Genomic DNA, 281,960 nt, shown 5'->3' on the forward strand with positions numbered 1-281,960 from the left:
GACCGCAGAGCAGAACTTGAATTGTTTCACAGTTTCTAGAGAGTCTGTCAGTTCGCTGGAGATGTAGAAATGTCTGTTTCTGTGTAAAATGGGCTTGTTTAAAGGGAGCCCTGGGCCATCCTTTCGTCCTGTGGGTGTCCCCACATCCTCTCGGGATGAGTCCAGTTAGGGGAAACGTGAGGCGAGGGCGCGTGCCGGGGCACCTGTGGCCCGTCAGTCAGGAGTAAGGTCACAGTGAGAGGGCCTGGGAGAGGACAGGATGGGTGGAGGCGAAGGGAGGGGGCTTGGGAGAGGACAGGATGGGTGGAGGCGAAGGGAGGGGGCTTGGGAGAGGACAGGATGGGTGGGGGCGAAGGAAGCTCGGCGGTGGGACTGCCGGAGCCAATGAGGGATGGGAGAAACCGTTCTGGTGGGAAGGGTAGGAGAGCCTACACTTTTGGAGAAAGCTTGAAGTTGTGAGGAGACAAGCCAATGAAGCCTTCACACTTGTGTCCCTCGGATGGGTAAGAAGTGTGGCAGCCAGACTATATATAAAATGCACGGCCCCAAGGGCCCTCGCTCGGGGCTTCCCACACTCGACCGCGCTCGACCGTCGCTGGGTAGCCGCCAGAAAGCAGGCACGGTTTCAGCGTCCCCCCCGAGAGCCCGCGTTCCCAGCGGCTCCCCAGGAGATGGTGACCTGACCGCTGGTTCGGACGCCACGCTTTGAGCAGTGAGACCCTACAAGTCACGCTTGTCCAGTGTGGAGTTGGGGGTGGTTCCTAGGAGCACAGGCCGGTCGGGACCATCAGCTGCTCCTCCTCCTCCCAGACCAGGGGAGGTCCTGGAAGAGTGAAGAAGTCAGAGCAGGATGAGCTTGAATGGCTTTTGGCTTTGGCTGCTAAGATGGAGCTGTCAGGAACAGTGCTCTCTGCCTCCCGTTCCCACTTCAGGACACCGTGGACGCCAGACCGGGTGTGTGGCACCGAGGTCCTGTGTGGGCACCAGCTGGGCACGGTGTTAGCGGTCAGTGCAGGGTGGTGTGGGCCGTTGCCACACTGAAGGAAAAGGGCTCTGGAACCGCCCTGCTGGTCCCGATGCCAGCCTCGCCGCTCACCAGCAGTGTGACAGCTTCTCCATTTCCCTGTTCCTTCGTTTCCTCAACCATAACATGGGGATCACGGCCCTAACCTCATAAGGCCGTTGTGAGGATTAAAGGAGCTGGAACGGGAGCCAGCATTTAGAAAACTGCTGTTGCTATGACGAGTGACCCTTGAAGCCACCCCACGCCTCTCCCAGCCCGCGTCCCAGCCTGCCAGCAGCCCGGCATCGCACACCTCCCGCTCACTCTGGGCCCAGCTCCGGGAGCAGAGGCCTTGTCATATTCCCGTCTGTGAGTCCCCTTGGCACGTGTGCCATTCTTCGGAGTGACGGCCGAATGGATCAAATACGGGATTGTTCTCTGCCAAGAAAAGATTGAGATCCATCGGCAGAAGGCTTCGCCCCAAGTCTCCAAACCCAGGTTTCGGCTGGCCCGGCAGGCAGCAAAGCTTTCCCGCTAAACCCACAGGAAAGTCCTCAGCTGGATTCATTTTTGGATTGTGTCTCCGGAATATGTCAAAATAGCTTCCCCTGCCCAAGGGGAGGGATCCTTATCCCCAGCTGCTCAACCCGGTCTGAGCCGTCACCGTGGGCCCTACGAGAGCACTGCATTCTTGCAATGTGGGTGATCATCTAAGTGGCGGGGTCCACTGCCACCAGGTCCCTTCTCGACCTCGGAGCCCTGTTGCCGTCAAGTAGATTACAATTCTGTAGGTAAATACCAGGCGGGGGTCTGTTCTAGCAACAGATAAGAGGGGAGCGAAGTGCAGGGGAAGAAAACGAGTCAGGGTGTCACTCTGAGGCTGGCTGGGTCTAGACACTGGCTCCTCCTTTGTCCTCCCCAATGGGTAATTCATGATCCCCAGCTACATCTGACATCACAGATGGCCAGTTTGGGTGGGGGGTAAGATTTGTGGGCTGAGAGATGCGAGGCTTTGTGTGATCTCGGGCAAACCACTTGACCCTCTGGAATTTCAGTTTCCTTGTTCATCAAGCCAAGATTAGAGCCGAGGTCCTTCTTAACCCTAAATTTCTAAATCTAGGTCATTCTGCGAAGATTCCTTCAGCTGCCAGGTGATTCCATTTAGCGTGGTATTTTGGAAATTTGCCACTAGAGGCCACTGTGAATACAGTTTCGCCTTCCAGCGTCTCTGAAAGGCAGAAGTTGGGGGGCCGCCTTCCATGATGCTAACAAAGCCAGGCCTGCCACCCCCACTGGCAGAAAACCAGCCACTGCTCAGACTGCGAGGGGTCGACCGGAATGGGAGCCCGGTGCTGAGCAGACCGAGGAGGGCCCCCGTGGCTGTCTCCTGGGTGGATGGAGGAGGAGCGGGGATGAGCCCCTGTGACCTGGGGCCTGATTCTGGAGCATGCTGCGTCATAGAGACAGTTCCTTCCAAGCCGCTTCATAACTCGCTTCACAGTTGACTTCCTTTATTCAATCAGTAATCTGGGAGCCCTTCTTTTACGCCTGGTGACAGCAGGTATTTCCATGGAATCAGAGAAAGTCAACCGGAAGGAACCTTTAGAAGAAAATGAAAAGTTATTGTTACACTTTCTCTGTTCCCTGGTTTGTGGAACCGTCTTACGTCTGTTTTTCTCTTAATCCCTCCAACCAGCCTCCGAGGCGGGCGTCATCATGCCCATTGGCAGGTGAGCCAACTGAGGACGGAATACAAGGAGCACAAAGCCTTGTGCAGACTGATGAATGGATGGGCCTACGGGACCCCAGGGTGCATGGCTGGTAACAGGCGGGGCTGGGACTTGAACTGGGAACTTCTGGCCCCATGTTCAGCCCTTTTATACCTCCTTTGACATACAGAGGAGAGAGATGGGGTGCAGAGATAGAAGATAATCTGGGGGGCAGGGCAGGGGGTTAGAGCTGACTCTCCTGCCTCCCAGGCTGGGTGTCAAACCAGCGGCTCTGTCCCAGAGCGCCTGCAGCCCAGACTGGCTGGGAGGCCCCTTCCTCAGCTGTCTCCAAGGTCCTTCCCAGCAGAGCTTGCACCAAACCTGCCAGGGCTCGGCGGGGAGGGAGGGAGGGAAGGAGCACAAATGACCCTAATCAGTGTGTTTATTGGGTCATAACTGTATTAGCCTCACCACTCAGCTAATCACATAGAAATCACTTTCCTCTCCGTGAAGAGCTGGCCACAGCTCCATTAAAAGCTGCTGGCCCGGTACCTGTGGAAGCGCTCTGCGCAGCAGAAGCAGCGGGGGCGGGGGAGACGCAATATTTCTGCTTCCTCATTACGCTGGCTGACGGGGGAAAATGGCCATTTCACATCCACTGTATAAGAAAAGCCCCAAGGGGAAGGGAGCCCCAGGTTCACAGCCGTCTTTTCGGCAACATTCAGCTCTAAGAGAAAATGTTTCCTTTGTGCCTCCCTTTTTGAAAGCATTTGCGATGCTGTTCAAGATAAAACAAGACAAGGGAAGAACTCTGGTATTTGGGGAACATTCCAGGAGCCGGGGTTTACACATACTATTCCATGTCGTCCTCGGAAGGCCTGTGAACTGGGCGGCACAACGTCCATTTCATAGACGAGTCCACTTCGTGGATGCAGGCCCCACGCGGCGGGGCTGAGAGCTTCAAGCTCGGGGTCTGCTGTCACCCTCCATCAGACCCTACACTCCCCCCAGGAACGGTTTTGTGTGGCTTTTTGTTTGTTTTAACCATTCTTTGCTCCCTCCTTCAGCTCCAAAAAGATGGAAACTGGTTTTCAAGCCAGAGGTCCCTGTGTGACCTTGATAACCTTCCTTAAGTCTCAGTTTTTCCATCTGTAGAGTGGGGGGCCCAGACCTGAGGAGCCCCTCTGGTCTAAACCTGGACAGTTTCCTGATGGTATTTTTCTTCCAGGCAACTCCCAGCCCATCCCGGTCTCACAGCCACTTGGAGGCCATGTTGGTATGGGTGTTATTCTCCCCACTGGGTAAGCTGGGGGAATGGGCGAAGCAGAGATCCAATGAGGGGCTCAAAGCCACACCGTGGGTGGAGAGAGCGCAGCACTTGGACCCCCAGGCAGGTGGCGGTGGGGGGGAGCTCTGAGAGGCTGGCGGCAGCAGCTCCCTGAGCCGGACCCCGAGCCTGGCCCTGACTCCTGATGGAATTGTCGGAGACACGGGGAACACGTATTTCCTGGGATCGGGGCAACTTTCCCTAGGGGGTGGAGGAGGCGATCTGTGAAGCGCATCTGGTGTGCTCCCCGTTCCAGGGCAGGGCGCAGAGTGAATGAGGCCCCCGGAAGTCACTTCACAGCTGGCAGCTGGAGCTGCAGGTGAGCTCAGGGGCAGGGCTGGGCCACCGGGACTCCGGCGTCTGCACAAAGCCCTGCCGGCCCAGTGACACTTTGTGCGTGCTTCCGTGTTCCTGGGCAGCCAGGAAGGCAAATGCAGACCGCTTGGCGTAAAAGTGACTTCAGAGCTTAAAAAAGCTGTGTTTCAGCCGCAGTGGCTTTTCAGGCTGCCCCGGTGCAGGTACAGACAGGGGAGACGCTAAGGAGCAGCGGTAGCAGAGTCTGAGGGCCGGGGTGAAGCGACAGACCCCCAACCCTCACCCATCAGCCTGAGGCGGAGGCGCAGAGAGTCCCGAGGCCTAGGCCTCGCAGCACCCGCGGCAGGGGAGGAACGAGAGCGGTTTCTGGGAACAGAATTGATCACGGCCTCTCGGGTGAAAAGTCAGCTGTTCCACGCACACCCCAGGTCTGAGCGGGCCAATCAGGGAGGCGTCAAGTGTGCTGGCGGGAGGCGGGACCTTTGGGGAGGGCCACAGTTTGCTTTTAAGCTCCTGAAGAAATGTGAGGACTCATTCTCCATTTCCCAAGATGCTCAAACAAGCGGAAATGGGTTTATATCAAGCAGAGAGAGTTCAGGAGGCCCAAGAGCAGACTGGCTGACTGGGGGGTAATGTATCCAGATGTAATTAAACCCAGCTAAAAGAAGGAGAGGGAGGCTGAGGCCTGGGCTTTGGAAGACCAAGGGCCAAGGGCAAAAGTCTTCCGAGCACACCTCCTTGCTTGAGGGAAGAGGAGAAAAACAAAATCTACCTAAAAGAAGTGTTTTGGGAGTTCAGTGGAAGGAGAAATGCAGTCAGGTTGGAAGAATCCAGGCTGGTTTCTTGGAAGAGGTGATACCTGCAAGATAGTTACAATTGGGGCCTGGCAGCGAGGAAGTGGTAGGAGGAAAGGCCAGGGCAAGCAGTGCAGCTGCTTCACTTGGGTGGAAAGGCTGGTGGCAGGGTGGGCGATGTGTGGCCCCCCGGACCTTACTGTGGAAGGCCTAGAGAGATGGCTCATAGGCGATCATCAATCAACAGAAGTTTAAGCGGACCTGTCTCTTAAAAGAGTTGTAGTGAGAGAAGAAAGGACCCAGGACACGGATTTTAATCCGAGTTCCATTCTTTTTTTTAATCTGTAGTTGCTGCTTCTTGGCGAGATAACCTTGCCAAGAAGTTAATTTCTTTACCTCGTTCTTTTTTTTTTTCTTGTATTTTTTTGAAGTGAGAAGCGGGGAGGCAGAGAGACTCCCGCATGCGCCCAACGGGGATCCACCCGGCATGCCCACCAGAGGGCGATGCTCTGCCCATCTGGGGCATTGCTCTGTTGCAACCAGAGCCATTCTAGTGCCTGAGGTGGAGGCCATGGAGCCATCCTCAGCATCCGGGGCCAACTTTGCTCCAATGGAGTCTTGGCTGCAGGAAGGGAAGAGAAAGAGATAGAGAGAAAGGAGAGAGGGAAGGGTGGAGAAGTAGATGGGCACTTTTCCTGAGTGCCCTGGCCGGGAATCGAACCCGGGACTTCCACACGCTGGAGCGATGTTCTATTACTGAGCCAACCGGCCAGGGCTCTTTCCCTCTTTAGGACTCAGTTTCCAGATCTATAAAATCTAGGTGAATTGGATTATCTTTAAAGTCCTGAGCAGCAGTGAGGTTTCTAATGCCACAACTAACAGGACCAAGCTAACTACTGGGCTAGATGCGGGGTGGGGGGGGGGAGTGCCGACAGGTTATGATGTTTGTGTCGGACATAGTGGAAAGTGGAAGGGTCAAGGACTTGAGCACAGGTCACATGTCCTGGACAAGGGCCGAGGGCCTGTGGACCTGCATGGGCCGAGAGCCTGGGCCACGCTGGGGGACACGGAGGCTCCCGGACAGGCCGAGTGAGGACTGGAAGGAGGCAGCAAGGTGTCAGACACAGGGCCGTGGACCCACAGAGGCCCGAGTATACATGTCACCTCTGCCACTTACCTGTCTGAGCTTGGGCAAGCTAAGGTCCTGAACTACTTCAGACTTCAGCTTCCTTATCTGTACAATGGAGCAGAGAATACCTGTTATTCGACAGATTCCTAGAAGATAAACTCAGAATGAGAGCTCCAGCTCCACTGGACGGAGCTTTCTGGGAGGCTGGGTCTCCTCATCTCCCCCCCAGCAGGGACCCAGCTCTGCCCCTGGCAGAGAGGAGTACAGGTTTGTCGATGACTTGCAGTGAGGAGTGACGGTGCGGCGGGTGTCAAATTCTTACTGCTCCGCTTATTCTATGGCAGGTTCTTAGTAAACACAATAGATTTATAAGAATCCCTTCCCTTCTCTGCGGTCCTGGCCAAGGGACCTGTGGAGGGGGCAGGGGGCGGGACTCAGGCCCTGCTTGAAGGGTTACGTTATGAAGGGGGGTCTATGTTTCTTGGGGGTGGGGTGGACTTTTCATTTAGCTATTTGACAAATTGAGAACCTACTGTGTGCCAGGCACTGTCTTAGGGACGGGGGATGCAACACCAAACAAGACAAAAACCCTTGCCTGCTTAACCCTGGGTTCCAGTGGGGAAACAGACAAGGATGCTGCTATGAGAGGGAATCAAGGAGGCTCAGGAGGACGAGGGTAACGAGGCACTGAGTTAGGTGGTGTGGTCAGAGGGGGCGCTGCGGACAGGCTAAGGGAACAGCAGGTACAAAGGCCCTGAGACGCTGAGACGGGAGCCTGCAGGGCCCACGAGGCCAGTGAGGGGCGGAGAAAGACGTGATTAAGTAGGAGAGGTCAGCGAAAGGGACAGGGGACAGAGCCCGTAGGCAGGCCTCCCTCTCTTGGAAAAGCGTGAGTGGCTGGAAGGAAAAGGAGGCATGAGCAGGGCGAGAGGGAGCCACGCCCAGGGGCTGCAGACAGGTGCCCCGGCAGGGCAGGGTGGGGAGGCTGGAGCCCAGGGGCAGGAAAGGCTGCTGGACCCGCACGAGGGCCCTGGGGCTTCCCTTCGTCCAGATGAAACCTGGACCGAGCTAGCTGGGCGCCATGATCTGGGAGAAGAGAAGGGAGGGACAGCGTGGGGTTCTGGATGGGGTGGTGGGGCACCTGCCAGCCACACTGCCACCCTCCAGAAGGAACCGGAGCTGGCAGTGTGGAGAGCCCTGTGGTCGGCTGTTGCCTCTTCCTCTACCCAACAGAACACGGCTTCTCCCCACACCTTCCCGGTCAGCTCCTCACTGCTCTCCGGTACCTGACCTTGTGGGTATTAGTGGAGTTTCTTATCCAGGGAAGAGTCAGGTGATCTTGAGGGTGTCACTCCCTCTCTCTGAACTTTTTAGTAAAAGGGAGGGTTTAACCTAGCTGGTCTCCGACCAAGCCCCTTCTAGCATTTCTATTAATGGATGCAATCAGACACTGCATCTCACCCACTTCCTTACGATCGGAGTGGTTTCGGGTTCCTGCCATGCCCTCTGTCCTCCCTTCTCTCGCCAGGGCTGCCCTGTCTGGAGGGGCAGAGTAGTCTCTGCACCAGGACACCCGGCCCGGGGAGTCCGTGGAGGCTCCGTGCCAGCCCACTCTCCGCTCCACCAGCCGCGTGCCCTGGCTGGCTCCGGGTGGCAGTTACCGGCAGTCAAGAACACCTTTCTCTAGTCTGTAGTAAGGTGCAGGGTGGGCCGCCCCTCCTTCCCGGTCCCCTGCGCATCCCTTCTCCCGCTCTTCCGTGTCCCTTTGCCCCCACCATCCCCGGCCTCCAGCAGGAGGAGGATTGGAGGTCAGCCTTCCCGTGCACATGGGGGGCAGCAGCTGGCTCCCGTGAGGAGCCCCGCCTCCGGAGCCGTGGTGCTTTTCCTCTCCTTATCAATGCTGAGACTTGTCTCTCCAAATTGCTCTGCCGTCATTAGCACCACGGAGTGGGTCAGAGGAGCGCGCGTCTGCAGTCTTGGATGGCAAAGGCAAAACGCTGATGCTGATTATTCCGGATCTTCTGGGCATGGCCCGTTCCGTGCTCACAGTCCTTAATCAGAGGGACGAGTGTTGGTTAACGAGATGGGGTAGGCTGGGGCCATGGTTAGTTCTAATCTGGCTGCAGCACCTGCTGGCTTGTCTGGACATCACTGACCTGGAAGTTGAAGTATCCCTCCAAGGAGAAATGACCCACCCCAACAGCAATGCCCGTGGACTGCTTTCGAACCAGGAGCCAGTCATGGGAGCAAGGACCGTGAGCATTCTGCCCTGGGCCTGACCAGCAAGTGTTGTGTTCCGGGGCTCACTGGTTGGCCATGTGGTTGAGAAGTATCTTTCAGACCAGCCCTTCTTCAATGTCCCCTCTGAAAAGTCTCAGTACCCGGAGGAGGCCAAGGACTATGTATGGCCTTACATCCCAGTCCCTCACCTCTTGGCCTCATCTTCTCCCTCTGCGACCTCACCCTGTGCTCCAGCCATACCAGGGTCCCCAAATACCGCTCTCTGGCCCTTAATCATGCTGGTTCTCTGCCACGAGCGCCTGCTCAGCCTGGTCCCCCAGGCAGAAGTTTGTCATTGTCTGTGGCAGCCGCCGTCCTGCCGACGCCCTCACCTCCACCCCTCCGGTGTGCTCTAGCCCGGCACCCACTGCCGGCGCCTGCAGTTCTCTCTGGCGTCCGGAACCTGCCACTCTGTGCTGGTCGGACTGCAAGTGCCAGGGCATGAACGCCCTCCAGAAGAGGCCCTCGGCCCGAGCCCATTGCTGACTTCCGCTGGTGTCTACATCCCCTGCTCCCTCACGCCTCCGGCGGGCTACGTTTGAGTCCTGTTGTCCCCCTCGGTGGGGACGAGCCCTGGCTGCCCACAACGATAACTGACGAGATGACCACCTTGCTGGCGGCCTTCCCCGTCTCATCTCCACACGCCCCACACGAGTTTTCTTACTCTCCCCGATAAACTACTCACATTCAAATCTCTCTCCCAGGGTCTGGTCCTAGGGGGACCAAGCAGACGTCATCTTCAATGCCCTTCAATATCACCCCCTTCTTTTAGTTTCCCCTGACCCTACCTTGTTCCCACTCCTGGGGCAGATTCATCCGTCACGCTGCTCTGTTCCCAGGGCCCTGAGCACCTTAACGGCACACCTCACGTGGCACCGGGGCTGACCTGCATGCTTGTTCCAGGGCCCCCACTATCCCGGGGACTCTCTGGGGACAGATACGGCTCTTTTTGCATCTTTATTCTCTGAGCCTAGGACAATGCCTGGCACAGAGCGGGTACCTAATACAATTCTTTGCCAAAGAGCTAGCGGTAGAAATGCTATGACTAAGAGGGACTGGAGAGAAAGACAAGTCCAGAATCTTTCTAGAAAGAGGCTCAGGGGTTGCTGCTCCAGATGCTGTCCTGTTACAGAGTTGCAGGGTAGAATTTCAATGTCACCACTTACCTGCTGAACAACCTGCAGTGGCTCCCCATTATTGCCCTCCCCAACATAGCTTAACGTCATAGATGGCGTTTAAGACACCCCATTATCTGGCCTCATCCAAAGAGGCACTCAAGTCTCTTGTACAGAGTCAGGCTTTGGTCTCAACAGCCTGGGTCCGATTCTCACTCTGCCAAGTTCGCAGTTGGGTGATCATGGGCAAGCTACTTAGCCTCCCTCTGGGCATTAGTTTCCTTCCTTCCTTATTTATTTATTTATTGAGAGAGGCAGGGAGAGAGAGAGAGAGAGACAGGAACATCAAGCTGCTCCTGTATGTTCCATGCCCTGGGAATCGAACCAGCAACCTCCGTGCTCCGGCATGACGCTCCAACCAACCGAGCTATTCAGCCAGGGCTTAATTTTTATTGCTTATTAGAGAGACAGAGAAAGGAAGGGAGAGGGAGGGGAGGAGGAAGGGAAGCATTTGTTGTTCCACTCAGTCGTGCATTTTTTGGCTGCCTCCTGTGTGTGTGCCCTGACTGGGGATCGAACCTGCAACCTTGTTGTTTCTGGATGATGCTCTTAACCAACTGAACTAATCAGCCAGGGCCAGCTTCCTTGTTTATTAAATGTAGATAATAATACCTCACACTTATAATTATTTCGAGAATTTAAAGCTATCCATGCTACAACCCACTGAACTGCAGTTTTAAAAGGTGAATTTTATGGTATGTGCATAATATCTTTTTTTAAAAAAAAGATTTTATTTATTCATTTTAGAGAGAGGAGAGATGGGAGGTGAGGGAAGACTGGGAGGCATTGACCTGGCATGGGTTTCAAACCAGCAACCTCAGCATTCCAGGTGGACTATCCACTGCGCCACCACAGGCCAGGTGATGCCTTTTTAAAAAATGAAGTATTGTGTCTGGCACAGGGAGGGCTCTTTGAAAGTATAATGGTGGATATCATTGTTGTCAAGGAGGTTTCTCGAGTGCCCTGGCACAGGCCAAGACCAGAGCAGATACTCAGTAAATACTAGTGGGATTAATGAATGACATGTTCCACAAGGACGTTGGGAGCAGTGTCCAGGACAGGACAGGTATGCGGGAGCAGGCATTTGAAGACCACAGAGATTCCAAGCCCCGTTGTGTATCCCTCGAGAAAGGAGGCCCCAAAGTACTCTCCCATAGAGAGGCCTCAGGACCAAACCGCAGTGGGGCCTTCTGCCCAGCTGTGCCCCACTGTCCTGGGAATGCCAGCACCTCTGCCCCTTGCTGTTGGTACCAGGTGACCAGCCAATACGGTGCCATGGCTGAAAGGGGCACACTTAACCCAGGCCGAGGAATGTGTTCTCACGTTTATCTTTGACTCTGACTGTATCTAACGTTCTGGGAACTGACTTCAAGCAGAATCTCCACTAACCATTTAAGGCCCAGCTGCCAAAGACAGGGCCCAAGAGGCGTGGCTTTTCTGGGTCCAGTCTCGGGATCTTGGACCCTCCCGCTCCCCCCCCCCCCCACCTAGGCGCATCGGAGTCAGGAGGAGGCTCCATCTCAGCATAGTTTAGGCCCAGGCTGAGGAGGGGCTACAGGGGGTCTCGCTGCGACCCCAGGCCTGAGAGAGCAAGCTGCGTGGCGGTGGGGGTAGGGGGGGTGGGGGGTGGCAGGGTGCGGCCTGGCTGGGAGGAGGGTTGCCTGAGAGGTGCCTCACCGCCCCCCTCCCTCCCAGGGCAGGGATCAGAGCCCCGTGCACAACAGGCGCCCACTCCGTGTTGGTGGCTTAGAAGCAGGGGAGGAGGGTGGGGGGGCTCAGGCAGCCCTCTCAGTCTGGTGTGGAATTTTCTAGACCCGGGAGCTGGCTCAGCGTGTGGTCACCACGGGCCAGGGATGGGGAGGGCGCTGGCACGTGGCTTAGGTGGCTGACTCGGCGCAGCCAGGCCGGGCAGGAGCCCTAGGTAATGGGGGCGAACCCAGGCACCGACCTTTTGTAGGCCTAACGGTCTCACCAGAAAACCGAGGCTGCTCCTCGGGGTTCTGGACGCCTCCCCAGGTGGGAGTCCGTTTCTGGACGGAGACCTCTCCCCACCCGCCCCACGGGGGAACCCTCAACAGAGAACTCCCCAACCCTCTGGGTATATGCGTGTAGGAATCTCTTGCACCTGCCCCCTCCCCGCGCCCCGTTTAGACCCTTCTTAAACAGGTGCCCCTTGGTTCACACATCCCTCTCCCTCCCCCATGAGGGGGTGGAGAGTGGGGGGCCCAATCAGATGGAGACGCACACGGCCAGGACCAGCTCAGACTCCCAGCATCTAGAGCCACGTCCCCACGCCTGCCACGCGCGCACACACCGACTCGCTCACACAAACACACTCAGCCCGGCGCGCAGACCCCGCCCGCGGCCCCGCCCCGGCCCCTGCGGGAGCCCCCTCCGGCGCTCACCGCTCGGCAAGCAGCCCGGCCCGGTGGCGGGAGGTGGCGGCTCCAGGCAGATTTGATTTTCCCGCAGCCCGGACGCCCCGGAGCCCGGAGCTGGAGCCGAGGAGGTGGCGCTCGCAGCCGCGTCCCCAGCCCCGCCGCCGCCGCCGCCTGCGCCGAGACTCAGCAAGAGGCGGTCAGCCCCGGCGCTCCTGGCTCCTCGCTGCGCGGGTCCGGCTCCCGCCGCCCGCGCCCCACCGGACCCCGCCGCCCCCTCTCTCCCCTGCACCCCTCTGCCCCCGCCTGAAGCTGCACGCCCCTCTCGGCGCGCCACGCGTCCCTCCCGGCGCCCTCGCCCCGCGCCCCTGCGCCTCGCCCCGCTGCGCTCCAGCGCCTCGGACACCTCGCCCCTCTCCGCCGGGCCCCCGGCCTCCTCCTCGCGTTCCCCGCCACCCGTCTTGGAGCCGCGGCCCCCGCTCCTTCCTCCCCCCTTCCCTCTCTCACTTCCCACGCCCCCTCTTCGAGCTCCTCTCTCCTCCCTTTGCCGCCCAGCTTCGGCTCCGGACTTGGGGGAGAGCCCAGGGTTTCCGTTGCTCCAGAGAAGGCGTGAATCGCGCAGGGCTTGACTAATTAGGGGTGGGGGACGCGGTGAGCGATGGAGCAGCCCGAGGACCTGACGTCGCTGAGCGAGTTCGACTCCTTGGCGGGCAGCATCCCGGCCACCAAGGTGGAGATCACAGTGTCCTGCAGGTGAGCCTCCCGCTGGCCGGGTCCCCTGTCCCGCGCATAGACCCGGAGCCCCGTGGCCCGTGTCCTCGCCTCCAGGACGCCAACCCCCTCAACCCCCGCCTGTCTGGCCAGAGCCCCTGCCCAGCTGCAGGTGGCGACGGCGGAATGGAAGCCAGACTTGGGGTCGTTATTCACGAAAGTTTGCACTCTGGGCTGTTGCTGCAAGGCGATATGAAGACACAGGAGCGGGGTCCAGGCGCCCGAGGCGGGAGAGGGGGGAGTGACGGCTATACCTGGGTCTTGGCACAGGTTAGTTATTTCTGATCAACTCCTCCCCAAATCCAGAAGTAGGTGATCTGCCCCATCCCTCCCAGCCTGCCCAGCCCCTGCCTTCCTGCCCTCCTTTCCTTTCTTCTCCCCCCTGCTTTGCCCCAACACCCTCCTCCTCTCCTCCCCCACCCACTCGTGGGCCCCAGACCCCAGGACTCGAAAGCCTTTTTTCACCTCCAACAACAAAACTGACTCTTGGAGAAGGATCAGCTTGCTTTGCCTCATTACTAGAGGTGGGCAAAACTGATAACCATTTTAAATGGTACCATTAAAAAACAATAACTTGGATCAAAATCTTAAGCCAAAGGACTAGCTCATTGAGTGTGATTTTAGAGTTCAGCAGGGGAGGGGAAGGGTGTTTTTTGAGCTTCTACCCCAAAATCTGCAATCATGTCCCACAGGCTTTCGGGGTAACCTCTCCGTCTCCGAGCCGGGTCTCTGCTAGAGCCCCCCACCAGAGGGGAAGGCTGCCCCAGGCAGTGAGAGGATGCCGTGGAGATGAGGATACTTCTCCCTAGGGCAATCACCCTGTGGCTGGCCTAGGGCCACTGCCCTGCTGGGACTGTGAGGGGCACCATGGCCCAGGTATAGCCCACCTGAGGTCCCCTGAGATGCCATTCCTCCTGCCCCAGACGACCAGAGTCCTGAGTGTGCCCTGGTTCCAAATCACCCCCACCCCGTCCTCGCCCAGGCTCCTCTCTGGTCAGACCCTTTCCCTATCCCTCCCCCACAGTGCAGGCAGTGAGGAGGTGTAGAATGAGCCAGACTAAGGTCCTGAGCTGGGGCTGATGGGGGGGGGGGTGAGTGTGAGTGAAAGTGAGGGTTGATGTGGAACATAGCTGCCCCTGCGCCAGGCTCCTGTGATAACTCTCCTATGTCCCTCCCCTGGTCCCACACACAGTGCCGTCAGAATTGTCTCCCAGCGCCATTAGCATCTTGCAGTTACTCTGCTGGGAGAACCCGATGGCTCATTAGCTCCAGGCTCACCTTCTCAGCCATCAACGGCTGCCACAGCCCTTCTCCCATCTCCAACAGGTCACACGTCTCTGCCTGACTCCCCTCCCTTCACCGCACCCCCACCCTTCAATCATGTCTATGTCAGAGCTGTCTCGGGATCCTCCCACCTCCAAGCCCATGAACAACCCATTCCCCATCCAGGGTTCACCCCTCCTTCCTCTGCCAGTTCATGCCCTGCATCCCAAAAAGCTGGGCCTCGTGCCCCCGTTTCCAACCATCCGTCTCACCCGCGAGACACCCAGCCTGAATCACCGTCTTCTGTGTCCCCTGGGTCCTGAGTACTCAGCCTGGGCCAGCGGGTCACTCACATGCTGAGCACTCAGCCTCTGAAGACATCACTGGTGTGTAGACTTCTTCCCTCCTCCCCCAGAGCAACCATCTAAGCAGCTGGGGGCAGAGATCCCTACCCTGACTCAGACACACAAACCCTCTATTCCAGCGGAGAGGGCAGGAGAGGAGGCAGAAGGCACATAGCATTGTGGCTTTGGAGTCCGACGCTTTGAAACGGAATCTGCTCCACCACTTGGGGCTGACTTTTAGCCTAGGTTTTCCCCTCTGTCAAGTGCAAACAGGAGAAACCCCACTGCCCACGGTAGCTCGCATGCTTGGAAGAGTGGTTGGCATGTCGCAACGGGTGCTCGACAAATAGTATGGGAGAAGTGAGCTACAGAAACAGAGAATCGTGAGGTGCCCAACACACTGCTCTGCACTTTGATTGGCACGCGGTTGGTGCGCCATAAGCCGCCGCGATGATTACCAGAAGGCGGTGAGGCTGGCTCCTCCCGTTTCCTCTCTGGAAGTAGAGGCATCATACCTTTTGCCTACAGGGTACCTAGGGAAGCATCTGAGATCCTGGGGGACGTGGTTCTGGGATCAGCCTGGTGTCTGTGCCCTCTCAGGACACATGATCCGCCAGCCTGCGCAAGGCCTGCCCCAGGCCCCGTCCCTGCTCTCCCAAAAGCCGGAGGGGGGGTAGTGGGTTCTGGTAGGAAGGGGAGAGAAGGGGGAAGTTGCCCAGAGCAGAGGGGAGGCCTGAAAATCTAGGTGGGCTTAACATTTTACATCCATCACCTTGCCTCGACCAGGTCTAACTATCCAGGTCCTATTAGAAGGTTGGGGGGAGGGAGGAAAGAAGGAAGGGAGAAAAGGAGGAGGAGAGGAGGAAGAGGATGGGGAGGAGGGAGAGCCGCACAGAGTGGTTGCCTCCAGTACCGTCTACAGGTCATAGTCACCAATGAATGAGAGTCAAGGCCTATTCCCTGCATCCCATGGTCAGCAGTGCCTTGGCCCCAGGAGGGTGCTGAGGAGTGCCCTGCCCGGAGCACCCGGGGTGGGCGGAGAACAAGAGCAGAGCAGGCGGGGGTGGGGGGGTGGATGGGCTGAGCGCTCCAGGAGGCTCCAAAATGAGCTGCTGGGGTCCGGGGAGGTCAGTGTTTTTGAGAAACCAGAAACCAGCATGCTGGGGGCCAGTTCTCTTCCCTCTGGGCTCCTTCTGAAGGTCCCTGCCACCTCCTGCAGCCCTGGGAGCTCTCTGCTCTTGCCTGGGGGAGGGGGACCCAAACCCCTGCTCCGCCTGTCCTGGGGGTCTCCTAGCTGAGCGGAGCTGCCTGCTGCAGGGACAGGTCTGCACCCCAGCACAGGACCAAACCCCTGCTCCGCCTGTCCTGGGGGTCTCCTAGCTGAGCGGAGCTGCCTGCTCCAGGGACAGGTCTGCACCCCAGCACAGGACCAGACCCCTGCTCCGCCTGTCCTGGGGGTCTCCTAGCTGAGCGGAGCTGCCCGCTCCAGGGACAGGTCTGCACCCCAGCACAGGACCAGACCCCTGCTCCGCCTGTCCTGGGGGTCTCCTAGCTGAGCGGAGCTGCCTGCTGCAGGGACAGGTCTGCACCCCAGCACAGGACCACAGCAGAGGCCCAGCTAAGCCTCCACTGAGGGCAGAGGACAATAGCGGACGGGTACCTTCAGGCCCCTGTGGTAGGTGGGCTGGCTTCTCTGGGGCTAATCTATAGTCTCCGCCCAAATAATTGTTTCTCACCAACTCTGGGGATTTTAGGACCAAAGGTCAGAAAGTACCTGGTTGTTTGGCTCAGTGGTTAAGAACACAGACTGTGGGATCTCTCTCCCTGGGTTCAAATCCCAGTTCTGTCCCTGTGACATTGGGTAAACCACTCAGCCTCAGTTTTCTCATCTATTAAGGAAGTGTAATAATCCTCAGCATCGTTTGGAGGATTAATCTCTGAGTAGTAATCTATGTTGCCTATGATTGGACACCTGAAAGTAAGTAAACATCTGTCTCTGTAGCTGAGTCCCAGGGTCCTGGAGATTGGATCCATCTAGAGATGCTCTCCTCCCTGGCCCCCGCAGTTTTATTGACAGGTACTTGGCATGTGAGGTTTTATTGACAGGTATAGCATTTGACATGAGTCTGAGATGCTGAGTAGGTAGGTAGGTAGATGGTTTACGGAACCAGATACCAGCAGACCTTGCAGGAAGTGTGAGCCGCCGGTTTCTCTGGCCTCTGGTGGTCTGTCTGGAGCCTCTTCCGACTGTTGGCCTCTGGGCAGACCCAGGCAGAACTCACCTGTCCGGTGTCCCATTCCCCAAGGGCCGCGCTGTTTTTCTCGAGTGCGCACATGTCATGTCATCTGACGCAGGGCTCAGAACCAGCCTGCTGGTTAGAAAGAGCAATTTGCATTTTTTTTTTTTTTTATGTAACAGGAAACCTTTGCACTTCTGCAGGGTCCTGCTGGAAGAAGCAAAGCACACTTCCCCGTGGTGAGACCCCTAGAGAGAGCACGGGTGGGGGACACGGGGAGAGTCCAGGGGCGGGCACTGCGCAGCCCGCTGGAACCTGTCAAGTAGCTGCCCTCTCTCCGCCAGCCCTTGCCTGTGCCCCCCTCCCCCCCCGCCCCCTGTTGTTTTGTGCTGTGTGTTCAGGGTGGTGTTCTGTTGCCCTGGGGCAGGAGAGGCAGTCTGACTCAGGAGCTAGGCGCTGGGTCTCTCAGGAGGCCTGTGAATGGGCGAGCTTTCTTCTGACAGGCAGGGGAGGGCGGCTTTGGGCAGGGAGGGCCTGGGGACAGTGTGGCAGCTGTCACAGCTGGTGCTGGGAAAAAGAGGTCCAGCCAGCCACGGACTGCGCCAGGGCATCCTTTAGTGGAGCTGGGGAGTCGCAGTGGGGTTTATTGAGTGCTTACTACGAGCTAGGCACCTCCTATCTGTGTTAGGCCAGGCCATGTGCAACTGCCTGCACTCAACTGGTTTTCACCTCCTCAGATAGCAATTTGGTTCGGACTAAGATTATTATATTAGTTTTCAATTCCTGTGCAACAAATCACCACAAACCTAGCAGCTTAAAGCAACAGCCCTTTGCTATCGCACGGTTTGTGTAGGCCAGAAGCCCGAGCTCAGCATAACCGGCTTCTCTGCTCAGGGGCTCCCCGGGCTGAAAACGAGGTACCTGCTGAGGCTATGACCTCATCTGAGGCTTGGGGTCACAGCTAAGCTCATTTAGGTTGATGGCAGGGTTCAGTTTCTTGCAGCTGTAGGGCTGAAGCCCTGTTTTCTTGCGGATGGTTGGATTGGAGTGGCTCTGGGCTCCTAGAGGCGGCCCCGAGGTCCTAGCCAGGCGGGCCTCTCACAACAAGGCAGCTTACTTCTTTCAAGTCAGCAGGAGAGTCTCTCTCTCCCCTGTCAGCTGCAACAGTGTTGTACAAAGTAACAGTAGTCACAGGGGGGAGCATCTCATCATATTCCCAGGTCCCAGCCACACCAAGGGGAGGGGATTATGCAGGCTTGTACACCCAGGGCAGGAATCTAGGGGATCATCTTCAATTTCTCCCTCTGGCGTTACTGTATCTTTCTAACCTTACAGCAAACAGTTCTATGAGGTTGACAATAGTCTTTTCCCTTTTTTGCTGATTAGGAAATTAGGGCTCAGAAAGGTTAAAGGGGCGTGCTAAGGCTGCAACATTGAGTACGTTTTGGAAAGGGGGATTCAAATTCAGTTTCCTCAAACTTCAAAGCGTTGAGCATTTCTTGAGGCTGGGAATGTGGGTGTCCATGGGGATCATAATAGGGTGTCCGGGTGACCAAGAAGTAGGTGTTTTCTCTCCAGGGATGGGAGAGATCTCCCTTGCTCAAGGATGCCTCTGGCTCTGGGAGGCAAACCCAGGACTGGAGGGTTCCCCAAGGAGCAGTGGCCAGTCCCAGGACTGCATCCAGACCGTGTAGTGGTCGCTTACCATCTCTCCTTTCCCAGCCCACAGTTCTCCCTGCTCAGACCCAAGGCCATCGCTGGAGATGACTGACCACTGGGAATAAATGGGCGGGGGGAGATAAGGGGAATAAGGCCGTAAAGCCGCAAGGCACAGAGGAGTCAGGCTCAGGTAGGAATACTTCAGCTGTAGGTAACAGAAAGTTTAATAGTGATTCAAACACGAAATACATGTATTGTTCTCAGATCACAAGGAGTCTGGAGGGAGATTATCCCAATGCTGGTTTGGTAGCTTGCTTGGCCATCAAGGACCCCACTATCTTTGCGTTCGGCCACCATCCAAACGGTGGGCCTTGTTAGTACAAAACAGCTGCCTGTTTCAGGCATCTCAGGCCACATCCAAAGATAGGAAGCGAGGCATAGGGTCAGAGACCTCTCTTTGAAAAGTTGTTTTTAATCTGGAAAGTGCAATCCCTCCCCAAATCTCTCAGGACACTTCCCCTTCTGTTTCAATGGCCAAAACTGGGTCTCATGTCCAACCCTGGACTAGTATATTAGTCAGCTTGGGCGGCCATGACAGTGTACCATGGAGGGGTTGGCTTAAGCAACGGCAATTCGTGTATCACCATTCCTGAGAATGGAAGTCCAAGATGGGTGGATTTGGTCACCAGCATGGTCCAGTTCTGATGAGGACTTTCTTCCTGGCTTCAGATGGCCACCTTCTTGCTGTGTTCTCATTAGCAGAGAAAGAAAGAGGGAGCAAGCTCTGTGGTGTGTCTTTGTAAGGGCGCTAATCTCATCGTAATCCCACCCTTATGGCCTCAAATAACCCTAGTTACCTTCCAAAGGCCTCATCTCCAAATACCATCACATTGGGGGGTAGTGGTTTGGTTTTTTTTAATTTTTATTTTATTTATTCCTTTTTAGAGAGGAGAGAGAGAGGGAGAGAGACAGAGAGGGAGAGAGAGAAGAGAGAGACAGAGAGAGAGAAGGGGGGAGGAGCTAGAAGCATCAACTCCCATATGTGCCTTGACCAGGCAAGCCTAGGGTTTCGAACCGGTGACCTCAGCATTTCCAGGTTGACGCTTTATCCACTGCGCCACCACAGGTCAGGCCGGGGGGTAGTGTTTTAATGTATGAGTTTGGAGTGGGGTACATAATTCAGTTAGTAGCAACAAGAACTCTGACTTCTGGGTGTCACTATCAGGTGCCTGGACCAGTGTGGATTCTGTTAGCAGGAAGGCAGTGAGGAATGCTTGCTCTTGGACAGCCGTGGACTCTGCCACTAGGAGGTGTTCCAAGTGACCCATAGGCGATTGAGCTGCGGGGGATGCAGGGGCCTCAAGTTTGGCATCTCTGAGGACGGGCTCCTTGGATTTTCCTGCAGTCAGTGGACATCCAGTGTGAGGTCACAGGGACTGATTCTCCAAGCACAGCTTAGCTGGACCCCTGACGGTACCTCTCTTCCTGCCAGTTTCCTGGGCAGGAAATAATAGACTTAGTGTGCTTTTAAAGCATAGCAAGGGGCCTCTGTCCCACATCACTCAGCTTTGCTCGCCCAGCATAGTACCTGAAGGGCCCAGTAAGATAGTTTTATGCCTTTCGGTGCTAAGAAATTCTGGGGAAGACCCTGAAAGTCAACGCAATTCCTGACTTACCTTCTCTGAAACCTTGGCCAAGTCATTTTAAGTTCTCTAACCTCAGTCTCTCCATCTGTAAAATGGGGGAAATACTGGTACCGTCCACAGCCTCCTGGAAAAACGGTTATGAAGACAAAACGGATTATGTTTGTGAAGTCCTGTGAAAAGGGGAATGTGGCAAAGAAACTCAATAATGAGTAATGATGATAGATACCAATACCTGGTCACTGCTGACACATCCATTCATTCACCAGGACTGACACATCCTTCATTCAGTAATTGATACTGATCCTCATTTGCTATTGAGTGGTTCCTCTGTGCCACGCACAGTTTGAAGTGCTGAGGATATATATATAGTGGTGAACAAGATAGGCAAACTCTCTCTTCTCATAGAACTTAAATTGATTGGTGTTGGTGATGGGGAATATAAACAAATGTACACCTTTTTTATTAAATCATGTCTGAGAGAGATAAGTGCTCTGCAAACAAGTTTGTGGTTGTTGGTGATGCTCTAGTCAGGATGGGCAGGGGACATCGAGGTGAGAGCCAATGGGGGAGAAAGCCATCTGGGGGAGGATCTGGAAAGGGTGATTCTGCTGGAACAGCAAGTGCAAAGGCCCAGTGGCAGAAAAGACCTTGGTATGCTTGCAAAACTGCAGGGAGGCTTGTGTGGCTGGAGCAATGAGAATCCCAAGGAATGGAAGAGGATTAGGTCAGAGAGAAAATGGGGGAGGGGTGTGCAGATCATGGCCTGTGACCCATGCTAAGGAGTTTGATTTATCATTATAATAGAATTGGGAGGGGGCGGGGTTAGACAGCAGTAATGTGATCTGATTGGCCTTCTAAAATTTTTCTCTGGGTATTGTAAAGGAGTGGACTGGTAGAGGAAGGGGAGAGGCAGGAACTGAAGCAAACAGCTAAGCAGGAGGCCACTGTACCGTCCAGTGACAGACAGTGGTGACGGCGGCATGAGGAAGAGTGGACAGATCTGGGATATGTTTTTGAAGCAGAAACCTTTCAGACTTGATGAATGGGACCAGAGGGGGGCACAGGAAGAGAGAAATGGAGCATGCTGCCCACGTTTCTATTTTAAGCGGTCGGCTTCACAACAGCTGCGCAAGGCAGGTACTAGCCCCATGCACAGATGAGGAAACTGAGGTTCAGGAGCTGGGCCGGGGTCACAGAACTAACCTGGGGCCCTGGAAGTCCCAGCGGGGATGCATCCGAGGCTGGCTGTTGCTCATGCTCTCTTCCCTTGGTCACGCAGCATGGGAGGGACAGTTATGACAATAATTAATAATAATAAAAATGCAAATAGCCCCAGAAAGGAATGCTCTCTAAGCCATGTGGAAATTGCTTTTTAGACCTTGGCGAGGAGACTTGGCATGGAGACAGCGCACACGGGGGAGGGCGGCATCTGAGAGGGGAGACAGGCGGGTTCCCGGGGCTGAGTGCCAGGCCCCCTTTCTGCCCCAGCTCCCTCCGATTATCGCCTCTGGTTGCTTCTGCCCCTGAGGATGGGGAGCAGGGCAGACGGAGGCGGAGAGCCCCCCGGTTCTCTTCAGTTGTTCCTTGGGGAGCAGCCCAGGTGAGGCTGAGGGCAAGGAACCATGAGAATGTGAGGGCCACTTCTGGCTGAGAGGGGGCTTTGGGAGACCGGGGTTTGGTGATGCAGATAGATGCTCTCTGTGACATGTCCAAATGGGCTTGGGCTGCGGCGTTTGATCAGGAAGCTTCCTGGAAAGATGGCTGACACCGGGCACAGCTCTCAGGCTCAGCAGCCTTGCTTGTAGCGTGGGGTGCCATCCACCTGCCGGCGTTGACACGCAGGGTGAATAGGGTGTCACCGATTAGGTACCCAACCAAGGACTTGGTGCGGCATATGTCATTTCTCTCTCATCCTCTTTGCCTGCCTGGGGGGTAGACCAGGTGTTTGGTGCTGGGTCACTCCAGAGAGAAATGGTGTGTTGCTGGTGGGCCCCTTAGGGCTCCCGTTTCTCCCTGATGTCAGCTCCCCTGTCCTGTCTGTTCTCCTCAAGGAGGGTTGCATAGCCAGATGGGCAGTGGTGGGCACAGGCATGCCAGAGATGGAGGGCCCCCCGCAGCCTAGCATCAGGGAGCGTGGGTGGGCGGTGGATACAGGGCATCACGAGAAGCCGCTTCGTTCTCCGTAGGCCTTTAATGAGCACTTACTGTGTGCCGGGCTCTGGATGGCAACTTACCATGTGCTGGACACTGTTGGAACTCTTGCATGTATGAACTCTGTTCTCAGAAAACCCCTAGGAGAGAGCTATCAATATCCCCATGTCACAGATGGGAATACTGAGGCACAAAGAAGCTAGTGAGATCATACAGCTAGTAATAGGCAGAGCTGGGGTGGGGACCCAGACAGGAAGCTACAAGTCTGTCGTCTCAACGTCTCCACTTTTTGTCAGAGGTTGGAGAGACGCTTAGGGAGGGTTATTGGAAAGAAGATAAACCAAGTTGTTGTTGTTTTTATAACTTTTTTAGCCTAATGAACCTCTTTGGGAATGATATGAAAGCCCTCCAGGAAGAATGCCTCCATGTGGACCAATGGGCCTCATCTTTCTTATAGTTTCAGGGGGTCCATAGACCCTATTAAGGACCTCTGGCCCAGAAAAGCTGGGTGTGGGAGCCTTCCCATGCTGCTTTCTGCGCGGTGGCCAGAGTCACCACTCGGTTCATCCGTGTCACCTTGAAGGGCTTTCTTAGAGACAAACAGGGATGTGTGATGGTCAGTTCCCCCAGCAGCTCAGCTCAAGAACAAATGTGTCTCTGCAGACTTGGGCTCCTCGACGATGGGGTATGTCCCCCCTCAGACTGGAGCTCCCCGAGGGACTGGGCTGTGTTCCCCTCAGACTGGGGCTCCCCGAGGACAGGGTCATGTCCACTCTCAGACCGGGGCCCCCCAAGGACGGGGCCATGTCCCCCCTCAGACTTGGGCTCCCCGAGGACGGGGCCATGTCCCCCCTCAGACCGCCCCCCCCCCCGAGGACGGCACCCTCTTCCTCTCTCTGACAGCTTCTCCTCCCAACCCCCTCCCTTAGCACCGGCCAGGAGCTGTCTGTCACTCGGCCCGTCCAGTGCTTCCTGCCTGTGCGGGGGGGGGGGGGGGCCTTGCAGCCTTCTGACCTCGGCACGCGGTCACAGCCATTCTGTTGCTGCCCCGAACTGGAAATGTTCCTTGGGGGAGAATGGAGAGGAGAAGGGCCTTCAGTGCGCCCTCCCTGGCCTTGATTTGAGGAACAAAAGAAAGCCAATTTCCAGGCTGCAGCGCGGACAGCGGAAGGGTTTTATGCTCTTTTGGGGAAAAAATACATTTGCCTGTTGGAAAGGATTTTTTTTTATTTTGAGCTCTCCAAAGATAGAAGGTGGAGAAAAAGCACTTAGGATCTGGTCTGTCGGTGCCCTTGTGGTCTGGGCCCTGCTTGGTGGCGGAAGACCTGGTTTGCCTCCCTGTCAGCTTCTTACTGCCCGTGTCCCCGCGGGCAAGTCCCTCGCCGCTGAGCCCCCGAGTCCCCCGTGGATTGGGGGACAGTCATGTCAGAGCCTTCGTGTGCTACGCATGTGTATGCTGTTGCAGTGGGCCAACCGAGGCCCTGAGACCCTATGTCCTGACGTTTGGGGTCTGGACTGGTGTCACTGGGAACAGTGTGCATGTGTATGCACACACGTGTGTGCGTGAGTGGGTGTGTGTCTGTGGCTTCTGGGGCCCTGTCCAGACCTACAAGATCAGATGCCAGGAGTGGGGCCCACGCATCCACCTTCTTACAAGCGGGAGAAGGGCCGGGTCCCAAGGAGCGCGAGCCCGTGGCGCGTGGGGCGAGCGGCCATCTCAAGGTCCGGAGGGCAGGCGTGTCTGTCAGCACACAGGCAGGGGGGCGCGTGTGCTCGAGGGGAAGGACCAGAGCAGGGTGTAGGGTTCAGGGACCTGAGACCAGGGGAAGCCTGAGGCTGACGTGCGGGAGGCTGCCCTCAGCCAGCGGGGGCATTCAACACACGCTTTGCAACGGGACGCTGAGAGTCTGCATGTTGAAGGTAGGGGTCCTTGGACCAGTGAGGGTAGAGGTGGCTATGTCACTCGTCCTGTCTCTCCTTTGTCACCCAAGTGAGCCTGAGCACCCACCATGGGAGTGACTGCTCTGCTCAGAACCTGGCCATGATGACTGGCCCATCTGAACAAGCCTCACCGTGTCCGAGTGCTTCACAGTGGTCCCGAGGGAGGAACTGTGTTTAGCCCCGCTTTACAGATGGGGAAACCGAGGCACAAGGAGAGCAAGTAACTTGTCCAGATCTGGGACGTGGGCCCAGCATGTCCGACTGCAGCCTGTGCATTCGCCAGTCGGCTCTCCGGCTGAAAGGAAGTCCCGGGCCTTGTCCTGAGCATGACCGGGTGCGTGCTGGCGAAGAGGCAAGGGCCGCGTTCACCCGTCTGGCCATTGCTTTGTTGTTGTTTTTAAAGATTTTATTTATTCATTTGAGGAGAGAGAGAGAGAGAGAGAGAAGAGGGAAGGAGCAGGAAGCATCAACTCCCGTATGTGCCTTGACCAGGCGAGCCTGGGGCTTCAAACTGGTGACCTCAGCGTTCCAGGTCGACACTGTGTCCACTGCATCACCGCAGGTCAGGCTGGCCATTGCTTTGGTCTGTCTTCGTCCTCCCCATGTGCCAGGCCCCTGCTCTGACGTAGATGCTGGGCTGGCTCGAGGCAGAGTGGGGGTCCCAGTCCTGGAGGGAGTACACAGCCAGAGGAAGAGACGGAGGCACTTTTGCAGCCCAGGGTGTGCTGAAGACGAGTCAGAGGGCTGCACGCTGCAGGCCAGAGGGAGCTCAGGGGCGGCGAGAGGAAACGCTGCTGCTCACTGTCTGCCCAGGAAAGGTAGAACCGGGGAGGAAGGATGGGAGTAGGTCTGGAAGGACGGAAGCGTGACCTCAGCAGTGTGGAGCGGGGGAAGAGGGTTGGCATCACCTTTGGGTTTGTGGCCAGAATAACTCACGCCTCAGGATGCATCGACAGTCCTGAGGTCACTGGGCCAAGAGCCACTGAAGCTAGGTGACTGGATTCTTTTTTTTTTTTTTTTTTTTTTTTACAGAGACAGAGAGTGAGAGAGAGGGATAGACAGGGACAGACAGACAGGAGAGAGATGAGAAGCATCAATCATCAGTTTTTTCACTGTGACACCTTAGTTGTTCATTGATTGCTTTCTCATATGTGCCTTGACCATGGGCCTTCAGCAGACTGAGTAACCCCTTGCTCAAGCCTGCGACCTTGGGTCCAAGCTGGTGAATTTTGCTCCAATCAGATAATCCCGAGCTCAAGTTGGCGACCTTGGGGTCTCAAACCTGGGTCCTCTGCATCCCAGTCTGATGCTCTCTCCACTGTGCCACCGCCTGGTCAGACAGGATTCTATTTCTTAGTCTAGCCATGTGCCTCTTGCCCAGCTGGGAGGGCGGGCAGAGCCAAGAAAAGTCCATTTGTGTCTCTGAAGATAAAGCTCTCTCTCTCTCTCTCTCTCTCTCTCTCTCTCTCTCTCACACACACACACACACACACACACACGCACCTAGGCTGAAATCCAGGATCTCCCTCTCTTACTAGCTTAGACAGGACTAAACCTGAGTGCCTGACCCAGACTTGGAGGGAACCCAGACCTTGGAGAAGTCACTTGCCTTCTCTCTGAGTCTCACATTCCTGATTTAGAAAAGAATCGGAAAAGGCGACCAGTGAGGTCCCTTCCAGCTGGACCATTTTAGCGTATTATGTAGTAATTGTCGAATTCCATTACCGCAGTCACAGAGAAACCCCTGCCGGCTCCCGCTTTAGTGGAGAAGCTCCGCCCCCAACCCTGGTTCGGAGTTCCCAGCTCCTCGCCTCGGTCTTTGGTGCTAAGGCGTTTTTTCTTTTGTTTAAATCAAGAGGGAGGCTGTTGCCTCCACACCTAGCGCACTGCGGGAGGGGAAGGTCTGCGCAGGTACAGGTCAGCCCACCCTGGAGCGGACGAGCATCTATCAAGTGCTATCTCACCTGCGGCCCCTGCTGCCTGCTTCTCAGAGCTGCCTCGGGTGTCATTTCCTGTGATGCTCACGCCATGGGCTGGGCGGCTTATCAGATGGTTTCCCAAGTGACAGCTGGCTGGGAGCAGGTCTGGTGGAGGAGGGGTGGGGGCCAGCTTTGGGGAGAGACCCCTGAATGAAGAGACTGAGCAGGGGGACGGGCACCTGGGGAATCTCTCTCTCTCAGAGACGTCTCTGGGAATCTGCTCGAGGACCGGAGCTGGTGACTCATGAGCACAATTGCGGGCCTCCTCAGGCAGCAGGGGATGCCCTGTGCTTAGCACCGGGTTGCTACTGCATCTGTCTGTCTGTCTATCTGTTGGTTGGCCTCTGGCTCCCAAGTCAGGATGGAGGTTACAGGCGATTGAGTTTAAGTTGCTCAGACAAGCTGTCACTCCTGATTGCTTTGGTGATGATGGTGACTCAGGGTAAGGCCTCCTTCTAGACCTTTCTGGTTCTACCACTGTTTGCTGTAGGCAGTGGCCACTCCCTGCCTCTCCCTGGGTCCCAGGCTCCCTCCTGTGGAGAACATGGGGTGCCTGACCCCGGGGGTCCGTCCAGCTCTGACATTGGAGTTGGCTGTTGGAAGCCACACAGACCCATGTCTAGTGTTTCTCCTCTTTGGGAAAGGGGTTCAAGGGGGCACAAAGGCCCGTGATAAAGTGGAGAGGGAAAAGGTGAGGCGACCCCTGGGAGTGTCTGGGAGGAAGGCTGAGATGTGACTGGCTCAGAGCTTCACTTTAGGGCAGAGTAGGAGGTGGGGGTTACTCTATCAGGCAGGAGGGCTCATAGGGAACTCCTTCGGGATGGGGAGTGGAGGGATGCCTTTGCCCAGTCAACACGGGTCTTTAATGGGCAGGTTTCCTGGGGCTCTGTCCCATTGAGTCCCCCTGGGAGACTGGAGCATGCCTCAGGGTGGGTGTGGGAAGGGGGAGTGAGGAAGCAGGTATTTTTCCCCCAGCTCCTGTCCATCATCGTGGGGTGAGGGCTGCCCTCTGAGGATAAACTTCCGGTACCTGTAGCCCGCCTGCCAGAGAGAGCCCTGAGGAGACAAGCAGGAGGGAACCACGGGTGTGCACAGGAACGGGGAGGGCTGAGCAGACGGCACAGGGCATCAGCAGCCCTCGAGGCTGGCACTACTGTCTGTGTTGTACGGATGAGGAAACAGAGGCTCAGAGGACTTGAGTCATCTCCTCTGTTGCTTCCTGCCAGCATCAGGCCACTGTTGAATGCGGGACACCAGATGTGCAGGAGGGACCCTTGCCTGATCTCCTGTGCCTCCACCTCCACATCTGCAGGCTGGGATGCTACCTACCCAGTACTGACCCTGTAGGGCAGCGTGAGAATCAGGAGCTCCTATTTGCAGAGCACTTAGCACGGTGCCTGGCCCATCACTGCGGCTCAATGAGCCGGAGCTGCAGTTGCATTGAGGGGCCCTGTTCAAACGAGCCTGTGCCCCTTGAGAGGTGTAGTTCCTTCCTCCCTCAGCACGGAGGAGACAATGGCATAAACTGGCTGTAAGGACGGCCCTGAGAGAATGGGAATAGTGTGGATATGTTTGGATGGCTTGATTTTACTTTTTGAGAGACAGAGATATGGTAAGGGGAGAGTTTCTAGAACAGGCTAAGACACCGAGTAGACTGAAATTTGGTCCAAGAGCGAGGGGCTGTGGGATCCAGGGTACGAGAGGGAGTGTGATGATGGTGGGGATGGGGGTGGGCGCTGCACTCAGGAAGCTGAGGTGAGGACTCCAGCACTTGCTGTAGGCTTTTTTTCCTTCTTTTCCAAGTGAGAGGAGGGGAGTTAGAGAAACAGACCCCATATGAGAATCACATATCTGACCGGGATCCATTGGCAACCCCCATCTGGGGCCGTGCTTGCAACCAAGCTATTGTAGCGCTGGAGGCTGAGGCACTTGGACCAACTGAGCTATCCTCCGTGCTTGAGGCCACACTTAAACCAATCGAGCCACTGGATGCAGGAGGAGAAGAGAGAGAAAAGGGGGAGAGGGATGGGGAGAGAAGAAGATGGTCGCTTCTCCTATGTGTCCTGACCAGGAATCGAACCTGGGACATCCACATACCAGGCCAGTGCTCTACCACTGAGCCAGCTGGCCAAGGCCTGCCCTGTGGGCTTTGATGTGTCAAACAAACAGTGCAGAAGGAGCCCCTGCTCCTCCTGTGTCACCCAAGTGAGGCCAGGCCAGAGTCAGCGTCCTGGTCTCAGGGAGGCCCGAATCCCCCGAGGTCCTCTCCTCCTGAGCTCTGCTAACTGGTCTCGGGGAGGCCCGAATCCCCCGAGGTCCTCTCCTCCTGAGCTCTGCTAACTGGTCTCAGGGAGGCCCGAATCCCCCGAGGTCCTCTCCTCCTGAGCTCTGCTAACTGGTCTCGGGGAGGCCCGAATCCCCCGAGGTCCTCTCCTCCTGAGCTCTGCTAACTGGTCTCGGGGAGGCCCGAATCCCCCGAGGTCCTCTCCTCCTGAGCTCTGCTAACTGGTCTCAGGGAGGCCCGAATCCCCCGAGATCCTCTTCTCCTGAGCTCTGCTAACTGGTCTCGGGGAGGCCCGAATCCCCCGAGGTCCTCTTCTCCTGAGCTCTGCTAACTCCTCCTCTCTCCCCTTCTTTCAGGAACCTTTTGGACAAAGACATGTTTTCCAAGTCCGACCCATGTAAGTTCTGCTCTGACAACGATAACAGTAACAGCAATAACAAGGGCCTCGTGACTGATTGCGGCGGCCAACACGTGAGCCCGGACAGTGCCCAGCCCGTGCCCGGCACCGGCCCAGACACACCGAGGCTGTTCACAAGCACTGTCCGGAGAAGGAGCTGGGCTGTTGACCCTTCCCAGGCCCTGTGCTCATGAAGCCTCAATACAGCCAAGTGGGTTGGCGTTGGTCAGGGAGTCAGGGCCCAAAGTTTTCAGTCCCAGGGAAACCAGTACATTTAAGAGCCCCAGTTGGCTGTGGTCTGGGGGAACGAGCACTGATTTTGGAGTCTAGGGTTCTAGCCCGGAGAAATGCCACTCACATATATGACCTCAAACCAGTCATTGGCCTCCTCTGAGGCTCAACTGGACCATCAGTGAAGGGGGGCTGGTGATAGTAACAAGCCTTCTGAGGCTGCCCTTGAGCCCTAAAGGGATGGCTTGAGTTTCAGGTGCCACCAAGTCATCCATCCTGCCCCCCTGTCTACCTGCGTCACACTTCACACTTGCTCAGGTCTCGATGTGCTTCAGCTCCAGACGCACTGATGTTCTAGGCCCCCCTCTCCAAGCTGACAGTCCCCCGGTCTCAACACTGCTGCCCAGGCCGGAGTCTCACGAGCTCGTGCCCGCCGGGGCCTTCCCCATCTGGGATACCGCCTTCCTCTTGGCCTGCCTGGCGTGCTAACCCTCTTTCCCTCTCTCCCCACAGTGTGCGTCATGTACATTCAAGGAATGGAGAACAAGCAGTGGAGGGAGGTAGGTCCAGCCCCTCTCCTCTCCCACTGGAGAGACCCCAGCCTGTCCCTGATCGTAGTCTGCTTGTTCTTCCGGCTCTGGAGACGTCCCACCTGATGTTTGTAACGGTGGCATCTGAGCCCAGGGGAAGGATATGAAGGTGTGCAGAGGGTGGAGTCTTGTCCCTGCTGTTGCAGGAAGAACTAATGTGGACTGGAAAGTTCCTGCCCTCGGGGAGCCCCAGTCTGAGGGGGGAACATAGCCTCATCCTCGGGGAGCCCCAGTCTGAGGGGGGGCACATGGCCTCATCCTCAGGGAGCCCAGTCTGAGGGGGGAACATGGCCTCATCCTCGGGGAGCCCCAGTCTGAGGGGGGAACATGGCCTCATCCTCAGGGAGCCCCAGTCTAGGGGAACACGGCCCCATCCTCGGGGAGCCCCAGTCTGAGGGGGGGTACATGGCCTCATCCTCGGGGAGCCCCAGTCTAGGGGAACACGGCCCCATCCTCGGGGAGCCCCAGTCTGAGGGGGGGCACATGGCCTCATCCTCAGGGAGCCCCAGTCTGAGGGGGCACATGGCCTCATCCTCAGGGAGCCCCAGTCTAGGGGAACACGGCCCCATCCTCGGGGAGCCCCAGTCTGAGGGAGCACATGGCCCCATCCTCGGGGAGCCCCAGTCTGAGGGGGGAACACAGCCCCGTCCTTGGGAAGCCCCAGTCTGAGGGGGGACACAGCCCCGTCCTCAGGGAGCCCAGTCTGAGGGGGCACATGGCCTCATCCTCGGGGAGCCCCAGTCTGAGGGGGGGCACATGGCCCCATCCTCGGGGAGCCCCAGTCTGAGGGGGGAACACAGCCCCATCCTTGGGAAGCCCCAGTCTGAGGGAAGACACGGCCCCGTCCTCATGGAGTCCAGTCTGAGGGGGGGCACATGGCCTCATCCTCAGGGAGCCCAGTCTGAGGGAAGACACGGCCCCGTCCTCAGGGAGCCCAGTCTGAGGGGGGGCACATGGCCTCATCCTCAGGGAGCCCAGTCTGAGGGGGGGCACATGGCCTCATCCTCAGGGAGCCCAGTCTGAGGGAAGACATGGCCCCATCCTCGGGGAGCCCCAGTCTGAGGGAAGACACGGCCCCGTCCTCAGGGAGCCCAGTCTGAGGGGGGGCACATGGCCCCGTCCTCGGGGAGCCCAGTCTGAGGGAAGACATGGCCCCATCCTCGGGGAGCCCCAGGCTGAGGGGGACAGGAGTGCAGGCCCACCGGGATCCCCATGGCCTGGGAAATATGGGTACAGCATCTGGCTCCGTGTCTCACCCACAGCTGCCAACTCGTGGGTCTGACGAATGTGAGAATTCAGTTAGGTCAGCCTCCAGCCCAGAAATCTTCAGTTACTTTCTTCCACTCTGAATCCAGTCCCAGCTCCTTAGCCTGGCTCCAAGCTCTGCTACGAACCTGGAGCGTCCCCGGCGATGACACGATAAGAATGTGGAGAGCCGGCATCAGGGACTCAGGCTTTACCCCGACCCCCACCTTCCTCGCCGGCCGCCCGAGGGGCCCGAGCACCTCCTGCCTGCCCCCTGCTCCCCAAGGTGTGGCAGGACCAGGTGGCCGAAGGGGGTGAATTTTATCCATAAAATGTATGGGAGACACTTCTATGGGCGTCGTCGGGTGAAGTTTGCTTTTTCACCCTCTCCAAGACTATGCCAATTAAAGCATCAAGCAGATTGCCGGGGAAACGTTTAGCCTACTTAAACGAACTAATTACTTTTGAGGCCTTTTTGGCCTAGCTTCATAGAAAGCAGGAATGTGCTAATGCCTCCGTGATTCATTCAGGAGAGCGCGGTGGGGCCTGTGCAGAGGGGCGTGGATCCGCTAGCCGGCGGGCCGGAGCTTACCATCTGTCACTGGGACTCATCTCCATTTGGTTCAGGGTCCCCAGTTGTCACCACCAGCACCTGCAGGGTGAGGGGGTGTCAGAAAAAAAATGGGGAGGCCTGGCTGTCAAACGCACCCGCACTTCAATCCTGGCTCCGGCCCTTTCTGGAGGTGGGACCTGGGGCCAGTTGCTTACCCTGCTCGTGCCTCAGTTTCCACACATGTAATACGGAGGTAACGCCTACCTTGCAGGCCCGAGACAGGGATGGAACAGGATGGGTGGGTAGGGAGTGTAACGTGCCTGGGGCATCCTCACTGCTCTGTAAATATCACTGTTCAGCGTTATCCAGAGTGTTCGGGGGCCTGGCGGCCACAGCCCCATTTCAGTCAATATTTGCACCAGGAAGCATTTAGGAGGCGCTGGGCAACAGACCGGGTGCAGGTGGCGGGCGGGAGGGTGCCGGTCAGGGGAACAGAGCGTCACTAAACGCCAGCTGGAGCGGGGAGTGTGCAGCCAGGAAGGGGGGGCTCACACGCATGAATAATCCCAACGGGAACCGTGAGAGGTATGGGTGAGAAGGGCACGGGAGCTCAGGGGAGAAAGTCCCTGCTTCCCATGTTCATAGCTCACTGGGTTTAAAAAGGGAATTTGACTAAACACAAGGCACCCGGCTGAGGGGTGCACGATGTGGGTCGGAGGAACTTCGGGGGTCATCAGCTCACTCTGCGAGGGCAGGAGAGGCCCCGGGTGGCTGAGTCCGGGTCCCAGAGCCCCGTGTGGTGGGCGCATCCACCTGGAGGAGCCGGGTGTGGGCGGAGCCGGGGGCGCAGCACAGGGCCCAGCAGCAGAGGCTGTGGCATGGGCAAAGGAAGGTATGGGGCGAGGCTGGCATGAGCAGGTCAGTCCAGGCCCTGGTAGCTGGAGGATGGGTGTAGTGAAGGAGTGTTCGCCTGCTGATGAAAGGAGTGGGCAGGTTTCAGGGACACCTGGGAGGGGTGATGAATCGTGAGACTGGCGACAGTGGGAAGGCGGTAAGGGGCCTTCTGGACAGGAGCGGGGACCTTCAGTGGAGGGACAGGGTCAGCGCCCCCACCCCACCCCGCCTGCCTCACTCCCCGCCCTCGGCTTTTTTGCCAGCGCCTCCCATTGGTGGAACCGCTGGAAGACCTGCGGGGGCGAGGGTGGGTGGAGTCCACGTGCAGAGCAAGGTGGAGACCCGCAGGTGTGAATCTAGACACGCATGGAGAGGCCGGGACAGACAGCGAACGGATGAGAGAGCACGGCTGGCGTTCAGGGTGTGGGCTGGTGAGATCCAGGAGGAGGCGACTGAACAGGGCTCGTAGCTGTTAGGCTGAGGACAGGTGAGGTCAGGGGATCAGGATTCAGAGCAGGTGGGTCCCTGGAGATCAAGGAGACTGACCCCATTTCCGAGAGGCAGCCAGCACCATGCCCAGCCTTCCGGAGTGACAGAGTCAGAGCTCGGCCACATGTCCTGTCACAGGGTGGAGAAGAGGGAAACTGCCCCTCACCCTTTTTGAGTTCTTAGACTGATAATAAAATTGACCTAAGGGCAAATGAACAGGAGAAAAAGGACGTGATATGTGTGCACGAGAGATAATAAATGACAGTGCTTTCCAAGATGATGAACCAGCCATCTTACTATACTTTTTCAGCAAAGAAGCAGTACATTTGTGAGGAAATGACAGAACACAGATGTTTAGGTTTGGCAGCTCATCACTGAGGAATCTAAACAAAGTTTGGGGTTGGGTAGTAAAGGAGTAGCAGTTTTGCTTAGGCAAACTCTTTGGCCTGGGATTCCTTAACTCTAGTGACCAGGGTGTCTCTCTCACCCCCCTGCGGCCAGGAGGACACCATTCACAGCACGGAACTATTTCCTGCATTGAGGGGACAAGGCCAGTCCATGTGCCTCTCTTCCACTGGCTGCTTGTCAAGTACCTTTAATTTCAAGTCCTCGAGATATCATTTTGGGGTATTTGGGGGCGGCCTGCGGGGGCCCCTGACAGTACCCCTAGGACACAAGCTTCAAGCTGTTTTGGAGAAGAGAAGAGGCACTCACAAACATATCAAGGTCCTTCTTTGCCTGATTCTCTGCGTGGTCCCCAGAGAAAAGTATCAGGAAAAGACCAAGCCAGATCCATCCTTATGGAACTGGCCCTGGGATGGGAGATTGCCTTTGTGAGTAAACAGAAACCAATGACCACCGATCCACCAGCTAGTTCTTTGCAAAATGTCTGTCAGTGGAATCTTGGCTAAGAGATGATCATCCTGTGACCCAGCGGGAGTCCACTGCAGGTCCGGCAGCTCCTCCCGGCAAAGCCCAGACCCCGGGTTGGCGTGAGGCCGCGGAAGGATGAGAGCCGTTCCCGCAGCCCCTGGCTGCCGGACTTGAGCCGATTTGAACCGTTTGGGTCGTTTTAATGTCTTCTGAGAAAGCCCCATCTTCCTGGCACCTAAAAAATCTGTCACCGCATTTCGTGAAAATGGACTTGAGATGTGATTTTAGCCCAGGAAATAGAGGACTAGTTGCATCAAGGCTTGCCAGGGCCTTCAGCACGTCCCAGCGGAAGGCAGGACGGCCAGGTGGGAAGGGTCCCAGGAACGCTTTTAGTGGGAAGAGGGACCCAGCGGAGAGCGCCTCTTGTTTCCCATTTGAAAAGTGTGTGTGTTGGGGGTGATCCTCGCCCCACCCTTGCCAGGAGGCTGTCCTGACCGGGGACCCCATGGGAAGGAGGAGATGTATATCCCGAATCTTAGGGTGTCCCACCGATTGACCCACACCACCAGCAGGGCATGTGGCCCCAACTGGCACTCCACAAGTCTCTGCCAGAGCACTCAGTCTGTTTCTGAGCAACCTTAGCCTGTTGAACTTTCTCTTTTTTCCATTGATTTGAGAGAGAGAGAGAAAGAGAGAGAGGGGAAGGGAGAGAGAGAGAAGCATCAATTTGTTGTTCCACTTAGCTGTTCCATTTAGTTGTGCGCTCATTAATTGCTTCTCATTCATGCCCTGACTGGGGAGTTGAACCTGCGACCTCTGGTGCTCCAGGTCAACACTTTATCCAGTGCCACCCGGCCAGGCCCAGCTCATTGAGGATTTTTAATACCAGTTGGGGATGACGGTTCATCACTAAATATCTGAAATAATATCTTCGTAGCACCTTGATACGTGCCTTCACGTAACTTTGACTCGAGGAGCATGTGTTGGGCACCTATCGTGTGACAGGGAGAAGGCTGGGGACACAGAGGGGGACCACAGACACTGTTTGCAGCCAGCAGAGCTCACTGTCAATTCAGGGAGGTGACAATAACAGCACAAGTAACGCTGATGGCTCACGCTTCTATCACAGCAAGGCGCCAGGCTCTGTTCTGAGCATTTACCACAGTAACTCGTTTAACCCTCACAACAACCCTATGAAGGAGGTATTACTATTATTAACCCGAAGCACAGAGAGGAGGTGAACGTGAAAGTGGTTTCAGACACACGACGTTGTAAAAACGAACAGTTATGTCTGAAGGGTAAAATTCCACGCGTTCTTAATTCCCGAAGTTGACTTTCTCTTCCACACGTTCTTCCCCTCGCTATGTGAAGGCGGCTCACGGGGCCTGCTTTGGGGCAGACTTAGAATGTGACTAGTCTATCAGTCCCTGTTTCTATCACCCTCTCTTGCCCCTTTTTACCAAGCCGGGCACACTCCCTGGAACACACATCTGTTCTTCAATGTTCTTCCGCAAGTGTGTGTCCTGCTCCACCCACTTGTCCACCCAGCCCAGAGCATCCTGGGGGCTGCCTCTTCCCCCGGGGCTTGAACTAGCCCAGGGGCAGTCAACCTTTCTATCCCTACCGCCCACTTTTGTATCTCTGTTAGTAGTAACATTTTCTAACTGCCCACTGGTTCCACAGTCATGGTGATTTATAAAGTAGGGAAGTAACTTTATAAAATTTATAAAGCAGAGTTACAGCAAGTTAAAGCATATAATAATAATTACTTACCAAGTACTTTATGTCAGATTTTCGCTAAGTTCGGCAGAATAAATCTTTATAAAACAACTTACTATAGTTAAATCTATCTTTTTATTTATACTTTGGTTGCTCCGCTACCGCCCACCATGAAAGCTGGAACGCCCACTAGTGGGCGGGAGGGACCAGGTTGACTACCACTGGTGTAGACAATCATGCTCCTCCCTAGGTCTCTGCCTTCTCTGTGACTGTTTCTCGGGGTTATGTATCTGTCCTTGCTGTCTAGTGTTCCACTGGCCTTTGTGACAGTTGTCTTCAACTTGCTTTACACTGAGTGTGGGGGCTCCTGTCTCTTTCTCACAGGGGCAGCTGTTCACAAAAAGTTCTCTCAGTTCTGACTTAGAAACCGAGAGTTTTCGCATCTCAAAGCGATTCCACATTTATCTCCATCCTGGCTCGTTTGGTAGATGGCCTGTGAAGATTGTGTTGAATTACAATGGTGCATTCAGCATCTGGGTTTCGTCTCCTGGTCCTGGGCCAGCTATCGTTGTTATCCATGCGAATGAGCAGTAGCTGAATGGGCTGGAGAGCTGTGGTTCTCCATGAGGGACCTTTCCCCAGATTGACCTCAGTTCTCCAGGTGACCTTTAGGGTATGCTATTCAGCCACCGAGGATCTACATAACTTGTTATAACCCCATCCCAGATTTCCCCATCTGGTCCCTAAAGACATCATGAATAGCAATCAAGTGCCTTGTCAGATGAGGTCGTGAACTTGACATCCAAAACCCTGCATTTCCATCCCAGTCCTGGTGTTTAGTGCCTATGTGACCTGGGGGAGGTATTTACTTTCTCCAAGTCGCGGCTTACTCCCTGGAACACACATCTGTTCTTCAATGTTCTTCTGCAAGTGTGTGTCCTGCTCCACCCACTTGTCCATCCAGCCCAGACCATCCTGTAAAATGGGGTTAGGAGACCTTCTTGGGGGAGGACTACATGAGATGATGCATTGAAGACACCTGCAAACAGCTGTTGCCGTGTGACATTGCCCAGCTCGAGTACTTGGGCGCTTTGTCACCGTGGCAATGGCTGCACTTGGAGGCCCCGTGAACTAAACCAAGCCTGCCTTCACGAGAAGTGCAGAGTGACAGCCACCGTTGCCGAATCCTCAGGCTTTCTGTAAAACCCGAGCTCCCTGCTCAGCCCGGGCTGCGGCGCCTGGAGTCCAGGGAGCGAGGGCTTTCAGACAGGGAGTGGCTGGAAGGGAGTGGGAAGGTCTCCCATCAGGGGCTCTTCCAGGAGAGGCTGGACCCAGGGACCCGTTGTCGCTGTGTTGTGGCCAGCACAGCAAGAGCATTGCATCTTGGGACGATGGCTGCCAGGATGGTGGCCGCTGAGAGTGCGGGCTCCCCATTTCCCTGCCTCTCCGGTGCCTTTGCCCGCGCCTGGTGCTGTTCGGGGCCCCTCCTCTCAGTCTGCCTGTGAGACCTTGCCTCTCAGGGTGGTGGTCTTTCTGGTGTTCCCTTCCAGACCCCACCATGCTCCCTTCTCTGGCTCTGACAGTCACCCCACGCTCCCCCCTGGCCGGCAACATCTCTCCTTTCTCCCCTTTAGTTCCTCCCGATCAGAAAAGGGTTTTTCCCTGGTTCCAGTAGCTCTCAAACCACAGCTCAGGGGTTCCCCTGCTCCCCAAGCCTCTGAGATGAAACATCAACTTCTTAGCCTGGTGTCAGAACCTTGCCCACTCGGCGACCTTCCAAATGGCCACAAGAAAAAGGCTACCGCTGACTGGCCCCTGCTGCGTGCGTGCTCATCCCTGAAGCTGCAGCGACTGTGTGGAGACACGACTGGCCCACGGCACGGCTGGGAACTAAGGCTGGGAAAGGCCAAGTGGCTTGTTCAAGGCCACACAGCTCATCGGTGCAGGGCTGGGCATCACATCGGTTATGAAGCCATCCAACCCCATTGGCTGTCCCCAGCTGTCGGACCTTTGGGGCAGATACCAGCAGCCCCCACAGTCAGGGGTGGGTGCTGTGCGCACCAGCTGCCCCCACGGTCAGGGGTGGGTGCTGTGCGCACCAGCAGCCCCCACGGTCAGGGGTGGGTGCTGTGCGCACCAGCTGCCCCCACGGTCAGGGGTGGGTGCTGTGCGCACCAGCTGCCCCCACGGTCAGGGGTGGGTGCTGTGCGCACCAGCTGCCCCCACGGTCAGGGGTGGGTGCTGTGCGCACCAGCTGCCCCCACGGTCAGGGGTGGGTGCTGTGCGCACCAGCTGCCCCCACGGTCAGGGGTGGGTGCTGTGCGCACCAGCTGCCCCCACGGTCAGGGGTGGGTGCTGTGCGCACCAGCTGCCCCCACGGTCAGGGGTGGGTGCTGTGCGCACCAGCTGCCCCCACGGTCAGGGGTGGGTGCTGTGCGCACCAGCTGCCCCCACGGTCAGGGGTGGGTGCTGTGCGCACCAGCTGCCCCCACGGTCAGGGGTGGGTGCTGTGCGCACCAGCTGCCCCCACAGTCAGAGCGGCCACGCAGCTACCAAGGTAGGACTCCAGCTGGTTTCTGCCACATGCAACAACAGGTTAGGATAAACCAGATGGATCTGCAGTTTGAAAATGTCGGCAGTTTCCTATGGTATAAGGCAGGGGTCTCAAACTCGTGGCCCGCAGGCCACATGCGGCCCGCCGAACAATTTTGTGCGGCCCGCAGACTAATCTACGAAGTTCAAAATATTTTGGATAAAATTAAGTAAGCCTAGGGGCCTACTTGTATTTTTCATTTCTCTAGCATCCTAGCTAGATATTAGCTTAGTTAACAGCAGTTGTGATGCGAACTACAGTTTCTGGTCGTTTTGTGACACTGAGTAAACTGCATGTACGATTGTGCTTGTTGTACTGATTTTTTTTTTGTTTTCAACTGCAGTGAGAAAAGTGTTGCGTAACAGTTGCCTTTTGTAGACCTAGTGCGGCCCACCAAACGGCTGTGATCTTGCTCTGCGGCCCACATGCTGAGTTGAGTTTGAGACCCCTGGTATAAGGGGTTAGGTTAAACTCTGGTCTAATACGAGCAGGTGGCCCCTGGTCACACTCCTGTCCTTAGAAGCTCAGCGAGGTTCCAGGGCCTGCCTCTTGGCCGAAAGGCCCTCAGGAGGCAGGCATGGGTGGATGCTCCCATGTTGGTGAGGAGCAGACCCCCACAGCCTCTGTGTGTGTGTGTGTGGGGGGGCATTAGCAGCCCAGCCCACGCCCAAGGCGTGAGGTCGTTGGTCTGCAGAGTCTCACACGCTGCTTGTGCAAGTGCCTGAGTGCTTGTTTGACCCTGCTGACCGTCCCGTGTCTCTCCACACCTCCCCGTGGCCTCTGAAAGCTCATTGCCAACACCCTTCTGTTCAGAGGCATCTCCGGGGCCTGTGAGGTGATGTAGTTGAGGTGAGGCCTCCTCCTTTAGTGTCTTTCAAATGTAACCCCTGCACCTAGGCTGGAGGAAACTGGCTTAAAAAAGAAGTCATTTTAAATAATAGATCACAGACAATAAAACCGGACCCGAGCTATTTGGCTCCGGCTTTGCCCACCCTCCCTCCTGACCTGTTCCCCGCCTTGTCCTCTCACGCACTGTCCCTCCCGCTGCGTCCAGACAGCCTGGCGGGCCTCCCGCCCTCCTCCAGTCCCTCCGGAGGAGCTCTTCCAGCCCCGGCCATGCCTTTATCTGCCTCTGCTCCATCTTTAGTGTTCTCTGAGCCTCGCCCCCACCCCCAGACACCTCTCCCAGAAGCCAAGACTGTTCTCGATGACTTCAGTTGTTTAAGAGTCAGAGAATCGCAGCCAGCCAAGATGCTCAGAGCATCTGCTGTGGGACAACAGGCATCCCCCCTTCACTGAGTGCCTGCCGCGTGCCCAGTGTCTTCTGCTCGTCATCCCTAATCCTATAACCACTCTGCGGCCCGGTGCAGATTATGCCCAGATCCAGAAAGGGGAAGAAATCGGCCCCAGGTGCCATGGCTAGGAAACCAGAGTTCTCCCCATATTGAACCAGAGGAGAGGCGGTGTCTTGGGTAGTTCTTGGGAGTCAGACAGACCTGGCTTTATGTCAAGACCTGGGTACTTACAGCTGTGTGACTAGACACTTCCCCTCTCTGAGCCTCAGTTTCCTCACGTGTAACGTGAACGACTAGCTATACTTACCTGCTGGGCTGTCTAAGGACTAGAGATAACAGGATAAGCTGGAGGAGTGAGCTAGGCACTTGGGAAAGGAGAGCTCTTGTTGAGAGTATCATTGACGGGCTCTGGGTGCAGGCAGTGTACCAGGCAGTGTACACACTCTGTCTCAGGTAACCCATTCTATAGATAGGAGTGTGGAGGCTAAGAGAAGAGAAGTAACTGGAGTAAAACACTCTGGTGTCCTCCAGGGAGCTAAGCGGGGAGTTCCCTGCCCTCGGGGACCTTACAGGGACATAGCAGGATTTAAAAGCTTCATTTTTTTTTTTCAACTTGGTAAGTGTATTAGAGCAGATGCTCTAGGAAACCCCAAGTTTCAGACCATAACTTGCTCCAGAGCTACCTTAGTAGTTTAGAGGTGATGTCTCAGCACTTCACAGCAGAGAGAGGTCTAGGAAAGCTGGGGAGGCTTCCTGGGAGAGGTGGCACTTGAAGGATGGTGAGAGAAAGAAAGGGCATTGCAGGAATGGAGCCTGACATAAGCTAAGCCCAGAGGTGAGGATGCCCTGTGTGCACCCATGAGATGGCAGGGACTCAGTCTGACTGCGGCCCAGTACTGGAGAGAGGGGAGAAGTCAGCTCTGGAGGGCAGGAGGTGCCCCGTTGGGAACCCTGTTGGGAGTACAAGGTCTTAGATTTAATCACAGTTTCGGCAGTCAGTGAACAAGCATTTATTGAGCAACTACTATATGCCATACACTGATGCAGGCACATTGTGGAGCAGAAGACAGAGTCCCTGCTCTAGAGAGGCTGAGTGTAATCAGCAAAGAAACTGGATACTTTTAGATACTGGTTGATTAATGCTCTGGAAAAGTGGAACAGACTGAGCGTGACCAGGGAGAAGGAGCTGCTTTAGTTAAGGGGGTTGAGGGAGGCCTTTTGGAGGGCTGGTGACACTGGGGTTGAGGCCTGAGTGGTGCCATGTGTGGGAACCTGAGAGAGGGGTGTTCCAGGTGGAGGAAACAGTACATGCAAAGGCCCTGAGGTGGAAACAAACTCACTACACTCAAAGACCAGAAAGAAGGCCAGTGTAGTTTGAGTGGTGTGAACAATGAAGACAGGGCGTGGTCACAGAGGTCAGCAGGGGCAGGTCCTGTAGGGCTTTGTAGGCTGTATAGGAGTTCAGATACTGCTCTAAGTATGATGGGAGGCTATTTGAGGGTTTTGAGCAGAGGAGTGATTCGGCCTACTTTCTGTGCGGTGTGGACTGCAGGGGCAAAGTAGGAAGACAGCTTGTCGTCTCGTGGGGGTCCTGGAATGAGACCGTGGTGGGTCAGGGTGGGGGCAGATCCAGTTTGTCCAATGGTCAAGAGTTTGAAATAGAATGACCCTCCACGCACCAGGTCATGAGCCCAGTTTGGGATAACCTGATGAACGACGCAGGACCTGGCCCCAGCCCTGTGACATAGAACTCTATCACAACATTTAAAGTAACAGACGGACTGCGTTACTGCTAAATCCCGGAGCCGGAGGCAGGCCCCTCCGGAGGTGGACTCCGCGGTGTGCATGGGGCTGGCTCTCAGGCTCTCCTCTTCCTGCAGAGAGGAGTCTGCCCTCGCAACCAAGAGTGGCCCTCCGCAGCCTTGGGTCCCTCGGGCAGCCGTCAGTGGTCTGTGCTCTTACCGTGCCGCTGAACGTTCAGGCCCCTGGTCCCCTGGTCATCAGGAGCTGGAAGTCCAGGACCAAGGCCTGGCTTGCGGAACAAATGGATCCTGGGCGCCCACTCTGAAGGCTGGAGCTTTAAAAGCCACTTTGGTACAGTGAGGCCACTGTCACGTGTCCCTTTGAATCCTGACTGCCACTTCCCTTAGCCTCTCTGAGCCTTAGTTTTCATCAGTAAAATGGGACCCCAATGCTTGCTCGTTGGGCTTTTGGGGGCGGGAACTGAAAGACAATCACTCAGCACAGTGCCTGGCCGTGCCCAATCCTTATACACATTGTAATTATGTACTGCCCTCAGACAAAGCTGGGTGAGGCTCTGTCCCCCTGTGCTGCTGCTCCTTCAATAGGAGGACACCACCTGACATTCCTGCCGCCCTGTGTGGACTCCGCGTCGGCAGTATCCCAGCACCCCCCACCCCCACCCCCACCCCCAGCCCTCACTACACCCTCACTGAGGACGCGGAGGCGTGCAGGGGGCCTTCAGTAGGAGGACACCACCTGACATTCCTGCTGCCCTGTGTGGACTCCGCGTCGGCAGTATCCCAACACCCCCCACCCCCACCCCCACCCCCACCCCCACCCCCACCCCCAGCCCTCACTACACCCTCGCTGAGGATGCAGAGGCGTGCAGGGGGCCTGGCTTTGCCCAGTGACTCAGCTAGAAAGGGAGCGAGCTGGGGTGGATGTGGTTCGTGGTTCGGTGCCCTGCTCCTGCTCTGTGCCCAGGCCTGGACCTCCAGAGCGGCCCTTTCTAGCTCCAGAGTTTGATGTGATGCCTCAGGGGCCAGCGGTGGGTCTGGATGTGAATCCTGCTGCCCCCACCCCGCTCCCTTTCGGCCAGAGGTGTTTGCAGGCTCGGGGTAATACATTAGGCGGGAGTCCAAGATTCCCGTTGAACCAAGGAGTTGATACTGCTCTAGTGAAACCCCGATGTTTGAGGCCAGGTCCCTTGGTGGCTGATCAACCTATTTAATCTTTCGTGTTCGCGGCCAGGTGCGGTTTACACCAGTGGCCAAGCTGCTGAGAGCATGGGCTCCAAAGTCAGGATGACTGGGTCCAAATACCCGCCACCACCTTCCCAGCTGGGGCTGGCTCTGTGGCAATGCTTCGGCTGTGAGGATTAGATGAGCTAATTCGTGTAAGGTTCTTGGCACATGGACCACCGTGCTCAGTAATGGCGCTCCTCGTAAGAAGCCTTACGTGAGACACCGGGAGGAAGGAGCCGCCTGTGCTGTTTCAGACACCCTGCGGCTGTTGGTTAGGAGCTCTAGATGTTTCAGGGTGCGCTGGGGGACAAGTGCCTTTAGGGCGGGTCTTGCTCAGGCCCCGCCCCCCACATGCTGCCGCCAGACCCGGGGCAGCCGTCCAGCCGCCAGGGGACAGGCAGGCTGGTGGAGAGTGTTTGGCAGCCACTTGGCAGCCGGGCTCATTGGTAAAAGGATTATTTCCCCTGGAGCCAGGATGATTTAACAGATTATCTGGAACAATGGCTAATTAGGCACGAAGCTTTTAGGCAGGGAAGTCTTGCATTATGGACTTGGCAAATCTTCTCAAGCCACTGCTTAGGTCTGGGGCCGGAGGGGGAAACCTTCTCTATCCAGGCCTGGGCCCTGGGAAGGCCTTGGGGGCCTCCGTCTGCTCACTCGCCTCTGCCCTGCCTCACCGAGAGTGCCTAACAGAACAGAGAGTGGCCTGCGAGGCCAGCAGAGTCCCTAACAGAACAGAGAGTGGGCTGCGAGGCCAGCAGGCCCAGAGGCCGGGTCTCCCTGTGCGACTCTAGGCAAGCTCCTTCCTCCCTTTGGGCCTGGTTTTCCTCACCGGAGTGAGAACCTGAGAGAACTTTCCAGACACAAGATGGGGGCAGGTCCAGGCATAGAAGCAGGTCTCTGCGCCTCTCTGCAACCCAGGCTCTCCATGCAGGTGCCCAGACCTCGGGCCCACCTCCTCCCCGATCCTGGGCACCCCCCACCCCGCCCTGGTCCTAGAGCCACACACATTCCCTCTTCCTATGTCCGTGGAAGTCAGATAGCTTTCTGGCCTCTGATTGTGATCTCGGTGAACATGACTCACCAGGGCCCGGGGCTGGGCTCTGCAGCAGGGCTTCTAGAATCCCCAGTGGGGGTGGGGGGGCATCAGGAAGAGATGGAGATTACAGGGGTGCTCCGGCTGGGAAGGGTGCGTGGTTCAAGGCGGAGAACGGACTGTCAGCCCCAGCCTCCGGTCCCGGCCAGCACCGCCCTGGGAGCTTGGCACCTGCGGTTCGTGGGGGAGAGGTCTCCAAAGCTTCAGCCAGCTGTATTTTGTAAAAAAGAAAAAAAAAGGCAAGAGCGGCTTAAATCAGGGGCCATTAAGATTGTTCAGGCTGCACAGCCACCCACTCATTACTGAGGCAGGGGGCTGGGGCGACACTGTCACTCCTGGGAGCCTGGGACCCCTCCCCCACTGCTGTGGGCCGCCGGGGCCACCGGGAGGTCCTTCTGGCCTCCTGGAGTCCTGTTCCTTCGCCTGTAAGGTGGGGACAGCAGTAATACGGGCTCCACCGGGTCAGTGCAATCGTGGATGTGTGGAAGTGTTTGAAGATGAGAAGTCATACAGGGCGGAAGGAGGAGGAGGAGGAGGACCTGATAGAGCGGAGACACCAGGGAGAGGGGCGCTGACAGGCTCGTGGGAGAACAGGGCACTGCCGTGACCTCGGCTCTCGTCACAGCCCCTTTTCTAATTAGCAGTGTGACCTCTGTCAGAACACGCCAAACCCCTTTCCTGCCTCTCTTTTCTCATTAGTTGAGAGAATTTGGTTCCTTCCGGCTCTGAAATCTTCAAGTTCTAGGCCAACCTGTTAATCAGTGAATGTTTATGGAAACCTCAGGAGGGACCAGGACTCGGTGTGTGTGTGTGTGTCTGTGTAGGGGTTGGAGGTGGGGTGAGGATGAGCTGAGGTATATATATATAGATCAAGGGTACTCACTTGTGCCACCTGACCGGTAGAACCATCCAGACCCCACAGTAAGAAGTGTAGAGGTGGGAAAACAACAGGAGTAAAGCCTCATTCACAGGATTGACCTCTCCTTGGTTAGTGACTCCTTCAATTCCTTATTGATTTATAATCTGCCTGGGTTCAGATGCTCTCTCCCTTCCGTCCACTTGCTGTGTGACCTTGGGCAAGCCACTCAATGTCTCTGAGTTGTATCTTAGTTCCTTTATCTGCATATTGGGAATAACCATAGTATTGTCTCATAAGATTGCCATGAACGAGTTAACGTATGGAAAACACTTGGTGTCTGGCACACAGTAGGGCCGCATGAGGGTTATGATAGGTACTGAAGGCCAACTGAGTAGCAGACACGGCACGGCGCTTCTCACACATTCCCTTCCGTCTTCCTCTGCAGAAGGAATGATTTGCTCTGCTTTAGCGATGAGGACTTGCGGTCTCTGAGGGGTTTCCACGTTATCTCAAAGAGATAATAAGCAACAGACCGTAGCCAGTGGGCGTCCTGGCCCGGCTACCCCTCTCTACCACCTGGCTCTGGGCATTGGCGTGCAGTTGACCTCGATGTTGGGAGACGTCCCCGACATGCCTTACTTGCCTGACCTGGGTCCTCACAGTCAGCCCCGCAGTGGCCCTTGTCCCAGGGCGGTTTGGAGGGACAGCTGTCCTCCTACCCCCATAAATCTCAGCGCCTGTGTGATGTGAGCCCCTGGGAGCCGTTTAATTTAGTCCTCAAAGAAGTTCCAAGTCCGCCTCCCCTTTGAGGGTCTCGCTGGAGCTGATGCCGTGTAATTAAGGCTGCTTAATTGATCTCAGGGCTTAGTCATGAGGTTTTAGGAGCCCGGCGGGAGCATCTTTTGTGGCATGTCAGGAACTTTTCCCACTGGGTTTTGTTGCCAGAGGCAAGAAGTAAGCTTTTCAGAAGGCGAATACCCTAATTTCCAGGCTTCTTTCTCATTTGTACTTTCTTTCTTTCTCCCCCCTGGGAGACTGCCCTGGCCCCTGGGGTCAGGGAGGACCCCTTCACCTACCTCCTTGATAGTTCAGCCCCCTCCCCAATTCCACACCATAGCATACCCGGTCCACACTGCCCACCTGCTCTAGGGGTCTGCATCAGAGTCACTGGGTAAAACCAAGATTTGGGGGCTTCTCTTCAGTTTTGTTGATCAGACCATTCCTGTGCCCACCGGTGTTTGGTGGCTGGTGCCCCAGACCATGAGCAATGTGATCCTCAGACCTAGGAGTGTGGACAGAGGGCTTCAGAAAGGACCGGAAGGAGGGACAGGTGTTTCTAGGGAGCTGGAAGAGTGTACAGAGCTAGCTCGACTCTGACTACAGGTAGTGAGGGGTTAACCCACCCTCCCCTCCTTCCCCAAGTACAAGTCAGATTACATGCCTTGTGTGCTTCCCACTGCTGGTACCTCACTGCTCCAAGTTCCTTCCCACTCGGAAACTCTGTAATTCCGTGTAGAATGAAATACAGCCATATTGATTTTTTTTTTTTTTTTTTGAACATCCATTCAGCTGTGTTCCTACCATCATTAATAGGGGTGTAAATTGGGCCTGACAGGGACCCGGTGACTCCTTGGATTTTTAAAATCCAAGTGTTTGCGTGTCTTTTCTTTGTTATTAGCCCAAGTAATGAAAGCTATAAAACACCTTTAGTAAGTCCCGGGGTTGTAGATTTCAGTCCTTTGTGACTGTGCACATGTTAATTACCCCTGAGTCCTGATAATTCATCACTGCCCCGGCTGGCTCACTTGCCCCCCTTTCCTGCTGTAACAGATATTGGGGGCCCTTGGAGCCCTCCCTGTCCTGTTTCTGGGGGTGGGGGCTCCATTTTCTTCTCCAGCAGAGATTGGTCTCTAGGGAATTCCCCTCTACCGAAGCTTCAAGTGCCATTTTAAAAGCAGCGCCGTCATCAACCATCACAGGTGTTTTCCTTGGAGTCTCTGCTGGTGGGAGGGTGGGTGCCCAAGGGGATGCTTGCTCCTTCTGGACCGGGGTTTGTCCAAAATCCTTCCCAGAGCGATTTGAAAAGGTGTTTGAGGGAGGAAGGCAGTGCAGTGAGGAAGGCGTCTGGCTCTTCCTTAACGGAGGATTCTCTCGAACCTGGAAGATTCTTCCATTAAGAGAAATTTTCCTTTTGTCTGAAGACAGGAGGTATTAAGAATTAGAAAGAGCAGGAGAGGAGAATGCAGGAACAGGGGTTATATGTTGTATGACTGTGATTGAATTTAGGGGGTGGGGTAGGAACCCAGTCTTTTTTAACTCAAAGTCCTCCCCGTTGTCTTGCACAAAGTGGGGCTTCTGGAAATGCTTGTGAGACACTTTAATTTGACTTCCATCATGCTTGAAGACTCCTGCCAGTTAGATGACATAAAAATATGTATAATGGGTTTTTTTTCTCTCTTATTTCCAAGTGAGTGGAGGAGAGATAGACTCCCACATGCACCCTGACCAGGATCCACGTGGCAACCCCTGTCTGGGGCCGATGCTCTGCCCATCAGGGACTATGCTCGCATCCAAACTATTTTTAGTGCCTGAGGCAGAGGTTCCATGAAGCCATCCTCAGCGCCCAGGGTCGATGTATGCGAACCAATTGAGCCATGGCCGTGGAAGAGGGAGAAAAAGGGGGAGAAGAAGTGAAGAAGCAGATAGTTGCTTCTCCTCTGTGTCCTGACCGGGAATCGAACCCAGGACATTCGCATACTGGGCTGATGCTCTACCACTGAGCCAACTGACCAGGGCTATAATGGCTTTTGGAATTAGACATACCTGGGTTTCTAACCCAGTACTGCCTAGCTGTGTGACCTTGGGCAAGTTACTTAACTTCTCTGATTCTGTTTCCTCACTTGTAAAATGGGTAATAACTCACAGGGTCTTTGTGAGAATCAGCTAAGATGACGATCTACTTACCTACTGAGCTTCAGCAGGGGTTCAGTAAATGTTGGTTTTCTTCCTTTCTCCATCACTGGTTCTCAACGCCATCTGCACATTGGCATCACTTAGAAAGCTTTAAACAGTTGTTCAGGGCTGGGTCATTGAGATCTGGATTTAATGGGTCTGTGGTAGGGCTTGAGCATGGGTGTTTTTAAAAAGCTCCCGTTAAAGGATACATTTTTTCAAAAAGTAAAATCCTTAATCCCATATAAATATAAAATGAACATATGGCAAAGATTTATTTACTTCCTTAATTATCAAGGGAACCAGTAAGATGTTATGACTGGTTCAAATATAGCAGGTCCTCAAGTAAGGTTTTTGTTGTTGTTGTTGTTCAATGTTGATTTGTTACAACACTAATGAGATGCCACAGGAACTTAAAAGTCTTGTTTATATCCGTTAGACTATGGTAAATCTGGTTTTGTTATACATCATTTTTCTTAAAGTCACAGAACCTATCAACGCTGTTAAGTGAGGACTTCCTGTAATTGAAATAACACACACACAGGGGTGATCAGAAATGCTGAGATGGATTTATAAAGAGATACAAAGTTGGTCAATAGCCAGAGGGTAAGAATCAAATAATCATAAGCATACCACTGAACTAAATTTATTTGGACAAGAATCATTTGTATTCCTCTATGCCTTCTACAGTTGACCGAGTTGTCCAGTATCTCAAGGACAGTGAAAGGTGCCGACCTCTATTAAGTCAGACATCTAGACCAGTGGTCGGCAAACTCATTAGTCAACAGGGCCAAATATCAACAGTACAATGATTGAAATTTCTTTTGAGAGCCAAATTTTTTAAACTGAAACTATATAAGTAGGTACATTCCTTATTGAGGTAGCGCCCGCACATGGTATTTTGTGGAAGAGCCACACTCAAGGGGCCAAAGAGCCGCATGTGGCTCGCAAGCTGCAGTTTGTTGACCAGGGATCTAGACTAATATGAGAACCGGAACACCCTGTAATCTGCTTTTTGTGTGTGTGTGTGGCAGAGACAGAGAGAGTTAGAGAGAGGGACAGACAGACAGGAAGGGAGCGAGATGAGAAACATCAATTCTTTGTTGTGGCTCCTTAGTTGTTCATTGACTGATTTCTCATATGTGCCTTGCCCGTGGGGCAACAGCAGACCGAGTGACCCCTTGCTCTAGCCAGTGACCTTGGGCTCAAGCTGGTGAGCTTTGCTCAAACCAGATGAGCCCGCGCTCAAGCCGGCGACCTCAGGGTCTCAAACCTGGGTCCTCCGCATCCCAGTCCGATGCTCTATCCACTGCGCCACCGCCTGGTCAGGCTGTAATCTGCTTTTGTTTGTACCTTTCAATATCTCACATTTCCCCAGTGACTCTGACGTGCAGCTGTCGGGGAGGACCTTGCTGTAGACCTTTGTTTATGGTTCCGTTAGCACTGTGAGCGCACTGCGTTGTGGTCGTTTACGAGTTGTCCCACCAGGGACAGAGACATCCCTAAGTACAGGGTTCATGTTTCACTTATGCTCTTAGCTCAGCACCCAGCGCACTGCCTGGGCTATGACAAGTGCTTAAAAAACTGCTCATTGACTTAATCATTGCATTGATTGGATGATCACTCTAAGACATCAGAAGGACCAGTGGTATTCTCCATCTTCTGATGAGGAAACTGAGGCTTTCAAAGGCTCTGATCAAGTCACACAATTAGCTTGTGACAGAGTTAGGACTCAAAACCACTCATCCGTTTCCTCGTTCAACCTCCCTTTATTCAACAATTCCAGAGTCCCTCCTGTGGACCAGCCACTCCCTGGGAGTAGAGAGCTTCTGTCGTTCTTGCCTCTGGGACCTTACATGTCACACAACGTGGCTTAGAGAGCATGGGCCAGAATGCCTGGGTGGGTGCCTTGAAGTCGGCAATGATTAGCCATGGGACCCTGGACAAATTTACTTGGGTTGAAGTCAGCAATGAGGTGATCCTGGACAAATGACTTGGCTTTTTCTGTGCTGTTGTTTTCTCATCAATAAAATGGGGGGGGGGGGGGAGTCTACCACAAAACAGTTAAATAATGTTTAACATAGTTCCTGGTGCTCTCATCATCGCAACTGGGACCTCGTGACTCTGTTGAGCAGTGTCGGGTCCCGGGATGCAAAGACGGGGCTGTGGATCCTCCTGCTGTTTGAGCAGCTCCGTCTAGTGGGGGTGGAAAGAGCCTGGGCAGGCTACGACCGAGGGATGTGGTAAGTGCTGCGGTAGGGCCGCGAGGACGACTGTGGGAGAACAGACTTCCGGGAGCCGAGTCGCCAAGCATTAGCAATTGGCCCACGTGGGTGACCCACTTGGAGGTTGCTGCCCTGGTTGAGATGAGAAGACGGCGAGTCCTGTCCAAGGCCACAGCACAGGAGCCGGGGACAGGAGATTTAGCTGATGGAACTGACCAGAGCGAGAGGTTGATTAGAGGGGTGGGGGGTGAGGGCATGAAGACCCCCATCTAGTGTTCCTCGGAGGACCCCACCCTGCCGTGGGTGGGAGGTTCTTTTTGCAGATCTCTAACTTAACTCAGGGTAGAAGGGGACACTAGGATTTGTCCCAGACAGGACACTAGGGCATGTCCCAGATAACAGGGACCTTGCCCATCACACGTGAGAGGGGCCCACATACTGGCGTTTTTCTGGGCTGCAGAAGCCCCATCAAGGGGAATGAGGACTCGATTGAGTTTTCATTTGGCAATTAGTGCCCAAGTCAAAAGACACGTTTCTATGTTAAGAAAGGTTAACAACCTATTTAAAACTTTGCCTGACCAGGCAGGGGCGCAATGGATAGATCCTCGGCCTGCGACGGCCGAGGACCCAGGTTCGAAACCCCGAGGTCGCCGGCTTGAGCGCGGGATCATAGACAGGACCCAACATCACTGGCTTGAGCAAGGGGTCACTGGCTCAGCTGTAGTCCCCCGGTCAAGGCACATATGAGAAAGCAATCACTGAACAACTAAGGGGCTGCAACTATGAGTTGATGCTTCTCATCTCTCTCCCTTCCTGTCTGTCCCTCCCTCTCTCTCTCTCAAAAACAAACAAACAAAAACAACTTTATTGTGCATCTGCTTATTTACTTGGGGAGCACTGTGTGCTCCCTTCATGGAGCGTGAGGTACGGTGCTTTTGCACTTTATCTTTGAGCCCCACATCCCTTTTTTGAAACAAAACCTCACCAACAATGTCCACTGTATTGAAGAGATGTAGAAGAGAGCTGCTTGGATGGGACTGGTGGCCGAGAATCCTGGCCACCGGGATTCTGGCCACAGTCCTCCCCCAGCCTGGGAGACTCCCGGGAACTCAGGGCACCGTGTACCAGTGCCACCCAGCGGTTCTCAAAAGGTCCCTGCACCAGCTGTGGCAGCATCGCCTGCATTGTTCAGAAATGCAGATTCGCAGGCTTCCCCCTAAACCTGCTGAATTGGAACCTCTGGGAGGCCTGCATCCCTGTTTTAACAAGCCCTGCAGTGATCCTGATGCCCAGAAGTGGAGAGTCTCGTCTCGCTTCCTTAAGTCATTCGGGGGAGTTTAATGGGATTCAATTATTGAGCTATAGATAGGGAGAGTAAAGCTGGAGCCACAGTGTGGCTGGTTTCAGTTGTTAGAGGGAGGCGTTCTAGCCTTGAGCCTGGAGGGGCACAGCTTCCACTCTCACTGGGGCCAGGACCCAGGACCGAGGGGCTCCGAGCTCGGGGCTTCCCGTCCTGCCAGCCTGGCCCCGAGGTCCACGCCCCGTCTCCCTTCACAGTTCGGACGCACGGAAGTCATCGACAACACTCTCAACCCCGACTTTGTGCGCAAATTCATCGTGGATTACTTCTTTGAGGAGAAACAGAACCTCCGTTTCGACCTGTAAGTGGCGGGTGTGCTGAGGACACAGCTGGGGAGGAGGCAGGACTGGGGTCCGGCAGGAGGTCCCCTCACCAGGGAGGGTGGGAGCAGTGATGTCAGGGGAAGCCCGGGGTTGCCCTGGAGTCAAAGTGACCATTAGCTGAAGTCCAGCCCCACCCTCTTCAGGAGATGGAAGGGGGGGGGGAGACTGAGAACAGAGCACCCCCTGCATTGTTCTCAGGTAAGTCTCGGAGGGAGGGCTCTGAGCATTGACCTCACCTGGGAGGGGGCGGTGAGGAAAGATCTTGGGGGCAGCTCTAGCTCCCCTCTGAGAACCCTTTTCTCCCCGGGTGACAAGGGAGGTTCCCGACCTCTCCCTCTGCCAAAACTTTTCTGGGATTGGAGCCTCTTTTGGGGGGGGGGGTGCAGGGGTCCTGACCCAGCTCAAGGACCCAGACTGGGTTGGGCAGGACACGGCTGGCTGCCTTCACCATCTCTCTGTGTTCCCCGCAGATACGACATCGACTCAAAGAGCCCTGACTTATCCAAACACGTGAGTTCCACCCCTGACTGCCCAGCGATGCTGAAGTCTCTTAAATGCCAGGCTCTGAGTTGGCCTCGGGCTTCACTGTCCCACAGAGTGTGTCTGATGTGGCATCCTGTCAGCTCAGAGCCGTCACACTTCTAGGGGTGGGTGACAGGAGCTGGACAGCTCTGCACAGGGCGGGTGACACTGGTCTTTGCTGTGTCCTGGATATGCAGGATTTCCTGGGCCAGGCCTTCTGCACCCTGGGCGAGATTGTGGGGTCCCCCGGGAGCCGCCTGGAGAAGCCCCTCACGTAAGTGAAGAGGAAGGTAGGGCCTGTCTGGATTCCTTCTTCAGTGGCGGGCCCATCCCTGCCCACGCCTGCTGAGGGCTGGCTCAGAGGAGGGGCGGAGCAGTCAGCCAGTCCTGTGGGATGATCAGGAACAAGGAGACCCTGTGGGCCCTCCCCTTGCAGGGCTTTGAACCCGGTTACTTTGGAGGGACCCCAGCTCGGTTATTGGAACCCCATAGTCCTAGGGTGGCCCTGAGATGCTCTCTAGTCTCCCACCCTGATCATTGTAGAGGGGAGGAAACCAAGCCCAGAGAGGGGCAGTAGCTTGTCCAAAGCCACACAGCTGGGAAGTGGGCAAGCTGGGCTTTGTTCGAATGGAGGGTTCTGCTCACACAGCGCCTCCCTCAGGACGTTCGCCCTCGCGGAGGGCCAGAGCTGGGGGTGGGTGGCCAGGCCCTGCCCATCTCACCCTGCCCCTGGCAGCGTGCTTTCGGGGTAAAGCCAGCGTTCTGAGCAGGCTCTGGGCAGAAGAGAACCAGGGCTTCTCACAGGGGAGTCTGAGGGTGGCTGCAGGGGCCAGCCAGGGCTGGCCAGGTGGTGAGGGTGACCTCTCTTGTCCCTGTGTCTCAGGAAACCCCAGAAGCAGGGCCCAGGCAAGAGAGGCCTGAAGACTGGGGGATAAGCATCCAGGTCAAGGGCAGGAAAGGGGTCAGACTGGGCTGGGCATCAACCCCCAACTTGCTTCTGCCAAGTTCACACTGGATGCTGTCGCCTCACCATGATCTATAGCTGAAGAATCTGTTATTGTGTGTGTGTGTGTGGGGGGGTGTATGTAGGGGGGGGGTAATCTTTCTCCCAGATCCTGTCTCTGACCACCCAGTAATTGTGTGGCAACTTCAGGGCCCCCAGAAAGGCCTCCCTGCACAGCCGAAGGTCACTTCTCTGGGTTCTCAGAAAATAATGAAAATAGCTATCGTTTATTGAGAACAGGGAGCAGAACCAGGTTTGGGGGGCTCTGAAGCTTATAGAATATGGGATCCCAGGAGTGAGGGTATGTCTCCCCACTCAGCTCCCAACTGCCTGGGTCAAAAGGCCATGGGTCACTTGGGTCTGTTTTTTTTCCCCGTGGTCACCTGGTCCACCCTTGGTGAAGGCACACTGGGGGGACAGAGGAGGACTTGGGGCTGGAGATGACCAGGGAGCTGAGGCTTCAGGGACAAGCAGGGTCTAAGCTGTGGAGGTCGGTGGAGAGGTTCGGTGTTGCTGGAGGAGGGAGACCTGGCTGTCCAGTGAAGGTTCTGTGTGTCTAAATGCAGCCGTCCCCTCGGCCGAGCCTGTGAGTGGCTCCCGTTCACCAGGCATCCGTTCCGGGCCAGAGTTTTGCTTCTGTGACTTCATGTGGTGCTCTCAGCATCTCCCCCTTCACAGCCTGCACCCCGAGGCTCAGGGAGGTAGAGCAGTGGTTCTCAGACAAGGGTGGTGGGGGAGTGGGGGAGTGGGGGGTACTCAGCATCACTGGAGGGCTGGTTAGACACTGACTGCTGGGTTCCATCCAGCCCCCCGAGTTTCAGCTCCTGCCCGGGGCCTGAGAACCCCTGAGCTAGAGTTGCTTTACAAGAGGGTCGGGGAAGAAGACGTCTCCTTCCCCTGACCTGCAGCTTTCGGTTCTGTTTTGATGTTTGATCCAGAACAGAAACCTGTCTTCAAGCATCCAGATGCCAGCCAGTGCTCTGGCCTCTCAGCACACGGGTACTTGGCTCATGACACGCTCTCTCTCTTCCTCTTGCACAGGATAGGTGCATTCAGCCTGAATTCCAGAACGGGCAAACCCATGCCAGCTGTGTCCAATGGGTAGGTCACCAGATATCTCTGGCCCTGGAGTCCTCAGACGACACTCAGCCAGCTCTGCAGAGAGGCTTCAGAGTCCTGGCCACGTCCCCACTCCTACCACTGTGCTTTCAGTCCTGGTCCAGGGGACAGAGGGCCCTGGGTCCCTCCTCAAGGACTCAGGCACAGTGGGCCTCTCTGCAGCTGGCCTCTGCCCCCATTCAGGCTGGGCTGGAGCTTCTGCAGCCCCGGTGGCTCATGGGATTTCTGCAAGCAGGGTGGAGCCTAGATACAGGAGTCAGAGGGGCTAGCCCAGGGGTCCCCAAACTTTTTACACAGGGGGTCAGGTCACTGTCCCTCAGACCGCTGGAGGGCCGGACTATAAAAAAAAACTATGAACAAATCCCTATGCACACTGCACATATCTTATTTTAAAGTAAAAAACCAAAACAGGAACAAATACAATATTTAAAATAAAGAACAAGTAAATTTAAATCAACAAACTGACCAGTATTTCAATGGGAACTATAGGCCTGCTTTTGGCTAATGAGATGGTCAATGTCCGGTTCCATATTCGTCACTGCTAGCCGTAACAAGTGATATGAAAGGCTTCCGGAGCCGTGATGTGTGCGTCCCACGTCACCGGAAGTAGTTCTGTACATGAGTGACACCGCCACATACAGTGCTCCAGGAGCACAGGATGCAGATGCTCCTCTCACTAACCACCAATGAAAGAGGTGCCCCTTCCGGAAGTGTGGTGGGGGCCGGATAAATGGCCTCAGGGGGCCGCATGCGGCCCACTGGCCGTAGTTTGGGGACTCCTGGGCTAGCCACTTTCCCTTCCTTTCCTATCTCTGGCCTGGTTTCTTCCATCTCTCACCTCTCACCCTTCTCTCTCTCCCCATCTCTCCCTCCGTCTTTCCCTCCCTTCTCCCCATCCCCTGGACCCTTGCCCCTCCATGGTGCCCACTGCTGGATGTCAGCCCCCTCTTGAGAGTAGCTTCAGCTAAGCCTTGCCTTTCTGCTCACCAGCTGCCGTGGGCCAGCCTCCCCTCTGACCCTCTGCTTTTGGCCAGCCCACTGCAAATGTGGGCAACGGGGACTGACCCTCCCCACTCCCTCCCTCTCCTTCTCTGCTGGTTGGAGGGAGAGTCCTCACCCTAGCAGGGGGCAGGGGTGGGGTTTCTGGCTTGGGGGGGGCCAGCCTGAGGTACCTCCCGAAGGTGAGCATTTTGGCTGAGTAAGCAAAGCGCCATTGGCCTCCGCTGAGGGCTCCCAGGCAGCGGAGTCCCAGCAGCTGGACTGACCGCCAGACCGGCTGGGTATGGGAAAGGGGCCTCCAGCGGGCCCAGGGAGGCTCACCACCTAGGAAGGATGCAGATGATGATTTATAAGGGAGTACAGAAGCTGCAATTAGAAAGAGAGCCAGAGTCAGAGAAAGAAACCGAGAAGGAGGGCGAGGAAGACCAGAGGGATGGAGGGAGAGAGACAGAAAGGAAGGCCGAGCAGGCGGGGGAGTAGGGTTGCAGAGGGGAAGGGAGGCTCGGAAATAGAAGAGGGACTCGGAGGCAAACAGGGGAACAGATGGAGAGGCGTTGGGGAAGTAGGTGGTGTGAGGATTTTATCGCCTGGTCAAACAAATCCTATCTCGACTACCAGGAAGGGCCAGAGGGGGTGGGGAGGGGCCCTGGGGCACTCATGTCAGCTACCCTTGTCTAAGGGCACAGCTGGCAGGCACTGCCACCTGCCTGTGGCAGGGGAACTTCCTGATGTGTCCCCTGCCCCCTCCTGCCCCTGTGATATGAGGGGCCCGGGGGCTGTCTCAGCAGCCCCCCAGGATGGGCTCCCCTGCCTCCCCTGTTTCCTCTGTTTGAGAGCCCCTCCCTCCGAGAATTGGTGCTGGGAACAGCTCCATCAGTGGTTCTCAAAGCTTGTTCCACAGACAGCATGCTGGTGGCCCCGAGCCTGGCCTGAAGTGTGAGGCTGGATTTTATCAGCTGTGCACAGTTGTAAAGGAGAAGGGGCAGGGAGGGAAATGGCGCTCCTGAGGGCCTTCTTGGTGCCAGGTGCCGTGCGCACGTATTATTTAGTGAAGTGGCTGCTGCAGCTGTACCCATTTTATGGGTAAGGAAACTGAGGCTCAGATAGGTGTAGCAATGAGCCTAAAATCATGCAGCTTGCTGGACAGCCTAATATTTTCTTCTACTCCCAGTGGCCCCTTGCTGCCCTGGGACCCCTGTTAGTCCCAAACATCAGAGTGGGGTGGGCTGGTGCCTGGGGGAGGGGTCCCTCCCGAGTAGCAGAAAGAGTGGTATAGGTCCTCTGGGTGGAGCCCCACCCTGGCACTTGCCCTCCGGGAGGGGATGCTCTGGGTGGGCTGACTTCAGGTCCTCACTGCCCACCTCACTGAGGAGCTGCATGGTTGGCCAGGGTCTCTCTGGGAGAGAGACCCCGGCCAGTTTGTTCGAGGGGAGGTAGACATGGGAGAGAGGTCGGCCATGCTGTCCCCAAGGGTAGACCAGCCCTCCTGTTGCTCTCCAGAGGTGAATCAGGACGGCTCAGAGCTGGAATGTTCCAGAATTCTGGGGGCAGCTGGGAGCAGGGTGGGGTGGCTAGCCCACAAGGTCTTTTGCCCACAGAAGTGGTCTTTGGATGGAAAGTCTGAGAACCACTGGTCTGGAAGCTTCCGGGTGAGTCTGGATGCTTTTCCGATTCTAGGACTTCCACTGCAGGCGCTCCCTTTCCCGGTGGGCTCTTGGGCAGCAGGGGTGGGGCAGCTCCAGTCCTGGGGCCCCGGCCCGGGAAGACGTGCACTAGGCCACACCGCCCCAGGGTTTCCAGAGCCTCTGTCTTCTGGGGGCTCCGGGCGGCTGTGCCCCGCGGTGGGGGCAGGGCGGATGGGGACAGCTGGTTCAGGGGGTGCTCAGGCTTGTGTCTCTGTCTTTGTCTGCCTCCCCATCCTTGCCTCCTCTCGTCTGCCAGCGGTGTCCCAGGGAAGAAGTGTGGCACCATCATCCTGTCTGCTGAGGAGCTCAGCAATTGCAGGGTGAGTGGCGCAGGGACCCCGGGATGCGGCCTGGTGGGCGGGGCAGACAGGTATGGAGAGGAGACCGGTCTCCCTGTGAGCTCGGGACCCCGTGGGAGCTTGAAGGGCACGGGAAGACAGGGCGCCTCAGTCTCACCTGTCACAGCTTCCTGTCACATCAGAGCCCGGTGTTGAAAGCCCTTCCTTTCTACAGCTGAGCCGACTGGGGCCCAAAGCGGGGAAGGGACCTGCCCACACCGGGGCGGGGCTCCTTCTCCAGCCCAGCCCCGCACCACGTGCGAACGCCTGTCCTTGCGCCAGTACAGCTTTGGCACCAACGCCAGCAGCCCAGAGGCCTCTTCGGTCCCGGAGCCTGGGCATTGGGCATTTGGTTATCATTTTTCACTGATAGCTCTGCAGAAGGTGACGCCCTGCATGGGGTTTAGGGAGTGAGGGGTGTGGTTGCGGTGCATGTGTGGGATTGTGTGTGTGCGTGTGCGTGCGTGCGTGTCGGGAAGCAGAGTCTCAGTCCCAGGCAGCCCTTGGGTTTGCTCCTCCTGCGGAACTGTGGAGAAGCAGCAGGTGGGGACAGCTGGAAGGGCTCGGGGACCGATGCCTAGGAGAATGATAAAATACAGTTCTCATTTACCAAGTGATGGGCGTTTTGCATAAGTTTATCACTACTCCTAAAAACAACCCGAAGAGTTAGGTACTGTTGTCATTCCCGTTTTATGGATGAGGAAACTGAGGCTCAGAGAGACTACATCACCCGGCCAAGGACAAGAAGCGGTAGACTCAGGGTTCTAATCCACCAGCCTAATTCTAAAATCCAGGCTCATTCTCCCCGGGACCACCAGGCTGCATGCCTCCTGGGTTAATTAGGAGCCACACACAGGTGGGAACGTGATGAGTCCTGGGGACAAAAGGTGGAGGTGGCCACAGAGTGTGAGCACAAGGCCAGCCTGGGGCAACCCGGACACCCAGCTTCCCATGGGTTGGGCTGGGATGCGGAGAAGCAAGATTTTCTGACCTTCCCGGGAAGTCTGTTAGCTATCAGTATTTATTTAAAATTGGTTAACATAAATAACATCTTTTTTTTTTTTGTAAAATAACTCTATTTTCCAAAACAAAAGCCATATAGTGAAAAGAGAGGCCTTGTTTTATATTTTCATAAATCTCTTTCATGTCTGGCTTGACCCAAGAGAACTGCATTCTCATATCTGTCTCTGCAGTCCATCTGTTGTGATAGCACCATAGGATCACTTCTAGAAAACTCCAAATCTTAGTAGCATTATCATGAAAATAGTTTTGGCCTCCCGGATACCATCCCCGCTCCCCCAGCCAGGGGTTTCTACTTCGCCCTTTGAGAACTACTGGGAAGCATAAATTGTTAGCCAACATTCACTGAGCAATTATTCTGAGCCACACACTGCGCTAACTGGCTACATGTATGAACTTGTTTATCTGATGTATTATGATATGTGTAATGTAATATGTAGTCTGAGGTATGATGGTCCTCGTTTTACAGAGAGGTGAAGTGACCTACCCAAGGTCACGTGGCCACTGAGTAGAAGAGATGGATCCCAGGCAGTCTGGGTGTAGAGCCGGGGTCCTTAACCACTAGGCTGTGGTGTCCCAAACTGCATTCAGGGGCTTCCGGTTGGAGGATAAGACACCATGGATGGGGCGGGGGGGGGGGGGCGGCAAACAGGAGAACAAGAACCAAATCAACTCACATGCAACTGCTGGTTCCGATTCTCTCCCGGTCTGCTTACTGCGGTGGGTGGGCAGGAACTTGACAGCAGGCCCGAAACTCCCCCCAGCTCTACCCCCAGCAGAGGGCTGGGCACACAGTAGGTGCTCTTGAGGGCCTATCAGAAAGCTGTGACAGAACAGGCAGGAAGCACAGCAGCAGGTGACGATGAAAACGACACCTACCTGGGTGTGCTCGTGACCCGAATTGCGACTGGGGAGAGGTCCAGTAGCTGAGGGAGAGAACCCAGTTGCCATGTAGGATCGAGCTTGTTCACCCTTCCTCTGCCTCAGTTTCTCCACCTGTATGTTGGGGCTCAGAGGGTTGCTGTGAGGATTAAGGGAGTTGCATTGTGTTTAACTGGTGCCTGGCGTCTAAAGATGGAATTCCTTGAAGCCTAAATTCAGTTTGCTTCCCCCCCCCACCCCCCCCCCCCAGCTTCTAGCAGTGCCTTCCTCCCCAGTTTATAATTAAATAAGCTCAGAAGCGAAAGTGCTTTGGAAATTCTGAAGCTCTAGAAATGCAGGGTGCTGTTATCGCTCTAGTTTCCCGGGATTAGTGAACAGCCTGCATTTAATTCCTATTAGCCTCCCCCTGCTCCTTGCCTACCTCTCCCCCCCCCCCCCCGCCCCCACTCCTGTAACCAGGGATGGTGGCGGTTTCCTGGATTTAAGCTGTTCCAGCACAAGGGGAGGGGGTCCCCTCCTTCACTGCGATTGTCAGCTCCTTTTCTTTGGGCCATCTTTGGCTGAGTTCTAAGTCTTTCCCTCGAATACTTGCAAGGAAGAGACTAATTCCCAGCATCTGGCTGAATTAAAGTAATTACATCAGAGTGGCTTTGCCTCTGCGGTTCCAGCTCCCAATTCGGTGGGAGGATCAAAGGAAGAGGGTGGGGCGGAGAGAGGGTTTGCGCTAGAGCGGAGAGCTTCCTGCTCCAGTGAATGCATTCTGCCGAAGTTGACAAACCCTGCCTTCATCCATGGGATGGCGTGGGCGGGCGGGCCCGTGAAGGATGGGGTGTGGACTCCAGCAGATGACTGGCTGGCTTTGACAGGTTACAGAAAAGCCTTGCTCATCAAGAAGGGAGATATCCAGAAAGTTCTGACAATGGGCATTTGATCCAAAATACCAGTCAGTAATACTTGATGTTGACAGTAATAATGAGCTTTAGCCCCCGAAGGGCTCTAAATCACCATTTAATAATTATGCTCAGCAGTAAAATGATGATTATTCCGTGTAACAGTGACCAGTATTTGCATAGTCCTCACAGTTGACCGGGACTCTCATGTTTACAGTCTCGTTGATTCCTGCCACAGGCCGGGGGCTGGGGAGCCATGAGTCACCCCAGTGTACGGATGCAGAGAGGCTGAAGCGGCCTGCCTGGGACTGCAGGATTCTGGCTCAGGCATTGGACTCCGAATCCTCAGGGAGTCCTTCCTTTGCCCACAGAGGAGCCACGAGCCGCCCTGGTCCGTGAACAGCTGCGAGCTCTGTGGCCTCTGTGGGGCCAGTAGCCCTTGAGCGGGCCTGGCGAGTGGTGGGCTTCGGAAGAGAGGCCCCTGGTATCTTCCAGGGCCCTTGACTCCTCCTCGGCCTGCTGCACTCTGGCATTCCCGGCCAGGTAAAAGTCCTCCCTGGCTCCCAGCTGGGTCCCTGCACACACTGGCAAGGGTGTGTGTGACTCATGGCACACAAGCCAAGAGAGTGGAAGCCTCACACTGAAGCGGTCCCGGGGGGGGGGGGGAGGGCCCACTGCTTAAATGTCACCGCCTGCATGTGCCCATTCATTTAATTTCAGCAAATATGCTTGGGCTCAGCCCTACCCCTCCATGCCCACTAGGCGGTGATGCTCTGCACATCTGGGGCATTGCTCCATTGCAGCTGGAGCCATTCTAGCGCCTGAGGTGGAGGCCATGGAGCCATCTTCAGTGCCCGGGCCAACTTTGCTCCAATGGACCCTTGACTGCAGGAGAGGAAGGGAGAGACAGAGAAAAAGGAGAGGGGGAAGGGTGGAGAAGCAGATGGGCACTTCTCCTGTGTGCTCTGGCTGGGAATTGAACCTGGGACTTCCACACACTGGGCTGACGCTCTACTGCTGAGCCAACCAACCAGGGCCCCATTGCCTCTTTTTTATAACAGATATCGTATAGCATTCTTTACTAGCCTGAAGGAAAATCGGTGGGCAGTACTATATAGTGCCAAAGTCCATACAGGTGAGGGAATGAGCCCTTATAGCTACCTGCTAGAAGACGGATGAGGCCAGGCAAAAATAAAAGCTTGTGCAAAGATTCTGGGGCAGGGGAAGACTGGTATCAGAGAGGTGAGGGCGTAGGTGGTCGTGGGGGCCAGATCGTGCGGGACCTGTAGCAGGGGAACTTAGCATCCTTGAATCCCGATAGAGTCAGAACTGCCATCGTTCTACAAACCGCAGCGAGAGCCCAGTGTCTCCGTGTGGGGAGAGTCCTGAAAGGCAAGAAGAAAGAGATGAGATGAAACCAAGGAGGTGGCACAGGCTTTCTGAAGCTCAGAGGTCTGCAGGGTGAGGTTCAGCACAGATGCATGTATAGCTAGCACGGATGTACGTGTTCTACGTGGTAAATGACCAGCATTCAACCTTCGCTCCTTTAAAACTTCATTTGTGATTTTTTTTTTTGGTGGTGGGGGGGGGGAGGGGGGAGCTTAGAAATAGTTCCTCTAGTTAAAAAAAGAAAGAAAACAAAATAAACACATGTTTTTTCCTGATGCTAAAAAGCTAACATGTTTATCATGGACAAGTTGGAAAATACAAAGAAAAAAAAAACCACCCAAAGATAATCATTGTTGACATTTTGATGCATTGCCTCTGGGCTTTTTTCTGGGTGTACATGTATATGGTTTCTTTCCCTTATAATTAGTACAATGTGGTCTCCAGTTTTATTTATTAGTAGAATATGGTATCCAGCTTTATTTTTCCATGTCATCAGATGTCCTTGGGAAACATGTATTTAATAGCTGCCTGTTATTTCTCTACTGTGTGGACGGGTCATTCTTCAGTGCCTCTATGCTCTTATAGGCAACAATGTAATTAATACTGCAGTGAACATCCTCAAAGCTGAATGTTTCCATTTTTCTTTTGAACTTTAGTTGATGGATTGGGTTTGCATCCCAGACACAGAGGGCTCTCAATGAGTGGAAGAGAAAATGGCCAATCTAGAGTTTGCAGCCTCTGAATGACCAAATCAACAGAGGCACAACTGATTTGATTATTTGAAAAGTTGGTCATTAAGGTGACAGAGAGAAGCCAGCTTGACCTCAATGTGGTTAATACAGTCAAAGCCTAAAGACAAGCCCAGTCTGCTAGACCAGCTTCACCCGCCGTCTGTGTTCGAATCAACTCTAGTCTAGTCTGTAGGGTCTTCGCTGATGTCCCGGCACCCCTGGTCTCCTGTTCCTACAGCCTTATCTTGGCGAGTTGGAGCTCTGGGTCCCTCTGTGAGTGCAGAAGCCCTCCCGGGGGTCACTGTTCACAGGATCACCCTCGGCTCTGGGTTGGGGTCCCTCCTGCTGGAGTTGCTGAATTTTGGAGTTGTGGCTAATAATTCTTTTTCTTTGTAAATGTCTTCCTTTTTTTTCTGATTAAAAAAAGACACTGTATTCATTTCAGGAAATTTTGGAAAACCTAGCCAACTTTAAAGAGAAGTCAATAAATGTCACCATGGTCCCAACCATCTATTTAAAAGTGCTTCTTAGGGCACAGCGTGTGAGCGGTAGGGCCAGGTGGTTAAGAACTTGGGCTCGGGATCCGGAGCCTGTGTCATAGCTCAGCAGCAGTGTGACCCCGGGCAAGTCAGTTGAACTTTCTGTGCCTCAGTTTCTTCACTTGTAAAAGGGCTTTATTTGAAATTTTGGTGTGTTATTTATCATGGACTTTTTTTTTTATAAATACATTTTTATTTTAATGGGGTGACATCAATAAATCAGGGTACATATATTCAAAGAAAACATTTCCAGGTTATCTTGTCATTTAGTTCTGTTGCATACCACCCAAAGAGAGATCGTCCTCCGTCACCCTCTATCCAGTTTTCTTTGTACCCCTTCCCCTCTCCCTCCTTCCCTCCCCCCACCCCCTGTAACCACCACACTCCTGTCCATGTCTTTTAGTCTTGCTTTTATGTCCCACCAATGTATGGAATCCTGCAGTTCTTGTTTTTTTCTGATTCACTTATTTCACTCCGCATAATGTTATCAAGATTCCACCATTCTGCTGTAAGTGATCCGATGTCATCATTTCTTCTAGCTGAATAGTATACCATGGTGTATATGTGTCCCATCTTCTTTATCCAGTCTTCTATTTTTTTTACAGTGATTAAGAGCCTTTAAGCAAACTCTTGGCCAATACAGCAAGAATCCATAAAAGAGTAGTGTCCTTAACATGTTCACCAAGTCCAAGTTGGCCCCATCACCAATGCCAAATCCCTGAAAAATGCAACCCGACCACAGTTCAGTCTGTTAGGAGCTGTCACAGGGAGCAGGAGTCCAGGAAAAGTCCACATCCGGGAAAAGTCCGCATGGCACTGGAATTGTTGTCACCATTCTATACTTTGCAGCTCATGTCCAAGTCCCAATGACCGCTGCTTCTAACTGGTAATGGTTCAGGTAGACTGGAAAAGCCATCTGCAGCATGTGTGGATATGGAGCTTCTGTTCTCCTCTGCCTGGAGAGATGAGACCAGGTTGCTTTTCCCTGGAGCTCTGCGACTGTAGCTTGGTAAAGAGAACCTTGGGATACACTAAGCTGGGTGGCAAAGGTAGATTCATAATAGAAGTTGGCAAAAGGGGGAAAGAGAGCTCTAAATTAGGAGTAGGTCCCAGCCTGAAATATGAGTGGGGCATTGAGGTAGGAGGGATAAAGGAAACACTATATATTAAGCAAAGCAGCAGAAAATAGGACTATCAACACTCACAACAGAGATCTTTGAGGGAAGAATAAAAAACCTGACTATTCAGGCAAAACATAGTTAAGTGGCCCTTGTGCAAATGAAATCAGTTTACCTGCTTCTTGGAAGAAATACCCTAGGCTCGTCCACAGTGTCGTAGATGGGGCCAACGGCCCTGGGCACCTTCAGCCTTCAGTGGCAAACCCCAGCTTTCTGGGCAAGGTTAGGTCATAGGTGGCTGGAGCAGGGCTGGAAGAGACTGAACCCTCCCTTAGAGGAGCAAGGGGGAAGCCTACCTTCCAGTATCCCTGTTTCCTCACAGCAGAGGCATGTAAGCCTGGCAGGCTTTAGCTCAATGACCTTCCTTTCCACTATTGAAGCAGGACCCAGATGGCATCCTATGAGACCCCTTTGGGGCGTTGGAGCCTTTAAGGGTGTATCCTAAAAGCTGGTAGTTCCCCTGATCTCTATTGGGCTTTTTCTGCCTCTAGGTATGTTAAAAGCCATGCTCAGAAGATCTCACTGAGGGGTTTGAGGATCCCCATCCGCCTATATAAATCTTTTCCATATATCTGGAGCTATTTGGAAAAAGACAAAACAGTGTTATTAGCTGGATCTAATAAAGAAGGTAGTAGTTTGCAGGCGAAAAAGATTTGGTGTCTCCTGTTCATCAGCATTCCAAAGAAATGTAAAAATTTTTTTTAGTATAAAAAACATGATATGGTAGACCCGTAGGAGTTCCAGGATATGACTACCCCCTCTTAATTTTTTTTTTAATTGACCTTAAAATGTTTGCTGAGTACACTTTAATAATACCTTAACTTTAAAGATTGTAAGCATGACAAAATACAGTAAATGCTTTTGCTCCATATGCAGGAGCATTTTCAGTTTAGCCAGTTTAGGAAATCTAATAATAGAACAATGCATACAGACACTGAGCTATAGCATGCTTAGCAGCCTCTCCTGTTCTGACAGAGGTTACTATAGATCCAGAATATGTATCCACTGTAATGTGGACATATGACTGTTTGCCAAATGAAGGTATATGAGTAACATCCATCTGCCAAAGTTGTCCTGATAGGGGTCCTTGAGGGTTAACTCCAAATGAAGGGGCAGTATAGGACCCCTTGGACAGGATTTCCCAATCTGCCATGCTGCTTCCCGAGAATGTTGAAACTGTTTACACCGGGCTGCTGCGTTCTGGTGATGAATAGTATGAGACTGACTTGCTCGGTCTGTCATGGTTGCTCCATATAATTTTCTTTTGGGTAGCTTGATCAACAAGGGCATTCCTAGGCCCTGGCTGGTTGGCTCAGTGGTAGAGCATTGGCCTGGTGTGCAGGATTCCCGGGTTCGATTCCCAGTCAGAGCACACAGAAGAAGTGCCCATCTACTTCTGCACCCCTCCCCCTCTCCTTCCTCTCTTTCTCTCTCTTCCCCTCCCTCAGCCAAGGCTCCACCAGAGCAAAGCCACCCCGGGCAATAAGGATGGCCCCATGGCCTCTGCCTCAGGCGCTAGAATGGCTCTGGTTGCAACAGAGCAACACCCCAGATGGGCAGAGCATTCCCCCCTGGTAGGCATGCCAGGTGGATCCCGGTCAGGCGCATGCGGGAGTCTGTCTCCCCATTTCCATCTTCAGAAAAATACAAAAAATAAGTAAATAAAAGAAAAAATATAACCAAAAATAAAAAAGAAAAGAAAAGAAAAAAAAAGGGCATTCCCTTGTGCTAAAGCTCCAGGGAGCATGGAGTGAGCTTGAGTATGTCCTATGAAACATGGAGCTCTATGTTGACATATAAGTCTTTGAAGAAGGAGGAACTGCTGAAATAGTTCATCAGCATTTGTCCCTAAGACAGCAGTCTTTATAGTGGAAACACCATAAGTAAATATTTGCTGTCTGTCTATAGATTAAAGGGGGAATATGGCAAATGCTGAAAAGCCATGATCTTTGTGCCCCTCCCCTCCTCTAATCCTCTCCCTCTCCTCCCCCCACCCTGTAACCCCAATACTGTTGTCCATGTCTCTGAGTCTCATCTTTATGTCCCACCTATGTATGGAATCATATAGTTCTTAGTTTTTTCTGAATTACTTCTTTTGTTCAGTATAATGTTATCAAGGCCCATCCATGTTGTAAAAGATCCTATGTCATCATTTCTTATGGCTGAGTAGTATTCCATAGTATATATATACCAAAGCTTTTTAATCCACTCATCCTCTGATGGACACTTGGGCTGTTTCCAGATCTTTGCTATTGTGAACAATGCTGGCATAAACATGGGGGTACATTTCTTCTTTTCAAACAGTGCTATGGTGTTCTTGGGGTATATTCCTAACAGTGGAATAGCTGGGTCAAAAGGCAGTTCGATTTTTAATTTCTTGAGGAATCTCCATACTGTTTTCCACAGTGGCTGCACCAGTCTGCATTCCCACCAGCAGTGCAGGAGGGTTCCCTTTTCTCCACATCCTCGCCAGCACTTATTCTATGTTGTTTTATTGATGAGCGCCATTCTGACTGGTGTGAGGTGATATCTCATTGTGGTTTTAATTTGCATTTCTCTAATCATTAATGATGTTGAACATTTTTTCATATGCCTGTTGGCCATCTGTGTGTCCTCTTTGGAAAGTGTCTATTCATTTCTTTTGCCCATTTTTGGATTGGATTGTTTGTCTTCCTAGTATTAAGCTTTACAAGTTCTTTATAAATTTTGGTTATTAACCCCTTATCAGATGCAATGTCAAATATATTCTCCCATTGTGTAGTTTGTCTTTTTATTCTGTTCTTATTGTCTTTAGCTGTGTAGAAGCTTTTTAGTTTGATAAAGTCCCATTTGTTTATCCTGTCTTTTATTTCACTTGCCTGTGGAGACAAATCTGCAAATATATTGCTGTGAGAGATGTCAGAGAGCTTACTGCCTATGTTTTCTTCTAATATGCTTATGGTTTCATGGCTTACATTTAAGTCTTTTATCCATTTTGAGTTTATTTTTGTGAGTGGTGTAAGTTGGTGGTCTAGTTTCATTTTTTTGCAGGTAGCTGTCCAATTTTCCCAACACCATTTGTTGAAGAGGCTTTCTTTACTCCATTGTATTTCCTTACCTCCTTTGTCAAATATCAGTTGTCCATAGAGCTGTGGGTTTATTTCTGGGTTCTCTGTTCTGTTCCATTCATCTATGTGCCTGTTCTTATGCCAGTACCAGGCTGTTTTGAGTACAATGGCCTTATAATATAACTTGATATCCGGAAGTGTGATACCTCCCGCTTTATTTTTCCTTTTCAAGATTGCTGAGGCTATTCGTGTTCTCTTTTGGTTCCATATAAATTTTTGGAATATGCGTTCTATATCTTTGAAGTAAGTCATTGGTATTTTAATCAGTATTGCATTGAATTTATAAATTGCTTTGGGTAATATAGACATTTTAATGATGTTTATTCTTCCTAACCATGAGCACGGTATATGCCTCCACTTATTCGTATCTTCCCTAATTTCTTTTATCAATGTTTTATAATTTTCCGAGTACAAGTCTTTAATCTCCTTGGTTAGATTTATTCCTAGGTACTTTATTTTTTTGGTTGCAATGGTAAAGGGGATTGATTCCTTGATTTCTCTTTCTGACAGTTCATTATTAATGTATAAAAATGCCTCTGATTTCTGAGTATTGATTTTATATCCTGCCACCTTGCTGAATTCATTTATCAGGTCTAGTAGTTTTTTGACTGAGACTTTAGGGTTTTCTATATACAATATCATATCATCTGCAAATAATGATAGCTCTACTTCTTCTTTTCCAATTTGGATGCCTTTTATTTCTTTTTCTTGTCTGATTGCTGTGGCTAGGACTTCCAGAACTACGTTGAATAAGAGTGGTGAAAGGGGGAACCCCTGCCTTGTTCCTGATCTTAAGGGGATTGCTTTTAATTTTTGCCCATTGAGTATAATTTTGGCTGTGGGTTTGTCATAGATGGTCTTTATCATGTTGAGGTATGTTCCCTGTATTCCCACTTTGCTGAGAGTTTTGATCATGAATGGGTGCTGGATTTTGTCAAATGCTTTTTCTGTATCTATTGAAATTATCATGTGGTTTTTCTCCTTTCTTTTGTTTATGTGATGAATCACATTGATTGATTTGCGAATATTGTACCAGCCTTGCCTCCCCAGAATAAATCCCACTTGATCATGGTGTATGATTTTTTTCATATATTGCTGGATCCAGTTTGCTAATATTTTGTTGAGGATTTTTGCATCTAAGTTCATCAGAGATATTGGCCTATAACTTTCTTTTTTTTGTGTTGTCTTTGCCTGGTTTTGGAATCAGAATTATGCTCGCCTCATAAAAGGAGTTTGGAAGTCTTCCTTCCTCTTGAATTTTTTGAAATAGCTTGAGAAGTATAGGAGTTAGTTCTTCTTTGAATATTTGGTAGAATTCATTTGTGAAGCCATCAGGCCCAGGACTTTACTTTTTTGGGAGTTTTTTGATAACTGTTTCAATCTCATTTGTTGTAATTGGTCTGTTTAGGTTTTCTGATTCTTCCAGATTGATTTTTGGAAGATTATATGATTCAAGGAATTTGTCCATTTCTTCTAGGTTGTCTAGTTTTTTGGCGTATAGTTCTTCATAGTACTTTCTTACAATATTTTGTATTTTTGTTGTGTCAGTTGTTAATTCTACACTCTCGTTTCTAATTTTATTTATTTGAGTCCTCTCTCTTTTTTTTCTTGGTGAGTCTCGTTAAAGGTTCATCGATCTTGTTTACCTTTTCAAAGAACCAGCTCCTGGTTTCATTGATCCTCTGTATTGTTTCTTTAGCCTCTATGTCATTTATTTCTGCTCTGATCTTTATTATTTCCTTCCTTCTACTAGCTCTGGGCTTTACTTGCTGTTCTTTTTCTAGTTCTTTTAGATGCAGGGTTAAGTTGTTTATTTGAGCTTTTTCTAGCTTCTTGAGGTATGCCTGTAATGCTATAAACTTTCCTCTCAGGACTGCTTTTGCTGTGTCCCATAAATTTTGAGTTGATGTATGCTCATTATTGTTTGTTTCTAGGAATTTTTTAATTTCTTCTTTGATCTCAATGTTAACCTATTCGTTATTTAATAACATGCTATTTAGTTTCCAAGTGTTTAAATGTTTTTCAATTTTTTTATTGTGGTTGATTTCTAGTTTAATGCCATTGTGATCAGAGAAAGTGCTCGATATGATTTCAATCTTCTTAAATTTGTTGAGACCACTTTTATGCCCTAACATGTGGTCTATTCTAGAGAATGTATCATGAGCGCTTGAAAAGAATGTATATTCTGCTCTTTTAGGGTGAAAGGTTCTAAAGATATCTATTAAATCGAGTTGATCTAATATGTCCTTTAAGTCTGCTGTTTCTTTGTTAATTTTCTTTCTTGAGGATCTATCTAATGATGTTAATGGGGTATTGAAATCCCCTACTATTATAGTATTGCTGTTGATCTCGCCCTTTAAGTCCATCAAAGTCTGCTTTATATATTTAGGTGCTCCTATATTAGGTGCGTAGATATTTATAATGGTTATATCTTCCATTTGGATTGCTCCTTCTTTATCTCTAACTATGGTCTTTATTTTAAAGCCCATTTTGTCTGATATAAGTATTGCTACCCCAGCTTTTTTTTCATTTCCATTTGCATGAAATATTTTTTTCCATCCTTTTATCTTCAGTCTATGTGCATCTTTTAATTTAAGGTGTGTCTCTTGTAGACAGCATATGTATGGGTCCTGTTTTCTTATCCATGCAGCTACCCTATGTCTCTTGATCGGATCATTTAATCCATTAACATTTAAGGTTATTACTGATATGTAATTGTTTATTGCCCTTTTTTTCTTTAAAACTGTATTCCTCTTTTGCTATATTCTTTTTTTCCTTTGATCTTTTTACAACAGGTCCCTTAGCATTTCTTACAGCCTTGGTTTGGTTGCAGTAAATTCCTTGAGGTTTTTTTTTTGTCTCTAAAGCTTTTTATTTCTCCTTCAATTTAAATGATAACCTTGCTGGATAAAGTAGTCTTGGTTGTAGGTTCTTGTTCTGCATTACTTTGAATATTTCTTGCCATTCCCTTCTGGCCTCAAGTGTTTCTGTTGAGAAGTCAGAAGTCATCCTTATGGGGGCTCCTTTGTAGGTGATAGTCTTTTTTTCTCTAGCAACTTTTAATATTTTCTCTTTATCATTTAGCTTTGGTATTTTAATTATGATGTGTCTTGGTGTTGGTTTCTTTGGGTTTCTCCTTAATGGAGTTCTCTGTGTGCTTCCTGAACATGTGAAATGTTTTCCTGCCTTAATTGGGGGAAGTTTTCCGCTATGATATGTTTGAACAAAGTCTCTATCCCTTGTTCTTTCTCTTCTTCTTCAGGAACCCCTATGATGCGGATGTTATTTCTCTTCATGTTGTCACAGAGCTCTCTTAGAGTTTCCTCAGACTTTTTGAGTCTCTTTTCTTTTTTCTGCTCTGCTTCCGTGCCTTTATTTATCGTGTCCTCTAACTTGCTGATTCGACTCTCTGCTTCATCCATCCTGCTTTTAATTCCTTCCATTGTATTCTTTATTTCAGATGTTGTATTTGTCATTTCTGACTGATTCTTTTTTATTATTTCAATGCCCTTTTTTATATTTGTTATGTCTTTATTTAGGTTTTCGTAATGGCCATCTATGGTTCTAATATCTTTGAGCATCCTAACAATCGTTATTTTAAACTCTGCATCTGGTAATTTGGTTATATCTGATTCACTTAGGTCCTTTTCTGGGGATTTCTCTTGGTTTATTTGTGTTGTATTTCTCTGCCTCCGCATTTTCTCTTCACGGGAGTGGCTGTGATCACGTGCTCGGGTGCAAGCGTTGGTGGCCTTGGCCTTTGCCCTGCCCCCGTGTGTGACGTTATGCTCGGTCCTGAGGGCACTGGCGAGCACCTTTGCTCAGCTGCGGGTCTCCGCCTGTTTCCGGGCTTTCGCCCTGCCCTTGCAAGAGGAGCCCGCTCCAGGAATGGTTGCTAGCCTTTGCTCTACTGCCAGGCAGGACTGCGTGCCCAAACCTTATCATGGACTTTTGCATTGGTTTTTATTTGTAAAAATATCACATTAAAATCTTTATTGTGATGACCGAGATTTTTGGCACCTCTAAATTTTAAATCGTGCACTTGCTTTATTCTTGTTCTGGCCCAAGGGGCTGCCAGCAAGACCCAGGCCAGGGCAGGATTCCGGGCTCCCAATCCTGGGGGTTGCTCCCCTCTCCCAGCCTGCAGCCTGAGTGCTGACCTCTGACCTCCACTGCCCTCTTCTGGGTGGGGGGGACAGGCCACCTGGAGAGACAGGCTGAGTGCAGTGGTCTGTCAGGCAGCCTGATTAACATGCAGAAAGATGCAAATTGAAGCAAACCTGCTGTTTCAGAGGAACTTAGCATGTTTTTTAAAAAGATAGGGTGAAAGGCAGAAATTGCAGGAAATCATATATTGCAAGAGCTGCTTTATCTTCTCTGTGGTTGATTCCAGAGAGGCTTCTGGTTTGGGAGCCGCATTTCCTGCGCTGGGAGAGCCCCTCCCTCAGGGGGAGGCCGCCAAACGGGGGTGGGGAGGGTGGGGGGCTTGGGAGGGGCTCTAACGGCCCCTTCCCTTCCACAGCCTCTTCCTGGGCTCCCACAGAGACCGAGGGTTAGTGTCGATCCATTCACTAACCCTCACTTATGGGGAGCCCTCCAAGCCTCAGTCATATGCCTGTTGACAGAAGTCAGAGCCACCTGCAAAAGCATGGTCCCCACCTAGTCCATTCCTAGGCTCAGGGACGCCCCGTGGGGTGCATAGCCATCAGGGAAGAAGCTGGCCTTGGTTACAGCCTAGAAACCTCTCTGAAGGTCTGTCTCACCCCCATGGATTTGGCCACAGCGCCATCCAGACGACCATAACGGGCTTTTGGTGACTGTTGCGGGCCTAGGTTGTGTTAGGGAGGGCAGACCAGGCGGGGGGACAGAATAAGCCCCCAGCAACACCACGGGTCTGCCCTCAGCGGGGAATTGATGCCTGGTGGCTCGCTGGTGGATTTTTCCTGCTGAGTTTCCCAGTCGGTCTTTTTTTTTTTTTAATTTTTTAATTTTAACTAGTTTGCACGGAGGAGGCCTGTCTAAAATGGATTTCACACTTCTCTGACTTCTCAAACCGGGGCTTCAGAACATAATTAAACTTATCTTGATGATTCGGGGCCCATCCTTTGGAATCCGTTATTCATCTCGGGAGCCAGTGGACTGTCTTGTTCCAATCTCAGCTTCTCTTCTTCCTAGCTGTGTGGCTTCAGGCCTGGGTGTGAACCTCTCTGTGCCTCAGTTTCCTCATCTTTGAAATGGGAATGCTTATGCCTACCTCATGGGGTTGTTGAGAGGATGAATTGAACTAGTCGATGTAAAGATAGTGCCCGGCACAGGGAGCGTAACTGTAAGACGTGGCCATTTTCGCAGGAGCACCGTAGTTGAATGTTGGCAGTTTCACACGGGTCAGCCCAGCGGAAGGTGGCATTCTGCAAGTGTGGGCTCCTGTTCTCAGAGGTGTTCTCTGCCAGCACTGTGACCTGGCACTTAACCTACACCCTCTCCTTTGGTATCCCCAGCAGGCTGGGGGGGGCATTATCACTCCGTTGGTCAGAGAAGAACACCAAGGCAGGCTAAGATGTGTGCCCCGGGTTGCTTAGCTGACAGGCGGCAGAGCTGAGGTTCCAAGCAGGTGGCCTTGGTTTCTCTGTCAGGTGCTTTGCTGGAAGCACGGCCTACTAAGTTCTGTGTTAATTTTTTTTTTAAGCGAGAGAGAGGGAGAGGAACAGACTGACAGGAAGGGAGAGAGATAGAAAGCATCAATTCTTTGTTGCGGCACCTTAGTTTTTCATCGATTGCTTTCTCATATGTGACTTAACTGGGGGGTTCCAGCCAAGCCAGTGATCCCTTGCTCAAGCCAGTGACTGTGGGCCCACACCGGCAACCATGGGGTCATGTCTATAATCCCATGTTCAAGCCAGCGACCCCGTGCTCAAGCTGGTGAGCCCTGTACTCAAGCCGGCGACCTCGGGCTTTGAAACCAGGTTGATACTCTATCCACTGTGCCACTGCCGGGTTGGGCCGGAAATTTCTTAATAGTTTTTTAACAAAGGACTCTACAATTTCTCTTTCCACTGGGCCTCACAATTTATATAGCCAGTGCTAGCTACCAGCGCCCAGGACTTCTCCTTTTCGTAGGCCATGGGGTAGAGCTCCCAGGGTGACATTTCACATGTTCCCACCACCCAGCATGGGATGGGGTTGGAACTTTCTCCTGGGGAGAGACAGTAACTGCTGGGGATGGACTTTAAAAAGCTAGAGAGCTCTCGGTGGGCTGCCTGGGCTGCCCACTGTGTGACCTTGGGCATTGGACAACAGCTAACAGCCTCAGTTTCCTCATCTGTAAAAGGAGGGAGGTAGAGGAGTCACTTTGTACAGTCAGTATGAGGGTTCAGTGAGTAAGTTATGTGCAGTGTTCCGCTCAATACGCCCGCCATTCTCTGACTCCGGCTCTGAGGTCCCGGATTCCTGGGAGGCTCTAGGGTGCCCAGGCTTCCAGCCCTGACGAAGCCTCCTTCTCCCTCTCAGGTGGGCGGTGCTGAGGGACAGGATACACGTCGTCATTACCGGGGCACCCCTCTACCTCAGCACCGCCCCTCACCGCAGCCTCCCTTCCGGGGCACTTCTGTCCCAAGTCACCCAGAGTCCAGGGAAAGCAGGGACGTGGGCCTCGTGAACTGTGATGTGGTCTCTCTCAGGGAGGCAGAGAGGACGATGGAGGAAGCATGACTTCGAAATCAGTTCTTCCAGGTTGAATTTCCACTCTACCAGTTACTACTAGCTGGTGATCCCGGGCAGGTTCCTTAGCTCCTCTGATCCCCTCTCCCCTCCAGTCTCCTCATTTGTAGAAAGCAACGAAGAATTGTTTTGAGGCTAAAAAATGAAGAGGCTGTCAAGCACTGAGCTCAGTGACCGGCCCACACAGCTGATAGCTAACACTTGTTTGTTGAGTGCGTGAAGGAGTGAATGAATGAGGGGTGAATGGAGGGATGCTCCGGGTTTGCTGTTGTCAGATGTCCTTGCAGGAAGGTGGGTGAGGCAGTGGAAGTGGGGGTTGGACAGGGACCGAGAGGCCACACACGCTCTGTTGGGGGGAGGAGACGAGTGTTCAGATAATCACTCAGTGTGCGCCATGCGCCGTGCTCATATGAACTCATTTCATCCTCACGCCAAGCACGTGAAGTAGACACTGCCAGTATCCCCATTTTACAAGTGAAATCCCTCACCCAGCACGGAGAGGGTGAGTAACTTGCCTTAGGCCACACAGCTAGGAAGAGATGTAGCTGAAGCAGGGAGCCTGGCTCCAGCGACCACATTCCTAACCTTTATCCTGTACTGTACCCATCCCCTCAACCTTGACCACAGCCTTCCATCTTGTGGGAGGCTGCCTCTTCATCTCTGCCACCAGCTTGGGCCTCTTCGGGTTGCAGGACACTGATTCTAAGAGACCCTCGTTGTTCGCCGGGGACGGGGCAGCGTGAGGAAGCTGGCTGGCTGCCCCACAGGCCCTGGCCCTGGAGAGCAGGCCAAGCTGCAGGGACCAGAGGACAGAGCCCTGCGCTCTGGCTAGTTGACAAGGTGATTTGTCAGGATGCAAAGCTTTCAGGTTGAAGAGGCCCCATGGGGATGGGTGGAGAGGAGGATGGGGCCTTCTGCCCGGTGCTCTTGGGGCCACGGTCAGCTAAGGGGCTGGGTGCCATGTGAGGGGAGGGGGTCCGGAGGTCCTTACCAGGTCTAGAGTCCCTTCCACATACTCTTGGGCTGAGTGTTGGGTCGGATAGGACCCTGAATTGATCAGGGGAGTCAGAAACCCAGGGCTCTGCTTGGTGAGCTTGGGGGAGCCCTCCCTGCTCTGAGCCTCGGCCTCCTCAGCCGTTGATGGGTCATGGTCCCGGCCACGTCTCCCTTAGAGAATTGGCTGGGCCTCCTGTGAGGTAGTGGGTGGGAAGGGCCCTCTCGGAATGGCACAGCTATGTGGGCGAGTGAGGTGACTGGACAGAGCATGGGCTGTAGGGATGGCAGGCCAAGTTCAGAGTGGCCTTCCACCTCTCAGAGCCACTCAGTGAAATAGTGACGACATGTGTGTGTGTTAACACTGACTGCGTGGATGTGACTGCCTGCCCTCTGCCTAGCGCTTCATACACTCGACCCCGTTAAGTCCTCACAAGAGCACTTTAAGGTGTATACTATGACCAGCCTCATGTGACAGAGGGGAAACGGAGGCTTCAAGAGGTTACCTCCCTTGCCCAACGACGTCACACAGCTAAACAGCGGCAAAGCCAGGATTCACACGGGGGCGGCTCATTCCAGAACCCACCTGCTCCGTGGCAGACTCTTTGCTAGAACTGGCAGTGGGTTGTTGGAAGATGAAGTGGGACCCTCGGAGGTGCTAGTCCGGGGCCTGGCCCCCGTCGGTGCAGGGCAAACGTTAGATGCTGTCCTTTCTAACGGGCTGGTCCCTGGAGTCCTCGGTCCCAGAGCCCCGGGGCTACCTTTCCCCAGGGGTCGGGGTGCCCCCCTGCCTCCCCTTGCCTCACACCTCCATCCTCCCCTCTCCCATCAGGATGTGGCCACAATGCAGTTCTGCGCCAACAAGCTGGACAAGAAAGACTTCTTTGGGAAGTCCGACCCATTCTTGGTGTTCTACAGAAGCAACGAGGATGGAACGTGAGTTCCCCGGAGACAAGCCACCCCTTTTCTGGGGTCAGGGACGGACAGGTTGTGGCCACCTGGCAGCATGGGTGGCTGGGGTCCACCTCTTCCCTGTGCTGCCCTGGGGCTCCTGCTCCAGAGAGGGCAGGGCATCAGGACGATACATCAGGGCTCCAGGGTGGCGCCCTGGCCACGTGGGCTGGCTGGGGGCTGGGGGGGAGCTGGGGGCGGCCGCCAAGCCCTCGGTGCCGCTCAGAGGGCCTCAGCAATGGTGGATGTTCGGAATGCTGGAGGTGGGGGATTGGGTCAGTGTGGGGCTAGGGCTGTAACAGGGGCCCCTCTGATAGCCCCGTCCTTCTTCCACACGTAGCCAAGCCCAGTCCTCCTCCGCCCACAGTCCCCTGCACACCCAGCTGCTACCTGTCCCCCCCCCAACTGCGCCCCAGCCTGGCGAACCGGGACCCTTTCCCGGCCCAGCCCCACACCTCACCACAGGCTTCATTCAAAACCCTCCCGTCTCTGAAGCCCCATTTCCTCCTCTCCTCTCCCTGATCTAGAAACTACCCACTGGGTGACGGAAACACACACACACACACACACACACACACACACACACACATACACACACGGGCAAATGTGGGTCAGCTGTGCACACAGGGGAACAGATTCTAGGTTGAGGGTCGGGGGGCCTAGGTCTTCCGTACCAACCCACTGTGTGACCCCCCACAGGCAAGCTACACCCCTCTCTGGGCCTGTTTTCCCAGCTGTAAGATGAACCAGTTGGATTAGGAGGTCTCCACGGTCTCTTTAAGCACCACAGCTCTGGGAGGCTGCGGCCTCGTATGGCTGGGAGGCTGCAGAAGCAGGAGGCCGTGGGCCAGGGAGGTTAATTAGGAAAGCTCTGGCGGAGAAGGGGGGCGGGGAAGCAGGGTGTGAAGAAGAGGAGGAGAATGGGTCAGGGCGGGGGGGGGGGGGGGGGCGGAGAAAAATTACAGGTTAGAGCAAAGGCCTCTGCACAGCAAGTGTGCCCTGAGCAGAGGCAGGAAGGCTCTGCCAAGTTCCCGTGGATTGTGGTATTCTGTGTGTGCGCGCGTGTGCGTGTGTGTGCGTGCGTGTGTGTGCGTGTGTGTGCGTGTGCGTGTGTGTGTGTGTGTGCGCGCGCGCGATAGGGGAGCAGCAGGGAGGTGTGTTTCAGTTAAAGTGAAAACTGGATTTTTAAGTCTGAACGTACAAAACAAGAGGAATTAGGTGCGATCATTTGCATAACAAAGGGCTTCTTTGTCTCACCAAAGGGCTCCCAGCAGAATTGCTTTAAATAATTCTTGTTGACTTTGCTTGAGGGAGAGAGGAAGAAGCCCAAGGGGTGTTCTAGGAGCCCAGAGCCGGTCCACCCTAGTCCCCTCCGGAGAGGCCTGCCTGCCGGGTCTCACTGGGCTGGCTGTCTCAGGGGTGGGGGCCGGCTGACCCGGCAGGAGGGAGGGATGTCGGTTTCCGAGCAGGAAAGGGGTGTGTTGCCAATGATTGTTCTAGCAGAGTGATGTGTCGGATGGATGGGGCGGGGGCGGGGAGGGGGAGAGACTCATGATTGACACGTGCACAGGTGGGAGGTACTGAGCACCCCCAGAGCTGTGCTGTGGAAGTGGGGGGCGGAGGAGGGGGCAAAAGGGCAATGTGGAGACCTCAGTCAGCAAGTTACAGCCCCCACCTCGGTGGTGGAGCTGTGGGGAGCTGGGGGGGCTGAAGATGGCAGAGGAGCTGGTCAGGCAGGGGAGGCCGTGGGAGTTGATTGGGAGGTGAGTTTCACCGGAAGCTTGGCCTGGATGTCTCCCTGGGGACACCAGGACGGCTGGAGAAAGCCACGGGGGGAGGCTCCCCAGGCAGGCCAGTCTGCAGGCCCCTGAGGGGGGGCAGGTGCACAGGCAGAGGCTGAGCCAGCTGATGAGAGCAGGTGGTCACCCGGGGTTTGAGGAGAGCAGAGGCTGAGCCAGCTGCTGAGAGCAGGTGGTCACCCAGGGTTTGAGGAGAGCAGAGGCTGAGCTAGCTGCTGAGAGCAGGTGGTCACCCAGGGTTTGAGGAGAGCAGAGGCTGAGCCAGCTGCTGAGAGCAGGTGGTCACCCAGGGTTTGAGGAGAGCAGAGGCTGAGCCAGCTGCTGAGAGCAGGTGGTCACCCAGGGTTTGAGGAGAGCAGAGGCTGAGCCAGCTGCTGAGAGCAGGTGGTCACCCAGGGTTTGAGGAGAGCAGAGGCTGAGCCAGCTGCTGAGAGCAGGTGGTCACCCAGGGTTTGAGGAGAGCAGAGGCTGAGCCAGCTGCTGAGAGCAGGTGGTCACCCAGGGTTTGAGGAGAGCAGAGGCTGAGCCAGCTGCTGAGAGCAGGTGGTCACCCAGGGTTTGAGGAGAGAAGAGGCTGAGCCAGCTGATGCAAACAGGTGGTCACCCAGGGTTTGAGGAGAGCAGAGGCTGAGCCAGCTGCTGAGAGCAGGTGGTCACCCAGGGTTTGAGGAGAGCAGAGGCTGAGCTAGCTGATGCGAGCAGGTGGTCACCCAGGGTTTGAGGAGAGCAGAGGGGGAGGTTGGGGAGACACCCCCTTAGCTGGATGGGAGAAGGGTCAGCAAGGGAGCCAGGGGAGCAAAACTTCACACCTGCCACCCCAGGAGGGACAGGGAAGGGGGCATTCGCAGACCACTCTGGGTGCCCCCTGCTCAATCCGGCCACTCCTCCAGGAGTGAGGATGTGCCGGAGGAGAGTGGGCAGGAAGAGCGGCCCGTGGGCCTGGTGCTGCCCATGATCCGCTCTGTCACTTGAGCAGGTCTCTGACCCAGTGGGACTCTCTGCTCGCGTGAGGGAAATGTTCCGCAGCTCACTGTCCGGTTTGGTCACCACTAGGCACACGTCGCTGCTGAGCACCTGAAATGGCACCTGTGCGACCGCGGACCTGAGTTTCACATTTCATTAAGTGTTAGTTCATTTAAATGGAAGTAGTCCCATGTGGCTGGTGGCTGCCCTTCTGGGCAGTGCGGCCGTAATCTCTGCAACTCCGTGTCTCAGTGTGCACGCGGGGCTCGTCCTGACACCGCGCATGCGTGATCGCCGGTGGGGCTGCGGTGAGGACGAACGCGTTAGGGCAGGTCATCAGAACAGGCCTGGCAGCTGCCCGTTCTTGTCCCCGTTTTACAATGAGAGAAGGAGCTCAGAGAGAGTCGTGCGCCCAGGGCCGGTAGCAGTGGCCTGGGACTGGAGCCCACCCTCCCTTGGCCAGCGCTCTCCCACACCAGCCTCCTGGGTGGGTGTGTCACAATGAATTGAGTCCAGAGGAGAGATGTCTGCAGGGACAGCAGAGAGTCGTGGGGCCTGTGGGTTTGGGGCGGGGGGGGGGGGGGATCTTCAAGGAAGCAGTTTCAGGCGTGAGTCTGAAGCAGAAATCAGACTACACAGGGTTCCGGGAAAACAAGTCGGGAGGAAATCAGGGTGATGGCTCAGAAGACTGGTCGTCAGGCTTGGCTGGCAAGGGAGAAGAGACAGGGGAGACAGTGATTCCACAGGGGGCTCTGAGCACAGGGCTTCTGCACAGCTCGAACCCCCTCCCGTCGCTGCCCACGGCTGCTCCCAAGTCTCCCTCCGGCCCCCACCCCCTCCTCCGCCTGCCCCGCTGCAGCCAGGGGCAGCTGGGGCCCCGCCTCCCTCCGTCCCATTTCTGTGCTCAGCACAGCAGCGCTGGGTGTGTGGGGAGGTCTCCCACGTGTATTTCTACATGCCAGTGGGTGGGTGAGAAGGAGCAGAGAAGAGAAATGCTGAGCCTCCGTGACAGAAATGACATTTTGACTTGGAAATTGCCAGAGAAGAAATGGCACAGACTGTGTGGGCACAGGGCGGGGCCCGGGCACCTTTCTGGGGGACCCTTTCTGAGCTGGGAGGTCACTGGGACGGATGCTGGCAAGTCTCAGGGGGATGGCCCCTGGCCCCAGCTCCACTGTGGCTCCTGACTGCCACCCCACACCCCATGTGGCAGGGCAGGCTTCCAGGAAAGGGCCTGCCAAGCATGGTGTGGGGGCTGGGCAGGGACGCTGCATTGGGGTGCAGATGGGATAAAGCCAATTGTACGATTTCAGTTTGCAAAGCAAGCTCGTGGATTCAGAGCGGAAGGAAGGGGTCTTAGAGATCATCTCAGCCAAGGGCTTCCGTTCTCTGGCTTGAAACGCCAGAGAAAGCTGTGCAGATTCTCCTCTGAGGAATACATCTATTCATGAATTCATTCCAAAAAATATTTAGTGGACGTGTACTGAGTGCCAGGCACTGTTTTGGGCACCAGAGATGCACCAGTGAGCAAAGAACACAAAGCCCTCGCCCTTACGGAGCTTACATTTTAGAGACAGACCATGAAATAAATAAGGAGAAAATCCGACTATGTCAAATGGTTACAGGTTCTATGGAAAAACAGTATAAAAGGGGGCCAGGGATGTCTGAGTCAGGGGACTAGGGGGTTGTACATTTTAGATATGGTGCTCATGACAGGTAGTCAGGTCAAAGAAGCGAGGAGGTGAGCCACGGACACGGGAATCTGGGAGGACAGGCAGGAAAACAGCAGGCATGTGAAGCCCAGACACCCGACTTCACTGGCAATCTCGGGGGCTCACCGACCCCTTCAGCCCATCCACAGAGACTTCCCTGGATCTCAGTTGAAGAACGTCTGATAGGGGCCATCTCCCTGGGTGTACAGGTGAGGAAACACAGGGCCAGGGTGGGACAGACATACTCAAGGTCACATGGAGAGCCGGGCCCAGAACGTGCATCTCCTGACAACACTACTCCCGCCCCCCCCCCCACCGGAACCTTCTCTGCAGCCTGACCAGGAAATGGCCATCTAGCTTCTACCTGGATGCTGCTAGCAACGGGCAGCTCATCACCTCACAGAGCCATGGTTTCTACTGTCCAGCAACTGCAGAGATCCCCCAGCTGGTCCCTCAGTTGACCTGGCGTCTGCCAGTCCTGGTTGGGGCCTGCCACCATCCATCCCTCTCTTCTTTGCCAGGTTCACCATCTGCCACAAGACCGAGGTCATGAAGAACACCCTCAACCCAGTCTGGCAGACTTTCTCCATCCCCGTGAGAGCCCTCTGCAACGGGGACTATGACCGGTGAGCTGAGAGAAGGCCCCTCGTGTGCCCGGGTGCGGGAGGCCTGGCTCTGGTTGGCATGGGCAGACCCCTCAGTGTGAGCTGAGACTGCTGCAGCCGGGCGGGGCGGCCCTGCGCGGGGAGGGATTCCCGAGCCTCCCTCCCCTCCCCTCCTGTCCCTGGGTAGTGTCTGCCTTCCTCTCTTCACAACCCTCCCCGGCCCGGGGAGGGGGGATGGGCCGTGCCTGGGATTCCAGAGAAGCTCAGTGGGTATTGGGGTGTCCTGGCCTGGAGCTCAGCCGCCCATCTTTCCATGGATCCCACTGGAGAGGCAGGTGGGGGGCCAGACGGGGGCTCTAGATGTGCAGAGAAGGCCTGGTCCCCACCAACCCCAGACCTTGGCAAGTGGATGTTGGGGAGTCAGGGTCTCAAGATCCCGTCTGGCAGCCAAGTTGCCAGGAAGGGGGGTGAGGGGTGGGACACGGACCTCCTGGAACTTCTAGAGGCGGCGCAGCCCACTGTAATTATTACGTGTCACCTACCGCCGTCGCCGTCGCACGGGTGCAGCTTGTTGAGTGTGGACGCACCTGGTTTCTAATTGGCTCTCAGACTAAAAAGTACTGTCCCTCTGGGCAAGCTTTGACCTGTCTGAGCCTCGGTTTCCTTCTCTGTAAAACGGGTATTTAAACGGCTACCTACATTATAGGGCTGCTCTGAGGCTCGCGTGTCAACCTTCCCCAGAAGGATTTTGGCGTGTGTGGGTAAACTGCCAAATGCAGCATTTTGTCCAGAGGTGTCGAAGGACTCCCTGCCGCCACTGGCTGTGCCCTGTGCAGGAGGCTGAGAAGTCAGCCGGGAACAGCACACAGTCCACCCTTCACCCAACCCCCTGAGCCCTGTGCTAGAGCCCAACCCCCTGAGCCCTGTGCTAGAGCCCAACCCCCTGAGCCCTGTGCTAGAGGCTGGGCAGTCGGCAGGGAACAGCACACAGTCCACCCTTCACCCAACCCCCTGAGCTTACGTCTAGTGGGGGAGGCAGGCATTAACCCGATCATCACACAAGGAAACATAGTTACAGATTGTGCGAAGTGCCGGGTGGTGGGGGTGGGGGTGGGGTGGGGCTGTTCTGTGGTGTTGGTCTGGGTTAAGTCCCGAGAACCCAGCCTGGTCTCCTGGTGGTGGTGGCTGCAGGTGGGTGCGCTGGCAGGGTTCACGGGCAGGGCTGCCGGGCAGCCTCGAGGAAGCTGGCCTCCGCTGGCCGTTCTAACAAGAGCACTGGGGCGTCCTGGCTGGTGGGCTCGGCTCAGGCTCGCTGGGACCCTGCTCACAGCGGCGTCTGACAGGCTACGTAGGTGTGGTGGTGGGGTGAGGGGGCCTCTGGAGAACCCGGCTCCTTCCATGGCAGGCTGCTGATCCAGGAGCCAAGGGGCTGCCTCTTCTTGCTTCTTGGTTGGGTCAGAAAAGCCACAATCGATTCTACAGGTGGTCACAGAGCACCTACTGTGGGCTCGCCCTGCCTCCTGCTGTGCAGCCCTCCAGGGAGTGTAGCCTCATTTCTGTCTTCAGGGAGGTTAGAGTCTGACCCCGGGGAGCTCAGATGTGCACACAAGTGTTTCAGAGAGCGAAGTAATTGTGCCAGATGAGCCTGCAGATGAAAGTAGGTGTTCTACAAACAGACCCCGATTAAGTATCTGAATGGGGCCTGGGGCTCCCAGAGGAGGGCATGGGAGGACAGAGTGGTTGGAGCATCGGGTCTCAGGAGGCTCGGGAGGGCTGCGAGGCTGTGGGAGGGGTCAGTTCCTGGGGACGATGGCGTGGGAAGAATGGTTGGGATGGGGAGAGGTGGAGAGCAAGGGAAGGGAAATTCAGGGGTGGAGACTAAGGGAGCATGGCCGCTCCAATCCCACTGAGTGGAAGGAATTGGGGTCACCAGTTTCACTGCCCAGAGGGTGCTGGGGGTTCTGGCTGACCCCTCCTCCCACGGCCCTGCATCTCCAGGGAGGGGCTCCCATGGTCTCAGAACCCAGCTTGTCAGGGACGGTGAGGAGGGCGGCCAGGCTCGGCGCCTGGGCTCACCGTTCTGCTGTTGGAAGAGGTGAGGGTGCGGTGGGAGGTGCAGGGCACGGGGGAAACTGAGGCGTCTCCCCGCTCCCAGGCCGAGCCCCGGACTGCTCTCCCTGCGGGCTGGCTGGGCAGCCCAGCCTTCTTCTCCACAGCCCGGAATAGATTGACCGTGACATGACTGACGGCCCTGTTAATGGAGGGGGCCTGGCATGTCACACTGGCTTGGTGAGCGTGAGCAGGCCTGCCACGCACTGAGCCCGAGGGTACCCCTAGGGTAACCCACATACCCAGCAGCAGCCGTACGGGAGGTGCAGGCGTCTGGGAGGCCCTCTCAGGGCGGGGTGGGGGGGCACTTAGGCAGGAAAACAAGGGAGGCGCCTCTTCAAAGCCTCACAGCGCTTGTTTGGTTGGATCCAGCGGCTGTGTCTTCTCTGCCCGCCATGCTGGGTGCTGCCCCCTCCCCCGTCAGACCCAGCCTCCCTCTTAGGGTGCACCCTGGCTGGCGGGAGACAGGCAGGTAGTAATAATAACAAAGCAAAGGCTCCTTGTAGCGCTGATGGGGGGAGTGTGCATGCGTGTGCACGTGTGTGTGTGTGTGTGTGTGTGTGTGTGACCTAATTTAATCCTCCCATAGGTGGTGCCTCCGCTGAAAAAGGTACTAGCGCCATCCCCACTTTACAGGCAAGGAAACTGAGGCTGGCTCTCGAATCTGTGTTGCTAACCACCACGCTGTGACGCCAAGTGGCAGGGACGGGGCGTGAGTGGCGGGTGCTGGGGGGCGGGGCTCCGCAAGAGCCCCCCCGGGGGTGCGGGGCACATCTGCTCTGGGACCCTAGGTGGGACAGGGATTCACAGGGACTTGAGATCGGCCTGGAGATGGGACTCAAAAGGACAGAGAGGTCGTTAGGGTTTGGAGCTTGGGGGCAGGAGAAGAAGGTACCACAGACAGAACTGGGAAGTGTGACGGAGCCCGCGTGGGCAGAGGTGGGCCAGGCACGTGGTGCTCTGCTAAGGAGAGAGGACAGGGGTCTGGGAGTCCCAGGAGAAGGCCGGCAGAGGTCAGGTGCTGAAGGCCCCGGTGGGGGGGGGGGGGTCGGGGGCAGGTCAGGATGCCACAGGTCAAGATCAGGAGAAAGAAAAGGAGATGGTCGGAGAGATAGGAGGGGACCAAGAGGAGGGGCAGTGGACAGGGAGCAGAGAGAGGGGAATTCACACAGAAGTATCGACCACTGGTGTGAAAAGGAGGGCCAGGAGGGTGTGACCCAAGGATCTGCTGAGAAGGAGGCCTGTGTTCTTGCAATGATGGGGGTGGAGAGCAGTTACTGTTACTGAGATGACTGAGTCTTTAGGATACGGGCCACATTGTGTCCTAATCGGTTTCGATACATTATCTTATTTAGGAATTAGGTTTCACAGTAACCCTAGAAGGCCGGGCCTGGTGACCACACGGCCATTTCACAGATGGGAAAGGAGAAGGACCAGAGGTTCCGAACTCACCAGGACAAGGAGAAGGTCGTTTCTCCTTTCTGGAGTTACCGCCGGGCTGCCCCCGAGGTTCGGGGTCCCCCTGTACTTGCCGTGTCTCCAGTCCACACGAGGCGGAGCTCCAGGGACCCAGCTGAGCAGGGCGGGAGTCGGAGGATATGGCATCAGGGTCGGAGCCAGTGCAGCCCCCCCCAGGGGTGAAGCGGGCTGATGATACAAACCATTTTGCCTGCCTTCCCTGAAGTCCCCCTGTTCTCCCCTTGAGCATTCTGTGGCTTGGGGACTTGTCCTCATTAAACCAGTCCCCTGGTGGGGCTGCTGTCATGCTCTCACACCTTGATGTTGACTGAGTGGATTTTAGGAGGGTGTTAAGGGTGGTGGGTCCCCACCTGGAGAGGACTGGCCGCTGGGGGCTATCACAGCAGAACCTTCACACATCTGTCGGCCCCTCTGGTGGAAGCAGTAGCTTCTCCTTTGGGCCCCACCTCCCGCTGAGCACCAGGAGGGGCCAGGCCAGTCTGGGTGAGGGTGACCTCCACTGGGAGTGTCTTACCATCCGGGGCTCACACCTGCAGGAGCTGAGCTGGGGGCTGGGGGGTCTCCGCTGTGCAGTGCAGCCCTGGTGGCACCGTGCCTGTCATCCAGTCTCGCTGCCTGCCCCAGAGAGGCCCGGAGCGTTGGACTGATTGTCAGTTTAGGGTGAATCCCTCGGGGCCTGTCAGCCCTGGGGACGGGTGAGAGGCAGCAAAACGTATGTCCTCCAGCCTGGGAGAGGCTCATTAGGCAGGTCTGCAGCCTGGCTCGTGGGAGACACGACAGAGAGAGCCGCTTAGTGAGCAGTGAGGGAAGCCTGGCGTCTTTGCCCTTGTCCCTCGTCCCTCATCCCTCGTCCCTTGCTGTCCTGCTGAGGCGCACACACCCAGATCTGTCACTCCGGCCCCAGGTGTCCAGTGACCGGCAGGACACTGGCTCCCGCTCCCAGGCCTGGAGTTGCTCCTGACCAGCTAGCTGTGTGACTCGGAAAGCCACACCACTCTGGGTCTCCCCTCGTGATTCTGGGAAAGGACGCTATTGTTCCTGTGTGACCCACTTCTGAAGGACAATAGAAGTTCTTAGCCAGCCGGCAGATATTTAATAACACTATGTAGATTACCTGATATACTTCTCACAAAAATGAGGGGATATTTCAAAATGAAGATGAAGCGATAAGGAAAAGAAGCATTTGATTTTTTTTTATTACACAAGGTCATCAGAAAAGCAAATGACAAGTCAAAGAAAGTTGTTCAGTTATGCAAATGAGATGCAAAACCAACTTTTATTTCCTTGGTGAAAATACACTGTACAAAAGGCTGAAAGTACTGGAGTATCTGCACGTTCCCTGATCCCCTAATTTTTGTGAGCAGGGTATATGCTAGGCACTGTTCCGGAAGGTGAGGATATAGCAGTGAGCAAAACAAACAAAAACCCCAGCCGCGTAGAGCTGACGTTGTTTGTGGTGAGTGGGAATGCTCTGGGAGACAGGACCTTGGGGGAGAAGGCTCGAGTGTTGAGGCGAAACAGAACAGAACAGAACAGCACGCGTCCGATGCTGCCTGTGGGGGCGTGTGGATGTGGTTGGCTTCTCACAGCTACTGTCAAGTGGGTGTGATGAGCCCATTTTACAGAGGCATAAACAGAGTCCCGAGGGCTAAGCCAGCTGCCCAGGGCCACACAGCTGGTGGCTGCAGAGCTGGGGTTGCCTCCAGAGCTGCAGTCTTTCTTGTCCACCACAGCCTCCCAGGCCAGGGGCTCCGTGTCCTGAGCCTTTTAGGCTAAATAAGATGTTATGGGGGCAGCAGCGGCCCATTTCATTGTCCCTCACACAGGGAGATCCTTCTTTTAGGTGCAGTCCCCAGAAGTCACAGTTGGTCCAACATGAGGCTTTGTTATTTATACCTGTGCGAAGGGGCTGGAGCCAAGGTCTGCAGCCCACGAGGAGCATGTGAGGTGACTTGGAGCAGCCCAGCCAGGGCTGGACAGGGGTAGAACTGTTAGCAGAGTAGTCAAAGCTGTGTCTGGCTCCTGTCTGCCTTCCCCTGACTCTGGGCAGCGTCTTTCTCACCTCTCCCCACCCCCCCCCCACCCCACCCTCAGGGCTGGAGTGGGCAGTCTCTCGGCTAATCAGGCCCCAGGCTGCGGGCAGGCGGGTCGCCATCCCTAGACCCTTGATTACACAGGAATCTCACACTCCGTGGTCTCCACCTCAGCCCCAAGTTCAAATACCCTGAGGAGCTTTAAACAGTTCCCCTGCCAAGAGCATCCCAAAGCCATTGATTCTGAATCTCAGGGGTGAGGCGTCAGCATCAGGATTGCTAAAGCTCCCCAGGGGATCCGAGGTGCAGTCGGGGTTGAAAATCAGAGAGGTTAGCAGCTCTGGCTCACTATGAGAATCAGCCAGGACACTTCTCAAACACCCTCTGCCCGAGTCCCATGCGGACTAATTAAATCAAGCCCGCTGGCCATGGGATTATTAAAACATTTCCTCCAGTGATTTCTTGGGTACCCAAGGCTGTGGCTGTGACTGGGGTCCTCCTACGGCCTCTGAGCATGTGGTTGTCACTGATCCGGTCATCTGAGAGGGTGGCGTCAGTTGTCCGAGGAGGGGCACTCCTTCCTGGGGTCCCTGAAGTTCCCTCGCAGAGCTGGAGGGCTGGACTGGGAGACTGTGGGGCAGGGTCCTGGCTCAGACCCTCACCAGCTGTGTGACCCTGGGCCTGTCCCCTGGGTACTCTAGGGCTCAGTTTCCCCCTGTGAACATGAGGGGCTGGAGGTCCTCACTCCAGAACAGGCACGGCAGAGCCCCTGGGCCCTGCCTGGAGCTGTGAGAACTGGGCCTGGGGTCTGTGTGTCTGCAAAGCTCCCTGGTGATCTGTCAGGTGGCCAGGCTTGGATGCTACTAGGGTCACTCACAATCGGCTTTGTCATTCTAGAAATAGGAAGCTGCAGAGCTCAGGTACCCAGGCTCCAGTGTCACTGGTCAAGTACATCTCATCTGAAAAACGATTTGATTATGGCCAAATGCTAACATGGAAAGAAGGGGGCATTTTCATAGAGACCACCAGCACGCCCAGTGGGTTTTACCACCTTGGCCTTTGCAGCTGTTCTGTAAGAACGTCATTGTGCCTAATTTGCTCCACTGGCGTGTGGCTCGTAGAAGGAGTGACATCGCCAGGTCCCCCAGCCAGGGGCCCAGCACCCCAGTCCACACCCCAGCCTCTTCCCACTCTTCCCGGCTCCTCAGCCCACCTTCAGGGGCCTCTTACTTTGTTCTTTCACTTTGTTTTTTCTTTCCACAACAATTCACTGGGGCATAGAGACATTGGTTTTTGGGGTTTGTTGTTGTTTTTTTTTGCTTTTCACAAGAACTTAAAGGATTCCTTGAAATGGCTGGCTTCTCTGCCTATCCCATCTTGCATTTTAGTAACAAAAAGCCTGTTGGTGCACAACCTACCGGGCATCCCTTCCTTCCAGAGCAGTTTCGGTCCCCTGCTGGCAAAACCGCCCCGGTCCCCCATCCACACTCTGTGGAGGCTCATCCGTAGGGAGACAGCGCCTCCTTCTGGGGTTCCAGAACCCCAGGCCCAGTTCTCAGCGACCCAAGGAGATGGGCCGCAGTCATGGATGGGCAAGATGATGAGATGTTCATGGAAAACAGGCCCAGGCGGCCGCCTCTGCGTGCCCCATTTAGAACTGAGGGCTGGAAACCCCGGCTCCCAGGTGGTTCTGGCCCCCGAGACCCTGACCCCGCAGTGCAACCCCGGCAGCCTGTCCATCCATCCCTTGGGCATCCCTGGAGGGCCACTGGCACCAAGGGTTAACCTGCAGCCTTCCACCTCCCTCCTCCACCTCTTGTCCGCTAGCCTGTTGCCATGGAAATGGACTAAAAATAAAATGGGCTCCCTAAGCCCAGCCCCATGCACCGGAGTCAAAACAAACTAATTAAAGCAGCCAGGCGAAAATGTGAAGATAATTACACCCTCACTCAGGAGCCAGTCATGGTGTGGAACCGCTCAGCGCTCAGCGGGCCAGCCCAGCCGGGGACCCCTGGGCCAGTCCCCAGCATGTGGCGCTGGCTCCCCCCGTCCCCCGCTCAGACCCCATGGACCCGGAGTCCCGCCACACAGTCTCGTTACCTCTCCCAGGACAGCCCCCACGGGCCTCAGAGCCGGGGTGTAGCCAGCCCTCACTACGATGGCTCCATCCCTGATAAATTCTCAGTGGCTTCATGCTGGGACTTGTGCTCCCTCTGGGGTGGCCGAGGAGAAAATGGGTGAAGGGAAGTCTGAGGCTGTTTTGCCACATCCTCCCACACAGCTCTGGGGCTGCCTGTGTCCCTAAGACCTTTGCTAAATGGCCTCAGGATAGTTCCTTTGTGTCTCGGGTTGCTGCTTCCCTGGAGGGCCCGGGAGCATGAGGGGGGCCCCGTCCTCTGAGTGGCAGTCCCTGCGTCCTCTCTGGCCCGAGAGCATGAGGGGGGCCCCATTCTGTCTCGCGTCCTCTCTGGCCCGGGAGCATGAGGGGGCCCCGTCCTCTGGGTGGCAGTCCCTGCGTCCTCTCTGGCCCGGGAGCATGAGGGGGGCCCCATCCTGTCTCGCGTCCTCTCTGGCCCGGGAGCATGAGGGGGCCCCGTCCTCTGGGTGGCAGTCCCTGCGTCCTTTCTGGCCCGGGAGCATGAGGGGGGCCCGTCCTCTGGGTGGCAGTCCCGAGTCCTCTCTGGCCCGGGAGCATGAGGGGGCCCCGTCCTCTGGGTAGCTGTCCCGAGTCCTCTCTGGCCCGGGAGCACGAGGGGGGCCCCGTCCTCTGGGTGGCTGTCCCGCGTCCTCTCTGGCCCGGGAGCATGAGGGGGGCCCCGTCCTCTGGGTGGCTGTCCCGCGTCCTCTCTGGCCTGGGAGCATGAGGGGGACCCCGTCCTCTGGGTGGCTGTCCCGTGTCCTCTCTGGCCCGGGAGCATGAGGGGGGCCCGTCCTCTGGGTGGCAGTCCCGAGTCCTCTCTGGCCTGGGAGCATGAGGGGGCACCGTCCTCTGGGTGGCAGTCCCGCGTCCTCTCTGGCCTGGAGCATCAGAAGCGTGCCCTCCTCAGGCCACCTGGGCGCTGGGTCAAGCCCATCTCACCACAAGCCCTTTGCCTCACAGGACCATCAAGGTGGAGGTGTACGACTGGGACCGAGATGGCAGGTAAGCAGGCGGAAGGATAAAGAGGGGCAGGGAGGGGGCGCCCCGAGGCGGGGCGGGGCGGGGGTGGGAGGAGGTTGGGCCCCCCCCTCACAGGGGGAGAGCTGTGCCCAGGCCCTCGTGGGGACTCGTGGCAACTCTGGGGGTGAAGGGCCTGGGCTTTCTGGGGGACGTCCACTGCCCTGTGACTCATCCCTGCCCAGCTCCACTGGCACGGAGGGTCTTCTGTCCTGCAGGACCTGGTGCAAAGGGCATGAGAGGCCTCTTTCCTCGGAGAGCTGCCTAGTGGCCAGCCAGTGCCTAAGAGCTCCCCACATTAGGGAGGATTTAGATTTTCTGAAGTGTGCACGTTGTAAGGTAGAGATAATGGTGATGTCCTGAGCATTCACGGACACGTTCTCTGTGTGAGGCCAAGCCTTGCGGGTGGCCGAGGTACGGAAGAGGAGCTCAGGCAGTGGGAAGGGGACGTGGGAAGATGGACAGACGGTGAGAACCTCCAAGCCTGCCCGGTGGGAGGGCGGTTCCCTCCGGGTCCTGGGAGGCCAGTGCTTCCCCCTTCGAAGTGTCTGGAGGGACCCCATGACGCTGGGAATTCATCAGTGAGGACAGAGGACCAGGAGGCCCCTTGCAGCTTTAGCCCAGAACCCTCACTGGCTCCTACTTGTCTGTTGGATCAAACCCAAATAGACCGTCCTGACTTTTGTGACCGCTCCAATCTGTGTCACTAGCAGGGGGCTCATCAAGGGGCTTCACCCCTGATACTCTCCACTGGTGCCTCTCGCACCCGTGATGTGCACAGGGGAGGTGGTGAAGGCAGTGCAAACGCAGCTCTGAGTTAGGCCCGAGCCTCCTCCCGGGAGCTGACCTTCCCCCAGACGGTCCTATAGAGACAGGCCAGCACCAACACTGCCCCCGGTAACTCGCCTGTCCCCCACGCCTCTCCTCTGACCACATCACAGGCACGTTAAGTTCCTGTTTCCACCCGTGATTTGCCCCATCCTACCCTCCAGTTCCCCATACTTCTCCTCTACTGGGGAAAGTGGGGGACAGCCACCAGATGCAGCTGGTTCCCACCAGCAAGGAACTGAGCTCACAGTCTGCATGAAGAAAGCTGTGACTTTGTAGTAAAGAGAGTGTGGGCTTCAGGGGGTGGCAGGGCCCCCCGGGACAGCTCCTGGGCATCACCCCCCCACACACAGCAGGCAGCCCAGGCCAGCCGTGAGGGTCAAAGGCAGCCAACCACCGGGGAGGGGGGAGTTCTGCTTTGGAATCGGCTTTGCTGCATAGCCGGTAAACACAGACAGAGCCCAGGAAGGTGCCGACACTGCAGGAAACATCCCCCGTGGCCTGGTGGACGTGGCGCTAATTGTCTTCTCAAAAAAACACAAAACGTTATCTGAAAAATGTCAAATACACAGAAAAGTAGAGAGAAGAGCTTAGTGAACACTTTTAAGCTCTCCCTTCCAAATGTAGCGTGTTCCGTGTTGTCATATTTGCTTTATCTGTGTTTTGTCGATGTCGCTTAAATTATAGACATCGTGGCACTTTTATCTCTAAATATCTCATTAGAAACGTCTGAAAAATAAGGGCATTTTCTACATAACCATGAATACCGTTATCACACCTGACACTTTGAACAGTGATTCTTGAATACCCTCTAAAGCTCATTTCATATTCAAATTTCTCCCGGTTGTCCACAAAATTCCTTTTGCAGCTGGTTTGTTCAAACAAGAGTCCAAGTAGAAATGGATCCCCTTCTCCAGAGCCCCTGCAACTTGACCGTTGGGTTTTTTGCTCCATTGGGCGAGACTAGACTCCTCCCAGGAGTCTGGACTTCTCTCTGCTGGTGTGGGCCCCTGGAGAAGAGGCCTGGGCAGGCCTGGGAGCCCTGGGGGGTGGGGGGGGGGTGAGCAGAGGCAGAGGCAAAGCGTAGCCTGGGCCTCATGAGCTCAGCGGCAGCCTTCCTTTGCAGCCATGACTTCATCGGGGAGTTCACCACCAGCTACCGGGAGCTGGCCCGCGGGCAGAGCCAATTCAACATCTACGAGGTGAGGCGGCCGCGCGAAGCCTGGGGTTTGCTCCGGTGGCGATGGCGCAGAGCTCCCAGGCGCTGAGAGCCCCAGGGAGCCACGTGCAGGGCTAGGGGTTCCGCAGGTTCTTCTGTGAGGTGGGTGGGATCGTCCCACTCGACAGTTAAGGAGACCGAGTCTCAGAGAAGCTAGGGGACTTGCCCAAAGACGTGTTTCTGTAAGCGGCAGAATCCAGAGGCGAACAACCTAGGCGGATTGTTACAGTGCCTCCCAAAGAAAGTACTTCCGACACGGTGGGGGGTAGAAGTGGGGGTAGGGCAGAAAGCGGGGGCGGGTCTCAGAAGGTTCCAGGCCCGATACGGGAGTTTCCTGAGTTTAAGATGGCCCTCTGCCTTCCATTAGAACAGATTTAGGGCCTTTTCTGGAAGGAGAATCTCAAACAGGAGTCAGGATACCTCCGTTTAGGCCAGGAGAGCCTTGGACAAGGCAGCCAGTCTCTCTGGAGATAATGGTGTTTGCCCTCAAAGGACGGTTTCTGCGGCGGACCCTCGGCTGGTGTGCGTGCTCCCTCTGGAGTGTCCCCCACCTTCCAGCTGGGGCTCAGCTCCTGCTCCCGGGCTGGCGTCCCTTCCTGTCGCGACCTGGGCTCACAGCCTGACTCTGTGGTCCTACAGCCTGCCAGGCCCGAGTGGGCAGGACGTTGGTGCCGTCTTCCGTTGTCCGGTGTTGAGCTCCTGTGAGCCGGGGGACTTACGTTTCCCAACCATCCCACAGACGGGCTCTAGCCTCACGTTAGCACCCTCTCGGCGGCCGGTGAAGTTGAAGAGCTGGCTTTGACTCCCATCTCTGAGCCCAAACCCCTCCTCCCATCCTTCCCATCCCTCACTCAGGATCTGTGTCCCCAGTGGGCAAGTCTTCTGTTCCTACTAGACCGCAGCTCCCCCAGGGGCAGGTGGCAGCCCTCCTGGCTGCCTCTCTTCATGTTGGTCTGGGCACGGCTGGGCACACAGGAGGTGCTCATTAGACATCCACACACGGAATTCAGTTGAACAAAGCCATTGTGAAGATGGGGCGTGGGTAAATTGCTTTGAATTCTTCCCAGGTAATTGCTTTGTTTCGTGCATCGACAAAGGAAAGGGCTGTCTTGTGGCCCCACCCAGGCAGAGAGAAGCAGGCTCTGTCTTTCTCTAGCCTTCTTGACGGAGATTTTTTTTAGGGAAGGGGTCAGATCTCTTGGAGTTTGGCCTCTAACGGTGCTTGACAGACCAGAAGAGGCCCTGGTCTCTCAGGCGAACTGACTTGTCTTCTTGGTCACGGATCCCTGCTCCCTTGTCATCGACAAGAGAAACTGCAGCTCGGGGAAGCCAGAGAGCTGTCTTCACATCAAAATGCCTTCAGGCAGAAAAGGAATTAGACTTGGCAAGCTGTGGGGCAGGACTTGCACCGTGGGGGGTGCCACACGGATGCCTTCCTCGCAGTCCTGAGGAGAAAACAGGCTTCGGCCAGGGGAGCCCCTTGTTCTGGGCCCTGGCCTCGCCCTGGGGGTCTGACTTGGATGCCCACTCCTCAGAGTTGGCCTTCCCAAGCTGAATGCACTGGCTAAAGTCTCCCCACAGCCGTTTCCGCCCCCCAGCCGGCCCGTGCCGTCGTCCTGGGGGCCGCAGCACCTGGGGAGCCATCCTTGATGATGGTGCCCTCCCCTGCCATCCACGACAGCACGCTGCTTCTACTGCCAGGATATCCTGACGTTTGTGCCTTCATTCCCCCCCCCCCTCCGGTCATCTCCCGCGATGGCCTTCCCACTTCTTGCAGGCCCTCCGCTCAGCAACCTGAGCGTTTCTCCCATCCAAGTACTAACCAGGTCGACTCTGCTTAGCTTCCGAGATCTGAGCGTTTCTCCAAAACGGTCGCCTGAGCACCTGGCTGCCCGGCTTCAAACCCGGTGGTACACTCCGCCCACCACCTCAGCCCATGTTTCACACGGGGGCTGTGTAAACAGATGCACCTCTCCGCCCTACCAGGCTCCTGGGGTCTGGCCCCAGCCCTGCCCTCTGCCCACCCCACTTTCAGCCCAGCGGTGCCATCTGAGGCTCCTTAAACCTGTGTGCTGGCTTAGCCTCTGTGGTTTCATTCACACAGGTGCTGCTCCTGGGTCGGGGCGGTGTCTTACTCTTGTATCCCCAGAGCCAGAGCAGCTCCCGGTCCCTTCGGAGCCACTCCATGCCCCTTCCCCTTGTACAGGAGGGAAGACCCCCCACAAACCGGCCCTGGGGACCCTAAGGACTCTGGGTGTACGCAGAGGGAGAAGACTAGGCTTAGGAGGATTGCTGCCTAGGAGTTGGGAGGGGCCCGGCCTGACCCCTAGGGGGCGCTCGTCCTCCGCATGGAACCTCGGGGAGGGTGCAGCTTCTTAGGGCGGAGCGGCCGGTAGGAAGGGGTGGGGATGCGTGCAGGGGAGCGCGTGAAACCTCAGGATAAACAGGGCGTCTCTCCAGTGCCACTTCGCCTGAAGATCTGAGAACAAAACATTGCTTTAATATTAAAACAGTTATAATTAGAGAGTGGAAATGTGTAATACTGGCTAATTTAAAGACAACACAGAAGACTTCAAAGCAATGTGCTTGTGGCCAGGTCTGTGGGCGACGCCCAGATCACTGGCAGTCCGTGTTTATTTCCCCCTGCGGAGGGGGGCGGGGGCTGCTTTGGCATAAACGTTTGAGAGGCACTCAGTTCTAAAAGTTCCACAACCTCCTGGGACAGATTGGGAAACTGAGGCACGGTGCAGCGTTGGAGCTGCAACTGTGCCTCATCTTAATGCCTTGCCTAGTGGGCGCTTTCCCACGAGTGTGTCTGGGGAACTCGTGTCCCCTGGGCGGCTCTCACACCTGTGGAAGGTTCCAGGTCGCTCTGAGCTTCTTCCTCCGGACTCTCACTTGGCACCTGCACGGCTGGGCTGGCAGCCCTCCCGCCTGTGCCCCAGATCCAGCTCTTCCTTCCCTCTGGGTCCACCTGGTCGCCTGACCCCTCCCTCTCTCCCACCCCCACGGCCACACTGTCCTCACTTCTTGGCAATTCTGCATTGCCATAGCTTAGTACCTGTTCCAACACCCAGAAGCCCTCACTACCTGTCACCTGGACTGCTGGCGGTGGTAGTAAGTAGCAATAATAATAATAATAAAAGTTAGCAGCTGACACATACAGAGTGCTGACTACATTCTAGGCTCTGTCCTAAGCATTTGGCTTGTATTGACCCATTGGATCCCCACACCTTTGATGAGCTAGGTACTTTTTATTCCTATCTTGCAGATGAGAAAGCTAAGGCACAGGAAGGTTAAGTAACTTGCCTAAGGTCACACAGCCATGAGGTGGCCGTACCGGGCAACACATCCCCAGTAGATGTCCCTCCTCCTCCCTGCATCCTCACCTCCGCCAGGCCCCAGCCTCCTGGAGCCTACTGAGATCTTGTCCCTGGCCAGCCCAGCGGCCATCCGAGTTTCCTGCTAGCTGCTGCGTGGTGTTCAGACATGTAAAGTAGCACCCGAGGTTCTCCTGCAGCCGGCCCGGCCCGCTTACTCTCTCCCACCCTGTGGTTCTGCGGTCAAGCTGGACTCTGGCCCTGCTCCCTTCCCGCCAGCGTCTCCTCTGGCCGACCAGCTCTTCATGTCCACATCCTTCCTGTCCCTCCGCATCTGCCCTCGGTCCCTCCTACTCCGGGGGCCTCGCTGATGCTCCCACTCAGAACGGTCCTTCCTTCTAACAGCTCCCTTCACATTTCTGACTCCCCTTTCTTGGTGACCTTTGTCACCTCTTCCGAGGACATATCGTCTTCCTCCAGCTGGAGTAAAGATTCTGGAGGAGAGGAACCGGTACCCCCACCCTCACCCCATAATATTGGTGAATGACTGTGTTTGTAGCTGTTAATAAGGTGGCCCAAGCGCAGGAGCCTGGTTTCTTTCTTTTTTTTTTTTTTACAGAGGCAGAGATAGGGACAGACAGACAGGAACGGAGAGATGAGAAGCATCAATCATCAGTTTCTCGTTGCGCGTTGCGACTTCTTAGTTGTTCATTGATTGCTTTCCCACATGTGCCTTGACCGCGGGCCTTCAGCAGACCGAGTAACCCCCTGCTGGAGCCAGCGACCTTGGGTCTAAGCTGGTGAGCTCTTTGCTCAAGCCAGATGAGCCCGCGCTCAAGCTGGTGACCTCGGGGTCTCGAACCTGGGTCCTTCCGCATCCCAGTCCGACGCTCTATCCACTGCGCCACCACCTGGTCAGGCAGGAGCCTGGTTTCTAATTCTGTCACTACCCAGACCAGCTGTGTGACCTTAGGCAACACACTTGGTGTCTCTGTGCCTTGCTTTCCTGACCTTCAGAAGTGGATCACTTGTCACTCAGACAGAAGAGACCTCTGCTAATGACCCGCTGGCCGCCCCTGCAGGAAGAAGGGTGGGGGGAGTTCACCGGAAACCTAAGCAGGACAGAGCGGGGGTGAAGATCACCTGGCTGTGTTCAGTAGGAGGGTATGGAAGGGTTGAGCCTAGACTTCCCACGTGAAAAACTGAAAAGCTGGTGAGGCTCAGATCACAGGACAAATGTAGTACCTGTGATAGGCCCGTTGGCGGGGGGCCCCCAGGGCAAGGTGGTCCTTCTCACCAGTGCGGGTCCTCAGCCTCAGCACCCCCGGCATCTCAGACTCAGTGAGTCCGTGTTGCAGGGAGCTGTCCTGTGTGTTGTAGGATCACAGCATCCCTTGTCTCTACCTACTTTGCCAGCTATGACAACCCAAAATACTTCCAGATGATGTTAAATGCCTCTGGAGGGAAGGGGGGTCGCCCCCAGTTGAGACCTCTGAGTTAACTCACCAAGAAGTATGTCGTTGTTGTTGTTGTTGTTGTGTTTTTAGCACCTACTATATGCCCAGCTAGTGCTGTGATCTATTCTCTGATTGACAGGTCTGGTTTGGGAGGAAAGCTTGCACGTGAAAAATAGTTACGAAGGTTCTAACTGCAGTGTGAGGGGGTGGGGGTGGTGGAGGGGGGAGCCCTAAGGCGGGATCTCCAGGGAGGAGCAGGGAGGGTTTGGGGGTGGGGGTGGCAGAGGGGGAGTGTTCCAGGTGAGGGAGCAGTCTGAGCTGGCTCGTGGGGCAGGCACGGACAGGGCCCCTTTGCCACACCGAGCCTCCCCTGGCTGCCTAGCGTGGAGGGCGTGTTTGGGGAGCAGTGGGAAAGAAGGTTAGGTAAATATTTTTCTTGGTGTGTTTGCTTATAAGACACTAGGTCCACTCAGGGAGCCCAGTTGTCTAAATCTAAATACCAGCCTCTCACAAGATCCCTCTGGACCCTCCTTTCCGGGACCCCCGATTATCTCAGCCCACTCTGGGGTCTGGGCCACACCCAGTGTGGTGGGAACCCCAGGGGCCCAGACCTGCCTGTTTGGAAACCTCCTTCTTATCTGGTAACTGGTTTTCCCTGCAGGTGATAAACCCGAAAAAGAAAATGAAGAAAAAGAAATATGTGAATTCTGGCACCGTGAGTAGCCGCCCGCCCAACCCCCCACCCACAGCAGGGCATAAACACTCGAAGCTAGGTCTGGTGTCAGGAGTCAGGGGCGTCTGCACGCCCAGCTGCCGGCAGGGCAGGCCGTGGGAACCAGACCTGGAGAGCTGGGGGTGGAGAGGGGTGGGGCCGCCGCTGGAGCAAGCGCGGGGAGGGGGGAGGCGGTGTGTCAGCACTATATCACCACAGGCTCTGTGATGCAGGATGGGAAGTCCCAGAGAGACACTCCCGTGGGGCTTCCTGCAGGAAGAGGAAAAGGAGTAGCATTTATGGGGACTTTACTCTCGGAAATTCCCAATTTAGGTGCTTTTCACAGGTTGTTTCCTGGAGGGGCAGCTGATATCATCCCCTTGTCATCAAAGAGGAAACCAAGGCAGTAGGGAAGTGACTCAACTAAGGTCCCAGAGCTAGAAAGTGTAGAGATGGCAGTCGGCGCTACTGTTCAGTTCCGAGCTGCAGCGGCTGCGGGCACTGCCCCTGCTTGACTGGCATCCTGCTGAACCCTCCTGGGATTCCACCGGCCCAGTGGCTTCTGGGGACTCATCTTCATTTATTCAACAAATGAAAATCCTTGCCCTGCTGGCATTTATATTCTCTTGGGAGGAAACAAAAAACAAGTATATATACACACATACACCTATGTGTGTCAGGTAGTCATGAGCGCTGTGGGAAGAAGTAAAATAAGGCTGAGGGTTAGGGAATGCCAGGGACAAAGCTACTATTTTATATAAAATAGACAAGGAACGCTTCTCTGAGAAGGTGACATTTGAGCAAAGATTCAAAGAAAGTGAGGGAGCAGAAATGGAGGATACTGGGGAAAGAGAATTCTGGTAGGATCAGCATGGGCAAAGGCCCTGAGGTAGAGCCCACAAAGCATTTATAGAACAAGCCAGTATCTTTGCAGTGCAGACATACCTGTCATGTCCTGCCCCTCTCAGAGGTCCATAGCTCCATCAGCTGATACAGCCAAACTTAGTCTTTTGAGTCAGGCAGACTGCGACTCCAGCTCCAGAAGCGGTCGTAGTCAGGGGGGCCCTGGGGTTCCTCTGAGGAACCTCATTTTCTCCACTGATAAGTCATCCCTGCCCTGCTTATCGCACAGGGTGGCTATGACAGACGCCTGGGGGATGCAGGAAGACACAGGCTGGAAGCCACGAAGGAGTCTGCTCATTCGGAGCGGGCTGGGCTAAGCCCCGCTTCTCTGGGTGTAACTGTGTCCCAGACAGGCTTGGAGCAGCACGTATTTCCTTGTCCAAAGCTGCAGTGTTTCTCGGTGGGGATGCCGTCAGTGTTTCAGGCACGATCTTTCTTCGTCTCATAGGACGTCCCCTTACCTTGTGGGGTTCTTAGCACTTCTGGCCTTGGCCCATAGCTGAGAGCAGAGCCGCAGTGATTGTGAGACCCCCAGAATTCTCCCACACTTTCCCAAGTGCCTCTAGGGGAGGCAGCAACCACCCTGACTTAGAAATGTCAGCTGTACAGTTGGAAAAAAAAACAACAACAATGCTTGAAAACCACTGATCTGGTCCAACTTTCTTACTTTAGAGATAAAGAAACTGAGGCCCAGAGAGGTGACGTGACTTGCCTTAGGTCACACAGTGAGTTAGGGACAGAGCAGGACTGGGCCCAGGTCTTCTGACTGTCCTTTGCTGCGGCATTTCCTAATCTTCACCTTAAGAAACGCACTCAGCATCCGGTATGCTTATTAAAATACAGATGCCCAGGCCAGTTCCCTAGGGCTCCAGGCCGGGGTCCAGCCACCTGTGTTTAGTGCTTCCCATGCCTTACTATGTGCAGAGTGTCCTGGGCACCCTGTTAAAATACCAAGAATCTGTGTTTTAAAAAAAATTTTTTTTTAAACCAGCATTCCTATGAGTCTGACCACGCTGGTCCAAGGACCACAGTTTGAGCAGCAAGCCCCTGGTTGAATCCATACGGCCAGGCAAGATAGGGAGTTACTACATCCCAGGGCCTGAATGGGGTTCAAGTCTGGCTGCAGGTGAGACTCCTGTGAGGAGCTAAAAAAAGATCCTGGGCCAGAGCCCTACCCCAGAAACTCTGACGTAAGTGGTTTGAGGACCTCACCCAGGCTGCGAGGTGTTTTAAAAGCTCCTCAAAACATCTAATGATTATCAGGTCAGAGGCACTGCGGTAGTCTGTTCCCAGTGAAAGGAGGCTCTATACAAAGAGTCTCATGTCATAGCCACAGGGGGCAGGGGTGGGGGGAGGGATCTCTGAGGCCCAGCCAGGCACTCACAGGGGCCCCCCCTCCCCCTTTTGGAGCTGGTAGTTCCTGGGCTTTGCCAAGCAGAGGCCTTGCCCAGCCCACCTAGTGAGTGGATAGAGACGGCTGAATCTGTACTGGTAGGAAGCTGCCCACGTCCTAGCGTGGAGCTCTGTGGTGCAGGTAAAAGGTCCCCTGCCCCAATCTTGCCTCATTTAATTGGTTTCGACTGCCAGGCTTTCACTTGTCTCCATGATCCTAAATTATCATTATAATGAGCTGCCAGGCAGCGGCCTGTCTTGGCGAAGCTGATGCCAATGCCGCCAGCAGGCATAGGTCAAGAGGCCTCTGCTCAGAAGAGGGGGTCCCGGGTGGTCAGTTACCTCTGGGGAGAGGACAGGCTGCTTAATGAGGGTCTTGGGTCTGGGGGTGGAGGCTGAGAGGCACCTGAGGGAGGGGGGGTGGACAAGAAAGGTTTGAGATAAGCGCCGACCAGGGAGCAGGATGAATTGTGCGCCGCTTGTCAGCGTGGCAGGTTGTTAGGCCTGTGCCAGGAAGACCCCTCTGGCCCTCAACGCTCCACACGGGTGTCTGCTTAGGGGAGACTCATGCCCTTGGCTTGGGCCTCTATGCTCAGTGACAGACAGGGTCCTTGCAGGATGCAGTTTGGCAGTGAGGTCAAAAGCACAGGCCCTGTAGGCAGACCGACCCGGTCCCCGTCTCACTTGGCCACACGCTGACAAGTGTCCTTGTGCACACTGCTTCGCCTTTCTGAGCCTCAGTCTCCTTGGGGATAAAGTGGGGGTCGTCACAGCACTCCCCAGGGTCGTTGCGAGCCCTGGACACCGCGTGCTGCCTGGCGCGGGCTGCGTGCTCCCGCTGACCCAGCTCCCTTCTGTTTTCAAGGTCACGCTGCTTTCCTTCGCTGTGGAGTCAGAGTGCACGTTTCTCGACTACATCAAAGGAGGGTGAGAAGAGCTGCAGCCCGGGTTCTGTGGCCGCAGGGAGAGGGAAGGGGCCTCACACGCCTGCCCGCGGGAGCAGCTCCTGCCCTGCCCAGGCCTCTCGGAGGCCCCCCGCTGCAGTCTGTGATCCTGGGCTCTGCACAGCCCCAGCGTCCGGTTCAGACAGCCCGGCGTGTCCCTGGAGCCTGACCGGCATACAGAGGACGCTGCTGGGCCTGGTGGGGGGGCAGGGGTCACGGCAGGTTCCCCTGCGGAGATGAGACTCGGAGGTGGTAGGAACTCATGACAAAGCGGAGCAAGGGCTGAGGGAGGTGGCGGAAAGAGCCCGGACAGATGGGGAGTCATGAGGCCTCTCTGCCCTGAATTTGCTGCATGACTCTGGTCGGGCCCCTTTCCCTCCCTGGGAATCAGTTTCCTCCTCCAAACACCAGAGATGGGAGGTTGGTGAATTTAAAAATTCATTCCTGCTCTGAGCTCCTGATACCTCTGGTTCGTCTGGGGGGCAGTGATTCACCAGCCCAGTGGCAGCAGAGACAGACGCAGGGCAGGAGAGAAGGGAGTGGGCGGGGGCTGTCCCGGGACCAGCAGTTGGTCAAACACGAGTTTCAGGGACAGGAGGAGCCTGAGGTTTCGGCGTCCAGGCCCTCGCAGCCAGCGAAGCCCAGAGGCTGCAGCCAGCAGCTCTCAGAGAAAGAGCCTGGCTCTGCCAAGGACAGGTGCCAGGTCAGGGTGTGGGTAGCCAAGAGCCCACAGGTGCAGGCAGGTGAGTGACTGCACCTGTCTGGAAAGGAGACAGGCCAGGCAGCTGCCAAAGCCTCATCCCAGCCAAGTGGGCACTCGGCTGCCTGACTCTCCAGGGCAGAGGGGAAGTCAGGGCCTGGGAAGCCACATCACTCTCCCGTGGTACAGCCCCCTGTGGCCTCGAACCCACAGCCCCAAGGTTGGGCGGAGCACGCACCCTGGCTGCAGTCACTCAGAGGTCCGGGTCCCTGCCCTCTGCCCCTCCTGAGCCCACTCCCTCCGGACGCTTCCCCTGCTCCCCGCCCCCGTCCAAACCGCTGCTGTGTCCTCCCTGCGTTCAGCTGCCACCCCTAGCATCCCATACTGCCTGGTAATTTACCATCAGCCTCATCCTAGCTATCCTTCTCATTTGCATAATACCCCCCAAAATACAGAAGACAGTGGGCAGGGTCAGGAGGATCTTCGTTTTACATGACTTTCCTGGAGGCCACACGCCTAGCTCGTGGCAGGGTACCTTCTGTCACCGCATGCCGCGTTTCCCCCACAGTCATGAACGTCCCTGCCTGCCTGGCAGCGGCCCAGGGGGGTGGGGGGGACGCAGAGGGAGCCCGCTGAAGGAGAGGGCTGGGTGCTGTGACGCCCCCCAGAGAAGGAGCCTCACAGGCGGCCGCCACGGAGCTGGCGCCCGGAGTACTACGGGGGCAAGTTAGGACACTGCAGCCGGCGGCTCTCCCCGCCCCCACCCGCCCCACGCCTTCCTCACACTCTCTGGGGAACCTGAGGGAGAGGCTGGCTCCAGGCAGCGAGAGCGCGGCCGGCGTGTCCAGGCAGGCAGCTGATGGAGACATCTGTCTAGGGATCCTCGCCTCCCTGGCCTCCCTCCCCCGCGCACCTGGAGGGTGGGGGAGGGGCGGGGCTGGGCGCCGCAGCCTGGTGCGTGCTACCCTGCTGTGCGCTCAGGCAGGAGAAGTGAGCCTGCCCCGAGGAACTTTCCCACAGGACTACCTGCTTTCCAGCCCCTTCCTTCCCGGAGTCATTTCAGAACCCAGAGCGGGGTTAAGACTACCTAAGGGGGAAGGCCTGTCCCCTCAGCTGGAGTCCTGCAGACCAGAACCACTGTCCCAAGGGCAGCCCGGAGAGCTGGGCTCTTCCCCTCCCAATGTCTCCCAGTGTCTCACGAGGACACAGTCTGTCTATTCCACACTGAGAGGTGACCCGAACAGCAGACGAATAGGCTGGATCAACTACTATAACAAATAATCCCCCAAGCTCAAGGTTTAGTACAAATAAAGGCTGAATTTTTCATTCTTGGGGTGGCAGGGGTGGGCAGGGAGATGTTCCACAGTCATTCAGGGCCCCAGGCTCTTGCCATATTGTGGCTCCGAGTCCACTGGAGGCGCTGCCCCCAGGCAGCAGACCAGGAGGAAGAAGTGTAGGGAGAACTGCCTCTGGCCAGGAGACTCGAGGTTGGGTCTCCTGCTACCCATGTCCTCCACCCTTCCTGGGGGCATGAAGGGTCCATGAGCAGCAGCTCAGCTGTGATCAGGTTGAGGGAGGCTTGTGGTTTCTGGTAGGCACTTCCTGCTAAATGCAGGTGAGGTGAGCCCTGCCTTGTCTTACATCATCCCTGACCCCAACTCTGAACCAGCAGAACCGTGTCCCCAAGTGTGATCCCAGAAACCCTCCTCAGGGTCCCAGGTGAGTTCTAGGTCCAGCTCAGACCAGCGGAACTCCTGGGAGTGGTGCCCTGGTGCCGAGTGGTGCCCGTGCTCGGTCGGTGTGAGAACCATCAGACTAGCTTTCTCAGGGGCTCACGTCGTGTTGGCTTCGTTCTGTCAGTACCGAGCACAGAACCTGGCGCAGCCGGACCCTCGGCAGTTTCAACCCTGAGCCTGAAGCCTCAAAACCTAACTTCTTATTGTGGAAAAATCCCCACCCCGTGCAAAGGTGGAGAGACGATAGAATGAACCCCCAGGTGCCCTTCCCACAGATTCAGCGCTTACCAGCTCTGTGGCCAGCCTTGTTCCACACACTCTGCCTTCCTTGCGCTGGGGAAGCACATCTTAGACCTATTTCCTCACTTCCGGGTGTTTGCCTAAACTATATGGACTCTTTGTCAAACAGAACCAAGTACAGTACCATAATCGCGCCTAAAAGCTGAAAGGGAAGGTCCTCAATACCAAATATCTGGTCGGGGCTTAGATTTCCCCAGCTGAGTCACAAAGTTTTTTAATTGGCTTATTTGAAGCAGAAAACCAGGCAAGATTTATATTCAGGGGGGTGGACAAAAGTCGGTTTATAGCTGTAATGCAAATGAATAATACAATAATTCACAAATAATAATACCGGAATCAACGTTCACAGACTCACTACCGTGAACCTACTTTTGCCCACCCCTGGACTGCAGTTCGTTGATTGGTCTCTTCATTCTCTTCACGTCTATTGGTTCTCTCCGCGCCCCTCCGCCCCCCCCCCCCCCATCTGAAGGGTTTGGTAAGACAGCTTCCTGCACCCTCAGAGGACCTCTGGTTCAGTGGATCTACAGGAGATGGAGTACTCTAAGTCCCGGGGTGGCCCTTTTACTGGCCGCATCCCCCGCAATGTCATTTCACGTGTTCCTCTGTCCCTTGCATCTCCTGTAAACCACTGGCAGACAGCTCTGAAGGCTCAGTCAGATTCAGGTTCGATTTTGGGCCAAGACTTAAACTTCGTGGGTGGTGCTTTGTTTTTCCCTCAGGAGATGAGCAATGTCTCTTTGTCTTTACTTTTGTTGTCAAATAAGTTTGAACCCTGAGTTGAACTCCAAATTTGAGCCTGCAGTACAGTGAGACTCTTACTTCCCTGGACCCAGGTGGGCCCAGAGACAGGGTTTGGGGAGCAAATAAGTAATGCTACCCCCCTGCCCACCCAGAGCATCATCCTCCCACTGCCTGGCTCTTGTGATGCGGACGGCAGTTCTCTGGGGGTGGGCGTGGGGGGCATGACTCCCCCAGTTCTCCAGATGGAAGGAGACGAGGGGCTTCCCCAAGGCTGCGCAGGCCGTGGTGGGGCTGGGTGGGAGCCGGGCTCCCCTATCCCGTCCAGCCCTGCTGGCCCTCTCCATAGCCCTGCCGCCGTCCAGGTGACGCCCCTGCTGTTCTCCCTCTTCCAGAACCCAGATCAACTTCACAGTGGCCATCGATTTCACGGCCTCCAATGGTGAGTGAGGGGATGGGCAGAGAAGTTGGATGGGGGAGGGGGGGCTTTTCAGGGCTGTGGGGTGGCTGGCCCCGGCTGGCAGCCAGGTCTCCCAGGCTCTGTGGCTTCATCCTTGTCAAGGATGTGGTGCTCAGGCCTGGACAGCCGAAGGCAGAACCATAGTCACAGACAGGTCTGGGCCCTGCGCCACAGCCTTGCTCTTGAGGACACCCTGGGGTGTCTCCCTGGGGGATAGGACAGTGCTACTCTGGGTCATGGAGAGCCCACAGGCTGGAGGGGAGACCTGGAGCCGGGATGGGACACTGTGGCCCTCAGCGAGGGGGGCTCGCAGCCCAGGAGCCCCGTCCTCTCCCTCGCTGGGCCGGCCCCGTCTCCTCCCTCCTCCGACTTCCTCCAACATCGGCTGTCACTGAGTCTCCAGGAGCAATCAGTGCCACACTTTACTGTTAGAAACATCACAACCGTTCTTTGGAGTCTGGGCCCGCATCAGCGCGCTCGGTGCCCATTTTTGTGCCAATCAGAAGGTGCCAGGCATGCTGTTCCACACATGTGTCGGAAGCCCGCAGCACCATAGATAGAGTGGTAGGATGTCAGAGGGGGGAGGGGCCTCGGTGATTAAAATAATGACGAGAGATACGGTAATGGCACCTGTTTGATCCCCGCAACAATCCTAGGAGGTGGGGACCTTTAGTATCTCCGTCCTACAGATGAGGAGACTGAGGCTGAGAGGTTAAGGGACATACACAAGATCGCACAGCTAGGGGAGGTAGAGACGGGACTGGCCCCTTGGCGCCTGTGCTTCACTGCCTCTCAGTCAGTAAGTAAGATACGGACGGTACTCGTGGTGACGAGGGCTGTGGAGAGTAATCGAGTGAGGAAGAGGGACAGGGAGGACTGGGGGACTTCCAGGGGGCTGCTCAGGGAAGACCACGCCAAGAAAGCAACGCTTGAGTAGAAACCCAAAGAGGTGGGGGAGCAAGCCATGTGTACTCCTGTGGCAAAGCATCCCAGAGCAGAGGGAACAGCCCGCCATTGCCGAGGTCATGAGGTGGCTGAGTGAGTGACGGGGGCGGTGGTGGCGATGAGGACCGGTACCTGGAGGCCGGGTCATGCGGGGCCTTGTAAGGATTCGGGGTTGATTCCAGTGGGACGGGAGCCTCAGAACCTTCTGAGCCGAGGAGGGGTGTCACGGGGCTGCCTGAGGGCTGCCGGGCGGGCGCTCTGGCCGGGGTGCCCCGTGTGGACGGCAGCGGGGGTGGGGGGGCGGGCGGACGCAGAGAGGGCAGTGAGGACACTGCTGCTGACCCGCAGGCAAGAAGACGGTGGGGGGGGGGGGGCGGACGGACGCAGAGAGGGCAGTGAGGACACTGCTGCTGACCCGCAGGTGAGAAGACGGTGGGGGTGGGGGGGCGGACGCAGAGAGGGCAGTGAGGACACTGCTGCTGACCTGCAGGCAAGAAGACGGTGGGGGGGGGGGAACGGACGCAGAGAGGGCAGTGAGGACACTGCTGCTGACCCGCAGGTGAGAAGACGGTGGGGGGGGGGAACGGACGCAGAGAGGGCAGTGAGGACACTGCTGCTGACCTGCAGGTGAGAAGACGGTGGGGGGGGGCGGACGGACGCAGAGAGGGCAGTGAGGACACTGCTGCTGACCCGCAGGTGAGAAGACGGTGGGGGGGGGGGGAACGGACGCAGAGAGGGCAGTGAGGACACTGCTGCTGACCCGCAGGTGAGAAGACGGGGTGGGGGGGGGGGGCGGACGGACGCAGAGAGGGCAGTGAGGACACTGCTGCTGACCCGCAGGTGAGAAGACGGGGTGGGGGGGCGGACGGACGCAGAGAGGGCAGTGAGGACACTGCTGCTGACCCGCAGGTGAGAAGACAGGGTGGGGGGGGCGGACGGACGCAGAGAGGGCAGTGAGGACACTGCTGCTGACCCGCAGGTGAGAAGACGGGGGGGGGCGGACGGACGCAGAGAGGGCAGTGAGGACACTGCTGCTGACCCGCAGGCAAGAAGACGGTGGGGGGGGGGGCGGACGCAGAGAGGGCAGTGAGGACACTGCTGCTGACCCGCAGGCGAGAAGACGGGGTGGGGGGGGCGGACGGACGCAGAGAGGGCAGTGAGGACACTGCTGCTGACCCGCAGGCGAGAAGACGGGGTGGGGGGGGCGGACGGACGCAGAGAAGGCAGCGAGGACACTGCTGCTGACCCGCAGGTGAGAAGACGGTGGGGGGGGGCGGACGGACGCAGAGAAGGCAGCGAGGACACTGCTGCTGACCCGCAGGTGAGAAGACGGTGGGGGGGGCGGACGCAGAGAGGGCAGTGAGGACACTGCTGCTGACCCGCAGGCGAGAAGACGGGGTGGGGGGGGCGGACGCAGAGAGGGCAGTGAGGACACTGCTGCTGACCCGCAGGCGAGAAGACGGGGGGTCCCGGGGGAGGCGGAGGTGGGCGGGGCTCTGGGCGGATGTTGAAGGTTTAGCAGCAACCAGGCTTTGCTCAAGGACGGAGTGTGCGGGAAGACAGACTGGCGTCAAGGATCAACAAGTGAAAGGGGTGCCTTCGGACACCCCGTTCTGATTCTGGCCTGGAGTGAGCAGGCCGGCAAACGTCCCACGTCCTGTGTCACGTCACAGGGAACCCCTCGCAGTCCACGTCCCTGCACTACATGAGCCCCTACCAGATGAACGCCTACGCGCTGGCGCTGACCGCCGTCGGGGAGATCATCCAGCACTACGACAGCGACAAGATGTTCCCCGCCCTGGGCTTCGGGGCCAAGTTGCCCCCCGACGGCAGGGTGTCCCACGAGTTCCCGCTGGTAGGAGGTCCCCGGAGAGAGGGCTGAGGGCCGGCCAGGCTGCGGGGGGAGATGGTGACAAGCCTGAGGTGGGGGGCATGTCCCATCTTCCCTGCCAGGGACTTAGGGTACAGCCTTTGGGGGGGGGCTGCCTGCTGTGTGTAGGGGTTTTTCATCAGGGCCTCTAGAAACCCACTCCCCACCTTGCTCACAAAGAGCTCCCACCCGTGTCTGAAGCCACCCACCGTGGGCTCCGGCCTCCTTTTCCTGGCAAGACCCGGGTAGAGGTGGAGTGGGCACACGGCTGCGCTGTCCGCCGAGGCCCCAGAACTGAGGACTGAGGACTGAGGATTGGGGGTGGGCAGTTAGCTGCTAGGAATGCGGGAACTCCCTGAGTTGGTGCTGGGGTGGGGGCCCCATGGGGATGGCTCCTCAGGCCACCCCTCTGCCTCTCTGCTGTGGCCAGGGCACGGGCCCACTCACGGCGAATATCCCCCACGTCCTGTGAGTGCCGGGCACTGTGCTGGGCACAGGACACAGGACACAGGAGAGTGGCTCAGCCCTGGTCCTTCCTGAGCTGCTCTGAGCTGCTCAGACTCTGCAGTCACTTCCCAGCCAGCGCTGGGTGGGGTGGGGAGGCCTTCCCTGAGGAGGTGCGGGGGAGGGGCAGGTCTGGACCCTGCTCTCTGGAGCCCCTACTGCTCTTCAGGGTGGTTCTCCTCCCCTGTCCACCCCCCCGCCCCCCCCCCCCCCGCAGAGAAGAGCGCAGGAGAGCCCAGGCCTGCTGCCCTCCGCCGCCTGATTCCGCTCCCTCTGACCCCCGGCTGCCCACGTCCCCACCCCTCCTCCCATCCTGGGCTCAGTCTCCCCATTCTGCCCCCAGAACGGCAACCAGGAGAACCCCTCGTGCTGCGGCATCGACGGCATCCTGGAGGCCTACCACCACAGCCTGCGCACCGTGCAGCTCTACGGGCCCACCAACTTCGCCCCCGTGGTCACCCACGTGGCCAGGTGGGGGCCGGGGCGCTAGACTCCCATCCCAGCAGCTCCCGGGGTGTTTGTCTCCACACCTGTCCCCTCAGGAAGGCGGGAAGAAGTATCTCTTCCCACAGACTCGCCTCTCAGGGAACCCTGACCCTAAAGAGACCCACTCCATCCGAAGAGCTGTCCCCACCGAGGTGTTAAGGGCCCGGTGTGTTTGGGGGGGGCATACCCAGAGCCCCCCAGACCCGAGCCTCTGCCCCGCCCCCCAGGAATGCGGCCGAGGTGCAGGATGGCTCCCAGTACTATGTGCTGCTCATCATCACCGATGGGGTCATCTCGGACATGGCGCAGACCAAGGAGGCCATCGTCAACGTGAGCTCCACGGGGGGAGGGGGGGAGGACCTGGAACCCGGGAGGGTGCGACTTCCTGCTCCTTTAGGGAAACGCTTGGGCCTGGCTTCTCCTCTCCCTGCCCTCTGTGGGGGACCACTCCTGGCTTCTGGCTGCAGCATCCGGAGGGCTGGCTGTGGGGCTGGGGGCACTGATCCCACCAGTGAGCTCCTACCCACCTCTTAGTCACACTGGGTGGTCCACTCCTTCCAGCCCCCTCCGGCTTCCTCATTCACCGGCTCTAAGACCCCAGCCTCGCCTGGCCAGGCCGAGAAGGTGGGAGGTCCGGGCACGTGGCTCCCACGACGGGGTGGTCTCCCGGTGTCAGGGGTCCCAGCCACAGGTGGCCTTCCCTCCAGACCCTCTCACAAAGGATGTCCCATGTGACGGAGGCCAAGGGGCAGAGGAGGGACGGGACGTCTGGCGGAAGCAGGCCTGTGGCCCACTTCCCCTCTGCCTCCCTCCTTCTCCGCCTGCTGTTCCTCTGGAGCCGATTTCTGTGTCCCTGGGTCCTGTGTCCCTGGGTCCCGTGTCTCTGGGTCCCGTGTCCCTGGGTCCCGTGTCCCTGGGTCCTGTATCCCTGGGTCCCGTGTCCCTGGGTCCTGTGTCCGTGTTGCCCTCTCTCCTTCTCCCCTGTGTTTCTCTCTGTGTCTCCTCCTCCCTCCTTCCTCCTGACTGTCTTCTTTGATCCACCCTGTGCCCCTGTCCACGACCCCCTCTTCCTTTTCACGGCCCCCCGGCTGGGTCCCGAACACCCGCCGTCCCCTGCTGTCTCACAGGCTGCCAAACTGCCCATGTCCATCATCATCGTCGGCGTGGGCCAGGCGGAGTTCGATGGTGAGTCTCCCGCCCCTCCCCGCTGCTCCCCCAGCGGCTTTAGGCCCATGGGAGTGGCCCTGCCCCAAAGAGTGAGCACTCACACCTGGGTGGCGTGATCGTCTGGGTCACCGGCAGCAGCAGCGTTTGTGTGCACAGAGGCGTGCCAACCCAGTCACGCCCGCGTCCTGAGTCACTCTTCCCTCCTCCAACCCCCTGACGGGGGGGGGGGGGGGGGGGGGGGGGGGGGGCCGGGCTCCACGTCAGAGACCCAGCGGTGGGCTCCCTGGATCTCCTGGCCTCAGTGTCCCCGTCTATCTCGAACACGGGGGGTCTGGTCTGAGGGTCGCTGCCTTGGATGGGCCTGGGGTCGGGGGCCAGGCGCGCTGTCCCACCAGGCGCGCTGACGGCCCCGCCCCCCGGGCCTGCCCTCCCCCCACAGCCATGGTGGATGGGCCTGGGGTGGGGGGCCAGGCGCGCTGTCCCACCAGGCGCGCTGACGGCCCCGCCCCCCGGGCCTGCCCCCCCCCCCCCCACAGCCATGGTGGAGCTGGACGGGGACGACGTGCGGATCTCCTCCCGCGGGAAGCTGGCCGAGCGGGACATTGTCCAGGTGAAGCCCGGCCCCTGCCTGCCCCTCTGGCCCAGCTGACCTCACACTCCCTGCCTGGGACTTTTCTGGAAAGGGCCCCGGGGGCGCGAGGAGGCACTGGGAGCCCTGGCGTGTCCTCAGGCCACAGCTCTCTGGGCAGGATCACTCTCGCCCGTCTGAGCCCCACCCCTGCTGCTGCCCCGGCCAGTGCGCCCTGAGCCCCGGGCCTCGGTGGTCCCTGTGGCACAGACACCGGTGACTTGCGCCTCCCGTTGCTTTTTGCTGGGCCGCCCTCCCGGTGAGAGTTAGGTCTCCCCTCTCCAGGAAGCAGCACTGCCTGGCTGATTGAATCAGTGTCTTAACACCTCCACGGAGGATACAGATGGCATGAGCAGACAGTCCCATCTGCTCCTAGGTGGCCCAGCAGCCTGGGCTGGGCCTTCCCCCTGCAAGCCCCCTTCCTCCTCTCCTCCTCCTTTGCTGTCTACTCCTCTACCTGGTCCTCGGGGCATCCCTGTCCAGTCAAGCCTCAGAGGCCCCTCAGCAGGCAGGCGTACCCCTCCTGGCACCTCCTGCGGAGTCCCACTGCTCTGGGGATTCCCAATCAAAAGCACATTCTCCACTCTCCCTGGATTCAGAACAGTGGGAGTGTGAGAGGGTCATTTCGGGTGTGGAGACCAGATAGGGGCTAGAAACCGGAGCAAGGGCAATCTGGAGGCTGGAGTGAGCCTGAGACCCTGGGAGGGGACCCCCACCCCCCACCCCCGGGAGGAAGCCTGAGGGCCTGACCTGAAGAGAGAGGAGAGACAGGCCGGAGAGACAGAGGGCTCCGTCCTGAGAGACGGAGGCGGCTGCAGGGCCCAGTTCAGTCCGGGGCCAGGGGACTCATTCAGCATTTCCCACGTGCCCGCTCAGTGCTTGGTGCCAAGACCTCAGAGACCAAGGAATCGGGTCCAGTGGTGTCTCCTGGCGAGGAGCAGCGTTCAATGAGTATTTGAATGAATGAAACAGTAGTGACTTGAGGACGGTGTCCTCAGTGCATTCCCCACAGTGGCAGGCTGGAGTGAGGTGGGCAGAGGCTGGCGAGGAGCGGGACAGGACCCCAGGAGGAGACCTTGCCTGACCCTGCCTTCCCCGCCGGACAGTTCGTGCCCTTCAGGGACTACGTGGACCGCACGGGCAACCACGTGCTGAGCATGGCACGCCTGGCCCGCGACGTGCTGGCCGAGATCCCGGACCAGCTGGTGTCCTACATGAAGACGCAGGGCATCCGCCCACGCCCCCCGCCTGAGGCCTCGGCGAGCTCACCCTCACAGTCTCCAGCCTGCACGCCCCCTGCCTCCCCCCTGCACACACACATCTGAGCCTGGCCCGTGGCAGGTGGCTGGGGAGGCCAGTCGAAGGGTAGGCAGGGTCCCTAGACCCCCACTACGATCTGCCCAGCCTTTGGAACCCGTGTGCCTGGGAGGCGGGCAGAGGGCGGGGCCTCAGTTAGGGCCCAGACCCAGGGAGCGGGCGGGTGCAGGTGGTGAGGTGGGATTCCGGGCCCCTGCTCTTCTCGTCTTCCCCTGACACTGGTTCTAGCCGAGCCAGGAAGTTGTTAACAATCAGGATAATTGGGGTCCCCCTCAGCCCACCTGGACAATCCCATCTGCTCCTAGGTGGCCTAGCAGCCTGGGCTGGGCTTCCCCCTGCAAGCCCCCTCTTCCTCTTCCCCTCCTTTGCTGTCTACTCCTCTACCTGAACCCTGAACCCCAAACCCTGAACCCTGGCCTCCACCCCAGTATCCCTGTTTCCAGTGAACTGCAGGAGGCTGATGGGTTGGCAGAGATGCCTGAACATGTGACCCCTCCCTGGGGTCCTTGCCAGCAGGGCTGCCCTGCAGCAAGCCCCGTGAAGAGCAGGCTGTCATGGTGGACTAGAGGCCACGTGACAGGCCAGGAATGGGGGCTTTGCAGGCACAGAGTTTTTCCTGGAGCCTCTCAAGCCCAGGGTGGCCCTGGGTCTAGACACACAGATCCACTGGCCCTCCCTGGTGTGTGGGCCCACAGGCCCCACAGCTGGCTCCTGGCTCCAGCGCCCCCACCTCCTCCCCCCCCCAGGTTGCCCAGGGTCTTTGGTGTCCCCCACCCCCCACGCCTGAGAGCAGCCCAGCCCTGGCTCTCCCACACTGCGTCTTTATCCCACTGGGATAGGAGCCGGGAGTCCTGGGTTCAAGACCCACCCACTCTGGGAGCCCACACGAAAGGGCCTCTGCCTTCTGGGTCTTGGTTTCCACATCTGTAAGGCAAGGGGGCTGACCAGATGGTCCGGGGTCACCTTCGGCTCTGATGCCCTGAGAGTCCATTCATCCCACGCCCAGCTTCCCCCATCCCACTCCCCACCAGTGCACCCCTTAGCCCAGGCCGACTTGGCTTGAGGATCACCCTGTTCTATCCCATCATCACACCAGTCCTTCGGCCTTGGGCTCTGGCCTCCGAGCCCCGCCCCGCCCCCACCCCTGCCCCTGCCGGGCGGGAAAGGCGAGGAAGGTGATCTCACCCTCGGGCCCGCCCAGCCGCCCAGCCTTTCCCCACAGGGGAGCAGGTCATGCATGCCAGTCCCCTCCTGCCGCATGGGGCTCCTCAGCCCACTGAACGTCGTGCGCCTGGGTGGAGACCAGGCCCCACCCGTCTGCTGCCCGACGCCGCTCCCTTCCCGTCATGCATGATGGTGGTGTTTCTACGCTGTCTGGTCCTGTGCCTGTGTCTGAGACGGTCTCTGTGTGGAATTTGCCTTAAACGGAAGTAAACTTGGTTCTTTTACTAAAGTCCCTTGGTTTCCTTCCTCCTGGGAAGATGGCGCGGAGGTGGCTGTGTGACGGAGCCCAGGTTCTCACCCCACTCGTTCTTCCGTTCTCTTGTTCAACAAGGGTTTCCTCCGATGCACCAGGGTCTGTGCTGGGCCCGGGATGCGGTGGTGAGCCAAACCCAGGCCCTGTCTCCACACGGAGCTTACAACAAACACAGATAAGAACGGGGGCAATACAGGAAGCACATACACAAGTAGGTAAAGGACGTAATTTCAGGAGGTGATAAGTTACAAAGGAAAAAATAGAATAAGAGGAGAGAAAGTAACAGGCGATATTTTAGGTGAGGCGGTCAGGGAGGGCTTCTCTGAGGAGGTGACAGTTGAGATGAGTCCCAAGGAAATGAGTGAGGGAGGCAAGAGAGCTCCAAGAAAGGGAACAGCAAGTGCGAAGGCCCTGGGGTGGGAGCCTGCTTAGTGTGAGAAGGCTAGCAAGGAGGCTAGTGTGGTTGGAGCTGCATTAAGGAGGAGGAAGTGTAGGAGATTAGATCAGGGAGCTGAAGAATCCAGAATGCATAGGCCCTTGTAGGCTGTGGTGAGGCCTCCAGCATGACTGAGTGAAGCAAGCAGTCAGTGAGGAGGTAGGGGGTATGAACGATCAAATTATTCTTTTAAACAAGGGGTCACTTCATTGCACTTGGTCATTGACTCACTCATCTTTCAACACGTATTTACTCAGCGTCAGTGCCAGGACCCAGCTCACACAGTTGCATCCTCAGGGTGCTACCCTGGCTCTGAAGCAGTGAGCGAGAAAATCCTGCAGCCCTGGGGTCCCGATGCCAAGCCAGTGGAAGGGGCCGGGGTCTCTGGGCGCGGGGGACGACTCACCAGCCATGTGCCCAAGGTGAGTCACTGTCCCTGTGGGCAATGGCTTCATCACTCCTCCCTCAGGGTATTACTGTGTGGCCAGATGAGTGACAGGTAGATGTGCACACGTGAAGCATGTGCCAGCCACAGGCTCCGCCGCCCGTGAGGCACACAACAGACACCATTTCCCTCCTTGTCCCTCGTTACATATAAATCACTGCGGCCATCGGGGACCAGGATCACAGGGAAAGGGGACTGCTCCCTTCTCTGGGCAAGTCTGCTCTCAGGTGAGGCCTCCGGGAAGCCATTCCCGATCTGCACATCTCAAGAAATGTGTACTAATTCTACCAAAGTTGGGGGACTTATTTATTTCTTGGGATCGCGTAGGAATTAGCCGATTCATGGCCATCCCTGTAATTAGCGGCCCCTCTGACTTGCAGTCTGATACCCTTGGAGTGGAAACCGGGTGGGGCCGCAGCTTGGGAAGAGGGAAGCTCCCATCACCAGTGGCCCGCGTTACCTCTCCGTGGGTGCCGGTGGGAAAGCTGTGGAGGAGACGCCCACCTGGCAGGGGAATCGAGGCCCAGAGCCACTGCCTCGGGCTGCCGAGAGCGTCTTTGCTGTGCCCGACGCTGGAACTCCTCTCCTGGGTTCTTTTCCAGGGGACCGTGAATCCCTGGCAAGGGTTTATGGAAACAGCCTGCTCCGAACCCCTCTCAGAAAATCCCAGTGGTCGTTAGGGTACTCAAGGCTCTGATAAGTCCTGCAGCAAAGAGACCAGTTTCACGTGGTTTGATTCAGTGTTTATCCAGCTTCTTGACCATGTTCGTGTGTGTGTGTGTGTGTGTGTTTGTGTGCGTTCCTGCATTTGCATGTGGGTGTTTAGCAATAGTAACACTATTGCCAAGCAAACCATGTTGTTTTGAGAATTTGAGTGGAGACAATCTCTCTGGTTCCCAGGTCAACAAGCAAGCCTGAGGCCTGTTCCCAGGAGGCCGGAGGGAGGGCGTGGAGATGGGGTAGGAGAGACGGAGACCTCTAGTTGCTTTGGAGAGAAAGAAGGGCCTCTAGAGGGGCCCCTACCCCAGTAACACCAGTAAGAGAAACCAGAGAAGAAAGAAGGGTGTTCAGAAATTCATCGGCCCAATTTAACCAGGTGGTGGCAAAGTGGATAGAGCATCAACCTGGAATGCTGAGGACCCAGGTTCAAAACCCCAAGGTCACCAGCTTGAGTGCGGGGTCACCAACTTGACCATGGGATCATCTACATGACCCCATGGTTGCTGGCTTGAGCCCAAAGGTCACTGGCATGAGCAAGGGGTCACTGGCTCTGCTGGAGCCCCCGGGTCAAGGCACGTATGAGAAAGCAATCAATGAACAACTAAGGAGCCGCGATGAAGAATTCGTGCTTCTCGTCTCTCTCCCTTCCTCTCTATCTCTCTCTCACTAAAAAAAAGAAAGAAATTCACAGGCCCAAACTCATAGCTCCATGGTTGACTTCATTTGTGTTCACTTCTCGGGCTGAGAGGTGTGTGTGCGACAGTGACAGCTGGGGAGGGCACACAGAGAAGGTGGAGGCTGCCGGTCAGAGTGAGAGCAGGGGGTGCCTGTGCCCTGGCCCACCACTAACAGCACGAACCCACTGGCCGGCAGCCCCACCAGAAGGATGGGGCTGAAGAGGCTGCAAAGACCAGCCACAGCTGTCCTCGATGTGGCTGTGAGCCGTGCAGTGACCATGGCATTGGGCTCTGTTCTGCTCCAGACACACAAGGTCAGTGTGGAAACCAGCCCGAGGGCCACCTCCCTCTTTCCCATGACCATGGCATTGGGCTCTGTTCTGCTCCGGACACACAAGGTCAGTGTGGAAACCAGCCCGAGGGCCACCTCCCTCTTTCCCCTGTTGAGCCCCACTCTTTTCACAGACCCCTCTGTATAGGAGGTGCCCTTGACATTCATGAGCCCCTTTAGACCTCACAACAACCTGGGGGTACGGGCTCCATCAACTTCCTGATTCAAATCCCACCTCTGCTACTTGGTAGCTCCGTGACCTTGGGCAAGTTACCTAATCTTTCTCTACCTCAGTTTCCTCAACGGTCAAGAAGTGAGGAAGTGAAGAAAATAAAACAGATGTCAACAGTAACTGTCACGGAAGGCCAGGATTCAGGTCATTTTCTTGCTTTCTTTTTTTTTTTTTCTTAAGTGAGAAGTGGGGAGGCAGAGAGAGAGAGAGACTCCCACATGCGCCCCAACCGGAATCTACCTGGCAAGCCCTCTATGGAGCAATGCTCTGCCCATCTGGGGCTACTGCTCTGTTGCTCGGCAACCGAGCTATCTTAGCGCCTAATATGAGGCCATGGAGCCATCCTCAGCACATGGGGCCAACTTACTTCAACCAAGCCATGGCTGCAGGAGAGAAAGAGGGAAAAGGAAGAGGGAGGAGGGATGGAGAAGCAGATGGTCGCTTCTCCTGTGTGCCCTGACCGGGAATCAAACCTGGGACATCCACACGCCAGGCTGATGCTCTACGATTCAGGTCATTTTCATTTTCTTTTCAATTTATTTAAAAAATTTCTTCATTGAGTACAAATGAAATCTGACTAACACATTTCATGGATATAGATACAGATATAGACGTATGCTTTTATTTTTCTTTTCAAGCAAAACCTTGCCCTGATCGTGAAACAGGCAGATTTTAATTTGAGGTTCAAGTAAGAAAGTGGACACACTAGGGATGTGAGAAGACATAAAGCCCCTACGATGGGTTCCCAAATTGTTCTACACATTGGAGTCGTCTGAAGAGTTTCAAAAATACCAATGCATCAGTCCCACCCCCAGAGACGTGATCTTCCTGGTCTGGGCTTTGGCTGTAAGGGGCAGGCCAGCTTGGGAACCACTGCTCTTTATGGTTGTGGGGGGGGCATGCTGCACCCCAGCTGTCAGATCGTGTCCCCCCTACTCCATCCCACATGCCCACATCCGGCACACAGTGCTCCTGATTGAGAGAACCCAGCCTGGGAGACGGGAGCTAGACACCCCAGAGTCAGCCCCGGGGGGCAGATGTCGCCAGCTGCCGCCCCGCAGACCAGGCATGGACGCCCTCCACCCTTAGTGGGGAGAGGCTTGCCCACTTCCTCCATAAATAGATGTTTCCTGAGCGGTTACCCTGAGCCAGGTCCCCGGGGTTGTGCAACAAACAGGACACCCCAGTGGGGTCCTGGTTCCACTTCCCATCCCCCTTTCTCCTACCCTGGAGACAGGGCTAGAGAGCTGCTGACTCAGAGCCAGGGCTGGGGGGGTCCCCTGAGCCCCTCTGCAGAGCCTGTCTGGGAACCTGCGTGGTCTCCGGGGCCCCGTGGCAAAGCTTGCTTGAGAACAGCTGAGAAGGGACCGGAGAAAGAGCCTCTTGGAGTTCTGTCACCAGCACCTTCCGGGGTCTCAGACTCATTTTAAGGAAGGGGGATGTGACCGACCAGCTCCAATTCATTCACTCCCCCCTCCCCCCAGCAGTTATCACTGCTTTTGTATCCCTTCCACCTGGCCCAGGCCTGAGGGCCAACCAGACATGACTAGAGAGGAGGGGAGGGAGAAGGAGAGGGGCAGGGAGGAGGGAGGGGGAGGAGAAGAGAAAGGTTCAGGGGACCCACCCTACTCCCCCTACGCATCCTTCCTTACCTCCCCATGAGGTTAAGCTTATGGGCGCTGGAGCCCGGATTCAAAAGCTCGCCCCACCGCGGGCTAGCTACGTGACTGTGGACAAATTACTCGGTCCTCTGTGCCTCGCTTTCCTCATCTGTAAAATGGGGATAAGAACAGGCCCGATCTCATAGGCGTGGCGTGAGGGTTAAATGAGGTAATAACAGTTAAGTGCCTGGCACATAGTAGGTGCTTACGAAATGATGGCTGTTGTTCTGCCCCTGTCCCCCCTCAGTTCCTGAATACCCCTGCCCAGGCTCCATCTGTCCCCCTGCCCACTCCTTCTCACTCCACACCCTGAGTCCCCCCCCCCAGTCCCACCCTCTTTTTCTTCATTTGCCTCAAGCTAAGTTGTGACCTGAGCCCGCTTGGCAGACATGCCCTAAGAACTCACCACTTGCCTGAAAGTTCAGCCTGAAGTCTACCTTGAGTCCCTCCTGCTGTTCTCCTCACCTGCCTCGTGCCGCTCCAAGCTCCCTGGGCTCTGCTTGGTGACTTGGAACCTGAGATACCAGGAGAGGCTGGCGCCCCCCCCCCCCCCCAGCTGTGCTCTGCACAGTAGCTGGGTCTAGCGCAGCCGGAGAAAGCCAGGAGAGGGTTTGGGGCTGGTGTGCAGTCCCTTCTAGCACCCATCTCTAGGGAGCCTGAGTGAGCTGCCGGAGCTAGGCCAGGGCAGAGCAGAGAGGGGAGGGGCCGGCCCGCGGCCACTTGTGCACTGGGTCCCCTAGGACAGGGGCTCTATCCTCTCTGCTGGCTCCCCCAGGGATCACGCCTCACTGACTCCCTGGCCCACAGGACAGAGATGCCGGTGCCTGCCAGGTCCCAGGCCCCAGAGGAGGCGCCATTAGCCACAGCAGGACTTCCTCCACCCTGGTCTGGGACCAGGCTTCACTCAGTGACGCCCACCCAGCTCTGTCTCTGTCTTTCTCTGAGCACACGGCAGCCTAGGAACTGCTCAGAGCAGGGTCTGCCTGGGCTGACGGGGAGGATCTCCAAAGGAGGGAAGACATTGGGGGCGAGAGAGCCAGTGTGGGGCCGGGAACGGGACAGGCCGGGCCACAGCAACCATCCTGCATACAGCAGAGGCCGAAAGGGGTCCCTGAAGGGCCTCTGCCCCACGCTTTGGTGGCTTCTGATGCCTGGATCTTCTCTTCACCTCTTGCGGAGTGCTCCCTGGCTTCTGCTCCTGTGCCTCTAGTGACAGAGAGCTCAGGGTCCTGAGACGTCCCCTTCAGAACTGAGCAGAGGGTTGGGGCCGCACATGGAGATGCCCCTGTGCAACGAGCAGGAGGGCGCCGTGCCTCCCCTGCCCTCCCGCCTTCTCCTCCCTTGCTCTCCAGACCTCTGCCTCTCGCAGTCTCTTGGCTGGTCCCTCTGTGGAACTGGGGTTTCCTCTGAGTCAGCTGAGGAATTCACCAACACGATCACAAAGCACCAAGCGCAGGGCCCTGCTCACGCTGGACCGCAGGACGTGGTGAGAGCCCTGCTCACGCTGGACCGCAGGACGTGGTGAGAGCCCTGCTCACGCTGGACCGCTGGACACGGCGAGCGCCCTGCTCACGCTGGACCGCAGGACGTGGTGAGAGCCCTGCTCACGCTGGACCGCAGGACGCGGCGAGCGCCCTGCTCACGCTGGACCGCAGGACGTGGTGAGAGCCCTGCTCACGCTGGACCGCAGGACGTGGTGAGAGCCCTGCTCACGCTGGACCGCTGGACGCGGCGAGCGCCCTGCTCACGCTGGACCGCTGGACGCGGTGAGCGCCCTGCTCACGCTGGACCGCAGGACGTGGTCACCGCTGCTCACGCTGGACCGCAGGACGTGGTCACCGCTGCTCACGCTGGACCGCAGGACGTGGTGAGCACCGCTGCTGTCACCGGTCAGATGACACAGACAGCATTTGCAGCCGACACAGATGACAGGAGATAGTCCAACACAGGGAGGCCCTCCCTCTGAGTCTCTTCCAAAGCAAGCTCCCCGAGGGCACTGAAAACCTCCCTCCCCGGCAGGTGACACGCAGTCCCCTTTCAGGAGGTGGCGGGGGTGGTGGAATTCTGGGAACTCCCCCCAAAAGCTCCAAAGAGGAGCCCATGAGTGGTGGAACCCCATTTCCCCACAGCTGCTCCCTGGGCCCCCACCTGCCACATCCCACTTGTGCCTCAAGGGCATCCCGAGATTAACACCTCAGGGCAGAGGGCTGCACCAGGGGGCAATCGGCATTGGGGTGGGAGGTCCCCGAATGTGATCCCTTAGAGGCAGATCTTGCAGAAAGGGCTGGGGCTCGGGTGACACAGAGGGGATGGGGCCAACGGGGGCCCTGAGAACATTGCTCTTCCCCAGGATGGGATTCTCCTCGGAAGGAACCCCACGTTTGCCAACGGCTACGTGAGTGAGACGAGTTCCCCGGCTTGGCTGGGCGCTTTGCCTGCCGCTCTGCCCGGCACGGAACAGCGGGATGGACGACTTTGATGAAAAGTGTGCCTTGTCATCAACAGGCGATGCCAATGAGTAATCACACCCAAGCACCAGCCTTGAAAAGTCTCTTTCCTCCCTTCCACGTTGATTTTTATTTCTGACTATGTAGGACTACACGGTCATTGTAGAAGGGTCTAAACTACAAATACATAGAAAAAGAAAATAACAAGACCCCCTTCCACATTCACCCTGTCATTTTACCGCCCAGAGATGTGGGGCCAATATTGTGGCGTGTTTTCCTTAAGTTGTTTCTCTAGACTTTTCTTTTCCTTAAAGAGCCCCCCACCCCCACCCCTAGGATTATTTAACTCGGCAAAGTCCTGCAACCCCAGGGCAACCCCAGAGCTAAGAGCAGTGTTGGTGGAGCCCCTGCCTGCTATCAGATCCAAGTCCTGGCCCGAGGCGGGTGCTCCTGAGCTTGCAAGCCGGCCCTGTCTGATGTGCTGTGGCCAGGCGCTGGATGGGTCAGGAGCTGGAGGACAGGAGCTGGGGGACAGGAAACCCCACGCCAGCAGGTCAGGAGCAGCAGCCAGCTTTCTTCGGTGGCTTCTCAGGGGCCACTGCCACCAGTGAGTCCTTCAAGCGGTCTTCTTGGGCCTTGAGTGACCTGCGTGACCACATGAAGGCGTCAGTCCCATCTCTCACCTCCCAGCAGCAGCAGGGAGGAGCCGAGGGTACAGCTGGGGGGGGACTGGAGGGCTGCACCCCCAGCTTCCTCTCTCCCACCTGCTCTGCCCCTGCCCTACATGCCACATGGCACCGGGGAGGGGGGGCCACGGAGACTCTGGCTTCTGTCTCTCTTCCGGCATTCTTCCTAGCCGGCTCTGTGCAGGCACTGTGCGAGGGACTCTGATTGTGAGGAGAGGCCAGCGTGTCCTCGCCCTGCCTTGCGTATTGCGGGAGGCGGAGGAGAGACGTATTGCGGGAGGCGGAGGAGAGACGGGTTGGTCAGGACCCAGGAATGGGGAAGCGCCCAGGGGGGCTCCACAGCAGGTCCAGGAGGGATGAGGGAGCAGGAGGCAGTGTACTAGCTGAGCCACAGCAGAAAAGGGGGGTGCATTCAGGCAGAGGGCAAAGGCTCAGGGCCCATAGAGCTGGGGCTGGGGAAAGTGAAAGAAGCCCATTCCTTTTCCTCCTTCCTCCCTCCCCTTCTCCCTCCCCCCTCTTTCCCTCCTTCCCTCCCTTCCTTCCTTTCTTCCTTGCTTCCTTCCTCCCTTCCCAGTATATTTACTATGTGCTGGGTATTTTGCTTAAGGGACAGAGCCTGAGGACTGAATAGCCAGAAAAAAAAAAACCTTGGAGGCAGCAGGGGTTCAGGGTCCTATGGTCCTGGAAGAAACCTGGGCTTTGATCCGAAAGCAAAGGAAAGTCATTGAGCAGTTTTTTGCCAGAGAGCATCGTGACTGAGCAGGTTTACAGATTAGCAAGTCACTCTGTAGTTACTTTGTCAAAAAAGGAGCTCAGCGATTCAGCGATCATCTGGTCTGATACTCTCCCTCTTACTCTTTTCTTTTCTTTTCTTTTCTTTTCTTTTTTCTTTTGATAGAGACAGAGAAAGAGTTCGAGAGAGGGACAGACAGACAGGAAGGGAGAGAGATGAGAAGCATCAACTCCTAGTTGCGGCACCTTAGTTGTTCATTGATTGCTTCTCGTATGTGCCTTGATGGGGTGTGGAGGGGGCTCCAGCGGACAGAGTGACTGACCCCTTGCTCAAGCCAGCGACCTGGGGCTCAAGCCAGTAACCTGGGGCTCTCAAGCTCATTTCTTTCACTCATTGAGTACCTAGTATTTGCCAGGTCCCAGGCGTGGGGGGGGGGGTGCTAAATAAAACAGACATGGCCCCGCCCTCCAGGGTCTACAGCCTGAGGCCAGGAGGCAGATATCACAAGTAAACAGACACATGCGTGTGTGTGTGTGTGTGTGTGTGTGTAATTTGACCTGGAGGGTTTTGAAGGACAGAGTAGGTGATCCAGGATAATGGTCAAGGGGAGTGGTCAGGGAGGGCTGTGCTGAGTGGCCAAAACTTTGTGTGTGTGTGTGTGTGTGTGTGTGTGTTGTGTGTGTGTGGTGTGTGACCATGTGTTGTGTGTGTGCACATGCAGGGACAGGGGAGATGGCCCCAGAGATGAGCAGGACATTGTAAATCATTTGGATTTTACTCTATTTTCTTTTCCATTGATTTTTTTTTTGAGGGGGGGGGAGAGAGAGAAACATTGATTTGTTGTTCATGCTTTTATTGGTTGTGTCTTATGTGTGCCCTGGCCAGGGATTCAACCCGCAACCTTGGCATCTCAGGACGATGCTCAAACTAACTGAGCCACCCGGCCAGGGCTGGATTTTAGTCTGAACCCAGTGGAAGTCACTAGACTGTTGGGAACACTTGACGGAAAAGAAAGCGAGGCTCAGAGAGGGACGTGGCTTTTGGGCGGCGATGCTGCTCGTGGGAGTGGGAGAATAGAGCCAGGAGGCTGCACAGGGCGCCCTCTCCTTCCCCACACTGGCGAGCCCTGTGCTTGTACAGGTGTGTCCCACACAGCCTGGCTGAAGGCTGCCCAGAGGGTCTGGGTGGGACATGGCGGGGTGGCACTCACCTGGCCAGGTTCACCACGGGTTCCAGGATGTTGTGGCCCAGGGCAGCGCTGCACTCTCCAAAGGAGACCCCCAGCTCCTGCAGGCCGGACAGACGGCATATGGGTGCCTGGGGGAGACCACCCGAGTCCAGGCCGCAGCCCCCACCACCAAAAGCCTGGCCGCCAGACAGAGTCCCACCAAGTAGGTCTGCGCCAGCCCCAAAGGGTGAGGCAGCTCCGCCTCGGGCGCGGCCCGTGGTCCCCAGCCTGGCACTCTGCCCGCTGCCCTCCACCCTGGAAACATTCTACAGTCTTCAGAGAGACAGTGGGAAGCCTGTGTCCCAACGTAGAGAAATGTTCTTGATATTCTTAAATCCTTCGTTATGTCTTTTTTTTTTTTATTTCAAAAATACTTAATTGGGGGAAATATTTAAAGAGACAGCATAAAAAGAAAGTACAAAATATAAACCAGTCCTGTGAGTATATATAGTTTCATTCTGTTTTAGATCACCCTATTATTAGGGGTTAGGGGCGTGGGCTGAATGTCATTAGACTGATAGGTTAAGCCACTGAAACTGCCATGCTGGTGGGCCCCGGACAGTCAAATCCCAGTAGTCACAGGGTCAGCCTAGCCTCCGCCCGGGTTTGCAGAGGCTTTTCCGACTTCCCATTACAGCCCAAGCGCTTCCTCCACACCCTTCTTCGGTTATTTTCCCAGGACAGGATTCTTCATGGCAAATGTTAGCCTCTCACATAAACCTCCACAATTTAACCACCAACTGCTGTCCAGCGTTTGTCCTTCTAAATACTACTGTGGAGAGCATCCTCATGTAAACACGTCTGATTACACATTGCACACGGGCATCCATTAGGAGATTCTCTAGGGGTTATTACTTCTGCTTCTTTTAGGATAAATTGCTGGAGGAGGAATTACTATGTCAAAGAGATGAGCTGCTACTTTTAAGAGGAAATATTCCCGCCGAGCGGACGCCACGGTGATGACCTCGGGAGTTTAAGAAATGAGAGAAGAAACCGCGGCATGAAAATGCCAAGCAGGGCTGCGTCCGACGCAGGGCAAAGGGGTGGGTTCTTCATTTTTTCTTTATTATTCTCCAGATTTTTCTGAAATGTGGTCAAATTCTATTCATAAATAAATGGTACCCACTGTCTGGTGGTGGGGCTTTTGATGTTAATCTTCCTAGAAAAGAATCTGAGTCCTTAAAATAGATTAAATTAGAAGGAATGTTATGTTAATTAGAGGCCAGAGATAAAATTAAGATTTGATTGGGAATTTTAAGTGAAGCCTTTTTATTCTGAAGATATTTTTTTATGTAGGTCAGGACATTGGGTGGGGATCTTCTAATTCAGCAGTGAGGTTCAATGTCAAGCCCACCGTGACGGCCTCATGTTTGGGTCTAAGGCTGGGGTGGGTGGGAGGCAGAGGTGGCCAGGCTACTGTTCACTCTGACCTGGCCTTTGGCCGGGCAGGGGCAGAAATGGCCAATGGGTCCTTCTTGGTTGCCCAGGCCAGGGGGACTATTCCCTACCCTGTAGGGAGGGTCAGCCCAGTTGTAAAGCCAGTAGCCACGGCCACCATCACAGCCATCTGCCCCATGCACGTTCGCATATGTTTCGGACAGACAGTAATGAAACAACAGAGCCAAGAACTGGTGGGCCATCATCTTTATCCTAGCTTGCACCCGGCAGGCAAGAAATACACACAGTGGGAAAACACTTCCCTTTCCATTCAGGGCTCCCAAAGCCACTGACTTATCCGAGTTTCCTACAATCAAAGTTTTTTACCTCACCAGCTTTATTCACCTCTGTTCCCCATCTCCTTCTCCCTGCACAAACTCTGCACAAACTGGCTTCTCCCTCAGCACTCCGCCATCTTGGCTGCTTCTCCTCTCCTCCACATGGTCTTTCTCTGCTGTCCTTTCTCTGCTCTCTCTAATGCTAATCTCAGGAACTGAGAGAGAGCAAGCTCCTGGTCTGCCCCATTTTATAGTGTAGAATTCAAAACCTTTAATTCAATATACAAACAAGGAAGTCTCTGATACAAAGTCACTTAGGGTGGGAAAGGCTTAGTCTTAAAACTAAGCCTTAGGGCAGGGTCCCCAAACTACGGCCCGCGGGCCACATGCGGCCCCCTGAGGCCATTTATCTGGCCCCCGCCGCACTTTCGGAAGGGGCACCTCTTTCATTGGTGGTCAGTGAGAGGAGCATAGTTCCCATTGAAATACTGGTCAGTTTGTTGATTTAAATTTACTTGTTCTTTATTTTAAATATTGTATTTGTTCCTGTTTTGGTTTTTTTACTTTAAAATAAGATATATGCAGTGTGCATAGGGATTTGTTCATAGTTTTTTTTTAATGTCCAGCCCTCCAACAGTCTGAGGGACAGTGAACTGGCCCCCTGTGTAAAAAGTTTGGGGACCCCTGCCTTAGGGTATAACGACCCTGCCTGCTTACAGCCTGTCCCCCACACTCAATGCAAACTATAAGCGAGCAAACATATATATCATATTTACAAACTTATTTGGCCAACACCAGTCCAGGCTGGGGGAAAGGCTGATGCCCAGTGCTCACCTTGGCCAGCTGCTGCCCAGCCTCGGTGGACACCTGCCGCTCCTCATCACAGTCCATCTTGTTTCCCAAGAGAAGAACGACCACTCCATCAGCCCCTGCTTCCTGCACAAAGAACACATTCCCTCAGCCACATGTGTTGAGTGCCCGCAGTGTGCCAGACCCTGGGCGGATTCGGCCCGGACCTCCGGTGGCTTCCTCCCCCACACATGCCACCTTTCCCTGTCACACTCACTCCACACCTTTCCCACCTGGACACCTTTCCCTCATCTGCAGTGAGGCTGCCCCTCCTATCTGCCTGAAAACATGTCACCTATTATCCAAGGCCAACCTCAAAGGAACCTCCCCCAGGAAGCCTTCATGGATTGATCCTGCCCCTGTCCCTCTCTTCCTACCTGTGCTCAGTAGCCCAGTGCTTGATTACACAGGCTGCATTGGCTCATCTAATTGTTTCATTGTTGGAGACTGCAAGCTGACAGGGTCCTTGTGGTTTAGATTTGTGGGGGACTGGCAGTAAGCTGACAGGGTCTTGCTGCCCATCCCCCCACCTCACTTGCTTGATCTCTGACTAATCGTTGAAGTTGATAACGGCAATTTACATCTCCTTCCCCACACCTCCATGTTAGCTGTGATACTGGATTGTTTCTACCCATCCCATCCCCCACGTCCCTCGGAGAGACTGGAGGCAGTTTTCTTTTTACTTTTTGTTTTGTGAAGTTAAGATGTTATGTATGGTGGAGGGATTTTGGGGCTCTGGGGAGAATTCTTAGTTTGCCTTGGAAATGTGATTTTGTATCTGAGTTCTCTTTGATTTGCAAATGACTTTGCTTTACACTATAAAAATAAAGCTTTTGGGAGTGCAGGAGCTTTTGGTAGGCCATCAGCCACCATAAAACCTCGTAATCACATCCTTTTTCTTTCTGTGTTTACTTTCCAATCCTCCACCGTTTCCACCTAAGACCTATAAAATTATGAGTCACACTGGTTCGTGACAGTTTGGTGAATGATAATAATAATAATAATAGCTTTAACTGAGCACTTACTATAATACATACCAGGTGCTGTGCTGAAAGCAATTCTATCAGTTAATCCTCCCAACTCTACGAGAGAAGTTGGGAGGTTGAAGTTCAGAGAGGCTAAGTCACTTGTTCAGGGCCGCAGAGTTGGGGTGGGATAGTTGGGCCCTGTCTGATCCCCAAGCCCAGGTGCCCTTATATATTACCTTATCCTACTTCTTTTGCATCTCTCTGGCTGGACTAGAAACTTCTAGAAAAAGACATGTCTTACTTCATATTCCTCTGCTATTTTAAAATATACTGAAGAATTTCAGCATCTATGTATCAATTAAGTACATGGGGAAAAGAATGAGAGATGTGTGGACAGAAGAATTATCACATAAAGTGGTACTAGAATTACATTATCCCCAGGTATTAAGGAGACATCACAGAGCTGCTGTATGTAAGAAAGAAATGTTCATAGGATAAAGGAAGTAGTTTGTTTTGGAGGCTGTACTGTGCGGTTGTGGTTCCTTCATACTACTTCCAGCCCATCCAGCCACATGCCCTCAGTGAGTTGTCTATTATATCATTTGTAATCCTAGGAGAAAAGGCAGAGTGGGCAGGATCTAACTTAGATGTTACCTCTTCAGCCAACCTCAGCAACCATCTACTCACCTGGAGACAGTCCAGCCAGTAGCGCACGTGGGCAAAGCTCTCCTGGGATGTGACGTCGTACATGAGCACCACTCCATCAGCTTTGCGGAGCAGCTGCCGTGTCATACTGTGATACCTGCCCAGGGAGTCTGTGTGAGGCCACGCCTGGTGGGCTGACCCCAGGCCCCAGCCTCCATTGGCAAAGTGGGAGAATTCATCTTTCCTGCTACTAATTGCTTCCCAAAGACAGTGTGCATATCCTTTCCTTCTCACAGTGTAGTTATTGTTGAATAGGTAACAGTTCCCGTGCCTCCAATGTCCAAAGGTACCAAAGGACACCCAGAGAAAAATCCCACCCCCATTCTGTAGCCACCTGGTCCCCCACACCAGAGGCAACCTGGGTTACCAGTTTCTTAAATGTTTTTCCAGAGGTATTTTATAAATATCCATAAATGTGTATATGCACACACACACATCTAGACACACATACACACACCCACCCTTTGTGCCGTTAACACAAATACAGTGTAAAATACTCACTGTACTCATTAATATTCAGATATTAAACAAAATACTTCGTTTTTTCTAGTCAGTAAAAGTGACTTGGAAGTGTTTCCCTGTTAGACCTAAAGAGGGTCTTCAGTCTTTTTCGTGACTTCATAATAGTCTATCATGTATGGATACATCCTGACTTATTGCACTGGTCCGCTATTGATGGCGTTTAGTTTGTTTCCAGTGTTTTGTAATTTTTTTTAAATTTATTCATTTTAGAGAGGAGAGGGAGAGACAGAGAGAGAGAGGAAAGAGAGACAGAGAGAGAGAAGGGGGGAGGAGCTGGAAGCATCAACTCCCATATGTGCCTTGGCCAGGCAAGCCCAGGGTTTCGAACCGACAACCTCAGCATTTCCAGGTCGACACTTTATCCACTGCGCCACCACAGATCAGGCCAGTGTTTTGTAATATTAACCCTGCTATGAACAGCCTCGGTCCCTGTGTCATCATCATCATGTCTGAGTTTATCAGAAGAATCAATTTCTAGGGGTTGAACTGCTGGGTACAAAAAAGAAGCGCCTTTGAAGTTGTGGTCACTGCTGCCTCACTGGAAAGTGGAGGGCCAGTGTTTTCAGAAGGATGGATGACTGTGTGGCTGTCCCCGAGGGCCAGGCTGGGACGACCCTCACAGATGCCCTGCCAGACCAAGGGGGCCTCTGGGTCTGCTGCCCTGTCCCCCTCGCCGGGCCTGACTCGGGGCGCCTCCCCTGACCTCAGACCTCCAGGGGCCGATGTCTCTTCGGCACTTGGGGGCCTCTCGCCCATGTTGGACCCCTCAGGGTCGGGGCCACCCTCTACCGCGGCACCCCGGCACCCCGGCACCCTGGGACCCCAGGTCAGCTCAGGCTGCTGATGCCACTGAGTGCAGACAGGGCCCATCACCTCTCCTGGCCAGCCGTGTCCCAGAGCTGCAGCGCGTAGCACTTGTCGTCCACCAGCAGGTTTTTGACCCGAAAATCCACTCCTAGGACACACAGAGAGGGGTTAGGCTTCCTGCTCTCGGGTTACCATCCAGAACTTGGAGTCCAAATTAATGAGCACTGGCCTCAGGGGATGGGAACCTTTGGCTTCTGGGCTTCCTCTCCTCTGCTCCCAAAATCCCATCCAGATTCAAGGGCCCATGTCTTTCAAGAAGCGCTGCCGGACTGCCCAGCCCACGGGGCTCACTGCCCTCCGTGCCCACACAGGGAGCTTGTGTCGCTTTGACCTCTACAAACACGTCTGTCTTCCCGCCTGCACAGTAGGGATTACTCCTGTCTGCTTTGGGAAAATCTGCTTCATTATTTTATTTCTTTTAATTTTTTTTTAATTTTTTTTTTTTTTACTTATTGACTTTAGAGAGAGAGGAAGGGAGAAAGAAACATCTATTTGTTGTTGTTCCAGTTATTTACGCACTCATTGGTTGATTCTTGCATGTACCCTGACCGGGGATCTAACCCACAACCTTGGTGTGTCAGGAAGACCGTCCATCCAATGGAGCTACGTAGCCAGGCCCTTCCTTACATTATTTTTGCAATGCCTATTTCTTATCCTAATCGTGGCACACATCTTCCCCCTTCTGCCAGACAGCGGGGTAGGCAGCCGCCCAGGAGGTGTTAGGAGCGCGGGCTTCAGAGAGGATGGATTGGGCTGTGAGCCGTCCACTCTCTGCCGCTGGCTGGGTGACCGTAGGCAAGTCACTTCACCTCTCTGAGCCTCCCTTCCTCATCTGCAAGGTGGCAATTTAAAACCGCCCACGTTGCAGGGTGAGTGGGAAGATTAAATGACTTCTGCCCGAGCTTTAGCCCAGTTTCTGGGAGGGGAGAGATGCCTGAGAGGTGGTAATTTTTATTATCATTATTAATTCTCACCTCCCTGAACCCACCTGTCTGTGGTCGTGGTTCCAGACCCTGTGTGTAAATAGGGAGGAAACAGTGAAATCCCCAGGGAGGTTTGGTTTGGAATCTTTGGGGTGCACATTTCTGCCCACCCCTATTCCCAAGGAGACCAGGTGGGCTGCGGGGGAGGGGCGATGGAGAGGGGATTCTTTTTCCCTGTCCCCACCCCCTTTCCCAATAGAGCCCTAAGGCTGCAGAGCCCAAGCCAGCTCAGGAAAGGGGTGTCTCCTATTCACCTTGAGCTGGTCTCTTACAGCGACCCCCATGATCACCTGCCGCTGGCCACAGGTGGTGGCTGACACCATAGCCCCCCCCCACACACACACACACACCATCATGCTCTCCCCAGGGAGCTGAGAGAAGTGACGGCCCAGGACGCCAGACCTCAGCAAAACAGTAACCTCTGGGGCCACCAGATCCATGTCCTGTGATAACATCCAGCCTCTGCTCACATCCCCACCATGGAGACTCCCAAACAACTCTTCACAACTCATGATTATTCTTCGTAGGGAATAACTCCCCCATTACGCCCGCTCGTCCGCCTCCCTGTCCGTCTTCCTGCCCAGCCCATCCACGTGTCCTCACACGCTCCCCCCAGATGCGTAGCCCTGTAAACTGGTAGGATTAGGATGTCTTCTCCTTCCCAAGGAATCGACTCTCTTACACGAGCAGCCTCGGGGAGAGAGCCATGCTGATGCCAGAGGAGGTCGGGGCACACGCAGGAATCAACCCAGGACTGCTTGAGTAAGGGGGGCAGCCAAGAGGTGTTTCTCTCTCTCTCTCAAGTCAATAAAAATTATTAATAATAGTAATAACAATTAGAAAAAAAAGCTTCTGACGTGGGTATGAACTCTGGGGCTCAGGTAGGGCAAAATACTGAAGCAAGTCCTCAATCCTGTGGTTCCCTGACCTGATGAGAATAAAGATGGAAAAGCCTGGCAAAAATGCAGATTTGGCCCTGGCCAGTTGGCTCAGTGGTAGAGTGTCAGCTCAACATGTGGATGTCCTGGTTCTCTCTCTCTCTCTCTCTCTCTCTCTCTTCCCTGCAGTCATGGCTCAATCGGCTAGAGTGCATCAGCCCTAGGCACTGAGGATGGCTCTGTGGAGCCTCACCTCAGGTGCTAAAAATAGCTCAGTTGCTAAGCATGGCCCCAGATGGGCAGAGCATTGACCCCAGATGGGGGTTGCCGGGTGGATCCTGGTTGGGGCACATGCGGGAGTCTGTCCCTCTACCTCCACTCCTCTCACTAGGAAAAAGAAGAAGAAAAAATGCCCATTCAGATAGAACTCAGTTGGCTCTGGTTCTGGTCCTCCTCAGGCCTCTGAGAGAAGTGGGAGTGGAGGAGGGTGACACTGAGCGGGGAAGGGTTCATGCCGAGGAAGCCAGAATCATCCCCAGCAACAGTTAAGACAGATGGATGACAGCCACAAGGGACACGAACCCAGAGCTCAGACCAGGACAGGTCTGTGTCACACACTTGGATCTCAGATACTCCCCACTGGTTAGCTGTGGGCACAGTCTGTCTCTGTCTTTTTACAGTTATGCAGTCTGTGTTTTTCTTGATTGAATTTTCTGGAAACTTCTCACTACATAATAATGGGGAAACTCAGTTTAGGGGGAGTGTTGTAAGAAAAAGGCATGTATGTAAGATGCCTGATGCATTGTAGGTGGTCAGTAACCAGTAGCTTAGGCGACTAATAATAGGGGCGTTGGAGGCCCTGTACCCCTGCTTTTTTTTTTTTAGAGAAAGAGAGAGAGAAAAAGAGAGAGAAACAGAGGAAAGGAGAGAAATGAGAAGCATCAACTCATAGTTGTGGCACTTTAGTTGTTCATTGATTGTTTCTAATATGTGCCTTGACCGGGCTTCCAGTGACCCCTAGCTCAAACCACAGACCTTGGGCTCAAGCCAGCGACCATGGGATCATGTTTATGATCCCACGCCGGTGACCTTGAGGGTTTGAACCTGGGTCCTCAGTGCCCCAGGTCGAAGATTTATCCACTGCGTCACTAGTCAGGCCCAGGTGAGGATTCTTAAGCAGAGAAAAGTCTGAGAACTTGCCCTGGGGCCTCCCTCTCTTGCATGGACTGTAATTTTTTTAATTTTTTTAAATTTTATTTTATTTATTCATTTTAGAGAGGAGAGAGAAAGGAAGAGAGAGAAACAGAGAGGAGAGAGAGACAGAGAGAGAAGGTGGGGAGGAGCTGGAAGCATCAACTCCCATATGTGCCTTGACCAGGCAAGCCCAGGGTTTCGAACCGGCGACCTCAGCATTTCCAGGTCGACGCTTTATCCACTGCGCCACCACAGGTCAGGTGCATGGACTGTAATTTATCCACTGGTCTGACACTGGTCCCCGGTCACCCTGACTGACAGAAGATGTGGATCTCTCTGCCTTCATCCCTAAGTGGTTTCCCCTGCATCCCCACAGGCTTGTTTTCTGTGGTTCTACACAACATTCAAATGGCAGCATAGCCCAAAATTTGGGGGAGGGGGAGCTTTGTGCTTTGGTACATTTCATTAGCAGGAGCCACTGGACTAGACATGGTCAAATATTTACTTATATTAATAACAACAAAAATAACAAGTCTTTATTAGCACTTTGTATGGGCCAGATACTACTCTAAGAGCTTGGCATGTACTAATTCTTACAAACACTCTGGAAAGCCTGCACTCCTGCTGGCCTCATTTATCAGATAAGGATTTGGGGGCTCAGAGAGGTTAAAGAATTTGTCCAGGGCCTGACCTGTGGTGGCACAGTGGATGGAGCGTCGACCTGGAATGCTGAGGTTGCCGGTTCAGGGCCTTGGGCTTGCCCGGTCAAGGCACATATGAGAGTCAAAGCTGCTTCCTGCTCCTCCCCCCTTCTCTCTCTCTCTCTCTCTCTCTCTCTCTCTCTCTCTCTCTCTCAAATGAATAAATAAATAAAAATAATTAAAAAAAAAAATTTGTCCAAGTTCATATGGCTAGCAAGTGGCAGAACAAGCATTGAACCCAGGCAGCCAGGTTCCTAACTTACCACACTCCGCAGATACATTCTGTGTAAAACATTCCACTTGCCCAAGGCAACTTGACTGCCAGAGCTTGGCCAGTCGGGCTGGCGGCTAATCATGACCCCCCAACCAGTGCGGACCCTGCAGCGGCCGCCCCCAGGGCCGTGTGGGCAGGGGCTTGCTGGTTTCCACCGTCAGCCAGCACTGGCCCCTAAATTGCAGGGTGCTTTGTTGATGTGGCACATTATAAGCTAATCAGATCAATGCAGAAAAACCTAATTACCTGTAATTAGAGATGATTAGTAAACAGTAAGAGGATGGCCATATAAAATACTGTCTAGTAGGGCAAGGCCTGTGGCCAGGACAGAACCTGCAGCTTCCCTTGGGAGGCGCGCTCAGGGAGGGCCTGCTCTGGCTTGTTGGCCGGGGTCCCTGGGTCTGTCTGTCTCCCTCCCTCCCTCCCTCCCTCCCTCCCTCCCAGGTGGCCCTTACCCACGGTGGCTGTGAGCCCGGTGGGGAAGGTGTTCTGGTGCAGCAGCTGCAGGAAGGAGGTTTTGCCCACGTTCGAGTCTCCCAGGAAGATGACGTGGAAGATGTAATCAGGGTCCCCTGCAGGCTGGCTGTCTGTGGGGTCCCCTGGGGAGGGGGTCAGCCCAGCCTCCCCAGAGTCTGCTCCGGGGTCTTCAGGCCTGTTCTCCGCCTTTGGCTCCCTGGATTGTCGGGGGCCTGGTCCTCCCTCCGCTTGAGCAGTTGTGGGTGGAGGCCCAGGCTGGGCTTCCAGGGCGGCCATGGTGGGCAGGGTGTTCGTGGGCTGCTGGAGCCCCACTTCAGCCCCAGGCTGGGCCCCCTGAGGCGGGGAGCCCCTCGGAGGGGTCGGTTTTCCAGGAACAGGGACTTCTGCTTCAGCCTGAGCCTGCAGGGTACCATGCGGCAGAGGAGCGGGCAGGGCGGCCGGCCTGGGCAGTTCTGAGCACCCAGTTCTCAGGCCCTGAGCCTCCACTGGCCATTCTGCACCGAGGCCTCGCCCTCCTTGGCCCACCTGTTTCCTCTCCTGAGCCCTGAGCTCCTCTTCCAGACTCTGCGGGGGGAGGGCGGGCGGCCTTTCCGGCCGGACTTGGCCGTGATCTTCCCTTAGCCCCACAGGGCGGCCCTCCTGCACATCTGGGCCCCACGTGTCCTGCTCTGACCCCTCGGTGGGCCCCCCAGGACGGCCCTCCTGCACATCTGAGCCCCGCGTGTCCTGCTCTGACCCCTCGGTGGGCCCCCCAGAATGGCCCTCCTGCACATCTGGGCCCCGTGTGTCCTGCTCTGACCCCTCGGTGGGCCCCCCAGAATGGCCCTCCTGCACATCTGGGCCCCGCGTGTCCTGCTCTGACCCCTCGGTGGGCCCCCCAGGACGGCCCTCCTGCACATCTGGTACCTGCGTGTCCTGCTCTGACCCCTCGGTGGGCCCCCCAGGACGGCCCTCCTGCACATCTGGGCCCTGCGTGTCCTGCTCTGACCCCTCGGTGGGCCCCCCAGGACGGCCCTCCTGCACATCTGGGCCCCGCGTGTCCTGCTCTAACCCCTCGGTGGGCCCCCCAGGATGGCCCTCCTGCACATCTGGGCCCTGTGTGTCCTGCTCTGACCCCTCAGTGGGCCCCTCAGAATGGCCCTCCTGCACATCTGGGCCCTGTGTGTCCTGCTCTGACCCCTCAGTGGGCCCCTCAGAATGGCCCTCCTGCACATCTGGGCCCCGTGTGTCCTGCTCTGACCCCTCAGTGGGCCCCTCAGAATGGCCCTCCTGCACATCTGGGCCCTGTGTGTCCTGCTCTGACCCCTCAGTGGGCCCCTCAGAATGGCCCTCCTGCACATCTGGGCCCCGTGTGTCCTGCTCTGACCCCTCGGTGGGCCCCTCAGAATGGCCCCCCTGCACATCTGGGCCCTGTGTGTCCTGCTCTGACCCCTCGGTGGGCCCCCCAGGATGGCCCTCCTGCACATCTGGGCCCTGTGTGTCCTGCTCTGACCCCTCAGTGGGCCCCTCAGAATGGCCCTCCTGCACATCTGGGCCCCGTGTGTCCTGCTCTGACCCCTCAGTGGGCCCCTCAGAATGGCCCTCCTGCACATCTGGGCCCTGTGTGTCCTGCTCTGACCCCTCAGTGGGCCCCTCAGAATGGCCCTCCTGCACATCTGGGCCCCGTGTGTCCTGCTCTGACCCCTCAGTGGGCCCCTCAGAATGGCCCTCCTGCACATCTGGGCCCTGTGTGTCCTGCTCTGACCCCTCGGTGGGCCCCCCAGGACGGCCCTCCTGCACATCTGGGCCCCGTGTGTCCTGCTCTGACCCCTCAGTGGGCCCCTCAGAATGGCCCTCCTGCACATCTGGGCCCTGTGTGTCCTGCTCTGACCCCTTGGTGGGCCCCTCAGAATGGCCCTCCTGCACATCTGGGCCCTGTGTGTCCTGCTCTGACCCCTTGGTGGGCCCCTCAGAATGGCCCTCCTGCACATCTGGGCCCTGTGTGTCCTGCTCTGACCCCTTGGTGGGCCCCCCAGGACGGCCCTCCTGCACATCCGGGCCCTGTGTGTCCTGCTCTGACCCCTCAGTGGGCCCCTCAGAATGGCCCTCCTGCACATCTGGGCCCTGTGTGTCCTGCTCTGACCCCTCAGTGGGCCCCTCAGAATGGCCCTCCTGCACATCCGGGCCCTGTGTGTCCTGCTCTGACCCCTCAGTGGGCCCCTCAGAATGGCCCTCCTGCACATCCGGGCCCTGTGTGTCCTGCTCTGACCCCTCAGTGGGCCCCTCAGAATGGCCCTCCTGCACATCTGGGCCCTGTGTGTCCTGCTCTAACCCCTTGGTGGGCCCCTCAGAATGGCCCTCCTGCACATCTGGGCCCTGTGTGTCCTGCTCTGACCCCTCAGTGGGCCCCTCAGAATGGCCCTCCTGCACATCTGGGCCCTGTGTGTCCTGCTCTAACCCCTTGGTGGGCCCCTCAGAATGGCCCTCCTGCACATCTGGGCCCCGTGTGTCCTGCTCTGACCCCTCGGTGGGCCCCCCAGGATGGCCCTCCTGCACATCCGGGCCCTGTGTGTCCTGCTCTGACCCCTCGGTGGGCCCCTCAGAATGGCCCTCCTGCACATCTGGGCCCTGTGTGTCCTGCTCTAACCCCTTGGTGGGCCCCTCAGAATGGCCCTCCTGCACATCTGGGCCCCGTGTGTCCTGCTCTGACCCCTCGGTGGGCCCCCCAGGACGGCCCTCCTGCACATCTGGGCCCCGTGTGTCCTGCTCTGACCCCTCGGTGGGCCCCCCAGGACGGCCCTCCTGCACATCCGGGCCCTGCGTGTCCTGCTCTGACCCCTCGGTGGGCCCCCCAGGACGGCCCTCCTGCACATCTGGGCCCTGCGTGTCCTGCTCTGACCCCTCGGTGGGCCCCCCAGGACGGCCCTCCTGCACATCTGGGCCCTGTGTGTCCTGCTCTGACCCCTCGGTGGGCCCCCCAGGACGGCCCTCCTGCACATCCCGGCCCTGCGTGTCCTGCTCTGACCCCTCGGTGGGCCCCTCAGAATGGCCCTCCTGCACATCTGGGCCCTGTGTGTCCTGCTCTGACCCCTCGGTGGGCCCCTCAGAATGGCCCTCCTGCACATCTGGGCCCTGTGTGTCCTGCTCTAACCCCTTGGTGGGCCCCTCAGAATGGCCCTCCTGCACATCTGGGCCCCGTGTGTCCTGCTCTGACCCCTTGGTGGGCCCCCCAGGATGGCCCTCCTGCACATCCGGGCCCTGTGTGTCCTGCTCTGACCCCTCGGTGGGCCCCCCAGGACGGCCCTCCTGCACATCTGGGCCCTGTGTGTCCTGCTCTGACCCCTCGGTGGGCCTCCCAGGACGGCCCTCCTGCACATCTGGGCCCTGTGTGTCCTGCTCTGACCCCTCGGTGGGCCCCCCAGGACGGCCCTCCTGCACATCTGGGCCCCGTGTGTCCTGCTCTGACCCCTCAGTGGGCCCCTCAGAATGGCCCTCCTGCACATCCGGGCCCTGTGTGTCCTGCTCTGACCCCTCGGTGGGCCCCCCAGGACGGCCCTCCTGCACATCTGGGCCCTGTGTGTCCTGCTCTGACCCCTCGGTGGGCCCCCCAGGACGGCCCTCCTGCACATCTGGGCCCTGTGTGTCCTGCTCTGACCCCTCGGTGGGCCTCCCAGGACGGCCCTCCTGCACATCCGGGCCCTGTGTGTCCTGCTCTGACCCCTCGGTGGGCCTCCCAGGACGGCCCTCCTGCACATCTGGGCCCTGTGTGTCCTGCTCTGACCCCTCGGTGGTCCCCCCAGGACGGCCCTCCTGCACATCTGGGCCCCGCGTGTCCTGCTCTGACCCCTCGGTGGGCCCCCCAGGACGGCCTTCCTGCACATCTGGGCCCTGCGTGTCCTGCTCTGACCCCTCGGTGGGCCCCCCAGGACGGCCCTCCTGCACATCTGGGCCCTGCGTGTCCTGCTCTGACCCCTCGGTGGGCCCCCCAGGACGGCCTTCCTGCACATCTGGGCCCTGCGTGTCCTGCTCTGACCCCTCGGTGGGCCTCCCAGGACGGCCCTCCTGCACATCTGGGCCCTGTGTGTCCTGCTCTGACCCCTCGGTGGGCCCCCCAGGACGGCCCTCCTGCACATCTGGGCCCTGTGTGTCCTGCTCTGACCCCTCAGTGGGCCCCTCAGAATGGCCCTCCTGCACATCTGGGCCCTGTGTGTCCTGCTCTGACCCCTCGGTGGGCCTCCCAGGACGGTCCTCCTGCACATCCGGGCCCTGTGTGTCCTGCTCTGACCCCTCGGTGGGCCCCCCAGGACGGCCCTCCTGCACATCCGGGCCCTGTGTGTCCTGCTCTGACCCCTCGGTGGGCCTCCCAGGACGGCCTTCCTGCACATCTGGGCCCTGTGTGTCCTGCTCTGACCCCTCGGTGGGCCCCCCAGGACGGCCTTCCTGCACATCTGGGCCCTGCGTGTCCTGCTCTGACCCCTCGGTGGGCCCCCCAGGACGGCCCTCCTGCACATCTGGGCCCCGCGTGTCCTGCTCTGACCCCTCGGTGGGCCCCCCAGGACGGCCCTCCTGCACATCTGGGCCCCGCGTGTCCTGCTCTGACCCCTCGCTGGGAGCCTGAACCACACGCTCCAGATCCTGGGAGGGCTCGGCCAGCTCTGCTGTGAGGACTCTGGCTCCAAAGGACCCTGGTCCTGGCTCAGAGCTGGCAGCCTGCGGGTCCTGATAGGGGGTCTCTCTCTGCCTGGGTGGCTTGGCTGGGACAGGCACGGCCCAGGAGTCCCTGTCATCTGGGTAGGAGGCCTGGGACTGTTCGCTGGGCCCATCAATGGTCTGGGAAGGGAGAGAGGTCACCTGGGGAGAGGGTCCGTCCTCCAGAGGAACGAGCACCTTCAGTGCAGCTGCCACCAGGCTCCCTGAGTCCCCAGCAGGGGTCCCGGGGAGAGCGAAAAGGAAGCGGGTCTCTGGGCCGGACCCGGGCCCTGGCTGCTCCTCAGCTTGCACACCCTGAGGCTGGACAGGCCGCTCTGGGCTGAGGCCCTGCCCTTCCGGGCCCTCTCCGCCCCCTTCCTCGGCCCAGGGAGGCACCCCAGGGGGGCTCCTGGGAGCCCCAGCCAGATCTGAGGATGACTCCTGAGCAAGCAGTGAGTCGTGAGGCCCTGAGATGGAGATCTGCCTGACCACGCGGGGCGTCTGGGGGGCCGAGGAGGCCCTCGGGGTGGGGGGCGGGCTCCAGGACAGCTGCAGGGCTCCGGGCGGGGGGCTGCTGAAGCGGCCCAGGAGCTGGCCCCAGTCCTCATTGTCTCCAAACAGTCCAGGCAGAGGGGCCTCCTCGGGGGAGGCGGCCGTAGGGCCCGGAGCCTCCTCCTCCTCTGCTCTGGGGACACTAGAAAAGGTGCGGGCAGCTCCAGTCAGGGGAGGGGTGGGCAGATGTCACACTGGTCCTGCCCATGTCCCTCCCTGTCACTTACATACCTCACAGCCTGCCCTCCCTCCCGGTCTTTGCTCAGGTGGTCCTCACTGGGCATACACTCCCCACTCTCCACCCCATGCAATCCTGCTCATCCTCACCTCCTCCAGGAAGCCTTCCCGGACCATTTTGGCCCAACCCACTCCTCTGAGCTGTTAACATCTAGAGCGACTGCCTACCTAGGAACCAGCACTGCAAAAGCCGTGCGTGTGTGTGTGTGTTTTGTGTGTGTGTTTTGTGTGTGTGTGTTTTATATGTGTTTGTGTGTGTGTTTTGTGTGTTTTGTGTGTGTGTGTTTTGTGTGTGTCTCGTGTATGTGTGTGTGTGTGTGTTGTGTGTTTGAATCCCAGTTGTGTGATCTTGGGCACGTGACTCTCCCTTCTCTCTTCCTCGGTTTCCTTGTCTGAGAAATGGGCATGTAATCTCAGCCTGGCAATGTCCTTGTGAGGTTTACGGAAGGGGACTGTATGTGCTGGGGGCTGACCAGTCCCAGAGACCTCAGATCCTCCCTCCCCTCTTCCAGGAAGCCCCGGTCTCCCCCAGCCCCAGGTGCCTACCACTTGCCTCAGTTCCTCCTCTATCTGCCAGGACACGCGGCCCCTGGCCACGTTCAGGTGCCCCCTGGTCACCTGCAGCTGCTCCCGCGCCTCGTCCAGCCGACCGGACAAGTCATGCTCGGCCTCCCGAAGCCGCTGGTTCTCCATGCTGGCCTCCTGGCGAGTGCTGCTGAGCCTCCGGAGCTGGGCCTCCAGCTGCAGGGGTGGACAGGAGCAGAGGAGCCCAGCTGCCCTCCTGGGCAGCAACCACCCCGGAGCCCACTGTGGGGCCCGGGCTCCAGGCTTAACACGGCGCTAGAGGGGTCACCCTTGGCCTGATTAGCTCCCTGATTTTCCACCCAGGAGAGACATGTGAACTGCCGGGGTGGGAGGAGAGAGGGGGCTGTGTGAGCAGCACCGAGGGCCGGCGCCATTAAGGGCCCGACACATAGATGGGCTCACTCCTCTCCGCTCAGAGCTTTGCAGTGGCTGCTCACCTGAGCCCTGTCTGCTCTGCGGGGAGCTCCTGACCTAATGGCAACTCGCATGTCCTGGAGACAGAGCTGCTTGGACACGCAGAGTGGGAGGTGCAGCTCTCGCCACGGCCTCCGGGGCCCTGCACGGGCTCCCCCGCCCCAACCCTGTTAGGTCTCTGGCCTCCTCCCCCCACCCTGCTCCCCTCCCCTCCCTCTGCTCCAGCCCTCGAGTCTCCTTGCTGGATCTTTAACATTCACAGCGCAGTTCTACCTCAGGGCCTTTGCACTCACAGTTCCCTCTGCCTGGACTGCCCTTCCCCCAGAGATCACATGGCCCTCCCCTCACCTCCTCACCGTCTCAGTGAGGCCTTCCCTGACACCCCTGTCCAAACCGCTTCATGTTACTGTCCCGCTTTTGTTACCTAACACATTATCGAGTCTACCAGCCCATTCGATCACCCTCTCCCCGCCTAGACAGTCACCCCCACACCCCGGCAGGGGCTCGTGTCTGTCACATCCCTCAGAGCCTGGAACTGTGCCTGGTCCCCAGGAGAAGGAGAGTCAGAGTCTGCGCACTGTCGGCGACCAGGCTCCCGGGGGGCCCCACCGCTCACCTCCCTCTGGCCCTCGCTCAGCTGCTGCACCTCCCGCTCCTTGGCCTCCAGGACTTCCTGCATCCGGGAGCTGAGAGCCAGGTCCCGGGAGTCACTCTGGGGAGCAGAGAGGCCTCAGACCCAGCCAGGCTGGGCCGGCCCTGCCCGCCCTCCCCTCCCCCTCCCTGAGGCAGTGCCCCAGCAAGGAGGGGGTCTCAGGACAGCTTCCCTGGCTCCGGCCTGGATTGTGGCAACCAGGCAATCGAGGCCCAGAGAGCGGAAGGTCTGGCTCCACGGGACCCAGAGAGACCCAGCAGAGAGGGCAGGGGGCTCGGCCATTCTCACCCCATCACAGGGGAGTGAGAGGGTCCACTCCCTGCACCCCTGGCCAGTCACCGGTCCCCCCGGGCCAGCAGGGGAGTCCAGGGCAGGGGAGCGCGGGCGGGGGGCAGGCTGCCGGGAGCCCACCTCGGCCTGCAGCTCCTGCTTCTCCCGATGAATCTGCTGCTCCATCTCCTCGTACAGCTGCTGGACCTCGTGGTGGTGGTCCGAGTCCCGCCTGGGAGGGAGGGAGGGAGGTGGGCCGGGCAGCCCATCAGCGCCCTGGGACCCTACTGCTGACAGAGGCGGTCTGGACCTGGTTTGGAATCCGTCCTACTGCTTACCTCACTCGGTCCATGGTCACTGACCCCTGTCACCCTGGGGACAGTTATCCCAATAACAGCCCCCTGGCCCCTGTGCCCTTGACGTTGGTCACCCTGCTGATCTCACCACACTGACCCCTATCACGGTCGCCAAGATACTGGGTCCCCTGGCCCTGTTTCATGGTTCCCATCGCCCCTCACTCTGTGCCCACTTCCCGCTCTCGCCATCCCCAACCTCCATACCTCAGACCCCTTGAGTTACTGCAGGGCTGTGCCCATGTCGACCCCAGGGTCACCACATGCATTGTCACCTACGTGGGCAGTGCTCCTGTGGTTGGGTGCCACAGTGGCCCCGCACCAACACACACTTGGCATTCTCACTCTCAATAAAGGTCCAGCTCTGTCCTCCCCAAAGTTGCCCACGTCACCCCTCCTCCAGCTCCGCTCCCCAGTCCTGCTGCGGACCCCTGGCTCCCGTTCTTCTGGAGCTGACGGAATCCAGCTGAGACCCAACCACAATGTAAAGAGCTCCCACCATGTGGCAGACACCGAGTGGGCGAGAGCCACCGGCCCACACTCACTTCCTCAGGGTCAGCTCCAGAGCCTCCTTGTCGGCCCGTGCCTCCTGCAGGCGACTGGTCATCTTGGCCAGGAAGCCCTCCAGGTTGCCTGCCAGCTGGGGCTCCTCCTGCCTCAGCTTCCCCCACAGCTGCCAGACCTCTGCTGGCCTGGGAAGGGCAGGACAGCCCCAGATTATGAGGGGGACCGGGAAGCGGGGGAGGGGGACAGTCCTCCAACTTGGGCACCCGCGCTACAAAAATCTATCGACCATTGCAGGTGCAATCCAATGCCACCTCTTCTCGGAATCTTTCCCAGATGTCTCCTCTCCCTTCCTGAACCCCCACGACAAGGGAGGTCTCTCTGTGGTTTGGTGACGAATTGTGGGGAGGGGGACTTGGGAGTGTGGTGGCCCAGGTCTTCCCTCTGCCTTCTCTCTTCTCCCACTCCATAGCTGCTAGCTGTGTGACTTTTGCAAGTACCATGCCCTCTCTGGGCTTGTTTGTAAAACAGGGAGGCTGATACCTGCTCAGCAAGTTCTCCAGAGAATGTGACACGCCCAGTGAAAACACCAACTTGGGGCCTGGCACATGGTTGGCACTTGATAAATGCTCCTTTCACACGGATTTAATTAAGTGGTAAAGGCAGATGCCAGAGGGCTGAAGCCCAGGCCACGCTGCCAAGTAGGTAAATGGCTCCCCACCACACCTGCCCCGCCAGCCTGTGCCCTGAGTCCCACCCTCCTGTCCCACAACACTGGGCCCTGCCCTCCGAGAGCTTGTGGAGTGGGTGGGCAATCCCCTTGCTGGCTCTGGCGGCCCCAGAGGGAGATGGGGTATGGGGAGGCCATTCTTAGGCAGGGCCCCCCGCTCTGAGCATGAGCGAACCCTGTGAGCCCAGAGCCTGAGACAGTCTGCAGGAAATGCCCTCCTGTCTTAAAACCTACCCGACCCAGGCAGGGCATCACCATCTTGACATCACTCAAGTGGGGACCCTCTTTGTGGGTTAAGAAAGTACCCTTGGGAGGCTGGTGGTCCTCCTGAAGAGTGACCGTGGGGGGCAGCACAGGAGGGAGGGCCTGGGGAGGACTCCTCTGGAGCAGACCTCTCTGCCCCGGCTTTGTGTGAGCCCACAGCAGCGCTTAGGCTGACTCTGCGGCCAGGGACACAGAGGCCAGAGGTTAGGGGCCACTTGCCCCAGGTCACACGGCTAACAGTGACCAAACCAGAATGTGCACCCAGCTCTACCTGAGGCCTCCCACCTCGACACTGTGTCCAAGTGAGTCTTCTTCTACACTGACTAGCAGTGCCCATCCCTCAACACACACGCACACACACACACACACACGCACACACACACACACACACACAAGCACACACACGCACACACGCACACACGCACACACGCACACACACACACACAAGCACACACACGTACACACGCACACACACGCACACACACACGCACACACACACGCACACACACACAAGCACACACACGCGCACGCGCGCACACACACACACACACACAAGCACACACGCGCGCGCGCACACACACACACGCACACGCACACACACACGCTGTGCCAGCCTTACTCAGGAGGCAAGTGGCCAGCCCCCAGCTGCTCCATGAAGACGAAGAATGCCTCCTTGTCCTCCTCAGTGGCCTCTTCCAGCACCGGGAAGCTGGTGGCTGCAGGTCCATGCTTGGAGGACAGCAGCTTCCTTCTGCGGAGCCTGTGACTACTTGGGCTAGAGCCGAAGATGCTCTCTGTGGGACAGAAAGGAGTAGAGTGAGCTTGGGCTCAGCCTCTGACCTCTCACCTTGCCCTGCTCCAGCCCTTGGGGAAATAATTGTATCTGCTTTGGTCACATATTATAAGACCATGGTCCTACATTCCTCATGTCAACCTTGGGAGTCTACTGGAGGTAGGCACTGTACCCATTTTTCAGATGAACATATAAGGCCCAGAGAGGCCAAAAGATTTGCTAGAAATCATGTAGCAGCCCCATGGTGGCCAAAACATTTTTCATTCATCCAGAATGTTTATTGAGCATCTACTATGTGTTGAGGACAAAACTAGCCAAAATCCTTGCCCTAGTGGAACACTGTAGTGGGTACTGAAAAGGACACGTTTTTTAAAAAGTAAATTTACTAACTGAGCTAAAGGAATGAACAGGGTCATTTCTGTTAAGAGACTGTACAGGGGCTACTTTAGAGAGAGTAGTCAGTTGTGCCCTGAGGAAATGACATTGGAACTGAGATGAGAACAACAAAGAGCAAGCCATGTGGGTTCTTAGGGAGAGTACTCCAGGCAGCGAGAACAGCACGTGCAAAGGTCCTGAGGTAGAAACAGATTAGCACACTGGAGGAGGTAAGTGGCACTAAATGAGCCCTTGAGGTTGGCAGAGTCTGGACAATGCTGCCATGTAGGCTCCAGGAAGGGGGTTAGATTCTGTTCCAGAGGCATTGGGAGGTCCCTGGTGGGGTGAGCAGGATTGCACACAGATATGAAGATGGCCCTTGGAGGACCTTGAGCAAGTGTTCCCTCTGCCCCACCCACCCCTGATTCCAGGCCCATATTTCCCCCTCCCTACTCCCAGCTTCTCAATCCCAGAACCAGAGCAGCCAGCTCCTGGGCGGCCCCAACCGATCAATGCCGATTCCTGGCCTCCCTCTCTGTTGTCTGCCAAACTTTCGGAGCCTCGGCCAACCTGAGCACTCCAGATGGGTTTGCATTAAGTTAAGGCGGAACTGTGCTTTGCAGAGCCTCTCCAAGGACAGCACACCCTCCATCCCCTGGGCCAGAAGGTCTTCCCCCCCATTGAGAGGATCGGTGGGAGGTTTGTGTTCTGTTGGGCTGGGTCTCTTCTGGTCCTTTTGGGCCTGTCTTGAGAAGCGGGTATTGAAGTAGCCCTACCCAGTAAGGACTAACGGTCTGGGCAACCCTCATCCACTAAATACCATCCTTTGCTGCTCCCTGGGACCTAGAATTTTCTTAACCAAAGCTGAAATGTGAACTTCTGCAGACAGAAACAAGACCTGTGGTCTCAGGAACGGAGGTGCTTAATGCCTTGGCCAAGGGAAGCCTTTTGGTGGGGAGAAGACAAGGGAGGCCTCAGAAAGCAAGCCTGGAGGCCTCTCCAGAGGAAACGAACGCGCAGCGGAGCCCCCCGCCTGGCTGGTGGGAGAGGAAGCGATCAGATCTCCTGGGCTGAAGTCTCAGGCTCACGCCGTCTGCCGTCCCACCCAGGCGCGCATCCCTGTCTCCAGAGTAATCAGGATGAACGTCCACACTCTGGACTCTCCCCTAGTGGGTAGGATGTCACTGCTGCCTTCCTGTCAGCCCAGCCTGGCCCGGGACGCCTGGATGTGCAGCGAGTCCCCAGAGGCCCTCCCAGGACAGACATACTGAGCCCGGAGCTGAATTCTTCGAGGGAGAGCCGTCCCTTCCGCTCCGCGTCCACCCAGTCAAAGATCATCTCCGGCTCCTCCTCGCCGCCCAGGAAGCTGAGCTTGGCCACCTGCAAGGAAGGGGTATGTGGGGTGCTGTTCTCACTGGGGAAGGCTCTGGGCCACCCTCAAAAAACCAGAAGGTGTTTGTTTTCAGCCACTCCCGCCTCCCCTCGGCCCAGGTTTGGAGGCCCGTAGCCTGAGCCTGCCCTTGGGACTCCCGGACACCACCCCTGGACTCGCCCTGCGATTTCTCCTTCCTCCATCCGACGCCCACGGTTCCTGTTCTGAGTCTCATCTCTTCAGGACCCTGATCACGGACAGCAGCGAATCCTCCCCAGACTGTTGATGAGTGTCTAAAACTTTATCTGGAACTTGAAAATCAATCCCAAAACAGGACAGCGCACCCTTGCAGTATTCTGCAGGGGCGAAAGCCACCCAAGCGTCTTTCTAGACCAGCGATTTTTCAACCTTTTCTCATCTCATAGCCCACGTACACTAACTACTAAATTTCTGCGGCCCGCTGAAAAAACGAAACAAAACAAGGTGTAATTTTGATTCATGCACACCAGAAGGCTATTGCTGTGTCGACTGTTGTCATTTTTTCATCTGACAGTCTAAGGGAGAAGAGGTCAGCGCCCCGACTCAGTAGTCAGGTAGCGCGTGTTGTAAAACTTCTTGTAGCACCGCGGTTGAACTCGATAGGAATGGACATAATTCATCTCACGGGCCTGATGAAAGGGCCCAGGCTAAATAAAGTCACAGGTTAACTTGTCGGCATTGTCCAGGAGAGTTGTAAATAATTTTTGTCTGATGGAAGAGATAACCCCAGAGATTTACAGCCTATTGGACACAGACCAGGTTTTAAAACTGGAATTTAGCAATCCAGTTCTAACATCTCTCTGTGTTAAATGACCTAGTTTTCAAAGCTCTTCCAACCATTTGTAACATCGCTCATTAACTGAGTGAAATAAAATCTCTGACACGAGTTTTTAATATATATTTTTGCCCGAGGGTCATGATGTTACATTTTTGAGGAAGTCTGTTTTTACAGCGTTGGAGGCTCCGTGGCGGTGCCCACGCTCACTGGGCTGTCAGACCCAGGGACCCTGCGGGCCGGGCCGGAGAAGGGAGCCAGGCACTTCCTGGCGCTCAGAGGGAATCCTCCGCAGGACAGAACTTTAAGTCTGCTGACTCCATTTCTTTCTCTTTTCTTTGCTTTTCCTTTTTGCTGAATTTGTGTTTTTGGTTTTGGTGGCAGCAATGACAGAGAATTCAATTTTATGGACTGATTGTTCTGTGACCTCTTTGGCCTACATGATGGAGACCTAGTGGAAGATCGTTGAAAGACAATGGAAAATCTGATTTGCTCATTTTTCCCCATTTTCTTTAGAGAGAGAGGGACAGACAGGAAGGGAGAGAGATGAAAAGCATCAACTGATAGTTGCGGCACCTTAGTTGTTCATGGATTGCTTCTCATATGTGCCTCGACTCTTTGGCCAGCTAAGCCAGTGACCCCTTGCTCAAGCCAAGACCTTGGGCTTCAAGCCAGCGACCATGGGGTCATGTCTATGATCCCACGCTCAAGCCAGAGACCACACGTTCAAGCTGACGAGCCTGCGCTCAAGCGGGTGACCTCAGGGTTTCAAGCCTGGTAACGCAGCGTCTCGGGCCGATGCTCTGTCCACTGCACCACCGCCTGGTCAGGCTGATTTGCTAATCTGTTATTGTTGGTGGTAGTGTTTGTTTTTCTGTGCATGACCTTCAATTAGTTAACAGTTTTATACCCGTCGGAAAGGAGAACAGCTCTTTGCGGTCTGGACTGGTGAGTCTTCTTGTTTCTGTGTCGCCTTTTTGACCTATGGCTGAGGTTGTAGAAATAAAGCCACATTCCCTCTATGTCTGTGCCTACATGTCTGAACTTCAGAAAGGCCTTTAACTCTTATTGTGAGGGTGAAATAATTTTCTACATCTGGAGGGTATCAACGACTTAAGAGTCCTCTGTCTCTTCTGGGGGCTCTGTGTTGACTGGTTAGCAGAGACAAACAAGCACTTACATAAATCTAATGTCACAGAAAATAAAGAAACTGAATTTCTAAGGTTTTAAATGTGCTCAACTTTTTTTTTTTTCCTGAAAGTTCCTCTTACAAGAAATTTTTAGCTCAGAAAACTTTTAAGGAGCCAGGCTCACATAATTAAGGGGAATCTTCGGACAAATTAGATTAGTTTGAGAATTTTGAATTGCAAGGCACAAGTAACGGTCGGCGGTGTTTTCTCTGCTTTATATTAAATATAATACTACAAGTACACATGTTGTTTCTTATAAGCTCTGGATTTGTGTTTTAGTGAAGAAAGTAGTTCACTGAAGGTCCTATCCTTCTTATTTTGTCTTACTGATCAAATAAGCCAACGTTAACTGTACACAATGTTTAAGAGCAGAAAAATGCAAATTTATGTTCAACTGAAGTTATTCATGATTTCAACAAATTTTATAGCAACACTACTTATATTTTTTAGTGTGTCATTGTAAACACAATTTCCAAGATCTTTATTAACTTGAAAAACCCAAATTAGTATTAATGAGGAACAGTGACAGAGAAATGCACTGTGTCTGCAAGGAAAATGGGATGTGTTTTTGTTTTCAAAGGGACAGCGGAAGTGGTTTTGTCTTAAAGTGTCTGCTTGTTCCAGAACATGAAAAAGTATATAAAAGGCAAAACCTGAATGGCTATAGAGAGTTGTAGAGGATTCACTGATAGGGAATCTTATTTGCCTTGTTTTATAACTCTTGAGTTTGAAAATAAGCTATGGACCTGTGGTGGCACAGTGGATCAAGTGTCAACCTGGAACACTGAGGTCACTGGTTTGAAACCCTGGGCTTGCCTGGTCAAGGCACATATGAAAGTTGATGCTTCCTGCTCCTCCACCCCTTCTCTCTCTCTCTCTCTCTCTCTCTCTCTCTCTCTCTCTCTCCTTTCTCTAAAAATGAATAAATAAAATCTAAAATAAAAAGAAAAGAAAAGAAGCTGTGAAATATGTTAACATTTTGCCAGATTTGCCATAGTTTTGATGGGTTTAAAAAAATGAAAAAACAAAACTTGTGAAACTTTTGCTGCCAGGTGCTATATTAATTAAAATGGGGCTCCCTCTCTATTAAAATGATAAATTGGTTTTCCTGAGCTGTCTCTCACCCTCAGTTTAGTAGATTAGGGCCTTCGTAAATTAAAATGAAACATATTAAATGGGTCTGAATCTCACCAACACCCTCCTGATTCCGAAACTAGCACGTTCACGGACTGCCTCCCCATACTCTCCACGGCTACACAGTCATTTGCACAGTTCAGGAAGGATCTTTCCTGTCTCTTGTTGAGATATAGTTAGATAAACCAATTGCATAACCGTAGGGTTATAGTGGAGGATAATTTTCATTCAATCAGTCCACTGTAAGGGACAAGGAGCCAATGCTTGCAAAGCCCTCCTAAGGAACCAGCTGATAAGGAAGGCCACTTCTGGGCAGGAGAGGGACCTTAGAAAAATTGGGAACCTCAAGAAGAAGTCCCTCTTCTTTATAAGGGCTGCAGGTAAAAGCTGGTGTAAAGAGAGTCTTGGGTTGGTTTTCCTGGCCATAGGCTAGACGTAGGGTGGCCTGCTTTAACAAAGTGCTAAAGGGACCCTCCAGTCACAGGCAAACTGAGACAGATGGCTACTCTAGATAGCAGAGCAAATAACAGAGATTTTAAACGTCTGAAACTTAGGGGAAAAGATAGACAGCTCATCCTTTCCAGCATTGTAGAGACCAGAGGAATGCACTCCTTGTTTACCTTGAATTAAAAGTCCCAGACTTACTGAAGTTACTTGTTAACTTGCAGATTTTTACCAAGGCGAGATGAAAATAATTTTTGCCTAGCAGAGCAGATAACCCTGAAGATTTATGGTTGTTGGACATGAGTCATTTTTTTTTTAATTGAACTCAGCAATCTTATCATAACACTGTTCTTTCAAATTGCCTACGAATAGCCTAGCTTCTCAAGGGCTATTCGAATCTATCCTAACATTTTACTGATTTCTTCTTTAACTAAAAACAATAATGAATTAGGTAAGAACTTTGGTAAATGCTGCTTTGGTATTTTTTCTTCTTTTACCCTTTTGAAAATTATATTTTAACAGTAGCCATTCACACCCAGTTGTGGTTCTGAGGCTGGAATATGGGGAAGGTCCATTTTGCTGGGGGAAGGACCAAGTCTGGAGCATGGAGCAGGAAGGACCAGGAGACAGCAGGCCCAGTGAGACTCCAGCAACCCGCGCAGAGGCCCCTTTACGGGGAATGGAGGGGAAAAGAAAATCAAAGACAAATCGATCAATCTGGTCTAGACCACAGCCTCAGACTCCTTGTTGGGACACAAAACCATGGCTGATCTTACGTTTCATCCAGGTTCATCGTCATCGACATGGTTTGATTTCCAAACCTCTCACTGCTCTCCAAGATAAACTTCCCTGCTCAGTGAGCCCTACAATTATATCATTTGTAAGTTACTTCTTTGGCTTCAAGTCCTTTCCTTTGTTAAAATGTAAATGCTTCTACCCTGACTGGATTGCTTAGAATGGTTGGAGCATCATCCTGAAGCACAGAGGTTGTGGGTTCGATCCCCAGTCAGGGCACACACAGGAACAGATCGATGTTCCTCTCTCTCTCTCTCTCTCACTTGCTCTCTCCCTTCCTCTCTCTAAAATCAGTAAGATAAACATTATAATAAAAAATTTTAAACGTAAATGTTTCTGAAAGAGGGTAACACATAAAGTTTTATCAGTCATTTACGCAGTCAATACAGACAAACCCCTAGCCTTCTCCGAGACCCACGTTCAGATGAGAGAGAGGAAAGAGCGGGCAAGCCCGCTGTCCCGGGGCGGCAAGTCTTGAAAAGGGATGCAGGACGCGGAAGGGGGTCTCAGACTCACCGCCAGGTCCTCGCGGGTGACAAAGCCCCTCTCGCTGGCACCACAGTCCTGGAAGAAGACCTGCAGCTCGGCGGCTGCCCGGGAGGACCAGGACTCCGGCGCGGGAGCCTCGAGGACATCCTGGCCGTCGGCGGGCTCGCGGATCTGCCGCCGCCGGCTGGAGCCCAGTCTCCGGCTTTTTCGGGTCATTCTCTGTCCGGTCTCCATGCTGCTTTGGCCTAGGGACAAAGAATGGTGGTGGGGGGAACTGGGCCGCTGCCTGCGGAACCCCCCCCCCCCGGCTGCCCGTTACCCCGAAGAAAACCCACCACGGGAGATGAAACCTTGCCTACTCGGACCCCTGATGGCCTCCCTGACTTGGTGGCCTCCAGCACATCCTGCTCAGGGCCTTTGCCCTTTCTGTCCCCTCTGCCTGGAGTGCTCTTCCACGTGCCGAGCTATCCACGTGCCTGCCTCTTCCTTAGATCTCTGCTCCCCTGGCAGGTCTCCTCTGGCTGTCCCGTGGAAGAGCCCCCGTGCAGGAAAGGCTCTGTTTTAGGACACCAGGCGTGTGGTGGCGGCACAGGGGTGCCCGGGTCTCTCTGTCTCAGGGACCAGAAGCCCCTCCCAGCCGTCCCTGCTGCTGCTCCAGCTCCTTTCCTCCAGCCCCTCCCTCCTGGGAGGGGGCCCTCCACAGTGGCCTCCTCCCTCTCCGTTTCACCTCGCCTCCAGCCTTCTTTTTCCCTCAGCGCCATTTCTCTACTCTTTCCCCACACCCACCAAAGAACCAGAGGCTCCCCGACCGGTGGCCTTGCCACCTGCGCCCCACCCCCACCTCACAGTCCTGCAGCCCTCTCAACCACTCCCCATTCCCCCCATTCCCAGGACCCCTCCCAGCCCGCTGAGCTCCCTTTGCCTCCACCTCCCCGACTCTCTTATCCCCTCACCGACCTGATACCTCTTCCTCCCTCAGCTTAGAGCCCACCTCCTCCAAGAAGCCTTCCCTGCAGCCACCCCCAACTTCAAGTGAGGTTCCATACCCCCTAGTCTGTGGCCCCATGAAGCCCTGGGATCCCCTTAGTCCACGATGTTCCCAGCTCCTGAGCACGTAGTAGGTGCTCAAATAAGGGTTGTCCAATTCATTAATTAGGGTCCTTTCATCTCTCTTTGAAGCTCTTAGATCAGTCAGACAATTAGTAAGGATGTTGATGGATAAGGATTTGTCCGGATGAGACCCCTAGCAGGAGAAAGGGAGAATGGAGTTTGGAAGGGGTAGTTGGGGGCCTGCCTTGGGGAAGTAAGTCTGAGGTACACAAAACTGTCTGAGGTGAGAGGTGCTGGATGTACACGTGGTCAGACAGCGGCCTGCAGGCCGTGGGACGTGAGCCAAGCTCTAAAGGAGGCAGGTAGGATTTAGAAGCATGGAGCAGCATGTGCAAAGGAACTGAGGCAACAGCAACAAGACACCTCCTCTGGGGTCAAAGGTCACAGGTAGGCTGGGTGGAAGAGTCAGGGAACTCTGCCTCAGGGATGATGGGTTCATTCCAGGGGACTGGAGCCACTGGTCCAGCTTCCCCTTGGGCAAATGCCCTCACACAGGATGCACAGAACTGAATAAAGCAGTTGCTCACCCTGGGGAGTGAGGTCCCAGACTGTGAAGTAGTCTCTGTCTCTCCCTGTCGGTTTTGTCCCCATCTGTTTCTCTCTCTCTCCCTCCCTCCCCCTCCCTCTCTCTCTCCCTCCCCCTCTCTCTCTCCCTCTCTCTCTCTCTCTCTCTCCCCCCTCTCTCTCTCTCCCTCTCTCTCTCTCTTTCTCTCTCTCTCTCCCTCCCCCCCTCTCTCTCTCCCTCCCCCTCTCTCTCTCTCTCTCTCTCTCCCTCTCTCTCTCTCTCTCTCTTTCTCTCTCTCTCTCCCTCTCTCTCCCTCTCTCCCTCTCTCCCTCTCTCTCTCTCTCTCTCTCCCCCCTCTCTCTCTCTCCCTCTCTCTCTCTCTTTCTCTCTCTCTCTCCCTCCCCCCCTCTCTCTCTCCCTCCCCCTCTCTCTCTCTCTCTCTCTCTCCCTCTCTCTCTCTCTCTCTCTCTCTCTCCCTCTCTCCCTCTCTCCCTCTCTCTCTCTCTTCCTCTCTCTCTTCCCCCCTCTCTCTCTCCCTCTCTCTCTCTCCCTCCCTCTCTCTCCCCCCCCTCTCTCCCTGTCACTCCTGGGGCCTTCAGAGTCTGTTTCTGGTGCAGTTTCACGATCACAGACGCCAGACCACAGTGGTGTGCGAGCACCGGGGCTCGGGCCTCAGGGCCAGCGGTGTACGTCTCCTCCTAACCCAGAGGACCAGCCGCTGGGGGAGTATTTACGCCATGCAAACTGGCAGATGCGACAAATCAGGGCTTTTCCCCTCCCACAGAGCAGTGACCCGCACACCTCCTCTGAGAAGGCCTCCCTCTGCCCAGTCCCTTCCTGAGACCTAGCATGCACTTAAGGGACAGCATTTGCTGAGCACCGACTGAGTGCCGGCACAGTGGCCAGCAGGCGTGCGTGTGGTTCCCAACGTGAACTTGCAAGGGGCGCCCCTTTCCCTCGGCTGTCTACCCCATGTCTTGACCCATAGATGTGGAAAAGGGGGCCCAAGAGAGGAAGTGACTTCCGGTCAACAGTGCTCTGGACTCAGACAGACTGCCTCTCCCAGTCCTCCCTCTCGCTACCAGTGTGACCTTGGGACAAGGCCCTCAGTGTCCCTGTACCTCAGTTTCCACCAGTGTGACCTTGGGACAAGGCCCTCAGTGTCCCTGTACCTCAGTTTCCTCACTGGAATGTGAAAGTAGACTTATTCAGTGGTGGGATTCAAATAATTTAACAACCGGTTCTCTGACCTAATGACCAGTTTAAGTATCAAAATACGATACACCGAAAGGGAGTTTATTATTTAATACTTAAATAAGAACAATAAAAGAGGTACATGAAACTAGATTATGTTATAGGAGTTTTAAAATATAAATGAAAAAATATTAAATAATAACCTGACAAAAAACAATAAAAATGTTATTTAAGACAGTGGTCTCCAACCTTTTTTGGGCCACGGACAGGTTTAATGTCAGAAAATATTTTCACGGACTGGCCTTTAGGGTGGGACAGATAAATGTATCATGTGACCGAGACAAGTGTCAAGAGTGAGTCTTAGACGAATGTAACAGAGGGAATCTGGTCTTTTTTTTTTTTTTTCTTTTACAGAGACAGAGAGAGAGAGAGTCAGAGAGAGGGCTAGATAGGGACTGACAGACAGGAATGGAGAGAGATGAGAACATCAATCATTAGCTTTTTGTTGCGACACCTTAGTTGTTCATTGATTGCTTTCTTTTATGTGCCTTGACCGTGGGGCTACAGCAGACCGAGTAACCCCTTGCTCGAGCCAGCAACCTTGGGTCCAAGCTGGTGAGCCTTGCTCAAACCAGATGAGCCCGCACTCAAGCTGGCAACCTCGGGGTCTCGAACCTGGGTCCTCCGCATCCCAGTCCGACGCTCTATCCACTGCGCCACCGCCTGGTCAGGCTGGTCATTTTTTTAAAATAAAACATCGTTCAGACTTAAATATAAATAAAACGGAAATAATGTAAGTTATGTATTCTTTCTCTGCGGACCGGTACCAAATGGCCCACGGACCGGTACTGGTCCGTGGCCCAGGATTTGGGGACCATTGATTTAAGATATTTCCAATGACAGCTTGTCACCCCCTGGTTGGCCAGCACTTTTTCTCTTTATGTTACATGTTTCTTTATTGAAGTAACAAACATGAGGGAATTAAAATGTAGTACTTCATCAAAGATACAATGAGTTTTATGAAAGAATAAATAAATATTACAAGCATAGTTCTGTCAAGTTTTTTTTCACCTATCGATGGAATGAACATGACTACGGGCGCTGAGAATGCGCTGTTGCGCAGATGAACGTTAAAAAGAGTGAGGAGTGTCAGTTTGTGATTTCCACATTGGACGGCTGCCCAGGCGCCCACCTTCGAGAGAACCCTGATGACAAGTGCCGTTTTAACAACCCGTTCACTGAACTCAACAAAATTGAAGTATCGGTTCTGCCCAACCGGTGCAAACCGGCTGAATCCCCTTATTGGTCTTATTCACCACACAGGTTGCTGTGAGGACTAGATGAGATCATTCGCTTTGAATCATCACCCCCCCCCCCCCAATTCTGGCTTTACTTCCTCTTAGCACTTGTCACCTTCCCAGAATAGCTTTTTGTTCAATTCCTTTGCAAAGTTTCCATCCCCTCTAACTGAAATACAAGCCTTCCGAGAGTCGGGGGTTTACTCTCTGTTCACTGCTCTGTCCCAAACGCCTGAACAGTGCCTCACGCACAGTCCGCACTCAGCAAGTATTTGTTGACTCAATAATCCAAGTAAAGCACTCACAGCCATGCCCGACGTACGGTGGCGGCTGGGGAATGCGGCAACGACCATGGTGGTGGCAACATGGATGACAGTGACATTCCGTTTGAGCCTCATGAAAGCTGGGTAGTGTACCAATACGATTTATCCCCACTTGACAGATGAGGAGACTGAGGGAGGAATGGAGGGAGGGAGACTCCAAGCCTCAGAGACCTGCCTCGGCCGTGGCGTCAGTAGCAGAACCAGCACCAGATCTACACCCCTGGTTGGTCCGGGGATGGACTTCCCCAAGACCACTTCCTGGAGAGGCACCTTCCTGGTGGCAGGAAGTCTGTCTGTGGCTCACAGGCGCCCCGCGGAGCCGCCGGGGCTGGGACCAGAGCTCCATGGAGGAGGCCAGAGGGGGCAGGCTGTGCTCTGGGTGTGACTCTTGGAAACTCAAGTTTCACATGCACTTCCGTCGATGGAGATAACACACTGGGCAGCAAGATAAGATGCCCATTGCGGAAGCTTCTAGAACCTAAGTGCTGGGGGAAGAGGCGACTGTGATGTGGGTGGCCCGTGCTGCCCGTCAGGCTCCCGTAAGTCAGGGAATTTAGAGTCCAGAAATAACTCCCCTGTGACCTATCCCAGGACACGGGGTGAGCTGACTGTCCCTGTGGGGGGCTCCAGGGCTGCGCCTCCCCAGCCCATTTTCAGCGGCTGTTTTGTAAAAAAGAAGCACCCAGCCCCCACTCCGCCGTGGCCTCAGCATCAGCCCTCTGAGCCCGTCAGAGGCCACCGGGACAGAAAGGCATGCCATTCAGAGACAGTGGGGACGACCTTCAGCCAGTCCTCGCACAGGTGTGCATGCGTGAGCACGCTCACACTCACACACTTCCGCCGCCCCCCCAGCCAGTGTCCACTGACCAGCCCTCGCCTGCCGCTGCCTCGTGGCCAGCTCTGAGCGGGGGTGTCTGTCACTGAGTCACTCAGAGCAGTGGTCCTCAACCTTTTTTGGGCCACGGACCGGTTTAATGTCAGAAAATATTTTCACGGACTGGCCTTTAGGGTGGGACAGATAAATGTATCAAGAGTGAGTCTTAGACGGATGTAACAGAGGGAATCTGGTCATTTTTAAAAAAATAAAACATCGTTCAGACTTAAATATAAATAAAACGGAAATAATGTAAGTTATGTATTCTTTCTCTGAGGACCGGTTCCAAATGGCCCACAGACCGGTACCGGTCCGCGGCCCGGGGGTTGGGGACCACTGACACAGAGCACATGCCTTAGAGTCAGCCAGCAGGGGCACCTTTGTGTCCCCCTTCCTGGATCGTGGCTACCTCCCACCCTTACCAGTCAGCAGCCCCCTCGTGACCAGGGCCACACAGACGCACACCCCCGCACTACGACTCCCTCTCCTCACATCCCTCGCCCAAGAAATCATATGAAGTTTGAAGCCCAACTTGAGAGCACATGAGCTCAGCTCCCAGGCAGCTCTAGGGACCAGCTCCCTGCTGGGGGGTCCTCAGGGGAGTGGGCACCGGGCTTTCGGTCAGGGAGTGGACGGCTGTATAAGGACAGGGCAGAGATGGCAGGTGCCGTAGGGCCTCCCCAACTCCGTCACTCTCTCACCGCAGGGGTGAGGGGCTGGGTCTGTTCTCATCCCCACCTTCCCTCAATAACGGTCAATAATCACAATGGCCAGAGAACCCAAACTGCCCAAGTTCATGGGTCTGACAGCCCACATCTCGTACCCTGTTCTGGTCTACTCGCCTCTCTTCCCCTCGCTAACTTGATAGAGAAACCGAGACTCTGGGAAGCCAGGTGACTTGTCCAAGGTCACATAACCATCTAAGGGCAGGAAACCCGACCCCAGTCCCCTGCCCAGGTGCACTCCGTTAGACCATGCAGAGAGCCCCAACTTCATGAGGAAAGAGGACTTCTGCACTCCTGGCAGGGGAGCTGGATGGCTCCCCCATCCTCACCCTTCCAAAGATAAGAAGGCCCGGTGGCAGCTCAGGGGCAGCTCCTACCTCTCGAAGACTCTCGGTGGCGCGTGCAGCCCGTGCCTCCTGGACCTGCCGGAGGAGCCTGCCAGCTCTGGAACTGTTAACAGTCTTGTCTCTTGCTTAATCGCTCTTCCGTTCCCCCGCGAGCCAATCTCCTGTTAATTTCTGAGACTTCCTGTAGAAGTGCCCACTGGTTATCCTTTCACAATCTTTCTGCTTCTCCTGAGGCCCCCCCCTTGCCCTAGAGCCCTGGAGCCGGGAGAATGCTGGAGCCCGGAGGGCAGTCCGGTTAAGCAGAGGCTCCAAATGGTGAGCTGGACTGCCCGAGGTCACCCAGTCCTCAGTGGCAAAGCCAGAAATTGGACCCTACTCTCTGGTTGCCATGGTGATGCCATGCCTTATCCCAGCCAGAGTGTTGATGGGCACAGTTATGGCTAACGCTGGCTGTAAAACTTCATACCATGCCTTACCTCAAGCCCTCACGCTCAGGCAGTGTCTGAGAGTATATTTTACATCTACAGTTAGAGGCTTAAATCTAAGTCATCTCTTAAAAAATAGTCTAACCCAATACCAAAATATATTCTAGAGCTGCAAGTACCAGAACAGTGTGGTACTGCAGCATGAGTATAAATGAATGAACCAATGGTACAGAATAAAGAATAGACAGAAATAAACTCAAATGTACACATGGGAATTCAGTGTATAATAAAAGTAGCATTTCAGATCAATGAGAAAGGTGGTTCATTCAATAAACCATTGGGAGAATGGGTTATGTATTTTCAAAGAACAAAGTTAGAGCTCTAATTCTAAAATAATTTCATATGGATCAAGAATATAAGCTTTAAAAAAAAGCATACAATTGTCCCTGGCCTGTTGACTCAGTAAACAGAACATTGGCCCGACGTGCAGAAGTCCCGGGTTTGATCCCCGGTCAGGGCACACATGAGAAGCGACCATCTGCTTCTCTTCTCCTCCCTCTCCCTCTTCTCTCCCTCTTCCCCTCCTGCAGTCAGTGGCTCGATTGGTTGAGTGTCATCCCCAGGCACTAAGGATAGGTGGATTCCAGTCAGGGTGCCTGTGAAGTCAATCTCTCTACCTCCCCTCTTCTCACTTAAAAAAAAAACCATACAATTATGTTGTTTGGTATTTATGTCAAAATAATTGAGGGAGGGGGAATGGATAGGGCGTAGATGAAATAATACTGGCCCCAGCCGTGTTCTGATCACTGTTGGAGTTGGTGGGAAACTGCTGGCTCATTCTGTTCTTCTACTTTTGTGTATGTGTGAACAAATGCCCTACGGAATCATGGGATAATTTTCAAATAATCTTAGAGCAGACAAAGCCTTGCCAAGCACATCACAAAGCATTTGAAGCTATAAAAGATCGAAACATTTGACTATGTAGAAATTTTAAAATAATAAAATGACCAGCAAAAAAAAGTCAACATTGACAAATCAAAAAGCAAACTGGAAAAAAAAAATAATACATCACAGAAAATAAACTAACTTCTTCCATATATCAAGAGTTCCTACAAATCAGTGATTCATTAGAGAAATTGGTACCATGTGTGAATAAGCAATTCATGGGGAAAAATATCAATTGCTTTTAAACACATGAAAAATGTTTATCTTGACTCATAATAAAAGAAACAAAAAATAAACTAAGATATTATTTAAGCCCTTGCTGGATAGCTAGGTTGGTTAGAGCAGGGGTAGTCAACCTTTTTATATCTACTGCCCATTTTTGTATCTCTGTTAGTAGTAAAATTTTCTAACCGCCCACCGGTTCCACAGTAATGGTGATTTATAAAGTAGGGAAGTCACTTTACTTTATAAAAGTTATAAAGCAGAATTACAGCAAGTTAAAGCATATAATAATAATTACTTACCAAGTACTTTATGTCGGATTTTCGCTAAGTTTGGCAGAATAAATCTTTATAAAACAACTTACTATAGTTAAATCTGTCTTTTTATTTATACTTTGGTTGCTCCGCTACCACCCACCATGAAGGCTGGAACGTCCACTAGTGGGCGGTAGGGACCAGGTTGACTACCACTGGGTTAGAGCATCATCCCAAGGTGCAGAGGTTGCCAGTTCGATCCCCAGTCAGGGCACTTACAGGAGCAGATCCATGTTCCTGTCTCTGTCTCCCTTCCCCCCCCCCTCTCAAATCAATACAATAAACATTAAAAAAACAAAAAACAAAAACGATATGATTTAAGTTATCCAATTGGTGAAACTTTAAAAAAATGTTATGTAAAGGACATAGGGAAAGACTATCACACGTTGATAAGAACATAAACTGGTATGTCTTTCATGAAAAGAAATGTGGTGGGATCTACCAACATTTAAAATATCAAAGTTTTTTACTCAGCAATTTATCCTCTCGTCACTTGTCCTACAGGTGAGATACAAAATGATCAGCTGAAAGGGTATTCATTGCAGCGTGGTCTTAGTAGCAGAGGATTGGAAACAACCTAAATTTTCATCAACAGGGAACTGGTCAGATAAGCTCGGTACATGCATACAGTGGCCTACTGTGCAGCTGGGAAGAACATGAGAAAGACCCACGTGGGCCCAAAAGAATGACCCTCAAAATACGTTGTTGAATGAGAAGAGAAAGGCGCGGAACAGTGAGTGCAGTACCCCTGCAGGACAAGAAGTGTATGTGTGTGGATGACATTTATGCTCTAGAGATGCACATACATACATTCATATGTGTTTGTAAACATATAGAATAGTCCTGACAGCACCATAGACAGACAACAGAGGGCCGGTGAGGTGCGGGGAAGTAGGAGAGGAAAAAGGGGGCAGATGCTGATAGGCGGAGACGACGTGGTTGGTGAACACACAATACAGTATACAGATGATGTATTATAGAATGGTGCACTGAAACCGATATAGTTTTATTAACTAATGTCACCCGAATAGTTTCAATTAAAAAAAAAAAGAAAAGAAATTTTCTGCCCTGGCTGGGTAGCTCACTTGGTTAGAGCACGGTCGTGATACACCAAGGTTGCAGGTTCGATCCCCAGTCAGGGCACATACAAGAATCAGCCAATGAATGCATCAAGAAGTAAAACAATAAATTGATCTTTCTCTGTCTTTTTCTCTCCCTTTCCTCTCTCTCTCTCTCTAGAATAAATAAACAATTTTTAAAAAAAAAAAAAAAAGAAATTTTCTGATAGAACATACAAGAATATACTGGTAGAAGCTGGGTTGAAAAGAAGTGTTGGGATGAAAGAGGGAGGTTTCTGTTTCACTGTTGTTGTTTTTGAACCGTCTTTATACATTACTTACCCATTCAAAAATATATTTACGAATAATCTGTTGATATCCAGAGAGAGAATGATGAAGGAAACAGTAAAATGTGAATATTTGAGCTCTATTGATAAAGAATATATGGGAGCTGTATAGTAATTGTTGTATAATAATTGTTGCAGCTTTTCTGTATGTCTGAATTGACTTCAAAGCAAAAAAGTTTTCAAAATTAAATTTAATTTCTAAATAAATACATATTCTCACAACCAATCATCCTTTCATCTCCTTTTTACCACTGAGGAAATTAATACTCTGAGAAGTTTCTGTGGCTTTACTGAAGTAAATAAGGCGTTCATTTACTTTAATTTATTTTTTTGTATTTTTCCAAAGTTAGAAGCAGGGAGGCAGACTCCCGCATGCGCCCCACCTGGATCCACCCAGCATGCCCACCAGGGGGCGATGCTCTGCCCATCTGGGGCATCGCTCCGTTGAGGCGGGAGCCATTAAAGCACCTGAGGCAGAGGCCATGGAGCCATCCTCAGCACCGGGCCAACTTTGCTCCAATGGAGCCTTGGCTGCAGGAGGGGAAGAGAGACAGAGAGAGGAGAGGGGGAGGGGTGGAGAAGCAGGTGGGTACTTCACCTGTGTGCCCTGGTTGGGAATCGAACCCAGGACTTCTACACGCCAGGCCAACACTCTACCACTGAGTCAACCGGCCAGGGCTATTTTTTTATGCAACAAATATTAATTGGGGACCTAATAGGTGCCAGACTCTGTGCTAGACACTGGGGATACACAAGTGAAAATAAAATAGAAAAAAAAAAACCAACAACCATACACAATATAATGTGTGGCAGCAGTAAGTGCTATGTAGGAAAGCTAAGCAGAGGGGGTGGTCAAGGGAGAGCTGCTTGAGGAGGTGATATTAAAATAGAGTATGTAAGGAAGACAGCCTGGAAGAAGAGTGTTCAGGGAGGGGAAACAGTGAGTGCAAAGGCCCTGAGGCAGGCACATGCTTTGTGAACATGAGGAACCGTGAGGAGACCAGTGTGGCTGGAGCAAGTCGCAGAGGGAAGAGTGGAGATGAGGTCAGAGATAGCAGACAGCACAACCTATATGTAGGTCACGTGGGACCTGGTTTTACTTTCAGTGAAATGGAAGCCGTTGGAGGGTGAGGTGATCCAACACAGGTGTGAAAAGAATCCCTCCGGCAGCTTTCACTGTGGAGGACAGACTGCACCAGATGAAGACAGAAGCAGGGAGACCAGTGAGGAGGCTGCTGAAATAATCCAGACGAGTGGTGACTCGGGCCAGGAGGGCAGCGGTGGAGGTGATGAGAGAGGGGACTGAACTCCGGATGTATTCTGAAAGTAGGGCCAACAGTGTTTGCCGCTGGATTTGGGCAAGTGCAACAAATCCAGGAACTGATGCTCTCCATTGGGGACTCTCTCTGCTTCTCTTCGAACAGCATGAGCTTAGATTTTTAAGATCCAGTCCCCAGGATCTCCAGGCAGCCTCAGCTCACCTGCCCTTACCCCTCACCCTATCCTCCACCCGCACTGACACGGAAAAGGTGGGGGTCACAGCCCTGGAGTGCTCAACCCAACCTCATCCTCTACACCAGTCCCAGGGGAGAAACCGGCCCCTGAGCCAATTGGCAGGTGCATATAACATAGTAGTAAGAAAAAAGTTAGATCCAGGCCTTTTTGGGAACAGTAGAGTTAATTTTAAAATATAATATCACTGCACTTAAAAACACTGAGCTCAGAAATGACGTTTTACAAAAAGTGAATTAGTGAACAAAGATCAAAGACAGTGAGACCATTTTATGAAATGGGAAAGTTCAGGCACTCACAGATTTTCGATTCCCCGGTGCTTAAATTCACTTCACGGTCCAGCAAACCCTGAAGCAAGATACTCTCTGTTCTGGGGTGCAGTGGCAAGAGCTGAGTTCAGACGAGGAGACCTGGGTCCCCCTGCCTCCAGCTGCTGGCTCTAAACCGTGGGAGGAGGGGAGGAGGGCCGGCGAGGGGTGCAGCAGAAACCAGGCTCTGTCTTAGAGTTCCACTTACACTGCACGCTTTCCATAAGACTGAGAAAACTTGTCCCATCGAGGACTGCAGAGGGGCGCAGAAGATAATCTCCCCTGCAAGCCTCCTCTTAGAACTGTCACAGTGGTGGTGGCTGGGCGAGGCACTTCCCCTTTCTGGTTTATTGAGCAGTCAGTGTGACCTGGGTCACCAGGCAGGGTATCCTGGCTCCCCACCACTTCCTAGGGGGCGTGACCTCAGGCAGCTGGCTTTGGAACCCCAGTTTGCCCACCCCGTCTCTAGAGGCCGAGTTATGAAGGCCCAAGCTATACCAAAAATAACAATCATTACAAAGATGCCCTTCACAATGACATCTCCCTGAGCACCCCAGGGATAACACAGTTTCACTTTAGGCGGCCAGGCGTCGCTTGCCCAGGGAGTTTACTGGAAGCCCACCTCTAGCCCCCTACCCTATGGTGTCATCGTAGGTGGGGGGGCCTGTACAGTCCAGGGCCGTGTCCATGGAAGAAAGCATCCTTGCTGCGTCTCTGCACCTGGATGGGAGCAGCAGCATGGTGCAGGAGGGCCTCCACAGGTGCTGGGCCCCGCCCCTGCCCGGGGTTCCATCCAGCAAGGGAACCGGTGCCCCACTCTCATCTCAGTCCCTGCTTCAAGAATCCATTACACCGCTCAGTGATCAGTCCACAATAGACAGCCCAGCTGTCTGTGCAAACCACCAAGGTAAAGGTCCATTATAGGCAACTAGCCATACAGCTCTTTGATAACAAACCTCACTGCCTTTCCATAAACACACTGTCCATTGACACAAGCCCTACCCAAACCCCCCAGCAAGCTCACAGGGCCTCAGGGCCTGGCAGGGTCAAACACATTCAAGTATTGTGCCGCTGTACAAGCACCTATTATCTTTTTTTTTTTTTTTTTTTGTATTTTTCTGAAGCTGGAAACGGGGAGAGACAGTCAGACAGACTCCCGCATGCGCCCGACAGGGATCCACCCGGCACGCCCACCAGGGGCGATGCTCTGCCCACCAGGGGGCGATGCTCTGCCCCTCCGGGGTATCGCTCTGTCGCGACCAGAGCCACTCTAGCGCCTGGGGCAGAGGCCAAGGAGCCATCCCCAGCACCCGGGCCATCTTTGCTCCAATGGAGCCTGGCTGCGGGAGGGGAAGAGAGAGACAGAGAGGAAGGAGAGGGGAAGGGGTGGAGAAGCACATGGGCGCTTCTCCTGTGTGCCCTGGCCGGGAATCGAACCCAGGACTTCTGCACGCCAGGCCGACGCTCCACCACTGAGTCAACCGGCCAGGGCCGCACCTATTATCTTTTAAGGCCAACATCTACTGCTCATTAAAAGGGGACCAGTGGATTGCCAATTTCACATGGGGCCTAGAGCCCCTGCCCATCCCCATTGGACAGGTCCCTCGGCCTTCCCCCTATTCAAACTGTAACAACAGATCCTGGGGATCCTCCTCACCCTCAGCTGTCTCCAACAAGTAATCTTGCAATCATGCAACCCAAACACCAGCCATTTTCTTGGTAGCTGCTGGGGCCACCCACTTCCCCTACTTTTTCAACAGCTGGAACCTCTGCTGTGGTTTAAGCTGCTGCCAAAGCTCTAACAGAACTCTATTAGACCTGACATCTAATTTCTCCTTATCTGCCCTGGCCACGATCAAATCGACCCACACCTGTGTTCGGGTAACCTTTACAGGCCCATTTCTCTTGTTAGCTGGAGTTGAGGGGGGGGGGGCAGCACAGGCAGCAGTCACACAGCCTTATGGTTTCATGCTGCCTCTACCTCCCCCAAATCTGCCACCATCTGTGTAACAGCACTGATGGGCTGCCCCACATAGGGGCTCAAGATAGCCACTAGTGACCCAAAAAGGGCTGGTGGGGTGCTACAGAGAATAAGGTCCCTCATCCCTGCTGTAAATACTTCCTCATCTGGCCCAGGAGACCTCAGGTTGAAAGCAGCATTCTTCATACCTAGTTCCCAGAGGACCTGCTGAAGCTCATTATACAACTGCCACTGACTCACTGCCCCTGGCACGTCTCCAGCATTCTGTCAGACTTTACAAATGACAGCCACCACCCATTCTAATAGGGTATAGTTGTCACGGCAGTTCTGAAGATGCCATCTCAAGGAGGAGAGCATGGTAATGGCTTCTAATTTCTCCATCTCTGTTCCAGAGAGCATGATGCCATCCACCCACCCCCCTAAGTCCCACAGCCGCGGCAACCAAGCTGCCAGGGACTCAGTTTCTGCCTGAATTTCTCCCCTAACTCCATCAGCTCTGTCTGGGTGGAGGGCAGGACCACAGAGAGCTCAGCCACTGGCGGAGGAGGTTGTGCCTGCCCCTGAGGCACTTTTGGCTGCTGGGTTTTTTACCTTCTGGGTGATCACTGGCTGGGCTCTGAATCTGCCGAGGGCAGTTTCAGCCTGAACCACCTCCTCCTCAGAGAAAGAGGAGTTGGAAACACCTAAAACCGCTGACTCAGAGTCCCTCTGCCGGCACAGATGCAGCTCCTTCTTCAGCGACTGCTTTGGCTCTTGCGGCTGCTGGCTCTCAGCCTGAAGCTGAAACGCGAGCTCTTGAACCTACAGCTGTGTCTCTAACAACATGCCTGTGCCAGCATTCGGCTTCTAGGATAAACTGGAGTTCTCAAGCTTGGGTGCCTCTCTCAGAGTTTTCATTTTCTTCTCGCCAGGCTGTAAAGAAACACCCATCCCATGGAACTACACGTCCTAGAATGGCTGCCCCTCCAATTCCACCCTTTAAGGGTGTTGGCCGCTCTATACCCACCTGATCCAAACCCTTCCCACTATGCCAGATGTAATGCCAGTGGCCGAGGCCAGGCAGGTTCACTCTGTATTTGGGCAGATAGTAGAGAGAGTGCGGAGCCCGAAAGCGTTGAGCCGTTCCCGTTTAATAGATTCTCACAATGGTGGACGAACCAACAGGCAGGGGAAACCGCTTCTCACGGCAGCAGGCGAACGAACAGCAAGACGGCCCCTCACAGTGGCGGGCAAGCAATCCACAGCCTTCCCTAAGGGCAAGCACCCATAGCCTTACAGAAGCTACACACACATGGTCCTGCCACGTGCTCACGCACTAAGCATGCAAAGTGCAAGTGAGCCGGCCTAACACAGCTGTTTTCCCTACAGGGGACATATGGGTCCCGCCCAGGCTCATCTCAGAACCACTCTGCTGTTATGTCCTAGCCCCTCAGTGCACATTGGGGTGGATAGATGTAGCAGCTGGCAGAACTCTCATACTGCTTCCCTAATCTATAAAAGCCATTACGGAAAGAAGGACCAAGTAGAAATCTCTAAAATTGTTCCACTAGTCAAAACAGTAACCCAGAAGCAATACCACACGTCCCCGGTGGCGTTGTGGAGATCAGTCCCACTCTCAAAGGACGCAGGGTGGGTGGCCTCATCATATCCCCACGCAGCCCACCCCATACTGCTCCTGCAACACCCAAATGAAGCATGACTACTGATGGCAACCCACGTGGGAGCTCTAATTGCAGCCAGTGTGTCACATATAAATTTGCTAGAATAGTCTGCACAGCCTCTGACTGTAAGAAGCTAATAATATGGCCAATGCACTCTTTCCAATTTAGATCAGGAAAGGGAGATATCATGTCAGTGAAGTTTTAAGTGGTCAATGAACTGGGGCACATGAGATGTTCCTCCATGGGAAAAGACCAGTTATTACACTGGAGACATCCTACCACTAAGAGGCGTAGCACTGGGTGGGCCTGTATGGATTTGGGAGGCCATGTCTTAATGCTCCAGCCCATTTGTTGGATGACTTGGGAAGTTACCATGTTTGAGTGGAGTCCAGAGCAAAAGAGGGCTCTGTGATGGGCCCAAGCTATAGGACAAGCATTGGGAAATACTACCCAGCATATCCCATAGTGCTTGAAATATCCTTGAGAGATAACTAAACAGGGTGAAGTCTCTGGAAAGCCCCCATGGGACAGCCTCACCTCAGACCCCTAGGGTTTGGGAGCAAAGCCATGCTCTGTACAGCAGAGAATGATTCAACATTTGAAAAGTAGTTCATCCTGCCAGACAGTTTGATTGGTTAGAACATCATGCCAAAGCACAGAGGTTGCCGGTTCGATCCTCAGTCAGGGCACATACAGTAACAGAAAGATCAATGTTCCTGCCTCTCTCCCACTCTCTCCCTTCTGCTCTCTAAAATCAATAAAATAAAACAAAACAAAATAAAATAAAATAAAACAAAAAAGAATGAATATGTGTTTTTTTAAAAAAGCCTGGAATGCTCAGGTTGCCAGCTGGAAACCCCGGGCTTGCCTGGTCAAGGCACATGCGAGAAGCAACTACTGTAAGTTGATGCTTCCTGCTCCTCCCCAACCCTGTTTCTATCTCTCTCTCTCTCCTCTCTCTAAAATCAATAAATAAAAAATCTTTTAAAAAATTTTTAAATAGCCTGACCAGGCGGTAATACAGTGAATAGAGCATCAGACTGAGACACAGAGGACCCAGGTTCGAAACCCTGAGGTTGCCGGCTTTAGTGTGGGCTCACCAGCTTGAGCGCAGGGTCACTGGCTTGAGTGTGGGATCATAGACATGACCCCATGGTCACTGGCTTGAGCCCAAAGGTCGCTGGCTTAAAGCCCAAAGTTGCTGATTTGAGCCCAAGGTCACTGGCTTGAGCAAGCGGTTACTTGCTCTGCTGTAGTCCCCCGGTCAAGGCACATATGAGAAAGCAATCAACGAACAACTAAGGAGCCACAATGAAGAACTGATGCTTCTCATCTCTCTCCCTTCCTGCCTGTCATCCCTATCTGTCCCTCTCTCTCTCTCTCTCTCTGTCACACACACAAAATTAAAAAATAATACTCAGTTTTTGCCTTTAAAAAAAATAATTCTTGGCCAAAATGCAGAATTGAGAGCATATAAATTGTTTTTTGTTTGTTTTGTTTGTTTTTTTTGTATTTTTCTGAAGCTAGAAACGGGGAGAGACAGTCAGACAGACTCCCGCATGGGCCCTACCGGGATCCACCCAGCACACCCACCAGGGGGCGACGCTCTGCCCCTCCGGGGTGTCGCTCTGTTGCCACCAGAGCCACTCTAGCGCCTGGGGCAGAGGCCAAGGAGCCATCCCCAGCGCCCGGGCCATCTTTGCTCCAATGGAGCCTTGGCTGCGGGAGGGGAAGAGAGAGACAGAGAGGAAGGAGAGGGGGAGGGGTGGGGAAGCAGATAGGCGCTTCTCCTGTGTGCCCTGGCCAGAAATCAAACCCGGGACTTCTGCATGCCAGGCCGATGCTCTACCACTGAGCCAATCGGCCAGGGCCAGCATATAAATTGTTTTAAGCCACAAAGTTGAGGGGTGGTTAATTATGAACAGATCATCAGAACATGAGTGTAACAATATTTTGTTTTTTTAATGTTGTATAGTATTCCACTATATAAAGATACACAAGTGACAGATTTACTCTTCTGTTATGAACATTTCGGTTGTTTCCAGTTTGGGTCTGTTAAGAACAATGCTGCAATGAACATGCCTTTTGGTGGCAACCTGTGCTCATTTCTCTTGAGAACAAACACAGGAATAGAATTCCTGGGTCATGAGGTAAGCAGGAAGGGAGGTATCTTTATAAGATATTGTCAGTTTTCCAAAGTAGTTGAAATGTATTTCCACCAGCAAGGTATGAGAGTTCCAGTTGCTCCATACCCTTATCGACACTTTGCATTGTCAACCGTTTTCATCTTACTTGTTCTGGTAGGAGCTTAGTGGTACCTTACTGTGCTTTTCATTTGCATTTCCCTGATGAGTCATGGTGTCAAGCTACAATATGTTCTCTACTAAAATGAGACCGCGCAACCAAGCAAAATATTGATAGTGGTGATCTTTGCAGAGGTGTTTTGACTTACTGTTTTTATTTTGTTCTTGTGTGTTTTTTGCCTCATGGTCCTTCTAAGTTTGTTTGCTCAGCTTTTTGCATTTTTTAAAATTCAAATGCTTACTTTTAAAATGACAAAAACAACCATAAAAAGCTCTGCCTACTTTTACTTTAAAAAAAAAAATAACAAGGTATATTTACAAGTAAAGTCACCAAGAGAAATTTATTAAGCACCTGCTGTATACTCAGCACTGGGGTGTGTGTTGGGGGGGGGGGGTTGTGAAGGACACAGAGCAATCAGGACGTGGTCCCTGCCCTTGAGAGGTGTACAGTCTAGGTAAAGACAGGAGAACGAAGACGTACAACACGGGGAGCCAGGAGAGAACGGTCCGGGCTCGGATGTTACGGGAGCTGGAAGGTGTTCGGGGCAGACCCACTAAGTGCTTCGATGCCTCCCTCTAAGGGGCTCCAAGTTCAGTGCCAGGAAAGACAACTCACAACTCCCAGGCCCGTGTCAGCCCACTTGGCCAGCCTGATCCGAGGCTTTGCCTACTCCCACCATTGAAAACACCCGACTCCCTTGTTCGGAGGCTTTTCAAAGTGCAATGAAATGGGGGAAGGGCGGGGCAATTGGGGAAGGTTCCGGGATGGGTTCCAGGGGCCAGTGTCACACCCTCCCTCCTAGAGAACTCTGCTCCCCCACCCACATCCCCCCCCCACGGAGAGATCCCCACTCGAGGGGGCCTGTCCGACCACCCGGGACCCCTGCCCCAGAGCTGAGAGGAGGGGGCGCGCGCTGTTCCAGCGGCCTGAGGTAGAACCGGGAACCTACTCCCAGTGTGCCCTTTTCCTGCCCGTCCACGGAGCTGGGAGGCACGCACCCCAGGGCGACCACCCCGGGCTGAGGGAGGATGTGGAAGAGGGGAGAGGCGCCAAGGGACACTTGAGAGCCCAGCTGGAAAAGGGGGGTGTCCGGGGCTCCTAGAAAAGTCCTGGTGAAACCAACAGAGTGGAAGCCAAAGCCCATGGCTGGCTCCCCGTGGGCCACGGGGCGGGGGGGACGAGGGGAGGCGGGTGGTTTGCTAGGGGACCTTCCTTTCCCGATGCCCTCCAGCACAGAGTGGGGTATCAGGGCCAAGAGGGTGCCGGTCCCCTGCCCTGTTCCAGGCTGTGTCCACTTCCAAGTCACCCTGCCCGACCTTAGAGGAGGCGAAGGGACTTCAAAGTTTGGATGATACCCCCCACACTCTGCTGGTTCCCCCTGGTCAAAGTGCTATCTCTTCTCAAATGATAAGGAATTTGGGTCTGACAACGAAGCAGGGTCTCCTGTCTCACACCATCTGCGAAGACAGCGAACAGAGGGAGCCACGCCCCTCCAGAGAGCACCACCCAGCCGGGGAGGGGCACGACAGCCCCACCTTACTCTGGGAGAGAAGGAGGAGGTTTTAAATAACGGTTTGTAGAATAAAAATACCTGGCAATCTAATAAGCCTGCCTGCCGTCTAATGTTTTCTTTAAATAATTCTAATGCCAGCGGCCGGCAGGGGTAGGAGGGCGGTGGGTGAGCAGGTTATGTACATGAGGAGGAGTTTAAATTAAAACAGACATAATAATTAAAACACACAAACAGAAGGACTGAGATAGAAGATGTAGAGAGGGCCGGCGGGCCCCACCCTCCGGGGTTCCAGGAGCAAGAGGCTTCCAGCGGGCGGTCAGGGCCTCCTCTTAGAGAAGATCAGCCGGCGTTTGGAGTGATAGAAGTCTGAGGAGAGAGAACAGACGTTAGCCGGGCCAGGAGGACGCCTGGCAGGGAGCTGGCCAGCCCAGGTGCACTGCAGAGGGGCCCGGGACCTCTCCCTCTCGCTAGGGCTAAAAGGGCCCATTGCCAAGGACAGGGAAGTGCTCTGGCAACCTTCCACGCCCATCTCCCGGGGTGTTTGCAGGGCATCCCCTTTCACAGATGTGATTGATAATGGGACCCACATCCCTGCGCCCGCTCTAACCCAAGCTGCCCAGTACCGTAGCCACCGGTCCTATGGAGTCATGTAAATGAACTAAAATCAAATCAAATAAAAATTCACTTCCTTAGTCCCACCAGCCACATGTCGAGTACCCAGCAGCTCCATGTGGCTGGTGTGCTCACTGTGAGCCCGCATCACAGCCGAGTTCTGTCCAACCGCACTGCCCTAAGGGTACCATTAGCTCCGCCACGAAAAGTGTTCAGCACCATGCCCGGGCCATACACATGCTAGCTATTATTACTATGCTTATTGTTAGTTCTGACCCGGCTACAAGTCTGCTGTGAGATTCTTAGCTACACCTCACGGAGCCTCAGTTTCCTCACCTGTAAATGAGGGTGACGCCGCTATGCTGCTCTATGGATTAGATGGAATACTCCCTATAAAGGTCTTGGTCTAGGTCCTGGCCTAGGAAGTGCTCAGATGTCAGTATCACTCATTCATTATCAAGCACCTACTATGTGCCAGACACCATTCTAGGTGCTAAGGATTCAACAATGAACACGAGTTATACAAACTGAGCCCTGTCTCATGGAGATAATATCCTGGTGGGGAGACAGACAGTATCAAGATGAGGAAGTAGCTGCTGACAGTAAAAAGTATCAAAACGGACAGAGCTGGCCCTGGCCAGTTGGCTCAGTGGTAGAGCGTCGGCCTGGCGTGCAGAAGTCCTGGGTTTGATTCCCGGCCAGGGCACACAGGAAAAGCGCCCATCTGCTTCTCCACTCCTCCCCCTCTCCTTCCTCTCTGCCTCTCTCTTCCTCTCCCGCAGCTGAGGCTCCATTGGAGCAAAGATGGCCCGGGCACTGGGGATGGCTCCTTGGCCTCTGCCCCAGGCGCTAGAGTGGCTCTGGTCGCAACAGAGCGACGCCCCGGAGGGGCAGAGCATCGCCCCCTGGTGGGCAGAGCGTGGCCCCTGGTGGGCGTGCCGGGTGGATCCCGGTCGGGTGCATGCGGGAGTCTGTCTGACTGTCTCTCCCCATTTCCAGCTTCAGAAAAATACAAAAAAAAAAAAACAAAAAAAAAAAAACGGGCAGAGGGACAGGAAGAGTGTGTGAGAGAGAGAGAGAGAGAGAGAGAGAGTGTATGTGTGTGTGTGTGTGTGTGTGTGTGTGTGTGTGTGTGTGATGGTGGAAGGGGAGTTAAGTTTGGATAGGGCAGCCAGGAAATTATTATCATCATCAGTTTTCTCTTCATTCCAAATTCACTGCATGACCTTAGGAAAATCATTCTACCTCTCTGAAGCTTGTTTCCATGCCTATAAGAGGGTGGCGGGCCCTGGCTGGTTGGCTCCGTGGATAGAGCATCAGCTCGGCCTGCGTACATCCCAGGTTTGATCCCTGGTCAGGGCACACATGAGAAGTGACCATCTGCTTCTCTTTCCCTTTCTCTCCCCCTTCTCTCTCTCTTTCCCTCCTGCAGCCAGTGGCTCGGTTGGTCAAGTGTCAGACTCAGGTGCCTGCCGGTGGATCCAGTGGGGCGCAGGCAGGGGTCTATTTCCCTTCCTCTCACTTAAAAAAATAAAAGGTGGCGGCCCTGGCCGGTTGGCTCAGCGGTAGTGCGTCGGCCTAGCGTGCGGAGGACCCGGGTTCGATTCCCGGCCAGGGCACACAGGAGAAGCGCCCATTTGCTTCTCCACCCCTCCGCCGCGCTTTCCTCTCTGTCTCTCTCTTCCCCTCCTGCAGCCAAGGCTCCATTGGAGCAGAGATGGCCCGGGCGCTGGGGATGGCTCTGTGGCCTCTGCCTCAGGCGCTAGAGTGGCTCTGGTTGCAACATGGCGATGCCCAGGATGGGCAGAGCATTGCCCCCTGGTGGGCAGAGCGTCGCCCCTGGTGGGCCTGCCAGGTGGATCCCAGTCGGGCGCATGCGGGAGTCTGTCTGACTGTCTCTCCCTGTTTCCAGCTTCAGAAAAATGAAAAAAAAAAAAAGGTGGCAAGAATGACTTATGGATTGCTATACAGACTAAATGAAACCCACCTTAGAAACTTAATGAAGGGCCTGGCATTTCATAAGCGTTCCCAATAAATGACAGCTATTGTAGTTGGTCTTAGCTGCAGGCTTGCTGTATGACCTCAGGCAACTTCCCCTCTCTGGGCCAGTGTCCCCTCCTAATGAACAAGCTGGACCAGACGGTTTAGCCCTTGCAGCATGAGTTCTGAGTCTTGGTCCCTTGCCGTGACATTCCCTGCATTTGCCCTCACCTGTCATGCTGGTCTGCCGCCGTTTTCTGCCCTGAGAGGTGCTAGGGGACCCCTCAGGTGGCTCAGGGGAGCGAGGCACAAGGGTGCAGGACAGTGACAGGTCCACGTGGTCCTCCTGCGCCGTCCCCTGCAGCAGAGCAGGTGAGCCGCTGGGCCGCTTGCTTCCTCCCAGGCTGTCCTGGGCCCCCCGGGGCCCCGAGGACAGGTAGAGCTTGGGGAAGCCCAGGCCCCGCACGCGCTCCCAGGCGAAGTCGCCCTCCAGCGGTGTCTCAGTGACAAAGTCAAAGTTCCACCGCTCACGGGCCTCCTGCACGCAGCTGGCCATTAGCGCGTCGCAGTCTCGCTGCAGCTGCTCACTGTCCACTGGGCCGAAGAGGCGACGGCAGGCCTTGCTGCCGCGGGGAATGGGGTGGGCATCCCGGGGCGGCTCCGACATGGCACCTGCAGCTGAGACACAAGAAAGACCCTGGTCACTCGGGAGATTGAACCTTCCCCTACCAGGCCAGGCTTTGCTAGGGTGAGATCTTCCTACTAGAACAGGAGGGGGAGAGCGTCCAACCCACAGACACTGCGTGGGGACAGAGCTCAGCCCACATGACACCCAAGGTGACTGGCAGAGCAAGCAGATGAAGGGCAAGCTATGTCAACAAAGTTTACTGCAATAGCCAGGATCAGGGGCCTGTTTACCATCAGGTATTATCAGTTAAAATAAATTTACTTTCCTCCCCCATGAGGTGTCTCTCCTGGGTGCGAATGCCCCAAGTACGTGTGAATTGCAAGTCCAGCAGTTTCCCATGCTTGGCCAGGAGGTCAGTGCCCAAATGAATGGGCAGGCTGAATTCCCTACTCAGGTGCCCATGTGGGGTAACCCTGCTCTAACATAAAAGTACCCTGGACTTTTGGGTAGAAACACCTGGGATCTAGGCCTACTTTTGCTGCTGACTATAGACTTTAAAAAGTCACTTAATGTTTCTGGGCCTCAGTTTTCTGGTCTGTAAAATGGGGTTTTGTGACAGTTTCAAGAGCATGGTTTTCGAAGCATGATCAAGCCATCGATTGGTCAGGGAGTCCCTCTAGGCAAGGCAGCTGAAGCAGAATTGACGGGCTGTATCTTGCGGTTAAGAGGGGTTGGACTGCCTGGGTTGGAATCCAGGCTCTGCTGGTTGACCCTGGACAAGTGGTTTAATTTCTCTGGACACTATTTTCCTTGTCTATAAAATGGAGACAAGAATCGTAAATGTCTCGGAGGACAGATGTGAAGATTAGCTGCGTAGGGAATGTGCTTAGAGCAGCAGCACCTGGTATATAGAAAAAAGTGCTTAGAAAACAGAAGTATTATTGTTCTCTTCGCCTTCAGTTCTGGCTGAGCCCCCCCCCCCCCCCCCAGACAGCAGCTGACAGGTGCTGTAGGCTGAGGGCCTTTCACAAGGATGTCATCAGGCAAGTGGGCTGGGTGGGGCTCAGGAGGAGCTGGGCAGGGCAGGGCAGAGCCATGGTTTCTCCCGGGCTGAGCCACATCCTGCCAGGCCCACCTGGTGATCTACAGTCTAGACAGCCTTGAAGCCCCTGCCCCATGTTGCCTGCATCCAAAGAACCCGTTTGGCAGGCAAAGAAAACGAAAGGCAGCCAGTTGACCAGGTTCCTCTCCTCCCACTTCAGGAGAGGGAGAGCCAGGGGCGCCATAGCAGCGACCAGCCCGGCTCTGGCCTGACTCCAGGGCTCAGCAGACGCTCCACACTGGCAGGGACTGGGTTTTTCTGGGACAAGTCCTGATTTGCAGGTTCTGAGGGTGCTCTGCAGAGGGATCTCCTGGGGCAGGAAGCCCTGGACCCCATGACACACCTACCACTCAGCCTTCCACCTCTCACAGTAAGTGCAGCCCACATCACAGCTGAAGGGGAGGGGAGGGACTGAGAAACCTCAGATCAAGTTTAAAGGGCAGGAGTTCACAGAGATATGATACTTGCCCCCAAACCATAGGGCTAAAAAAGATCAAAGGCCACTGCCCATAGAGGAGTTACACACTGCAGAGCCTTCAAATAATTTTTACTCGCTGTCTTCAGGCAAAGATGAAAATTTACATATATACATTTTTATGTACCAGGGCTGTTCTAAGAAGTTCACAATATTAATTTTCCTAACAAGCAGGTATATTAGCTCTCTCTTTCTCTCGCTTTTTAACAGAAGAGGCAACCAAGGCTCAGAGCAGTTAAGTAACTCCCCCAAGGTCACACAGCTCACACATACACATGCAGGATTTGAACCCAGGTCTACTTGCCCTGAGTTCTGTGCTCTGGTGTTGAACTCTACTCCCTCACTAATTTTAAGGTTTCCAAACCAGAAAGGCCTATCAGAATCACTTGGGGAACTTTATCAAAATGTAGATCAATAGATCCATTCCTCCCCAGACCAACTTGATTCAAATAGAAGGGAATTTAAGCAAGTATTTGGCAATTCCCCAGATGGGTGTACCAGAGGGGACACACAGGACGCTGAAATGGACATTCTAGGTCTCAGTGCCTCCCAGCACAAGAAAGCTGGATATTCCTTGGCTTCTAGGAGCTGAAGATGGGGCTGGAATTCAGGCCGGGACCGTCTCTCCTTACACTACCCTTTCCTTTATGGCTCTCATCCGGGCCCCATCAACATCTACTCTTGAGCACGTTATCATAATTCCCAGCTCAGAAGACGGTCACAAACACAAACCCTTGTTTTGCAAACAAGTAACAGAATAGCTTTTTTCTTTGGCCTTCCTGCTTCAGACTTCAACCAATTTTAATTCCCAAGTAAATAGGAAGCACTCAGTAAACACTGTTGAACCAATGGAGTGCTCTTCTTAGTGGGAGTTGGAGGGCAGGGGGCGGGGAGCGACCTGGGATGAGCCCAGGCGCAGCGGCGGGAAGCAAGGCGGGTGAAGCCGCGTTCCGCTGGAAGGCATGTGCGCTGTTCACGTCGGGGCCGGAAGGGGGTGCTAGTCTCCAGGAAATCACGCTCGAGTGGGAGGTGCGTGGGCAGAGCCTCGGACTGCAGGAGGGAGTTGTGATGAGTCAGTTCCTGCAAAGTACTCGCTGCCCGCCAAAACTTAGCTTCCACTCCCGCTGCGCGTCACTCTCAGCTGGGGAGGGGGCGACAGGGAGGGGACCGGGCCGTGAACACGTCACACTGACCCAGCCCCGCCACTGTTGGGAAACCGCGCGCTCTCGCGCCATCTCTGTCTCACACACACAGAGACACACACACACACCCGCACGCACACACTCGCGCACGCACAGGCGCTCGGGGATCTGGTCCCTCCACCTTGTCTCCACGCCCAAAGCACGGGATGAGTCAGATCCCCGGAAAATAAAAATAGACGGGAGCAAAGATAACAAAACCGCTCGAAAGCCCTCCCCGAAACGCGACTCGGAGGGCGGGCGCTGCCTGGACGCCCTAACGTGCCAAACAAACCCAGTTCCAAGATTTTTTTTTTTTTTCCGAAGGAGGAGGGCGCAGTGTCCCCGAGGGCCCGCGACTGGGCGGCGGCACCCCAAGGGCGAGTCGCCCTCCTTCTCGGCTCAGCCCTGCCGTCCTCGGAAAGGGGATTCTGGACTGGGTTCGGGGCGCCCCAAGCCCCCGGATACTGCGGACAAAGGCCCGCAGCAGCGTCGCGCCCCGGGAAGCCTCACCCCTCCAAGTTGCGACCCCACCCCACCTCCCACCGGGCGCGGACCGCACGCCCCGTCGCTGCGCAGGGAGGGAATCCTCTGCGCCCCGACCGGAGGGCACGCTGGGCTGGGGTCTTCCAGAGGTGGGTGGGACTCCAGCGCTTCCCGACCTGACAGGCGACTGCGAGCCCACCCAGCGCGGGGCCGTGGCTCTGGGTACGCGGGGTGGGACCGGACACCCGTTTCTGGACCTCCCGGTGTCCCGGCTTCCCTGGGAACACTTTGTGCCAGCCAAATAGGTCACTGTACTGATGGTGGTGGGGGTGGACGACAACAGAGATCCCGGAGGACAAGGAAGGGGACCTCTGGGGCGCCGCTGTCCCGCAGCCCGGGCGGTGTTCTGACCTCACCCAGCCCGTTCCCTGGGGTCTCCTTGTCACCATGAGTCACCTCCTCGCTGGCCCTTAAGGGACATGTCCCGGCGTGTTCCCGAGAGCTGGGGGCACAGCCCGCGCTCACCTTAGCGTCCAGCCGGGTGGCGTCGGGGCCCCAGACCTCAGAGATCTGGGCGCGGGCGGATCCGCGAGCGGCTGGTCCGGGAGCGGATCCCAGATGAACCTGCTGCTCTGGGCGTCCCGCCCCTCCGCCTCCTCCGTGGACAGCGGCTTCATCCCCACGCCGCGAGCCAGCCTCGCCCCATCCACGCCTTCCTCGCCACAACCGCGTTTCACCCGGACGGGATCGTGGCAAGGGATCCCTGGTCGCCCTGTCCCTCTCCCCGCCCGTGTCTCCGGCACATCCCAACTCTTGTCACACGCGCACTTCCAGACATCCATGAGAACAAAACCGAGACCCACGCACTGATCCACGCACGTCATTCACCTGTGGACACAACACACACGCCCGCGACGCCCACACGCCCGCGGACACACTCGGACACGCTCGGCTCAGCTCCCAGCCGCCAGCCCGGGGTCCGTCCTTGCTGGCCACCGCTCCCTCACCTCTGAGGGTCTCTGTGCGTCGGCGAATCCGCGACCAGCTCCAGCTCTCCAAGCCACCGACTCGGGTGCCGCCGATCGCACCGCCCTTTTATGTTTCTGATTTTGGAGGCGGAACCGCCTTCTCAGCTCACAGAGCCTGGGACCGCCCTCCCCCGGGACACCGGCCCCTCCTCCGCACCAGGCTGTGCCCGAGGTCCTCGGATACCAGCCTCGCGTCCTGCAGTACCGAGGTTTCCTCCTCCCCGCACCGCGCCTCCGGGTCGCGCGCTTGAACACCCCCCCACCACCCCCCCCACCACCACCGAGAACTGAGCCACAAGTATGGGCTTTCTGCTTGGGGAGTAAATTGGCACTCCCCAGGAGGGATAGCGCTGTTAGGATAAGCCCCTTTTCTGGCTGTGAAAAGATCACAAAGAGTGGCATTAATAATAAATTAAAATCCACAAATAACAATAATTACCTGGCTTTGCAATTCCCAGAAAAGCCCCACATGACACCACCATTATTGCCACGTATCCCTCACTAGACCACCTCTCCCCAAGCCCCGGGGGCACCCAGACACCCCAACAGAGCTTGCAGCAGGTGCGGTCCCCTTTAGTTCACAGACGGGGCCCACAGAACGAAGCGATGCAGAGTTGTTGCTTGGCACTGCCTCCAGAAAGGACGAAACTGGGGACGCTTCTCAGAAAGGGGAATCCTGGTCTCCAGGGAGAAATCGTGCATTGAACAAACCTCCCTGCACCCTGCTCCTCACTCCCTACTCCCACCTCTCTCAGCTCAGTGGAAGAAACCTGTGTGGTGGCCACAGGTTTGATGGCTAGGAAGAGGAGAAGGACTTGGGGAATGGGCTATCTCCTGGATATACCCCACACAGCCCCCGGACACTGCCAGGGAAACTGAGGCTCGGAGAAGTTCAGTGACCTTACTCAGAGCACGCAGCCAACAGATGGCCATGGCTGGAGCACGGGCGTTTTGATTCCCACCCAGAGCTCTGTGCTTGTTGCCCTCTCTATTTCGGAGGCTTGAGAATGAGGGGAACACTCAGGACCCCTCATTTCCAGGCAGCCTAAGGAGGTGACGCTGATGAATAACAATTCTGGAAACGTCCCCTGGTGCATCTAACAGATACAGAAGCAAGCCAAGTGCCCGTCTGTTCCCACCAACCTCCACACCCTGAGCCCACCCTGGACCCCACCTTTGTCCCCTTCCTTCACCTAAAACATTTGCCGTTTCTGCTTTTAAAAAGAAATTGCTGAGGACAGTGTAAATCTGAACAGAAATCCCACTAAAAATAGACTCCAGGCTGAGAGCAGCCACATTAATTGACGTCTAAGGGCTGTTCACTGTCTGGAAATCTCTGCCCGGACATGCCCAGTCTTCTTCCTCTAACACAGCTGACCTCGAGGGAGGACAAAAATCCTTCTTCCCCCTTTGCCCGCCCCCCAACACACACAGCCCCGCACCACCCGAGACTGGGTTGTCCAAAGGCCAACAGAAGACAGGCACATCCTCCTGCTGCCTTGAATACCCCGGGCTCTCAGGCATTTCAAATAGACTTGACATTGTCTGACTGTTTACTTTGGGGGAATTTTTTTAATGAAGGCTTGTATTGAACTACTTACAGTTTCATGGCACAGAGTCTCACAATGAAATAATTATTTTTTTGCTGTTGTTGTTGGGAACCACCCCCACAACAGAATTCAACAATATTTATAAAGCACCTACTAAGTGTCTCCCACCATACACCTGAATGTGTAGCCAGACATGTTCGTAAAGTAGGACTTCTTGGCCCTGGCCGGTTGGCTCAGTGGTAGTGTCGGCCTGGTGTGCGAGAGTCCCGGGTTCGATTCCCGGCCAGGGCACACAGGAGAAGCGCCCATCTGCTTCTCCACCCCTCCCCCTCTCCTTCCTCTCTGTCTCTCTCTCTTCCCCTCCCGCAGCCAAGGCTCCATTGGAGCAAAGTTGGCCCTGGGTGCTGGGGATGGCTCTGTGGCCTCTGCCTCAGGTGCTAGAATGGCTCTGGTTGCAACAGAGCGACGCCCCAGAGGGGCAGAGCATTGCCCCCTGGTGGGTGTGCCAGGTGGATCCCAGTGGGGCACATGCAGGAGTCTGTCTGACTGCCTCCCCATTTCCAACTTCAGAAAAATACAAAAAAAAAAAAAAAAAGGACTTCTTTATGAAGGGCAAAGGGGCAAGTTGTAAGAAGTCTTACAGGAAATCTGACTCCCATGCACACATACACACACAGGTGTGTGCACACAACAGCTCTCAGGCCAGTCTCAAGGGATATGCTGAAAACCACATATTCTATTCAGAATAAATCAGACCAAGGTCTTCCTGGGGTCTCTGGGGGGGGTCTCCTGTCTCCTACTATCCTCTTCTTCCTCCACCCCCCAAAGCAGGCAGCCCCAAAGACAAAATAGCCATCGGCTTCTTCTGTGCCAGGTCTCGACATGCTGGGACATGTTCCTGAGGGCCAGTCGCCGGTCAGGGCCACAGCCTCTGCCTGGGCATGCTCCCAGAAAGCGGGCGGCTCCGGGCTGGGGCCAGGCTCAGCCTAGGGGGCAGGACGGTCCAGATCAGCCCCCACCTGGGAGGGAGCGGAGGACGGAAAGAAAAAGTGGAAAGCTCAAGCCTGCAAAAGGAGGATGTGAGGAGGACTCAATGGTAGCTGCAGGAACTTCCCAAGAAGAGAGAGGAAGTGCTGGAGACAATGTCACCATTTCTCAGAAAAGGCTCGGGGAGTCCCAAATTGGGGCAGTTGGCTTTCAGAGGAATTTACCTCCATACTGGCTCCCAAGAAGTGAGACCCCAGAAAAGAGGCAGAACAGAGATATTACATTACTAACCAGAAGAAGCCCTCCTTTTTTTTTTTTTAAGGAAGAATGAGATTGGGAGTCCCAACCCTGACCACTGGGGACTTGACCCAGCCAGGACAAAGATCAAGACTGACCATACAGAGAGGCAGAGAAATCGGTGACAGGATTTGTGCTACACGAACACTTCTAGCCAGCGTCCCTATGCTGGAAATTTCACTTTGCCTAAGCCTGAAATTTCACCATGAGAAATTCATTCCTTTGGCACAATTCTGTTTTTTATTAAATATGATCACTTAGGCAAAGTGCTTAGCACCGTGTCTGGCACATAGAAATCACTCTATGAATATTAACTGTTATTACTGATCTACCAGTACCTCCAACAAAGGCATCCATTGAAACTGAGTCATCATTTGCACTTTGGTGCTATCTTTGGTAGGTTCCTCAGAATGCTCACTCTGAAGTGGAGCTTTGCCTGAAGGTCGTTTCTTGGGGAGTGCATGCACAACCGATCCTTGTGGAGAGAGACAGGTATAAAGGAAGCAGGATTGGCCTGAGACGGAGGCTGGACCCCGGAAAGGGTCCTCAGGTAATTCCATAGGGAGCTCTAGAGCTAGGCTGGTCCTGCAGAGTCCCCTGAATTGAAGCAAGGGGAGCAGGGCCTCGTCCCCCTGCTTCCTCTAGTCATTGGGATGTGGCTCCCCTGGAGTGGGGGGGGGTTAATGACCTTGGGCAAGACAGCTCCCTTATCTGTTGCTGGTTCCTAAAAAAAAGGACTCAGGTGTAAGCATTAGCAGTCAACACTCCCAACAGCCAGCAGGGAGAATGAGTGTGTGAGTTCTGCAGAGGGTTCTGGGGTGCGGGATGTGAAGAAGCTGATCAGATCATCGAGGGACTGGAAGGCATGAGGAAATGCAGTGAATATGGGCCAGCGGAGGAGTGAAGGGTTTGCACATATTACTTCCTCTTCCTGAAACGACTGACCAGCTTTTTTCTTTTTCCACTGGTTGAACTCCTATTGATCCTTCATGGCCCAACTTACATGACCCTCTGGAGGAGGCCTTCTCAGAGCTTCCTCTGGCTCCTAGAGCTCCTGGTGAGCAATCCACTCCACTGGGTTTTGCCGGCCTGCTTGGTGTATGTGCCTACTGCATCACCTGAGCTGGGAACCTGGAGGGGACGAGCCCATATTAATTCATCTTTGTACCTTTGAGGCCTAGCAGCTTCAGCTGGAGCTCAGTGAATGTTTATAGAAGGGCCATTTTCAGCCTGGACTCTGAGCTTAGGCTTCTCTGCCTTTACAAATTCTCCTGACACCTTCTTGTGCATTTATCTCCTATCCTGACCTTTCCACTCCTACCTCGAAGTAAACACGCCCTAGAATTTTACATTGAACTTTTCTTTGTTTCCAATCGTTTTATCACACGTGGCCAGAACAGTAAGGTGCACCCATTTTTCTGTGTGCTCTTCTACATTTCCCAGCACCTTCTTGCTGGTAAGATGGGGTCATCATGTGACTCGTTCTAGCCAATGAAATGTAAGCGTAGGTGACATTGTCTCATCAGGGCTGAGACCAGGTAAAATTTGTCAGCCCTTCTGTCCTCCATGGCTGTGGCAAACGTGGGGTCTCATCTCAACATGGTGGAGCCTCCATCAGCCTGTGTTCTTCCTGAGTGACTCTGTGGAGCAGAGCACCCCACCAACCTGTGTGGAATATGTACGTGAAAAAGAAGTAGCCCTTTGTCAGGAGAAAGGCACTGAAATGTGCGGGTGATCTGTTATTGTAGCATGGCCTGCCGGAGGCTTGGCCACGTGGCTGCGGGTGGTTGTGGTTTGTGGAAGTCTGTGGCACCCAATGCAGCAGAGCTCTGGGGATGCACATTCTTTCGTAGTTGCCTCCCCTTGAGCATGTCTGCCGTGTACCTCTTTTAGCCAACAGAATGGGACAAAGGTAGCCCTGTGCCTGTTTTAAGCCTAACCCCCAGGGACCTGGAGCTACATGTGAGAAGTATGAGTATGGTACTCTGAGATCACCACGCCGTGAGAAGTCACGTGGAAAGGCCACATGCAAGACAACAGAGGGCCGCCCCCCCAAATGGGTCCAGCTGACCTCCTAGCTGACAGCTGGCATCAACATGCCAGCCGTGTGGGTGGGACCACATTGAAAGGTGATCTTTCAGTCCCAGTTCAGCTTCCCCAGTTGAAGCCACAATGGGGACAAACCACCCCCAATGAACCCCTGCCTAAACTGTAGAATTGTGAGCAAATAAATGCTTGTGGTTGCCACTGTGTTTTTGTTTTGTTGTTGTTGTTGTTTTTAGTGATAGAAAGAGAGAGGGACAGATGGGAAAGGAGACAGATGAGAAGCATCAATTCTTCATTGTGGCACCTTAGTTGTTCATTTGTTGCTTTCTAGCGTGCTTTGCCGGGGGTGGGGGGGGGTGGCGACAGCAGAGCCAGTGACCCCTTGCTCAAGCCAGCGACCTTGGGCTCAAGCCAGCAACCTTGGGCTTCAAACCAGTGACCTTTGGGCTCAAGCCAGCAACCATGGGGTCATGTCAATGATCCCATGCTTAAGCCAGCGATCCCATGTTCAAGCCGGTGAGCCTGCACTCAAGCTGGTGACCTTGGGGTTTTGAACCTGGGTCTTCTGCATCCCAGGCCAACACTCTATCCACTGCGCCACCACCTGATTAGGCTGCCGCTATGTTTTGGCATGGTTTATTTTGCAGCAATACATTCTAAGAACAGGTCAATCAGTTTCATTGTTATTTAACACCCAGTGATCCCTCTCCTGACAATGGACACCTGGATTATTTCTAATTTTGTGTTATTAAAAATAGGGTTGCTATGATTATTCTTATCCATGTCTCTGGGGCACATGTGCAAGAGTTTCTCTTGGATGTAAACCTAGGAATAGAATTGTCTCCACAATTTTCCTGTCAAGAAAAAAGTGCCACCTATAAGCTTAGTGTTCTTGAACCTCAATATCTTCATCTATAAAATGGGTACTTTCATATCTATGATCTTACAACCTCGCTGAGATGTTGGAAAAAATGAGGTAGACAGACAGCTCCCCCAGCTCCCACAGGAGGGAACCAGGACACAAAGAGACAGTGTGACTTGTCTAAAGGCACACAGCAGGACCCAATTCCCCCTTCTGACACCCAGCATTTGGGTCTCACTGTCTGTCTGTCTCTGTTAGGATCATTGCAACCAGTCTGAAGCACTGAACACATGTTAGGGATTATCATTGCTTGCATATTTGTGGAGGAACAAAAAAGGAATCCAAAGAAATGAAGCACTAATGGTGGAATTTCAGATACTGTGACACCTGAGAGTAGACATTTGGTGGCAAGGGGAACTGAACAGTCCTCTGAGCTGGACTCCAAAGCCCCCAGACACTCCTCTCCTCAGTGTCTTTAGCTCAGAACAGTCTTCTGAATGACCCCCCCCCCCAAAAAAAGTAGAAATTATGCATTGTTTTATTTTTTTTCTTTCCTAACTAATAATTTTTTTGGCCCCTTCCAAGAAAAAGAAAGCCCCACAGACCTCGAAGTTCTGAGGACCTCGGGTTTGGATCCTCTGATTGCATTGCCGTGTCCAGTCCTACAAAGTGATTTCAGGATTTCGGCTCCATTATCTCACTCCTCACCTTCCCCAGCCCCCCTCCCCGGCCCCCACCCAGGACGGGGGTTTTAGACTCATACCACAGAGGGCAATGGAGGCCCCAGGAGGTGACTCAGGCAGAGTCAGGGCAGACCCAGGGCTTCGGCCGTGGCCCTCCCCTCTCTGCTTCCCTGCCCCCCCCCATCAGCTGCTTGTCCTTGTCTTTGCTTCCCTAGGATGGCTCTGAGTGTCACACGTGGTCATAATGCCAACGGAGCCACTGTGACATGCAACAGCTGCAAGCCCCAGTGCTCGCATTCTGGCGGCCCTACTGGTGCAGAGCTCAGAGCCAGAGAAGAGATGAGAGCTCCCTCCCCCCACCCTCACTGGCCTCTAACAGCCTTGCCCCCCGCTGGGAGGAATGATTGCCCGGGTCACCTGTTGGGTAAATGCCAAGCCAGACTTAGGAGGGCAAGTGGGGGTATGTGTTAGGATGACACTAGCCGTCGTCACATTGTAAATGCTCAAATCCCAGACATAACCCAATAGAAGTTTCTTTCTCACTCACGTGTGGATACCGTGGAGATGTCCCGGCCGACTGAGTGAGTGGCTGACCTCCACGTGCTGAGTCAGGACTTTCCATCCCGAGCCTCCACCTTCCCCCAGGACCTCTGCCCCCAGCTGGAGGGGAGAGAAGGTGCCGAAGGCCTGTGCGTTTCTTCACACCTGCCTCAGATGTGCCTGGGAACCCATTCCCGCCCACATTCCATTGGCAAGAACCTGTCCCCGCCTACACGCAAGAGTCCATGTGATCCCCGGATGGGGACACAGATCTGCGATGACCTGCGAGCCAGCTCCGCCGCAGCAGGGGAGTGACGCAGGTGAGAGCCCTTCCTCTGCTTCCAAGTGAGTCATTTCCTGCCGAGCGTCTGGACCTGGCCCCCTCGGGAACAGTATAACCCGGGTGTTCTTGGACCTTAATATCTTTATCTATACAACGGGTACTTTCCTACCCATGACCTTATGACCTCGCTGAGAGGATGGAAAAAATGAGGTAGGCATGCAGCTCCCCCCAGCTCCCGAAGGAGGAAACCAGGACACAAAGGGACAGTGTGACTTGTCTAAAGTCACACAGCAGGACCCAATTCCCCTTTCTGGTACACAGACTTGTTTTGTTTTGTTTTTGCAAGTCAACATCAAAGCCTGTTGAGAAGGCATCAGACTGAAATGCAGGAAAATTCCATCAGAAAAACTCCTGGGGCCCAGGAGGATTACTAAGAAAGGGACTTTGATTGCCCAACTGCAGGTACAGAGACCAGGATGGGCTCTTTTTTCTTCTTCTTCTTTTTTTTTTTTTTTTACAGAGACAGAGAGAGAGTCAGAGAGAGGGATAAATAGGGACAGACAGACAGGAATGGAGAGAGATGAGAAGCATCAATCATTAGTTTTTCGATGCGACACTTTAGTTCATTGACTGCTTTGTCATATATGCCTTGACCGTGGGCCTTCAGCAGACCGAGTAACCCCTTGCTCAAGCCAGCAACCTTGGGTCCAAGCTGTTGAACCTTGCTCAAACCAGATGAGTCCACGCTGAAGCTGGCGACCTCGGGGTCTCGAACCTGGGTCCTTCCGCATCCCAGTCTGACGCTCTATCCACTGCGCCACCGCCTGGTCAGGCCCATGATGGGTTCTTGATCAGGTGTGCGGGACCCAACCTGGACCTGCTGGCGGAATAGGGCTTGCTGTGGTGAGTCTTCAGGCAGGGCCAGTCCCTGTGCCACCTTGCAGATGCCTGAACGCCCTCCACTAGACCTCCCTTCCCTAGCTCGGTGGTTCTCAACTTAGAGAGCAGGAGGAAAGGGAACCCCCTGTGAACAAGGCTCCGGTCCTACGTGCACATGGACTCTCTCTGGAGGAGGACAGGAAAAATGAGGGATTGCTTCGGAGAGAGAAGCAGGTCCTTAGTGTCGCTCACCTCCGGGGGCACCATTAGCACCATTGAGTCCTTGTGGGCAGCGCCCCGAGGTTGTGCTGTCCAAAGCCAGCCTGTCTTGCGGTGCAAGGTAAGCTTATTTGTCATTATATATATATATATATATATATTTTTTTTTAAATAGCTAATACCATTTGAAATAATCATTCACATAATTTCAAAAACATATTCCAATTTCTGGTGCTAGCTGAACCTACTGAATTAAAATTGGGCGAGGGCCAGCCAGCGACGCAAGTGCAGTGTTTTGAAAACTCTGCCCAGGGTGGAAACCTCCTCCCCCTCCACACTCACCTACGGGGGAACCCTGACTTAGTCCGTCCCTGCCTCCCTGCCTCCGCGGAGAACTGGGGATGGGTGGGGTGGGAGCTCAGGCTGAGCGAGCAGGAGCCAGCTTTGCCTCCTGGGCCGCAGCTGGGGGCCCCCCCAGCCCTGCATCCCTGAATCCCTGAAACCGGCCTCACTTCTCCCACTCACCCCCCCCCCCCGCCTGCCCGCCGGGCCCCCAGCCCTGCATCCCTGAAACAACCGGCCTCACGTCTCCCACTTCCCCCGCCCACCGGCCCGCCCGCCGGGCCGTCACAGTCACAAGCCCGCATCAGCATCCCCGGCGGCCAGCACGGCTCAAGGGCCTTGCCCGGGCTTGCCTTTGGTTGCATCAGCCTCTGGCCTTGCCCGGTGCCAGGGAAGCAAGCCTCCCACTCACCGCTGGAGAGAACCAGCTAATTATATCACCCAGAGTCCCAGGGTGGGAGCGTGTGGGTATTTTTCAGCTGACCCAGCCTGTTTCTACTTGTTTTTTGCATGATTGTTCTTGACTTTTCAAAAATAATATCTGCCAAACCAGGAAAAAGTCGCCCTGGGCTGTGGAGCACGGTGCTGGGTGCAGCCAGAGCCCGGTCCGGCCGTCCCACCTGCCACTTCGAGAGATGAGAGGAGACCGACGCCTACTGAGACCAGAGACCTGGAGACTGGCTCCACACGTGGGACTCAGAAAACAAAAATATCTCTTGGCTCCCAAATCAGGGCTCAGTAGGTGAGGAGGCCCCGAGGACAGGATGCACTGCGCTCAGCAGAATCCCAAAGGCAAACATTGTTCTGACAGAACCAGTAACAGCAACACAGTCACTCCTTTTTTCAAAAAATCTTTAAAATTCTACTTGTAGTTTAGTCAAAAGTGCAGTTTTGTTTTTCCTTTATTTCCTGTATTTATTTTTTGAAGAGATAATACATTCACATGGTTCATGGTCAAAAGATACAAAATGATATGCAGTGACCCCCACCCCCTCCCCCCTCCAGCCACCCGTTTCCTTCCCAGAGACTGTGGCTGGTTGCTGTGTCTCCTTCCAGAGACAGTCCACACTCCTTTGTCCAAAACCCTTGGGGACAGATGGCTTTTGTTTGTTTATTTATTTATTTATTTTAATTTTTTTTTTTACAGAGTCAGAGAGAGGGATAGATAGGGACAGACAGACAGGAATAGAGATGAGAAGCATCAATCATCAGTTTTTTGTTGCGACACCTTAGTTGTTCATTGATTGCTTTCTCATATGTGCCTTGACCGTGGGCTTTCAGCAGACAGAGTAACCCCTTGCTCAAGCCAGTGTCCTTGGGTCCAAGCTGGTGAGCTATTGCTCAAACCAGATGAGCCCGCACTCAAGCTGGTGGCCTCGGGGTCTCGAACCTGGATCCTCCGCATCCCAGTCCGACTCTCTATCCACTGTGCCACCGCCTGGTCAGGCAACAGATGGCTTTTGAAATCCAGTACCCATCAGATTTTAGACAGATATGAGGCCCTGGCCGGTTGGCTCAGTGGATAAAGCATCGGCCCGGCGTCTGGATGTCCCCAGTTCGATCCCGGTCAGGCCACACAGAAGAAGCAACCATCTGCTTCTCTTCCCCTCCCTCTCCCCCCTCCTCTCTCTCCTCTTTTCCCACAGCCAGTGACTCGATTGGTTTGAGTGTTGGCCCCAGCATCAGCCCCAGGCGCTGAGGATAGTTTGGTTGATTCAAGCATTGGCCCCAGATGAGGGCTGCTGGTTGGATCCCAGTTGAGGCACATGCTGGAGTTTATCCCACTATCTCCTCTCCTCTCACCTAAAATAAAATGAAATGAAATAAAAATAAGAAGAGGCATGAAATACTACACACCAGTAACAAAGGAAAACGGGGTCACACAGGCAAAAATACCACCCAGATAAGGCTCCGGTGACCAGGCCCAATTAAAGAAAGGGGCTAGATTTCTGACAGACGTGGCCTTGAAAGTCTAAGTTGGGAGGCCCCTTCCTAAAACAAAGGGAGGCTCCAGTTGGGGTCAAAGTTGACATAGTGATGGAAGTCTCCAAGAAGAAAAAGAAGGCTCAATTATAAATATAATGTTGCTGGGGTATTTCCCATGCAAACGAACAGTTCTGGGAGCCTCCCTTCACTAACTTCACCACACGTCCACCTCTGTGTGTAGCTGAATAGGGTTGTGGGTGGTAGTGGTGCCTGTGTGAGGAATGGCACCCGGGGTGATAGTTTTAAAACGTCAAGAACCAGAATAACCCGAGCTGGAGGAGGACACAGGAGAGGCAGGAGAGGCAGGGTGGGGCCGCCCTGCGGTGCCCAGCTCAGCTGTCTCATGCACCCTGGGCCTCCCTGCTGGCTCCGCGTAGGGTGCTCTGGTGGTTCCGTCTCACGCACCCTGGGCCTCCCAGCTGGCTCCGCGTAGGGTGCTCTGGTGGTTCCGTCTCATGCACCCTGGGCCTCCCTGGCTGCGGCTCCTCCCCACGCACCCTGGGCCTCCCTGCTGGCTCCGCGTAGGGTGCTCTGGTGGTTCCGTCTCACGCACCCTGGGCCTCCCTGCTGGCTCCGCGTAGGGTGCTCTGGTGGTTCCGTCTCATGCACCCTGGGCCTCCCAGCTGGCTCCGCGTAGGGTGCTCTGGTGGTTCCTCACCCCCATTCACGGCCTCTCCCACTAGTGATAGTAATAACTAATAATAATAATTAGTCTTATAGCAGCTCCCACCTCCTGAGCACTTTTTATCTGCCAGGCACTCTTCTAGGTAACATCCTTGATCTATAGTTACTTAATTTTTTATAACAGCTCTATGATTGAAGCGCCATTACTTTCATCCCCATTTTAAAGATTAAGACACTGCGGTAGAGACAGAGATGAAATCATTTGCTTAAGCCAGACCTAGACAGAGCATGGATTTGCACCCAGACAGAGTGATTATAGAGGCAAAGCTCTTAACCATTGGTAAGTAACAGAGACCATGTGGGTCATGATTATCCAGTGCCGGGTACTCTTCTAAGTATTCACGTGTATCAGTTCAACTAATCCTTACAGGTACTATTATCATACCCATTTTACAGATGAGGCAACCAAAACACAGAAAGTGAAGGCACTTACTTTCACAGTGAGAAAACTACGAAACAGGGACTTGAACCCAGGCAGAAGCCACATTCTTTCTGTATGGAACCGTATCCCGGTGCCATGACTGGACTTAAGGATATGCTGAGGGCTGTGGCCATGGTGTACATTTCTCTGCATCACGTGTGGTGCCAAAACTATAGAATTTAATAAGAAACTGTTGGTCAAATAAGCTTGTAAATATGGTGTATACGTTTGCTCGCTTTGGGTGTGGGGGACAGACAGGCTGTAAGCTGGCAAAGTCCTTATAGTCTAAGGCTTAATTTTAAGACTAAGCCTCTTCCTCCCTTCTAATACTAAGATCTTCTCAACACTAAGCTTTTCCCCACACCCTTGACTGTTGCATGATGTGTGGTGGTGCACTTCTAAGAGGAATCCCATTTATGCCTGAGATAAGTGGCTTTGTATCAGAGACTTCCTCATTTCTATATTGGCTTAAAGGCTTTAATTTTCTACACTATAAATAATGAAGCAGACCAGGAGCTCTTGCTCTCGGTTCTTGCCATCAGCATTGCAGAGGCCTCCCTGACCCCTTGCCATCTATGAGAAAAGTAGGTTTTCTGCTTTTCCCTTGGCTTTTCTTGTGACTTGCCTGTCTTGGTGAGACACCAATAAACAGAATGGCCACCATTCTCCGACTCCGCCATTTCTTTACCGTCTGCCCAAATTCAGTGAGAACCTGCACGTGAATGGCCACGAGGGCGGCCTCTGGCCTTACAGAAACCAATTTATGTTCTTCTAAGATTTGCTTTCTGATAAATATACACAAAAATCATATTCCAAGTTAGTTATAGAAAATCTGGACTATCCAGACAGGCTCTGAGAAGAAATGCAAGTCATCCTCACTGCGGCAAGATAACAAGAGCTAACGTTTGGTGGCTTTCCAACCAGTGTTACAAAATCGGGATCCCCCTCCACGTCCTGTTTTGTAACCTCCTATTTCTCACCATCACATCGCAAACCTGTTCCCACGTTCTTACATTTTCTTCAGCAACTTCCACAGAGGAATACCTGTGATTATTCAAGTGTCCTGCTCAGAATGCTGGCAGCAATGAACCAGAGTGTCCCCCACAAACAGCCCCCTCCCCAGGGACCCCCACATCTGCCCACCCTATAGCACAACCCCTTCTTCCTGGCATCTCTGGAGAGCTCGTGGCATTCCCTCTGCCTTCTTCCTTAGACTGAGTTCTCCTCCACTCCTGCTAAGAGTGTGTCCCCATCCTTCTCAACACCCCGTATCTCTCCTAGCCTGTGTCCATGCCCAAGTGACTCTACACCCTTCTCACACCCTTCATTAGTCACAATCGAACTTCCCCATCCTGTTCCCCACTCTCACAGGACTTGCTAGCAACTGTCCTATTCCATCCGCAAACTGGCATTAGGCGATGTCAGTTACAGTGCACAGAGTGACAGAGGAGACAATGCCAGCTAGGGTGCTGGAGGCTGCAGTGTGGGAGTCCCTCCCAGGGATACAGGTGAATTTTGAGCAGGGGCCTCAAGGTACAGTCCCTTTACCTAAATAGGATCTGTCTCTCCTGGTGTGATTTCAAGCTACCAGACAGGACCTGTGAGAGCTATTTCAGTGCAGGGAACTCTTTTGATGTACTTTAAACCCTAACAGGGAGGTGGAGGCCTAATCCACCCTGAGGGTGGGGCAGCCTGGGCGCCTTGCCCCATTAGGGTGGAATGAAAGGCTTTTGAAGGTGGTGGCTCAAGACAGGTGGCTTCTTGACTCTAGAAAAGGTGTCTCAACCAGGATGGATGGAGGATGAAGGATGGAGGGGTCCGTGCAGGCAGCCGGCAAGAGGGGGAAAGCCTGGATGGGGCGAACAGGGAGCTGGAACTTCCAGACTTGCTCTGCCGGTGACCTGTGCTGTGTGACTTTAGGCAGGAACCTAGGCTTCTCTGGCATCATTGTCATAATAGCACCTATGCTACCTACTTCACAGGTTTCTGTAAGGATCAGGTGAGCTAAGTTCAGTAAAAGTGTTTTGCAAAGGCAAAACCCCCAAATCAGGTTGGTTAGGCCTCAGTGCTGCTCTTCTCTTCGACAGCAGCTTCATTTTAAAGGCGCATTTCCCCTACAGACAAATGGGGAGGGGCGATGGGACTTGGTGTTCAAGCGCCATGCCTGGGGCTCCTAAGCTCTGGGCCACCTTTCTCTACCCCCCAGAACTGCTCAGACTTTATTACTGGTATTAAGTAGGGGTCCAGGTTCCATTCGTGGTAATAATGCCTGAGGTGACTATTATCCTGGGTTGCCTGAGATTGAGGAGTTTCCTAAACGTAGGGCTTTCAACGCTAAAACCAGGCCAGGCGGGGCACACAGGACGGCTGCTCACAGCAGGTGTGTGGTTTTTGTCTGGTGTGGTCAGTGTGGGTATGCGTGTGGTTATTCGTGTTTGTGAGCAATGGGGGTAGTGTGAATATGCTGGTACATGAAGGTTTTGCGTGTTGGGAATTACGTTGCTGTGTGTGTGAAGTTGTGATGTTTACATGTGTTTGCGAGATGTGTCCATGTGTGTACAGCTTGTATAGTATGTTATACTTAATGTATAATAGGTATGTCATAGTTAACGTATAATGGGTAATGTATGCATGACGTTTGTAAGCAATGAGGGTGTCTTTTCTTCAGCGGGGGTGTAAGTGTATATTTTGTGTTTGGTACAGTGTGGAATGCACGCATGTCAATCGGGTAAGGAGGCAACAGTGCGTTGTGGTGTGTGACGTCTAACTCCGTGTGTGCGTGATACACACGGTGTCTGCAGCGTGCGCAGGTGTAAGCGGTGCGCTGTGCCCGTACTTTGGGATGTCCCCATGTCTTTGGTGAGCAGAGCGAAGGCGGGGCCGCGTTGAGGTCTGTGCGCCCTGCGTGCTGGGCCGTGCCACGTGTGTAGATGCAGGTGGGCTGTGCGCATGCTCCGAGCGCCGATGTGCGTGGGCTTTGTTCAGTGCTTCGAGATGCGTGTCGCCCGGGGGCCGACGGCAGCGTGTGCTGTTGAGTGTGGACGTGTGTGCTAAGGCATCTGTGCCGCGTGTGCGGTGCCCCCATGCGCACGATGCCCGGGCGGGATACGCGGAGAGGGGGGCGGAGGGGCAGCAGGGCGGGGGCACCGTGGGGGGCTCCGCGGGGGGCCGGCGGCTGGCCGCCGGGACATGCCCGGGCAGACCTCCGGCCGCCGCGGCCGCCGCCCGGGACCGAGCCGCGGGGCATTCTGGGAAGTGGGCCACGCCCGCCGCAGGGGCCGCTGGGAAGCGGCGGCGGCACAGGCGCCGCAGGCGTATCGCGGCTCCCTTGCTGGGGGCTGGGCTCGGTTAGGGCCGCGGAGTGATTAAGTTGTCTTTCTTAGTAGAGGCTGGCGCTGACCGCGCGCCTTGCCCCGGACGTGTGTAGCCAGCCTCCGAGGGGGGCAGTTCTTCCTGCACCGCGCTGGCGAGTTACCTGCGGATCCGAGAAGCGCAGGAGCCGCTCCACCCGGGTCCCTGACGCCCCGACTTAACTACAAGTGAACTTAGGGCGAGAAAAACGCCGCAGAAAAATGGAACTCCCTGGATAGCCTGACCCTGAGTCCCCCTCCCCCCCAAACCTGTCGAAAGGTGTTCGCCAGAATCTCTGCTAAGACCTTTCTGAATTTCTCGCTCCGGATGGAAAGGGAATCAAGGTGCCATGAAAACCAGGTTGGAAGAACGAAGATACTTGATAAGCGTGTGTGGTATGATATGATACTTTCTAGAGAGTATGTAGTTGAATAATGAAGAAGCCAATTGTCCAGAATTATGATAGTTGGTACCCATTGTGGAGTGAAGGATTAACATCTTTTTTGTTGTTTTGTTTTTGAGAGAGACAGATTATGGCTGGAGGCGTGGCATAGGAGAGGACTGGCTCCGCTGGCCAGGTGAATGTCAACTATTCAAGAATTTCCTAAGCCAGTGTTGAACCGTGGGTAGTTTGAAATTGGCCACGGAGGGAGTATTTACACCATGGAAAGTGTCTTCCCTCCCCACCTGGGGTCCCGTTTCCCAGCATGTTACTGGTTGTCTCTTCTTAGGCCAAGAGAAGTCAGTCTCCCCGGAATCACCTAAATCCCCAAATAGTAATCGAGACTGGATGCTGGGGAGGCAATTCACATGCTCAGTAGTTGTGGGGGGAAAAAACGTTGAAAACTTGGGGACAAGCTGTCACTCAAAATTATAATTCACATTAGTAATTATGAAGCATTTACCACATGCCAGGCATTGATGAAGCACTTTATGTGTGATAACTCACTTGATCCCCACAGTGACTTTCTGAGGTGGATAGCATTAATATTCCCATTTTTTGGGTGGAGAAACTGAGGCTCAGCTAAATAACTTGGCCAAGGTTTTGTAGATACGAAGCGGTAGAGCTTGGTTTTGCCCCCAAGCCATGTAACTCCAGGACACATGCCCTTAGCTATTACGCTACCCTGCCTGTATTATATCCCGTTAGGTTATGCTGCAGTAACAGCCCCCTAAATATCAGTGTCTTACGGTAATAAAGGTGTATTCTTGCTCACCTTACATATTGGCTGTGTGTCAGCTGTGGTTGTGCTTTGCATGTCTCGTCCTGCGCTCCAAGATAAAGGAGCAGCCCTCATCTCGGCCTTTCCTCAGAGAAAAGAGTAAGATGTCTTGATTCTTAGGAGTCATGTGTAGCACACATTACTTCTTGTCACATTCCATTGGTCGAAGTACAGCACATTGCAGCTTGACTCGTCAGGGGCGGAGAAATAGATTCCCCTACACTCCAGGCATTGCAAGTCATGTGGCAACCTGTTCAGTAGTGAATGATTGGAAACTGTTTTAGGTTCCCCAGAAGTAGACCCTGACTCAAGGATTTGTGGTGAGTGATTTATTAAGAAGTATTCCAGAAGAATCCAGAAAAGGAGTGGGGGAGCAGGACAGGGAAGGAGACAAAGCTAAGGGTATGTTTTCAGGCTAAGTCCTGGGCTAAGCCTCTTCCTGCAGGGAGTTCTGGAGTGTAAATTATACCTCCGAGTCTATCCCTCCCAAGACAGGGGAGCTGGGTTTTTCTATTTCCACAGCTGTCAGTCATTGGTTAAGGGCTGCTCGGAGGGGACATAAGCAACTGGACGCTCTTGGCTTGTGCAGCCTGCATGCAACAGCTCTGGTAAGCCCTGTAGCAGTCCTTCAAAGAGAGTCACAGATGCGTGACTCTTAGAAACAAAATCACACAGAAATTGGCAGAAGGAACGGAACCTAAAAAGGGATGAGAGAGGATCTGGACAGAGCACCAATAATGTCCACTAAAGGGACGTTAATGCCATCTACCACACTGTCTCTATTTTATACCTCAAAATATTTCATTTGACATCAAAGGTATGACATTATTTCTCCCATTGGCATGTTTTTGACACCAAGCAGAGGAGCCACAGTTTGATCCTGTAGAAAGAACAGGCAATGGGGAGTCCCGACAGGTTTCTCGGTCAACCACTGCAGTGTCTGATAAACATGTGTCTAACTCTGAGCTCCTTCCAGAGTGACGAAAGATACGCGCAGTAATCACCAGAGCTGGCACAGCCACCAATAAGACTGCCTTACTCAGATCCCCCTGCAAGTTCAAGGGGCCCCAGGTCGCTTTCCTCACTTCTGACAAACTGGCTGTAAATCTCAGGGACCATAATTTGCTAGGATGAGGTACGGAATTTAGGAAAGTGCTATACTTAGTGATTATAGTTTTGTTATAAAAGGATACAAACTGAAACAGGCTAAATGAAGACACCTACAGAGTGAGGTCCATGAGCTCTCCCTGTGACATCAGGACGTGGCACCTTCTAAGTACATCAGTGCATTCACCAACCAGGAGCTTACCCAGGCTTTGGGTGTCCCGAGTTGTTATTGGGGTTTTATTATAGTTGCATGATTGATTGTACTCAATCTAGCCCCTCGCTCCCCTCCAGAGGAAGTTGGGCTGCTACCAGGGCTCATTCCCCAACCCTCTAACAATATAGTTAGTCTTTCTGGTGTGACCAGCCCCCATCCTGAGTCATCATTAACATAAACATGGGTGTGGTCCAAGGGCCCCACCACGATGAACAAAGACCCTCCTATCACTCAGGAAAATTAGGAAGCTTTAGACGTTCCCTTCAAGAACCCAGGACAAAAGCCAGACAGTTACCTTCCTATGCAACATGTATCATCAGATTGAAGAATCATGTTGAGCCTAAGCAGAATTTTATTTTAACTCCGTGGGTAGATATATATGTAAGAGCAAATGCAGTACACCAAAGGAAAAAAAAATCTTAAATACAACCAAGGAAATAATACCGATAACTTACAAAGGAACTAAAATGGAGTAATAGCAGACTTCTCTTCAACAGCAATAGAGGCTAGGATATAATGGAATGATTTCTCTAAGAGATCTAAGTTAGTTTGGATCTTGCTTCTTGGAAGGTAACACATAAAATTATTATAGGATACTGTAGTAATATGACCTATCATCATGAGGTAAATATTAGAAGCCAAAACAGCCCTAGCCAGATAGGTCAGTTGGTTAGAATGTCACTTCAAAGCGCAGAAGTTGCCAGTTCAATCCCCAGTCAGGGTACATACAGGAACAGATTGATGTTCCCCCTTCTCTCTGTAAAATGAATAAATAAAAATTAAAATAAAGCCACCCTGGCTGGTTCGTTCAGTGGATAGAGTGTCAGCCCACATGCGGACGTCTCGGGTTCGATCCCCAGACAGGGCACACATGAGAAGTGACCATCTGCTTCTCTCCCCCTCCCTCTCCCTGTTTCTCTCTCTTCCCGGTCCCAGCCAGTGGCTCAGTTGATTTGAGCATCGGCCCCAGATGGGGGTTGCCAGGTGGATCCCAGTCAGGGTGCATGCGGGAGGCTGTCTCACTATCTCCCCTCCTCTCAGTTAAGTAAGTAGGTAAATAAATAAATAAATGCCAAACTATTATGTTAATGATTTCTGACATGAAAATCATTCCAAAATATATCATCCCATCCCTCCGCTCTTAACAGAGGGTTCAGGTTGCACGTTACTGTGCTCTCAGTGAGACTCGCAGTGGTCACTGGTCACTGGTCACTGAGATCTGCTAGGCCATTTGTGCCTACGCGAAATGGCCCCACGCTGCTGGGCTTTACGCTGCTTTCTGCTTTTCAGGGCTCTGTCTCACCGCGGCTGCAGTTACCGAGCCTCTGCCTCCGTGGCTGCGCGTGCTGTGCACTTGTCTGAGTGGTAGTCAGGGGCTTTCTCCATCTTCCTGATGTCTAGAGCGCACGACTCACGTGACAGCTTGTATTTTCCAGAAACAGGCACCACGATACCGCCCCTCCAACCTGCTCTCCTTACAGGGTGACGTTGACCCTCTACCCGTCCCGTGTCCTCCTCCTCCAGTCCTCTCGGAATACTTGTTCCTGAAACCTAATTGCCGTGCGGCGAGGAGGGGCGTGAGGTTTCCACGGAGCAGCCACCTGTGGGCATCTGGGGGACGCCCCGGCGAGGCCACAGTCCTGGTCCAGGAGAGTGAGGGTGCCGTCAGCCTGCCCCGCTGACGCCCGGTGGGGCAGACACACTGGCCCTGCTGAGCTCTGCCCCGAGTACGGATTCACGAACAGAGGAAATGACGGTTGTCTGAAACCTCTAAGTTCGGGGTCGTATCACTCATACCAACAGATAACTGGAAAACTCTGTGACCACCTTTGACTCGCTGCCTAAAAGCTGCTCCATCTGATTTGGTTGGAGCCCTTTGGGAGCTCTTAACCCAAAGGTCTTCTTTGCCAATTGAAAGGAAGTTCAAACCTTATAAATTATTTCAAGTTTTCCTCTTGCTCCAGACAAAGCTTCTTTGGTTTCAAGGAAGAGAAGAAACCATTCAATTGACCTCAGGAAAAGGGGGTTTAATGAAAGGCTAGCGAGGGCTCATGGGAATCCGAGAGCAGGAACTGTGGAGACAGCAGCTGGCGTGTGCATTGTGGGAACCCGGCTGCCTCTCTGCACATAGACCCCTTTCTCCTCACGGGGGCTGGGCTCCTTCTCATCGGTTCAGAGTGGATCGTCACACCTCCTCCCACTCCCAGCCCCCTTCCTACACAGTGTTTATCATTCAAGCGCCCCTACTGATGCAGTGCCCAGCTTCCAATTTGGGGGAAGGCATCCAATGGAAACAGCTCTTCTTTGCCAAGCAAGGTCCCCCAAAGCGCAAGGAGCTGAACTAATGACATCTGAACTGATGTTGGTCAGGTGTCCATCTTGGCGCAATTCTCTGGGACCCTGGAGGGCAGGTAAGGAGTCTCCCAGAAGGGGTGTGGGTGGATCATGCAGCGATTGACTTCTCCAGAACACCTCCCCATCAATGCTGATGACTCCTCCTGGCCAGAGACTGAAAGGGCCCAAACGGGCAAGTGTGACCTCCAGAGGACAGCAGCACATAATCAGGAACTGCCAGCCCAGGAGACGGTCGGGGACAAGGGAGAGTGAGAAGGAGCAGACGATGGCACCTGCAAGCCGTGGTAAAGCTTGTAGGTGGCACTTCACCCTTGCAGGCTCCGTGGTATCCTACACACAGTCTCTGGAGTTCAGCAGATGCGGAGTCCGAATTCCAGCTCAGCCAAATTAAGAGCTAGGAGACTTCAGGCAAACTGCTCTCTGTGAGCCTCGATTCCTTCATCTGAAAAACGGGGCTAATAGTACCAGCCTCGTAAGGCGAGGGTGAGGATTAAATGAAACTCTGTTAAGTATTTAAGGCAGAGTCTGGCTCATCGCTGCCACTCCCTGAATGTGAATTCCCTTTCTTCCTCCACTTGGGGTTTGAAGCTCCCCATTCCACGTTGTGAAATGTGCTGGGGCCGAGATCCTGTGACCACAGGTCAAAACGGCTTCTCGCCCCAATTACACCCTCAAAGGAGTTCCTGGCCTCGGAGCTCTGCACCTTGCAAAGATCAAACAAGCCTGCATGGGTCCAGAGACACCCTGATGGGGCTACCAGCCCCACCCTCTCTGATTCCTAAAAATCTCCAAAACAGAGAATTCGACTGCAAAGAGTTTGGAGTCCTAACGAAGAGATGTGCACATTGCCCAACCTGTGGTGGCGCCCTGGATAAAGCATCAACCTGGAACACTGAGGTCGCTGGTTTGAAACCCTGGGCTTGCCCGGTCAGGGTACATATAGGAGGAGTTGATGCTTCCTGCTCCTCCCCCATTTCTGTCTCTCCTCTCTCTCTAAAAATGAACAAATAAAATCTTAAAAGGAAAGAAATGTGCATGTTAGAACTCAACAAATAGCAACATATGGTGCAACAACATTGAAGCAATGCTCTTGGATGGGCCCCTCTCCTCTGTAGAGTTCACTGAAACAGTGAAGCCATTGGCAGATCTCTGTCCCCTGAAGACTGGCTGTCCTCGGGCAGTTCAGCAGCTCTGCAAGGGAACAGGTGGGGCGTGTCAGTCGCTTGCAGGTCCAGAGCCAGCACTGCAGCTGGCGGGGGTGGGGGTGGGGGTGGGGGGGTGGAGGGTGGTTCTGGTCAGGGGCCCCCGGCCTGCGTCATCCCACCTTGCTGCTGACTAGTTCCTGTGTCCGTGGGCAACTCACTCTCCCTCTCCAAGCCTGGGTCCCCACAGCTATAAAATAGGAAGGTTGGACCTTCCTATGTGGAGTAGGAAGGTTTCTAAGAGGCCTCCAACTCATAGGGAAGAGACAGCTTAGTGATTAAAAGGACCCTTAGAATCACCCAAACATCGCTGCAAGTCCTGTCTCTTCCAGTATATGTGACCCTGAGCAAATTAATTGTTATGCACCCCAGCTTCCTTATCTATATACTGAGGGTAGTTTATGGTGTTAGGTCATTGTGAAGATTAAGGGAGATAATCCATGCGTGCCTGTAACACAATGTCTTGCCCATAGGAAATTTTCAGTGAGTTAGGTATTATTGTTAGTGAATAGGGATTTTATTATTTTAGATTTTATTGATTTTTAGAGAGAGAGAGGGGGGGAAGTGGGTTTTTGAACTGTTGACCTCAGCATTCCAGGTCGACATTTTATCCATTGCGCCACGACAGGTCAGGCATGAATAGGGCTTTTAAAATTTTTTTTCAGCCTGACTGGGCGGTGGTGCAGTGGATAGAGCCTCGGACTGGGATGCAGAGGACCCAGGTTCGAGACCCCGAGGTCGCCAACTTGAGCACGGGCTCATCTGGTTTGAGCAAACATTCCACCAGCTTGAGCCCAAGGTCGCTGGCTCCAGCAAGGGGTTGCTCGGTCTGCTGAAGGCCCGCGGTCAAGGCACATATGAGAAAGCAATCAATGAACAACTAAGGTGTTGCAACGCGCAATGAAAAACTAATGATTGATGCTTCTCATCTCTCTCCATTCCTGTCTGTCTGTCCCTGTCTATCCCTCTCTCTGACTCACTCTCTGTCTCTATAAAAAAAAAAAAAAAAAATTTTTTTTTTAGAAGTATAGCTTTATTCATCATGTTGACTTCCAAGGCTCCCCAGACCAGGCTCAGTGGGTCTCTGGGGCAGCAAAAAAGGAACAAATTCACCTGGCCTGTGGTGGCGCAGTGGCTAGGCAGGGGTCCCCAAACTACAGCCCCGCGGGCCACATGCGGCCCCCTGTGGCCATTTATCTGGCCCCCGCCGCACTTCCAGAAGGGGAACCTCTTTCATTGGTGGTCAGTGAGAGGAGCACAGGATGCGGATGCATAGGATGCCGCAAAGCGCGGTGTCGCTCACGTACAGTACTACTTCTGGTGACGCGGGATGCAAGCATCACTCCGGAAGTGCATCAAATGACGCACATCCGGTCTGCGGCTGCGGCGCCCCACATTGAAATACTGGTCAGTTTGTTGATTTAAATTTACTTGTTCTTTATTTTAAATATTGTATTTGTTCTCATTTTGTTTTTTTACTTTAAAATAAGATATGTGCAGTGTGCATAGGGATTTGTTCACAGTTTTTTTTATAGTCCGGCCCTCCAACAGTCTGCGGGACAGTGAACTGGCCCCCTGTGTAAAAAGTTTGGGGACCCCTGGGCTAGAGCTTCGGGCTGGCACACTGAGGTGGCGGGTTTGACACCCTCAGCACCTATGAGTTAGTGCTTCCTGTTCCTGCTCCCTCCCTCCCTCCTCTTTCTTTCTCTCCCTCTCTCTAAAAAAAATCAATATTTAAAAAGTAAATAAGAGGAGCAAATTGCAAATTGCTGAGTGGTGGCCCTGGCCAGTTGGCTCAGCAGTAGAGCGTCGGCCTGGCGTGCGGGGGACCCGGGTTCGATTCCCGGCCAGGGCACATAGGAGAAGCGCCCATGTGCTTCACCCCCCCTCCTTCCTCTCTGTGTCTCTCTTCCCCTCCCGCAGCCAAGGCTCCATTGGAGCAAAGATGGCCCAGGCGCTGGGGATGGCTCCTTGGCCTCTGCCCCAGGCGCTAGAGTGGCTCTGGTCGTGGCAGAGCGACGCCCTGGAGGGGCAGAGCATCCCCTGCTGGTGGGCAGAGCTTCGCCCCTGGTGGGCGTGCCGGGTGGATCCCGGTCGGGTGCATGCGGGATTCTGTCTGACTGTCTCTCCCCGTTTCCAGCTTCAGAAAAAAAAAAAAATACAAATTGCTGAGTAGTGCTTGAGTGGCCTGGCCCACCAGCGTGGGGTCGCCCACTCAGTCCCCTTGTAATGAGATGAGGTGACTGAATATTACCTGTTGAGTGCAGGCTAAATGGGAACAAAGATGTCTAATTTGTCCCCTCCCTTCCCAGCCCCCAGCCCCCAGCCCCTGAGGAGAGAGCTCCAGAGGTAGATTAAATCAGCAACAGAGGGGAAAAACAAGGGAACAATATCTTATTTACACATCTGAGTGTCCTGTGAGTGAATTGTTGCTCTTTAGTATGTCACAACTCTTGTCATCAAAATGTCACACGATTGTCATCGAGATGCCTCCAGCTATAAAGCCTTGCAGGACTGAGGTCACTTGGAGCTAAGCCAGGTCTGGGCCCCATTATACCCAGGGCAGCTGCGCTTTGCCCATGGGGTGAGAGGCAGAAAGCGCTGGCTAGTCTGGCTGAGAAATGGTTAGGGGCATGAGGCTAGAGCTGAAATCTTCCCCCGGGGGTCACTCAGCCACTGAATTAAAGGGTGAGCCATGCGGATGGATTTTGAAATGCCCGGATCAGTGTGCTTCGCTGGCCTTGGCGTCTGGGTGTCCCCCTCTGGTCACACTGCGGGGGGCTGGCGGCTCCGTCCCTGGGGCTCTGCACGCTGGGGGAGCTGTCCTTTTCTCTCCTAGTCGCCTCTCACCCGCCCCGTGTAGACAAAGGACTCTGAAATTCTGGACATCTAATCCTTCTGATTATTAACTGGGGGAATAATCAGAATAATAAACTAGGATTTGAATCATCACTAATACTTTTTTTAGAGTTGTAAAATACATAAAACGAATTTCCCATTTAACCATTTTTTTTAAGTGTACAATTCAGTTTAGTACATTCACAGTGTTGTGCAACCATCCCCACGGAATATTTTCATCACTTCAAAGGGAAACCCTGTGCCCTTCAGTAGTCACTCTCCACCCACCCCACCCCCCAGCCACTGGTGACCACTAATCTGCCTGTCTCTGGATTTGCCTATTCTGGAAACTTCTTGTAAATGGAATCACACAACATGTGGCCTTTTCTGTCTGTCTTCTTTCCTAAGTGAAACATTAGCATGATGTGATCAAGGTTTGTCCGTGTTGCAATATCAGCACTTCCTCCCTTCTTAAGATCGATTAGTATTCCGTTGTATTGATAGACCACACCTTATTTATCCATTCATCAGCTGATATTCTTTATATGTTCAAAGCACTTTTATATTCATTATGTTAGCTGGTACTTTCAAGAACCTCTGGGAGGTAGTCAGGGTAGATACTATCCGGTTATTATTATGGTTCTTCTGATTTTACAGATGAGGAGACTGAGGCTCATAAAGGTGGAATTACTTGTCCAAGTTCCCACAGCTAATGGCAGGCTCAGAATCGGAACCCAGGCTCTGATTGAGGTTGGATGACCAACACCTTTGTTGGACCATTTGCTTTGTCATCGCTGCTGGTGTCCTTCCACCAAGAAGATTCTGTGTGGCCACGTGCTCACTTTGGCAAGGCACGTGAGGACCGGTGAGGGTTAAACCCTTGGACCATCCTAATTTTGTCCATTGGTAAAGTTGGTCACGGCTGACAAGGCCAGAACTTGCCAGGACTCTGCTCGGACCTCACTGAGGACACCCCTTCCTTCTTTACAAGAAACACGCTTACCTTCAAATACCAAAGGAGGCTGGAGCCCAGAGGAGGCAGAGAGTGGGTCTGGCTACCCTTGACTCTCCCAGCACCTAGCCAGGCTGCTGCGGCTCCATAAATGTTTGCCCACTCAGATGTTCTAAGGGGATGAGGGTGCTCTGATTTTTGCTCTCTCGCCCGGCCTCCAGAGCAACCCCTTGGCACTGTCACTGGGGCTGGATAGGAGGCAGGCAGCAGCTCTAGCCCTCCAGCACAAACCAGCAGGTCTTCAGGGAGTGAAATCCGGCTCTACAGCAGCGGGGATGGGGTGGGGGAGGGTATCCCTGCTCGAAGAACAACAAAACCACAGACTGGAAACCAAACTAGTCAGCAAAAATGACCCATAATTTTACACCCTAACACAATTGCTGTTTTGAAGAATTCTCTTCCACTAGAATTCCTTCCTTCCTTCCGTCATGAAAATAATAATAAAAAAAATTGAATGTTTTAAAAATCATCGAGTATCTCACGTCCAGAGACAAGCACTGTGAAGATTTTGTATATATGTTCTCCCATTCTCCCTTGTTTTCATAAAGGAGATTATATAGAATATGAAATTCCCTTAATATAGATGTATTTTTTGTCACTATTTTTTTCTAATCAAAGCAATATATATTATTAATATTTCTGGGAAAATACAAGAAAAAAGAGGAGAGGAAATAAAAATTACCTATAATGTTCCTTCCACAAGTAGAAATTTTAACATGTATTTATTCTTTCGTAATCCTACTGAATGAAGTGTTTTACCACCTATCATATAAGTATTTTCCAATGTGGCCACATAGTCTTTATAATTAATTTTATCTGTTATTTTCATTGTTAATAGGTAACACATTTACATGGTATAATATTCAAAAGATTGGAAGAATATTCAATGGAAAGGTTTTTCCCCGCCTCATTCATTTGCCCAGTTTCCCTCCCAAGCCACTCGCCATTACCACTTCCTGTGAGTCCTCGCTGAAGGAGCCTTCTGTGCACATCTAAATAAATATGTGTGGACTTCTATGTGTTCCTTCCCCGGCCCTCCCCCCACCTCTTACCAAAGAATAGTGAGCTACCTAGTCTGCCTCACCTTCCTTTTTAACTCAACAATGTATCTTAGAGATCTTCCTGTTTATATTCAGAAAGAACTTCAATAGTTTTTCTGCACCTCAGAGGATTCCTCTCTATGTAGCTGTAGCACAGTGTATCAAACTAAACTGGATAGATGAACATTTGTTTCTAATCTGTTGCGAATAATGTTACAGTGACTGACATTATACAGACATCATGGCCCCCGTGTGAGCATTTGTTGATAAACTCCTAGAAATGGAAGTGCGGGGGGCCAAGGAGAGGATGCACTTATAATTGTGACAGTCACGGCCCAGCTGCACTGCAGCCCGGTGTCTAGCCTTACTTTCCCACCTTTTGTTATCCTGAAATAACAGAGTGAGGACCAGGTTCACGCATAAACCAGTTTTCCTTGGAGCCACTCAAATGCCATCTCCAGTCTAGTTAAGGCCCATTTGATGACAGGCACTTGCTGGGTGCTGAGAAACAGCGGTGCCTAAGTCAGGGCACGGGCCTTGGGGGCTGGTCTGGAGCTGGTGGGGCTGGCAGGGGTTGGGGGTTGGAGTGGGGGCGCGGATGAGCTGTGTAAGTCCCCGCAGCGGGGAGCTGGGTCTACTTCTGCGGCTCTTCAGGCGGTGCCCAGCAGGGCCGGGTAGGTCTCAGGCACTCAGTCTACATCGAGTGGATGAATGAGAAATTAACTGAAAGTCTGATGTGGAGAACAGCGGGGAAAGCATAGAAGTGGGGGCATTGGTCAGGGCAGGTTTTCCAGGGGAGGAAGAGCATCTGAGGACCTCTTTTTTGAGAATTAATTTTGCCAAGTGAAATTCTGGACCAGAGGAGTTGATGAGTCTCAATGGGTGACAGGATGGTCGGGGGCAGGTTGAGTGGGCGGGGCACCGTGTGCAGGCATCTCAGATATCAGGCAGAGAGTCTCTGAGTTGAGACCGAGGAGGCCAAGGCAGAACAGCTGGTGAGGACCGCCAAGAAGAAGTTCCCGTTTCTGGCGCCGGCGCAGAACACAGCTGCAGCGTGAGGAACGGCCACTTTCCACAGCCTGCCCCAGGCCCGGGTACACCGTGTACAGGCCAGAGTGCACGCCCTGCGGGTGCCAAGGGTGCCCAGTCTCTGCCCCACCAGCCGAACTGCCAGCCCCTGAAACTGGTCCCTGTCTCAGAAGCTCTGGCTGCCTCCCCAAGAACGCAGGTGGCCATTTCTCTCTTTGGGACAGAAACCAGCATGGTTTCAGCTCCCGTAGTTCGTGTCTTAGAATTTTAGAACAGTTCAAGATCTGGCTCTTACAGAAAATCAAATACTGACCCATCCCCCACCAGCTCATCCATTTTACAGATGGGGAAACTGAGGCCCAGAGAGGTGAGGTGGACTGCCTGAGGTCACCCACAGTTAGAGGCAGAGCTAGGCCTAGAAGCAGGACTCCCAACTCGGAATGCAGTGCTCTCCGCTCTGAACAAGGGGATGGAGCTCAGGGTGGTGACAAACGTGACGCTAGGGCCAGAGAGGAAAGATGAGAGGGCCAGAGCCGGAGGCAGTCACGGGTGGGTGGGGGTCGGGACAGCCACCTACACCTGTTCCGGTTGCTGGATTAGAAATCGTCCAGGAATTCGAGACATTCCACTCATGTCCGAGCTCCCTGCGTGGAACCAGGCTTGCCACCCTCGGTTGCAGAGAGGCAGGCGACCAGGCCCAGAGGAAAGGGACTGTGCTGAGGGCGGGGCGGCCAGGACACAGGTTCAGGGAGCCGCCTGTCCCTGCCTGCCTCTCCTGGGGCCCAGGCGGCTTGAAGCATGAATCAAGGCTTGCAGGCAATGCTCCTGGAAGCCCAGAGGGGTGGCAGCAGGCCCAGACCCCTCTGTTTCCTGGACTAAGGGTAGGAGGCTGCTCCTCTCCTGGCCTCTTAGGACCTTACTGCCCTTTGGGAACCGCTTTGAGAATTTACCAGAACTTGATTTCATCTGCATAAAATCTCACCTTGGAATTTAGCCTCTGAGATACCTGTCTGGATGCCTCTGAGCCCCCGGCCCCTCCCCAGCCAGGGACTCCCCAGGGGTGAGGGGCACGCCTTCCTGCCTCCTGAGGTAGAAGAGGGAGAAAGAAGATCATTTGCTTACTCACACAGACAGAGCTGCGTGAAATGATAAACAGCAAAACTGCCTCTCACTTCAGCGGCTGGTCCTGCAGGTCCCCCACCTGGCTGTCCTCACTGCACCCTTCTCGGTGAGGGGCTTTTCTAAGTCCCCTTTTCCAGATAAGGAAATCGAGGCCCAGGGAAGTTGTGTCACTTGTTCCCAGACACAGAAGGGAAAGATCCCAAGGCCAGGGTCCCGTGGCTATTTGCCTGGACAAAGTGTCTCCACCCATTTAAGGCCCTCGCCCTGAGGGCTCCGCACCCACCCCACCCCACCCCAGCCTCCCCTGGACCGCTGACTGGCTTGTCCACCATGAACCCCCTCTAAGAGAAATGGAAAACACCTGCATATCAGTGTTTTTTTCAGAATTTTGGGGTTATAATTCATAGTAAGAAATGCATTAATTACCACAGTGCAGTAAAACAAGAAACACAAACACAATTCATAGCACTTAGAACACTTTGTAATTTTTTTACATGTAAAACCAGCCCTGGTTGGTTAGCTCACCTGGTTAGAGTGTCACCCCACTCCGCCAAGGTTGCAGGTTCAATCCTCAGTCAGGGCATGTACACGAATCAATCAATGAGTGCATAAATAGGCAGAACAACAAATCAGTGTTTCTCTCTCTCTTCCCCTTCCTCTCTCTAAGATCAATTAAAACCAAACGCAAGTTTTATGAAATAATGTAACCTCTTACTGCCTGAAACACACCAGCATTTTCTATTCTCTGCTATTCTGTGTCATTACTTTTTAAAAGCACTCGTGTGAGTCACTAAACTGATTCTATGACCTGAAGTTTGAAAGGCACTTGGTGGATGGCAGCCAAAAACCCCCCCTTGTCTGCAGGGGGGCAAAGTGAACAGTGAGGCCTGAGGTACTTTGTGCAGACATTGAACGGTGCCCTCTGGGAACACAGGAAGAGACACCTGCCTGGATCTCACCCTCCTCTGTCAACCACCGAGTCCCCACCCAAGAGCCTGAGTCCTGGCCCCTGTCATTTCATCAGATGGTTCCATGTCTTCCCTCAGCTCCAGGGCCTAGTCAGCATGGCAGACAGGGGGAGGCTTCCTGGGGGACCCCCAACCCAGCAGGACAACAGAGGTCTGTGCACACACCCTCACCCTTGCCCAGAAGGGAGGCTCAGAGATTCAGATGTCTTTGTTCAGTGCCTCTGGTTGGGTGGTTCCGCTGAAAGGCCTCCCTCAGGCAGGTGCAGGGGAAGGGCCCATCCAACCGTGTTCTTCCTCATCAGATGTCTTCAGGGCGAGCGATGAGGATGACACAGCCCTCAGTGCTTGGTTAGGTGGGGCCCCTGGAAACTTGGATGGTGAGAGGGCAGTTGGGAACCCAACAGACACCACCAGCACAGGGCGCCCCCGTCGGGCCTCCAGCCGCTGCACAGCCCTTCCTGGGAGCACCAGCAGCCACTACTCTAATTGCTTCAGGGGAACCCGTCCAGAGTCAGCCAAAGGCACTTTGTTTTCTGCAAACAGAGCAGAAAGAGGAACCTAAGAAGAGGCGGTTCCCTCTTCGCTCTGGTCCAGCTCTCCCCTTTTCCTGGCCAGGAGGAGGCCCGTGTCCTGCCCTCTGACCCCAGAGGCTCTCGGGGTCCCGCACAGAAGCTGTGTGTGCTCCTGGGAGCCTGGCTCCGCAAAGGCCCCTCTGCACCCGGAGGGCCCGGCTGAGCGGCCACCCCGAAGCAGTGCTCCTCTCCAGCCTTGCCTTCTCGTTTCCCTGCCCTGTAAAACGGGCCGAATCTTCCCCTCCCCACCCAGTCCAGGCGCGGGAGTTGATGGGTGTGTGTGGAGGACTCCAAGACCCCCAGTCGAGGCTCTGGTGGTTGTGGGAGGGCTCCATCTTTTTACAGAGGCCATTTATATGGCTCATTCATTTACTCACTCTCCAAAAACTTCCTAGAAATTTGCTCCCTTCGCTATTCCCAGGGCTGCTCTTGTTTGTCCCTAGGCCAACTTCCAGCTGTGGAGCTTTTTCAGGCCTCCCTCACTCTCTACTTGTTTGGAGCTGAGGGAGGCTGGGACCCACACTAGCAGGTGATGGCCAGCCTTCAGCATGATCTATAAAAGGTTAGACATAGGGTTCCAGATTGAAATGGTGGGGGTCCCAACAAGTGAGCTACATGATTGGCCCAAGTCAGCAGGACAGAGTTCAGGAGCAGGACTTGTAATCCTCAAACTCACCATAGCCTCCCCACCTCAGGGCCTTTGCACATGCTGCTTCCTCTACCTTCTTCCCTCTTTTCATTTTATTAACTCCCACTTATCTTTTCTGCCCTAGCCCGGTAGATGTTTATCACTCTTCCAGGAAGTTCCTCCTCTCATTTCCACATTTATGACCAGTCTCTGTGATTACAGTGTTCGTAGCAAAGGGAACCTGTTCGGAGCTGACATTTTTGAGTGTGAAAATTCGATTAATGCCCGTGTCTCCACTAGAAGCCTCCCAAGAGCAGGTAGAATGTCTGCGTTTGCTCACCATTACACCCCAGTCTGAAGATTTATTGAGTGAATGAAGGAATGAGCTGGCACCTTCCCCATGTGACACCCTCCTCTCCACCTTGTGCTGCAATCAACTGTTTACACACACGACTGTCTCCCTAAGACTTGGGCCAATGAGACGACCTGGATGAATACTGGGTAGTGGAGCACACTGATGGGGTTTATGTTCAGGCGCTGCCACTTAAATAACAACCTTAGGCAAGTTATTGAATGTCTCTGTGCCTCAGTTTCCCCATCTGTAAGCAGAGGGGAATAGTAAATGGGTGAATGCACGTGAGATACTTAGAGCTGGGTCAGGCAGGTACATGCTCCAGTGGATGTGGGGGCCATTACTGTATCTATATCTCTGGTCCCCAGACCCCAGGGCCTCAGGTATAACAGGTGTTCAGTAAAGGTTTATTGATTGAACCAGCAACCTTTGGGATTGGTCCTGGGAAGAAGGAAACAGAGATGGGAGACGGTGAGGCTGCGATGAGGGCGGAGGGTCCTCAAGGGTGGAGAAGTTAGACAACCAGAAGCTCAGCTGCCCAACACCCCTACCCGAGCGCCGCTTCTTCCGCCTAGTGGCGGCCGTTCTGTCCCGTTTAGCTGTTTCCCAAAACCCCAAGCACCAGCCTCACGGTTCCCGCAAGGGACACCAGCACCACCAGCGGGCCCCACCCTCCCAGAGGCCTGGGCTCCGGCGGCACAGCTGCCCTCCCAGCCTCTAAGTCTCAACGATGCACCTTTGGCCTTCCTTCCTCCAACCCTGGGGACGCCCTAACTGCGTCTGCCTGCGGGGTGACCTGTGCTATTTCACCATCTCCCACCCTGCCCTTCCAACTCTCCAGTTCCCAGCCAACAGCTCTTCGGATCAGATTCCTTCGGTAAAACGACCGGCGTACTTTCTGTCTCCTGACCGAACCCTGACCGACACACGCATCACATCCCCGCCCCTGAGTGGGCTCGGGTTGGGACACAGTTAGAAGCAGGCACAGCCCCCCAACACCCTGCCTTGCTCTGCTGGAAGGGAACCCCCTGGACGACAGGGTGTGCTGCTCACGGAGGTATCTAATCAGCCTGGAAAAACCGGGCCAGCAGTTAAACCACACAAACAAAAGAGCTGCAGCTCGCCTGCCTGGGCACACGCCAAGGCAAACAGTAGGGTGCTCCCAGCCCCCAGGGCCGCAGGCTTCCTGGGCCCCCAGAGAGGAGGCTCAGGGAGGGGCAGAGCCCCGCGACCGCCTGCCTGGCCTCCAGGTCTCCCCCGTCTCCTGGATGGAGCGGCCCGCCCAGGTCTCCCCCGTCTCCTGGATGGAGCGGCCCGCCCAGGTCTCCCCCGTCTCCTGGATGGACCGGCCCGCCCAGGTCTCCCCCGTCTCCTGGATGGACCGGCCCGCCCAGGTCTCCCCCGTCTCCTGGATGGAACGGCCCGCCCAGGTCTCCCCCGTCTCCTGGATGGAGCGGCCCGCCCAGGTCTCCCCCGTCTCCTGGATGGAACGGCCCGCCCAGGTCTCCCCCGTCTCCTGGATGGACCGGCCCACCCCCCTCCACTCCAGAGCCTGCGGGCAGCCCGCCGACCCGTCCTCTCCAGGGCGTGCCAGAGACAGGGACGCGACCACGGGAGCGTCTAAAAACACCCCGCAGGTTCGGGTCTAGCCTAGCTTTGGTATTTATTAAAGCTCCCAAGTGATTCTGCTGTGCAGTCAGGACTGGAACCCATGGAGTTAAGACAGCATATGAGAGCAAGCAACTCCCGAATTTGAGAGTGTGTCCGGGTTACCTGGAAGGCGGCTCAACCCTAGACCGCCAGCCTCCTCACTCAGCGGCTCCGGGGCAGGGCCGGAGGGTGCGCGCCTCGCAAGGGTTTCCAGCTGCCACTCCTGGTCTGGAGACCGCAGGTTGAGAGTTCCTGCCCGTGGAGTCAGACAGCCCAGGTTCAAATCCCAGCTCCGCTCCGCGCAGTGGGCCATCTACCTGCGGGGGCTGAGAGGCTGGATGCAGAGCCACACCCAGCGCCTGCCCCTAAGGATGTCCGGTGACCTTGTCGTCACCAGGAGCACAGTGAATAGGAGGCAAGCCTGCAGAAGTCTGGATTTACAGCCTGCATGAGTTGCAGTATCATTTTCATCAGAGCCTCCGCTTCCCCATCTGTAAAATGGGGATAATGACACCCTGGCTCAGCCCACTTCACAGGCTGCTGAAGGATCAAAGGAGTTCCCTGAGTGAAAGTGTTCTGGACCCTGTACAGCGCGGGGGTCAGGCCCCACCCTGGACCCACAGGCAGGGCTCCCAGCTCACGCTCTGAAAACAGCTGCTTCACCTGCTGGTGAGAGGAATTCCAGGGCTTCCCTGCCACCCTCCACCCTCCGGCTTTGGCCCGGCTGCTGGGGGCGTGGCTGGGAGCTCCTCAAACATCTAAGGGTGCTGTGGGTGCAGCCTCCCCGCCCCACCACTGTCTCTGCTAAGGAAAGGAGCGTGGTGGCAGAGACCAGAGCTGTGCACGGGTCCCTCCCCCAGGCCTGCCCCAGGCTGTGGCCACCCAGCTGCCATCCTTCCTCGGTCATCTGCCCCTACTCCCACCTCCCTTCCCAGGCATCTCTGCCCCCCCCCCCACTGCCAGGGAGGGGACACAGCCTGCGGAGAGCCGCAGTCCCAGAAAGCCGAGAGGACCGGAGGAAGTGCCTGTCCTGCTTCTGCACAGGTGTGGAACGCGTCGGCTTGGCTCCATTTTCAGTTAGGTTCACGGACACATACTGCACATCTGCTAGTGTAAGGCTGACAAGCTAGTTTATATTAGTGCTTTCTGAGTTTTTTTTTAAAAAAAGGGCTTCAATTCCTGGCCAGGGCACACAGGAGAAGCACCCATCTGCTTCTCCACCCTTCCCCCTCTCCTTTCTCTCTGTCTCTCTCTTCCCCTCCTGCAGCCAAGGCTCCATTGGAGCAAAGTTGGCCTGGGCGCTGAGGATGGCTCCATGGCCTCCACCTCAGTGGCTAGAATGGCTCCGGTTGCAATGGAACAATACTCCAAATGGGCAGAGCATCACCCCCTGGTGGGCATGATGGGTGGATCCCAGTCAGACACATGCGGGAGTCTGTCTCTCTGTCTCCTCGCTTCTCACTTCAGAAAAATACAAAAAAATTTAAATAAATAAATAAATAAAGGCATATTTGGGAGGAATGGCCTCACAGGGCTGGGATGAGAGGAAAGCCATTGGCAGTGAGCACTTAGGTGTGTCATCCCCCCCTCTGTGGGCACGGACAGATTAAGGTCGGTTGAGGCCCTGGATGCAGAAGAAAATATTGGGCCCCTTACATTAGAAGAAAGTGTAAAGTTGGGGTTTTGCGGGGCCCTTCAGAAGTCGGGGCCCAGGACACACGCCTGGTGCGCCCGCCGTTAAATCCACCTCTGGCTGTGGGTGTGAGGAGGGGGGTGGGTCCAGGCTCAACTTGACTCAGGGTTCGAGTTTGGCAGAACAGGTCAGAAGCCTGAAAATGTGCTTATCTGAGCTGGGGGTTCAGGTTTAGGAATCTATTCCCAAAGGAATGTCAGCAAATGACCAGCTTGATTTGTCTTGGCTCCGATGATGGCTGACCTTGAGCACGTATGACTTTGTCCCCAAGATGGGGCTTCATAACTGCATCCCGCCGCACAGGGCTGGGAAATGAGGCCTCTTAGGCCGTAAGCGCTCACCGATGTCAGTCTCTGGGCTGGGGTTCCCCCAGATGCAGAGCCTGAGACAAGATTTGGGGGATGAGCCCAAGAAGCATGGAGGACGGTGAGGGAGAGAAGGAAGCCCCCCCCCAGTGCATTTCCCCTGATGCCCACGGAGTGAGCTGCCAGCTCAGGAAAACCTGACACAGAGTCAGGAAGGCAAGGGGCATTTCTGTTCCTTAAAGTCTTACTGTTGGTCCTGGCCGGTTGGCTCAGTGGTAGAGCGTTGGCCTGGCATGCAGGAGTCCCGGGTTCGATTCCTGGCCAGGGCACACAGGAGAAGCGCCCATCTGCTTCCCCACCCCTCCCCCTCTCCTTCCTCTCTGTCTCTCTCTTCCCCTCCTGCAGCCAAGGCTCCATTGAAGCAAAGTTGGCCTGGGCGCTGAGGATGGCTCTGTGGCCTCTGCCTCAGGCGCTAGAATGGCTCTGGTTGCAACAGAGCAACGGCCCAGATGGGCAGAGCATCGCCCCCTGGCGGGCATGCCGGGTGGATCCTGGTCAGGCGCATGCGGGAGTCTGTCTGACTGCCTCCCTGTTTCCAACTTCAGAAAAATACAAAAAAAAATAAAATAAATAAAGTCTTACTGGCCCTGGCCGGTTGGCTCAGCGGTAGAGCGTCGGCCTGGCGTGTGGGGGACCCGGGTTCGATTCCCGGCCAGGGCACACAGGAGAGGCGCCCATTTGCTTCTCCCCCCCCCCCCCCTTCCTCTCTGTCTCTCTCTCTTCCCCTCCCGCAGCCACGGCTCCATTGGAGCAAAGATGGCCCGGGCGCTGGGGATGGCTCCTTGGCCTCTGCCCCAGGCGCTAGAGTGGCTCTGGTCGGGACAGAGCGACGCCCCGGAGGGACAGAGCATCGCCCCCTGGTGGGCAGAGCGTTGCCCCTGGTGGGCGTGCCGGGTGGATCCCGGTCGGGCGCATGCGGGAGTCTGTCTGACTGTCTCTCCCCGTTTCCAGCTTCAGAAAAATACCAAAAAAAAAAGTCTTACTGTTAACATGCTCAAGCCTCCTTCCCGCGGGTGACCCCCCCCCCCCCTGACAACATGGCGCCCACTAAGGCTCTTCCTCATTCCTCTCTGGAGGAGGAGGCAGGGAACCTGAGGAAAACGCCTGGGCACAGCCTCAGCGCCTCCTGCTGGATGCGGAATGCCCAGGGAGCTGTGGAGTCCCCACCGCGGTGGTGCGGGGCTGCTGTGCGCCGGCGGCTCCTGTCCCCTGCCAGCCTGTGGGGTGGGGGGACAGCCAGGCTGACAGGGCGGCTCCTTCAGAAGGGGGAGAGGCACGAAAAGCATCCAACCAAGATGAGCGGGAACCATCGCAATAAACACATTTTGGATTTTAAAAAATGCTCAAGACTGTCCACCTCCACGATCTTCTTCCTCTTCCTCTTTCTCCTCTTCCTCTTCCTCCTCTTCCTCTTCCTCCTCTTCCTCTTGGAAAGCAAAAGAGAAACATTGATTTGTTCCACTTATTTATGCATTCATTGGTTGGTTCTTGCATGTGCCCTGACTAGGGATTGAACCCACAACCTCGGCGTATCCATCTAACCAACTCAGCTTCCCGGGCAGGGTCTGTCCCCACAATTCTTTTACGTAAGAGAAAAATAAAGCTGGCACTGGTATGAGCCACGTATGTTGTTTTCTGTTCCACACAGCGGAGCTTCGTCCTTATCTGAAGCTGTCGGCCAGTGGCTGTCCCCCTCAGCGGTTGTCCATGACTTGACACAGGCAGGGGCTGTGGTGCCAACGTCACACCAGGGAAATGATCTCACCCACCCTACCCACCTAGTGGAGGCTGATTCCATGGGGAAGAAAGTCCTGCTGGGCAGGACCTATGGCTGTGTCCCTTGGTCCCCACCCCCAGTGTCTGGCACCTCCTGCTGTTCTGAGGAGCCGTGGCGCCTCCCCAGGCACGAGGTCCGTGCCCCCAACCCTCCCAGGCCGCTTCCTCACCACCTACCTGCTCTGCGCCCTCATCTGTTGTCTCAGCTCTCGGGCACACCTAACAAGGGAGCTGGTGTTACTGGGTTAATGTGCCACCGTCCCAAGTAGCAAACGCGCATTTTTGACAGGGCCAGAAGCCCAGGCCACATGCCCGGAGCCGAATGACGTGGGGATCCCCGGTCTGGTTTCCTGTTCCTCTCCCGTTTCCTCCGGCACCCTCCCATCCCCTGGCACAGCTGGCCCCGGCCACAGCTCTGACCTCAGCAAATGCCAGGGCCCCACCCTCCCCTGCCATCTGGCCTGAGCTGCCATACAGAAAGTGAAAGGAGGAGTTGGAACAGAAAGAAAAATAATAAAACCACTGAAAGAGAAGAAACAGCTGGCAGAATATTGGAAAAATTCCCAGGCGGGAAATCCCAGCCCTTAAGGGCTCTGCCAGGCTGCAGACATTCTTAAAGGACGATCTTGAGATTCCTTCTCAACACTGTTGCCGCTCATGGGAATACCTGCCCCCTGAACCCCACCAGGCTGCCCCGCAGGGGGTATTTGCACGAAGTTGGAGTTGCATTTTGAGGGTCAGAGCAGAGCTGGGGTGGGAGGGAGAGGGTAGGGCTGCGGGGACGCTGAGGGCCCAGGGCCTTTCCCTGAGGCAGACCGCAGCCAGGAGCAGGCTTGGCATGGCCGTGTGGCCGAGACGGGGTGCTGGCAGGTGTGGGGCAGGGCACCCTAAGAGGCTTTCCAGTCAGCCCAAAAATACGGTTGGCTGCTCTTACCTGAGCCAGAGTGTGATCCTACATCCACTCAGGAAACTGGGTGGAAACTGGTAGGGGCTGAACCCGGGCTCTGGCTCGCGGTCCCGGAGGCCGGAGCAGACAGCGGAGCCATCCGCCCGCATGTCTCCAGCGGCACGGGCTGACCAGGTGCCCCGACTGCTGGTGAAGAAATGGGAAGGGTCCGAGGTACAGGGTTGAGAGGTGGGGACAGGGCGTAGGGGGAACAGGAGTGGGTGGGTGGCTCACCTGAACACCGAGTTTGGAGATTGGCTGATGGAATTTGGAGAGAAGGACAGAGGCTGAACCTGGTACAAGTCATTGTATCTTCCGGCAGAGCCTGGAAGGCCCTTCTAAGCCCCTGGTGTGGGCTTAGGGCTGGCACGCCCGAACGGCCACCCACCCCTCATTCAGGACGCTAAGAAGAATATTTCACAGTAAACTGGTGCTCAGTCCTCGCTGACGGGAGGAAACCATGTCTGCCTATTCACTCCTGTTCACTGAGTCCAGGCCTGAGGAATACTCCAAGCTTTATCGACTGATTCTTCCGTCTTCACATCTCCCCCGTCCTGTGTGAGGCCAGGGAGCTGCACCGTCCCCTGGGCCCCCAAATTCCTTCCGCCACTGCCCCCCCGACTGACGCCCCTGCCCCCAGATTAATTTTCCAGAAATACTGGACCCCCACCTCCCCTGCCCCGCGTTCACCACCCTGCAAACCAGTCCCCATTCCCTGCAACCTGACCTTCCACCCAGCGCGGGCCCTGGGTTTGAATCCCGCCTCCACCATCCAGTGCCTACGCGTCCTCATCCGTGGCCTAGAAATCATAGCCGGAACTACTTTAGGGGGGTGTTTTGAAAATTAACCGAGTAAATAAAGTGCTTAAAACAGTGTCGGACATGCAGTAAGTGCTCGATAAATGTGAGCTATTGTTATTTACCTTGTTGTTATTCATTGCATGTTCTCCGAGGATGGATTTCTGTTGCTCACAGATTTCACCCCGGTGACTCCACGGCGGCCAGCGCCTAGGAGATGCTTAGAGAATGAGTGCCGCCTGTATTGATTGTTGGAAACCCTCTGCGCCACGCGGCAGCAGCCTTTGTGCACCCCCTTCCGTGCGGTGGCTCCTGCGTTCCCTCTGGAAGGGCCTTATCCCAGCCCCGTGACTCCCGCCAGGGGCTCCACGTTCCTGCACCAGCCTCCCGCCCTTAGAAGCCCTCTCTGGGCTCAGAACCCGGACAAAACAAGCTCTCAGGAAAGGCTCGCTGGTTTGTGGCTGGGATTTTTTTATTTTTATGCTTTGGCTCCAAAACAGTTTCCTCACTGACTTGGCACTCACTCAGCGCTCACTGACTCCTCGGGTGGCCCCTGGTGGAGCACCCCTAGCCACTCTATATGTCCTTTAGCTTGTGGCTTTGACATGCGGAGAGGGCGTCCCAGGTGAAGCCACCTGAGTAACGAGACACAACTAGACGTGTGGTCTCCAAACCCTCGTTCCTGGCCATCCTCGTTGGTAAGCTGAGAAACATGGCAACTGTTTGCGCAGGAAATACGAGCCCGGCCGCTCCGCATGGGCAGGCTGCCCTCCACCCTGGACCGCCACAGCTGCCTCTGGCGCGGCTGTTTGTGTGCTAAAAAAAGAAATTCCACGGTCACCCCGTTGACTCAAGCCAGCTCCCAGTTAAAGCAGTGGTTTCAAAGTAATCTCTGATGACACCAAATGTTCCCCACCCAGTCCTTCGTACAAAGAGGAGAAAAACAAGCAGAGAACTCGAGCAGGAGGGCGCGTGAGTCAGGGCTCCACACCGCCTGGGGTGTGCGGGGGCAGAGCCAGAGGAACTCCCTCCCCCCACAGCCGGGGCTGGCTCTCCCCCCTCCTGGAGAAGGCCCATGCCCCCGTGCGGAAGGTCCTCTGGGCCCTGGCTGGGTAGCTCCGTTAGTTAGAGCATCGTCCCAATACGCCAAGGTCGTGGGTTTGATCCCGGTTCAGGGCACATACAACAATCAACTCATGAATGCATGAATAAGGGGCACAAATGAGAGGGAACACCCGCTCTCTCCCTCCCTAACTGCCTCTCTAGATTCAATAAATAAAAATTAAAAAAAATAAAAATAAAAAAGGTAGGTCCTCTGTGGAAAGCTGGGGCGGGGGCAGAGGACAGGGAACCGGTCCAGAGAGGCTGGTCTGGACGCAGCTGTCCACGGGTCCCAAATAGCACGTGTTGTTTCCTTCACAACCAACAAATGTGCACGAGGCCTTCTTCTAAGTGCCCGCCGCAGCCAGCTGTCCTTTAATCCTCACACACAGCCGGGAGGGCAGGCCCAGTTTCCTGTGTGGTTCTACGGGCTGCAGAGGGGCCAAGCCCAGGGAGGGTCACTGACCTACCTGCACCGCGTGCAGGCCGGGCGGCCCGTCTGTCCTCCGAGTCTGGGGCTCAGTGGGATTTAGGGCAGGCCCTCCCTTCCCATCGGAGCACACCTCCTCCCAGGCCCCGGTAATCTGCGTGAACTTTGCCCTCTACCCCAACTCACCCAGGAGAAGGGCTCCCTGATAAAGAGGACAGCGCCCTGGTTTATCATTTCCTCCTAGCCTCTCTGGCGACACCTGAGCCCGCTGCTTCCCTCTCCCCCCCCCCCCCACAGTCCCTCTCTCACACTCATACACTAGTCACACACTAGTACACATTCACATATACATCACCCACGCCTACACACACACACACCCCTCTGGTGGCTCATGCCAGGTTTGCCAATTTCCTTTCTAGAAAAACGTGCGTGCCTTTCCTTGCTTCCTTTCCCCAGCCACTAGGATTACAGGCTTCTGCCTCATTTCATGTTTAATAAATGAGCTGATCTTGAAGGACCAGGATGCAGGCCCTTCCATCCCCTACCTATCCGCCCACCCCTTCCCATGCCCGGCAGCAAACCTCAACCTTCTCTGGACGGGGTTGAGAATCAGCTTTCTTCCCCATGCTGCCACCTGGTGACCTGAGCTCAGAACTGCAGGCTCTGTGGGGATAACCACTTCCAGGGAGCTTCTAGCAGCCAGGTGGGTGGTCAGGAGAGGTCTACAAGTGGCCCAGCTGAGCAAATGAAGGTGCCCTCTTTCTTTACCTTGTTCTCACAGGCACACTCCGTTGGCCTAGGAAATCGGTGGATGCATCACTTGGACCAGCTTGTGGCAGGACACTCGTGGCAACTAAACCCACAATCATCACACAGTCAAGGGATTATTGGCCTATATCCGTGTCTTCTCAACATCCTTAGGTTCTTCTTAACAGTGGATCTGGCTAGACCTTGGTGAGGAAGTTTTGACAGCAGGTGACTGTGAGACCTTGAGCTCTCAGAGGTAGGTGTGACTGACTCTCACCTTGACCTCAACTTGCCCCACCCAGGGACACTCTTCCAGACCTCTGCCTTTGGCGAGGAAGCCCGGGATGTGTCCCCACCTCCCTCCTTGAGCCCAGAGCCAATGTGTTTCAGGCAGAGCGATTCTACCTAGTGTCTTATTTTTCACTGTTTCACTTTTAGCCCTCGGCGCAATGGGATGAATTAATCCTACTCCCAGGTGACCGCTCAGCCATCACGGGTCCTGGCTAGCCCCCTCATTCTACGTGTGCCCCTTGGCCTTGTGGGCCACTCCCAGCTCCAGCCCCCTAGGCCGCCATTTCAGTAGATTCTTTCATGTGTTCTAAAGTGCGGGGTTCTGCAGGCCTGTGTTGTCACATAGCATTAACCATTTTTGTAACAATGTTATGTAACCTGTTTGGGGGACAGGGTTAGTGGATTCAAGTTGGAGAGCAAGAGTGCCTCGCTGAGACGGTCTGTGTTAACGACTATGGAAGAGACTGCAGATTTTCTCTGTTGTTTCCTAGGACATAGGAGCACAGGATTGTGGGCCACGGGCGCCCTGCTGAGCATGGCTATTCGCTGGGCTGGGTCCTCTCCTTAGCCCTGCCACAGACTTACTGTGTCCTCTGTGACCGTCTCAACTGGGAGGTCCTCGTGCATTAAACAGCAGGTTACAGTAAGGCTCTCCCGAGGCCCCACCTACCTTGAATAGTCTCTGTCACGCAGAGAGCCGGCATCTAGAACTCACCAGCCCTAGAATTCACTTATTCCTCTAACAGAGTCTTACTGAACACCTAGTCCGAAGGCAGATAGTCTAGGCCAGTGGTTTCCAACCTTTTTATACTTGGGGACCAGTGAAAATAGGGGAATTATTTCAGGGACCGCTAAGGCAGAAATAAAAACTATGATTACTCTTTTGTGCATTGTCTTTTCATTATAATACTAGAAAATGAAAATTTTCTAAAATAACCAGATGAACAGTAAAAAAAAAATTTTTTTAAATATACTACAGTTGAAATTTCTAGAAAGCAATATTTAATTCAAGTAAAGCACGTGCAAAACCTGCTGTTGCTCCTTTGCAAGAAACCGTGCACCCTGTGGTCCCAAGGCTGCAGTTGTTCCGAGACGAGGTGCCGCGTTGACATCCATTCGGTTTCTGTTTGGTTTTTATTAGAGGTAGGGTCCAAAAAGTCTCCTCACACAGGTAGGTAGTAGAAAATACAATATTCTTCTTCCAGTGATATCCCAAATTATGAAAATGATTGCAGTTTATGTTTGGCCACCAGAGTGACATCAGAGGATAAATCTATCAGTTTTTCTTTTTCACAATGATGACGGGAGCAGGAATCGGTGTCTTCCATCAATGGGTTATTGACCCAGAGGTTACCTTTATGGGGACCCTCATTTTTAGGGTAATTAATAATGGTCAAAGTTTTGAAATAATGCTCTTAAATGTTGACTTATTAAATATGAATTTCCAGTTGATGTCTGCATTCTTCCTGTATGCTACTTTCCCAAAGAACAAGTTTCTGTTTGAATGCACCCATCTTATTTTGTAATGTAAAAATGTTTGTGTTAAACCCTGAAGGGAAAATATTCAGCCCGTTGAATATTAAATACATCTGCCACATACACAAGCTCAGCCGTCCATTCTTCATCCAACTAAAGCTCTGATGAGTTTCGCTCTTGCAGAGAGCGACTTCTTCCCTCAGCTCACAAAGGCGTGAAAGAACCCGTCCTCTCCTCTGGAGCGCCGCCTCACCTCCGAGTGGAGGAGATGGTGTTGTGAACCCGTGCTTTCACAGAGTGTCATGAACAGTCTGGAGTTCAGACATGGACAAGGACTATCACTAACAATATCCTGTCACTGCGTCCTTCATCACTGTGTTCAATTCAGGGGAAAGTTTCTTTGCAACTAAATGCTGCTGGTGAATCATACAGTGTGAGGACAACACTTCTGGATGAGCAATGTCCTTTATTTTCACCACTACCCTTCAGTGATGTCCAATCAATGCTCACAGCACTGTCCATACACACTATATAAACATGCCAACACACTTTCCCCAACCTCAGCCCTCCACCTGAAAGCACTCATTAAGAGCATTAAATATCTCTGAACGAGTGGTCTGACGAGGTAGATCAAGACACCAGACTCATTCTTTCCAAAGTCTTTATAGTCAATATACTTCATCATGCAAAGTAGAATAGTATGGTTACTCATGGCAGTTGATTCATCAAGTTGAATGGCAAAACATTTTATTTTTTTAGGTGAGAGGAGGGGAGATAATGAGGCAGACTTCCTCATGGGCCCTGACCGGGATCCACCCGGCACCCTCCGTATGGGGCTAATGCTCAAGTACTGAGCTATTTTTAGCACCTGAGGCCGATGCACTCAAACCAACCGAGCTATCCTCAGTGCCCGGGGTCACACTCAAACCACTGAGCCACTGGCTGCGGGAAGGGAAGAGGGAGAGAAGGGGGAGAGGAGGGGAAAAGAATCAGGTGGTCACTTCTCCTGTGTGCCCTGACCGGGAATCAAACCCGAGACATCCATACGGCAGGTCAATGCTCTCTATCCACTGAGCAACCGGTCAGAGCCAGCAAAACATTTCAATTTCTTTATCCCCTCTACAATTTGCTCTTCAATGTCGTTGATCATATCAACAATTTTCTGAATGGTATTGTCTGAAAGCGGTATAGCCTCAAGTTCTTGTGTGGTTTAAGGACCCAAAATTTCCTGAGTGACATCTAAAAGCAGGGGTTTACTAATTCTTCATCAGTATTGAATGGTTCTTTTTTGTTTTCCATGTTCAAAGGGCAGCAAAATAAGATTTGAAGCTAGTAATTTTCTTTATTTGAATTTTGACTTTTCATTTGATTGTGTCATCTTTCCAAAAAACCCAGTGGCTACTCAGTAAGATCACTAAGCTTCAAATGTAAATGACAAGTAAGTCTGGAAGGTTTCATTGCATCATTTGAGAGAATTTCAGGACATACAACATACAAGGGCTGTCGTGACAATTCACTACCAACTGCTACAGTGAAACCAAGTTTTAAATAAATCCTCATTGTACTGCCTAACAGGGCTTCCTTCTTTATTTATTTATTTATTTATTTATTTATGGTTTCTGTTGCACCTTCCAAATTTCAACACATTTCTTTTTCACTGTTTTTTAAACTTGAAGCACTAGTACTTGGTTTACTCAGTGTCATCACTACTTTTCTTTTGACTATTGTCTTCACTTTTGAAGAAGGTTAAAATGATTTATTGTTTTTCCTTTTCACTTTGTAGGGTTTAAAATTTACAGCACAATGACACTAAAACACACAATAATTTATTTGCAAGCAACATGGGCGCATTCTGAACAGGCGAATACACGCACGACTATTTGTGCAGCGTGGGGAAAGAACAGTACTACTGAAAGAGGGGGTGTGGCCCAGAAACGGAGACACGCAGCAGACACAAGCCTTACCACACTGCACACTCCAGGGCACTGCGGGGCACGCTGGTCCCTGGTTTCAGAACCCCACGTGTACGATGCACCGAACACTAGGTACATTTGTCCGAATGCTTTTTGTCTGTTGCACACAATCTGTAAATGCTCTGCATGCTACAAAAGGCTGTTCCAAGAGCCTTCAAGCTCCGAAGATATCTAAGACAACCTCAGTAATATTTTCATCAATGATCCAGGCTGATAGTGGCAACCACACTGAGCATAAGCGAGTGTGACTAAGATCATTGGGTCTCTAATTTTCATACGTCAGGGTGGTTAAGTCTTGCAGACTAGCATGAAAGTTCTAGCGGACTAGCGACTGAAAAACACAGGTGTAGGTTCCAATCCCCGCTTCTCCACTTGCTATGTGACATTGGGCCAGTTACTTAACCATTCTGTGCCTGTTTCCTAAAATGGAGACAGTAATAACACCCACTCTCCAAGGCTGCTGTGAAGGTCGAGTGAATAGTGCCTGCTACCTACCAGGCATTCAGTAAAGGTTCTTTTTGGTGGGGTTTTTTTTTTGTTTTGTTTTTTTTCATTTAAACCCTATACCAACCCTATGAAGTAGTATTAGTTCCATTTCACAGATGACAAGACCAAGGCTCACGGAGCAAACCGGCCCAGGCTTACATAATGGTATTGTCAGGACCAGAGATGGCCATAGGACATTGATCCCCAGTGTGCACCCTGGAGTCGTGCAGAACCTTCCTAGTGCTGATCTGCGGCGAGGGGCCAGCCAGGGGCCGCTGTGGACAGCTCCCGGCTGGGGCTGTCTTCAGTCCTCGACGTCCTCCTTCCGAACCACGTCCCACTCACTGGCCCGTTCTGAGCAAGAGCCTGCTCCCCCCAGGGATGTTGTGAAGGTCCATGCTCCCCAAGCGGCCTCGGGACCAATGGGAACCCCGATGCCGGCCTGGTAACAGCACGTCCACAGAGCTGTGCTGGACGGGCACAGGCTGAGGAGTTAGGCCTTGGGTCTGGTCCTGGCTGTGAATTTCCACCCTGAGTTATTCCCCTTCCCTAAGCGTGAGTCCCCACGTCTGCACAGTGGAGGCAGCAAGTCTTCGCAGGGACATATGAGGGTTAAGTTTTAGGAGATCATTCCAGTCTTGATCAGAAACCAACCTGCCAGACGTGGGCAGAACAGAAGGCCTGTTCCGGGCGGAACCATCACCCACCACCTGCACTCAGCATTCTTGCCGCCTCCCCTTCCAGGAAAATGACTGCCGTGCCACCCGAGCAAAGACGCAACTGTTCTCATTATCTGGAGCTGCCAACCGTGGAATGTCAGTGATGGAAAGGACCCCGTAGGCCATCTGGGCCCAGTGTGCCACACCCGTCTTAGCTGGAAGGTCAAGCGGTCCATCTGCTCCCGGCTGCGGGCCCCTACATCAGGTGCAGGCCGCCTCCAGCCCAGCGGCACCCTCCTCCCAACAGGCAAACTAAGTGAAATGAAGACCCCTTCTCTTCCCTCACCTGGTTCTCAGATCACCAGATCTGACCCCCGCGTGGGCTCAGGCACTAGGTTTGCGCGCCAGCTGGACCAGAATAGGGCATGCCCTCCATCACATGTGAGTACTTCATCCTCAGCCAGGGTTCCTGCACTGACATCTAGATCTTTTTGGCGTTCTTTAAAATTATACTAAGTACACTTCAGGAAACAATTTGCTCACAATCCGCTTGACCTCAATGAATGATTTTAACCGTTAAAACTGTGTTTATTGGGAGACTTGGCTTGGGGGGAAGGGAGCACAATAGGTGTGCGAATGGTGTCATATTGAGTTCTACACCTGAAACCTGTATAGTCTTGCATACCAATGTCATCCTAATGAATTCAATAAAAATGAACAAAGACAGGTAAAGAAAATAAAGTGTACTTTAGCCATTAAAACAGTGCATGTTCATTTCTCTTAATAGAAATATTTTCTGGGGATCCCAAGACACCCAGCCAGAAAACAAGAAAGACCACGAAAACAAAAAGCAAGAAAGGCCAGAGAAAGCAGTGAACACCCTTTCAGTGAGGGAAAGCCCGGGGTCTGAGGGCGGGGTGGCCCTGAAGGAGTTTGTGGTGGGGAACTATGGCACCATGGGGACAGGCTCCCTGCACACCTGGTAGTTCAGGGACAGGTGTCTGAGCCCAACCTGTGGGCACCTCAATGCAGACCTCTCAGGTCCCTCCCGTCCTGACACCAGAGCTGGGCTTGGACTCAGAAGCTGCGGGTTCCTGATGTGGTTTAATCTTCCAACAATCTTCCTGACCTTGGGGCGGCATTTCCTCCTGGAATTCAGCTCCCTCGTTTGCAAAGTGGGGCCATATCACCTCTCTAATACCAATGAGGACACTCCCCACTCCCAGGACAAATAAGAAAACAGGACAGTAAAAAGAACTGCTTAGAAAGCTAGAAGCTACTGGGTCACCTTTTCCCCTTTTGTTCATATGTGTCCCCTAAGTTTTCTCCCATGCCCACGGGTTCTGAGTTAAATAAAAACGAGTCAAGTAACTAAAGGAGATGAAGCGGAGTAATTTCACCGCGGAGAACGTGGAGCCAGGCTGCTTCCGGGGCCGCCTCTGAGCCAGGCACAGCTGTCGGTGCTTTCCGCGTGTTCCCGCCGGTTCTGGTTCTGGTTCTGGTTCTGCCAGGGAACCAGTGTGGTTTCCCTTCTCAGCTGCACAGTCCAAGGCTGCAGTCCTCGGAGGCGGGACATGCCAGGGGGGCACAGGCGCCCGGCTGTGCCATCGGGGTCAGGCTGGTCCTCCCAGTCCCGGGAGAGTGGGAGCTTCTCCCTCGGAGACAGGCCCTCCCGTCGGAGCCACAGTCCAGGAACCTGCTTGGGGGTTGGGGGCCACTCTGGGTCAAGGTCAGGTCAATTTACTATTATTGACCTGTGTTGTAAAGCCTGTGCCCAGCCACAGCTTTGTGTGGGTGATCTACTTATAAAAGATTTCTGTATAAAAGCATTTCATGCATGTGCCCTTCTCTTCAGTACTGTAATAAGAAACGTCTTCTAAAATTGATTTTTCTCATTGTCTTCACACTGGCCAGGGAGCTTAATTGACTCCAGGGGTGGAGATGCACTGTATCTGTCACGCAATGATTTACTATTTCCCTTTCTGAAAAAGGACTAAATAAAAAACAAAGTTAAATTTCTACACATCCTGCCTTTTGTAAGCAGACTGCTTCTATCAAAAGGCAAATGCTGATGAATGGTATTTTTGAAATCCTGGGGTTAGAGTCCACCTGTTCTTCCCGTTCATGAGCTGCCGCCACCTGTTGTCACCGTGTCTGTGCACCGGAGCAGTGTCCCACCCCATACTGACAGCGAGGGGCAGTGCTCCGAGCCGCCCAGAGCAAGGGGGCACCCCAGCCCTTTGCTGCCTTGCAAGGGCCGGCACCTCTCAGGCCCGCAGTGTCTGCCTGCTGCCCCAGAGCCCCGATCTGGCCACAGGGAGGGAAGGGACAGAAAGGAGACCGGGAGAGCCTCTGGGGCTGGCACGGGCACAAACCACTGGGTGAGGCCGACTTGCGCCGACTCCTGGAGCCAGTACTGTTTGCCCTCCATCTGAGGTTTTATCTGCCAGGGAGATGGGCAGGTGGCCAGGCCGTCTCCGCTGAGGGGTTGGACAGCCAGGCCGCGGCATGCTGCCACACCAGATGTCATAACCGGCCACTCAGGAGGAGCGCTGGGCTGGAAGTCAGGAGGCCCAGTGCAAAGATGGCCCAGCTGGGCTCCGGGAGGCTGAGGCCCCCTCCCCGTCCTGTGCCTCGGGCTATCTGAAGAGCAAAGCTGTGGGCAGCCTAACAAATTCCCACATCACGTGCAGGAGTCTCTCAGACATTGACTGTTTAGATTACAGTGGTAGTCAACCTGGTCCCTACCGCCCACTAGGGGGAGCTCCAGCTTTCATGGTGGGCAGTAGCAGAGCAACCAAAGTATAAATAAAAAGATAGATTTAACTATAGTAAGTTGCTTTATAAAGATTTATTCTGCCAAACTTAGCAAAAATCCAACATAAAGTACTTGGTAATTATTATTATATGTTTTAACTTGCTGTAACTCTGCTTTATAAATTTTATAGTTACTTCCTTACTTTATAAATCACCATTATACTCTGTGGAACCAGTGGGCGGTTAGAAAATTTTACTACTAACAGATACAAAAGTGGGCGGTAGGTATAAAAAGGTGGGACTACTCCTGGTTTAGAATATATATATCAGTCAACCAATTTTTTTAAAGCATCTTTTTATTTACTTTTTATTTTTATGGCCCTGGCCAGTTGTCTCAGTGGATAGAGCATCAGCCCAGCATGCAGATGTCCCAGGTTTGATCCCGGGTCAGGGCACACATGAGAGGTGACCATCTGCTTCTCCCCGCCGCCCTCCAGCCAGTGGCTTGATTGCGTCGAGCGTGGCCCCAGGTGCTGAGGATAGCTCAGATGATGAGAGAGCATCAGCCCCAGACAGGCTTTGCCAGGTGGATCCCGGTCATGGCACATGCGGGAGTCTGTCTCCTCTCTTCTCACTTAAAAAATATATATATATTGATTTAGTGACAAGAGGAAGAGAGACAGGAACATTGATTTGTTCCTGTATGTGACTGGAGACTGAACCAGCAACCTCTGTGCTTCAGTACGATGCTCTAACAAACCAGGCAATCCAACCAGGGCTACAAGTATCTTTTTAAACATAAAACATATTCAACCATATGCATACTTTAACATGCTAAAATGAATTTTTGCTTCTGGATTGTTTTGGGACAGACTTTCCTATACTGTCACTTCTGGGATTGCAAAATGAGGTTTAAAAATGTTAGTACTGGCCTTGGCTCAGCGGACAGAACATTGGCCCAGCACATGAACGTCCGTCCCAGTTTGAACCTGGTCAGGGCACACAAAAGTGCACACAAGAGAAGTGCCTATCTGTTTCTCCCTACCTTCCTCTACCTCCTTCTCTCCCTCTTCCCCTCCTGCAGCCAGTGGCTTGATGTGTTCAGGCGTAGGCTCTGGGAGCTGAGGATGGCTTCACTGGTCCGAGAAGCAGCCTCAGGTGCTAAAAATAGCTTGGCTGATTCGAGTACCAGTCCCAGACACAGGTTGCCTGGTAGATCCTGATTGGGGCGCATGTGGAGTCTGTCTCACGGATTCCCCTCCTCACTTAAAAAAAAAAAAAAAAGTTACTTTTTGCATTTACTTCTCTGTGTAACCAAAATACAAGATAAATTGGGTTCTGAGGTCAATCTAAGGCTATATTCATCAAAACATTTTTCTGCCTGACCAGGCAGTGGCACAGTGGATAGAGCAGGGGTCCCCAAACTACAGCCCGCGGGTCGCATGCAGCCCCAAGGCCATTTATCCGGCCCCCGCCGCACTTCTGGAAGGGGCACCTCTTTCATTGGTGGTCAGTGAGAGGAGCATAGTTCCCATTGAAAAACTGGTCAGGGCCCTGGCCGGTTGGCTCAGCGGTAGAGCGTCGGCCTGGCGTGCGGGGGACCCGGGTTCGATTCCCGGCCAGGGCACATAGGAGAAGCGCCCATTTGCTTCTCCACCCCCCCCCCCCTTCCTCTCTGTCTCTCTCTTCCCCTCCCACAGCCAAAGCTCCATTGGAGCAAAGATGGCCCGGGCGCTGGGGATGGCTCCTTGGCCTCTGCCCCAGGCGCTAGAGTGGCTCTGGTCGCGGCAGAGCGATGCCCTGGAGGGGCACAGCATCGCCCCCTGGTGGGCAGAGCGTTGCCCCTGGTGGGCGTGCCGGGTGGATCCCGGTCGGGCGTATGCGGGAGTCTGTCTGACTGTCTCTCCCCGTTTCCGGCTTCAGAAAAATACAAAAAAAAAACAAAACAAAACACTGGTCAGTTTGTTGATTTAAATTTACTTGTTCTTTATTTTAAATACTGTATTTGTTCCCGTTTTGGTTTTTTACTTTAAAATAAGATATGTGCAGCGTGCATAGGGATTTGTTCAGTTTTTTTTATAGTCCAGCCCTCCAACGGTCTGAGGGACAGGGAACTGGCCCCCTGTGTAAAAAGTTTGGGGACCCCTGGGATAGAGCATCAGACTGGGACCCAGAGGACCCAGGTTCAAGGCCCCGAGGTCACCGGCTTAAGCGTGGGCTTATCTGGTTTAACACAGATCACCAGCTTGAACCCAAGATTGCTAGCTTGAGCAAGGGGTCACTCACTCTGCTGTAGCCTCCCCCCCACCCCGTCAAGGCACATATGAGAAATCAATCAAGAACTAAGGTACCGCAACAAAGAATTGATGCTTCTCATCACCCTGTTTGTCCCTGTCACCAAAAAAAAAAAAAAAAAAAATCCCGTCTTTACAAGCCAGTATCTCCTTACAATATTATTTACTATGTTATCACTCATATCTACTACAATACAGCATTATCATTCCAAAAAAGATTTGGCTCGTCCTCATGTTGGAAAACCACTACTCCTGATGATCTCTAAGTTCTCCTCTAGCTCAGACTTTCTACTGATCTCCAATTCTAAACCCTGAACAAATTCAGAGGGTCTTAAACTTATCAGTCCACATAAAGCCTGGAAGTTTCTTCCCTTTGCTTTTTATGCACATGACTTTGTTCTTTCCATCCAAACCCCGTTCTTCCACACTTAGCTCACAGGTAAGCCTCTTCTACACAAAACACTTCATTCACATGGCTCTTGGATCTCAACCTGGGTTTCTTCATCTGTACAGGAAGGTAACAGAACCTCCCTGAAGTGGAGAGGGTTGAGCTAGTGGTTTATGTATGTAAAATGTTTAGCAAAGTGTTGGCAGCACATGAATTCAAGAAATGCTAATTATTGTCGCTCTTTATTACTGCCTTTATTGTTGTTGTCAGAGTGGGAGACTCTGAAGTCAATGGGACTCAATTCTAAACAGGAACTGTGACTTCAGGCAAAGACTTTGGCCTCCTGGTCTTAATGGGGCAGTACTGCCTCCTAGTGGGTAGTTGGGAAACTGACACGGGTTTATGTTTTTTTTTAACTGTCATCACATTGGCCAGGGAGCATCACTGACTTGAGGGATCGAGGAGCTACTAGATGTCTGTCACACAAGACATACCCACAGGACTGAACCCTACTACAAGTATTTGCATACGGCCATTACAGATACAATGATTGAATGACATCAAGACATTGCCTAGAGCCCTGGGCGGGTAGCTCAGTTGGTTAGAGCAATGTCCCAATACCCCAAGGTTGTGGGTTTAATCCATGGGCCAGGGCATATGTGAGAATCAAACCAATGAATACGTGTAAGCAGAACAGCCAAACAATGTTTCTCTCTCAAATCAATAACAAATTTTTAAAAAAGACACTGACTAGAAAAGACTGAATAATCCATCACTGTGTGCATTTGAACTACTCCATGTCCCCTGATTCAGTTATTCCCCTCCATCAAGGGATGTATAAGCCTCACACGGTATGTAAGTGCCAGGAACTGCTTTGAGCACATCTCATACACTGACTCAAACCTTCCTACCAACCCATGGGACAGGCACTTTGTCCTTTTCTCCCTGCCCCATGTACAGTCCCGAGTTATTTTTGACAAGTTTTAAGTCCCTGCTTATTTGTGAGAATTCTGTGCTTCATTTCTGTAATTCAGCAGTCTGTTATTTCTCCTGGCGTGTTATCCCTACTTCAATTAAGCTTCCCCCCCCTCTCGTCATCTTCAAGGAAGTCTGGTCTATTGTTCCTGTTTCGGTGTCTACATGTCACTGTGAATTTTTCCGCAGGGCAAGTAAGCAGCAGCTCCAAGTGGGTTCAAGCACCTGACTTGCGTCTTCTGGCACTCATACAGAACACGGTACAAGTACATACTATTTTATAAACTTCCCTTTGAACTTTTATAATTGTTAAGGCTTTATCTTGACTTTTTAAAAAATAATGAACATAGAAAGTAGACTTCACGGCCCTGGCCGGTTGGCTCAGTGGTAGAGCGTCGGCCTGGCGTGCAGGAGTCCCGGGTTCGATTCCCAGCCAGGGCACACAGGAGAAGCGCCCATCTGCTTCTCCACCCCTCCCCCTCTCCTTCCTCTCTGTCTCTCTCTTCCCCTCCCGCAGCGAGGCTCCATTGGAGCAAGGATGGCCCGGGCGATGGGGATGGCTCTGTGGCCTCTGCCTCAGGCACTAGAATGTCTCTGGTCGCAACAGAGCGACGCCCCAGATGGGCAGAGCATCGCCCCCTGGTGGGCGTGCCGGGTGGATCCCGGTTGGTGCATGCGGGAGTCTGTCTGACTGCCTCCCCATTTCCAACTTCAGAAAAATACAAAAAAAGAAAAAGAAAATGAAAAAAAAAATAGACTTCACTTCAGAAGTCAAGGACCACTCATCTCAAAAATTTTCTTTACAAAAAGAGGCTGAAGTCTCATATGGACACCACTCCCAACTGAGCTTTATGAGAATGGACGATTCCCCAAAACCAGACTTGATAATGAGAAAAAGCCTGTGTGCTCAGCATGTGGGAATTCAATTTTAATTCCTTCGTGCCTGGTTCTCTCTCCCACACCTTGTCCAGGGGCATCCACCACAGCAGCACTGTGAACGTGCTGCACGGAGCAAAGGAAAGCAGCATTTTGCCGTGACAACGATCTCATGCAGCTGCTACGGAACACCAAGGCAGAAGTGCCAGGAGTTCCCAGACCAGTCCACAGCTTCTGTATAGAAACCACCAGGGCTGCCTCTCCCAGCAAGGGTAAGAGGCAAGGCCAGACAGGGACGGGCGAGGGACCCAGGCCGAGACCAGGCACGTCTTGTCAGTACACAGGGACGCCTGGGGGACTGGGCCATGGAGGGAGGAGACAAACGGACCAGTGGGACACTGCGGGATAAAAACAGACCTGAATCCTGACTGCTCTTGAGGACCACCTGGGGACCTTTTCAAGGCTACAAACACCCAAGTTCCCACCTCAGGCTAGAACACAGCCTCTAAATAGGGGCCCAAGTATTAGTTTTCTAATGTTCTCCAGTTGAGCCCTGGCCAGTGGCACAGTGGACAGAGCATTGTCCCTGAGCGCCAAGGTCAGCCTGGGTTCAACCCTGGGATCTCCGATTTCATTCGAACCCAGGGCCACCGGCTTGAACCCAAAGTCGCTGGTTCAAGCTATGGTCAGGGCAAGCATGAGAAGCAATCAATGGGTGTATAACTAAGTGGAATGAGTTGATGCTTCTCTGTCTCAAATCAATGGAAAGTGAGTTTCCCAGTTGATTCCAACGTGCAAAAGACAAAAACAACCAGACATACGTAGACTGATCAGCAGTGCCCTATTAGGTATATTTGTTATCCCCAATTTTACAACTCAGTTATTTGTAAAATTTTGGCACAGTTGAAAGATGAAACTTCAGCTCCTGACTGGCCTAATTTTGAGACCCATTTGAACAGAGCCATGCAATACCGTTTTAACCACCTTCTCCCTCATCTGCCTCCCCGTTCTTTAAGTCTGCCCAGACCTCTTTAACTGTGCATGTCCCTCCTGACCTTGGACCCCTCAGATCAGCGTCCCTTCAAACTGGACAATGGACTTCAGTGTGGTCAGGTCCAGGGTCAGGAGAAACCACCCCCAGTGCGTAGGGGATGCAGTGACCCATGGGGGACTCTGTCTGCCCAGCACAAGGAGGCCATTTTGCTGAGCGTCCTTGACTGCTTTACTGCACACCAGTTCCTGTGAGCTTGCCACTATGGCTACTTCCTGAGCACCATGTCACGTGAGTCATCTGTGTCACATCCCTACATTCTCGTGGCATCAACAGTAGGAGGTAGTTGTTTCCTATTGTTATGCCCCATTTTGCAGACCAGAAAAATGAAACTTCAGAATTTCCCGTTGGTCCAGTCACCCTGGCTACTGGCTTAGAGCCAGTGTCACACTGGTCCCCGGGGTTGCACCTGACTAGCTGCTGGGGTGGTCCTTGTGCCATGCTACCCCTGCAAGAACGTGGGCAAACCCACCTTCTCATCTCGGAACAAAGGACTGGGACTACGGGCTCACGGCCTCCTTCAGTTAAGCTCCATCTGGTCCCGCAACCTCAATCGCTGCTGGGCTGCGACCCTGGACTTGTCCGGCCTCCCCTGTATATCACTCTGTTCAATAAACAGAATGAGCACATCTGCCAATTACTGCTACCCTTTTGAATCATTTCCTTCCTGTCAAATGCTGTCAAGCCCAAAAAGCTGTCTCTTGTTCAAGAACCAATCTTGCCTGACCAGGCGGTGGCACAGTGGGTAGAGCATCACACTGGGACGCAGAGGACCCAGGTTAGAGACCACCAAGGTCGCCAGCTTGAGCGCAGGCTCATCTGGTTTGAGCAAGGTTCACCAGCTTGAGCCCAAGGTCGCTGGCTTGAGCAAGGGGTCGGTCACTCCATCTGCTGTAACCCCTTGGTCAAGGCACACACGAGAAAGCAATCAATGAACAACTAAGGTGCCGCAAAGAAATGATGCTTCTCATCTCTCTTCCTGTCTGTCCCTATCTGTCTCTGTCACAAAAAAAATAAAATTTAAAAAATAAATAAAAAGAACCAGTCTTGACTGGTTCACCATACAGCTTTACCTTGAAAACCTTGCTTTCCACCCACCTCGACTGAGAATCACTAACACTCACTTGAGGAAAGGCAAGGAGCATCCGTCCAAGCCAGGAGCCTGCCAAGGCTGGTGGACAACACAGCTTGGAGCACAAAGCCCACCGTCAGAATCCAAGTGATCAAATAAATGTGCCTCCAGAACTAGACCAGTACTTCCCCCCCCCCAGCGACTAAGAAGTACTTCACGGTAGACTCCTAACGGGGGCCAACTGGTTTGGAAACCACAGAGGTGCTGTTACGAATCTCTGCAGCAGCCGGCCGTGTCTGGCCATGGAACTCTTCTGGGGTGTTTCCAAGGGAAAAAATGGATAACATGGTAATTGGGCACTTTTCTCCAGATAAAATTTAAAAAGTTAATTTAAAAGCCCCTCAAGTTTGATGTTTTAATAGTCCTTGTCTAAAAAGTAATACCCGTATTGTTCTCACGTTCCTAAAAGGGTTAATACTGGGGTGTCAAGACCAGGAGACTGGAGAAGCCCTAAGTAGTCAAGCTTTGTAGCATGACACGAGTTAACAGTTGCCTGACCAGGCGGTGTCGCAGTGGATAGAGTGTCGGACTGGGATGTGGAGGACCCAGGTTCGAGACCCCAAGGTCGCCAGCTTGAGCGCAGGCTCATCTGGTTTGAGCAAAGCTCACCAGCTTGGACCCAAGGTCGCTGGCTCGAGCAAGGGGTCACTCGGTCTGCTAAAGGCCTGCGGTCAAGGCACATATGAGAAAGCAATCAATGAACAACTAAGGTGTTGCAATGAAAAACTGATGATTGATGCTTCTCATCTCCCTTCATTCCTGTCCGTCTGTCCCTATCTGTCTCTCTGACTCTGTCTCTGAAAAAAAAAAGTGAACAGTTAATGAGGACAGACAGAATCAATGTCAACCCATTTACATTAGCACAGTGTTGTCCTTGACAGTGATATTTACTGACATTATCATTTAGCATCAAGACAAAGGCTAGGTAGACCTTTAGCAAGAATGTCTTAACCAAGTGCTTAATTAACAAAAACGATTATGGTACCTGCCCAGATGACAGCATATATAGTATAGACTCACAGAGCATCTAAACCCCAGATGTACATGCATTGGTCGCAGAAAAAGGAAAATGTGCAAGGAAAAACGGTCAGCATTTTCTAGCTGTAAAAAAAAGTCTCACCACATGCCTGCCCTAAGACAAAAATTTTAACAAGTCGCTTCCAAAAAGACTGGAAGAGATCATTTTCCAAGGTAGGTACAATTTACATTGTTCTATTTTAAAAGATGTGCCCTAAAGCCTGACAATCACTGAATGGTAACTAAAGGATACTGGGCTGAGAAAGTAATGTAGTGGAACAGAGAACAAGGGCTTTGTTGAAGTCAAGGCTGGCCCAGGTTCTGAATACCCCCCTCAGCTTTAGAAGTCATCAACGTGAGGAATCTCCTGCCCTCACCGTGATACCGCTCAAGCGGTGGAAGCAGCACACAAACAAAAAGGCCCTGCACGTTAGCCACGCACCCAATGATCAACCCTCTCGCCCCATGGGCAGTGGCACAGTGGTTAGTGTCCAACCTGAGATGTCCCAGGTTCAAAACTCTGAGGTCGATGGCTTGAGCCAAGTGTCCTGGTTCAGCTTGACCCCTCCAACACCCCTCCCTCCCCCCCCCCCGTCAAGGCACATATTTTCATAACCAACCAATGAATGACTTAAAAAAAGTGCCTCAACTAGAGTTGATGCTTCTGTTCTCTCCCTTCCCGTCTCTCAAGAAAAGAGAAAACCTCTCCTGGAGTCCACAACAGGGGTGAGGTCAACGTTTTCTTTCTTCCCTGAACCATCCAACTCTTCACTGAAGCTTCCAGCATCCTTTGGCAGCTAATTTCTGATCCAGTTCTTAGCTCTTTACAAATAATGCTATGCTTATCTGCTGCTCACTACTTATAAAGTGGACACCTTCTACTCCTAACTTCTGGACGCTCATTTCACATCAAATGACTGTTATACTTTGTCAACATATTTCTTACTAGGACTGCCAGTTTAACTTCCTGTCCCTGGCTAACTCCCCGCCCCCGCCGACAGCTGGGATACAAGAGCCAGCCACTTCATGACTGCAGTGTGCCACTCCCAACTTCTCGGCCTTCCTGCCCGTACTGGTCAGTCCCACCGCTGCTTATTTGACATGGCTGGAACAACCAAGTTACCGGACTGGACCTCCTCGTTGCACCTTTAAACCCTAGCGCAGTTGCCTTCAATAGCTAGCTCCTGCCTGTCAACTTCCTGATTAAGGTACTCATTTCACCTCCGATTTTTTAAAGGTTTTATTTATTGATTTTACAAAGACAGGAGAGAGAGGCGTTAAGAGCAACAAGCAGCAACTCATGGTTTCTTCCATGTGCCTTGTCTGGGCAAGCCCGGGTTGTGACTAGCGGCCTCAGCGTCCCAGGCTGCTGCTCTATCTCCTGTGGCACCACAGGGCAGTTCCACCCCAGACTCTTCACCTAGCCTTTCCTGTGAATCTGCCTTCACTGCCCGCCACCCCTGGCCACGACTTCTTTTCATCTGCTGCTAAAGATTTGTACTCCATTCCCCACTAAGTGCCTGTTGTCATGGACTGCCACATTAGGAAAGTGTGACCAGTAATGATTAAACAGCAAATCAACACTCCAATTTGTGTATGTAGTTGTAAAGCACTCTTGTTGAAACTTAACATGGGTAGTTTTATCTGAAAGTGTATTTCCTCATTATAAAAAAATTCTGGTGGCAGACAGCTGGAATGGGTTAAAATAAAGCTGATAGTTGCCTAAGCTTTAAAGGCATTAGAAATTGTTTCCTAAGGGAAATTTTCTTTCAGAAAACCTTTAGCTTTCAAAATTTACTGTTTTATTTTAGCAACGGAGACAGAGAAATGGACAGGTAGGGTCAGAGAGGCAGGCAGTGAGAGATGAAAAGCATCAATTCTTTGTGGCGGCTTAGTTTTTCATTGATTGCTTTCTCATGTGCCTTGATCAAGAGGAGGGGCAGCGGGGGGTGGGGCTACAGCAGAGTGAGTGACACCTGGCTCAAGCCAGCAACCTTGGGGTCATGTCTATGACTTCATGCTCAAGCTAGAGACTTTGGCTTTGAAGTTTAGGGGCTTGTCAGCAAATAACCAGGCATTAGAAAGGATACTAAGGACTCCAGATGGGCAGAGCATCGACCCATAGTGGGGCTTGCCAGGTGGACCTCAGTGGGGCGCACGCGGGAGTCTCTCTGCCTCCCCGCTTCTCACTAAACAAAATGACACTAACTCACCCCAAATGAAATATGAAGTATATACTAAAACAGAGGTGCCTATTCACAAGTGAAAAGGACTTTAATGAGAAAAAACCACCTACATACCACTTTTCTAGAGGGCTTAATTTTGCTCTAGAAATAAAACATTCATCTCAAGACCTTGCCAAAGGACCACAAGGAAGCTAAGTATCAATGTTTCCAGAGACTTTCACTTCCTTGAGACTAAATAAATACATATAGTAACTCAAAGCACTAAATGTCCAGATTCTAAGTGGAGTAAAACTCGTATACAATGCTTTTACGTATATCACAATTGAGGAAAAACTATGATGAAAAAGTAATACCTGGCACTGGCCAGTTGGCTTAGTAGTGTCGGCCCGGCGTGTGGAAGTCCCCGGTTCAACTCCCAGCCAGGGCACACAGAAGCAACCATCGGCTTCTCCACCCTTTCTCTCTTCCCCTCCTGCAGCCAGGGCTCCAGTGGAGCAGCTGGCCCAGGCACTGAGGATGGCTCCAGCAGCCCAGGTGGGCAGAGCATCGCCCTCTAGTGGGCATGCCGGGTGGATCCCGGTTGGGCACATGCAGGAATCTGTCTCTGCCTCCCGACTTCTCACTTCAGAAAAATACAAAAAAAAGAAAAAAAAAAAAATTAATACCCTACACATATTTCACCTTATCTTGGGAAACCTTTTTATTTTTTTAGTTATATGTTCCAGGTAAATAAATTAACTAACAACTGTTAAATAACATCTAAATACTGTATTGTGAATTTCTGCAATTAGGGCAAAGTTGAATGGGGAAAATTAAGCATACTTAATATAGGGGGACCTTGGGTTACAAGTCTCAACATTCTTTTCAAGTTTATGATGCTCACTCCCATAAACACTCAAAAAAAATTGAGACATGTTTTGGCTTATGCTGTGTCATGCTGACAGACTACGTGGGTAAACTAGTTTGGAAGAGAAGTTATCAACCTTCCAGACAAGCCTGGAACAAGTCTTGAAGATCGAGGCCGCAACAGATCCTGTACCTTACAGCATCTGCTTCTGGAGGTGAAATACCTGTAGTACAGGTAGAATCACCTCCAGCACCTCCTGCATGCTTCTTAGGCAATCCTGATTCACCTGACCCAGTATCTCCAGAACCTTCTGCAGGTTCTCCTGCCTCTCCAGCTTCCTCTTCCCAACAGGTCACTCTCTCCCACCCTGCAATGTCCCTTTCAGTGTGCAAGTCAACCACAGGAATAAAGGTTAAGGGATTTTTTTACTTTATTATTTTTTAAAGAGAGAGAGAAGGGAGGAGCAGGAAGCATCAACGCTCATATATGCCTTGACTGGGCAAGCCCAGGGTTTTGAACCAACAACCTCTGTGTTCCAGGTCAACGCTTTATCCACTGCACCACCACAGATTAGGCAAAAAAAATTTTAACATATTTTTTCTCTTACTATAGTACAGTGTACAATATAGTATATTTATGTCCTTTTCCCTTTCCTGTGGCTTAGTTGTGTATTTATGTTCTAGAATAAATTATGACTTTATAACTGTGTGAGGACAGGTAAGTGACAGGCCAGGGTGTGTTTCAACTTACTCCAAAATTTGGGTTATGTCACTGTCATAGGAAAAGAGCTATGTTGTAATCTGAAGACCCCCTGTACTACGTTTAGCAAATTTTCAATGCTCTCTTCTCAGAACCTCACAACTGTGCTACACTAAATTCTTTTGAGGTATCCAATGAGTAAAATAGGATGAAGAGAATTTGTGGACTATGAAATCACCAACACTACCAGATTGTTTTGACAATATACTCCAACCCAGTTTTTTCTTCAGTGACTTTAATTATAAAAATCTTTCATGCCCCCCTCCTTCCAAAAAAAGGGAAAACCAGAAAGCAACAGTCCAGTCCAAAAATATACATCTGGAAGATGCACCAACTAGGTCTGGCAACTAACTCATGTTCAGGATTCTGAAAAATAAAAGCACATTAAGACAAAGCACTAAACCAGCAGCTCTTACAGAACTAGGGATTTTATCAACTGAGAGAATTCTCCCAAACAGCATAGGGCTAGAACACTGAAAACAGGGCTACTGAGACTAGTCAGGCTGTGCATATTTTGAAAATTTTCTACAATCAACACTACATAGTAACAAAAACTTTATACTAGTGTGGACCATGATGCCACAATAAAAAACAGTGAGGACTTCCCATCCAGATAGGGCTTTGTCTAACCAAAAGGGTGGAGATACACCATCTACTGATCATGATTTTCTAAAGGAACTGTGAAAAGGATATAAACAGTAGATAAATTACCTCATAAAACTAAAATTTCTCTGGCTAATTTATCTGTCTTCACCTTTCTGCTTAAGAAATGGAGTTCAAAAATAAACCAAAATAAGTGAACTAGTAGACTGTTACATATTCCTGAAAGCATAAAAACAAACGATCCCTAGGCTTCCTTAAATTACCAACAGTGACCTCCAGTGAACACCTATAGTCATTATACCCCAGGTCAGTTTTAGTGATTTATCATTCAATTCAGAAGATGCATGACCAAACTAGCTAATGGGACATGTAATTTTAAAAACTATAGTAACTTCAGAACTTTTAATAGCCACAATCTGAATGTGCAATGTAACATTTTAACACTTTCTACCTTCCATATTTTTGCAAGCCATAAAAATTGTACTGGCACCCTGGCTAGTTGGCTCAATGGTAGAGTATCGGCCCAGGATGTGGATGTCCTGGGTTCAGTTCTACATCAGGGCACACAGGAGAAGCACCCATCTGCTTCTCCCTTTCTTCCTCCTCTCCCTCCCTCCCCACCTGCAGCCATGGCTTGATTGGAGTGAAGTTGGCCCCAGGTGCTGAGGATGGCTCCATGGCATCCGCCTCAGGAGCAATGGAGCAATGCCCCAGATGGGCAGAGCACTGGCCCCTAGTGGGCTTGCCAGGTTATCCCAGCCGGGACTCCTGTGGGAGTATGTCTCTGCCTCCACTCCTCTCAATGAATTAAAAAAAAATTGTGCTGGAGTTTTTGATTCAAGTGATTGCAAATTTGGATGCCCGCAAGTCAGGGTAACTCTGAGGTTGACTTTACCTTAGCTTCTCTATTAGCCACACTAGACTCATAATTACTGTCCTTTAACAGAAACCCTTCTAACTTAGGACTAGAAGTTGTATACTGCCCAAAAGCCCATATATATTAATGTCCATCTATAAAAGCAGTGTAATTATTGACATACCATGTTACTTTCACAACTTTTTAGCTATCTTGTCTTGTTCCTCCTACCAGAAACAGTATTTAGGCTTTAGTAGGAAATGCCAGAACCAAATGGTTCGAAGCCAGTGCATATCAACAGGTCATCTTAAGTCTTCTGTAACAAGGCTCACAATATTCATCGTTAATACCAACTCTCCCTGGTGACACCAATTTGACTCTCCTCCCTTGTTTGTATTTGCATGAAAGGTTAAGGAACAAAGGAAATAATCTGTTTAGGACCTACAAAATAGCTACAGATTCAACTCAATGCAATGCCTTTCATAATCAAGTCAGAACAATCCAAAACTATCATAAAGTAGCACATTTAAGGAAACTAAGCCACAAAACTGTTGCATTAAGATTTAATCTAATAGCACAAAATTTTGATATTACAGCTCCTCTGGTTTTCTACGAGGAAGGTTATGCATGCCTCCATATTCAGATCTGCACTGTTACATTTTGAACCATATAGTGAATTTTACATCATAATGGATCAATTTGGAATTCCCATGCAACACCTCAAATTATATAAAATGGAAGCAATTTTGAAAAGCTTTGTGGAAAGTTCTCATGCTTAAAGCCTTTTTATATGGGCAACTTTGGGTTATAATGTACCAGCTTGCTCAACTTTAGAATGTTAGTCACTGAGTATCATGGACTTTGAACTGGCTTCTATTCCTAAAGAAAAAAAGAATGGTAAGAACAATCACTTAGGAGGCAACCAAAAATTGCCTTCACTTCAAAAGCCTCAATTTTAAGATTTGTGTAACCAACTGCTTTCCATGGGATAGGAACTATGGTAATAGCGGGTTTGACTATTACAGTTATGCTATTATTTTATTAATTCAAAAGCACTTTACAAGAAAATATAAGTATGGCTTCCAACTGGAATGTTATACGTGAACTTGAAAACCAGCTCACATTTTAGTTTTGCAAGGAAAAACAGGCTTTCAGGTTAAACAACAATTTGTAACCAAAACTTTAATCCCAAGGATTCTCACAAAACATATTACAAATGACAGCATGAAAAAAAATTTGTGCACAGTAACTCAAAGTTCAGCTCTACAATGTACCCTTAAACTGGCAGGACACTGGTATCTTTGAATCGTCTCAAATTTCCAAATGAAGAATGTTGTTACAAAGGGTTATATGTTCATATACAGCAACCACATAAAAAATTTATGACCGAAAGCAAAGAAAGGTAAACTAGCTTTCTTAAAACTTCTTAGATTCTACACCAACTGGACAACTTCCGCCCAGTGTAAGACTAGTTAAAAAATTTTTAAGCCTCTAGTTTAATTTTGCAGCTTTAATTTTTACCTATACTGGCTTGTGTTCACAGCAGCTTTTGAAGACTGCTCGTCCAACTACAGCTGCATATTACATCCCAGCTATGGAAAGTTGAAGTTCAAATTTTGCCAGTCTTGTTTCCACAATATTAAACATCACACTTTAGCTGGGCAGGAGTTTAGAGGTTTATTATCAGTCTACCCAAGACTAAAGTTCAAAGCAAATTTAATTTTGCTTAAGGGAACATTGTAAAGTAACAATTCTTGATATTAACATGCCTCATATGATCTATTTTAAACCATAGAGAATTACATCTTTATGTGTCACTGTTCCAAGACAAACAAATGTGAACAGCTAATACATCTTAAAAATGTACCAAGCTTATGAAGTCTCAAACAAAACTTGAATTTTCTGTACATACTCCTGTCAAATGAAGGGATTTCCTGTACACCACTCCTCTTGCAAACTGGTCTTCTATTTCCTTTCATTTGACCTAGATCGGCTAAAAAAAAAATAAAAGTTTTATCTGTAACTTGGTGACAGTGACAAAACACCTTCAGACTTACATACAATTAAAAGGAAAAATGTAGTACGATACAGTTATAAAAGTCATTAGCAAAACGGCTAAAGATGGACTATTTCTGATTTTAGTACAGTATGTAAGGTCTTAAAAGGCCCATGGCATAAAGATCTTACCTACGAGACCTAGAGAAAGATCGGGACGGCTTGTGATTTCTCTCCCGAGACAGTGATCTCTCTCTTCTCCTATCTCTAGAAAGGGACCTTAAGAGCGAGGGAAAAGAAAAATACCCGTTCAGGATTATACACATCAAATATTTCTAGCAAGTTCTTTCAAAACTAAAAGCTGGTTCATTCTTTTATCTTAATACTGGTTCTGTGTACCACCTGATTCATAACTATACCTCAGGTCTAGTACCATTAACCAAATCACTTAGAAAACAGCCTAGGAACAGCAGCAACGCTGCCATTTCTGAGAACACGGCCAAACGCTATTTACCTGCTCCGGCTGCGGGAGAAGCTTCTCCGTCTTGGAGATCTAAAAGCAGAAACAGGAAAGTTAGGCTAATTGTCAATTAGTATTTATGGCGTGAGGCATTTCCCAACTTTTCAATCTCACTGTTGGGCCCAGTGAATGTGCCGAAGAACTGGCACCCATCGTCCAAAAACAAAAAAAAAGAAAAGAAAAAAAAAGGGCACAGAAGGATTAAGGAACCAAAAGCTCAAGTGAAAAGCAGGTATTCCAACCATGGACTCACTATAACAAAGAATGCTTCACAGCAGATCTGTCCAATGCACAACTTCATGTCAAACTAACTTCACTACCCAAAACACCACACCAAAATGTAGTCCCACAGTAGTTCCAAAAACAGCCCCATAAACCGGTATTTGGAACCCATGCAAACCTGTAAGTCCATGACAAGACTTAGGTACCAGGTGGATAGTGTCATCTCATGAAAACGCGCTAGGTGTCAATACTGATGCCATTAAGTGCTACATTAGACTGCATTGTGATGGTCACATTTAAGAGTGTGTTTAGACTTATCAAAATTACCTTAGCTTGGCCCATTTCACCCCCAAATTTTAAAAATTTTGAAAACTGTTAGTAAAACCATTTAAAGGTGATAGGAGTCAACAATTTTTGCTAGAAAGGAAAGCTAAACCTGTTAGTTATTAAATTTTTTAGTTTGGCATCTCACACATGCAAATAAGTTTCACTTGAAGGTCTAGTTACATTATGAGTTCCCTATCACCCTTAAAAGTTTTATTCAAGCAATATATATGTACATTACCATTCAATTATGCACAGCCAGCCTTTGATCCAGAAAAAAGAATTACTTTAAGCCGCTTACTCCTTATTTTAACCAGCAGTAAACTGTATAAGCAGGAAAAACTTACTAGTTTTGGGTTTCAACAAGCTAGAAATGGTGAGGTGAGGCTGCCGGACTGACGGCCAGGAAGAATTTGCTGAAAAGGTTTTGCCAGATGTTGCGTTGGATTTAGTTGGTTGGCGAAGGGGGTGTTGTGGATTTTTCCTGCTTTTTTGTTAGCCGAAGGCTGCTGCTGTAGTTGTTGTGAAGACATTTGGTAAATAAACAGCTGAGCTGATTGGCCAGGAATGTGTGGGCGGTCGAGGCGGCTGCTGCCGATTTGGTTAAGGTTGGAGAGAAGGCTGAGAGAAAACAGCATGCTCGGGAACCAAAGGGCGGTGCAACCTGACGACTGGCCATGCCTGGGTCATGTGAAACGACACCAGCCAAGCTGAATGGGGCGCGCTGGTCACATGACGCTGAAAGGGCTAGTTGACTGGCTAATGCAGACTCAGAGGGTGGTGAGAAGAGACATGATGGTGACTCTGTAACGGGGTTCATTTTTATTAATAGATGGACCAAAAAGCACAAAAAAAAAATGAAAAACAAGCCATCAGTACAACCATCTATTAGCTAACAAATACTCTTTATTATGATGGGCAACAGTGTGTTGTTTTTCAAAATAGCAAAAGGGGCAAGATTTTGAACTCCTGGTCTCCTAAAGGACTTCACTCACCTGTAAGAGGTAAATTCAGTCCTACAGAAACTATTTTGGAGGTCTGAGGAGATGTGGAGTTAGCATCCAGACAACACTGTCTGGTCCAAGAATGATGCCATTTTCAATTATAAAAAAACTGATTTCTCTCCTATTTGGGTTTGAAGAATAGATGACTGGGATTGCTTTTTTAGCCCCCTTTATTGGTCAGTGACTTAAGTTAGTTTCAGAAAGATTTCTATTTTACCAGTTGTAACATTAAAACAGCTGCCTGACTGATAAATATTACAATCGTGCTAATAGCAGAACACACATTTTTGTGAAGAGCTAGAGTTGAATGTAATGTTTTGTCATTATGGAGTCAAGAAATGGAAAAAGGCCTAAATTGAAGTATAAGGGAAGACTTGGAAAGATGCAACTAGAAGATGAACTACAAGATAGATCCAAGATAGAAGTTACTGACTACCAACATGAACCTAAAGACAAAAGCCAACACTCAGCACAACTCACATACCCCAAACTATACCCAGCACGTTTCATAAAAGCCTCCGACTCTTCAAAGTTTAAAAACCCACCAACAAACTTCCACGAGAAATACCTGCTCCTAAGGCTACTCCATTACACCAATACCTCTAAACACGCTCTCTCCCAAGTACCTGCGCCTGGGCGGAGGACTCCTTCTCCGATAATCATCTCGAGGGCGACGACCCCAAGAGGGAGGTGGGCCGCGATTTCGACTTCTCTTCTCACCATTTGAGAGTTCCACTCTTACCCGGCAGCCACACAGTGTTCTAGGAAGGGAAAAACCCCATTAAATTTAATGCAGCCAAAAAGCACTCCCAGTCAGCTTCTTACTAAAGAACAGATTTGAATGCCTGTAGGACCCTTAACCAAAACAAGTTTTAGTTCCCTTTTCTTAAGATTTGTTCATTTTGGAGAGAAGAAGGAGAGGAGGGAGCAGGAAGCATCAACTCCCCTATATCCCGTGACCAGGCAAGCCCAGGGTTTCAAACTGGCAACCTCAGAACTCCAGGTGGATGTTCTATCCCCTGCACCACCCACCACAGGTCAGGCCTGGCTCCCTTTTCTTAAAGGAAACCAACTTCCTGGTGGGCTGTCTCAGTGGATAGAGCATCAGCCCAGCTATCAACATCCCGGGTTTGATTCATGGTCAGGGCACACATAAGAAGTGACCATCTACTTCTCTTCCTTTCCCCCTTCTCTCTTTCCCTTTCAGTCAGTGGCTAAACTGGTTTGAGTATGAGCCTTAGGTGCTAAAAAATAGCTTGGTTGATTCAAGCATCAGGCCCAGAGAACTGGGGGGGAGGAGGATATGCATGCAGGATTCTCCCTCCTCTCACTTAAAACAAAGAAACCCTGGTCGTAGAGCTGTTGGTTAGAACACTGGTCAGAAGCACAGAGGTTGCTGGTTTGATCCCTGGTCAGGACACATACAGAAAGAGATTAATGTTTCTGTCTTTCTCTCTTCCTGAGTAAAATCAATAAATAAAAGTTTTTAAAAATTAAAAAAAAAAAAAAGGAAACCAACTTCTTTTCAGTTTATTACTTTAAGAGTCAGTCTATCATTGGACTCAACGTTAACTTTTTAACAAGTGGCGGAAAACCCTGAATTCATCCTCAAAGTACTAGTTCATCTGAACTGTACACCTTGTAACTTCTTCCTTTGAGGTCCCAGTGCTTGTTTACTGATCTTACACAGTATTTGCTGATCTCTCCACCACCACCCCAACATACTCGTCCATGTAAACAGCAACAAACAGGACAACAGAAGACTTTTTTGGCCATTTTACACCACTCTATCCCCTCAAATTACAAGAGGTGACATTAAAAAATTCCAACAACCATGAAGTTTAGATAAGCCACCATATCTGGACAGTGAGGGGAAGAGCTGTGGCCTACAAACGTCTTTCTGCAATCTGCTTGGACAAACAAGCTTCTCCAGTCAACCCTCAGAACATTCCATTTTAGGATCTTAAGTTACCTCCTTGGTTTCATGAAATACAATGGTTTCAAAGGCCAAACTGAAGGGGGAAGGGCAACACCTGTTTACTATGAAGACTCAGGCATTGTCAGCCAGCTAACAGAACACTAATTACTAAGGAAAATTGCTATCCAATCCGCACTTCCTAAAAGGACCTTTCAAACACGTAAAAAGATAAGGCCTGGTAAGCTCAGTCAGTGTTGTCCTTCCAAAACAAGACTGCTGGTTTGATCCCCTTTCAGGGAACATATGAGAAACAATCAATGAACGACCAAGTGCAACAACAAATGAATGCTCCCCTCTCTCCCTTCCTCTCTAAAATCAATCAATTTTAAAAAGGTAACTGCAATAACCCCTCACATAACCATCACTCAACTACAGTGATCAGTTTGTAGTTTTAAGTTCATTCTTAAATAAATATTTGATTCCACAATTGTTTTAAAACAATTAAATGATGAAAACACACTTGACACTGTGGAGAATTTAGATTTAAATGTTTTGACCATTTTTTGATACAGCTATCCACCTAGAATTGACTATTAAACTTAACTATTTTCTTCAATGGCCAACTGAATAAAAAGAAACTTCCAACATGACTTCACTGAAACTGTTCAGCCCACTTATGATTGCAAAAAAAGTTTATGTAAATCTCCGGTAACCTCAATTTTGAGCTTAACCAAGGAAGATAGCTAAGGGATTTTGAATGTTAGAATCTCAAGCAACCTGTGGAAGAGCATAAGCCAACGATGACATTACCTCCCATCGAGCTCTCGGACAGCATCGGCTGCATCTCGGGGATCTTCAAACTCAACAAAAGCAAAGCCGGGAGGGTTCCTAGCAACCCACACACTTCGGAGTGGTCCATAATAGCCGAAGGCGCGCTCCAACTCAGTCTTGTTACCGTTGTTTCCTAGATTACCTACATAAACCTTACAATCCAATGGACAGGAATCACGATGCATTTCTGTCAAAAACAAAACAAGAAAAATATTAAAGATTTACCCAAATAATCTACAGTGGAAAAACAGCCTTAGGAAAGACTGCCAAAATGTCCAAGAATCAAGCAAGTAATGCTATCACCATCAAAACATCTATTTCCCCCTTAATTGTTACTGATAACTGTCAGGAAACCAGCACAAACTGCTTAAAAAAAAAAAAAAAAAAAAGTCCTGTACCTCTTTGAAAAGCATGGGAAAAACAAAAATGCACTGGAGGATCATTTACTACTATGTGGGCACCGACTTAGGGACTTCACCTGCTATTTCAATTAACCTCAAAAATAAAGCGCTTAGACAAGGATGCTAACCTACTCAGAGGCAAACACCGAGGCCCCAAAAGCAAATGCAACAAGGCAGAAGAAAATTGGTTAAGCCTAAACCACTAGAAAGGTGATAAAAATGTGCCTTATAAGAAAAAAAAAAAAAAAATGCCTTATCAACCAAAACTTAAACAACTTTATTCCTCAATGCAACAAGACAATGTTAGTTTTAAAAACCGTGCCTCACACCAGCACAATTCTTAATAGCAAAAAGGTTTATTAACTTACATGGCCAGCAATGGACAAAAATAAGCAGTGTATTATCCACACAATGGACTACTACTCAGGAAAAGCAGCACTTATAAATGCTACAAACGTGCACGAAAACATGCTAGGTCATAGAAGCCAGACTCAAAACTGTGTAATATATTACGACTCCATCTACAATGGAACGTCCAAAACAGATCAATCCAGACAGATCTGTCTGGTGGAATTGAACGCACTTTGGGGGCTTGTATTGAACTTCAAGTCCCCTTAGCAACGATCCCAATCCCCATATAGGCCAGTTTCAATTGCATGAAAGAGCGAGCGGCCTCGTCAATTAACTTAGTTCAGGGCTTTTTCACAAATTCCACGTTTCTGTTCACTTTGGGCTTATCCAAGGAAGAAAGACCATTCTGGACACAACCTCCTCCTGTGTGTGACCCCACCCTGTGCCCAGGAACTGAGATCAATCCGCGGCTGGAGACGGGTTCCGTGACCCATTCCAGGCCTACGGATTAATGGAAGGTAGCTATAGGAACGCTGCCCAAGAAAGATTGGCTTAAAAAAAAAAAAAAAGAGAGAGACAGACTCGTTTCAAGGCGTAAACAATGAAATCAAACTAAAATAACATGGAAATCAAGATGATTCCAGAAACCACTCAATATAGATCAAAAAGGTACAGAGGCAGCTTAAGAATATATGGGGCGACTTAAAAAGGCGGGGGCCATAAACCGCAAGGCCGCGCGGGCCTGGAGTACAATACGGTTCCTGGTTCCCTCCACCGCAGCCCGAGTCCTGGGTGAGCCCACACCCCGGATCCCCCCCCGCCCCCCGCCAATAAAGATTTAGAGCCACCGCCACGGCAAGGCCCGGCCGCGGCCTCGGCCTCCGGTGGGCCTGCAGCCCCCCGCCACCACCCCGTGCGGAACGTCACAAAATGGCGGCGGCGTCCCTTTGTCTCAATCTGGCGCCGCCATTGGGCCTGGCCCCACCTCGGCACTCGGAAGTTTCCTTTTCCCCCTCACTCCTTCCACGCTGGACTCTTACCGAGATCTTGAGTTAGAAATGCGGCGGCTCCAATCTACACACACCCTCGGACGGCTCCTCCGCTCCCTTCCGCCCGGCTCCCAAACACCGTCAACCCTGCCCGGCGTCCACGAAATGGCGGACTACCGCTGTCTCCTTGCCCGTATTTATAGAGCATGCCGGAGTCACATGATTGGACGGTCTTGTCCAATGAGAGGCCGAGAAGGCCATGACGTCGCGGCTAGAAAAGCAACGAAAACCGCGGTTGCTGGGAGCGCGCTCTGGCCGCGCCGCCTGACTGGTTGGGGACGTGTGCATTCGCGCCCTCGTGGCCCCAAGGCCGGGCTCCCTTGGGTGTTGTTTCCCGATCTCCGAAATCCAACTTATTCTGTTTCCTGTCCCTCATCTCCAAATAGGCTGGAGTTATTAACACCACCGCCGTCACTGCCAGAAGCTGATAGCCATTTGCCTCTATTAAGATGAAGGTATTAGGAATTCATTACTTGATCCTCGCCAGCGATGTGGCTGGAACTAAGAACCATCGTGTTCACAAGCGTGCTTCAGCGTTGCTCCCAAAGGTCACTGAGCTGTTTGTGACGGAGCTTGCCACCGGACTGTGCCCGCCAAGTCTCACACGTACGGAAAAGCCCGATCCTGGAGAGTGCCCAGCCCTGGCCCTGCTTTCCCGCCGCTCACCCCAACTGCATGCAGGCTCTGGCAGAGACCGGTGGCGTCATCAGCCTGGACTCAAAAACCCTTTCATAGAAACTCAACGAGACGTGCCAGGCCACCTTTAGCGAATAACAACAATAAGAGGAAGTTCCTGGAGAAGTTTGCATTTAAAATCTGAGCCCTCCACCCCACCCCAAACAGATGCCAGGAAGGGCACTTATGGTTTTTCCTCCTGGAAAATGGGGTGTTGGTGGGGACCGTGGGCTACCTACCCCTTCCTGTTTCCCGCTCCCGCTAAGAAGGCAAAGCCATAGGAATCCTTAACTGTTGGGAGAGAACTACCGCGATCGTGTTTGAAAAATAACAGGTCTCCCTCTCTCCAGCAGGGAACTAAGCCAGGAAGTTTCTGGCTGGTGCCCTCAAACTTCCTCCCCTTCCCTCTTGCAGGAAAGTCTGACTTACCTATTGGCTAAAATAGATTTAAATGTGCTCTGAAGGAAAGAGGGGGAAAAAACCAAAAGTAACTTGTTTTTCAATCATTAGCTGGAAGATATGCTGTAAAACCAGTAGCCACGGCCACCATCACAGCTGCCTGGCCTGTGCAGGTTCACATTTGATTTGGACAGACAGTAATGAAACAACAGAGCCAAGAACTGGTGGGCCATTAGCTTTAATCCTAGCTTGCACCCCCCGGGCAAGAAATACACACAGTGGGAAAACATTTCCCTTTCCATTCAGGGCTCCCAAAGCCACTGACTTATCCGAGTTTCCTAGAATCAAACGTTTGTACCTCACCAGCCTTATTCACCTCTGTTCCCCATTTCCTTCTCTTTGCACAAACTGGCTTCTCCTTCAGCACTCCACCATCTTGGCTGCTACTCCTCTCCTCCGTGTGGCCTTTCTCTGCTCTCCTCCTGCATGGGCTCCTCTGCCCCATTTTATAGTGTAGAAATCAAAATCTTTTAACAAGGAAGTCTTGTTATACAAAGACTTATACAAATAAGGAAGTCTCTGATACAAAGTCACTTATCTGAGGTATAATGGGATTTCTCATGAGAGTGCACTACCTCCTATCATGCAACAGTCAAGGGTGTGGGGAAAAGCTTAGTCTTAAAACTAAGCCTTAGGCTATAAGATCCCTAACTGCTTACAGCCTGTGCCCCACACTCAATGCAAACTATAAGCGAGCAAACATATATATCATATTTAAAAACTTATTTGACCAAAATATGGCAAGTATTTATTTGCCTTATCTCTGCCAAAGGTTTTCATTTGAAATCTTATCTCTTATTGTGGCTCTAAAAGGTTTTTTCATGGGGGGGGCATGAATATTTAGTTGCGCTGAGCCTTTGTTTTCTTGTAAAATGGGAATTTCAGACCGCAGGGGAAGAGAGGGAAAGGGAACTTCCAGCAGCTGAGCTACGCCCTGTGCTGGGGTTACCTGGAGTGTTTTACCAGGTGAGGGAGGATTCTAGCCAACCCTCATTCGCTTACTTTGCTCTCATTCTCTAAATATTTTTCTCTTCCGGCTCACTTATGTTTGCCTTCACTTGCTCCCCTCCTCTGTGTTTCTTTATAATTTTTTCTTCTGCCAAAGCAAAGTCAGTCCTGGATTTGTACCACAACCCCACTGCTACCTACGTACCTGCTCAAGTGTCTTGACCCTGATCTGTGGCGCAGTGGGTAAAGCGTGACCTGGAACGTTGCGGTCTCTGGAAACCTCCTGCCTGGCCTGGTCAGGGCACACGTGAGCAGCAACTACTACCAGTTAGTGCTTCCAGCTCTTACCTTCCTTTTCTCCTTCTCTCTCCCTCTCTCTAAAATCAATAAATAAAATATTTAAAAACAAAAAACTCTAGCCCTGGCCAGATAACTCGGTTGGTCGAGCAGGGGCATCTTCTCAAAACGCAAAAGTTGCCCGTCTGGGCACATGACGAAACAGATTGATGTTCCTGTCTCTCTCTCTCTCAAATCAATAAATAAAAATACATTTTAAAAATACCTAAAAATTTTTAAATAAAGTGCCTTGAAAAGAATGCCTTAATCTTAACCTCAGGATTCGTTTTCTCTCTGTTAAATGGAATAATAAGACCAGCCTTGCAGGGCTGTGAGGTGCTGTCACCTCCCGTAAGAACTTTAGTTTTTGTCTATTGTGGAAACAAGTCTGGCACACCGAAGACAATCAATACGTATTTGTTTAATTACTTAACTCAGTGGTCCCCAACATCCGGGCCGCGGACCGGTACTGGTCCGTGAGCCATTTGGTACTGGTCCGCAGAGAAAGAATAAATAACTTACATTATTTCCGTTTTATTTATATTTAAGCCTGAACGATGTTTTATTTTATTTATTTATTTATATATATATATTTTTCTGTATTTTTCTGAAGCCGGAAACGGGGAGAGACAGTCAGACAGACTCCCACATGCGCCCGACTGGGATCCACCCGGCACGCCCACCAGGGGCGATGCTCTGCCCACCAGGGGGTGATGCTCTGCCCCTCCGGGGCGTCGCTCTGTTGCGACCAGAGCCACTCTAGCGCCTGGGGCAGAGGCCAAGGAGCCATCCCCAGCGCCCGGGCCATTTTTGCTCCAGTGGAGCCTCGGCTGCGGGAGGGGAAGAGAGAGACAGAGAGGAAGGAGAGGGGGAGGGGTGGAGAAGCAGATGGGCGCTTCTCCTGTGTGCCCTGGCCGGGAATCGAACCCGGGACTTCTGCACGCCAGGCCAACGCTCTACCACTGAGCCAACAGGCCAGGGCACAATGTTTTATTTTTAAGAAATGACTAGATTCCCTCTGTTACATCCGTCTAAGACTCACTCTTGATGCTTGTCTCTAAGTTCGACAATTATATTTAAAAATACCACAGTTTTTACGCCGGTCGCATAATTTTATTTTTTGCATTTATCCATCCCACCTTAAAGGCTGGTCCTTGAAAATATTTCCTGACATTAAACCGTCCATGGCCCAAAAAAGGTTGGGGACCACTGACTTAATTCATTGAAAGAAATATGTATGGCCCTGGCCAGTGGCTTAGTGCATAGAGTGTCAGCCCAAAGTATGGACATCCCAAGTTCGATTCCTGGTCAGGACACATTGGAGAAGCGACCATCTGCTTTTCCCTCTCTCCCTCTCTCTTTCTCTCCCTCTTCCCCTCCTGCAGCCAGTGGCTCCATTGGTTCCAGCATGGCCGAGGGCACTGAAGAAAGCTCCACTGGAATGCATAAGTTGCCAAAAATAACTTGGTACTGGAGCATCGGCCCCTCATGGGGTTGCCAGATGGATCCCAGTCAGGGCACATGTGGGAATCTGCCTCACTATCTCACCTCCTCTCACATAAACACACACACACACACACACACTCACTCACACACACTCACACACTCACACACACACGAATGTAAGTCATCTGGCACAATCTCTGCTCAAAAAATGCCTAAATATTCCTTTTAGATCTCGGTAACCCATCCTTTCCCACAATTTTTTCTGTTTTTGTGTGTGTAATGCCGGTCTAGTATGCATCTTTCATTGTAGCACTGGTAATCCTTCCAACTGTAGTCTTGAATACATTTTAAACCTCCTCTGGCTATACACACACCCTTTCTATATTCTGGTAACTGCAGCCATGTGAATTACCCATTTAAATTCTGGAATATTTTAATGTTCTTTTGAATTTTTTTTTAAATTTTATTTATTCATTTTTAGAAAGGAGAGAGAGAGGGAGAGAGAGACAGAGAGAGAGAAGGGGGGAGGAGCTGGAAGCATCAACTCCCATATGTGCCTTGACCAGGCAAGCCCAGGGTTTCGAACCGGCGACCTCAGCATTTCCAGGTTGACGCTTTATCCACTGCGCCACCACAGGTCAGGCTTGTTCTTTTGAATTTATACGACCACCAACCATTCTTGTCTAGACCCTAGAACCACATGAAACATCAAGAGGACCTCTCAGAATTTCTTAGTAGGGACAGGGAATGGAGCTCATATGTTGTAGGAAACATCTCTCTTGATATTCTTGAGGGAACTACCTTTCACACATTAGACAGGTGTGGTTGGATCCTGCAACCCACTTTTTCACCGATAGGGACATGACCACCCCTGGTTAATTAAATCATTCCAGTTCTAAGCCTCCACTCCCAACCCCATTAGAAATGATGAGTCATCCAGTCAGAACAGTTACTAAGCCAGCATTGCTGCTAGGCCAGCCAGAGAGGCGTGGGCACATTTCCTCTGGCTGGTGCGTTCCTGAGCCAGGGCAGCGTCCTGTTTCCAGAAGGGAAGAAGCAGCCCGAGGTAGACCCAACAGAAACGCAGGGAGAGCTGAGACACGGGGAAGCGGGAGCCCTGGACCTCTTGTTGAAAGGCCCTGAACACAGTCCTACTTTTGGAATTCCCAGTTATTTAAACATACAAGTTCCCTACCTCTCCCCTCAACTTGCCTAGGTCACTTTGTATTGGTTTTCTTTTCTCTGTCACTTGCACACAGAAAGATTCCAAATATAGAAATTAGTCTGACACATGCTTCTAACTATCTCAAGTTGAGACCGATGGCACTAAGTTATCTTCCAATTCTAAAAGAATTCACCCATTATCGCCTGACCAGGCGGTGGCGCAGTGGATAGAGCGTTGGACTGGGATGCAGAGGACCCAGGTTTGAGACGAGCGCAGGCTCATCTGGCTTGAGCAGAAAAAGAAAAAGCTCACCAGCTTGGACCCAAAGTCGCTGGCTCAAGCAAGGGGTTACTCGGTCTGCTGAAGGCCTGAGGTCAAGGCACATATGAGAAAGCAATCAATGAACAATTAAGGTGTCCCAACGGAAAACTGATGATTGATGCTTCTCATCTCTCTCCGTTCCTATCTGTCTGTCCCTCTCTCTGACTCTCTCTGTCCCTGTAAAAAAAAAAAAAAAAAAAAAAAAAATCGCCCATTATCAATAAACTAAGTAGTTTTTTTTAACTAAAAAAAAAAAAAAAAAAGTTACTGCTTGGTTGGTGGTGGCACAGTGGATTGAGCATCGGCCCAGAACACTGAGGGCCCAGGTTTGAAGCCTAGAGGTCGCCAGCTAGAGCACAAGCTTCTGACTTGAATATAGGATTGCTGGCTTGAGCACAGGATCATCAACATGATACCAAGGTTGCTGGCTTAAAGCCCAAGGTTGCTGGCTTGAGCAAGGGGTCACTATCTCGGCTTGAGCCACCCTCCACCCCCATCGCCGTCAATGCATGTATGAGAAGCAACCAGTGAACAACTATACGAGTTGATGTTTCTCATCTCTCTCCCTTCCTGTCTCTGTCTCTCTCTCCCTAAAAAAAAAAAAAAAAATACTGATGACCAGGCATTAGGGTGCGTCTAATACAGTGGTTGTAGATTTCTTTTACCTGCATTTCCCACTTTCTTTGTGCTTGTTTTTGCGCTCATTGTTGAAACAGTGATTCGTCATCAGACACAGATGAGGACGAGCTAATGGATGGGATTTTTGACAGTAATGAGGAGTTATGAATTTTATGATGAATAAAACTTGAGTTCAGTAACTTTATGTAATACATTTTTTTTTTCAAATTTCAGGCCCCAATATTAAAGTACATCTTATACATGGGGAAATACAGTAATACTTTAAACCAGTGGTTCTCAAACTTTTTGAAGTTGGGGCGCATATAAAATCCTACAAATAATTGTAGGTGTGCTATATACACATTTCTGAGAAACATGTTATAATAATTAAGTCAAATATTAAAGAAAAAACATATAAAGTCCAAGCATGCTTTTATGGTAATTAAATGAAATAAATACATTAAAAAACATTTTTATATTTTTTGAGTTATGCTTTTTAGAATTTATAAGAAAGAGGGGTTAAAAAAGTTATTTTTATATATATAGATACATTCTTAGTAAGATTTAGTAAATTCAGCAGGTCTCGGCATGAATGTGTTAAGTTTTTTCATTCTTGTGTTTATGAAAAACATGAGCCTGATGTGTCCTAGCGATTTCTTCAATGTTTGGGCATATATTTGAAAGGCAAACTCTCATTTCCTTGTCAATACGTTGAAGAATTCCTCTCTTTTTACTCTTAATTGTGGTGAGGGTAGAAAATCCTAATTCACATAAATAGGATGTTGAAAATTGTAGTAAAATGTTTAAATCATCTTTAGATATTGCCACATATTCTTATTTTATAGAAATCCAAAAGGCTTCAAGAGACAATTCCTATGTTTAATCATCAATCCACGATCAGTGGATACAGCTGCCAGTTCTTCTTCTTCTGTTAATGTTAAACCAAAATCACTTGAAGCTTCCGTGAATGGGTTTCTAATCCAGTCGTATTGTTCAGTGATAAGTGATTGAAAATGCCATAAATTAAATTCTGACCATCAGCCTTCAAGTCCTATTTTATTTACACTTAACTTTTGCTCATTTCCAGAATCAGATTATTCAATATCATGCTTCTTTTTGAGAAATCTATCCATTTTATTTGGGTGTATTTATCTAAAAATAATATAATGATGTGTTAATAATAAGTATAATAATGATGTGTTAATAAAAACAGCAGTATTTCTGTAATGAAATGATGGTATAATAGAGTAACTATATTTATTTTTATATCTGGGCACATGCCGTGAACCAGTGCAGCTAGTAATTCCAGGTCCCGAGTGGGAACGGTGCAGAATTAAGGAAATACGTGGAATTAAGAAAATACGGGGTCGGGAGGGCCCTGTAACTGCTGCTGACAAGAACAAAGTGCACCCAAAAACTGCATCTTGCTTTATTTATAGGGCAAAGTGAGGCCATTAGCAAATCTTAACTTTACATCAAACAAAGGATAGAAGAAACTTGCCTCCAGTCTTTCCAGGGAACATGGAGGGTAGTGTAAACAATCCAGCACCACAGCTTAACAGCCTTTTGCAACTTAATCAGGCAAGTGAGGTGGGGGGTTGGGCAGACTGTCAGCTTACAGCCAATTCCCCACACTTTTGTCCCCCAAAAATCTAAACTCCAAAAACCCTGTTGGTTTTTTGGTCCCCAACAGGCACATATTTCTCTGGAATACGATAGGGCGCATCTGGAAATCTTCTAGGGTGCACACTTTGAGAACCACTGCTTTAAACACTGTGGTTGACTTCAAGGAAAAATCTAATGAGTATGGTCCATAACAATAGTTCATTAACTACTTGGTTCAATGCCTGGCAGGAAGCGGATTGCACATTCAATTCAGGGTTATTTACTAAGTTTATGGGCAGGGTTAAGGAAACTCACAAGGGAAGGCAGGACTCCCAGAGGCCCAACGGGGCAAGAATGAACATGGATACCAGACCCAGCCCAATGCTGTAGCTACGTAGAGATGCCACTGCGACCTTACGTAGAGAAACTGTGGCAAACCAGTTATGAGGATTTTTTTAAATTTTATTTTAGAAGGGAATGAGGTCAGAGACAGAAGAACTGGACAGCTCTCTCTTCCAATAGTCCCATCTTTTAATGGTACTTTCTATAGCTCAAAGCCATCGGGAAGTCTGAGAACAAGAGGGTGACAGCAAGCCCCAAAGTCAGCGTCCCAAGGCCCGGGGCAGAAAAGACCGGAAAACTAATCCAGGGCTGTGCTGTTTTAACACAAGAGCCATGAGGCGCATGTGGCTATCGGAGTCTGAACTGAGATGTGTTTGTAAATGGAACATACATGCTAGATTTCCAACAGTATGGAATAAAATACAACAACGTAAAATATCTCATTAGATATTTTTATATTGATTATATGTTGAGATGATAATATTTTTGACATATTGAATTAAAAAAAACTTTATTATTAAAATTAACTTCATCTATTTCTTTATACTTTTTTAGCTGTGGCTATTAGGACACTTAAAATTACATGTGTACCCTGGCCTGGTAGCTCAGTTGGTTAGTGTCGTCGGTTCAATCCCTGGTCAGGGCACACAGAAGAGTCAACAAATGAATGCATAAATAAGTAGAACAACAAATCAATGTTTCTCTCTGTCTGTCTGTTGCTCTCTCTCTTCCCTCTAAAATAATTAATAAAAAAAATTACATTTGTGGCCTTGGCCAGATAGCTCTGTTGGTTAGAGCATCGTCTGGAAGCAATGAGGTTCCCGGTTTGATCTCCAGTCAGGGGACATACAGGAGCAGATCAACAATGTTCCTGTCTCTCATTTTCTCCCTTCCTGTCTCACTAAAATCAACAAATAAAAATTAATTAAGGCCTGGTCGGTGGCTTGGTCGATAGAGCATCAGCCAGGCATATGGATGTCCTAGGTTTGATTCCCAGTCAGGACACACAGGAAAAGCAACCATCTGTTTCTCCCCTCCCCTCCCCTTCCCCTTTTCTCCCTCTTCTCCCACAACTAGTGGTTTGATTGATTCAAGCATGGCCCCAGGCACTGAGGATAGCTCTGTTGGAGTGCATCAGCTTCAGGCTCTAAAAATAGCTTGGTACTCAAGCATCAGCCCCAAATGAGGGATGTTGAGTGGATCCCATTTGGGGTGCATGCAGAAGTCTGCCTCACTATCTCCCCTCTTCTCACCTAAAAAAAATTATAATAATTGAAAATATTTTAAAAAATTATATGTGTGACATATTTCTGCTGGGCAGTGCTTATCTACCAGGACAAATGGAAATAACCTCATGCAATTACAACAAATAGTCATTTAAAAACTCATTTTAACTGTGTGGTTTCACTTATATGCATAATCTAAAAAACAAAACACAAAAGAATGAACAGCCCTGGCCGGTTGGCTCAGTGGTAGAGCGTCGGCCTGGCTTGTGGAAGTCCTGGGTTCATTTGCGGCTAGGGCACACAGGAGAAGCACCCATCTGCTTCTCCACCCCTCCCCCTCTCCTTTCTCTCTGTCTCTCTCTTCCCTTCCCTCAGCCAAGCCTCCATTGGAGCAAAGTTTGCCTGTGCACTGAGGACGGCTCCATGGCCTCCGCCTCAGGTGCTAGAATGGCTCCAGTTGCAATGGAGCAACACCTCAGATGGGCAGAGCATCACCTCTGGGTGGATGAGCATCATGCTGGGTGGATCTCCATTGGGTGCATGTAGGAGTCTGTCTGACTGCCTCCCCACTTCTAACTTCAAAAAAATACCCCCCCCAAAAAAAGAACAAATAAAACAAAAACAAACTCATAGGAACAGGGATGGTTACCAAAGGGAGGGTTTGGGGGGGATGGGTGAGAAGTATATTTAATAATATGATGATATGTTTGCATGGTGACAGATGATTACCAGAATTTGTGGAGTGATAACATTATAAGGTATAAAAATGTTGAATCTCTATATTGCATACCTGAAACAAATATTACTTGTATAATATTGTATACAAACTATACTTAAATAAAAATTTAAATATCAGCAGAAATGGAATAAAATACATTCCCAGAAGAAAATAAATAAATAAAAGCTTATTTTAGTTCCATATGCTGGACAACTATGTGAAAATAGTGTTTCTGTAAATTACTTTTTTTTTTTGTATTTTTCCGAAGTTGGAAACGGGAGGCAGTCAGACAGACTCCCGCATGCGCCCAACCGGGATCCACCTGGCACACCCACCAGGGGGCGATGCTCTGCCCATCTTGGGGCGTCGCTCTGCCGCAATCAGAGCCATTCTAGCGCCTGAGGCAGAGGCCACAGAGCCATCCTCAGCGCCTGGGCAAACTTTGCTCCAATGGAGCCTTGGCTGTGGGAGGGGAAGAGAGAGATAGAGAGGAAGGAGAGGGGGAGGGGTGGAGAAGCAGATGGGCACTTCTCCTGTGTGCCCTGGCCGGGAATCGAACCCGGGACTCCTGCACACCAGGCCGACGCTCTACCACTGAACCAACCGGCCAGGGCTGCTAGTTGATTTTTGAGGAGTATCAGGACTATTCAGTGGGGAAAGAATAGTATCTTCAACAAAAGGTGCTGTTACAACTGGATTTCCATAAGAAACAAAGTAAAGTTGGACCCCCCTATTTCATACCATATACAAAAATTAACTACAGATGAGTCAATGACCTAAGTATTAGATTTAAAACCTTCAACTCCTATAAGAAAACATAGGGGTAAATCTTCATGGTCTTGAATTTTGTGATGGATTGCTAGACATGACAAGCACAAGCATAAGCAACAAAAGTAAAAATAGTTAAATTAAACCTTATCAAAATTAAAAATATTTGTGCATTAAAGAGCATTATTATGAAACTGAAAGGGCGCCTGACCTCTGGTAGCGCAGTGGACAGAGCGTTGGCCTGGGACACTGAGCATCCAGATTCGAAACCCCGGGGTTGCCAGCTTGAGCATGGGCTCATCTGCCTTGAGCCTGGGGTCACCATTCTGAGAGTAGAATCAGGGACATGACCGCAAGGTCGCAGGCTTGAGCCCAAGGTCACTGGCTTGAGCAAGGGTCACTGGCTCAGCTGGAGCCCCCTGGTCAAGGCACATATGAGAAGCAATCAATCAACAACTAAAGTCCTGCAACAACAAGTTGTCTGTCCCTATGTGTCTGTCTGTCTCTCTTTCTCTCTAAAAAAGAAAAGAAAAGTTTAAGGAACAGGTCCAGCAAATGAGCATTGTTCATGTCAGTTATAATTTATGGTTTTATTGAGGTTCTATTTCCTCTCATGCATCACGCTGTGTCCTGGGAAAGTTTAGTCGTCTCAAAGTGCATCACAGAATCAGCAAAGAGAAATTAGGTAAGGAAACTAGCAAGGCTGGTGGGTTTTAAGAGGATTCGCAAGGATTCTTTTCTTTGAGAGAGAGAGAGAAAGAGAGAGATAGGAAGGGAAAGAGATGAGAAGCATCTCATAGTTGTTTATTGATTGCTTCTCATATGTGCCTTGACTGGGGGTGGGAGAGGGGGTTCAAGCCGAGCCAGTGACCTTGCATTCAAGCTGGTGAGCCTGCGTTCAAGCTGAATGAGCTCGCACTCAAGCCAGAGACCTCGGGGTTTTGAACCTGTGACCTCAGTGTTTCAAGTTGATGCTTTCTCCACTGTGCCACCACCAGTCAGGCCATCACTATTCTTGTATTTTTCCGAAGCTGGAAACGGGGAGAGACAGTCAGACAGACTCCCGCATGCACCCGACCAGGATCCACCCGGCACGCCCACCAGGAGGCGATGCTCTGCCCACCAGGGGGCGATGCTCTGCCCCTCCGGGGCGTCGCTCTATTGCGACCAGAGCCACTCTAGTGCCTGGGGCAGAGGCCAAGGAGCCATCCCCAGCGCCCGGGCCATCTTTGCTCCAATGGAGCCTTGCTGCGGGAGGGGAAGAGAGAGACAGAGAGGAAGGAGAGGGGGAGGGGTGGAGAAGCAGATGGGCGCTTCTCCTGTGTGCCCTGGCCGGGAATCGAACCTGGGACCCCTTGCACGCCAGGCCGACGCTCTACCACTGAGCCAACCGGCCAGGGTGCCATCACTATTCTTAATTCTTCCCAACCCAAAAACACCCACAAAACCCCACACAGGTAACAGAGTAATGCAGACATGATCTGTTTGTCAAATATATAATTATTATATGCTTATTGTATATATTATGTGTGTGTGTGTGTGTATACACACATATACTCAGAGAAAAAAAGTAAGAAAGGTTATATATAAAAATGATAGCATTTACCTCCAGGTGGTGAGGTGGTTGAGGATTATTTTTAGCTGTTTGTTTCTCTATGTGGTCTAATTTTCTATAATTATATTTTAATAAAAAATAATACAAGTTTTTTTTATTGAAGAGTCAAAACACCTAAAATATAATTTGGTTTTAAAACTTTGATTTTAGCCTGACCAGATGGTGGCGCAGCGGATAGAGCATCCACCTGAGATGCTGAAGACTCAGGTTCGAGACCCCAAAGTCTCTGGCTTGAACATGAGATCATAGACATGACCCCATGGTCAGTGGCTTGAGCCTAACAGTCACTGATTTGAAGCCCAAGGCCGCTGGCTTGAGCAAGGGGTCACTGGCTTAGATGGAGCCCCCTGGTCAAGGCACGTGTGAGAAGCAATCAATGAACAACTAAAGTGACACAACTACAAGTTGATGCTTCTCATCTCTCTCCTTTCCTGTCTCTCTCTCTCTTTCTTACTAAAAATAAATAAATAAATAAGTAAATAAATTTATTTTTAGCCCTGACCAGATAACTCAGTTGGTTAGAGCCTTGTCCTGATCTGCCAAGATTGTAGGTTCAATCCCTGGTCAGGACACATATAGGAACCAACCAACAAACGCATAAATAACTGGAACAACAAATCAATGTTTCTCTCTCTCTCTTCCTCCCTCTCCAAAATCAATCAATAAATACACTTTGTAAAAAATAATAATAATAATAATAATAATACAATAAAACTTTTAAATTGGTCCCCAGTTTCCAACAATCCTCAGTTAATTATCTAATTTCTTTCTGGTCTGGGGGTGTTCCATGACCCCACGTTTGTGAGTTAGCTGAGAGTATTTGAGTAATTGATTTTCCCGACACTGCCCCCCCAACCAAATACCTCTCTCCACATGCACCAACCATGCCCCGCCCTCCACAACACACACAATAACTTTCACCCTGTGGTTTCCTCTGGAATCCACCTGATTTATCAAATGTCCTTGTAGCACTTGAAACAAGTGGAAACCGGGATACAGAGAGATTAAGTAACTTGCCCAAGGTCACACTTCTAAGGAACAGAGATGGGATTCGAACCCCAAGTCTGGCTCTGAAGCCCGGTGACAACTGGAGGAACGGAAAGCTGCAATGCTCAAAAATCGTGGTCATTTGGAAAGACTGTGTTTAGCATCTGGGGCGTGTGTTTGTTTTTTCAGCTCCCCACATTCCTCCGGGAACCCCAAGGAACGGCGTGTTACATGAACAGATGTTTCCTGGCTGTGCCCGGCCCCCTGAGACCGCTCAGTTCTTGAGCCTCCTTTTCTGATTTCAGCTCTACCCTCTGCCCCCCTCAGTGGCCCTAAACTTCCATGCCGGCCTCGTTGTGTGACCTTATTTGGTTGTCAGAGCCCCGAGCAGTCCAGAAAGGGATCCAGGCCAGAATAAAAGGATCACTTGTGCAGCGAGGGGTGGAGAAATCCTTTTTTTCAGTGACTCAGGCTCATGATCTGGAGATCACAAATACGGGAACCAACTTGGTGTCAAAAGCCACTACCAGAAGCGACTGAAGAGGGCAGAGTAGAGGTGTCAAGGTTGTCACCGTGCTTAGTGTGTGCTTAATTCTGTGTTCCGAAATGGATGTGTCTTTGTTCAGTTCCCCAGGCTCCTTCTTTCCTGAGCATCTAGAGCAGGGGTCCCCAAACTTTTTACACAGGGGGCCAGTTCACTGTCCCTCAGACCATTGGAGGGCCGGACTATAAAAAAAACTATGAACAAATCCCTATGCACACTGCACATATCTTATTTTAAAGTAAAAAAAAAACAAACAAAACGGGAACAAATACAATATTTAAAATAAAGAACAAGTAAATTTAAATCAACAAACTGACCAGTATTTCAATGGGAACTATGCTCCTCTCACTGACCACCAATGAAAGAGGTGCCCCTTCTGGAAGTGCGGCAGGGGCTGGATAAATGGCCTCAGGGGGCCACATGCGGCCAGCGGGCCATAGTTTGGGGACCCCTGATCTAGAGTTTACACATCAATCCAAAAACTTAGGTGGCTAGTACCACAGCTACCGTAATTTAGCAAATAGTTAGACATAGTCGTTCCACCTTTTCCATGTTTTTATTTATTGACTTTAGAGAGAAGAGAAAGAGAGGAAGAAAGGTGGAGAGGGAGGAGGAGTGGGAAACATCAGCTTGTAGGCACTTCTCATACGCCCGGGGGGCAAGCGTGGGGTTTCGAACTGGAGACCTCAGCGTTCCAAGGTGACGCTCTATCCACTGCGCCACCACAGGCCCGGCCCTTACAACGTTTTAAAAACATTCAGATTGTTTCTTCCTTTTCTCCCCACTGCCCTTCCCTCTTTCTTTTAATCCTGAAACTCTCTGAGTAGATGGTCTTGTTTTTTATATATGACTTTTTTTTTTTTAGATTTTTATTCATTGATTTTAGAGGAGGGGGCCATCAACTCATAGCTGTTTCTTATATGTGCCTTGACCAGGCAAGCCCATTGCTCCAGGTCAATGCCTATCCACTGCGCCCCCACAGGTCAGGCAGGAGGTGATCTTATTATCTCCATTTCATGGGGAAAACAAACAAACAAACAAACAAACAAAACACTGAGGAGCATGAGGTTAAGTCACTCGCTATGGTCCCAGGGTTCAGAATAACCAGAGGCAGCTTAGCCCCCTGCTGTCAGGATCCCGTCACAATCCCATACTGCGGCTGAGCCCTCAGGCGGCTGGGGTTCCTGTCCTTAACCTATCACACGTCAGCCTGAGGACGGGGTTCCTGTCCCTGACCTATCACACGTCGGCCTGAGGACGGGGTTCCGGTCCCTGACCTATCACACGTCGGCCTGAGGACGGGGTTCCGGTCCCTGACCTATCACACGTCGGCCTGAGGACGGGGTTCCTGTCCCTGACCTATCACACGTCGGCCTGAGGACGGGGTTCCTGTCCCTGACCTATCACACGTCGGCCTGAGGACGGGGTTCCTGTCCCTGACCTATCACACGTCGGCCTGAGGACGGGGTTCCTGTCCCTGACCTATCACACGTCGGCCTGAGGACGGGGTTCCTGTCCCTGATCTATCACACGTCAGCCTGAGGCCTGAGGACGGGGTTCCTGTCCCTGACCTATCACACGTCGGCCTGAGGACGGGGTTCCTGTCCCTGACCTATCACACGTCGGCCTGAGGACGGGGTTCCGGTCCCTGACCTATCACACGTCGGCCTGAGGACGGGGTTCCGGTCCCTGACCTATCACACGTCGGCCTGAGGACGGGGTTCCTGTCCCTGACCTATCACACGTCGGCCTGAGGACGGGGTTCCTGTCACTGACCTATCACACGTCGGCCTGAGGACGTTCCTGTCCCTGACCTATCACACGTCGGCCTGAGGACGCCTCCCCCGTGCATTTGCTCTCCCGTTCCAGATTTGGAGTTCCCAGCTCTGGCTCCTCGTTCTCAGTGCCATCAGCGTGCTCCGTCCTCTACTGCTCACTGTCGCCAGGAGCCCTCGGCTTCCTCCTGGTCTCTTCCTGCCCCCCCCCCCTCCCCCCGTGTGTCTCTCCAGAAGGAACTGAGTTCTTGGCTTTACCTCTGGCTGGTGTTTATTCCTTCACACCTGAGCCACATATTCAAATGCACGTGCTTCTTCCTTATGTCCCCAGAGTCCTCCAGACCCCCAAATCACTATCTTTCCATCCTGGGCTCCTCATCTGAGCCTCTCCGCTTCCCGGTCCCTCTCCACTGACCAGGGGCGCATGGCCTTCATACCTGGCCTTGCCCACCTCCTGGCCCTTTCCTCTTTCCTTTCCGGAACCAAGCCGTGGACCTCCCCATACGGCTCCCTTTGCCTGGAATGTTCTTGCCTGGGTTTTCCAAACGTCTGATCCCAACAGTGAAGACATCCGTGCGACTTCACAAACCAGTGCCACAAGTACATGACAGCGAGCAGCGTCTAGGCCGCCTCGACAGTGGGTGACAACTCCATGTTCAGGTTCACGTTAGAATAGCGATGCCAGGTCCCCCCAGTTAGAATTCTAATCCGGTGTGTCCACACCCAGAAGTTATTCAAAATATTTCACCATAGTTCAGCCTGGACCATAGCTGATCACGAAAGCCATGGAGGGTGACAGGAGACGAGACTGGGCGCTGTGTGGGGTGGGGGACCGGCACTGAGGGTGGGTGGGGTTGTTCCGAGCAGCCGCAATTGTGTGTGAATATTTAACAGCTGCTCCCTCCGTTCTGAAGCCTTCCAGCTGAGCATCAGCCTGGTCTGCCTCTTACCTCTTAGCTCCTATGTCCCTTACTGACTCACCATCTAAACTTGCTTTTAGATTCCTCGCTTTTCTGCTACATGGTACGTTCTGCCCCCTCCTTGTTTGGAAGAGAGCCCAGGAAGTCACCCCGAATTGATTCCTGATTTCTGCAGGAAAAGTAGTATGCTCAGACAAAAGTCAATGAAGAGGGCTTTCCTGGCAAAGAAACGTATCCCAGGGCCATTGGGCCCCAGCGGGTGCGGGCCGGGCAGCGCGACAGCCTGGGAGACCCTGGTCACTAGTGGCCTCGTGGAGAATGAGGGCGTCCATGGCAGGAAGATGTGATGTTTCTCAATAGACCAGGTTACTAGGAAGCAGGTGCCCAGGACAGGCATATTGTGATAACTTTTCAAAGCACCTTGGCAACCGAATTCATTTATTTTGGAAGCAAACTCTCACCGGGTTTCCTGATTGTTGGCTGAGGTTGAGACCTTGAACATCTTCCTCAAGCTCTTATGAGTCTTATTGTCCTCACTTTCACATTGCAAAACGAGAAAACAAGAATGCCCTACCTGAATCAAAAAGGTGTGTGAGGATTAAAACAACCTTTTTTTTTTTTTAATTGGCAATTTAAAGGGAAAGAATTAAACATGTAATCTTTTTTGTGGGAAATACATTTAGGGTAACTATATACTCTCAGTTGATGGGAATGAGAGAAAGCACTCTTTTACTGAAGACCGCCAGCTAGTCAATGTGGAAATAAGATTAGAAATATAAAAGCATTTTACAAGCTTGAATGAAATTGATTCAAGCAAGGACTGTCATCTGGTGTTAAAATCATTAGGTAATTAGTTGGCTCAGTGGTAGAGTGTCAGCCCGGCATGTGGATGTCCGGGGTTCAATTCCTGGTCAGGGCACACAGGAGACACAACCATCTGCTTCTCCACCCTCCCCTCCCCCTTCTCTCTCTATCTCTCTTCTCCTCCCACAGCCATGGTTCAATTAGTTGGAGTGCTTCAGCCCTGGGCACTGAAGATGGCTCATGAGTCCTCCATCTCAGGTGCTAAAAATAGCTCAGTTGTGAGCATGGCCCAAGATGAGCAGAGCATTGGCCCCAGACAGGGGTTGCTGGGTAGATCCCTGTTGGGGTGCATGCGGAGTCTGTGTCTCTATCTTCCCTCTCTCACTTGGAAAAGAAGAAGAAGAAAAAAAGCCTGGCCATACTAAGTGTTGATGGCAATACAGAAGAATTGGAACTCTCACACAATGCTGGTGGGAATGTAAAATGTACAAACATTTTGGGAAATAGTTTGGCAATTAATTGAAAAGTTAAACATATACCCACCCCATGACTCAGCAATTTCACTCCTAGCAAAATTTACCCAAGAGAAATGAAAACATGTGTCCATACAAAGACTTATACATCAATGCTCATTCACAGCAGCTTTCTCTGTAATGGCCCAAAGGGCTCTTTGAGGAGATGAAGGGTGTGATTCCCAGATCCCCTCAACCACCTCAAAAAAGAGATGGGGTTACCTAGAAAAAATAAGTGGAGGAGCCTCTTGCCTACCAAAGCGACTCCTCATGACACACACTGGAGACCCAAAGGCTCTTGAGAATTTCATAGCAGCAGAAACTCTGACAGCTCGGACTGAAAGGAACAGAGAGAAGACAAAATGGAAGAAGTCTGTTGGAACCTCCCAAATTCTACAGAAACAGGCTGCTAAAACTACTGTGCTGTAAAACACACACACTTTTCATTGGAAGGGAAAGATGACTGGTATGATGGCGCCTCGAACCCAGAGAACAGAGCTGAGAGCCACGATGGATTAGTCCTAGACCTTGAAACCTAGTGCAGTTTACCTGGCTGGATTTGGAAACTTTGGGGGGACCAGTGATTCTTTTTTTTTTTTTGAAAGAAAGAGCTGGAGACAGAAAGGGAGAGAAATGAGAAGCATCAACTCATAGTTGCGGCACCTTAGTTGTTCATTGATTACTTTCTCATACGTGCCTTGACTGGGGAGTGGAGGGCTACAGCAGAGCCAGTGACCCCTTGCTCATGCCAGCGACCTTGGGTTCAAGCCAGTGGCCATGGGGTCACGTCTATGATCCCATGCTCAAGCTGGCAACCCTGCACTCAAGCTGGCGAGCCTGCGTTCAAGCCTGCAACCTCGGGGTTTCGAACCTGGGACCCCAAGTAGTATTTCATCAGAGCATTCTGTTAAGCGTAGTGGAGTGTTCAAGGTTACAGCAGATGTAAGAAGTAGAAGTTGTATTTCCTGACTCCTGTACTTGATGATAACAACAGTTCTGTGTGAAGAACAGACTCCAAAGTCAGATAATTCTGAGTTCAGATACTGGCTCCACACCAGGGACAGATCCAGGTTTTGTGGGGACTGAAGCTTATGCAGTTTTGAAAGCTCTCCCTAAGGAGAGGGATAAAGCTTATGAATACAAAATTAGGTGCAGGGCCTTGAAAGGGGCCCATGTAAGGGAAGGCCTGTGGCTTGGGCTTTATTAGCTTCCTGCTTAATTAGACTCCGGCTACTCTGCATAAGCACTTTATTTCCAAGTTAGTTTTCTACTCTCTGAAGTGGAGTAGTAACTCGTATCTCTCGTGGATGTCAGAGGACCAAGTGAAAGAACCTTGCTGAGCCCTGTCCGGATAGCTCATGTGGTTAGAACATCAGGTGGATACACAAAGGTGTGGGCTCCATCCCCAGTTAGGGCACAGACAGAAACAGATCATTGTCTTTCTCTCTTTTTCCCCCTTCCTCTCTCTAAAATCAATCAATAAATTTTTTTTAAAAAAGAGAGAGAGAGAGAAAGAAAAAAAAAATCTAGCTGAAGGGCTTGGTACAATGTTCGTTCATTGAGTAGAGGGACTCAGTAAGTGATTGTTTAATAATAATAATGATTTTTAAATATACTGCTCACAAAAATTAGGGGATATTTCATCACTTCATATTCATTTTGAAATATTCCCTAATTTTGCGAGCAGTATATCGTACTCAATTAGAAGCCAGTTTCCAAGCACGGTGTTGACATAGAAACATGATATGGGGAAGAGTTATTTTGTCAGCTCGTTTAAGTCTCAGCTCTGCATCTCAGCTCTCCCTGGAGTCCCATTATTTTGGCTTCTCCAAAACCATCTCTCCACAGAGAAGTCCATGTAACAATTAGAAAGCAGACTATCCGAAAACAAGGGCAGATGGAGAGAATATCACGGGAGAGACATCTGCTTGGTCCCCCCAAAGGGCCAGATTTCCACTGTGTGGACATCAACAAGAAGAAATGACATTGAACCATTTTAAGTCTCTCTCAACCAGCCACAGAAGGTGGGTTTCCAGGTGCATTTTGGAGTTGAGAGGGAAGGCAATGGGACAGATTGCATCCTGATAGTGTCCTGTTCTGGTCACTCGCAGGCAGACCGTTTATGCTTGTTGTTCTGAGGCGTCCTGAGGGATTATCAAAAAGTACGAGGCGGCCCTGGCCAGTTGGCTCAGCGGTAGAGCGTCGGCCTGGCGTGCGGGGGACCGGGGTTCGATTCCCGGCCAGGGCACATAGGAGAAGCGCCCATTTGCTTCTCCATTCCCCCCCTCCTTCCTCTCTGTCTCTCTCTTCCCCTCCCGCAGCCAAGGCTCCATTGGAGCAAAGATAGCCTGGGCGCTGGGGATGGCTCCTTGGCCTCTGCCCCAGGCGCTAGAGTGGCTCTGGTCGCGGCAGAGCGACGCCCCGGAGGGGCAGAGCATCGCCCCCTGGTGGGCAGAGCATCGCCCCCTGGTGGGCATGCCAGGTGGATCCCGGTCGGGTGCATGCGGGAGTCTGTCTGACTGTCTCTCCCCGTTTCCAGCTTCAGAAAAATACAAAAAAAAAAAAAAGCACGAGGCCTCTGGAGTTGGCTTCCTGTCCCCTGAAGACCCAGCAGTGTTCCCACAAAAGCATGAGGTCACACTTCCACTTGCATCTCACCTTCTCCTCCCGGGGTTTGAGATTCTAAAAAATACAACGGAGATATTTTAAGGCAGAGTTCCTTGAAAATATAATGGAATCTTCCCCAACCACGTATCTTCTCTTGGTTATCTGTGGGCTTTTGGTTTGGGTGCTGGTGTCGTTTCATTTAGATAACAAACCAGAGACGAGGGAGGCTGTGAGGGAAGAGAGAGGTCAGAGGATGGTAGGAGGTAATCAGTTAATTAAGGGGAGATTCGTGGGTGATTCGTAACCATCTTGCCAGCGACTATTAGGCACAAGTACAAGTTTTCTTTTTCTTCATATTTACAAAGGACTTAGACCTATTCACCATTCACAAAATCTTCACACACCTCCCCCCCAAAAAAAACTCCTCTGCATGATGCCGAAGATGAAATAGCTCTTCTTTGCTTACTCTCTGGCAAAATGATTTTTTCCTCCTGCTACACCTATAGATCTGCTAAGGACATCAAGAAGGTTCTGGACTCTTCTATGACCCTCAAACCCTTATTTACCTAGATTCTCTAGCCGCAGGGCTGTGTCAGGAGTCTGGAATAATAACTGATGGTTTTCGCTGCAGAGTTTTCTCCTGTCCCGGGCCTTTCCCCTGCTTTGTGTGCTAAATCATGGTCGTCTCAACTCAGGAAAGGATGGACCGGCTGAGGGAGAGGAGTCTCTTCCTGGCTTGGAGGCAGGACCCTGGGGTGGGGGTGAGGGGGGACAGAAAGGACTCAGGTGCAAAGACAACAGGCAAGGCTTGGAAGAGTCCCCTCTGCCCCCAGAGGAGACCAGGGGCCCTGGACTGAGCGGAGGCAGACTGGGGAGCTCAGGACCCAGCACCCCCCGGGCCCGGTGCCGCGGCCAGACTGCCCAGGCATTCTGGGCTGGGAGTGGGCCCCAGCCCGAGAGGAAAGCGTGGAGGACTGCTGTGGTGTCTTCAGTGGTTGCTCAGTGAAATTTCACACAAAGAAGGCTGTGTGGCCATTCCCAGGCCGCTCTCAGGGAAGGTTGCTTTAATCATTTCCAATAATCCCTTTGGACAAAAATCTGGGGAAAAAAATAAGTAAAACATCAAAATGTGAGGAGAAGGAAGAGGTGCTTTCAGATCCCCTAAAACTAGGCTCCGGGGGGAGTGTGAGCTCTTGGTACATTTTCAGCTGGGCCAGCATAACAGACGACACTCGGGAGCGGAGAGCCGCCCTCCCCTGGATGTCGGCACCACAGAAGTCCCTGGAAATTAGATACAGTTCAGGAGAAAGGCTGGGGGCGTAGAATGACCCTCACAACTCTAATTGCTGTCTGTGCTCATGGCTACTCAAAGCACAGGAAGCCGTGAGGACTGGTCCAAAGGAACAGGCAGGCATGCCCTGAGCTGAGGCTGGAAGGGGAAGTTAGACAGAACTCAGTGTTTGTTAAGGTAGAAAGAAAACACAGTCCCTGGCTGGCAATTCCCCGTGAGGAATTTCCCCGTAGGGAAAGCAGCAAGGAAACAAGGAGGAGGGCCTGGGTAATGGCAGCAAACACTGCAGAGAGTGTAGGCGGTGTGAAGACCATCAGGTTAAAGAATGCAGAAGAGGCCCTGGCCAGTTGGCTCAGTGGTAGGTTGTCTTCCCAACGTGTGGAAGTCCCGGGTTCAATTCCCAGCCAAAGCACACAGGAGAAGCGCCCATCTGCTTCTCCACCCTTCCCCCTCTCCTTCCTCTCTGTCTCTCTCTTCCCCTCCCGCAGCCAAGGCTCCATGGGAGCAAAATTGGCCCCGGGCACTGAGGACGGCTCCATGGCTTCCGCCTCAGACGCTAGAATGGCTCCAGTTGCAATGGAGCAATGCCCCAGATGGGCAGAGCATCACCCCCTGGTGGGCATGCCAGGTGGATCTGGGAGTCTGTCTCTCTGCCTCCCTGTTTCTCACTTCAGAAAAATACAAAAAAAAAAAAAAAAAAGAATACAGAAGACATTGGTGCTGACTAGGTCAACACCAGCCTATGAGAAGACCGCATCATGGTAGCAGGGTGCGACGTGCCACAAAGATGGGAAATAGAGAACTCGGTCACGAAACCTGACTGTGGAGGGAATGGCGAAGGGCGACAGTGGGAGCCGTAGGTGGGGTGGAGGGAAAAGGCTTTGACCTTGAGGAGCCTCTGCATCTCCACAAACACTGACAGGAAGCAGCAAGCAGAGAGAGCACTCAGGAGAGTGAGGACGGAGAGGTGGACACTCAGTAGCAAAGGGTCCCTGACAAGCTGGGAGGTGGCAAGCCGAAGCCCGGATAGGAAACCGGCTTCCATAGGAGGAGAAAAGGCGGAGAGCAGTGACCGTGGTAGATTTGGGGGCGGGAGGTAAGAAAGCTGCCCGGTGGCCTCTGTGAAATAGGAGGTGACAGATCTGCTCATGGGGAGGGGTCGGTGGATGGGAAGGATTAGCAAAACCAAAGGCTTGAAGAAGGCAGAAAAGATCTGAAAGGGCTACTGGAGTGCGTACAAATTCCAGATAGGCAAGAAAAAACCTTAAATTTCAGTACTTTTCTCCCTTCCTTCCTTCCTTCCTTTCCTAAACTTTCATTTCCTTCTTTCCTTCCTTCTTTCCTTCCTTCTTTCCTCCCTCCCTCCCTCCCTCCCTCCCTCCCTCCCTCCCTCCCTTCCTTCCTTTTCTTGTACAAAATTACTTAATCTGAGGGGAAGGTACAAATAAGCTAAGTAGATGTTCTGGGACAGCAGTACCTTTGCTTTGACGTTCAGCTCTCGTTCCTCTAGGTGGCAGAGGCTTCATCCTGGATGACAGGCAGGCAGTCCACCCGTGAGCCTGGAGCTCAGCGGAGGCAGACAGGCTGCAAACATCCGTTTGGGGTTCCTGAGAATACAGTTTGTCTCTGGAGTCCCGAGGTGCGTGCGTGTGTGTGTGTGTGTGTGTGTGTGTTAACATGGCTCAGGGAGAGAGGAGAGGTTGGAGAACCAAACTTGGAAAAATTCCGCCGTTTAAGGACCCAGTAGAGGAGAAGAATCCACAGCGAGCTGAGAAGGCAGGAAGAGAAGCAGGGAAATGCCATGTCACAGAACGAAGGGAAGTGGATATTTTAAGGAAACGAAGAGGTCTACTAAGATTGGGATTATCAAATATCTGTAGGTGTCATGTGTTCTTTCTTTGGGTAGGGGCCCTAAAATAGTGCGGTTAAAATCATACTAATAATCATAATACCTAATAATAATTGAGTACATAGTACCTGATTATATCATTCAACCGACCCATCAATCAATCATATATTAACACCATGAGCCAAACTCTGTGCTAAGGACAGTGTCTGCTCTCCTGGTCCTCGTCAGGGCTTCTCACCCCTCCTCACTGTCACCCAGGAGAACATCATAGTGTCAGCACAACCCCCGGGGGGAGTGGATGAGGGCGCCCCCCAGGGCTGCCTCAGCCTCTCCGGGCTACACTGAGGCTGTGAGAACAGTATCTCATTATCACCTGCCTCTGATGACAGTGTTTTTGTTTTTTTCTTTGACTTAAAAAAATGTTTATTGCATTGATTTTAGAGAGAGAGGAAGGGAGAAACAGAGAGAGAGAGAGAGAGACAGGAACATCAATCTGCTCCTGTATGTGCCCTCACTAGGGATCGAACCAGCAACCTCTATGCTTCAGGACCGTGCTCTAATCAACTGAGCTATCCGGCCAGGGCTCAGAGCCTTTTCTATGCCCATAGTGAGTATGCCTGTACAGGAGTTTTATTGTTATGAAGGCAGAGCTGGGACCGCCCAGGGTAAGAGCTGTAAGGGATCACTAGGGGATTTTAGTCAGAGCCTTGGAGAGTGAGGCAGGTTTCCAAAGCTGGGTGATTCCAAAACAAACAAACAAACAAAAAACTACATTAGATTGTTCAGTTTTGTTCAGTAATGAGGAGAGGGTGGTAGAAAGGAAGGGAAAGAGAGGAGCTTGTTCCAAAAATTAGGAAGAGGAAAAAACTTATTCCAAAAATTAGGAAGAGTAAGCTTCGAGGATCTCAGAACTGTCTGAGATTCAACCTTACTATTTATGAGGTGAAAACTTGTTTGGGCCCTGGTCCGTGGCTCAGTGGATGGAGTGTAGGCCTGGCATATGGACCCCCCAGGTTCAATTCCTACTTAGGGCACACAGGAGAGGCAACCATCTGCTTCTCCTCTACTCCCTTTCCTCCTTCTCTTCCTTTCCCCCGCCTGTAGTAGCTGGATAGGTGCAAGTGTGGACCCAGACACTGAGGATGGCTTCATTGGAGCACATCAGCCTCAGGCACTAAAAATAGCTAGGTACTAGAGTATCGGCTCCAGATGGGGTTGCTGGGTGGATCCCAGTTGGGGCACATGTGGGAGTCTGCCTCACTATCTCCCCTCCTCTCACCTAAACTAAACTAAACTAAACTAAATTAAAACCCTGTTTCTTCAGCACATGTTGGTAGGCAGGCACTGGTGCCTGCTCTGACCATGCTGCACACAAAGGGAACACCCTGGAGAGAGTCTCGTTTCCTACCAGAGAGTGCAGTCGAAAACAGTACTTCAGGGATTAAATAGGATTGCCAGCGGGATCATGGAGTTTACTATTAAAAAGAAACCCTTTAGGATTAATTAATTTTGGTGAACCCATTATTAGAAAAGTATACAAAAAAAAAAAAAGAATGAGGCAGTTCTACTATTTGTCCTGATATGGAATGATTTCCAAGATATCGCGTTTTCAGTGAAAAATACAGGTTGCAAAACAAGTGTTTCAAGTGCTAGTTTGGAGTGCCATATATGGATATGCTTGCATACTCAGAGAATAGGGAAGGATGTGCAAGAAACTGACGCCAGCAGACCCACCGGAGGAGAGCTTGGTGAACTGGGATCAAGGTGGAGTCTTTTTATTTTATGCTCTTTTGAATTTTGTACCAAGTATGAGTATACAAACAGCCACTCCTTAATTTGCTTTGGAAATGTTGACATTTGTGTACTGGATTTTCTTAAAGCATGAAATACCAGAGTCTACGAACCACACCCTGAATGCTCTCAATTTGAGGCTCCTGACTAAACCAGCCATGCAAGTGTGACTTTCCAAAAGGCCAAACGTTGTCAAGAGAGAGAGAGAGGGAGTGGCAGGGGGATTGATGCCTTTGCCCCTTTGAGAACATCAGAGAGAGAAAGGGTCTTGGAGAGTTGGTACAATCCTCTTTCTTTATAAATGAGGAAATTCAGGCAGAAAGGGGAAGAGACTTATTTGCCTAATAAAGAGCTCAAGCTCTTAATGTAAATAAGGAAGAAAAGTAAGTCTCTATATCAATATTTGCATAATAAACTCCGGAAAGATACACAAAACACTAATGGCTATGTGCAGAAGGAAGGTGAGAGACAGAGAAAGGAATGACATTTTTCTCTTTGAACCATTTATGATCCTTGATCTAGGTACTGAACAATATGAGCCTATTTAAAACGTTTTTAAAGAGAGGTGGACCATGACATCGGCATGATTTACAGCTCTGAGTTCAAGGAAGACATTGTGAGGCTGTGGGCTCAGGGGTAAAAGAAGAACCCGGTGTTGGAAGCACAGGTCAAATCCTGCTGCTTCAAATGCAATGACTGAATTATTTTATATTGAAATTTGCTTGAGCCTGACCTCTGGTGGAGCAGTGGATAGAACATCGACCTGGAACACTGAGGTCGCCTGTTAGAAACGCCAGGCTTGCCTGGTCAAAGCACATATGGGAGTTGATGCTTCCTGCTCCTCCCTCCTTCTCTCTCTCTCTCTCTCTCCTCTCTAAAAAAAAAAAGAATAAAATTTAAAAAAAAAAGAAAAAATGAATACAATCATACAAAAAAGGGAAATTTGTTTGAAATAACATAGTCTCTCAGTTGGGCTTAGACCTCACTTTAACAAAAAATATTTTATTTATTCATTTTAGAGAGAGGAGAGAGAGAGAGAAGGAGGGAGGAGCAGGAAGCATCAACTCCCATATGTGCCTTGACCAGGCAAGCCCAGGGCTTTGAACCGGCAACCTCAGCATTCCAGGTTGATGCTTTATCCACTGCGCCACCACAAGTCTGGCAGGTCTCATTTTTATTATAGGCAGATTTGTCCCCAAACTACGGCCCATGGGCCACATGCAGCCCCCTGAGGCCATTTATCCGGCCCCCACTGCACTTCCGGAAGGGGCACCTCTTTCATTGGTGGTCAGTGAGAGGAGCATAGTTCCCATTGAAATACTGGTCAGTTTGTTGATTTAAATTTACTTGTTCTTTATTTTAAATGTTATATTTGTTCCCGTTTTGTTTTTTTACTTTAAAATAAGATATGTGCAGTGTGCATAGGGATTTGTTCATAGTTTTTTTTATAGTCCGGCCCTCCAATGGTCTGAGGGACAGTGAACTGGCCCCCTGTGTAAAAAGTTTGGGGACTCCTGGTCAAAATCATGCAGTAACGGCCCATTGCTAGTCTGTGGGTTCAGTCATAGGGAGAGTGTAAAACCAGTTGCCACGGCCACCATCACAGCTGCCTGGCCCATGCAGGTTCGCATTTGATTCAGACAGACGGTAATGAAACAACAGAGCCAAGAACTGGTGGGCCATCAGCTTTAACCCTAGCTTGCACCCTGCAGGCAAGAAATACACACAGTGGGAAAACACTTCCTTTTCCATTCAGGGCTCCCAAAGCCATTGACTTATCCAAGTTTCCTAGAATCAAAGGTTTCTAGCTCACCAGCCTTATTCACCTCTGTTTTCCATCTCCTTCTCTCTGCGCAAACTCTGCACAAACTGGTTTCTCCCTTATTCACCTCTGTTCCCCATCTCCTTCCTTCTCCCTGCACAAACTCTGCACAAACTGGCTAATCCCTCAGCACTCTGCCATCTTGGCTGCTTCTCCTGGCCTCTTCCACGTGGCCTTCTCTGCTCTCCTCTCTAATGCTAATCTCAGGAACCGAGAGAGCAAGCTCTCCATCTGCCCCACTTTATAGTGTAGAAATCAAAACCTTTAATCGAATATACAAACAAGGAAGTCTCTGATACAAAGTCACTTATCTGAGGCATAATGGGATTCCTCATGAGAGCGCACCACCCCACATCAGGCAATCAGTCAAGGGTGTGGGGAAAAGCTTAGTCTTAAAACTAAGCCTTAGGGGTTCCCAAACTTTTTACACAGAGGGCCAGTTCACTGTCCCTCAGACCGTTGGAGGGCCGCCACATACAGTGCTCCTCTCACTGACCACCAATGAAAGAGGTGCCCCTTCCGGAAGTGCGGCGGGGTGCCGGATAAAGCGGGCCGTAGTTTGGGGATGCCTGCTAGGCTATAACCACCCTGCCTGCTTACAGCCTGTCCCCCACACCCAATGCAAACTATAAGCAAGCAAACATATATATCATATTCACAAACTTATTTGACCAACAGAGAGCCACTACAGAGCACGAGGAAGATCCGTGGACAGAAGTCAGGAAAACCTGGTCCTAGCCAAGCTTTGCAGTTTAGTTCACCTCTGACTTTGGGCAACCTAATTCCCCTCCACAGACCAGTTTTCACACCTGTATAATGGAAGGATTAGATGAAGTGATCTCTAGGTTCCCTTGAAGCTTTGATATTACTGGATTTTGAAACAGTTAGCAATGTAGAACTAAAGGGGAATGTACGAGATCATTTTTCAAAGCCAGGAGATGGTAACTGGCTGGTACAGCTACCATCGCCTGGCTGTTGGCTCTCCTTCTGCTTCTTTGACTAGAAGTTACAGAAGAACTAGCAAGTGATCCTCTTGGCTGTCTAGATCTGCGTTCCTCAGAGCTAGTGTAGGTAAATGTTAATCAATGCTCTGTGACGTATCTCAGATACATTTGGGAAATCCTATATATTCAATGTTCCCGATGGAGAGTTGAAATGCTATTAAGGGTCCTAAGAAGGCCTGCAATAAAAGACTCACATAACAGTCCTGGCCTGGTGGCTCAGTGAACAGAGCATCGTCCGGGCACGCTGAGGTTGTGGGTTTGATGCCTGGTCAGGACACATATGAGAAGCAACCAATGAGTGCACAACTAAATGGAACAACTGGGCAGAACAAGTTCATGTTTCTCTCTCTCTCTGTAATCTTTCCCTTCCTCTCTCTCAAATCCATGGAAAAATTAAAAAACAAAACAAAACCCACACAACCTGCCCTGAACAGGTAGCTCAGTTGGCTAAGGTGGTAAGTTTGATCCCCGGTCAGGGCACATACAAGAATCAACCAATGAACCTGACCAGGCAGTGGCGCAGTGGGTAGGGCATTGGACTGGGACGCTGAGGACCCAGGTTCGAGACCCTGAGGTCGCCAGCTTGAGCACGGGATCATCTGGTTTGAGCAAAAGTTCACCAGCTTGAGCCCAAGGTCACTGGCTCGAGCAACGGGTTACTCGGTCTGCTGAAGGCCCGCGGTCAAGGCACATGTGAGAAAGCAATCAATGAACAACTAAGGTGTTGCAACGCGCAATGAAAAACTAATGATTGATGCTTCTCATCTCTCTGTTCCTGTCTGTCTGTCCCTGTCTATCCCTCTCTCTGACTCTCTCTCTCTCTGTCTCTAAAAAAAAGAAACACAAGTCAAAAAAAAAAAAAAAAGAATCAGCCAATGAATGCATAAATAACTAGAACAACAAATTGATGTTTCTCTCTATTTCTCTTTGTCTCCTTCTCTCTCTCAAATCAATAAATAAAAATCTGGAACCCTCTGGTGTGTCCTATTACCTCCATTTGGAACAAATGGGATACACATGCCTTCATTTTTAGGGAATTTATGAGGTCAGCTATCAGCTGACAGTTAAGTTAGGACCGTCCTGGGGCCTCTACAAATACGGGAAGATTTAGCACATTCCTAAGGGAGCCTGAGAGTCTTGTGACTCATACCGCTCTCCACCCCACCCGTTGAAAGAAAACCTCTCAACAGTGGGAGCCACAGAAACTCCCTCGTTTTACAGGAAAGTTCCCATCTAAGCACAACGAAGTCAGTGGACATCTTACCCCTTTCGGTTCTGGCTTTCAGATTTAGTTTTTGCTTTGGGAACTTTTCTTTTCTCTTTTTGTTCAGAAATTCTCGTTGTCTTTCTCTCCTTGCTCCATTAAGTTTGTATAATTCCCTCCCTCCTAAGATTTTCACTCCCGAATAGGTAGGCGGGGAAAGTTCACGCATGAAGTGGGTACTGGACCTGCCATGCTTCACATCCTCCGTTAGTCTGAGATCCTTCACCCTCAACTCCCAAAGACACACTGACTCATCATGACACACACACCACAGTCACTTGGAAAAATATTGACTTAAAAATCTGTATTTCTGAAGACTTCCCAATTCTTTTGGCCCCACCATTAAGCATTCAGTTGAAGGAAAACAAAAATCTCGAAGCAGGAAAAATCATGAGATCAAAGCCAGTGTCGTGTTATGTGCTGTCATGTCTGTAAGTCTGAAACCAAGGAACAATAAATATGGAAGGTTACTGTTTGCATCTAGTGGGGTTTTTTTTTTTCCTTTGAGGTCTTCAGGTTTGTAGCCTAAGTACCAGGACAAAAATGTGCAGAGAGCGGTTGCAGACCCAGCTAATTATACTAATGCTTCCCTGAAGGATGGAGCTGCCAATGAATTCTCTTTCTCCTGGCCGGGCTTGGTTACTGGCAGTGACCCCAGAGAATGTGCTTTCCGAGCTCCTGCTCTCCTAGGACCGTGGGAAAGAAGTGGAGACGAGAAGGCTGATGGAGGAGGGTGGGGGAGGCGAAAACGGCCTCTCCCATCCACTCTGTCGACCCCAGCACAATGTTGTGATGGGTTGTCTTAATTCACCTGGGAAATATTTACCTAAAGCTCTAGTTAATATCAAAAGGGAGGGCCAGGAAGTTAAATGGGGGTGGGTGGGGGGCACACCAAAGAGAAAATAAAATAGCATGGAGAAGAGAGATGACTTAGGAGGATGAAGGCTGCCATGGTTAATTTTGCGTTAACTGGGCTCAGGCTACAGTGCCCCATTTGTTCAAAGGCTCCTCTAGCTGTTCCGGTGGAGGTCCGTGTATTTTAGATGTGATTAACGTGGACGATCACTTGACTTGAAGCAGATTGCCCTGTATACTGTGGGTGGGCCTTTTTCAGTCAGTCGACGGCCTTCAGGTAAGGTGACCAATCGTCTTCCTTTAGGGAGGACAGTCCTTCTTTTGTAAGTTCCATCCTCCTTCAAAAAGTGTCCTCCTACTTGTCCTCCTTTTTGATATTGGAAGACTAATCTGTAAGTGTCCATATTCGATCGATGCAGAGTTGATCCATTGCGTGTGATGTGACGTATTTGTATCTAAATGAGTACTTTTTTTCTTACAATTATTATTAAAAATTAATAGGCATGTAAGCATAATTATAATATAAAATATTAGGTGACAACATAGAAATCCCACCTGTGTCCCCAGTCTGCTCGCCAGCTCTGTGGGTCTCAGACTCAGAGCCACAATACCAGCTCTTGCCCAAGGGTCCAGCCTGCCTCACAGATTTTAAACACGCCAGCCCTCACAATCATGTGAGCCAGCTCCTTAAAACAAACCAATTTCTCTCTCTCTCTTTCTCTCCCCCTATATACAGGGGTGGGCAAAAGTAGGTTTACAGTTGTTTATGTGGAAAAATACATGCATGTCATTATTACACTAGTTTTCTATTTTTTTTTTTTTTTTTTTTGCATTTTTCCGAAGCTGGAAACGGGGAGGCAGTCAGACTTCCGCATGCACCCGACCGGGATCCACCCAGCATGCCCACCAGGGGGTGATGCTCTGCCCCTCCGGGGCGTCGCTCTGTTGCATCCAGAGCCATTCTAGCGCCTGAGACAGAGGCCACAGAGCCATCCTCAGCAACCGGGCCATCTTTGCTCCAATGGAGCCTCGGCTGCAGGAGGGGAAGAGAGAGACAGAGAGGAAGGAGAGGGGGAGGGGTGGAGAAGCAGATGGGTGCTTCTCCTGTGTGCCCTGGCCGGGAATCGAACCTGGGACTCCTGCACGCCAGGCCGACGCTCTACCACTGAGTCAACCGGCCAGGACCTACAATAGTTTTCTTAACTCAGAAACATGTCTTACAACTGTAAGCCTACTTCTGCCCACCCCGTACATGTCTCCTGTTGGTTCTGTTTCTATGGAGAACCCTGACTAATACAGAAAGCTCTAGAAGGACGACCCTAGAGACAACAACAACAATGGAGCCGGTGTGAGCTTGCCCATCATCTGAGAAAAGTCTTCCCGTTTTGGCAGGGAGGTCGCAGAGAAGGCAGTGACAGGTACTTTAAAACAAAATGACACACAGGAAAACAAACCGAAGGAACCGTTCACTCCGGGGAAAACAAAAAAGTGGGACAGGAAGACGGCAGTTTTTCTGCCCCATTGGGCTCAGCTGTAAACGCTGAATATTGATTTCAGGAAGATGGCAGTGGTTGAAGCAGTTATGTGGAAGTTGTGTGAGTTAAATCCTCACCTTCACAGAGGAAATTGAAAAAAAATGTTGACGACTGAAAACAACAAATAGCGATGTTATTCAGTGACAAGGAGGTAAATGGCAGAGGAAACAATTAAAAACGGTGAGAGCAGCTGCTGCTGCTGAGTGACTCCAATGGAACGGGTGGGGCGAGGAACTGCTGTTTATACCGCCGTGACTTGTAGATCGTTTGGTCTTTCTCAAGTCCATACACGTATTACGTTGATAATAAACAATAAATTAAAAGTTATGTGGAAAATTTGGAAAGTACAGGAAAGTATAAAGAAGAAAATAATAACCACTCATAATCCTTCCACTTAGAGAAAGCATGTTGTGGGGAAGTTGGTCTCCCCAGAATTAGTAAACAGCCTGCACAAGATGGAGTCAGTGTGGACAGGTCCAGTACGTCAGAGCTGGCCATGCATGACTAAGGGAAACAGGCCGGGACAGTGCGCATGTGCACCCGCCTTACGTAACTGATAATGTTACCCCTACTTTCTGTAATCATGGCTTGGTGCCACTTTGGTGTGATTTACTATAAAACTCCTGCGCCCTGTGTCAGGCTGCCGCAGCCGCCCAGTGAAGCATGCATCATCTGCCCACAGCTCCCCTCAGCTTTTTCCAGCTTCCAGCCCCTCATACCCTTCTGTCCCTTGCCTCTGAACTTGAGCCCAACACAAGTATATATACATATTAGAGAAACAGGATTATTATTATTATTATTATTATTTTTCCTGAAGTGAGAAGTGGGAAGGCAGAGAAACAGACTCCTGTATGTGCCGACCGGGATCCACCCAGCATGCTCACCAGGGGTGATGTTCTGCCCATATGGGGTGTTGCTCCATTGCAACCTGAGCCATCCTAGCGCCTGAGGTGGAGGCCATGGAGCCGTCCTCAGCACCCAGGCCAACTTTGCTCCAATGGAGCCTTGGCTGCAGGAGGGGAAGAGAAAGATAGAGAGAAAGGAGAGGGGGAAGGGTGGAGAAGCAGGTGGGCGATTCTCCTGTGTGCCCTGACTGGGAATCAAATGTGGGACTTCCACATGCCGGGCCAACGCTCTACCACTGAGCTAACTGGCCAGGACCAAGAAATAGAATTATTAACTGAATTGAGGGAAATTGTCAGAGCTTGAGGATTTAAAATAGCATAACTTAGATATAAATCAACACATAATAAGAATACAATACTGTACATGTAATATGGCAGGTACAATCGTATCTAGTCTGATCATACACAGTACGACTTCTTATGTGTTCATGGGTGTCTCAGAAAGCAAAGCAGTCTGGAGGTGTACCAACCACAGCAGTATTTGGCAGTGACCAGGGCAGGCGCTCGGGTGGGTAAGTGAGGTGTCTGGGATGCACAGTGTGAGAAGCTCGCTCGCAGGGTCATGCAAGTGCAGGGGGTGCACCCTCTGAGCTTGAGCACCTCCTTCAGTCTTGTGCCTCATTGGCTTCCCCGGAGTCGGGCCCTGGTGGGAACCGCGGGCTGCTGGGTCAAGGACACTTTCTCCTTGTTTTACACTCAGACGCAGGTTCAAGTTCCTTCCTACTCCAAGTGTGGTACGGAGACCAGCAGCAGCATAAGCACCAGCCGGGAGCTCGTTTGATGCGCAGAATCTCAGCTCGGCCCAGACCTTCTAAGTCAGGATCTGCGTTTTAACTGAATCCCAGGGAATTGGTGTGCACATCAAAGGGTGAGACGCACCGGGCTAGCTAGCACCCGTTATGGAAGAAATATTCAGAGATAACTGATGTCGTTGCCCCACTGGGTGGCGCACGTACACACTGCCTGTCGACTGTGGTCTTTGCTGAGAGACTGAGCTTCATCTGGTGAAGCAATCGAAGGTCAGCCTGATGGAGGAGAAGCAGGTGGGTTCCTTGGGACAAAGAACAATTTGGGGCAATGTTTGAACACAAGAGAAAGGCTAGTGCAGTGGTCGGCAAACTCATTAGTCAACAGAGCCAAATATCAACAATACAGCGATTAAAATTTCTTTTGAGAACCAAATTTTTAAAACTTAAACTATATAGGTAGGTACATTCTTTATCGAGGTAGTGCCCGCATGTGGTATTTTGTGGAAGAGCCACACTCAAGGGGCCAAAGAGCCGCATGTGGCTCGTGAGCCGCAGTTTGCTGACCAGGAGGCTAGTGGATCTGAAACTGGGAAAAAGAGCAAGGCAATAAAATACTAATATTCAAACCATGGCACTCAAATCCCATAGGGATGAAGAATAAGTATATTATAAAAAAGTTTTTTCCAAGACGTTTTAGAGAAATCTGTTATAAAACTGAGGTTGGCCCTGGCAGTTGGCTCAGTGGGTAGAGCATCAGCCTATTGTATGGCTGTCCCTGGTTCGATTCCTGGTCAGGGCACACATGAGAAGCGACCATCTGCTTCTCTCCCCACCCCTCTTCCCCTTTTCTCAGTCTTCCCGTTTTGCAGCCAGTGGCTTGATTGGTTCGACCATCGGCCCTAGGCGCTGAGGACAGCTTGGTTGAGTCCAGTATCGGCCTCAGATGGGGGTTGCCAGGTGGATCCCAGTCGGGGTGCATGCGGGAGTCTGTCTCACTCTCTCCCCTCCTCTCACTACAAAAAAAAAACAACAAACAAAAAACTGAGAAGTTTGGATTAGGTGAATTATAATTATAATTATATAAAGGCAAAGATACCGTATTTCCCCATGTATAAAATGCACACTTTCCCAAATAATTTGGGGTCTAAAAGCTGGGTGTGCCTTATACAGTGATTGTAGATTTTCATTACTTGCATTTCCTGCTTTATCACGCTTGTTTTTGCACCCATTGTTGATGACAGGGATTCGTCATCAAACACAGATGAGGACAAGCTAATGGATGGGAGTTTTGACAGTGAAGAGGAGTTGTATGAATTTTATGATGAATAAAACTTGAGTTCAATAACTTTATGTAATACATTTATTTTTCAAATTTTGAGCCCCCAAATTAAGGTGCATCTTATATATGGGAGCATCTTATACCTGGGGAAATACGGTAATACAAGGAGAGGTGAGCAAGACACTCATCTTTTCTTCCTCCACTTGTAAAAAAGAATGTGGGCTCTGGCCAGATGGCTTGGTTGGTTAGGGTGTCCTCCCAAGGCACAGAGGTTGCCAGTTCAATCCCGGTTGGGGCACACACAGGAACAGATTGAGGTTTCTGTCTCTCTCTCTCTCTCTCCCTTCCTCTCTCTCTAAAATCAATTTTTAAAAAATGGAGAAAAAAAAAGAATCTGGCCAAGTGTGACCAGATAGGTTGGCAATAGAGAAAATATAGAGGAATTGCCTCTGTTCAGTGTTGCCATTAACCAGAAGTCAATTAGTCAAGATCCTGCTATATGTTAGTCCTCCATTTATATTAGAAAGTTCGGTTAAAAGAGAACAGCAAAGTAATACATACATACTACCTTGGCAACATTATTGGCTGGAAAACCCAATACCCATTCCTAAACCCTTTCTTTCTTGCCTGCCTTCATTACAGAGCATAAAAAAGCTAAGTACTTACTCTGATCAGTTAGCTCAGTCAGTTAGAATGTTGTCCTGAAATGACAAGGTTGTGGGTTTGATCCCAGGTCAGGGCACACATGGGAAGCAACCAATGCATGCATGGCTGAGTGGAACAACAAATGAGTGCTTCCCATCCCCCTCTCCTCTGCCTCCCTTCCTCTCTCAGTCTCTCATCAATAAATAAAAAGAAAAATTAAGCCCTGGCCGGATAGCTTGGTTGGTTGGCATGTCGTCCTGAAGCACAGAAATTGCCAGTTTGATTCCTGGTAGGAATGGCTCAATTTTCCTCTTTCTGTGTCTCTCTCTCCCTACTTCTCTCTAAATAATAAAAAAAATATTTTTAAAAATGCTGAGTATTTGCTTTCCCAGAAAGAGTAGCCATGTGACACAATTCTGGTCAATGAGACCTCTATGGAGATCTTTTTTTCTTTTTTTTTAGAAAAAAAAAAGTTGATTTTAGTGAAGAAGGGAGAGAGAGAGAAATATCAACTTATTGTTCCACCTATTTATGCATTCATTGGTTGACTCTTTTATGTGCCCTGATGGGGATTGAACTCCAAACCTTGGTGCATTGGGTCGACACTCCAACGAATTGAGCTACTCGGCCGGGGCCTCAGTGCAGGTGTTTAGAAATTATCTGGAGCAGTCCCCACTCTCTGCAGAGCAGATCCAGAGTGATCTTTCCAGGACTTGTAGTAGGATGAGGAGAACAAGACATTCGCCTCAGTATAAGATCTATGAGGGCAGCAAGTAACTCAGTAATCAAGATATCTTACTGCAATATTTAAAAATATATACTTTTTAATGCAAACAATCCACGATGAACAAAATATCAACATTTAAAGCAAAGGAAGGATCTGACAACACCAGTACAAGAGGCAAATAATGTCGAGTCTTGCAAGAGGGCTCAGGTCACCCTAGGCTCCACCTCACAGTCCGGGGTGGGTGTAAGTGATTGGTGGCACTTAGCGTTTGTGCCCGTGCCCTAGATGCAAGAGAATCAAGGCGACAGGATATCTGGAATTTTTAGTTTCAGTGAGAAGTGGGAACCAATGAAAGGAATTCTGGTAGTCAAAAGGAATGACAAACGTCCACTACACTTACTGGTGTCATGGCAAACTGTCATTTTTTGGGTCCCTGCAGAGAGAGCAGTATATTCTAGCTGAGGTATTCTGAGGAAAACCTTTTTAGTTATTAGAGTTGAAGTATCAATAAGTCAATATAGGCATAAAGAGAGTGGAGAACGAAGTCCTTCTTCTGAAACTGGGAGAACATGAGGTTTGAACTGGGCTTTAAAGAGAGGAAAGGGGAAAGGAGAAAGAACATTGCTTTGGCAGTCAGAAAGTGGGGTTCACTACTTCGCTGTGAGAATTCAGGCAAATCATTGTAGTTCTCTGAATGTTACTTTCATGTATAAAAACTCATCCAAAATTGGACAGAGAAAGACAAATACTGTACAATTTCATTTCTATGTGGAATATAAAAAAACAAAACGAACAAACAAAACTAGTCAGAAACAAACTCATAGAGAGAAAGAACTGATGTTGCCAGAGTGGAAGGGGGCAGGAAATGGGCAAAAAGGGTGAAGGGGGTTAAGAGGTACAAACTGCCAGTTATAAATAAGTCATGGGGATGAAATGTACAGCATAGGGAATATAATCAATAATATCATAATAACTGTGTACAGTAACAGTCTTACTGCAGTGATCACATCACAAGCTATATAAATGTCTAATCCCTACGTTGTATACTTGACACTAACATAGGTCAACTTTAATTTTAAAACAATTTTAAAAATTGAATGTAAAAAATAAAAAACACCCTAAAAGACTCATACGATGTAACCTGCCCAAGAGCTGTGTGGATCAACTGAGATAAAAATGAGTGAAAGTGTTTTGTAAACTGCAAAGCTCTATGCAAACATGTCACACTGTTATGAAGTCATTGAGGATGACTAGAACTTTGACAAAAGGCACTGAGGGTCAAGGGCCTCTAGGCAGAGAGAATGAAGGGTGAGATGGTCTTGTATGAGACTAGACAAAGTTTTGAAGTTTATAAAGATGAAAGCAGTCAAGGAAGGCCTATGTTCTTAAGACCATTAGAGAAC

The 281,960-nt window shown here is 52.6% G+C and overlaps 4 protein-coding genes across 9 annotated transcripts; 1 reads left to right on the forward strand and 3 right to left on the reverse strand.

The window, feature by feature from the left end:
• The first annotated feature begins 12,209 nt into the window (after positions 1–12,209).
• Positions 12,210–112,039, forward strand: CPNE5 (copine 5). Of its 3 annotated transcripts, XM_066359527.1 has the most exons (22): positions 12,210–12,863; positions 28,742–28,782; positions 29,527–29,573; positions 50,941–51,044; positions 51,537–51,576; positions 51,786–51,862; positions 53,633–53,692; positions 56,308–56,358; positions 56,651–56,714; positions 75,011–75,114; positions 80,125–80,229; positions 88,930–88,971; positions 90,941–91,016; positions 96,472–96,525; positions 99,683–99,744; positions 103,634–103,680; positions 106,317–106,498; positions 107,361–107,488; positions 107,731–107,833; positions 108,631–108,688; positions 109,207–109,280; positions 110,405–112,039. In XM_066359527.1, exons 1-22 carry the CDS (start codon positions 12,769–12,771, stop codon positions 110,621–110,623), a joined length of 1,833 nt encoding a protein of 610 aa, XP_066215624.1. In that variant the 5' UTR covers positions 12,210–12,768; the 3' UTR covers positions 110,624–112,039. The 3 variants fall into 3 exon arrangements, with proteins under 3 accessions (XP_066215624.1, XP_066215625.1, XP_066215626.1); XM_066359528.1 differs by lacking the exon at positions 56,308–56,358; XM_066359529.1 differs by lacking the exons at positions 12,210–12,863; positions 28,742–28,782; positions 29,527–29,573; ... (10 more) ...; positions 96,472–96,525; positions 99,683–99,744 and adding an exon at positions 100,443–100,504.
• Positions 112,040–119,193: 7,154 nt separating this feature from the next.
• On the reverse strand, positions 119,194–154,921 carry RAB44 (RAB44, member RAS oncogene family). The gene is made up of 15 exons (XM_066361437.1): positions 154,863–154,921; positions 148,484–148,701; positions 143,487–143,598; positions 141,670–141,844; positions 140,098–140,244; positions 139,341–139,431; positions 138,894–138,989; positions 137,832–138,019; positions 136,353–137,183; positions 131,800–132,446; positions 127,321–127,402; positions 125,908–126,022; positions 124,238–124,339; positions 121,671–121,747; positions 119,194–119,686 (listed from the first exon to the last, which is right to left on the reverse strand). The coding sequence occupies exons 2-15, from the start codon at positions 148,688–148,690 to the stop codon at positions 119,596–119,598; spliced, it is 2,961 nt and encodes a 986-aa protein (XP_066217534.1). The 5' UTR covers positions 148,691–148,701; positions 154,863–154,921; the 3' UTR covers positions 119,194–119,595.
• An 11,301-nt stretch (positions 154,922–166,222) lies between these two features.
• Positions 166,223–175,004, reverse strand: CDKN1A (cyclin dependent kinase inhibitor 1A). 4 transcript variants are annotated; one of them, XM_066359533.1, is made up of 4 exons: positions 174,891–175,004; positions 173,118–173,269; positions 170,246–170,692; positions 166,223–167,788 (listed from the first exon to the last, which is right to left on the reverse strand). In XM_066359533.1, exons 3-4 carry the CDS (start codon positions 170,679–170,681, stop codon positions 167,739–167,741), a joined length of 486 nt encoding a protein of 161 aa, XP_066215630.1. In that variant the 5' UTR covers positions 170,682–170,692; positions 173,118–173,269; positions 174,891–175,004; the 3' UTR covers positions 166,223–167,738. The 4 variants fall into 4 exon arrangements, with proteins under 4 accessions (XP_066215630.1, XP_066215627.1, XP_066215628.1 ...); XM_066359530.1 differs by lacking the exon at positions 174,891–175,004 and adding an exon at positions 174,409–174,575; XM_066359531.1 differs by lacking the exon at positions 173,118–173,269 and having other exon boundaries at positions 174,891–174,988.
• A 61,980-nt stretch (positions 175,005–236,984) lies between these two features.
• Positions 236,985–244,578, reverse strand: SRSF3 (serine and arginine rich splicing factor 3). Its single transcript, XM_066359534.1, has 6 exons — positions 244,442–244,578; positions 242,629–242,836; positions 240,527–240,661; positions 238,345–238,383; positions 238,023–238,109; positions 236,985–237,828 (listed from the first exon to the last, which is right to left on the reverse strand). Exons 2-6 carry the CDS (start codon positions 242,832–242,834, stop codon positions 237,801–237,803), a joined length of 495 nt encoding a protein of 164 aa, XP_066215631.1. The 5' UTR covers positions 242,835–242,836; positions 244,442–244,578; the 3' UTR covers positions 236,985–237,800.
• Positions 244,579–281,960: the final 37,382 nt, after the last annotated feature.

This window comes from Saccopteryx leptura, chromosome 1 (genome assembly GCF_036850995.1).
Source record: "Saccopteryx leptura isolate mSacLep1 chromosome 1, mSacLep1_pri_phased_curated, whole genome shotgun sequence".
Lineage (NCBI taxonomy): Eukaryota > Metazoa > Chordata > Mammalia > Chiroptera > Emballonuridae > Saccopteryx > Saccopteryx leptura.

Excerpts from the sequence above, each read along its gene's own strand:
- SRSF3 (XM_066359534.1), bottom strand. The coding sequence starts at position 242,834 with ATGCATCGTGATTCCTGTCCATTGGATTGTAAGGTTTATGTAGGTAAT. Across the intron at positions 240,662-242,628 it reads GTCCGAGAGCTCGATGGGAG|AACACTGTGTGGCTGCCGGG; the intron begins GTAATGTCATCG and ends TTCCCTTCCTAG. Across the intron at positions 238,110-238,344 it reads TTCTCCCGCAGCCGGAGCAG|GTCCCTTTCTAGAGATAGGA; the intron begins GTAAATAGCGTT and ends CTCGCTCTTAAG.
- CPNE5 (XM_066359527.1), top strand. The coding sequence starts at position 12,769 with ATGGAGCAGCCCGAGGACCTGACGTCGCTGAGCGAGTTCGACTCCTTG. Across the intron at positions 56,359-56,650 it reads ACTGGTCTGGAAGCTTCCGG|CGGTGTCCCAGGGAAGAAGT; the intron begins GTGAGTCTGGAT and ends CTCGTCTGCCAG. Across the intron at positions 99,745-103,633 it reads CTCGACTACATCAAAGGAGG|AACCCAGATCAACTTCACAG; the intron begins GTGAGAAGAGCT and ends TCCCTCTTCCAG.
- RAB44 (XM_066361437.1), bottom strand. The coding sequence starts at position 148,690 with ATGGAGACCGGACAGAGAATGACCCGAAAAAGCCGGAGACTGGGCTCC. Across the intron at positions 143,599-148,483 it reads TCACCCGCGAGGACCTGGCG|GTGGCCAAGCTCAGCTTCCT; the intron begins GTGAGTCTGAGA and ends CCTTCCTTGCAG. Across the intron at positions 139,432-140,097 it reads CTGGAGCTGACCCTGAGGAA|GCGGGACTCGGACCACCACC; the intron begins GTGAGTGTGGGC and ends CCTCCCTCCCAG.
- CDKN1A (XM_066359530.1), bottom strand. The coding sequence starts at position 174,560 with ATGAAGCCGCTGTCCACGGAGGAGGCGGAGGGGCGGGACGCCCAGAGC. Across the intron at positions 173,270-174,408 it reads CCACCCGGCTGGACGCTAAG|TCCGAGGCTCTGCCCACGCA; the intron begins GTGAGCGCGGGC and ends TCCCTCCTGCAG. Across the intron at positions 170,693-173,117 it reads TGCGCCTGGGCTCATCCCAG|CTGCAGGTGCCATGTCGGAG; the intron begins GTCGCTCCCCGC and ends CTTGTGTCTCAG.